This window comes from Dermacentor silvarum, chromosome 11 (genome assembly GCF_013339745.2).
Source record: "Dermacentor silvarum isolate Dsil-2018 chromosome 11, BIME_Dsil_1.4, whole genome shotgun sequence".
In the NCBI taxonomy this organism is placed as follows: Eukaryota; Metazoa; Arthropoda; class Arachnida; order Ixodida; family Ixodidae; genus Dermacentor; species Dermacentor silvarum.
The window spans coordinates 61,658,905-61,947,262 of record NC_051164.1 but is presented as its reverse complement, the minus strand read 5'-3'; the positions used below and the strand labels follow the sequence as shown (position 1 = coordinate 61,947,262).

Genomic DNA, 288,358 nt, shown 5'->3' with positions numbered 1-288,358 from the left:
CAGAACTGTTGTCGACGCCGTCGGCGTTTTGCCCACGTTCGCACAAAATGCGTGCGGCGTTGGTGACTGTTGCCGGATCCTCTGATATAAATAGGTACTTGGTGCCGCAGCTAAACGTCCCCTCCCTCCCCCCACGGCCTTTCGTGCGTCAGAAGAAGGCGCGTTTGCTCTACATATATGGTGATTGTAAAGGAGGAAAGAGACGCCTACTTCTGCAGCCCTTAAGGGAGCACGGCGCAGAACGCGCGTTTGTTCTTCGCCGTGCGTTCACTCCCCGTGAAAGCGCGCGTCCCTCGCGCCCTTTCACTTGCACATACAGCGTTCGGCGGCGCGCGGCGACGATTTCATCTCCATTGACGTCATACGGAACCTCACGGCGACGGCGACGCCGACGGCAGAAATCTGCTTTGGAGTGTCCATATAATTGCTATCGCAATAAAACGAAGAAGCGCACAGCAGCACCTGAAATTGAGTAGGCTATAAATTGCTGCATTGGCATAAAAAGGATGTCAGTTTTTGAGCATATTTTATTACTCTTAATTTTTTTAAGGGTCACCAAGAAGAGAGATGATTTTTCTGAGAAAGAGGTTTGTAAGCAAGTGAACGTGCAAACTCTGACGCAAAATCTGAAAATAAAATTTCATCTTGAATCTTTTTGTATTATTAAACCTGTGATGGTTAATTTAGCAGCTTTAGGGTTCTCGGAGCACAATTACTCGAACTAAGCTGATTCATTGTTCCACTTTAGAGTCGGTTTAAACAATTTTGCAACCATAATAACATTTTTATTTATTTAAATGCATTTTACAAAGACAACCTAAGCTCTGCTATTCTGTTTTGTTTTATGTTATATTGTGTATCCTGGCTCTATAATTTTATTCTTTTTATCATTTTTAATTGCAAATGTATTGTTTGTATAAGTATGCGATTGTTAATAGGACTTTGCAGTGGTGTTGCCTTTAAACTCTCGAAATCTTGCACTGCTATGTTTCACTGAAGGCGTTTTTCTGCAGCATTACGTATGTGCATTTTTGTGGGTCCTACAACAATAAACGCATTCCCATATTTTAAAATGATAGGGTGCTCTGGAAAAACTCTGCTGTTCTTCAGACAGTGACATTGTCAATAAAGCTTGCTTTTGTTGTGAGTGAACGCAACCACAAGCAACGCGCCCTTTATTTGATTCCAACATTGGTGTTTTACGTGGAACTGGCGGAGTTCTTCGTCTTATATGCAACACATTGCTTTTTTCTTTTTTTCGAGGGGAGGGGGGGGGGGGGGGGATGAGGGAGGCTTCCGATGTGTGCCGGCTAGCTGGTATCTCGTGTAACTGTACACTGTAAAAAAAAAGGGGGGGGGGGGGGAAGCGCTCGTTATGCGGTACGATGTGCTACGCTACTTCAAGCTGCAACACAGTCGGCGGCAACTTCAGTAACAATAATGTCAAATAATATTTATTTGCATTAACATTTTTGGAAAAGGGGGTATAACAAAGAATGAAAAAGATCATCCTAGGCTCGAAGGAGAGGTACGAACACGTACGCGGAACGCCTGCCAGCCATCCGCGCTGGTAGATTGGTCGACGCCAGCGCCACCGCATCATTCCACGCTGAAACGGCCGCGCTCAGGCAGGCGCTCGCGCCACTCAAAAGCTTCTAGTACACTCTAACCAGGCTATACCGCGTTGGAGCGTCCTGTGCGCTCTGACTACCGTAGCGCTCCCTGTCGGTGCTCGCTAGTGCCACAATGCAGTACTTCGCTTCACCGCTCCTAGATGGCGACGCCACCCCTGTCAACAAAAGTCCAAGGTGTGCTGAGCTATCGCCTAAGAGACGCGAAGGTGAAAGCCTTGTAAAGGCTTCTGTAATTCACCTTAATCCTCCTGAATTCTCCCTAATGTTCCTCAATCCTCTCTAATCCACCTTAATCCTCCTTCATACACCTTAATCCACCCTAGTTATTCTTATTACACATTAATCCTCCTTAATCCTCCTTCATTCACCTTAATCCTCCTTGATAAACCTTAATCGACCTTAAACCTCCATAAACCACCTTACTTCACCATAATCCGCCCTAATCAACCTTTATGCACCCTAATTTACCTTAATACACCGTAATCCTCCTTAATCCACCCGAAAACTCATGAATCCTACCTAATGCACCGTAATCCACCTAATCTACGTTTAAAGACATTAATCCTATTTTATCCACATTAATCCACCATCTTTTTAATACACCCTAATACACTTTAATCCTCCTTCATCTACCTTCATCCAGCCTAATCCTCCTTAATCGGCCTTAGTTCACCATAATCCACCTTAATGCAGTCTAATCCACTGTACTACATCTTAATCTACCCTAATCCACCTTAATCACTTTAATTCAATCACTAATCAATCATTAATTAACTTTGCTAACCGTCACGTGATATTTTCTGTACCTCACAACACTACCTTGAAACAGAGATCTAAGGCTTTCGCCTTAAAACTTTTACTCGTTTGTACCGAACATCACATCCGTTATATCCTGTAAAGGAAGTTCATCGCTGACCCCTGCATAAAACACTTTCGTGTTTAAAAAATTCACCCACGATTACGACGCTCACTAAGGCGAAATTTGAGCGCAGCTCTATACGTGTTTTCATTTCGCGATAAATTGGCTGGCGCGGACGATCCGTCCCGTGCGGCACGTTGCAAACGGAGCGAAGTGTGGTGCAACTGCCTCGCTAATCAGGAGATGGCGAGAGGCAGCGCGTGGGCGCTAGTCACAGCAGCCGCCGCAGACGGGCCTCCGTTCATGTAGCGCTTTGTTTCCATATATGGTAGCGGTGGACGCGTTCGCCGCATGCCTTATCGTTGGCGTCATCTATGAACAGACGACAGGCACTACTCTGGCGCCATCTCGTAGCCATCGTCGCCGTAGGGCCCGTCTTGTGCTTCACTACACTTTTCTTCTCACGCTTTCGCCATACCCTCCTCCTCCGCTTTCTCCTAGCGCCCTCTTCGTTATCGCCATCTTTCATCCCCCGCTGCGCTCCGCGTTCGCTTTTTAATCCTTCGCTGTGAGCGTTCGTTCGATTACGCCGACGCTCGCCGCAGGAACGGACGGCTAAGAACGGCGCTCTTGAAGTAAAATTCGGTAGAACGAACCCATCTCCCGATGACTGTTAACGGCTATACTGCGTATAACATTGAATCAGTATAGCCGTCCAACGTATTGCCACCGTCGAAACCAATTATGTATGAGACGCGTACTGCAGCGGGATTCCTCATTCGTGCTTCTCCAAGAACACTTGGTCCCATCTAGCGCCGCGGCGAAGCCTGCGCGTGGTCCCCGAAATGCGTGGCACGCTGCTGCGTGCGAACGCGGAGAAACGCCTCATGCGGCACTGAGGCACGCCTCAAGGCCAATAATATAATTGCATTTTTGGTTAGCAGCGCGGCGATCTACATGGAAACGAGAGAGAAGGAATAGGAAAGAGCGCTGACTTACAACAATTTTATTGCGCACATAACCAAGCTTTAAATACCACGCTAAGGCACAATCGAAAGAACAGAAAGGTGACACGTGTTCCTATCCCTTCTCTCTCGTTTCCATGTAAATCGTCGCGCTGCTAAACAAAAATGCAACTTTACCAACACGCCCGTTCAGTCACCCTTGTCAATAATATAACGCACAGGCTTTTGCAGCGAATCTGCTAATGGCTAGGTTCCCCGGGATCGTGTCCGCGTGTAGAAAAAACTTTCATCAGCAGCATTTGATTTGGTTCCATGTGCGTGGCGATTTCCCGCCAGTTGTGCCTTAGCACAAGTGTCAAAACGGATGACGGATGTCCCATTATTACACCCCCCCGCCACCGCCGATGCCTCTCTCAAAAGCCTCGCGATACTCGGCGGCGGCACGTCCCACCAGTCGTTGTGTCCCTTTGTCTCGTGACGTAGCGATCGCGCTAGCACTGCTATCAGCAGTTGCCCTTTGGACTCGCTATGGGACGGACGCTCGTCTAACCACATCCTCCAGAATCCTGACGTCAGGATTCTGGAACTGATAATGCCGTGCAGTATGCCGCGGCTATGAACGCTGTGGCCCATACGCTGGTCTATGACGATGCGGCGCACTTGGCGCAGCAAACGCACTACTTGGCCATCGCGCCGGGCGAAAACAAGACGCCGGTGTTCTTGCTCTTCGACGAACATGCCGAAGACGCTCAATATAGTAAATAATGATAATATATAAATTCACTATAGTAATATACACTATAGCAGACCCACCACAGTCACAGCTTCGCTGGCTTCACTCTTCACAGTAGTGGGAGGGCTCTGAATTTTTTTTTCATATATTTAAAAATTATGCGGCGTATGCCACAAGACCTGGCAGCAAGCAACCCTGCGCGTCGCACCAGCCGCATCGTTGAAATCGCAGTCGTGTGAAATGAGCGCACTTGCGACGCATGCAGCTGCACCGATTTTTTTTTTCGCTCAAGTCGCCGCATGTGAAACAGGCTTGACGCGTTTCTCAGCGTTCCCACGCACCGGCGCGCCATGCATTTCGGAGGCCACACGCAGGCTTCGAAGCGACGCCGCTAGATGGCGCCGAATGTCTTTACGGAAGCGCGAAAGAGGATCGAGTCCCGCTGCAGTACACGCCTCAGACAAAACTCGTTTCGACGGTGGCAACACGTTGTGTCGCTAAGTGGATTCAATGCTAAGCGTCTCACCGTCAACAGTCATCGTGAGATTGGTTCCGCCAAATTTTTTATCTCAAATTTTATCTCCCCCCATTGGCCAATCCCCCCGTAGTGGGTACGCGTCATGCTATAAGGAACAAGCAAGCAGACAAGCAAGTGCCACGCGACGCGCGCTCACAAGCACGGTTCCCGTTCAATCTATGGCGACACATGATCCGAAGATCGGGCCCAACGTGCCCAACGTGACGCGAGGCTACACGGGCAAGCTGGCCGCAGTGGCGCCCCGACACCTCACTCTCCGATAGATGGTCCATCGCCAGAAACGCTCAGCCCTTCACCGCCACCGGTGCGGGTCCATGTGGTCGGAGCGCGGCTGTCGCAGAGGGATCCAGCGAGGCCGAGACGCGACCAGCGTGACAATCGCTGTCCGGATGGCGCTCCTGACACGCAGCTCGCAGGAGGAGCGCTTCTGTATCATGCTCTGGGTCGTGGGCGCCTCCCTCACGTTCCCCCTGGTGCTGTCCACGTGGCTCGTCTTGGTTCCCTTCCTGGTCCGGGCCAACTGGACCACGCTTGTTTCACCACCGCCGCTCTCTGTGTCGTCGCCGTTCTCTACGTCATCGTCGTTTTCTGTGCCATCGCAGTTCCCTTCGACTACGGCTCGTCCCAGCGACCAGCACTTCCCCGTGGAAGGACGTTCCTTCCCAGTGCCTTGCGCCTGTAATGTTGTCAGCGCTGCCGCCACGCCTCAATGTAAGCGTGTACTCGTTCGGGCCGTCAAACGAAAGTTCGAGGCCCATATTTTGCCTCTTCAACAACACGCGCGTCTACGGCGGTCTCGGGACTCTGTGGAACTACGTGATCGCGACCCTGCCCTTCGCCTTGTGCCCGTACGTCGTCTACTGGTCGGTGGGCATCGAAAACGGAAATCTGACGAGCCGGCAACCAAGCTTCGACGAGCAGCACGGCCTACATCGGCTGAGGGCAATAGCCGACGCGTTAAACTTCACCACCGTCAAGATCTTGCTGGCGCTAGGTGGATACCCCGAGGACGCGCCCCACTTCTCGAGGCTGGGCCGGGACCATGCTACGATGGGTCAGTTGATGAACAACCTTGTCGATTCCCTGGACAGGTTCGGCCTCAACGGCTTCACCGTGCACTGGGTGGGCGAGGCTCGCGCCGGTTGCCAGGGGCCCGATGACGTTAGTGTGCTGAACAGACTTCTACGCAGTCTTCGCGAAACGTTGAATACAAGGAAGCCGTCAGGCGGGGCCCTGGTGACCGCGATGCTCGAACTGAACGCAGCCAGCCAGTACGTTGCTCGAGAAACTGCCGACATCGTCGACCACTTCTTTCTGGAAACGCAGAACGAGCGCAGATCGAGCCGGGTCCACATCGATCAATTCTGCGAATCTGGCACCACCGTTATGCACGATGCATACCGGCGGTTCGTGAGCGCTCTAGCTGCGACAAAACTCCCGAGGTCCCGCTGTGCCTTACCGACAGCCTGATGCCCTTCCGCTTAAATATCGCCATCTATCCAAAATGTCACCCTCAATTACGACACGGACACTTTGACACGCGTGCCCTTATACCCAGAATGCAACGAAGCCGGCATGTGCGAGTTCACGTCACCCGGTTCTTCGTGCATCTACCATTTATACGTCATGAAAGGCCGTCGCACCCCTATCTAGGCTACATGTTCCTGATCGATGACGTCGGCACTCTCCGGAAGCGCCTCGACTTTAGGGAGATCAACGCGACGCAGTTGGCGTCGGCACCTGGCGACCCTCCGCACGCCTGTACCCTCCTCCTCGACTTGGACGGTGTCAACTACGCCGATCAGTGCGGTGGCGGCCTTTCCCGCTACGCGCTCATGCACAATTACTACTACTGGCACTCTGGGTAAAACACTATCCGGTTACGGCGGTGTTCGTGGCACATACGCTACCTGTAAACCGCTGTCAGGATAAACAGTGAACCGGGCTTAGAGCGCGCAAAGTCAATCGTGGTACGCACCAGTACATTTTACAGTAGCAAGTCGTTGACCACGGTGTGGCGTTGACGTTGAAGTGTTCACCGAAAATGTTACGTCGATCACAGTATATAGTTGTCATGTCGCGTAATTACGTTTTCACCTGCCTTTTTCGTGATTATACTACTATCTATAGCTGGTCGCACGTGTTGGTGCGCGTCGCGCATTTGCGTTTACCTGCAAATAGCGAGCTGACAATCGAAAGGGCTTTCTCAAGTAAGAGAAACAAGGCGTTTACGCCAGTGACAAAACGTTTTAGCCGTGCTGCTTTCTGGCGAAAAGCTGCTCCGTGTCGCAGAAAATCCGGCGTCGGCGTAAGCGCCGGCGTCGGTGGCGGAAATAATCATGCCGAACCACATCATCCCGAACCAGCCCGACCTGGTAGGCCCTTCACGTAGCCCAAGGCGTTAGTGAACAAAAATTGAATTACTCAAAGTAAAATCCGTCAGAAAAATCGTAAAGTACGACTTAGCCACAACCTACAGACGTGATGGCGTCGGATTGTAATTTTAATATACGAGAAAAAAGCTTGATAAGCAGCCAGGGATCTTTGAATGCTAACGCGTTCCACTCTTAAAGGTGAAGCTTAAGCGTCCTCCAAATTTTTTTGTAAACTCTGATGAAAACAAATTCACCGACGGTTACGATACTCCCTAATGCGAAATTTGAGCGCAGTTTTATACGTGCTTTTTTTCTTTCGCGATATATTGGCTGGCGCGGACAATCTGTCTCGCGCGGCACGTTGCAAACGTCCCGCACGAGAGATCGCGAGAGGAAGCGCGTGAGTGACGCGTGGGCACGATTCACAGCAGCCGCCGCAGACAACCTCCGCTCATGCAGCGCTTTGTTTCCATACAGCGCTCTGTTCCCTTGTGCGCGGCACTACGCTTTTCTTCTCACGATTTCGCCATACCCTCCTCCGCTCTCCGCTCCATGGTTCCGCTGCGCCTTCCTCCTCGCGTTCTCTTCGCTCATGCCGGCCCGCTGCTCTCCGCGCTCGCTCTCATCTTTCGCCGTGCTCGTTCGTTCGGTCGCCGCAGCAGTGGGAGCCTAAAAGCTGCCCTCTAAAAAAGAAAGTATTGCAAGGAATAAAGGTTTTTGTTGGATTAAACTTGGGTTATGTGTATAATAAATGTTTCGATTTGGGTTATAATCGTATGTGTTACATAAACGTTACGGCCAGCTTTTTCTAGAAATAAGTTGTATGGAGCAGTACATCGCCGCAGTGATTTATTTAGGACGGAGGAGGGGATCATCACTCCCTAACCCCCTCCCCCCATTTTATTCCTCCGATTACGGCCCCAGGGAGGACTGTACGCTCGTTTCCTCGCAGCTGACAGCGATGCAGTGCCGTGGGCACGACGCTGCGCGCAATGCATGCCGTGAGAAAAGAAACCGCAGCGTTTCAGTGCCGAAACACATGGCAAGCAGGCCGCCGAGCCACCACTGCCACCAATGACTCTCGCAGGGCGCCCGGAACTGCGCCACCTTCTTCTTCCCACGGGTGACGCGTTTCGTCAAGACGAGCGGACGAGGACTCAAACCGGCAGAAAGCCAACGAGCGACCTCCCCGAACGACCAATAACACACGAGCCGCCACACGAGGAAAATATAAAAATACGAAAGCGCGCGCGCGCGCGCGTACAAATCGTCGTCCTCGCGTGAGAAACGGACAAAGCGGCGACTCGCAGCAGTGCCTTCTCTCTGCCGCCAGATGCCGCCACGAAGGCTGGCGGTGGTATACGGTCGCGACAGCTTTGCACTCGGCTCTACACTGGCTCTGCTCGTGAACCCGTAGCTCTCTGCTCGGATGTTGTAGAACGCGGTGCTTCGAACGAGGAACTGCGGAAGCAGGGGGCCGCGCCCTCCGATGATGTCTCGGGCGGCGAGGTTGGATCTTGTTTCTGGCGGCGGAGCGGAATGCGCTCGTGCGCGGTCGGTGGGAAGAAACATTGTTTCAGCCTTGTCTCGCAGTTTCCCACATACTCACTGCAGCTGTGGCTGTCGGCTAGCGACGCTTTGAGGGTAAAGCGGAGGATAAGTAAGTTAATCACGCTCCTGCAGAGGCGCGCGCTTTCGCACAATTTGTTCGCGGAACGTCACGATATGTCCTTCATTCATTCATTCATTCTTAGAAGACGTCCATTTCACAGAGCCGCGCACTTTGTTTAGACAGGAATAGCCCGCCGCGGTAGCTCAGAGTCCATGGCGTTATCTACACGTGGTGATAAGTAAGATTTGCGTGGAACCTGGTGAAAAAAAATTACATTATTTGATGCGTACGCATGTGGCGCCGTTCGTAACACAACGTCCGGTCAGCTGTGGACCTCGTAATGACAAGCAACCGTGCAACATGAGCAAGACCGTGACACACTATTTAATGAAACACCGTAACAGCACATCACCAGATGCGCTTAGAGAGTGTTGTGTTCGTTGACGGTCATGGGCTAACGCACATTATTTTACGGGGACGCGGAGACGGTGAGTCTGCCTAAATATACATTGCGTTGCCTTAGGCGAGGCAACAAATTCGTGTGAATACAATGCCTGAACACGACGATTATATTGAACGGCTGGACATTGTTGAGCAGAATTTGTCTTCCTCGTGCGTTATTCGCTCAAGAACTGCTGTCTCTGCGCAATAGCCGCGGCTATACTGCAGCAGAATCATTCGGAGCAATTCCTCACTTGCAGTAGTCAGAGGAGGAAGAGCAGGGGTGTTGCTTGCTGCAGGCGGACCATTAATTGCAAAAGTTGCCGGCAATTGCTCCGCCTGAGCGGCGCCTACTAACGGCGATACGGTTTGAAACAATTCGCAGTCAAACTAACACAAGAAAATTGGCCATTATGTACGCCTTTCTTACTGTTTTAGTTTTTATTAGTTATTACAGTTAGCACGAGTTAAGTCGTAGGCTCGGTTTGAGCGGTGAATTGAATTTTATGCGTAAGTGTCAAGAAGTAGTTTATTGATGTGAAAAAGTAGAGAGGTCGGCCGGAATATGGAGCATCTGGCCTGCTACTCTACGTAAGGGAAGGGGAGGAGGGGAAGAAAGAGGGTCACAATGGGAGATGATAATGGGAGGAACTAGGTGAAAGGACACATTGCACAGATGATTATCACAAGCGTGAGTCCAGGCCCGTGTCGCCTAAGAAGCGTGAAAAAGCACGCATTGCCTCTGTTGTCTGACAACTCTGTGGCCCTGCGCCTAGCAAGAGGTCCTCCGACAGTGGTCTATTATATAAATGCCTCAAGGTGGCTGCCAGTGTGAGTCTTTCGCGTGCATACTCAGGGCACACCACGAGCACATGGTCTATAGTCTCTATAACACCACAGACTGAACATTCCTGGGAGTCTGTCCATCCAATGATGTGCAAATATTTGCGCGTGAAAGCGACGCCTAGTCGCAGTCTGTGTATCAAGCATGTATGATGGCGTGGAATTCCACGCAGAACAGGAAATTGCATATCGGGATCCGTAAGTGTCAAATGACCCATTGAGCAAAATGCAGCTCCGCTAACGTGAAACCTGATGAGGTGCGAAGCATCCAGTGATGCACCGCTAATGGGCTCAAACTGCGTTAAGCAATGGCTCATATCCCCGTAAACGCGGCCTCCCCATTACGACGACAGAAGATAGGTGAAATGCTACGCTGGAATGATGAGCGGCAACGCAACCAGCTGTGGAAGACGACGACGACGAACGCGGCAGCAGTGGCACGAGCGCGTGCCGAGCGCGAGCACGAGCCGCTTGCTTACCGTGACTGCGACGACGACATGAGACGCCGACAGCCGGGGCGTATAAGGTGCTTCGCACCTAAAGCAAGTTGACACGGAGCCCAATACATCGCGCGCTTTCCAAACCACGACGATCCACACGGCTCACCATTCAGTTTCCCACGCTGTATCACGCGGAGGAACTTAAGAAGAGCCGGAGCACCTCTCTCCTAAATGTACAATGTCCTCGCGGCAACAAAATATCACTTGCATTTGAATATTGTGGCGCCTTGCGCTTCAGTACATCTATAAATATTTTACGTTCTGCTTCAAATGAAGTGTACTTTAATATGTAATGTTCAATGTAACCAAAAGTTTGACAATGCACACACGACGATCTTCATGAGCCAAGTACTTTCTTGCACCGCCAAGCTGGAGTTTGCACTGATTCTAAACGGATGTGATGTAATATAGAGAGTGGACATGCAGTTCTGTTAAGTAGCTCCTTTAAGGCTCCAACATTTGAACAGAAACGGACATTCGACAAGATTGAATAGTGAATTCTCGAATCGAATACGAATAGACTATTTCATTCGAATCGGAAATTTCGAATAGCCGTTAAATTGATAATCCGTCGACGTCACCGTGATCTTCCTGCGTCTGTGGTGGCCGTCCGTTAGCGCCCGGCCGCCTCGTCTGCGGAAGGTCGTGGTTCGATTCCCACCGCCGCCGCCGTGCGTTCGTTCGAAATGGGCACAAGCGTAGCCAGGCCTGGCGCTCGGATTTCTTCGCGGGTGATAAGCTTGGTAAAGGAGCCTGCACCCTTAAAAATCCGTACTCACCTTCGGATTCCGCTTGCCAACCTTTTACACGACCTTGATGTACAGTGACGCTGCCTACCTATACTGCTCACCACTTTACTACTCACGAGTTTTATGACGCGCCATCTATGCACGTGGCTGTTACACAGTGGTTTTACGCACCACTGTCAGTAGTCGACCTAACCTAACGCAACCGCTGTCATTCTTGGTGTCTCTATCGCATTGCAGCCCTTGCTAAGACGCGTTATAGGCCTATAATATCGGCCTATAATATCGGCAGATTTTGCGTCCTCATCGTGAAGCCCGTGACTGTAGTACGTCGACAAAGCTGAACTATACTGCTATAGCCTCATACCGTTCAATGCATTTTCACAACCCTTTATTTTTAATATTGTATAGAGGATGTCCTACGCATCCAATGCGTAGGATGGATAACCAGTGGACCATTAGAGTTACGGAATGGATACCAAGAGAAGGGAAGCGCAGTCGAGGACGGCAGAAAACTAGGTATAGGGTGATGAATTTACAGGCGCAAGTTGAAATCAGCTAGCGCAAGACAGGGCCAATTGGAGATCAAAGGGAGAGGCCTTCGTCCTAGCGTGGACGTAAACATAGGCTGATGATGATGATGATGTTGATTGATGATGATGTCCCTGCTAACGTTAGCCAAGCTGTCATAGAAAAGAAAAACGCGGTTCGAGATACAGTTATAAGACCTACGGTGTTCGGTCACCTGACCTGTGACGAACTAACGTCGCAGGTTTTATCATTGTCTCTTGCACCGTGCTTTCTTTCTTCGTTTTTAAATGCGCAAGCATTTCTGTGCTTACCCAAAGAAAACTGTCCGAGCGTCCACCCGTCCTTCCGCGTAAGACGATCGCTTTCAAGTTCGCCCGCTGTGGCAGAATACGACGACGACGAACGCGCGAACAGTGGGCAGGAGCGCGTCTCTGTGACCACGTGACGTGTGCAATCGGGCACTTAGTAAGCCAGAAGTGTGGAGCAGCCGGGGATCGGAACGTCATCGGCGCAGCTGGCGCCGCCACCTGCAGTATAGTTTGCTTGCCTCGTCATGCAGTTCACGTTGCGCCACCTTCAGCAGCAGTTCGAGTCGCCGCAGCGCTGTCGCACTTACCGCAATGGCGCCAAGACGACCGCAGCCGCTGAGCAGTGCTAGGATTACCAGCAGTGTTGAGTGTGAGCACCCTACGCATCACTCAGATAACTCCCTGAGGAGATTCTACGCAATTTTTTTCTTTCTTTTACCAGCTTGGCTAACGAGAGCTTGGACACACGGTATAAAAAAAATTTTTTTTAATAAAATGGGTGTGAAAGTGGGTCGAACGGTATACAGGCTATAGGCAATAGTTCGGCTTTGTCGGCGTAAACGCACACGTATACGCACACACACACTGTCTCTGAAAAAGCGGTGTGCCCCCCACTACAGCCTTCAGTTTTCCACCTACTTGTCAGGGCTGGACACGTGACGCGTTACTCGCCACGCTACGCTTCCGGTAGCCGCGCTGTCGGCCACCGAGCGAAGGCAGCGATGCGTCCCGTGCCGCCTCCAGAGGTCGCTGCGCGCGGTGGGGGTTATTAGTTACGCAACAACTAGCGGTTCCTGAACGGCGTTCATCGAACCCTGGCGTAGGAATAGCAACGTCTGAAGCAGTGCGGCGGTATATGTACACACAGTGGCCCTGAAGAAAACGCCCCACCCCCTAATCCCACCCACACCCTCGTTAAAAAAGTATGATGATACAAAAATATGCAGCTCTTTTTTTTTCTTTCTTTTTTACTCGTCGTTTAATTTACTTCATATATAGATATGCGATTAACTGCCTGTTAAAATGTCATCCTGTCTTGAAGACGTGCTTAAAGTCATACGTGTGTTGGCTACATATGGTGGTTACCAAACATCGATCCCTTCCAGTTATTCTTGTCGCTCATTACCTTGGTTTGAGCACTTTCCACTCCGGCCATCTAGTGTGTTCATTCTTGGGGGATATAAATAGGGGAGCACCCGCCGTGGTGGCGTAGGGGCTTTGGTGTTGCCCTGCTAAGCCCGAGGTTGCGGGATCGAATCCCGGCCTCGGCGGCCGCATTTAGATGGGGGGCGAAATTCGATAACACCCGTGTACCGTGCATTAGCTGCACGTTAAAGAAACCCAGGTGGTCAAAATTAACCCGGAGTCCTCCTCTACGGCGTGCCTCATAATCATATCGTGATTCTAGCACGTAAGACCACAGATTTAATCAATTAATAATTAGTGGCAGGCAAATAAACTCGAAATATTTGAATAACAAATCCAATATTTCCCTATTTGATTCGGTCAAAGCTTTATAACTTGGGGCCTCCTATGTAAACACGTGGGAAAGGAGAAATCGTTTTTCTCCGCAACCACGTGCAGCAGCGAACTTCAGCAGGTTTGTGACATATATATAAAAAAAAACGTTAAAATCTAGTGACTGTTGGAAGCGAATTTTTTATTTAGGCCGTCGATAGTTTTTAATAGTTCTTGAGAATAGCAAGATCTAAAAAAACAAAACTACCAGTATTACAACTCCGTAGCTCAATAATGAAACGATATTAGAATTCCGAAAGCTACATTTAATAATACATATAGTGCAGACAATATTGATATATTATACAGCTCTGTCAAATATATTAATAAGTCGTGAATAGGACTTTCGCAAACCTTTTGTAAACATTGTAACAAATCCGCGTAAGCTGTAAATTACTATAGCAAATTTATCCGCTTTAGATGCTTCAACAGATGCAATTTGGCAGAACTGCGACATCAGTTTATGGTGTAGATTTACGAATTTGTAAACTTCATACTACTACATTTTTTTTTCAAACATACCGACTTTCGGCAATTTTTGTAAAACCATTCAAGCCATAAATCAAAATTCCGCTTGCGACAGTCACTAGAATTTACCTTTCTCTCTCAAATGCAACATTTTCGTAAAAATCGGCCAAGGAATTACCTAAGAAAAGCATTTCTGCGTTTTACATGTATTCAATAGGCGGCATCGGAGTTAGGCCCGAGCTAAAGCTTCATCTTAATTAAGGGTGTTTTCTCTATATAACTCACACCGTTACGAGTGTAAGGATGTTAGTTACACATCGGATTTGCGTCCTTAAGGACCCTCAAGGTGCAAATTGGTTTACAGCGTATTGCAGTAAATTATTTAGTGCGCTCTGACGCTTGCAAGTACATGTATTTTCTACGGTTTAAGGAGCTTGGACCTTAAGTTGTAGAGCAAAAAATTTTTAAAAATCGCAAATATCGTGTCTATACCGGTGTGCCAATAGTGATTTCTGAGACCGAATCGAATACGAATCGAACAGTGCCAGAGGCGAATCTAATAGTTTTCGAATAATTTTCGAATAATGAACAGCCGCTATCACAAATAATATAAAACGACGTTCACAGCCTAGTATTCTTAAGGTTATCAAGTTCTTGTCATTGCATAGTACGGTATGAAGTGTCGTTTATTGAAAGCACAAAGGGGGTATTAGGAGCAAACAAGTAGTTCCTTCGCATGCACAGGACTCTCCAGAGAGTGCGAATGGTTGTTGCATAGCCTGTAAAGTATGGATACCCAAGCGACGTAGCCTGCTCCACTCTATACGTTTTCATGCTTTATGTCTATTCTATGACCGCGGTGTTGAAAATTTTGCGTAATTTTGCTCCAATTTTATGTTCAATTGGGCGCAGTCGACTTTTTGAAATATTCGAAAGGTATTCGAAAAATATTCGCATTTATGAATTGTGACCATTCGATTCGAAGACCGAATCGAATATGACACTATTCGATTCGTTATTCGAAAGTTTCGAATATTCGCACGCACCCATACTCACGTCAGTATCCGTTTAACGATAGCAAAACGGTGCCGTTTTTTTTTTTCTTTTTTTTTTCTCTCCCTTGTTTCTTCAGACCGGCCCGACGTTAGCGGGAGCAGTCACGGTGCAGCCATGACACCTGCCACTACACCGGTGTGCACTGCGCGACCGTTGCGTGTCGACCCGTGACAAGGCAGGCAGGCAGGCAGGCAGGGACAGGTGGCGGCTGTGGCCGCCAGGGGGCTCTGGGGGCAGGCCCACCCACTCGTGACGTCACGCACCACGCTTCCGGGCGATGGCGGTAGTCACGCCACGAGTCTCCCACGAAATAGCGGGGTTTCGGGACACAACCGCTCGAAGTCTGGTCGTTGAAGACGTTGGCGAAGTGGACAGATGAAGAAAAATAAAATAAAACGAACCGGAAGTGAAGTTCGTTACGAGTCGCTAGACCACGTAAACGTTTTTGCGCAGTTATGTGGATTTGGGTCAACGTAATCTCGCGTTAGAGGGGTGGGAAAATAAAGATTTATCTGTCGATATTATAAGTGTGCAATAATCATCATTGTCTCCGTAATCGTCGTTCTCATCCCATGCAATCAGTTGAAGAGAAATCATTCTTTCGGGACCAACTCTTATATCCCTACTCAGATACAGTCGGCCACAAAAAAATTACGGCACATAGTACTTGCGAAATTGCCGAATTTCTGCGGATTCCGGGAACAAAGCCCCGAATTTAAGTTGCAGTATGTATAGTACGTTGTTCGTTCAAGCGTCGATCCTGCCTCAAACAGAGCAGAAATTCACATTTCTCGTGGAACCCGTGTCCCGTGAACTTTTGTGGTTGACTGCATATGTGTGAAACGCGGATACGAGACAAGCACCAAATTTGTTTGGATGAAATATGTTACGCCTTAGGTGAAAAAGCCAAACGCTACGGAACTTCGGAAGCAGAATATTGTCCAAGGTGCTAATATTTCACAGAAGTTTCCGAAGATAGCTAAATTTAAAGAAAAAGTAAAGGAAATGACGCACCGGTTTTACTATTCTGCAACTATGCACCAAAATCGGATATCGCGAGAGCGTCCGAAGCAGACAAATATGACATATTAGTTGAGATCTCACATGAAATTGTTGCATTCTTTGCAAGGATTGCGCAATAGCTCCATTCACAGATTGGCTGTGTTCTTCAAAGCGGTGCATAATATATCGATTTTGAACGCTTTGAACGCCTCAATACATGCAAATTGGATAACTGGAACAGTTACAGTGCTCTAAACTTGGTCCTTTGGTTTCTTTAATTTCTTATTTTCTTATGGAGAAGGCTACTTAAGGAGAAGGCTATTTTTCGCGTGAAACGCCAAACCTTATTTCAAACTTGTGAATATCGGCAACCGAATTGGGTTAAAGCACAACAAGAGGTTTCTATATTGTTGTCTTTCACCTCAAAGTTCACCTCATACTTTTTGAACGTGTTTTTGCTTTATCGTCGTTTTCAATCCTCTCAGGGGAATGCCGAGCTGAACGAGTGACTTTCGGAATTCGTAAAAAATATAACACAGTTTCGCCATAAGGGCGAAGCAATGAAGGTGATAGCAACATGTTAGAATATTACACGAAGTTTAAGACGCGTAGCTGTAGTGGCAGCATGAAATGGAGTAAACGTAAGCGGGCCTAAGTAGACACGAGCTGTTGCGCTTGGCGTCCTCTCTTTGAATCCTGTCATCGGACAATTTCGTTTATGTTTGTTAATGAAAGCCAACGTCTTTCTTAGCGACTTTACCGCCACTTTACTGTATCGGGTATGTTTCAAACCTCTTTCCTGGGCTGATCCCGGAGGTAGTGCACAGTCGGGCCAATAGAACTACACCATTTTCAGATTTGAGCTCTGTTATTGTTTTGCGCTTTTAATATTTAGGTATGAGAAGATTTAAGATAAAATTCATGCGCTGTCGGTATCTTGTTTCATGACGCTTGTGGGCTGCCACTCTCAAAATTCTGAGGAATAATTTTATCAAGAATGTAAGGCCTCGTATGAGCAACTTTAGCGATTGAATGGTGTCGCAATACAACCCGCATATACCGCATGTCGTATCGCATTGCATTGCATATAGTATACTTATACCTAAATATATACGGAACCTCACGGCGACGGCAAAAATTCGTTTGGAGTGTCCATATAATTGCTGTCGCAATAAAAGCTGGTGGGAGGCTGAGCGCTTGTGTGCAATTGGGATCCGGTTAATTATGTTAAATCACGTTCGATAGCAAGATAATATTATAAGAACAACATCGCAGGAAAGGATCTGCAGCTACGTGATATTTCGAGTTCGCCTCGCAGCTTCTAAAGAGAAAATGCTCAAATATCGGTTTCCAGTTAGTGTGATATGCGAGATGAACATGACATCGACGTTTGGACTCTCTGGATACGAACACTTCGCGTCTGAAACAAGTGGAAACCCTAGCAAACAATTTACTTTGCGTACGATGTGACCTCACGTATTCTTTTAACCAAGTTCCGCTGCGTAACAGTGACGAGTACGTTTCTACAGCATTGAAGTTAAAGCGCCGCACAATCTCGGTCATCAGTGGCTACATTTCTCCGACCCGCCACGGTGGAAGGCCATGGTCCCTGTGGTCACTAAATAAATGAGAACCGCCGGATCATATATATTTCTAATTCTTTATAGTTCAAATAACCAATTACAACATCACATCTTAATAGTCATAATTGGAAATACATAATTCTCACCATAGTACAGCTTCGTTGAACTTCCATCTCCACCCCATGTGGAAGGGCTGACAGTTCTTCATTTTTTTTTTTTTTTCATTTCGCCCCCATCGAAATGCGGCCTCCACGGCCGGGATTTGAACCCGCGACCTCGTGCTTAGCAGCGCTACACCATAGCCTGTGGGAGAGCGGGCAGAGAGAGAGATTGTGGTTCTGAAGAGGAACAGGCACGCTCACGCACAGTCTAGGGTGCCTCGATGCCCTCCTCACCCACCACTCCCCTTCCCCTGGGAAGTCGCGTTTACTCTCCGCCGTGCGTTCGCTCTCCACGAAAGCGCGCGTCCCTCGCCGTCGCGCGCTTTCACTCGCCCATAAGTCGCGTTTGCTCTCCGCCGTGCGTTCGCTCCCCGTGAAAGCGCGCGTCCCTCACGCTCGCTCGCTTTCACTCGCACATACAGCATACGGCCAATGAGAGTTTTTTTTTTTTTCTGTTGCCGGACGCGACGATCGAAAGGTGAGCCCTTAACAGCTTCGCTGTAAAAGAAGAACGTTCGTGTCCCCTGCATTGGGGGACATTAAAGATACCCCGCGGTCAAAATTAATCCGCAGTACCCCACTACGGCGTGTCTCGTAATGAAATCGTGATTTTGGCACGTAAAACCCCCAGAATGCAATTCAATTTAAAATTTCTCCGAGGGTAAGATTTGACGCTGGGCACTGGAAACTTCTCGACTCCAGCCAAGGAGCTCGTGTTATCGTAGGTGACTTCAACGCGCACCACCATATATCGGGGTAGCAGTGTGGTAAACATTCGAGAACGACGACTTCTTGACTTCACAAACAGCAATGGTCTTGACATCCTCAACGATGGCTCATCAGCATATTTTCGTGGCACAAAGTACAGCAGCTGTCTCGATTCAGCTGTCGCTTCACGGTGCCTTTCATCTTCTGCTGCCTGGTGCACAGACGCTGAAACGTATGGCATCGATCACCTAATTCCTTATGTGCAATTGAGAGGGTTGACCGAACCCCTATGTTCTCATGCGCGATGCACTGATTAGGATGCTTATCAAAGTGACCTGGATGAGGCCAGCGGCTGCATAAGGTCTCCGAAAGAGACTGAAGAGCGCATTACTGTAGCAATGCACGCAGCAACACGCATCGTCGCAACATCAATTTCCAGAACATCCATTGACGTGGTATTTGAAGAGCTACGAGCAGTTCGACGTCGTGCCAAGGGGAAATACAGGCGAACTAAATGGATGTCAACCCGAAGATGCCCCGCCGTGTGCGAAAGCAAATTCAAAGACACTTAGAAAAGCTCGGCAGACATTATTGGAAGTCCTTTGCACCAGCCTGAACGCAAGAAAACCACTTTCCAAGATATGGTACGTTGTACGAGCATCTGCTCCACAGCAACTACGTCCCTGTCGAGCGTTTAATTGGCTATCATCCAGAAGCGCAGTGAGAAGGAGATCGTGAAGATTTCTGCTTGCACCTCCCCGGCTATAAAACAACGGTGGCTTCACAGCTCAGGTGTGAAACTCCAACAGGGAACGATCGCCTTGACCTTCCATTCACGCTGCAAGATCTACGAGCAGCGATTTCCGCTTCAAGACATTCTAGTGCGTCTGGGCATGATGGCATTACCTATATTACGCTGCGCCATTTCGGCCCTCGAGCGACTGAAGAAGCTTCTAGCTTTGTACAACCTGTCCTGGGCCTGGGGAACAGTGACTGCACACTGGAAGACAAGCAAAATCGTGGCATTATTGAAACCAGGCCAGTCATCCCGTGATATGCTTTCCTACACAGCAGACCTATGGCGTTTGCCATGCAGTTGTGTAGGAAAAACCATGGAACGGACGGTTTTGATGGGCCTAGAATGGTCTTTGGAGAAGCGCAATATATTTCCAGACGCGATGACAGGTTTCCGAAAGGGTGGGTCGTCGATCGATAGCGTTATTGACTTAGTAACGACCGCTGAACATCAGAAACGTCGCCGTCGATTGATGGCTGCTGTCTTTCTGGATATCAAGGGTGCATTTGACAATGTTCTACATGACGCGATCTTAAAGGTTATTGAAGAATATGGTACTGATGGATGTTTGCATCAATGGATTACTAGCTATATCTTCATGAGAGGACAATAACTACGACAACTCTTGACGGTGATACAAGGAATCATCCTGTCTATCGTGGCGTGCCTTAAAAAGTGAATCCTGAGCCCAACGTTATTTATTGACCCCGTTATCGTTGACCTCGTCAAAGAAGTTGTGGACCAAGTCTCAGTCTCCGTGCAAGCAGATGAAATTTGCATTTGGAGCATGTGCTTAACGCGCTTGCAAGTACAAACGGAGCTACAGCGTGCAGTGTCGGAACGTCCACATATACCTCTACAGTCGAGGACTACAGCTTTCACTGACAAAGAGCGTAACCATGGCATTTACACAGAAGTCAATGGTCTGCTACCCCGTAATGATCGATTGGAAGACTATACCTTCGGTAACCGACTACATATTTTTCGGAGTCACCATCGACCGTAATTTATCTTGGTCGAAGCATTAAAAAGAAACTGGGCTCCAATCCACGCTGTGAAGGTGGTTGGACAGCGAAGCTGCGGTGTCGTCTGATCCGACAGACCAATGTGACGTAGCCTCGAACGATTGAGCAATGCACTACATGAAATGATTGACAGCTGCGTCCTGCCTAGCCTCAGCACGACGCCGTCGGGCATATTCACGTTGCTGTTATCGTCGCCGCTCATGGGAAGGCCACTATGCGTGGCCTTTCCGTAGCGCTACCACAGTACATATGAAATCCGTTGCCAGGCGGGTTCTTCTTTTACATACGAAAGTATAGTGACGTCACTCCCTGCTTCGTATGCTACAGTTGCCGCGAAGCGGCAACTGCAGCTTATGCAACCGTCATCTTCACCGAGAAACGCATGCGGCGATCGCTACGGGCATCGTAATGTTCGAACGCGTTTTATCATCTATCTCTAGCGTCCGTGTAATTGAATAAAACTAAATGTTTTGTGAATTCGATCCCTGAAGCTAAATTCGCAAAGCTCTTTCGCAATGTTCTTTATAATGGAGTGATTCGTATAAACAGGCACTGGCCAATCTTGGGAACGAATAGTATATCGTTACCGGTATCGGCCGATGCCTTTATTTACGAACGGTTGTATACAGCGTAAGAGCATGCTTTGTGAATACGGGCCCAGTCCTTCATGGGCTCAGTGCAGGTACGCAATGTACTAAGCTGCTTCGCGTACTGCATACTAAGCGAGTGCTCCCATCCCGTCAGGTGACAAAGGTACGTGATGGATCACGACGGAAAGCGCGCGTGGCTGCGTCACGCTGCGTAGTACACGCGGCACGCTGTTCGCCACGCGCATACGCGCGCGCGCGGCAGATGCGCGGAGGGCGACCCACGACGCTTCCTAATATGTTGCCTAATCTTAGAGCAGAGGATCATTTACCTTCTAAGCGCCAGTCGCGCCCTTAGTATCGTGCCGCTTTCGTTTTCTCTACCTCTGCTTCCTTAATTTTTTTTTTTTAATCTCTCTTTTTTCGCGTAGACGAAGAGCAGAAGGAAAAGATCATGGCGGTCGTCTGCTCGCGCGACGCGTGTCGTCTGCGTGCCGCGCAGGATGACGCAAGCACCTGCGCCGGAAGCCGCGCTGCCGGGACCGCTTCCGGTTATTTTGCGGGGTGGCCCGCCAGGGGGGGGGGGGGGCACGACGGCATCGTCCCAGATGTTTGGCAGGTTTCCCACTTAGGTTCCTGGCGCCTTGACCCTGGCTGTTGTTTAAGCGGCTGCTTGGTGCCTTCCACCGAGTGCATACGTATACGTACGGCAACGAGAAACCAGCTGCGAGCGTATAGCGAATACATACGACTGTACGCGATGCGTGAGCCGTATCTCTCTCTCTAGGACGAACGGGGCACGCGCGAGACGCCCTCCGTTCGTCGATTTCACCTGTCCCCGCGCGCCTGGATGTACAGCACCTGCCTCATGGGTGTGTACGTGAGTTCGGTGGTCAGCTGAACGCAGGATGTTTCAAGTGTGCGTTGGTGCTTGACGAGGTCTCCCGGGTCAGAATATTGGCGCATCTATACACAGTCGGCGGTGACCTTCTATAAGAAGGCAGTGTACCTAGAGCTCACCTAGCTATGATCGGCGCCCGTTAGGAAACATCTGTCGTCGGGCATTTAGACTAATGCGGGTTTAGAATTCGAAGCGTTAGAATTCCGGCTCGTTGGGCAATCGTGTTGTAGTCTTATCTTGCGTAACACAGAGCAAACACAGACGAGGGCTGGAAAGAAAGAAGCAACGCGACAGGGCTCGCAACTCAGAGATTTAGTGGAAGCAAAACAATATTTATATGCACCATCAACTGTCACGTGAGCACTCGGAACACGAGTCGAAAACATAAACACAAAAAAACAAGAAATATTAGACTCTGGATCATCGATACACAAACAAGAACAATAGTTACATCTGTTAATGTTTGTGGCGCAAAAGGTTAGCGGAAGGAAGGAACAAAAAAACGGACACTGACCTATACACAACACTAAACCGATAGTGTCACAAACCGCTTGTGTCACAAACATTGACCAGTTATGAAACAACTATAGTCCAACATCCTACTCTGCTACACAACAACGGACGTAACAAACGCATGTGTCCATAAATGCGCTCATGAATTGAATTGACTTGAATTTTATTTCCTTTAAAGAATTTCCTTGAAAGCCCTTGTCTGTGTTTGCGATGTGTTATACTTAAGATGAAGCTGCACAAACTCGTTCAAATGTCAGTTCGTGTTGTAGTCGCGAATCGCGCCAAGCGGCACGAAAGAAATAAGTCGACAACTTTGCCTATGTACACTTGTTTCACCGTCATTCACACTTACCTATAGCGTGCTCTTGTCCACTTCAGTATTCGCTTTGTTGCCCTAGTTCGGTTCGCCACGGCAGTGATCCGAGATCTGTAGAAACATAGGAAACAAGTGGTTTCGTGTGCTTAAAACAAACAGATGTCGATGGCAATGCACATTCGCTGAACCCAAGCTGTTCTTGCACGCAGTGCTAGTAGTATCCGGCAACTTCAGGCCTGCTATTTCTAAAACTGACTTTAGAGAGCATTATTTCCATGGAAGCTTAATAACGTAGGCGTATATCGGCATACGGAAAGGCGTTCAACAAATGCAGAAAGATACAATTGCATTCATTCATTCATTCATTCATTCATTCATTCATTCATTCATTCATTCATTCATTCATTCATACCGTTCGTTCGTTCGCTCTCTAATACACTGTCCAATGGCGCTTTTTGTTTCACCTCAACTGGAATGCGCGATATCCATCGCTGTTCTCTGTAGATGACCCACACACGGTGCGAGTTGAACCAACAGGCAGATGTAGCCGTCGTGCCCAGCTGGCGAATTCGCACACTTAACTGACCTCGATGGCGAAGCAACTGCACTCAGCGGGGTCGCCGAGCGGTTCTAATCGGTGACCCCGAATAACTCGGCGAACTCCCCACCCCGAGTGCAAAGAGCCCCCCACCGAGGAATGGCCACATATTTAGCCGTTCGCTCATTTAAGTGCGCCGCATACGCGGGAAAGGAACCGATTCGGGAGAGCCCGTAATCGCGTATCCATGGACCGCAGCGGCCGTTCGCTATATGGGGGTGGCATGGCCAGTTTTAAAGGGGCACTAACGAAGAAAATTAGGCTGAGTTGTAAATTAGCGAGTTCTAGGCTTCCGCAATAGCGAAACAGCCATTCTTACACTGTGAGGGGAGGCTTGGTTAAGCCAGAAAGAGACGCATGAAGGAAGGAGTACGACTGGCGACGCCGCCTTGATGTTTCCGCACCAGATCCAGCTGACGTAATGGAACCTTACAGCGTGCTCTCGAGTCTAGTTTCTTAGGTAGGTGAGGTTAAATGAGGTTCAACTAGGGAGGTTGGAAGCGGTGCGACTGCTCCATTTCACTGACAGAAATAACGCAAATTTTCTTTAAGACAAGTATTACATACAGTCGAACCCGGATATATCGAATCTGAAGGGGATCAGAAAAGAGTTCGATATATAGGTAATTCGATAACAAAATAAAAAATTTAGACAGAAATTTCCAAGGGGATTTTACAGCTGTTCCATATACAGAATAAGTCGTTATATGTGGGTTCGTTATATCCGAGTTCAACTGTATGTGGTAATAAAAATAAATAATGACACTTTCACGACGCGCAAACGCTAACACATAAGAGAGAGAGAGAGAGAGAAAAGACGTTACAACATAAACGAAACCACGTTGCTGTATGTAAAATCGACCCTAATACGTGTTTCGAGCACATAGTCGATGTGTGTGCTGTGTTATGTGCTCTCTCTCTCTCTCCGCCCCATCTTTCATTCCCCCTCATCCCGCTCCCATGTGTAGGGTAGCAAACCGGTTGTGCTGAACTGGTTAACCTCCCTGCCTTTCCTTCTCCACTCTTTCCTTCCTTCCTTCCTTTGTCCGTACTATTAAAGAAGTATTGCACTGCAGTGAAAGCGCTCCTTTCAAGGCCACAGTATATATAATAATTGGCGTTACACAACGAGCGCGCCTCGCAACTCGGCTGGGCGAGATGAACGCGCCCTTCGCTCCCGCACATTTGTGCCTAAAAGTCCAACCGCCGACCACCGAGAAAACGGGCCAACGGACCAAAGAAGGCTATTCGACCAGGTTGACCGAACACCTCCGTACTATTGAGGATGTTGTGTTTGCAACTGAGACCGAGCAGTAGGACTGCATTGCCTGTATGAAGTGAACTGGTGTTTTTGTGCCGTTATGATGTTTTGTTTTGTGCCAAGAGATTGTATTTTCCAACTGCCGTATGTGCATTTATTTTCTGTTGAATGTCTGCCCATCTTTGCACCTTTGAACTTCGTATTATATTCAAATTTCTCCTTTCCCACTCCTGTTATAGTCCCTCTGGGAATGACAGTATCACTAAATGAAATGAAAATGAATGGCTTGCATGGAAGGCTAGCTTGTGAAAGGTTGGCCACGTGAGCATCATACACACTCCTAGTTTCTTTCCTAGTCGCTCCGTACGAGTGTTATGGAGTATCCGTGACGTAGACGTGAGAAGGAACGTTCGTGGCTCCATCTTGTGGAGTTGTAGGCTGAAACAGAGCGCGCAGGACCGTTATTACTGTGACCAACTATGCGCTACCTAGATGCTGCATGACATAAGTGCATCGGCAACTTAATTGTTAATGTATGGTGGATGTTCTCGTTTCCTTCGACGAGAACAGTTATTCAAAGGGGAAAAAAAAAAAGCTTTTTAATTGGCTTGTAGTTCAACGAGCCGTCACCGGACGTCGCTACCAGGAATGCTGCTGTCGGCCACGTCACCGATGTTCCGGTATTTCGCTGACGAATATACGTATACCAGAATAGAGAGTTTACGGAAATACTAGAACAGCAACGCCGGAAGGGGCTTTTAACCACGAAGCGTTAGAAATGTTTTGTTTGAAAAGAATGTCCTCGGCGAAGCAGAAAAGTCACTATACGTTAATAGTTATTGCTGCCGACGTCTATATGTACCAGTAAGCTAAGCAGGACATTCTCGTCGCAATCATATAGTTTTGCCTGTATAGTTGATCTAAGCGTCACAACACACCACCAGATCTACAGTTCCCTTTTGTGCCTGCGGTGTTAAAAGTTTTCTTAAACTGTAATACATGCGCCGACAAGCTAAATCTAGAGAGTTCTATAGCTTGGCCGTAAACGTATTGCACTTTACGGAATACTGGAGACGTAGGCGTTACCAGTCTCCAGAACAGTCCAATTCGTGGCGTCACCTTGTGGCGCAGTTTTCAACTAGAAATGACACAGAACTGTTATAGCAGTGGCTTACAAAATTATGCTTACCTACTGGCGTAAAGAGCCGGCCGCTACGTCCTCGTCAGCAACATGCAATTCGTTTTTACTTTCCTTCGACGAGGACACCCGCGAAGCACAAAGATGTTTATAACGCATTGTTGTTTGCGAAAGCGTTACAAGATGTCCCAGACGTTACCAGAATGTTTTACTTCTGTCCACGTCTGCGGTAAACCAGTATTCCGTGAAGCACATAATACGTCCATACGGACAAGCTAAAACTATCTATTGTCATGTTACTTTAAAAACAGCGCTACCGACACAGGACACAGAAAAGAGAGTGGGGACACACACCGCCATGTGTGTCCACTCTCTCGTCTGTGTCCTGTGTCAGTAGCGCTGTCGGTAGTCCTGTGCCGGTGACGTCACTTCCTGTAACGTCACGTCACAAGCACCTGTGACGTGTGTGTATCTTCTGTGTAATTGTGCCCTCGCGCTACAATATGCCGGTAAGCAAACACCAAGTTGCCCAACAACAAGTCCTTCTGTAATGTGAACGTTTACGGACAAGGTAAAACTCTCTAATGCAGAACACCCCCTCCCCCGTTCACAAGCTTGGCCGCATTACGGCAGCGCACGGCCGCTCTATTGTGTCTAGTATAGCCTGTGGTCGCGTTTACCTCTGAATGAGGGCGACCCTTCACCGACAGGGGGCGCGCACGGCGCAATCAATACGCTCCCAAAAACGGTCGCGCGTGACGCGCTTTTAGCACCGCGAACCGATCGTGCGCCGGCGTTCCGCGGCTTGGCCGCGGAGAGAGTCAGCGCATAATCCCCATGCTTGCGCGCGCACGCGCGCCTGTATCCACAGACAACGCACGCAAGGAGACCCCGGCTAGCGGCGCGGCAGCGATTACGTCGTTGTCGCTGCGAGCGTGAGCCGCTCGCGACAGACAGACAAAGGCACACTCGCTGAACGTGTTGCGCCGTCGCCGCTCGCGGGTGGTCAGTGGCGAGCAAATTAAGCTGGCACTCGACCCCCACCTTCGTCCACGCACTGCTCCACCCCCACGCCCCCTCCCCCTTTTCTTTATATATATTTGCCTCTTTGTTGTATCTCTATTCGGAGTGACCCTTCGGTCGTCCGCATTGCGTCTTTGTAAGTGCGCCGCATGTAAGGGAAGGGGACATGGGAGGGTCAGGAGAGGGTTGCGTGTGTAACTATGTGTTCTTCTCGGACGCCGGGATGCTTTTTCGAGCGCTCATAACTGCTGCGACAGATGTCGCGCCGAATCGCGCCTTTCTTTCTTTCTTTACTCGCTCGGTTCCTTTGTTCGTGCAACGACGCTTAGCGCTCGTTCCGTCTGTGGAAACAGGCTGCTTGTTTGCTAAAATGCGTAGTAGTAGTAGAAGAAGATGTAGAAGTAGTAGTAGTAGTAGTAGTAGTAGTAGTAGTAGTAGTAGTAGTAGTAGTAGTAGTAGTAGTAGTAGTAGTAGTAGTAGTACAGCCGGACCCGGATATATCGAATCCAGATGTAACGAATAATTGCGTATAACGAACATCAATAGAATCCCCTTGAAAGTCTTTGTATAAAATTTTTATTTTATCTATATATCGACCTTTTTGGTGATCCCCTTTGGATTCGATATATCCGGGTTCGACTGTGGTGGTGGTAGTAGTAGTAGTAGAAGTAGTAGTAGGAGTAGTAGTAGTAGTAGTAGTAGTAGTAGTAGTAGTAGTAGACACTGGATGCTTATTCAGAAAAAAATGAGAAGGAAACTAGGGATCGTGGCACTAACTGCTTAGCTGACTCTGCTCACACCTGAAGAACGGCCAGCAGAAAAGCGGAAGTGGGGAGGAGGGGCTGGGCAGGTACGGAAAAAAAAAAAAAGAACTGACCGCATATCTGCTTGCTTCGCTGCAAATTACGTAGAAAGACGATAGTCTTCTGCCGCCCCTGATACGTAACACCCTCTCTTCTCCTCCCTCCCACGCCTCACGCTCCTCCCCTTCCCTCTGATTCCTCCCATGATAGATGCAATGGAGGCTTTGCTGAATTCAATTAAAATTTCCTGCGTTCGCCCTGCTCTCGCGCCATCTGTTGCAACTTTCATTACCATTGGCTTAAAGCCGGCTACAGGGCCTCGGCTTCAGTCGGCTTGTTTTTAACGCGTAGCGTCTCTTAGACACCATTTATAACGCGTTAATTTTTCATTTACTAGCGTGAAAACCAGTCCAATGTGTATTCTTAATTAAATTAACACTGCGGATCACGGTTATGTACATATATTTTGCCTCAAGTAGGCCTGAGGTTGCCTTTGCGCTGCATAATGTTGACGTGTATGACCCCGTGCAACCAGTCCTAGTACCTTGGTTGGTTTTGGCCGGGCGGTTGAATCGAGTGACGGACAGACAAAGTTTTTTCGCGTTTCGGTAACCGAAGAAAGACTATCATCGTTAAAAAAAGGTAGCGACACAGGATAGAAGAAAGGATGGGATAGGAGGAGGACGGGAAAAAGACTACATACGGGGTTCCACGGTTGAATTCGAACTCGACGTAGACGCGGCTAAGTGGACAGCGGCCATCCTAAGCCTCGTTCCAATGACGAAGCTAGCCGTAAAAGAAGACAGCTTCGCGAACACGACATCGAAGTCAAAAACGATGCAGGCTACTCTGCTGTCGAATTAATATGGCGGCTGAACAGGAAACTTAGAAACTCGAAGGGAAGGTCGTCTACGCCCAAGACAACATAGTCACGGTTCCTGTGCGCTTAATGCAAGTTATGTTGTGATTTTCATAGGTGCAAATACGCAAAAGGTTAAAATAGAAAGATATAATGTTTGCTTTTCTTAGCTTTTTCGCGTCGCCGCGAGGCGGCGTTACGTAACATAGGCGTTTAGAGAGCAAATATTTGCAACTAGATGAGGCATGTGTGTACTGCCGCAAAAATCCGGCGACAACTCAGCACGCTCTAATGGCATGCGAAGTTATTCACTCAGTGAGACCCGTAGGAAACGTCAACCTTCCATATTAAGCACTCGGATTTATTTTCCCAGACCGAAATTTTAAAAATTGCGGAACAATACCAGAAGCCTGAAAATGATTTAATTTTCTTGGCGCGGGTGTGCGCTACCTCCGGGATCGGCCCACGCAAGAGACCGCGTTTCTACGAGAGAGCTCGCCTTCGCGCATAGCGTTCGCCGCCAGCGTTTTCCGGTAAACATTACTGTTACATAAGCTGCAGTTGCCGGGAAGCGCGAAAATCAGTCGAGGATCTTTGAATGCTATCGCGTTCCACTCTTAAAGGCGAAGCTTAAGCGTCCTCCAAGTTTTTACTGTAAAGCTTTGTGGATGGACGGATGGATTAAAAACTTTGTTCTGGTCCTTTAGGACGCGCGTTAACGCGCAGCGGGCCGCTCCCACGTCGGGACAGAAACTGGCCCACAAACATTTACGCATGGGAGTAGCACGATTGCAAGCGCAGAGCAGTGTTCAAAGTAATGGGCATAGCGTATACATCCCTCGTCATCCCCAATAGAAACATACCCGTCTAGAGCCGTGTATAGTGGTATAATATGAAGGAGAAGATCACGACCAAAGGTTATGAATTTTGGCCCTCTAATACCGAGCGTGGAGGCCTGATAAATGGAATTAACGAGGCGAAATAAACGACGTATACGAATGTATCATCCACAGCGCCTCGATGTTGACATTCCCAAGATGCATTTCGTGTCAGGCTATATATAGGCCGTTCGACTTTCGCGTCCGTTTAGATACGAAATTGAGTCGGAGAAATCTAAGGAGGTTCGGAGAAATCAGAGGCTTTCATCCTGTACATTTGCACCCTATGCAACTCAGAACGACTATCAAGTGCACGCTCTAAGTACACTTAAAATGCGTACGATTCAAGCGCAGCGATACGACTTATAGCAAGCTGGGCAGCGTAGAACAGACGCGTCTGATGTGCATTCCGTTAGTGCGGGATTACAGTACTTAAGAAGCTTTAGCTCGGGGCCAACTGCGATTTACCTACTCAAGTACACGCTTTTATGAGGCAACCGCTGGATCGATTTAAATGAAACTTCTTGGACTTGAGAAAGTTGAACTCTAGCAGCTGTAGGAAGCAGAATTTTGATTTAGGACCTGGAGATTTTACAAAAATTGCCGGTAATAGGTAACCTACAAAAATAATGAAGCACGAAGTTTACAAATCCGTAACTATGCACGAAAACCAAAAACTTAATTGGGCAGTAACTAGTGTATGTAATGCGGTCCTGTACAAAGGGTTGGGAGCCAGAGACCTTAACTTTTGACTGGTTGCCCGGATGATCTCGTTTTGTTCTCGCAACGATGCCCGGATGACGGCTCTGGCTTTTGGGTCAAGGTCGCTTGAAGGTCGTCGACAGCGAGAGAGAGAGAGAGAACTTTATTTATTTCCGGCAGATTGCTGGGCTGGGTTCCCACCTATAGATAGGAGCCAGCGGAGAGACCGTGTCTCCCGGAAGCTTCCTCGGCCCGCTGGATAGCCCACAGTTGCTGGTCCAGGCCTGAACTGAGCAGCGCAGTCCCCCAACGCGCCCGAAGGCCCTCATTGGAGGCCGCGACCCCTGTATTGCTGATTAATGCTGGACATGCCCAGGATGTGATCTAGTGTGGCTCTGGTGTTACAATACTGGCATAGATTGGTTGTATATAATTCGGGGTATATATGGTTCATGATGACAGGGTTCGTGTATGTTCACGAGAGCTAAAAGCATTTCATGCTTAAATCAGATATCGCAGTTCTGTAAACCGCATCTGTTAGAGCACCTCAAGCTGACAAATGTTATTTATGAATTTACGTAGCTTACGTTTAACGCTTCAACTCGACAAGAAAATCACACAGAGACAAGCGCAGAGTAGTACAAAACAGTACAAGATTAGCTTACTTTGACAATCGCCTGCGCTGCTTTTGCGCATATTTTTGTCTCCCCCACACCCGTCTTTATTTCTTATTCGAGGGCAATTGTTTGCCTTTAAACGTCCAGAGAGGGTCCACCCTTGAACCCCGAACATCAACTCTTTCAACGACGTTGCGAGGACCGGTCGGCGAGCAAACGAAGCCACCTCGTGAACCCGAGAATGCCCTTCTTTTTTTTTTTTTTTTTTCTCTCCCTTTCTCTCCGTTGACTGCAACCGGCGCGATAATCCAAGAGCTTTATAATAAACGCGGCGAGCGACCTGGCACCGGCGAGAGGTCGGGACGATGAAAATTTGTAGTGAAAATGTGCCGAGGGAGAAGGGGAGGTATATACTGGGAGGAGGGGGGGGGGGGGTGCGAAGAGGTCCTCGCAAGAGCACCGTTTGCGGTCGTTCGTGCATCGCCGAGGTGGCCGATTATTCCGCCGCCGACCCCGGCGCGAGACCTCGCCAAGCGCGGGGGCGTGGGAAAGCACCGGCGCGGCCGCCCCCCCCCCCCCCCCCCCCCCCTCCCTTCCCTGGCAGTTGTGGCTACGCTCGGCCACACGGCACGCGGTTTCTACGACGTTTCTCTCTCTCTCTCTCTCTCCTTTTCTTTTTTAACTCGGCCCGCCACCCTCGCCTCATACCCCTCGACTCTTCCTCCTTTCCATTTTCTTTTTCTTCATTTCGTAATTGTGAGTCGTACTCGAAGTGAAGAGTGAAACTACAGAATCGAAAGAAATGACGAACATTCGAGGTAACAAAACGACCCGTGGATATCGAATCGAATGGGGAATAGCATTTTCTTACGCAAAGTAAAATAGGCGAACTGTCTGTGTAATACACGTGGTAAAAAAAAAAAAATGATGAAGATACAATGCACATTTTGGAATGGTATCTGGATAGCGCAGCAAAACACGGACACGAGAAGAAACGAGACAAGCGCTAACTATCAACAACCGTGTCTTGCTGCGCTATCCAGATATAATTCCATGACGACCGACCAGCAAGCCCACTTTGATTTCTTATTTCATCCATTCTCTACTTCATCAGGGTGACGCCTTACCCCATTGTCGTCTCTGCGTGAGTCCGCGAGAAGACATTGATCATACATATCGTTACTGCCCAAACAAACCTACTCCCCCTTTGAGGGGGTTGAGCGACAGGAGCGTTGGGAGGCTGCTCTGCGCAGCTCACGGCCGGAAGACCAATTCCGGATCGTATGCTGGGCCATAGGGGTCGCCGAAGCACAAGAAGTTTCGGCCACCTAGAGCGGCCTGAGGGCCCACCGTCTTCCTTTTCCCCTGACCCCTATCACCCCCTCACCTGACCCAGTCCTTGGTGTCAATGAAGTTGTTTCCTCCTCCTCCTCCTCCGGCATCCGGCGTTAACTACCGATGGTACAGTGAAGTGAAGGTTCGTGACCACGTGACCACGTGACCAAGTGACGACGTCACGTTTCAATGTCAATGAAAACCAACCCGGCCCACACCCCCCCAAAAAATTGACTTTGCCCTATTCGAAAATTTGAGCAGACACACGTTCAAAACCAGCCCCACTCCCATTATTGACTTGGCCCACCCTCAAAATTGACTTTGCCCAATTCGAGCACATGATCAAGTGACAACGTCGTGACATAGTCACGTGACCAAGTAAGAACATCAAGTTGCAACGTCACATGACCAATCGATGACGTCATGCGGCAATGTCACGTGACATGAACGTCGAAATAGAGCGGACGTCGACATAGTCGACACGCCCAGAATGCTTGCGCATTCAATGCACGTAATAAAACCTAAGTGTCTCTGTAGCTTTTCTTACTTTGGGGAACTCACTGTCTTTTTGCGAAAAACTGGGAGATGTTAACCACGTTTTCATTAACTGTTGGGAGGGAGTTTATTTCTGGGACGTCCCTCAAGGAACCCTAAAAAAAGGCAACCTCCAATAGATCCACATGGCATCCGGTATTTGGCAACACACGGTAATGATGGGTTTCCCTATTATTTAATTATGCTTACGGGTCTCCACTGTTTACGACGCTCCAGAATTGCGGGCTACCATTGCGACCCGGATGCAAAATCAGCGCGTTATTACTTAAGAGAACGTATCGCAAAGCTTATTCAGTTACAGAAACAACTAGAATGTGTTCCTGAGTGGCTAAACAGGATCGAACCCCAAGCTGCTCTAAAAGAACTTCAAATGACAACGTCACGCCAGTGAGGCGAACGCACCCAATGTAAATACGTGCATAATGTCATTCATTTAACATCATGCTTTGCGTTTGACGTCTGATGAGCATGGGAAAGTGTGAGAAGTCAAAGACGGTCGTTAAGAAGAAAAAAAAAATCGAAGAAAGAAAAAAAAAGTTATCGTGGCCTAGTGGTTAGAACATCGGGCTGCGGTGCTGGAGGATCGAGGTTGGATCCCACCATCAACTACGCAATTGAATTCATAATTGTTTTATTATTTTTTAAGTGTGAGCTATACGGCAGGACAGCAGCATGCAGCACCTCGCAGCCACGGTCAAAAAAGTCCCAGAGTGCTCACCCATAAATTTTCGCTTTAGAATCTACAGGTCCTTCAACTGACTACCACGTGTTTTTAGGAGTCCGTTTAAGCGTGACTTTGATGAGTGCTTGCGGTTAAGCGTGACTTTGATAAGTGCTTGTGGATGAGTGCTTGCCGATGCTAGAATGATGCCGAAGGCTATGAAGACGATGACGTCATGATGGAATGACGGAGCCGTAATGACGAAGACAACGAGATGACAATGGCTAAAATTGTTGCAATGGTGTGACGATGCAGCTAGAAATGACGACGACGAATGCATGTCGGCGACGGCGTCAAGACAAAGGCATAATGAGACTGGAATTACTACGACGGAACAACCGCGACATCACACGGCAGGAATCGTTACAACTATAGAAGCGATGAAGCTGAGAGTGCCGTTCTATGTCACCTTTGCACACTGTCATTTACCGAAGTGACGTTTATTGTACGTACTTCGTATCTCTTGCGATTGTGTGCACACTCTGACGCGATCGCGTGTGCGCTTAACACATCTCGAGATTTCTGTTAGGAACCTCCAAAGTGGGCGAAGTCTGCCTCTAATGCTATAAAGAAATGATGATGATCGATGATCATGATGCCTTATTCAATGCCACAAACACACTGTGGGGGACAGGCGACGAATCGAGTGGTAATATGATAAAAAATAAACGAGGAAAAATAAATTATTAATAGAAGATGAGATAATAAATGAGGTCTTCAGCGTTGCATAGACAGAATAGTAACACGATCTTAATTTTAAAATACCTTAAGTAAAGGGTAGGCGCAAATAATCAGTAAGTTGTATTTTGAATAATCTTAACAAAACGTCGTTTCATTCATTGAAGCACAAAAGTAACTGGAACGCTAATGCATTTCACTGCAAAGTCCGGTCATTAATATCTCGAAACATTGTCATCCTAAGAATTCGTTCCAAGTGGATCCGTCTCGCAAACTCCACGGCTTGAATGTGTAAATTGCAATACGGGCCATAAGGTAATTAGTTAAAATTCTAATTAGTAAATTTTGTTAAATAGTCGATGATGCATTTCACTTTCTTGTGCAAGTAATGCCCGCCTCTTCCGAGTAGACCAGCTCGTGAACTAGAATTGTGCTATCTGCCGCAGGCAACCTTTAAACAATTTTTGAAAGTGTTCGCTGAAACACCCGGTATATCATGACGCAACAACGTGCACCGCGGCGCGCAGGTAAATGCGTCGGTGGGCGACAGTTTCGAAGGCTCCACGTGAAACGAAAAGGGCGGCGAGACAGCCAGTAACGTTTGCATCCAGCGCGTGGCGAATGGTACGTGTGGACATTAGTTCCATCGCGCCGAGAGACATCGCCCCAAACTTGGACGACGTCGCGCGTATGGGGGGAGGGGAGGGGGGGGGGGGTAATGCCGCTCGAAAGACCATTTGAGCAACGCGAAAAGCACACCGCCCATATAGAGACGGCACAGCTTTTTGCTTGCGGGCTGAAGCGACAGTGGCTGAAAGGTGAGAAAGGGCACCTCAGAATCACGGTGACCTCTGGGAGTGCAGGGTTCAATGCCGAGAGGGATATTTTCGTGGGCGTATGGCGAATCGGACACGTTGGAAATGATCCATTGCGAGCGTGCCGCGCGCTAACGGACGGAGTACAAAGGAAAGAACACAGGAGGAGCGATCTCTATCAACTGAAGCTTTATTCGAAAAAAAAAAGAAAGAAAAACGTGATAAAAAAACTGCTGTGAAGGTGGAGAACCAGCGAAGCAGTTTAGCACACGACATAGAGGTGACACAGAATTCAGATCAAAGGTATGAGCAAGTTTTATTTCTCTTGAGCGGCGACGGCGGACATCCCGAAGAAAGACACACGCACACAAACTTTCATTTTCCAATTCCAATTGGACAACCGCCACCTCGGGGAGCCGGAGGAAACTAGACACGCGCGACGGGACCGCCACGCCGGGAGAGCGGAAGGAAACTAGGCATGCAAGCGCTTGGAACGACGACAAAGAGGGGGCGGTGCGAGCGTACACATGGCCGACGAGGGTCGCACAGCGGCAAATCTTTGAGATACCATTATTATCTACCTGAGAGTCTGCTGAAATGTTGCCTATTGATAACTAATCTACTGAAAATTTACATCCAAGTGATGAGACGTAAAGCTCTTGCACAGAATGAAGCGATTTTCTACCAAATTCGGGAGCTGAGTTGTCGCACACGCAGATCTGTTGACGGACACGAAAAATGCATTTACACAAATCAAGAAAGTAAATTCGTTAAGGTCACAGGAACAACAATATCATGAGCCATCGAGAAAAAGCTATCTCGTCTCTTGATAGCAGTACCAACGCCTGACCGACATACGCACGCCCTCGTGTTTGACGATGTGAAAAGCTTCAGCTGTTTTCACGTGTGCACTGATCGCGATGCCTCGTTATCACGCAGGTGATGCCAAAGGACGTTACGCGACCACACAGGCGACAATGACTCGATAGGGGAAAATCCTGTACAGTTCTTTAACAACGAAGCTGTTAAAGAACTGTACAGCGAAGAAGTTCAACAGAAGAAGAAAGAGCTGTACAGCGAAGAAGTTTAACAGCGAAGCTGTTTAAGCGAGCCGTAATTTATGGTTCGTATCAAGAAATAAAAGAAACTAAACTTTCTTGCCGAGGCGGGATTCGAGCCCGCGTACCCACGGTCCCAAGGCGAGTGTCGTAACCGCTAGGCTATACAGCCACGCTAGCAAAGCACGCATTTATGCGAACCATATGATTACGTTCGAGCGGCGTCGTCGTTGTCCACAGCTGACGCGTTCGCATGCTCGTGCTCTGCGAGGTGAAGACGAGGTTTTGCGCGCTATGAGAGCGAGAGAGAGAGAGAGAGAGAGAGAGACGCATTCTCGGAGCGGGTCTGCTGGAACGTGTTGTCGGCATTGCAACGCGGTGTCGGTGTTGCACGCTGCGCTATACAACGCACAGTGACGGCCGTAAGTTCGAGACGCGCGTAAAGAAATTATCACGAGTAATAAGATGAAAAGTTCGCGCGCCCTTCAGGAAAATGCTGGGCTACGATCGCCCAGCTTCGCTGTTTCAAGCGTTGCGCGGCCGAGTGCAAGGTTGAGCGTTCTTTTTAGACAATTGATTTTTAGGGAATATTTTTATCGTTTTCTCGTTTTCATGATGATGAGCGGTGCTTTATGGCACGTGGGGCAGGTACGGTCATAGAGTGCCAAACGACGGCGTGATGATTCGTATTGTTGCAGTAGAATAAAATACGGTACAATTACAGCCAAGCTGTTTACCTCTAGCTCCCGTATACATTCCCTGCATGCGTTCCCAGGGAGGGTACCCTGGCAGGCCTACGTCCGTATCACTGCGCGCAGACAGGCATGGTCAACGGAGCAATGAGTAAAAACAAGTAAAAATAAATAAAGCTGTGTCAATGCACTGCACAGGTGCCTACCATGCCAGTGCCACCAACCACAAGCCATGCACCTGCTGCGCAAAGCCGGGCAATTTGTACGCTCGCCATATGAAGGCGAAATTCGCGCACGCTCTACACTTGTGCGTCCCCTTTAACAGTGGACGCCACTGTACATGTTACGGTGTTATAGCCCAGAACGCGAAAATATATGAAGTCACAATGGGACAGAAAAGAGAGGCCTGTTATTTTAAAAATTAACGTTAACAACTCTACCCGAGGAGAGGCTGGCGCCTGCATGTGGAGCCGGCCACTCTTCTTTTCTGGCATTTTAGTTTCCACTCTTCTGGCATTTTAGTTTTTCTCACAATGTTCCTATGAATGACAACAGTTGTGAGAAGAAGAAAAAAAATAGGACAGGGAGATTCAATCTTAAAGTTCGCGTACACAAAGCAGTACTCCTACCAGATATGGTTTCGCGTCCTATTGGACCAAGAAAAGTAGGGGCCAACTAGCTCAGCAGCCATCATGGTGAGGCCGTGTGCACGTCACGGGGAGGGCGAGAGGCGCCCAGCCATAAGGCGTGTCATGTGCCCCATATGCAGTCGGGACATTTGACATAGGTAAACGGCAACGCCACTTCGGCAATGCCACGCCACTTCAGTACATCAACAATCTCGCATATCTGCACACAGTAAGAAAATGAGGGTGTCCTCTCTGGTTAAAAAAAAAAAAACGATTTATTTATCTGCTAGGGAAAAAAAAAAAAAAAAAAAACCTTCGTGCGCCGTGCATTGGGTGCATTTTAAAGAACCCAAGGTGATAGAAAATAGTGTGGAGTCATCAGATCGCAGTCTTTTTTTTTTTTTTTTGGCACGTAGCAGCAACCCCCCCCCCCTTTTTTTTTTTTTTTTTTGTTAAAGGAAAGTAGGTCATCGAGGGGGAGATAAAACTGACTTCATTGTAAGCGGTATTGCGTTAAAAGCGAAGGAGGTATCCCGCATCACTGTAATGGGGAATGTACAGCCCGCTATCAAAAGATCTCAGGGCACCGCGGTGTACGAACACGTTGACTTTCGCATGGCCCGGGCGGCGGGTCTCCTGAGGTAATTTGTGCTCGTGGTCGAGTTCAAGAAACACTTCGAAAGTTGCGATGTTTCGAATAAACCTATTTTGTTACAACGAGTGTTTTTGTTTTTGTGTTTTTTGTTACAGTAGCTCCACGAACGTACTTCGCATATATTAGAGCTCAAACGCGCGAGGATATTCTAGTTGTGATTAAGATGCAGCGGAGTTGCGAAGCTCATGTAATGCGTGGAACAAATAACCGGTGTTCTGTTGGAGTAACGAAATGTCTGACCCAGGAAAGTGAAACGCGGTGGAGGCTCATAGTCATCGTGATGAGTCTAGGGAATTTTCGCAGACATACTATAGGACGGAGTCAGCTCACGCAAGACAGGAGTGGTTGAAGGTCGCTGAGGGAGGCCTCCGTCCTGCGGTCGACAGATTTGTACGACGGGGACACAATTAACACCCTCCAGGCGCGCCTTCGTCGATGGGCAGGGCGGGATAGGTTCATCGAACAATTTACTGTGTGACTAAAAACCCTGGCAGTCATTCGTTCGTCCGTTCGCTCGTTCGTTTTCAAGCGAAGCGTTTTTTTTTTTTTTTCACTCTCCCCCACTTTGCGGGCGCTGGCTGCTGTCTTGTCGTGTATGCGACTTGGGTTACTGGGTAAGTGCCCGAATAGACAGCTTGGGACACAAAGGGTGAAACTGGGCATGAACGCAACTGGCTATGTGATTGGCTATCGATCCCCCAGGATCGGTATGTGCCACGTGGTATAAGGTACCCGAATAGACAAGCAATTGAAGTGGAGTTCGCAACAGAGAAGTGAAGAAGATAGCTAGCAACAGAATCAGCCGAGTGTGGAGAAAGTATTGAAGTTGAACGAAATGGGACCAGAGCGTGCATCGAATGCGCGGAGCGCTGAACATAGAAGTGAAGGCGTATTGCGGCAAACATGAAAGAAACTTTCGCTTGTCGCCGATTCGCACATACACGTGGGATCAGCCTTTCTTCTTCCCCCCCCCTTTTTTTTTGTCTTTCTTTCTTTTGTTCATTGTTCAGTCGATCAACTGGTTCACCCAACGCAGTGAATCAGCAGCTATGGTGTCCCGCTGCTGAGGTCGCTGGTTCGACTCCCGCCTGCGGCGGCCGCATTCTCACGCGGCCGAGAAGGGCTAGCGTACTACACATATAGGTGGCCGTTTAAAAACCTCCAGGTGGCTAAATATTAATCCGCAGTAAACCACTATACGGCGTCCCTCGTAAACCACTATGATGTCTGGAAACATTAAGCCGCACATTCTTTAATGGAATGGTTGATAGCTCGCGCTAATAGCTGACTCGCTCATTAGAGCTAAGCATTCGTTCCCAGGGACCTGCCACGGCAGCCCAGTGGCTACAGCGTTGCGCCGCTGAGCTCCAGGTTACGGGTTCGACCCCGTCCGTGCGCGGCGGCCGCATTTTGATGGGAGCGAATTAAATGCAAAAACGTTCGTGTGCCCCTGGTTGTGCGACGAAAAACCGCGACGAAAAACCCCACGAGGTCAAAACTAGTCCGGAGTTCCTCGCAGTACGGCGTGCCTCGCAATAGTATCGTCGTTTTGGCGACGTAAGACGTCAGAATTTAACTGAATCACTTTCCTTCACAGGGATTCCGCGCATCCTCTCTTTCTCGGCCGCAGCTCTCTCAAAGCCGAATACAGTCCAAATTCGCGCGCGGTCTCGCTGCAAGCGGCTCCCCCTTCGCCTGCGCGCCCACGCAAGAATGCGCATCAACATGCGCCTGCTCCTGTCAACACGAGCGCCGGGGCGCGATGACTGCTGAAGCGTGCGTAGAAGAAGACGACGGGCCAGCACCGCCCTCCCTGACTTCCGGTCTCACGCGAAGAGAGATTTTGTTTTTTTTCCGGCGGAGTCCTATCCCGGGAGCCCCACGATGCTGAGAGGTCGACCGTACAGGTCAAACCACACGCACGCACACACACAAGAGCACGCAGTCGCACACACCACTGAAGTATCCGACCGACGTGGCAGCCCGGATATATTGTGCAGCGGGCCCTATATACTGCAAAACGCACACACAACTGCAGTGCGCCACTTAACATTTTTTTCGTGAAGTCGCGTCGCGGTGTGCTGCGCGACCAACGAGCGCGACTGTGAGCTTGTGAAAAAGCGCGTCGGCGACCGTGCCCGATGACAGCGATGATTTAAAGCGCTTATCTCCCCTCGTCTGTACCGATCTCGCCTCGAGAAAGACGCCATACGGTAATCTAAAAAACGTTGCTAAGAAACGACAGGGAAACTGTCAGCAGTGCCCCCTATATCTTTGGCTACGCGCGCTCTCTCTCTCGCGCGCGCATTTGAAACTCCAAGAAATTACTACGAGAGGCGCGGAGGAACGCACCGAAGAAAAAAAAAATTAAAAAAAAAACTGCAGCGCACAAAAATAGGGTTATACTCTGTGGTCCTCCGCGCTGCAGACAACGCGGCAGTCCACACATTGCTGTTGGCGTCGTGTGCTCCCCTTCGAAACGGAAAGAGTATATGCATGCATACCAGCCTGAGCTCTTATCGGCGACACGTGATGTGCAGATTCCGGGGACTCGCTCCCAAAAGATAGAAGGAGAGGAGATACTAGTATACTAGAGGAGCACTTATACGTCTGTTCTAGTTTGCTAGGACAAAAAAAAAAACTACATTGTGGAGATTAACTCGTGAAAGCTACCGTCTGATTAGGAAGCACGCCGTTGTGGGGTTAATTTTAACCATCTATAGTTCAACCCCAGTACACGAACGTTTGGCATTTCACCCCCGTCGAAATACGGCCGCCGCCGCCGCCGGGATTGAAGCGGTGACCTCTAACTCAGCACGCCATAACCGCTAAGCTAACATGGCGGGCTACTAATTAAGACGAAACAAGGCGAAGCTCACCGTTGCGTGAACAGGCGTGCTGAACAGGCGTGCGTGAACAGTGCTGTAACAGGCGTACAGAGCGTGACCGTGTCGGTGTAATACTCGATAGCAGATGCTGGCCGTACGCTGTCGTCCAGTGCGCACGGCTTCTGAGTGTTCTGTACAGTGTTAGTCTGAACGGCCCATGCCACGATATCGCGCGTGGCTGGGCCTTTGATCAGGTTGCTCGGACAAGACGTGGTCCGTGCTTTTACAGCGAAGCTGTATACCTCTACCAGCCAAGGAAATTTTCGTGTCGTTGGCGTAAGCAAAAAAAAAAAAAAACGCCAGGCTAAAGATTGAATACAAACAGCATATCTCCTTTGATATCAGGCATACAGCTCAGCACTCGTTTTCAAAAGAAAAAACACAAAACAAGCATCAAAACCACATGATGAATGATAAGGCGCGTCTGAACAATGGGAACACCTTCGGAGGCGTTCGGGTAAAGATTAGGTTTGCAGCTGCTTCGAAAGGGGTTGACGTCATTCAAAACCCCCGTGTGAAGTGCGAACCGTATAATATATGATAATGACGCCTGCGAATAATGTGAAGCACGTTCCTTCTCCCGCGTGTGTTTCCCGGTAAATATTACGGTTGCATAAGCTACTTCGAGTGGAAAAGTATCCAACAGCATAGAAATCACGTAGTGACGTCACCACGGTCTCGCAACTCATTCAGTTCGTTCCAGGCTACGATGGGTAGACCACGGAAGTAAGACGCCAGAAGAACAGCGTGAATAGAATGTCGTTGTGAAGTAATAAAGGGTGTGGTTAAGTACATTTCACTTGTCTCTGGTTTCACTCTTTGCAGAGCCACGTGTGTGAATTCGTGACGTCACAATGGGTAATCGTTGTGGGTGTCGTTTACAGCTTCGCTGTCCAACCACCTTCACAGCGTGGATTGGAGCCACAGTTTCTTTTTTTAAGCTGTGACGGAACGCGGGAAGACCGACAACCCGTGAATTTCGTTGGGGCTAAGCGTACTCGTAGTGCAGTACTCATTATTTATTTTTGCAATTTTTTCTGAGACGTGGTTTCTAATGGAAGCGTCGGCTGTCTAGACCAAGTCACAGCCAGAGTCCATTGGCAGTCGGTTATATAAGTGAGAAGGCAGAGAGGGAAAGAACGGGAATAAACTTTTCTTTAATTATGTGGTTTTACGTGCCAAAACCACGATCTGATTATGAGGCGCGCCGTAGTGGGGGACTCCGGAAATTTGGACCGCCTGAGGTTTTTTAACGTGCACCTAAATCTAAGTACACGGGTGGTTTCGCATTTCGCCCCCCATCGAAATGCGGCCGCCGTGGCCGGGATTCGATCCCGCGACCTCGTGCTCAGCAGCCCAATACCATAGCCACTGAGCAACCACGGCGGGTTAGGAAGAGCAGGAAGGTCAAGTAGATTGGTTACTGGTTTGCTACCCTAAACTGGGAAAGGGAGAAACAAAGAGGGAAACTACTTTCGTTAATCCGAGTTCCCAGATAGCAACAGCGCTGCTTCCCTGTGCTGAACTTTGTCGTAATCAGGAGCGAGGCAGAAGCCGTGCGATAGAGCTGATAACACACCTCGCCACTCGCAATGTGGCTTGGAACCGGCCGCGTTAGCTAAGTAGATATGGCGTCGGGCTGCTCACCTGGAGGTCGCGGGTTCGACCCCGGCCACGGCGGCCGCATTTCGATGGGGGCGAAACACAAAGACGCTCGCGTGCTTAGTTTTAGGGTCGCGTTAAAGAACCCTAGGGGATGAAAATCGATCCGGAGTAACCCAGTACGGCGTACCTCAAAATCAGATCGTGGCTATGGCACACGAGACTCTAGAATTAAAAGGCGGGACTCTAGAATTAAAAGGCAAAACCAAAAAACAAAGAACAAATGTGGCTTGGAATCTTTTTTGGGGGGAAAATAAAGAAAAAGAATAAAACAGGAAATACATGTGGCGCCAAATGAAAGCCGAAACGTGTGGTTCCACTCAGCTGCCAAAAGGCGTAGTGTGGCAGAAATACAGAGGTGTATCGTGCATCCATGAGCCACACTACTCGTAGGTAGTAGCAATGATAAATTGCAAGACTATAGAGGCTTGGGCTAGTCGGTACATACTCGAAAGGGAAACAGCGCGAAAAAAACACGACAAGAAGACAAGGGAGACACACACCAGCGCTGACTGACGACTGAATTCTTTATTCAGAAAGGAACACATATATACCAAAAAAGAAAAAATATTTTTTTTCTTTTTTGGTATATATCTGTTCCTTTCTTGTCTTCTTGTCGTGTTTTTTTCGCGCTGTTTCCCTTTCGAGTAGCAATGATATTCGCATATTTCACTTCGTATGTTGATAACGTTCTGAATAGGTTCTGAATAGGAAGCGTCACGAAGACCACGTATTTAAACGAAGATTCTAGGGCTTACTTATACGCGAAAGCGAACTGGAACAATAAACGCATGCGCAAAGCTACTACCGTATAGTATATTGAAGTCTGTGCAAATCGTAGTGCAGAAAGAAAAAAGAAACGACGAAAATAACCGCTTATCCGGAATGACATCTGTCTGACAAGTGCGCGCATGGAACCTTCGTCGAAACGGAATCGACTCGAGACGCGTGGAAGGTACACGCAGCGGGCAACAGTTTTGCCAACAATACACGGGAGCTATACAGCTTAAGTCCGTTCACGTGACGAGAGCTCCGGCAACGCGAGACGACGCGTGCTGGCTTCGTATCAACTATATACTAGCGCCCATCGATCTTAAGCATCCTGGAAACGGACCGGCGTATTCCGGGAACGTTTCGAACAGAGCCGCGGATAGATCGCATGACACAGCCGGCCTCGCGCGTTTTCAAAATAAAAAAACCGGAACCAACGCAATTACGAAATCATCACGCAGTGGCGTATAGCGTAAACAACCGCGGGAGCTGGCATGCCTCCCGCCTCGGCAGCAGGCGACTGCATTGCAGTGGCTTCGGCTGCGGCTGCGCAAGACGGCTGCGTTCGACTTGAGACGGATGCCCGTCCGTCACGGATCAGCGCATGCGCCCGAGCTTTCGTTCGCGGAAAGAGCGGCCAGCTAAAGCGCCACTGGACAGAGGGAAACAAAGAGAGAAGCTTTCATCGCTGAACGCCCTTGTTACTCTTGTTCGGAACCGCGGAAAGTGAACCTGAGAACGAGTTTTTGTGAAGTTAGGCGAACACTTGAGAAGCACTGACAGTACGCACTTGGCTTCTATGCGTCCAATTTGTTTTTGATTATTTTTTTTATCCCACCGGCTTGTACGGAGGTCAACGACATTGGTGATTGGCACGTCCAAAGGCTCCGTTGAGCTCCGTTGAACTCCGTTCGCGTATACTTTAAAATACTAACACCTTTCGCAATATAACTTTCCTATTCGTTGTTTCCCTTGCCGCGAACATGTCCGTCCGGCGTGTAAATTTCTTCAAGATTCAATCATTTAGTCAAACGAGCCACGCATCTCAAATAAACGCAGCAGAAAGGTAAAAATAACGAGCCTCGCGCCACCAGCCACCCCGTTTCAAGAGGGATGCTCATAAGATCCATCCATCCAATCCGCGTCAGCGAAAGAGTAAACACGTATAGATTTCGATTTCTCGATTACTTACCGCTTAAGAAGCCCCGTTCCAAGAGCGAAGTGCAAGGAAGAAGAAAACTTGGAGGACGCTTAAGCTTCGCCTTTAAGAGTGGAACGCGATAGCATTCAAAGATCCCTGACTGCTTCTCACGCTTCGAGGAAACTGCAGCTTATGTAACCGTAATGTTTACCGGGAAACGCTGGCGGCGAACGCTATGCACGAAGGCGAGCTTTCTGGTAGAAATGCGGCCTCTTGCGTGGGCCGATCCCGGAGGTTGTGCCCAGCCGCGGCAAAAAAATTACATCATTTTCAGGTCTCCGTTATTTTTTTTCCCCACTTTTAATAATGAAGTCTGAGAACATTTAACATAAAAGGCATGCGCTGTCGGTGTTTTGTTTCATGACGATTCTTTGTGGGCTGCCATTCTGAAAATTCCGAGGAATAACCTTGTCAAGAATGTAAGAAAAGGCATTAGGAACTTTGGTGATAGAATGACGCGGCAATACAACCCGCATATACCGCATGCCATATAGCAAGGCGTGGTATATACATATACCTTAATATATACGGAAATGTTCACTCGATCACGGAAACTCCACCGACGCCGACACCAGCTATTGTGCGACACGGGGCCTTAACGCATGTATAATATGCAGACTGAGAGGGTTCAGGCAGCTCGACTCATCAGCACGAACTCGTCCTGGCAAGTCGATATTGCCGCGACAGCAAGCTTTAGTCTGTGAGCCATTGATCCGACACGACCACCATTCGCGTCGCAAGTGGATCGGGCTCGAGTCGACCTACACCGTGTAGTCGGGCTGGCCCATGCGGTCCACTTCGAAACTCACTCAGCCCGGCCGGCTATAACGTGTGCACGATCACGACAGGCAAATCTCGACGCGACAGGCCAACTCGACCGGCTTTTGTCGGCTTCATATAAACGCCCTGACAGAAGCTTTTCATTTATTTAAGCAGCGCAAACAACGAGGACGCTGATGCACACGGGCGCAATGTTTACAGCAAAGTTTGGTCAAACCAATGAATAGTCCAACTAGCCCAGATAGTGGCACTTCTGAACGAAGGGAGGAAAAAATGGCTCTGTTTTCTTTTCCCGCTACACGACAATGTGTTGCCTTAGCCGGAATCAGCTATAGGCCAGCCTTTATTCCTAACAGCAGTTTGAGCCACCATTTCTGTCGGTCAATATAGGACTTCCTTTTAGTGGCGCCTTATAAAAAGAAATGTTTATAACCATCTGTCGTGATTCGCTATTGAAATTAAACGTGAAAAGAGTTTCGTGAAATGACAAAATCACGCCGTGAAAGTCAAGAACGGTGTTATAGCCAGTTACCGAGATTTACGATGCCGCGCTTTTCGATTATCGACTGCGAGCTCCCGCCTATATACCTGATGCGTAAACACACAGTATGTATCCTCTACCGCCGTGATAGCTCAGTGGCTATGACGTTCTCTTGTTGAGTACAAGGTCCCGGGTTCGTTCACCGGTGACGGCGGTGGCCGCATTTCTATGGGGGTGAAATGCAGACACGCTCGTGTAACTATATTCAGCGCACGTTAAAGAAGCCTAAGGGGCTAAAATCAATCAATCAATCAATCAGTCAGCCAGTCAGTCAGTCAACAGTATGCCCTTGTTGAAGCCGAAGAGTCCCCGAACGAAATCCTTCCGTAGTCGAGGTGCATACATCATTGGAAGGGTTGTTTGCGAACATGCATCTGACCGGCCGGACGGTAGTATACAAACTTCGCCATGCCACCGATAACTCGAACCGTCATTTATTGGATGAACTTGCTCCCCACTTGCAGCGGTCCAAACAAAGTGACCACACTTACCGAGCAGTGTTAAGTGGCTTTCAAGCGAATACCTATCTTGATAGCAATGCTTGTGTAAACAGTCTGTCGATCGTATTGCTATAGGTTTGGTGTGGAGGTCATGTGAAGGTGGGTACAGAATTGGCTCTGCTCAGCGCAGTCGGAGCCGCTGAGCCAGTACGATTTTCTATAAGCAACTCACATTTCCACTTCATCGAACGGGAAATCAAGATTGCAGGGTTTTCCACGTGCGCCCGACCTCAGTATACCGTTCTCTTCAAGTCTACTCAGTTTCTTCGGAACTTCACCCCGCCGTCAACAAAACCACGAAACGATTTTTTTTTTTCTTTTCAAACGAATTGTGTCTTTTTTTTTTTTTTTCTAACAGTTCGAGCGAAACGCGCATTGAGCGTATCCTCGGTGCCTCATCTTCAAACGCTCGGAAACGCCCGTCGTCCTATTCATCCCCGGTAAAATAAGGCAAGTGCACCCACCGTGACTATATGCAGCGAAGGTATTTTTCTCTCGGCGAGTTCCAGGAAGTGCGGAGAAAAGATTGCAGTTGGATCCGTACTCCGGGTCAGGCTTGCGTCATCACCGTGATCCGCATGCTTTATGGAGAGCGCATTTGTATCGAGTGTATAGTGTACATGTGGACACAGCGGGGTCTCGCCTCGCGGGCTTCTATGACTCTTCCGCTTTCGGCCACAGAGGGCGTCGATGATCCGTGACCACGGATTACGCGTTCCGGAATCGGCGAGCCACGCGAGCGATGGGGGAATGAATCTACGGGAGGAATAAAGCGCTGCTCCTTAGTCTGCACACATATAACATCCGCATTCTATCGTCGCCAGCGCTTCTGCGTTTGTTTTCGTTTCGGCAAATCCACCGCTAGGTGGACTTGCCACATGCCCACTGGGACAAGTGTACCCAGTGAGTATGTGTCATGTTTTCAAAGTGACCCTAAGGAAAAATAGTTTGCGCTGTATGAGTAAATTACTCTTATACAGTACCCAAAAAAAAGAGAAAAAAAAAGGAAAGGAAAAGCTATCTCACCGTGAGTTGAGGTTTACTAAGCCGGAAAAGATCGCAAAAACGTAAGACGGGTGGCGACGCCACCTTGAAATTCCCGCACCAGCGTGCCGTGACGTCATAGATTCAGGCGACGTCTGATCGGGCCGAGTTATTATTTCTTTATCAGTACAGATGGAACGCGTCGTGTTCTAAACGAGCCCCGATTGCACGAGCTCATTGCAAGTTTCCAGAACACCTTGCCGAGACACAACGCTCCGAAATACGAAATAAAGATACATTGAAATCCGCCACGTGATAGTGACGTGCTGGCGCCGGGCTTTGGGCGCGAAACTGAAGAAATGTAGCTTTGACATTCCTTTTAGTTTCTGATAATCAGCCACTTATAGCGAAATTAGCGATAATAGAGTTGTTTAAAGAACATTTCTTTTTCAGTATAAACTCGTTCGTTTCCCCTTTTTAAGGACTATCCATCATCAATGCAGTAGCGTGCAAAAGGCAGTATATTTCGAAGACCCGGCCGAAATAGATCCTGAGATTTGACGAGCCAAAACGTGATTACGAGGCATGCTGTGCAGTGGGAGGGGACTCCGGATTAAATTAGACCACCCGGGGTTCTCTTAACAGCTAGTGCATCATATGCAACCGCTACACGAGCGTTCTCGCATTCCACCACCATAGGAATGCGGCCGCCGGGGCGGGGAACGAACCCGCGACCTCGCGCTATCGGTAGCGCGACGCCAGTAACCGCTGAGCTATAGCCGCGGCGGCGTTTCCGAAGACCCAGCGATACAGCTCGTAAAACAACAAGAAGAGGAGCAGACGTTTTCGCCAGCGAGAACCCGGATGCTCACGGTTGAACAGACGACCCCCGCAACGCCGCGAATGCTGTCTTCTGCAATTCTATCCCTTGAGTGGGTCTTTTCGATTGCTTTTCGATTGTCTTTTTCATTTCTTTTCGAAGTGGACCTCACGCCGGCCGCCTCTCGTCCCGAGCGATCACACACCCCGCGCCAACGTCGACAAAACGACGAGACAGCGAACGAAGAACCTGCCAAAAAACTTTCACGTGCCGTCAATACACGCCGACGAGACGACCACTTAGTACCCGGCACGACCGCCAGGCGTACAGCTGGAACACAAAAGATGCGAATTCTTGCGCGTCTGCTCGCAACTTCGAGTGACGGGGTAACGGCGCACTTCGGGGTGTAGGAGGCGAGAACAAGATGACATATATTACACAACGGGCGAAGGGAGAAGAAAAGGAGAGACGACCCATTCTCTGCGCACAGCCGCGCCTACGCGATCATCGCTGACGTGATGGACGCCCCGTCTGGAACGTGTACTCGAACAGCGACTGCCCCATTCCGGGCGGGCACACACACACACACATACGTCGAATCAGCAGCCTACTACAAATCAGCGCCATAGCAGCGGGAGGAACAGCAAAAGAAACAAAAGAAGCAGGCTAAGAAACGCCAGCTTGTAACTGACCGAGAGAACCGAACGAGACGCGAAAGAAAGAAAGTCACGCACGCGCAGTGCGGTCGGTCCTCTTCTTCAGAGAAGATGGGAGGAGGGAGGTGTCTTTCATCATTCGGCGCGTTCCGAATACAGTAATCGGCGGGGCGCCAGCGACAGATGTCCAGCGATCGGCGGCTACCGTCCTACACTGGCGGCCCGTATACGAAGTTGAGGCTGGCAGTGAACAAGCAGGGAGGAAGGGTTCGGCAGGCACGAACGATGCGTGCAAGGGTTGTTTCGGGCACTGGGTGGTCCCGGAGCAGACCACTCGGATGAATCTTTGTACGCATGCTCTAAAGTGTAGCCCAATATGAATGGAAATTTGGAAGTTGGATTCAAGACCGTCATCTGCCATCATCTCTGCACTAAAATTATGTAGTTGTTAGAGAACAAGCAGTTCACCAACTACTGTCAATACACACGAAAGTGACGTTTCGAGATCCGCACGCATCCCTTGTACGGTGCGGTTCCGCACGTTCCAGATCCGAACGGAACCTCTGCGAAGACTGTGAACAAGGGTTCCGTACGGATCTTGAAACGTCATTTCGTTTTGTCTATGGTCAGTTACGGGCTTCTAGAAATAATTTTACCTGACCAGACGGTATTCCGTCGAACTCTCGGCTAAAATCATGTAGAAACGCAGCAGACTCGTCGACAGGAAAGCTAGTGAGCGAAATCTGAAGTCGCTCTTCTGCAGTAATCGTCGCTTGACAACCGATTACATGTTCCCTTTGTCACTGGACCAATCTCTACGTTTCTCATCGAGTAGGGCGGCCTTGATGAGGACTTCGATATAATTTGTACTTGTCGTCGCTTAACAACCTCAACGATTGTTTTGAGGAACGTTTTAAACATGACCCGCGACTACAGCTGCGGAAAGTTCTCGGACCGTATTAATGTCCGGAATTTCAACTGCGCGCCAGTACAGCGCTCATAGCATTCCTTCGGGATACAAGTCTAAATGAAACCTTGCAAATAACTTCTGTGTTACTGTATGTGTTCCGCAAATACACGCAATACTGCCTGCGCGACTGGCCGCTGTAGGCACGTAGCGCGTATTCGCGGGCTTCTTTCAGGCTCGGAAAAACGCTTTTATGCAGCACGTATTGAGCAACACAAAGCTGTATCAAGGAGTTTTTCATACTGCTCTACAATTTTCTCGTCGACACTTTTCATCTAATTATAATATTCAAGAAGTTGATTATTCATTAAGACTAATTATGTAAATAGGCGTAATGCAGAAAATAATATGAATATCTCCAAGCGACGGCAAACAACATTACCTAGGTTCTGTCCAGCTATATAGCATTTGCATATTGTTAAGGTTTGGCCCAAGTTAAGTGAAACACCCTTTATAATAACCATGGTACAATAACCATGGTATTTTTATGGGTTTTTTTCACGTTTGTGATACCCGCCGGGGTAGCTCAGTCAGCTAAGGCGTTGCGCTGCTGAGCACGAGATCGCGCCGCGGGATCGAATCCCGGCCGCGGCGGCCGCATTTCGATGGAGGCGAAATGCAAAAACGCCCGTGTGCTTGCGTTGTTGTGCACGTTAAAAAAACCGAGGCGGTGAAAATTAATCCGGGGTCCTCCACTACTGCGTGCCTCATAATCAGAACTGGTTTTGGCACGTAAAACCCCAGAAAGAAGAAGAAGATCACGTTCGTGATATATCAGACGGTAGTAAGAACTGACTTGAAAAGCGATAATGCGGGGCATTCATTATGAAGGAGCCGCAGGATGGACGTACAGGCAGGCTGACACAATTCGCTCAATCAATTTTTACCTGGAAAAAAGCAGACACCCCAAAATGCCGAGGGGCAGCTTGAGGCGAGTCTTATCCCCCGTGTATATCTTCCGACGTCCGTCTTCCTTGCAAGTTCTGTTCAGTTGCACAGCGTTATTTACTACCTGTAGAACCCTGCTCCTGAATCACCTGCACTGCTATTGACACTTGCGTTTGTTGTGTTGCTAGACGCTTGGAGCTGTGTGGAATTGATGTTGACCGTGTCGCCTTCAATCGTCGTGCTGAAACTTTCAGCAACTTCTGGCTGTGAATTCGTGTCTCGATGGAGCTTGAAAGCGTAGAACGGATACCATTGTTACGGAGACAACCGAATAGCCCCGCGCTGTTTTCCATGTGCGCGAAAGTGGTTTGCGTAATATGAAGCAGGACCAACTATATGCGGCACTTTACGTGACAGAGCAATGATCTGATTATGGGGCATGCCGCAGTAGGAAGTCCGGATTAATTTTAACAGAATAGGGTTATTAAACCTGCGCACAACGCACGGCACCCGAGCGTTCTTGCATTCCGACCCCCATTGGAATACGGCCATGCACTGCGGCCGGAATCGAACCCCCGACCTCAAGCTCAGCTGTGCAAAGCCAGAGCCACTGAGCCGTACTGCAGCAGCTTATAAAGCAGCACGGTACCTGGAAGCAATGCTACCTTCAAGCTTCCCAAGTGGATACGCGGTACTTAACAGATAACGGTAGAAATTCTAACCTATAGGTTCCTTCCATGCAGCTCGACGAAGACTAAATCACTCCGACACCGTTGCTTCGGTGTGAGGAGGCGGAGGAGGAGGAGGGGAAGGAGGAGGAATAAACGTTTATTGTGCGAAACAGCACAATAAACCTAGGGGGGCGGCTCTCTCAGTCCAGAAAGCCGTTGGCTAATGACACGGCCCGGGCCCGGTCCATCTGACTTCGCCGATCCTCCAGGCTCTGCGCCGTTAAGATTGCCTCCCACGTTTCTTCGATGGCTTGTAGCGGTTCTGAAGCTTCATCTGAATTGTTTGTTTTTTTTTTTTTTTTTTTTTTTCTCTCGCGGTGTGGGCACACCAACGCCATGTGTGGGAGGGTGTCCGGTACATCACAACGTGGGCATACGTATGAGATTTTGGTGGGGTGCATCCGGTAGCATGATAACTTCATGGACATATGTATTCGTTTGTAGTCTGCGGAGGGCACAGGCTTCTTACTTGCGTAATTTTGGTTGTGGTAACGGATACTGTGTTTTTTCCCAGTCGGTAATGTTGCAGTATTACGGCGTAGTTGATGTGAACACCGAAAATACTTGAAGAACGCAGCCAATTCTGCGCGGCATCGAACTCACTCCTATGCCCGGTCGCCCACAACAACCTTTCAGACCGAATGCTGTATTCATGGGGAGCAGGCAACGCCGAAAAAAAAAAAATGCTGTTGACGCCCATGCGTGCGGCACGCAAGTGGTTTGCGAACGCCTCCCATTCCAACAAGTGTTGCTGCGCCACCTATCATCCTCTCCACTACTTTTTTTTTTTTTAACTAGATCCGCAGCGTCCTCCGTATTACGCAAGTACAAAGGCAAGCCGGCGAGGCGCGCCACGAAAGACCTGCGCAACGCCACCGCCAAATCCTAAGAGACCACCACAAGGTGCGCGACCATGGCAGCAAGTGATGGTTAGAGATGGTCCCTGCGATTGCGTGAGATGTAACAACGAAGTGTTCGGGAATACTATTTAGATTGGTCCGGTCGTTGACGCGCTAGCACGAACACAACAACTCGGCGCCTATACGACTGCTATTAAGTCAGGCAGTGAACAGGTAGCGAGCGGAACCAAAAGAAGAAGACGACGAATCCGCAGCAAGCGTTGCTTATATACAAGCCAAGTGCCGTCACGGTGTCCACAACATCTGCGGAGGAGGAAGGCGGGGGTGGGGGTGAGGCTGGAGCAACGACCACGTGTGCCGGCGTCACACTCATGCACCGCTGGAGGTCACGGAGAAAGAACGGCCGGCTGAGGGAGGCGAGACTTCACGTCCGACTGATCGCACGAGACAACGAACTTCGGCAACGACGAACGAACTGACGGTGATGAAACGGCGCCGAAGAGAAGAGCGCGGTGCGAGAGTGTGCGTAGAGGAGAGTCGATGTTTCTTTATTTCACGCGAGACGATGCAACAACTGCGAACACTTGTTGTACCCGATGCGCACACTGACAGGAGTCACGCAGAGCAGATTTACAGCGCCTCGTTTGGAGCTGCGAAGACCTCGCGAAGGAGTTCCGATATTCGACACTTTTCAACACGGTGACGTGATAACCCTAGCTACTCTAATACACCCTAACCCTGAAACTCACAATGTCATCGCGACGTCGGTAGTCAAAGTAGCCTATTTCGAGTGGTGTGGTTGAGGTCGACAGGCCCATGCGGGAGCGACCAAATTGAGAAGCCAATTAACCTAGGGAGAAATACGAGGGTCCACATATAGGCAGGGAGAACAAAGACCGAGATGAAGATGGACTTTACCCAAATATCTCCCTCATACTTAGTCCTGCCTAATACCCACCTAACACCTTTCCAACCTAATTCTCATCTGCGGCTGTTAGTTGTCCTCTTTCTTCGACATAAAGGTTTATTCATTTATTCCTTTTGAAGATCCAGCAACACTCAGTCGCACGTGGTTTTTGGTGAAAGCACGTTCGAGGTTGACACTCGAACCCGGATATATCTGACCCACATATAACGAATTATTGCGTATAACGAACGGCAGTAAAATCCCCTTGAAAGTTTTTCGATAACATTTTTATTTTATGTATCGAATTACCTATATGTAGAACTTTTTTGTAATCCCCTTCAGATTCGATATATCCGAGTTCGATTGCAGCCTGAAAAGTATCGCGTTGAAGTTGCAGTCAGCTGAAACTCCAGCGCTGTAAACTGTACTGCTGTGTCGACAAACTCACTCGCTCGTGCTGAACCTTCGTCCAACTCTTCACGACGACGGTTTTCTAACATAGTTTGTAACTATACTACTATATAAGTCGGATAAACATGGGTAAAGTGCCTAAGACAGGTTGGCCGACGTTTCAATAGGTGGGCCTATTCGATAGGTCCACCTGTCCAAACGTGAACCAGCCTGTTTGAGGACTTTACGCCAGTTTATCCATCAAAATGCTGTTGTTGGCATTTTAATGTAGCCAGTTGTCTACAAAGCACCTGCCATTTCCGGTCAACTCCATGCATGGAACAGCAATACAAGCGGGGTCGATACGATACAAAGAAAGCCCCAGTGGTGTGTCACCGGCATCTTTTTTTTTTTTTTTTTCTGAAACGAGCATTTATTTTTCTTCATGCGGACCGTGACTCTGTGTGGCATGACAATTTGCAATGTCTAACCAGGGACGCTAAACAAGCAAATTAGCTCAATAAACACACACAGCCACAAGAAAGGGAGACAAGGACAAGCGCTATAACCAGGGACACGCAGCGTTTTCGCTGCTGTCTTGCATCTTCCCAGTTGCGTGTAAGATCGGCTACGCGCGCACTCCGAAAGTATTAAGAACCACTGCAAGTATTCATGACTGCAAATATAATTGTATTCTGAAAGACTCAAATGAGAACTTCTGCAAAAAAAAGTTTGTGTTGTGCACCGCTGAAGTTCTTCTTGCACGGCGACACAGTAAAGCGCACAACAGAGCCGTGCACTGCCCATTGCCAAGGTCCGCTCACACACTGGCTGGTCAGTTTAGGCCTCTGGGGAACGTACGAAATGCGAACAGCACAATTCGAACAAGAGAACAAAAAACATGAAAGCATTTCTCGATGAATTCCATTCAAGGGTGCAATCAGTTTTCCTTTACAAAGAAGAGAACAACATACGTCGAATTTCCAGAGTGGCACGCCAATACGTTTCGTATAACGCAATCACAGTCTTCCGCTAGTGAGGTTCTGATTTCGCGTTCTAAAACTTGTTAGTGTTTCATTTGCGCACTGTAGTGCGTTCCGCCTCAATGAGGCCACTTTCAATCCCTCCTCTTACTAATTTCTCGCCTGGGGTCAGAGTCATCTGCCACGGGCTACCCTCCAATCCGATAGTGACCTCTCCTTTCTGCAACTGTAGTCAAAGACTTTCCGGGGTGCCCCGAATTCCCGAACAGCGCGGAATACCCGCGGCAATGGCTACTCATAGCAATGCCTCCACATTCAACCCAACATGGGATCGAAATTATCGTGAAGCGGTAAACACACGTGCGCCAAAATAGTGGGACGGAGCGTTGGAAAGATGACTGCTTCAGCTGTAGAATCTTAGATGGAATCTATTGAAAGCTTCCTCGAAACTTGTTGGATACAGTTGTTGGTACGACAAATCCGCTGGAAACTTGTCGAACGCGGTTGTTGTCGCGAGCGACCCGTGCAGCTAATTTCCAATAGTTTTCTATCAGGTTCTCACAGCTTACGCTGCCATATTTCCGACGCGTCGTCCGACGGATCTCAACATTTTGACGCTCATGTGCTTAGAACTTAACCCCCACCTCCATTGACGACCACGGACCGAGTGGATCTCTTCATCACTCCGGGTAACTGACATTACCTCGCCAGTGTTCGCTCGGCGTGTTACAGCTGTGTCACACTGGCACCTTGGATTGCCGTCGATCCCGATCGAGGATTAAATTTCTCGATCGCGATCGACTCCTTTATGCAAGCTGCGGAAGGGAACCAATCCTTATCGAGGCATTCGATCCCGATCGCACTCGATCACGATCGAAAGTGCACCGTGTGACTGAGGTAGAAGAAACGTGTTGGTGCAATACATTCGAACCCGGATATACCGAATCTGAAGGGGATCACAGAAAAGTTCGGTATATAGCTAATTCTATGTATAAAATAAAAATTGTATACAAAAATTTACAAGGCAATTTTACTGCTGTTCGCTATACCCAATAATTCGTTATATGCGGGTTCGATATATCCCGGTTTGACTGTACTACAGCAGGCGAACAAACACAGGTGAACGGCGGACATTGGCGCCGCAACAAATGCTTCCCTCTCTCTCTCACACACTCTGTATTCGTCTCTCTCTCTCCGAGGTATGCTAATTCGCGGTTTCGACTCCCGAGATGTGGTCCCCGGTCACGGTTCCTGCGGGAGACAACGAACTCTCCAAGGCGACCGTCAGCCACAGTGGGACAAGTGCCGTGCGTCCACATCGCGCGCGTGGTGCAACGAGTGACCGAATCGCGACTCTGCGCAGATGGGGGTGACACGTGAACCGTGCCCGTCTCGCCGGTGCAGGTTGTGGCGTGCAGGCTGTTCGAGACGCGGCCGTGTGCGCAGCAACGCGCGGGACGAACAGAGCGACACGTGGTCGACCATGAAGAACGAGCGAGAGGGCCGGCAGCGGCCGACGCGAACCGAACCGCATCTCCTCTGGGGACCGGTGATCTGGGAAGCCCGGTCGGAGAAGAACTGCGCGGGCGGCGGACGGAGCGGTTGCGTGTGAAACGACGCGCTGCTGCGGCTGCCATGTAACTTGCAGGAGCGGCGCAGAGGGGGAGAAGCTCACTTTTGCTGCACCAGCGGAGCGTAGTTCGGACTACGAGCGTTGGCATTGAAAGGGGAACTTTAAAAGAGAAGCACGAAATCACCCATAGGAGGGCAGGTGAACTCTGATCACTTTATTTTATTTTTGTTCGGCTTCATTCTCCCTTGAATACAAATTCCACCAACCCTTTTGATGCATTTCAGCGGGGGTGGGGTGGGGGAGGGGCGAGGGGAGATTGGGCAGGCGGCGTCTTGGTAAACAGAAGTTTCGGGAGGGGAGGGGGGGGGCAAGTGTACGGTGTGCAACCCTTTGGACACAATGGCCATTGTGTTACTGTCTTTTTTTTTTTTTTTTTTTGAGCGATAGGGAACTAGATGTACGACTGTATCATCACATTCACTTATTTTCTTTCTGTCCTTTTGTTACCCTACTTCCGTAACCGAACGCTGAATAGCAGGCTAGAAGGAGTTCAGCTAGTTGAGCTCTCGGCTTTTCTAGTGTAACAAATTTCTCTACTCTTCAAGTCTGAGACTACCTACCGCGTGTTTTGCTGCGCCTCTGGAACCACGTGGTGAGCCCTTGGTGGCTGTTTGGATATGTATCTTTGGCCACCCCTGCTTTGTGACGCAAAAAAAAAAAAAATCCCATAAATCAGTCAACCTCTGCGCCTCCACGAGAAAGTTTGATCAGAGTAAACTTGATAAAGTCCTTACCCCTATGAAACTTGAAGTACGCGGACAGCAGAGCATAGTCTAGTTCCGTTGACGGCACACATAACAGCAATTAGTTGCTCCTAAATACCACTAAATCTATACTTTTTACCGGAAGCCTGGACAGACGGAAAAAAAAAAAAAAAGACGTGCCACGCCGGCGATACAAAAACAGCGTAACTGACAACAACAACGTGGACCTGGCACCTGTCAAAACATTGGCCGGCCGATCTGAAGCCACTTGACCGGATTTTATTATTTTCCACTTTCATTGAGTCTCCATCGTTGGTTCACCTCCTGCTTATTTTTACAACACTCAATAGATGTCACTTACTTATTTAACTTTATTTCTTTAGAGAATACTGGAGGCCTGGTAGGGGCGCATGCAGGATTGGTGTAAAATGAATAGTCACGTGAGATGTGCTGAAATGAACAGTAGGAACAATGGCATAGAAGCATAGGATAGAACAAACAATGGATATACGGTCAATGCAAATCGCGGATATAACAACAGTAAGTAAAAAAAGAAAAAAAAAAGCAAACACAAGGAGCCGAGAAAAATGTCACAGCTTCGCCCTCAGGGCGAAGCAATGAATGCGATAGCAACACAGCAATGTCATACGAAGTAAGGTGAGCGGCTTTGGTAGCAACACGCAGAACTGTTGTCGACGCCATCGGCGTTTTGCCCGCGTTAGCTCAAAATGCGTGCGGCGTTGGTGACTGTTGCTGGAGCCTCTGATATAAATAGGCACTTGGTGCCGCAGCTAAACGTCGCCTCCCTTCCCTCCCCCTCCCCCACGGCCTCTCGCGCGTCTGAAGAAGGCGCGTTTGCTCTACATATATGGTGATTGTAAAGGAGAAAAGAGACGCCTACTTCTGCAGCCCTTAAGCGAGCACGGCGCAGAACGCGCGTTTGTTCTCCGCCGTGCGTTCACTCCCCGTGAAAGACGCGCCCCTCGCGCCCTTTCACTCGCACATACAGCGTTCGGCGCGCGGCGACGATTTCGTCTCCAAATGACGTCATGCGGAACATCACGGCGACGGCGACGGCAGAAATCTGCTTTTGAGCGTCCATATAATTGCTATCGCAAAAAAAAGTAAGAAGGCAGAAGAAATAGAACTGTCAAATGATGCAGCATGCTCAAGAGTCAACACGTTCAACAGATTCTGTACTAGTAAGAAATGATAAGGGTAACGCATTCCAGTCCGTCGTTGCGCGCGGAAACAAGGAATATTTAAAAGTGTTTGTCCTAGCGATGTACGGGTTTAATGAATCAGCTTCTCGGTGTCCTGTCAGTCGTCCTTGTCATGCGTTGGATGTATTGCCGAGCATTAAGGGACAGCTGGCTATTCTCAAGCAGAAAGAAAAACTTAAGCTTTTGAATTTTTCGTCGCAAATGTAGTGTTCGAATACCTTGTTAATCATTCAGTTAGGCGGGGGTCTGTTGAACGATATTATTATTATTATTATTATTTGATTTGAACACATATACACACAAGGACACAAAGGGATTAAGGAGGGAGCAAGCTGACAACTGCCACCGAGAGGGGCACAACGCCTGCCTACTCCTACAGGAGGAGGGAATAGAGGAAATGAAAATATGAGAAAAGAAAAGAGGAAATAAAGAAATGACGGAGACACAGACAGAACAAAACAAAAACAAAACAAAAATATAAATAACGTCTATAAACGGGAGGCCAAGTCAGTGTCCTCCAGAAAACTTAGCAGGGTTCGATGGGCCTGGTCACGTCTTGCAGCGCTCCCTCTTGGAAAAAGGCAATCGTCAAGGGTCGCACATGGCAGCCCCATAAGTCTGTACTCCTTAATTAGTAATGCGCGCGGCGCAACGAATGCGGGACACTCTAAAACTAGATGTTCAAGTGTCTCACAGGAGCCACAAAACGTACACGACGGGCTGTCCACACGTCCTTGTCGGTATAGGCGTTCGCGCACCACCACACACCCAACCCTTAACTTGTATAGAAGTGCTCTAGCACGACGGGGCAGGCCTCGACCACGAACGCGTGGAGGGAACGATCCGTCTGCAACACGCCGGTCTGGGTGCTGCTTTAGGAGGTGTCGGCGTATCAGGAGACGGGCATTTTCAAACGTGCACGAAATGTCAGGGCAGTCACATTCATGGTGGGCACAGCTTGAAGCGAGGCGATCAGCCTCTTCATTTCCAGCGATGCCCACGTGCGAGGGTACCCACTGGGCAATGAGGGACACTCCACAGGAAGTAATTTTGCCGGAAGTTTCTTGGATACTGCACAACAAAGGGCTATCGGCATCTTGTCTAAGTCTGCTGAGGGCAGCACGGGAGTCTGTAAGAATGACGACCTTCAAGGCGTTTAATTCTTCGTGTACGTATTTCAGAGCAACATCAATCGCTGCTAGTTCTGCAGTTGTTGATGAGGTTGGATGTAGAATTCTAAATACCCGTCTGATGCCAGTCGAAGGGCAGAAGAAAGCTGCAGAAGCGCCTTGCGCGTCGCTGTGTACAGATGCGTCCGTGAATACCTCAATATAACCTTCAAATTTTTCAAATAGGTGGGACTGGGCCAATTGAAATAGTGCCGGAACAGGCTGACTAGATTTTTTGTGTATTTCAGGAATTGTCAGATGAATGGGGAAGGAGCATTTGTTGCGCTTCTTCGGAGTTGTGAAAGAAGTGTCTCCTGAACTGTGAGTAATGTCCACAAACAATGCCGCCATTTTCCCCATCCGAGAGAATGGGCGCTGAAGCAGCCGATTAATCAGTGCTTGGCCGTCTGATGCTCGGTGCAAACGCTCGATATGGTGTAGCGCTCTCTGGTCTGCTTGCAAGCTCAGGGGCAACTGGTGCGCTTCCGTGAGTAGTGGAACAGATTGCGCCTCACGAGGTAAGCCAAGCATGACTCGGAGGGCAACACGATGGTCCCGTTCCAACTCAGACATCACATTTGGCGGCACGTTCAAGACTGGCAAGGCATACATCACGCCAGAGAGGACAGACGATTGGTATACCTGAAGTGCTGTCGTCTGGTCGCAGCCAGCGCCTCTAGCAGTCAAGGCGGCCACATACTTGAGCAGCGACCGGGATTTGCACCGCACAGAGGTAATGGCAGGGCGCCAAGAGAGGCGATCATCGATAATTACGCCCAGGTAGCGGTGGTGTTGTACCCATTGTACCGGTGTCTCTCCGAGGTACAGCCGGCTCATGGTTCGACGAGCCCGTTGCCTTGGATGATACGCAATCGCGGCTGACTTAGCTGGTGAGATCTGCAGACCAACTTCCTCCAAGTACTCTGAAGTCGCATTCAGAGCTCTCTGCAAGATTCCACGAAGACGTGGACCGTGGTACGAAGGACCGCTGATCCACAGTGCAATGTCATCAGCATAGATTGCTATACATATTGGAAAGTCTGCTTCCTGAGGCAATCGGCTTGGAAGTCCAGCAAGTACACTGTTGAAGAGAAGCGGCGACAAGACGCTGCCTTGTGGTACACCGCACTTAACGGGGCGAGAATCACTTGTTGCTCCTCCAACACGCACTTTCATGTGGCGCTCAGATAGAAAGTTATGCACGAAATGAAGCAGTCGACCCGAAATTCCCGCATTCCTAAGGGCGATAATAATCGCCTTATGGGGAACCGAATCGAACGCTTGCTGTATATCCAGGAAGAGCATGTATGCAGAGTGCTTGTTCTCTCGAGCAGACTCTAGAGATGAAACGAGGTCTGCTATGCTATCGAGGGCTGAACGGTGACGACGAAAGCCGCTCATGACATCAGGAAAGAAATTAAGCTCTTGTAGCCTGCCGTCTAGACGAAACAGTACCATTCGTTCCATCAGCTTCATAACATTAGAAGTTAGCGATATTGGCCGGTAAGACTTTAGGTGTTTTGCAGGGCGGCCGGGCTTTAAGACTGGTATCACCACAGATGATTTCCAATCATTGGGGATCAGAGACGTTCGCCATACTTCGTTATATGCGTCCAAGACATTTTGATGAAAGGCCTCATCGATGTTTCGTAATGCCTGGTACGTAACACCGTCTTCACCAGGGGCAGTGCGACGTTTCGAGAGGCTGAGGGCGTGATGCAGCTCTTCGAGAGTAAAGTCTGTTTCATCCATCTGACAGGCTGGACCATAGCAGAACGTTGTGTTGTTCTGACTTGTCAGAGGATTAACGTCATTGTTTGCGTTGTCACTTGGCATAGGAGGTACGAAAAGGTCGGCAAATGCTTCCGCAAGAATTTTCGGAGTCCGGCCAGTCGTTATGCACAAAGCAGCAGTTGGATTCTTGCAGATCTCAGGAGTGCGAAGAGCCTTCAGTATTCGCCAAACACTTCCAAAACCATTTGCCGTATGCAATGAACTACACAGTGCTGCCCAGCTCTTTCGACGAAGTTGTTTTGTGTGCCGCCGTATGGCTGCGTCTAGGCGGTTATACACCGTCCAATCGGAGCTTCTTTTAGAGCGCTGCGCTCTCCTGTAAGCGCGGCGTCGACAGGAGATATTGGTCCTTCTCCTGAAGCACATAGATCGCAATTTGGACGAACCTGAAGGACGAACCTGAAGGACGAACCTGACGACCAAGGTTGAACGATATTGAGAAAATAGAAATGAAACACCTGATCGCTGAATTTTTTTGTAAGGCGCCAATGTTTTGTTTCATGTACGGGCCCCAGATAATCAGTGCAGACTTAAGTTTAAGTTTTGTAATAGATCAGTAAGGCAAAAGTTTAGTTTCCTGGGTGGCCTTCTTTAGTTTGTGTCTGAGAAAAAAAGAGAACCTTTCTGAACAACGAGGAACACTTAGCAGAAATATGCTTATTCCAGCTAAGATGATGTGTTATAGTGACACCAAGGTATTTATATTCCCCGACTTTATATAAGGGTTGATATGCAAGATCACAAATAAGCATTAAAAGGCGTTTTTTTTCTTACTTATATGGATATAATCCGTTTTGATAGTATTAAGTTGCATGCTCCACTGGCAGGTATGACTATTCTGACTAAAAATCTAAGAGAATGTGACCTTCTTCTTTCTAGGGTTTTACGTGCCAAAACCAGTTCTGATTATGAGGCAAGCCGTAGTGGAGGGCTCCGGATTAATTTGGACCACCTGTGGTTCTTTAACGTGCACTACAACGCAAGCACACGGGAGTTTTTGCATTTCGCCTCCATCGAAATGCGGCCGCCGGGGCCGGGATTCGATCCCGCGACCTCGTGCTCAGCAGCGCAACGCCTTAGCTGACAGCCACCCCGGCGGGTAGAACGTAACCTTCACAGCAGTTAACTTCACTAAATAAAACACAGCCTTCAGCAAACAACTTGATATGAACGCGGTGCTTAATTACATCTACATTATTATTAATGTATATTAAAATAACAAAGGACCGAGCACGCTACCTTGAGGAATACCGGAAGTAACTGGTGGTTCACGAGAAGAGAAAGTTGTGCTGACAAAATGTGTACGGTTAGTAAATTATGGGGAGATCCAGTTAATTAGATACGTTGGAATGAGTTACCTTCTCGAGCTTCTGAATTAATTTCCAGTCACAAACAAGATCAAAAGCTTTTTCTAGAATCCAGGGGAATACAACATCAATCTGATCAGGTTTCTCCAGAATTCTAGCAAGCATATGGACGACTCGAGCAAACTGAATAACGGTATATATAAAAAAAGCCCTTTCGAAAGGCAGGCTGCGCCGGTGTAATGATATTGTTTTCGTTCAAGATATTTTGAGTCTGGTTTGCTATGATGTGTTCCAAAAGTTTGCAGCAGCCTGACGTAAGGGAAATGGGTCCGTAGTTTGTTATCAAAGTCACTTCGCCTTTCCTAAGCACCGGTACAGCACCCGCTGATTGCCCCTCTCCAGGACTGGCGATCAATAGGCTAGGCCACCAATAGGCTAGGTGACTATCGGTCTCCACCCCGTATCAAAGGGGATGCCAATCATCATCATCAAACGACAGGCATGGTAGCCAGTGCAAGATTAGGCTGACTACCCTGTCCTGGGAGCTCAGTGGTATCTCTGTGACTCACTTTACGAACATCTGAGGTTAACTGATTTTTTTTTTTCTTCAGGTTCGTCCAAATTGCGATCTATGTGCTTCAGGAGAAGGACCAATTTGGACACATTTTGGGCCCGCCGTGCTATGTAGGAAGATAATGACGGGTGCTATCCCTTCACAGGAGCAGTAATGCATGTTGACGCGGCGTTCGGTTGCAGGGAAGAAAGACAAGCGCCTTTTCGAAATTTCCAGAGGAACAAAAATGGGCTGAAGCGCCAAAGTCATGACCAGCGGGTTACCGATATTCCTGAAAAAAAAATCAAACTTCAACCGTGCATGTATACAATAGTTTTAACCTATGGCTCTGATACTTGGAAGTTAACAAAAAAAGGTCGCAATTTCGCCCGAAAGGCGAAGCATCAATTGCGATAGCAAATTAGTAGAGAGCTATACGGAGTATAAGGATAGTAGTTTTATCGGCTGCATAAACTTGCACACATTCGCTTACTAACTGAATTAACGAGCATGGTGTCCATCCTCCATCCCATCCCCTCACGGCCTTTCGCACGACGGAAGACGTCGCGTTTGGTCTCCGCCGTGCGTTCGCTCTCCGTGAAAGCGCGCGAGGGACGCGCGCGTTCACTCACACATGCAGCATATGGCGCGCGGCGAGGATTATATTGCCCTTGGACTTTATACGGAACCTCACGGCGACGGCAGAAATCAGCTTGGAGTGTCCATACAATTGCTATCGCAATAAAATTGAGAAGCTAAGGATGGTGCAGCGAGCGGTGCGGCGAAAAATGATGAGCGTAATGTTAAAGAGGTTGACAGACAGCATTAATTATTAAATAGGAAACCGGAATGGCTTATATATTCTAGTTGAGAGTAAGATAAAGAAGCGGTGTTCGACAGATGATGTATTACGTATAGGAGATAACCGACGGTATCGCTAACTGCCGAATGGGTGCCAAGGATGTTAGTTGCGAGTAAGCGCTTTTGGTGTCCTTCTACGTCTCCGTCCTTGTGTTTCGCGCTACCTTCTCTTTATCATGCAATGAAAACTTATTCGAAGACGGCTGGGGACTTCGTTGAGTGGAGGGATTAGAAAACTTGTAGGCATCAGGATAGAGTCAGCCTTCGTCCTGCAATGGACATAAAATCGGATGACGCGGATGATTATGATGATGATGATGATATCAGGCGTACGAGCCGTTAGATGTCGTGCGTGTCCAATGTTACCTAAAGCCAGGGGCTTTAACGTGACCAAGTGGTGCGCAGAGCGTGGCGTGTCTAATTACGGCTCAGGTGAGAAAGGTATAGGCTGGAACGTGGTGCAAATCCTCGTAAAGTGAGAAGTGGTTCTTTATGAAGAAGGGAAAAGTTGGCGCTATCAAAAGGCAAGTCTTGTCCCCTTTCCTGTGTCCGTCGTGTTAACGCTGCGGTTATTTCTTTCGAGCGGAACTCCTCGCAACTGGTCGCGCAAATGCGATCTCCGATTCGAAAATATGCAGGTGTCCCACCTCGCCGCCACGACAGGACCGTCTCGGACACCAGGGCGTGTGCCGTTCCTGCGTATCCTCCTCGTCTTCGAAGAGTAAGAAACAAGCGGAAGCTCTTTTGAAGAAGATCCGCCTATAGGGAGGAAGGCAAGGTGACACTCGTGAGGAGAGAGAAAGAGAGAGTTGGCTAGTGGGGGGAAGGGGAGGGGAGGGGGAGGGAAGTACAGCGTGCACAACACTCGGCGGCGGGACGGTTCACCTCCTCGGCTCAACGAGGTGCGTTTTCTTCTTTTTTTTCAGTCACCTGGATGCGCTCAATTTGACTCCAGGATCTCTCGTATCTCCACTGCCGCGGTCCTTTAAAAGCTAACGCCGCGGCCGGTGCAGTGGAGTCGAGAATAAAAAAGCCGACGAAAACGGCTTTACCTCCTCCCGTGCTGCTCCTCATGGAGCCAACAGGGCGACGATTGCCCCAAGGCCGTTCGGTCTATTGTTTGTGCTGCTGGTCGCGTTTCTTTCTTTTTTTCGCCAGCATCTCCGTTGGGAGAAGTAGCTGACCACTGCTTCTGTTGCCACTCGCGCAGCCGTCGTTGTCGGCGTGTTTCATTTCGTCGTGCCGCGGCGTCGAACAAGAGAGGCCCCGCCGGCAATGGTCAGATCTCTTTTGTCCGCACTGCCCGGCTGCACCTGATGATGGACTATGCTCGCACCGGTTGTACGGAGGCGATCGGGAATAACGCCTTCGCGGGTTTGCGCGATGCCTCGAGCCGGGAGGGGGAGCTCTTTTCTTGTTGCGTTACCTTTTGTGCGAATCTCGTTAATAAAGCGTGACGCGCGGTGGCCGTTCGTCTTAAAAATAGTTCGTCTGTATTGTGCGCGTAACCTCCTCCGCCGGTTCTCGGAAACGTTATTAGCGGACTAGTGGATATTCTAGTTGACATTCAGAAAGAAAAAAAAAAAATGGAGCGGGGCAGGCCACGTAATGCGTAGGATGGATAACCGGTGGACCATTAGAGTTACAGAATGGGTACCAAGATAAGGGAAGCGCAGTCGAGGACGGCAGAAAACTATAGGTGGGGTGATGAAGTAAGGAAATTTGCCGGCGCAGGTTGGAATCAGCTAGCGCAAGACAGGGGCAATTGGAGATCGCAGGGAGACGCCTTCGTCCTGCAGTGGACATAAATATAGGTTGATGATGATGATGATGATGATGATGATGATGATGATGATGATGATGATGATGATGATGATGATTAGAGGACACTACGGTGTTCTTACCAGGAGAGAGAGAGCGAATGATCCCTGGTACAAGGGCCATGTTGCTGGTCAAGTTTTCTGGGCTTGTGTGCTTCGTGATCTGCGGTGTGTTATCGCGCCCTTAAAAAAAAAAAAAAAAAAAAAAAAAAAAAAAAGAATGTACCGTTACCGTTGGGGGTGAATGCAAAGTGCCTCGGAAAGTGCCTCGAGCGGCCAGTGGCGCTGCAATTTTTGCGTGTATTCGCGGGCTTCTCTCATGCTCGGAAAAAACACTTTTATGTAGCACGTATTGAGCAACAAAAAGCTGTATCGGGAGTTTTTCATGTTGTTCTGCAATTTTCTCATTGACACTTTTCATCTAATTATAATATTTGAGTAGATTAATTAAGACTAATCGTGTAATTAAACGGAACGCAGAGTATAATCTGAGTATCTATCTCCAAGCGACGGCAAAACAACATTTTAATTTTGTTACATCTTTACTATTTTGATATTCTCGATATTGTCTTCAATCTCCCTTTCCAGGTTCATGGCAACAGGCAGATCTATGCCAGAGGCAGATCTATGCCACCACCAGATGCCGCGTGCATTTGCCAACGATGTCAGGGACACTCAACTGCCTTTCACCGGTAGTTCTGAAAACGTCCACCACGGAAGAAGGGGCAGCCGTCCAGGGCCGGTTCAATTCGGCGAGGAACTCTCCAACTTCTGCAGGGAGCATAGGTGGCAAGCACTTTGCCATTCGACGCCCCGATGAGATTGGCTCAGAATGTCACAACTATACGAAGGTTTTCGGTCTCCGTTCCTGCTCGCAGTAGCAGATGACGACTACCGGTTCACAGTATTAGAGATCGGTGCAAAAGGCAGCTTGTCAGGTGGACCTTTCTTCGGAGAAAGCGACATTAGAAGGCGGCTTGACGGTGGAACTCTCGGTCTTCCACCAGCGTCTATACCAGGTGGCCCACTTGTTTGCTTGGGGATGCAGCGTTTCGTCCGCGTACTTAACAGTTCGGGCCATATTCTACAATATAAAACAAGAAGAGGTTTTCAACTACCGTTTTTTGCGGGCACGTAGGTGAGTTGAAATTGCTTTTGGCATATCGGTGTCAAGGTGGAGATCCTTCACCGGAGTAGCTGGTGGAATCCAAAGCCTTCTCACTGACATGGTCAAGGCGGCGGTTTGCCTTCACAATTTCTTGATGGTGGACAGTGCCTCTTGTTCTACTGATTATGGGAATATGAATTGATGTGCAGGGAGGCACTACAAGGAAGGGACCTGGAGAGAGGTATATTTGCTTGTGCTTCCCAGCCGAAGGCAACTTCTAAGCGACAGTTCTGACCCAGCTGCAACGGCATTCATGGATAACATTGCCAGTCACATACATGTTACTTGGAGGTTCTTAACCATGCCAACTCGATGTTGCTCGCAGAGGCTAAGACCATGACGCACCACGATGAGAACTAAAGCAATAGACATCGCTGCGTAATAAATGTCAGTAAAATTAGGCTATGTATAAACATCAAATACCAGTTAGTTTTGCGCAATATATTCAGTTGAAGTTTTCTTGAGGTCAGGGGCTGTGGTACTCTTTGGCCTTTTTGCCTTCTGCTCAATTGCATTTTAATTGAAACGTGTTCATTATTTGTTCACCGCTAAGTGTAGAGTTATTTTATTTTCTTGTTTACGTAAAAGAAGACATGTCAGTTTCTGGACAAAAGTTACACGACAAACATTAATTTGTAACCTTTAAGACTGTTCATTGCTTTTCGCACAAAAGAAAGGCTATCTCTTCACTTACTGTGCCTTATATATCGCTGTCATTTTTTTTAATGCGCATCAAATCCTGCAATGATTCTCATTATCTTCAGTTTGCCTAATGACGCTTACAGGACACTCTACCTATCAAGTTCCGTGCCTACAATACAAATGCTTGCCTGTTCTGTCATTTTACTGTCTAGCTTTAAAAGAAACATCTCTTCGAAGCTGTCATTGTTCTTTATTTTTCGTTTTCCTCAAACAGCATTTTGCATGTGTAATTTGTCACCCTCCATGGTTGCTTAGCGGCTATGGTGTTGGGCTGCTAAGCACGAGGTCGCGGGATCGAATCCCGGCCACGGCGGACGCATTTCGATGGGGGCGAAATTCGAAAACACCCGTGTACTTAGATTTCAGGTGCACGTTAAAGAATCCCAGGTGGTCCAGATTATTCCGGAGCCCCCCACTACAGCGTGCCTCATAATGGGATCGTGGTTTTGGCACGTAAAACCCCATAATTTAATTTATAGTGTACTTTCTCGCCATGAGCGAAAGTCCACCAGTGGATCCCAAATGCCTGGTTTTGCTCCGTGTGGATCGACGGGCGATGAATGGGGCGGCTAATCAATCATCGCGTTGAATACTTCTTTTGCAGGTGCACTGGTTAAGCGCAGCGCAGCGACGGAGGTAGAAAAAGAGAAAGAAACCTAGGAGGAAGCAGTCACGTGACAATTTTGAAGCGTAGGCATAAAACATAAATACTAAGGAAAGGCTCATCAAGAATAGTGTCCTCACTAGGTGATATCCAAGCGATAATTTTTATCCGCCAACCTTGCGGTGAGTGCGGGAGTAAGTAGAGCCAACACCACCTAGATAGCACAAAGGCCTGCTCCCTCCGATCTATGACCTCAAGCTACCTGGCCCGAAATTTCCATCGCCAAGTCTGGCGTGACGAAAGCGGTGACGTCAAAATCACCGCTGCTTACTCGGGAGCATCTCCATTAGATTCTATGGCAGTCGGGCCAGGTAGCGTGACGACATGGATCGGAGCGAACAGGCCTCGTGCTATCTAGGTGGTGCTGGTAGAGCCTACGGAGTAGGGTGACTCGATGCCAGCGCCGCCGTTCAGGGTGGTGCCAGCCTTTGACCGCCCCCGCGCCGCCGCTTTCTCGCTGCGACGCCATATTGTGTCACAGCGAGCCGTTGCGATTGCTTGGTGCCGGTGCTGAGTTCGAGGCACAGTGCGCGCGGATGCTTCGCGGACGCTTCTACTTGCTAGACAGTGTTCAGCCGCATGACTGACAAGCTATCAAGTGCATCGTGTCGACATGACGGGCTGTTGTGTTCCCAAGTGCGCCGGATCGACGCGTAAAAGACTGCGTTGTTTTCGCTTCCCCCGGGACCCAGAGCGACGGAAGAGATGGGAAGCCCAAGTAAAGCGCGATCACTGGAAGGCAACGGATAACTCCTGCATTTGCGAGGTAAGTGTCAAGAATGTTTAGACTACCGCACCGTGTCTTTAATTTAAATAAGAAAGTATTCTCTGATCCTCGCTCACGTACCTACGTTCGCTCACGAACTAAGTAAGCACTGCACCGATGCTGTCTGAGTAGCGTATGGTTTGCGAGCGCGCGTCGCATAGGCTTTTTTCGTTTTGATGGGCGCAGTCTGTACCCTTATTTTAAGGACTGACGAAGATGCTTAGCCGCGAAATAGTCTTACATTAGCTACGAATCGTCACGTAAGCCACCTATTTTCCTTTTTCACGGGAAGCACACATCGTGTGTCTCTCTTGTTTCTTTTTTTTTTTTTTTTTTTTTTTTCTTTCGGTACTGGTTATTTGGGACTAAAGAACGCAGTGCTTCGTCTGGGGAGAGCGGCTGTTTTGTACGTGGTAAGCGAAACATTGTGATTTTCTCTGATTTCTCAGGAGATATCTTGCGGACCTCAGGGTGTTACGTTACATAGCTGATTTTTTAGACTTGTACATATTTGTAGCGTGGTGATCGTAAGCCGATGGTCATTCGTGCTCATTCCTGATCGTAGTGGGTACTGTGACGGTCTTTAAATGCCTGTGCACGGTATGCCCAGGTGTAGTAGAGTTAAGGGGCATCATGGGACCAAAATGTTTCGGCGCTTTCTGGCATGGTGTCTGTTGTAGCCTGTGCATTTCTTCGAAACGTGTGAAGCGAGGTAATACAGCATTGCTTCTGCTAAAATTTATTTTTAAGCACTGTAATGGGTTCTCTGTATTTACAAGGCAAGTTTTCATATCAATAATCACTTTTGTTGTTTTACCTGTACTTAGAAACACTTTGAAGAGGACCAGTACGAGGGAAATCGACAGGATGGGCGCCGTCTGTTAAAGTCAACAGCCCTACATCATCATGGACTATATTTTCGAAGTGAAAAACATTGCTAATCTGTATTTGACTGTCTTAGTTTCATTTACGGTTTTTGTACGTGATATGTATGCAGTGTTGTTTATTTTTTCAATGTAGTTATCAGTGTTCTAATGGTTATTTATGAAATGTTCTGTACTCGCCATCGATGTGTTTGGCTGATGCGACGTATTCGATGGTAGCTGATGTATGAATTCTGGCTGGATATCTGGCTGGATATCTTGATTAATATTACCCGCGGTTGCGTTTTCTTGTTTGCATTCTTGTTTTCGATTTATATTGTGTGTAATAAGGTTGATGTACTCACTTGAACCCCCCCCCCCCCCCCCATGTAATGAATAAATAAAAAAAAAACTATCTCTATCCCGAATTGTGTGTCGAGCCTACCTTGCCAATTAATTTTTTTATCTCGTCTTTCAACATAACCTTCAGGCGCCACACAGTACATATAATTTTTCATGTACATATCTCTTTCATGATTGATTGTACTAGACATTATAAGTAAATGTATTTTGTGCATCGTTTGATTTCTTGTGTGTACTACGCAAGATTGACACAGACAAGTTACGTTACATTTTTCTCGACAGCACTAATTAAACCTTATTTTCACATCGCAGTTATATTTATACCAGCTTAATCCTGTCAGCACACAGTTTTGTGGGCAAAAAAAGCAAAAATTGCGCGTAGATATCGTCAATTAATTGCAACGAACGCGAAGAGCCCGCGCAACGCAAGGGAAACTAACCGCCGTGCGCGAGTGGCTGGCTACGGTAAAGGAGGCGTGACGTGTAAACCAAGATACAACAGCGAAAAAGAAAAACTTCCACACACAGGGGGTCGCAAACCTTATATACCAAGCATCGAAGCGCAAAAAAAAATAGTGCGTATTTTAAACATACACACGGCATATTAAATGTGATTGAATTAGGCAACTTGGGGCATGTTCCCGGCGCCATACATACATACATAACTCGTCGAAGGTCTTCGACCTTCGACGAGTTAACGGCTATTGGTTATAAAGATATGCAGATGGGACACCGATAAAAAAAATCCTCATCAAGGCAAAGCACTTGGAAGCGCGCCGCGAGTAACACTTTATGAACGCAAGCGTAGCTGAGTATCAGCTCGTGTGACACAATATGGCGGCGCCAGCGGGGTTGTCTTCACCCTGGACGGCGGCGCTGGGCATCGAGGCACCCTACTACGGAGGGTGGCGAGGATCAATCGTGGCGACCACAGAGGGCCCATTTTCCAGGAGTCAACGCGCAGACAGATCCCCTGCGAGGAGTGGCGGCGTCAGTGAAGGTTCGCTTTCCGAGGCTAGCTCTCTGACGTCACGCTCTCGCCTAAAGCACATGCAGGATACGTCCCGACTATAAACGGGCCTTAACGACTTGCTCCGGCTACGCCGTTTCACCTGAAGCCCGTTTGCGCGTGGTCACTGTCGCTTCTTTGGTCGTGCTGACATCTTCGCTGTCACTGCAACGTTTATCTTTACACTACACTCAACGACGCGTGGCGGACGGGCATTTCTTCCTTTCTTTTCTTTTTTACTAACATATGGTCTCCCTAAACGCTGGTCGTGATGGTATAGAGGGCGCTGGTGCACGACGCAAGCACTCATTGGTAACCGGTTGGCAGACACAAACCGAAGAGCACGTTGCGACAGACACGACACAGCGCTTTTCTCCACCCTCTCTCGTCCGGTCTGTTCAGTCATTCATGGCCAACCAAGGACAAGGCGTAAGATATTTTTTAGTCGGCTAAAACAAACAAACAAAAATTTGGGGGGGGGGGGGGGGGGTGACCGTATACGGCAGTTTACGTCCGTCGGCACGTTTCGTAAACAACCCAGTGTCGTTGTCCCGCTTACGTATAGTTTGCTTCTGCAATTTAAACAGGCACAGTTTACGCCCTCGATAAACGTGTTCGAAAGTGCAAACAGGCATCACGAGTTTATATCGCACTTGTTAGATTAACTGTATATCAGGCCTGCAGCAGATATGGATTTTGGTTTCGCGCGTTTCTGCGGTGTAAGGTGAATGTACAGTTGCGCTTTACAATGTCTTGCGTTTCGCAGCATCATGGGCCGAATCATCAAAGCTTTTTGTACCGAAGTGCTCTTTTCTATTGGCTGGCCGATTTATAATAGTACGTGTGGCATTCGGGATTGACTGTGATTCGCTATTCCGAACAATTCAGAGAATCTTGTGAATTACTGGGCCGCGGCTCTTTCGAGGAGTTTCAGCGCGGTTATTTGTCGCGTCCGTCCGAGGCTGTCAAGTTCGTGTGTGGATTTTGTTGCGTTGTGCGGGTGTGTGCGATTTCAAACGATTGCTCTGCGGAAGACAGAACGGTGGGTCGAGAAAAAAAAAAAGGCTTTGCAGATACCGCGCAGAAGTTGTATACACATTTCGCAAGAGTCTCGAAATGTGTTTAGCTTAATTCTAAAAGTCGAACTTATACGATGTTTGTGCAAATTGCGTACCTCTCGGCACGGCAACGCATTACCCAACGGTCGCCATAAACACACCGATAATTTCTGATAGATACATTGCACAGAGCTGCAGGGAGCCCCTGTAGAAACCAGTGGCACCTTCCAATACTGACAGCTTCAGTTAGAAGCGCCGCAGTTGAAGAATGACAACATGTACAGGGCGAGCCGCTCAGCTCGCAGTCGGTTTCTTATAGAAGTGTGCCATCGGTCTTAAAACGATTGACATAAGGGGACAAATTAGGGTATCGTCATTAAATGACCCACAAATTTAGGTGTTTTTGACGGCACGCGTGTGGTAGTTTATGCAGTTTACGCAGTTCTGCTCTACGCTGGTTCTACGCAGCTCTACGCTTTCGTATAGAGCTGGTTCAGGTGAGCGCAGGTACTCTTTGCGCAGTGACAACATCTGACGTCGCTATCTGGAATCAGGCTCATTAAGAACCAAAGAAAGCTTCGCTAGGAGCAAGTGTGGGAAGCTATAGTGCGCAATCCTGTGAGTGAAAATTGGTTTGTCTCCCGCCTGACCTCACGAGCGTCACTTAGGAAAGCGGGCCCTGCTAATCTTCGCGAGTTCGTTATGTAGCCAAGACGCGCAAAAAAAAAAAGGAGAGAAAAGAAGAGACAACAAAAAAGAAACAAACAAACAAAAGGTGAGGCCATGCAGCACCGAACACCGGAAAACCTCCCACTGCGAATACAGCTAGCTTCATGAATAGTGAGGACTCGTGAAGTGCAAGAAGAGGCAGCGAACGGAAGGAGAGAAAAAGATGCGCGGGGTGCTCCACTTTCGCGAGCAGTTCGCAACTGCTCACGCGCACAAACGCGCACGCACGCTCACACACTCAGACACGCATAGGCACTCTCACACACACACGGGCAAGCACATCCGTGGTTGTGCGCACATTTAAACAGGAGCGCAACGCAAGGCACGCCGCCGCAGAAGCTATCGGGAAACCAGAGCGCAGCCACAGCGAGTGCGACAAAAGAGGTGTCAAGAAGCGGCTCGGCCGGGTCACTTTTTTGTAAGCGCGAAACAAGAGCAGACAAAAGCGCTGTATACTCTCGTGGCCCGAGACGGCGTGCACATAATGCGCGCGGGGGACAAAAGAAAGTCTTCGCGAACCGGGGCAGTGACGAGCTACCGGCAGAAGCTCGCGAGTGCATGCGAACACTTCCAGACGAGAGAGGAATTGAGCGGATGATGTTTAGCGCTCCGGAGCTGGCCCGCTCATTGTGTAGTTCTTTGTTTTACTGCGCACAGTATAGATGTGAGCCGGCGACGATAGTGTTCGTCCAATCGCTCATTCCTTCCTTTGTGCGTGTATTTAAGCAGAGGCACGTCACGACGAAATGTTCGTGTGATATATGAACGTTTAGTCGTGACGTGCCTGAACTTATACTATAGATATTGCTAGAGGAAATTCTGGCAACGGTAATGGTTGAACCACCGTGGGATGTGAACCACGGGGCTACACTGTAATACATATACTATAATATATTTTGTTATAATATATGCGGATGTAGTGTACGTGCAAAGTCACGGAATTTTCCCCGTGATACAGTTCACGGATGTTTTCTCATTTATTATATAAATGAAAGAAAACTTGCATTCCTAACCCTACGCTTAATACAAACAGACACGTACGAACCCCGCCAAACTCCGCGTTCTCTATCCTGACGCGTACCCCAGCGACATGTGCCCCTCGTGCGGATACACGGCGACACTCGCACACATGCTCTGGGAGTGTAGAAACGCTCATCCCGACTCTACCTCGGACAAGTGGGAGAAGTCCCTCAGAAGCTCGCTTCTCGCCGACCAGCAATGGGCCGTCCAGCAGGCCCGCGAAGCGGCCGCCAGGTATTCCCTGTCGGTCCCTACGCGGGAGACGCCCGCTTACGCCCTAAGCGCGTCCTGCAGGACCCACATAAAGTTTGTCCAGTCCAGTCAAAACTTGCTTTCCTGACACGAACGTTCCCTATGTATAACATAAAACGAAATCTATGTCCGTTTACGATGACACGCATGGAATGCATGGAATGTCTGCGAATACATAGTTCGCGTATAGCAGATAACATATAATTCAAGTCCTTCAGCTGGATTGTTCAGAGATGCGGACATTACTTGCACGAGAAATCGAAACACATGTTCGACTAATTAACAAAAATTGCTAGTTAACTTCTTCATTACTTTTAAACACATATGGAAATTCACGAATTATAGCCGGTGAGTTTACAAGGCGTATCTGATTAAAAAAGCCTTCTTTCTTCTTTTTTTTTTTCTTTTTTACGATTTCGCACCAATTCAAGAAACACACCAATGCATTTCTCCGCAAAGATCGCGAATTAATATCTCGGCACTGGTATCATCCTGAGAATTCGTTCCAAGTAGATCCACCTTGCGAACTCCATGGCTAGACTTTGTGAATTGCAATATGGGCCATAAGGTAATTAGTTAAATACTTAATTAGTGAATGTTTGTGCATTAATCGATTACGCATTTCAATTCTTTGTGCAAGTAATGTCCGCCTCCTCGAGTAGACCAGTTCATGAACTAGAATTGTGCTATCTGCCAAGGGCAACCTTTGTAATCTTTTGAAAGTGTTCGCTGAAACACTCGGCATATTGGCATTGGGGGCGAGCTCCACCACTGGAAACGCTGGCGCCTCCGTTGGCGTGACGTGGTATGAGCGATCACGTGGACACAGCGGCCGCGTCGGCTGCTTCGGGAGCGCCGAAGCGAGCTGGAAACGAAAGTTTGAAGTCCCTCCGGCGCCGCGGTTCTGATTAGGTGGGGAGGTTTTAACCCTTCGGGTGTCTGCTTGACAACACTTGAAAACACTATAATAGGTATAGTGGCTGCCTTTGAAGGCGTCCAACACGGTAGGCTATACTGCTCGGCGCCGCAGCGCCAGACGTATGCAACGGTGACCTGTGTCAGCCTTCACACGTACCCACAGGCCAAGAAGCTGCATGCACTTTGGACTACGAACCTTAGAACCGGCAATCAGCCATCGGCTACAACTCGGGTGTCTCGCAAGCACTTCCGCGAGGGGGATTTCTGCTACGGCGTTAGGGCTGCGATGTTCGGTGAGTAGCAGAAAGCGCGCACTGCGAAGCTCGCCCGCGCGCGCTGCCCGGTTAATGTCATGAAGATTTGGTCTATGAACTTGTTGATGCTAGGTACTTGCAAGTTCACCAGAATGCAAAGGAAACGGTAAGAAGCACATTCAAAAAAAGGCATGGCATATGCTCGTGTTTTTGTTAGCACCAAACAATGAATGTACTGGATTAGGAAAAAGAAGCATGCAGTGGGAAATTGCTCGCAGAGAAGACCGATAAACATACAGTGCAACGCAACTTGAAAAATAACGACATTGAAACGTCCAAGAATTTAGAAAAAAAAAAAGATTGAATCGACGCGACGTCACATCGCAAGTCGCCGTAGGCGTCGAAGTCCCAGTTATAACGAAATTACTTTTGAACAGCTGTGATAGCGTTCACGCAACAATGGTTGCTTGCGTACTGTCAAATGTTCATACGCTGCTGCCCCCGCAACGGTGCGAAAACGCGCTCGCAGCGAAAGCGAAACATTGTGCGCGGACATGCATGCACACGCGCAGTTGGTCGCAGCGAACCCGTGCGATCTCTGCATAGAGGCTTTTTTTTTTTTTTTACTTTTATTGCGATGGCAATTATACGGACACTCCAGGCGCATTTCTGCCGTCGCCGTGAGGGTTCCGTATAATGTCCACGGGCGATAATATCGTCGCCGCGAGCCGTAGGCTCTGTGTCGAGTGAAAGCGTGCGAGGGTGCGCCGGCGATCGCGGCTCAATCCCGAACGCAAGGGCGGGAAGCGGGAAAGAAGCGCGCCGTCTTCCAGTCGCGCGCAACGCTCCGGAGGGGGCGGGGGGAGGAGGAGGGGGGGGGGTTTACTCCGCGCCGCCCGGGCGATCGCACACGCCCGCCGGGCCGCAAGGATCCGGGGGAGGGTAGGGAGGGCGGGGGAGGCCGCGTACTACACAGCGCGCTCCCGCCCGGGCGGCTGTATCTTGAAAGCCATCTGCGGCGGGGGCAGAGTCCTTCCTACCTGCCCTGTGTTTTCGCGGCTTAGTTCGCGTTGATGCGAGCGGCGGGACGAAGGTCAATTCGCTCGCTGCTGTTGCCGCGCTGAATCACTACGGCGTTTCGACAGCGAGTTTCCGCGGTCAACATGCGTTCATGTTTGCTTGTGCGCGCGTGACACCATGCTTGTTAATTTAGTATTGCTATGTTTACAAGTTTATACGGCCGATAAAACTGCTATCCTTACTTCGTATAGCCGTCCACTAGTTTGCTATCGCAATCGATGCTTCGCCTTTCGGGCGGAACTGCGTGTTTTTTATTGAAATGAAAATAAAAAGAAAGATGTAGTCACCCTCTAATGATGACGGCTTTTTTTTTTTGCATAGCAGAAGCAACAATGTAAAAAATATAGGTAGTGCGAAAATGAAGAGAAACAAAGTCGCAGCTAGGGCCAGAAATCCACAGCACACAGTCCCATACACCCACAAACATATAAATATAAAAGGCAAAGGCAAGTCACACCACAATAAGTTTGTAAAGAAAGTCACAAACACGCACAAGCAGCCGCGATGTAAACTGTGATGAGCATGTAAACAGATGAGACTACACAGAATACACAAAAGAGTATAACATGTGATATACAAGCGCTAATAATTACAAATGATAGAAGCAAGTTGTAGTTACACTGTGTGGCTATTCAGTGCGATATCTAGTAAAATTGTTAAGAATGCCTACGTGTCTTCGAAAAAAAATGTTCGAGTGCGTTCAATGCTTTTCGCTGAGCAATTTTCAATGGCCATGGGCCCAGCAATGTTGCGAGCGAGAACGGTCGGCGAGGAATCAGTGGAGTGCAGCTCTGGTTCTAGTTGCCGTCTTTGCGTCACATATGTGGGGCATTCGAGGCTTCATTCTGTTATGCTCCATTTGGTTATACAGACAGCCCACTATAAGAACATATTTCACATAGTTTGCTCTCAGCGACTGCCTACCTTTCACGCAATAAGCCGGTTTCGGGGGACTCCATCGCGGCGATCGCGCGCACTGGGCGTTAACTGAACGTATTCGGTAAAGAGATAGCGCCTGTAAACCATTCTGCGCTTTCTTTTTGCCCAAGATTATTATTTTGACAGCAAACGACTTCCTTCGTTTCGAGTGTACTTGCAGAAATGTCCAGGAGGGCTCCTGCGTGGTGCTTTTATTGAACGCCGATAGGCCAAACCCATGAGGAGGGCAACGCGTTATCCCTCATACTAAGCAAGTAAGTAAGTAAGTAAGTAAGTAAGTGGTCCTGATCCCTTTTGACGCAGGGCAGGCGTTTGTCAACGCCACAGGAAATGTAGAAAAACAAGAAAGGAAATAAAGTGAGACGTAAAGAGAGGAAAAACATAAACAGTTCGTCACAGTACAGTGTACTAGCAGTCACAGTCTTTGAGGCCGTCTCGTTGGCCCGGTTCACTACTGTTCACCAGTCGTCTCGGATATCACCGAAGCCAGCACAATCCGATCCACCAGCCAGGCCGGGGTCAGGTGGGCGCGTCCCATCCAAAACCGTGTTGCCGCTTCGTCGGTCGCGATCAGCTGGAGCCGGCAGAGGCTCGCGCATTTGGCGTGGCCGGCATCGGTAACCGTTACTGTGACAGGGTGGCTGTAACTGGAATGTCCAAGGACTGTTTGGTTGTTTTTTTGCCAGAATTTTCGGCGCACCTGCCCTGATGTTCCCACTGCTCTAGCCGGGTCTTCGTGACTTCGGCGCGTGCAGCTCGCTCCTCCTCGGTGTTACCGGTCAGCGCCAGGCTCTCGGCCAGGGTACACGGTTGGGGGTCTGGGGGAAGCCTCGGGCATTGCTGTAAGACGTGGATGAGGGTTTCTTCTTGTGCACCACATAAGCGACACGTCGGATCCACGTCGAATAGTTCGTGGCGGCGTTGGTTTGTCAGGAGAGCGCCGGTGCGGGCTTGAAACAGTAGGGCGCTGCCTCTGTCTCCTCGATAGTGTGGTGATGGGCTCGGTTCCGGCTTGTGTTGGTGATAGAGTGCCAAGCTTTGTTTCTTTGTTACTGTCGTGCGCCATATTGATGTTTCGGCGTCATTGATTTCTTTGATGACTGCCTTGCGCCACTCTGTCTCTGTTTTTGTTTCGTGGTGTTTGGAATTTTGGTTGTATTTTGTGTTTAGGGACGTGTATTTCCGTATCCAAGCCGTCTTGATGTTTTTGTATCTTAGGTGTAGGTATATTCTGCGACTGTAGTTTGTGTTTGCCATGAATTTTAGTCTGCCGGCGTATTGTAGTTTGGATCTCGCCTCCCTTGCCTCGTATGAGGACCAGCTCATTTCCCCGCTTACTGCTGCATTAGCTGTAGCCACGCTTCCCCCCAGCAGCCAGCGGCCCAGTTCAATTTGGTGGCGCTCCAGGCATTTTATGGTTTCGCTGGAGTAGGCCAGCGCGTCGTCTGCGTACGTTGTCGCTGGTACAGCTATTGCCTTCCACAGTGTGCGTCCAACAGTGTAAGGGTTGTACGAGTGCCTGGCCAAGTTCCAGATGTTGCCTTTGAGGCGATTTGATTTTTTGACTAAGGCGATTTGGTGCTGATCTAGATAATTTGGTTGGTCGCCGAGTGTTACACCGAGGTATTTGTATTCAGATGTTTTTTTGATGAGGTTCCCTTGGAGGGTGAATTCGTTGCCAGTGTTGTTTATGTTTATTCCCAACCACTGCGTTTTTTCAGTGTTGAACCTTAGCTGGTCGTTTCCTGCAACTCGGGAGCAAATGTCAAGCTGGTCTTGGAGGTCAGCTGCTGATTCTGCTAACAGCACAATATCATCGGCAAATGCCAGACATGAGATCTTGGTGTATTCCTCCTGCCCGTCAGTTGTTATCGTGGACAGTCGGAGGCCTGGTCCCTCGATGTCTAATGTTTGAAGGAGTTGTGTTATGTATACATTAAATAGTGTTGGGGACAAGGGACATCCTTGTTTTAGTCCTATCTTTTGCTGGACTTTCTTCGACCTAAGTTCGTTTAGCCTGTACACTGCTGTGCAACCCGTGTATAGGTCCTTGAGGAGGTCTATGCCTTTACTTTCTAATCCGATGCCCTGTAGTTTTTGCCAAAGCCTCGAGTGGGGAACACTGTCATAGGCTTTTTCCATATCTAGGAAAGCCAGATAGAGCGTAGATTTTTCCTTATTTTTCATTTCTAGAGCCTGGGTCAGCGTGAATATATGGTCACTTGTCCTGCGGTTTGGTCTGAAGCCGTTTTGAGATTCTGGGAATATGTTATTTGATTCACATAACTTTTGTAGTCTTCGGTTTAGGATTGCGCTGAATAGTTTTTGGACATTGCTTATTATAGATATTGGGCGGTAGGCATTCAGTTGTTCAAGTGGTTTTCCTTTGCCCTTGTGTATGAGGGTCACTTTTGCCTCTTTCCATGCTGGTGGGATTTGGCCCGATTCAAGGATGTTGTTGAAGTACTGTCGTAGTGTTCCTCGTGCTTTTGTCTTTAGTGCTTTTAAAAATTCGTTGGGGATATCATCGGGGCCTGTTGCTTTTTGGTTTTTAAGGTCACTGATGCGTCGTTTCAGCTCTGTTGTGGATATTGGGTTCAGTATACTATGTTCTTGCTTCCTCATGTTCATCTTATCAGTGGATGTGTTTATGTCCTGTGGTGCATGCGCTTGTGGGTTGTCTTGGAGTGTTGTGAAGTGTGATGTCAGGTATGCTTCCATCTCTTCTCGTGTTGTCAAGACTAGTCCTGAGGTTGTGTGCAAAGTAGTTGTTTTCGGTAAGGTCTCTTTTGGTTGTAGGGAGTCGATATACATCCAGAACCTTTGACTGTAATGCTTTCGTTCCTTTATTATATGGCTTTCTTGTTGCTTGAAAGTGGTGTCGACTTTTTCGGCCACCAAGTGTTTCACCTTTTGTTTCTGATTTAAGTAGGCTTGCCATGCGTTGGCTTTTGCTGTGGTGTCCTTTTCGCTTGTATGGCGGTGTAGTCTGGATAGGCTTTTGCGTTTTGATATTTCTTCTTTAACTTCCTTATCAAACCATGGTGTGGGTCGTGTTTGGGTGATCCCTTTTGTCTTGCCAAGAGTTTTGTCTGCCATTTGTAGGCATTGTTCGATGAACTCTTCATAGGTTTTCGTGTTTTCTATGTTTTCTTCTAGTTGTAATGCAAGCGCGACGCTTCCGACAGATGGCGACTCCGTAACTCCTCGCGCCCAATACCCCCCAACGCTCCTACGATGGCGGGGTGCTTGGCGGCTACCGCTCGTAAGTGGAGAAACAATGACGGCACGCCTCGTCCGGCCCCTTTAACCTCGTCCTGCGGGGAGAGTGAGCGCGCGTGTTTTTTTATACATCTTCCCTGTCGGGGGCTCAGCCGCGAGCACGCAAGCAACGCAGCGAACGAGGGTGGGCGGGCCGTTCGCCATTGTTACATACCCCCACAACGCACGCATGGCATCGCTGTCATGGCGCCGGTCACGTCTTGTCCCGTTCCTCGCGTTGAAGATCAGCGGGCAACTCGGGACGACTTATGCGGACAGAGTCTACGGCCACGCCCTTCGCCCACTGACACACTGCCGCCCTGCCTTCTGTTCTCTTGCCGTTCTTGACCCGTCTGCGTTCTTTTAGCTTCTGCAATGGAGGCCCTTCCAGCGCGCACCACCACACCACAAGGATCGGCAAGCACTTTGTGTCTGGCCTCCTGTCGTCTCGGCCGTCTCGTTTTTATGGGCTTGGAACTACCGCCATGAATCAACTCCAAATCGCTCCGCTTTCCATTATTGCGCGTGTGTGTATAAAGCACGGTGACATACAGGTAGTGGTTTTCTTAAGTGTCCCTTGTCTGTAACGTGGGCCGTAGACAGCGATGGCCTTTCTAACGATCTTTAAAAAGGAGCGGGGGGTCATTTTGTCGTTGTCTGTTCTTTTGTTTCCGAGGGTGCGCGGTTTCGTGTCCTGTCTCGAAATGGACGTTGCTTAGGTTGTAGCGTCATTTGTGCCTCATATAGTTGCGTAATCGCTTGCCTACTTTTATAGATCTTTCCGTGGTCTAACGTTCTAGCTCAGCTATTCGCGTCGTCTCCGCGGTCGTTTATGGAAACGGCTCGCGTGACCACGAACTGAGAAAGATGTATTGCCGTCACTACGCGTACACCGTAAACATGGTTACTTTTACTAAAAGCGGAAAGTTCCAGATGTTTCCCTAAAAACCGATAATATGCTATAAATAACGGCAAATTGAGCTGGATAATGCTAACATGATGTCTAATACGCAATGCTGCTCATCTTTACATAACGTCACGTTTTCCAAACCTTCTTCGACTTCAAATTCACAGCCTCTGAATATTGCGCCAATTTATGCCAGAAATGATAGATTTAGGTATAACAACCTCTTCCGTCGTACTAGTGAATGTTCAATTCCATTCATCTTTATTGATAAGTGAACTAGTACAAAGACAGTAGTATACAGGAAGGGGTCCCAAAGTAAAGATGTTAGACCTTTGTCACAAAATAAATTAGTAGCAGCTATTAACAGGCGCTGGCCTCGCCCTTGTGTAGGGTGTTTTGCTTTTAGCCTACACCTGGCCATATAACTCTTGTTAGGTACTCTGAGACTTTTCTTAGCAATGGAGCCAAAGCCACGAAACCGAAACGCATGCTCTTCATGCGCACCAGAATATAGTTCGTCATTCTGGCCGATAATCTTAATGTTTTTCTACCCGAGTATAAATATTAGTGAACTTATTATTTTACGAAGCGTATTTGTGAGCACTCGTAAATAAAATTGAAAAACTCATAGTACTCTCGCGAAATCTTTGTTTCATTTCTTCCTTCTCTCTTTTCCTTTTCTTTCTTTCGTTCTTCTCTCTTTTGCACTAAGTTTTCTGCGCGATTGCCCACCGTGTTACTACGATGTTACTAAATATGGCGTTCACCTTGTGCGCCAGCACGTCTGTTGCCAAGGTCTCAGAGTTTAGTTGGCCGATGAGGATTTACGCAAACTTCGGCGAGCAATGGTTGTCTAAGAAAATGAAGCAGCTTTTGGGCAATGTGTACATGCCGGTGCACGGCGCAGCCAGCCCCGCTTATCCACAGTTGCTGCGTACCGCGCAGCCAGCGAGCTCACCGGTGTGAGTGAACGGACTGTCGCCTGGACAAAGGCAACTTCTCTCTTCCTTCTCCTCTTTCAATTCACTTTCCCCCTTCCCCAGTGCAGGGTAGCCTACCGACCTCAGCCTGGTTAACCTCTCTGCCTTTCCCTTATGACTTCTCTCTCTCTGTCTCTGCGCGGACCTCTAGAATCCCGGAATCGCCGAAAAAAAACTGAACTTCTCGGATGAAAATGGCCGCCAAAAGACTAGAAGGAAGAGGTTGCAGCGCCATCACAAGTTCACGACAAGTTCACGACAGGTTCTGTGCGGTGTAAGCGGCATGGCTACGTATCGGCTCTGTTCTTACCGTGACTCCCCCGTAAATGCAGTGGTTCCATGTTCGAATCCGGTATGCTAGGGCGAATATTTTTGATTAGCTAAGCTTCCTTTCCCACGAGGCCGCATGGGTTTCCCTTGTAGCTTTGTTTTACTAACAGATCGATGCCAACTTTCTCTTTAATAACACTGGCTTCAGCCTTCTTCCATCCTCTTCAGCCTAACCCTTTTTACCACGTGATTATACCTTAAAACTAAGGGTCATTAAGATGTTAAGACATCCTCTTCACGAGCCATTTCCCTTGCAGTAGCTTTCGCGACAAAATCGCGATAGTAGCTTTCACGAGCCCTTTGGCGCCGATACACATGTCCCGAGTGCCGGTAAATTGCTCAGAGGGCGCGGCCAGTTGAAGACCAGCAAACGACGTGGCGAAAAGAAAAAGAAAAAGAGATATCGCCTGAATCCTTTGTCTCTCGAATGGTCCATTGCCTGTCCCCACCTCCAAACCCCCACTTCCTCCTTATGACGCAAGATGCCAAATGCAGTTTGACTGTTGCACTTGGCTATCTCTCTCTCTCTCTCTCTCTCTCTCTCTCTCTCTCTCTTTATCTTGCTTTACTGGAACGATCTCGGAGATTGCGGTTCGTACACACACGGCCTTGTCGCTCCCCGTATACTGCACCTATAACATGCTCAGCGCGGATCCAACGTGTTTGGGCGTGTCGCGGCTTTTTTTGCCGGGCGAGCGGGACCGGAGGAAGGCAGAGCGGGTAGCGGGCGCCATTGTTCCCCCAGCGTAATCATTCAGCGCTCAGTGGTCGCCGTAGTGGCGCGCGCTTCGCATCAACGCCGCGCGCCTTCGACGCCCTCCAGCGCGAAGGTAACAAAGGGTTACGCGCGCTCGTTGTGTATTAGTAGCGGCTTTCGGCGGCAAGTTGTATGCGTCGCGGAAGCGTCGGGCTCTCGCCGGGACAATGGCGGTGGCGAGCTGTTTTCTTTACGAGATTACGAGGGAACCCTATTGTTCCGAACAAATAGGGGGGGGTAGCCGCCGATTTGTCTTCCCGTTTGTTCTGAGCTTCCTCATGGCGAACCGGCGCGGAATAATTAATTATTCGTGGCGTTTATTTCCGCGAGAACATTGAATGTTGTGCAGGAACGCGTGAGGTGTGAGAGGAAATGAGAGAGCGGTGTAGATTTTAAGTGAGAGCTTGGAAGATGTTAGCCTTGCCAGATGTTTGGCACGCTAATAAATGGTTAGCGTGGAAAATGCAATGATTAGTAAAAAAAATAATAAGCTGTAGATTTTTTAACGTGCGAAGATAGCCGTTCATGAAAGAAATAAAGAAAGCACTCTCTACTCACTAATAAAAAAAATTGACACGCGAATGGAATAAAGTCGGCAGAACTTGATAAAGTTTGTGTCACGTAAGAAAAAACGATGAAAAGTCCTTCGTGGTGAAAATGGAAAGCAGCGTTCACCCAAGGTCTGAGAACATCTCGCATGTCTCAATGCGTGCACCGTGACGGAGGTTCGACGAACTCCGTAACGGCTTTTCTCAAAATTAACGAAACGCTCACGGGTGCAATTAAATTACGTGCGGCATGACGTCGCGAGAACTGCCACGGGTGTCACGTTGGAGACCTGCGCCAATGTGATACCACCAATACATCCGTGATTCCACGCATGTATTTTCTTTTTTTTTTTTTTTCATGCCTCTGCCAATGTTTCGTCTTTTTACACCCACCGACTTCACTGTGAGAATTTAACGAGATATCTCACGACACCCGTTGCTACATATCGTATACACATAGTTCTTCTGGTTTCCAGCTATTTTTGCGCGTGTGTTTTTCGCAAACTGATAGCAGTTTACTGACAGGTCTAAATACTATCTTCTCTGCAAACGCCATGCCCTTCATGACTTGTTTTATTGCTCAGTTAAAGTTCTTGTCGAACATCGCGCTTTGTATTCGATGCATTGCTATATTATTTTCTGTGCGTGTCTTGTGACCGCTCCTGACCAAGGCCTCTTACCAGAGGCTGGTAGTACGCTTGAAATAAATAGATATATAGATAGAGAAATAAATTATTAATAGGAGATGATTAGTGAAAGCTACATTGAGCCCAATGCAATGCAAGCACACACGATCCCGCCCGTTGTGAGTACAGAGTATGCGAAAGTCACAATACGTGTCAACTTTGCCAGGCATTGTACGTGGCCGCATCCGTTACAGCCTGTCATGTAACGGGCCTTCAGAGTGGGCTTCACTTGCTGTCGTGATCGCTTTTTTTTTCTTCTTCTTTTTCTTTTTTTTTTTCCCTTTCCTAAGCCTCAGTTTCTTGGACAGTGAGCGGGCTGACACCCACGATCAAGGTAAAGCTCTACTTGCCTCTAAACTTTGTTTTTTTAGCAACAAAAATTTGAAACCATTCTAAGGATGCCATTGCTTACGAACAGCGCGTATGCGAACTATGATTTCCACTATTCAGACCGACCTACAGACTAAATACGAGTAGTTAAATATGCGCGATAAGTCACCCATGTACACTATCCCATACGATGTGCAGGAATGTCCAGACGCCATACCGTTACCACCCCCACCCAACTCTCAACCCTTCATCGAGCAGTGCGAGCACCAGCTGACCAGCACTCACCCGAATGACCAGTTCAAGCTGATGGACCGGGCGAAGAGGGACGGATGGGCGCCAGGGCTTCCTGGACAAAGGAGGCCTCCCACCATAGTACACCAACTGTTCAATAAAAGATTATTCATCATGATCCACAGGCCACTTATGCAGCTTCTTCTCAAATAAGGACTGCACGCACTTATTTAACCGGAATAGGTGCCCTATAGGCCAACCGTGCGGTAAAAGCAAAGAAAACAGAAACAGAAGCACAAATTTTACAAATTCATTGTTCTGCGCCAAAAACAGATATCGAAGTTCTGTGTTAGAGCATGTTAACTGTAGTACGGTAGCTAGCTGGTTGTTCGCGCTGTAAGTAATAATGCAGAGCATATGACGCTGAAAAAAAAAGAATGGTTTAAGAGTTTTCAGCTTAGGGGAAATTGTTACAGCGTTTACGATTGGCTTTGCGGAAGTCCCATACTCACAAATTAGTGGCACGATATTAGAGCGGTGGCGTGCCTATTAGAGACATCGATTTTACCAGGCTTCTGATGTCTGAACAGCTGCAGTTCACAGAATTTAGGTGCCACTTTCTATTTCGGGGTTACCGAGCTGTCAGCTGTCCAGCTCAAGTTTCCCTAAATTTCGCGATCCTGACAATCTTTTGTAGTAAAATTGATTGTCTAAATCAAAAATCTATTACAGTCAGTCAGTCTTATTGTTTCAATTTTTGTTTTTAATGCAACATACCTCATGAATTTCGGCGTAGCTGATGCCGGGCAAAGCAAGTTGTTTGCTCTCATGCATTTAATTGGAGCACTTGAGGTGAAGCTTACTTTTAAAGGTAACGCGAAAATTAAAAATAGGTTGTGCTGCAGTATCAGTACATTACTGTTCTACAATAAAAACAAAATCTACACTTATCGTGAGAGCAGGTTTGATAAGCCAGACAAGATGCTATGATAAAGAAAGACGGGGGGGGGGGGGGGGGGGGGGGGGGGGCGTGAAGTCCCCGACCAGCCCGAAACGTGTCATCATGTCATCATGGATTTCCGTGATGTCTGCTCGGGCCTACTTTCTTTCTTTTTTTTCTCTATCTCTCTCTCTCTCTTGTTTTTCTTTCTTCTTTTTTTATAATTCAGTGAACATGAACTTTACTGCTTTCCAAAGGAGCCAAGAACATTATCTGCACCACAACGGCTGAATTACGGGAATTCACTTTGAGAACCGTGACATAACACTGGAATACATACCGCCGCGAAGTTGGAAAAAAAAAATCAACCGCTCATTTATTCTTTTTCTTTTTTTGAAGAATCTCTTGTTTTTCTTTCTCTTTTTTTTTTCTCTTCTTTTCGTATTAGCCGTCAAGATGGACTAGAATACCTGCCTTCATCGCCTAGGACATTTACTCTGCTGCTGCCGATATAATCACAAAGACATGCAATTCGCTGCAGAATAGCATGTGATACGTCGGCTAAACATTTTGCTTTTCAATAAAAAAGTATTCTCACCTTTATAGTCTCCCTTTAAGTATATCCAGTGGGCTTCACTAAATGGCACGCCTAGAGAAATAATTTTGTACTGGAGTACATATTTTAGCATAGCATGCCGTTAGCACAGCTGTACCGCTACAGCCTGCCGCCGCCTGCGCTTGCGCAAATCCAAACGAAACCAAAGAAAAATAACCAACAACATTATTTCTCTTCTTAACTTTATATTTTTTAATTGATTGGTTCCGTTTTGTAGATATAGAGAAATCGAAGCAAAAGCAAAACGTTCAGCAGCCCTGAGGCTTTTGCTCGGAATACTACAGCTCGCGACCGGTAAGTGTAATGCAAATAGGCTAGCAACACTTTTTACGCAAAAATTAAGAGAAATTAATTTTATATGCAACATGTGTTCTTTTTATAGGTATGAATATGAAACAATGATACAATATTAGCCCAGAAAAAGAAACCTGCGAACATCGATAACCGCGCGGCCACTTTCTGAAGCCCCGCCTTAAGGCCCTTGGCCAAAATACTGATCGTGTCATATATATGCCATGAAGGCCATTGTGAGGTTTTTGAGAGACGGCGAACTGGATATAAGACTTTAGAAGTGTTCCCGATTGTTATTTTTATTCATGCCTTTCCGTTTCATATTATCATCTTCATCGCTTTCCCCTTTTCCTTTTGTTCCCCTTTTCCCCTTCCCCAACGCTGAGTAGCCGGCTAGAGAACACAGTTTAGTTCAGGCTGACCACGCAGCTTTTCTGTCATAGCAAATCTACATCTCTCTCCCTCCCTCCCCCTCTCCCTATCTCTACAAACACACACAATCACAAGCAGCACAAGCACAATCAAGCATTCACAAGGCGGCCACTCTAAGGTCCATCCAGGGACCTTAGGCCACTCGCCAGGGCAGCGCGCCCTATCGCTCACACTGCTCCGAGCCTTAGACGAAACCGCAATTTCAGCAAGAAAAAGAAGAAAAAAAAAATAGAAAGAGAAAGCAAGGAACATTGCTTGCGTCGAGCGCAGATCTGGCGTTCCCGTTCATATCGGTGGGGGAGCGTGAGAGTTCGTGCGCGTATACAGTGTACAACGTTATACGCGCGAGCTCCGTACGTGACCGGAAGCTTGAATCGGTCGGTGGCTTCCTCCGTGCACGAGTAAAGGGCGTGCGTGCCGGCGCTTTGGGCCGAGTTTTGAGAGGGCGAGACACGCCGCCGTGCACCGAGCGAGGATGAACCGTGCACTACGCGTTCCAAACAAAACTCACCGCCGCTGGAGATGCCCCCCCACCCCCCTCCACTCTTTATCTCTCTCTCTCTCCCTCTCGCTTTCCACGCCTCACCTGCTTCTTTCGCCTTTCTATTTTCTTCGGAATAACGTGATTTTAAAGGAAAGCTTGGTGTCTTTTTGGTAGCGGTGGCTACGTACTACTCCTCTTCGATTCTAAACGAAATTAAACCACAAATATATAACCAGTAGGTAAGAGAAAGAGAGAGAGAAAAGTCATAAGGGAAAGGCAGGGAGGTTAACCAGGCTGAGCCCGGTAGGCTACCCTGCACTGGGGAAGGGGGAGAGGGGATTGAAAGAGGAGAAGGAAGAGAGAAGCAATAGGTAAGCTCTCCCAAGTAACAAAGGACCTAATAAAGAAACGACAAAGCATGAAAGTGTCAAACTCAAGAGATCAGATTGAATTTGCTGAACTGTAAAAACTGACCAACAAGAAGAAAGTAAGGGATATTCGAAATTATAACGTGGAAAAGATTGAGGAAGCAGTAAAATATTGTTACGGGGTGTGTAGAAGGCGTTTATTGCAGAAAGCCGTAGGGCAAGTGGGTACCGATACTACACGTCGTCCTTCTCTTCCTCGCTGCTCTCCTAATGTTGTTGCTGCTGATGCTGCCGCTCCACTACCTTTGACGCACTGTAACATGGCTCCTCTCGCAGACGAAGCCCTCCGGGCGAGTAGTCAGTGGGGCTTTCGTTGAATAAACGGCTTTAGGCGGGCTACATGCGTGATGTCGGTCCTGGATGACCGTCTCCCACTGGAAGTGAGGCGCGCAATTCTATAATTCACCTCGCTGAGACGTTCAAGCACAATAAACGGTCCACCATAGTCAGCGAGCAGTTTTTGACATAGACCGCGTTTACGCACGGGAGTCCATAGCCACACTAGGTCACCCGGTTCGTAAGTGACTTGCCGATGTCGACTATCGTATCGGGATTTGTACTGCTTTTGCGAAGCTAGAGTACGTAATCGAGCGATGCGCCGAGCCTCCTCTGCTCGGCAGAGAGTTTCCGCGATACAAGCGTCGTCGTGACTGCCAAAAGGGAAGATAGTGTCCAAAGTGTACCTCGGCGGACGAGCGTAGAGCAGGAAAAACGGACTGTATCCAGTGGTCTCATGTTGCGCGGTGTTGTATGCGTATGTGACGAACGGCAATACTTCGTCCCAGTTCTTATGGTCCGAGCTTACGTACATGGAAATCATGTTCACAAGTGTTCTGTTCGTGCGTTCTGTCAGCCCATTAGTTTGCGGGTGGTAAGGCGTTGAGTGTCGCAGGTTGGAGGCGCACAAACGTAGAAGTTCTTCAACAACATCAGCTGTGAACTGACGGCCACGGTCGCTAATGATCACTCGAGGGGGACCATGCCGAAGTATAATGCAATGTAGCATAAACTGGGAAACCTCGCCTGCAGTTGCAGAGGGTAGTGCTGCCGTCTCGCAGAACCGAGTCAGGTAGTCGGCACATACTATGATCCAGCGGTTGCCTGTGGAAGAACGTGGGAACGGTCCTATGAGATCGATGCCGACTTGCTCAAAGGGGGAACTGGGTGGCACCACAGGCTGTAAGAAACCGGCTGGAGCTGCAGTAGGTCTCTTGTGACTTTGACACTCGGCGCAAGTGGCTACGTATGTCTCCGTGGTCTTGCGCATTTGAGGCCAGTAAAACCTTTCTTTGGCTCGATGGAGTGTCCGCGTGGAGCCTAAATGACCTGAAGTTGGATCATCGTGCACGACGCGCAAAACAGAAGAGCGGAGGGCTTCTGGCACCACCAGAAGAAACTGTGCACCTATCGCGGAAAAATTCTTCTTATACAACAGTCCATCCCGAACACAAAAACTACATGATGTCGACTCTTTCGCTGCAGAGAAAAGTGGCTCTAAACTCGGGTCATCACGTTGCTCTCTTGCGAAGGTTGTGGCATCTGGGAAATCACGGTGTACGGATGCGATGAGGTGGTCGAAACTTTCGGCGTCGCATTCCGTTGTACTAAGAGGCATCCGGGAAAGGCAATCGGCATCAGCATGTTGTCGGCCGCTCTTGTAGGATACAGTGAAGCTGTACTCTTGCAGACGCAGGGCCCATCGTGCAAGGCGTCCAGATGGATCGCGAAGATTCACGAGCCAGCACAAAGAATGATGGTCTGTAACGATCGTAAAGTGACGCCCATACAGGTACGACCGAAATCGCTGCACCGCAAAAATGACAGCAAGACATTCCTGCTCAGTCACCGTGTAGTTACGCTCGGGTTTGCTTAATGACCGACTTGCGTAGGCGATGACGTGCTCTTTGTCATCCACGCGCTGAATCAGAACAGCACCAAGACCTACACCACTCGCATCTGTGTGGACTTCTGTTGGCGCGGAAGGATTGAAGTGTCGGAGGATTGGTCGCGACGTCAGCAGAAACTTCAGCTGTCGAAAGGAAGCAGAACAATCAGGCGTCCACTCGAAAGCGGCGTTCTTGTGCAGGAGGCTGGTCAAGGGATAAGCGACGTCAGCAAATCGAGGAATGAACCGTCGAAAATAGGAGCAGAGTCCTAAAAAGCTGCGAAGTTGTTTGACGGACTGAGGTGGTTCAAATGCTTCAACAGCCTCTGTCTTCGCAGGGTCAGGCCTGACGCCGTCTTTGTCCACAAGATGTCCCAACACCAAGGCTTGGCGCTCACCAAAATGACACTTTTTAGAGTTGAGCACAAGACAAGCCTTCTGTATGCAGCTGAGTACAATACCAAGACGCGTGTTGTGCTCGTGAAATGTGCGTCCAAAAATAATAACATCGTCGAGGTAGCACATGCATATTTCCCACTTTAGACCTCGCAGAATAGTATCCATGAATCGTTCGAAGGTGGCGGGTGCGTTGCACAAGCCGAACGGCATGACATTGAATTCAAAAAGTCCATCGGGTGTTACGAACGCTGTTTTTTCCTTATCCTCGGCATGCATCGGGATTTGCCAGTAGCCGGATCTCAAGTCTACAGAAGAAAAGTAAGAAGCCGAATGAAGGCAGTCTAAGGCATCATCTATACGCGGAAGTGGGTAGACATCTTTCTTGGTAACATTGTTTAGCCGCCGATAATCAACACAGAATCGCCAACTGCCATCTTTCTTTTTAACGAGGATGACAGGTGCAGCCCAGGGACTCGCGAACTCCTGAATTATCCCTCTGTTCAGCATTTCCTGAACTTGCTCGCCAATTATCTTGCGCTCAGTCGGGGATACTCTGTACGGCTTCTGTCGTATAGGGTGCGCTGATCCGGTATTTATACGATGGCGTACTCGAGATGTCGGAATTTGGGACGTCGTGTCAGTCTGCGAAAAGTCAAACACTTGCGAGTGCTTGGATAGAACATCCAGTAACGTGTAGCGCTCACTCGTGCTGAGCGACTTGCTTACCATCTGAAGTAGTTTCGAGTCCGATGGGCAGGGATCGAGGGACTCGTCTACAGCTCCGAGTACAGCCAGTAACGCCGGTGTCTCTTCTTTGAAGAGAGCGAGCTTCATGCCAGAAGGGAGAAGTATGGGCTGGGCCGCATAGTTCATTGCCCATAATCCAGAGTGTCCTTCAACTACCGATACTAAACAATGCGGAACCAAAACGTTCTTCTTTACACAGGCCGAATGAAGCGGCTCCGTCGCGGCATCAAATGTGGCGGGGTTGGCACCAAAGCAAATGACCGGAACGCATACAGCGCATAGTGGGGGAATGACGATGTCCTCCGAAACACAAAAGGCACCTTCTTCACGTGGCGAGTTCTCCATGAGTCCTGTTATAACCTCGCGCTGTACCGAAAGCTCCCCACTTCGACAGTCAACGGTTGCACCACACTCCTGCAAGAAATCGATGCCTAAAATAACATCATGCGTGGATCGAGGAATAACGGCGAATTCAGTGGTAAATACTTTGCCACACAAACACACATCCGCAGTACAAACACCAATCGGGCACAGCGTGTCACCACTAACACTACGAAACGTGGAAATATTGTCCCAAGAAAACATCACTTTTTGTCCCAGTAGGGCTTTAAAATTTAAGCTCATCACGGAAATTGTTGCCCCAGTATCCACAAGAGCCATTGTAGGTATATCGTCAACAAGCACGTGCACTTTGTTTTTCAGCATGAAAACTGGCGGAGGAATGTCGGTTGGCAGCGAACGGTATCCAGCGACCTCACCCCCATCGGCCGCACTGCCTAGTTTTCCGGTGGTGGGGATAGCCGGCGACGCCGCGGCGATGGAGACCGCCGAGTACGTGGAGCAGGCGGTGGCGTTAAGCTGCGATCGGAGGCTGGTGACGGGTTCCGGAAGCTACCTTGGCGAATTCCACGATTGGTTGGCGGGCGTGGAGGCCATGACGCGGAAAAGGGTTGATAATTTGACTGGTACGTCGCTCGTGAAAGTTCTCGGAAAGGTCGGCGGCGGTCACAAAACCTGGCGATGTGGCCAGGGACCCCGCAACTATAGCACACACGAGGAGGCCGGAATTCACGGTGCTGCTCAAAGCCTTCATTTCCGCCACCGAGCATGGGACGCAGCATGAAATCAGTGAGAAGAAAACTTGGCATAGCACAATGCAAGATGTATACAATGAAAGATAAGAAAGGTAATCTCATCAGCAATTTCGATGACATTGTAAAAGCAGCGGTAGAATTCTATACTGTACAGTACCAAGAGCAGCCAAGCTACTTTCATTCGAACTAGTGATGAACAGGATACAGAAGCTCCTTCTATAACTAGCGGTGAAGTTAAAAGGGCCTTGCAAGACATGACCAGGGGAAAAACTGCTGGAGAAGATGGAATAACGGTCTGTTTAATCAAAGATGGAGAAGATATCAGGCTTGAAAAGCTTGCCGCCCTTTATACGAAATGCCTCACAACTTCAAGTGTACCAGAGAGCTGGAAGAACGCCAACATAATACTAAACCATAAGAAGGGAGACGTTAACGAATTCAAGAATTACAGACCCATTAGCTTGCTTTCAGTATTGTATAAAATATTTACCAAGATAATTTCCATTAGAATGAGGGCAACACTTGACTTCAGTCAATCAAGAGAATAGGCTGGCTTCAGGAAGGGACATTCAACGATGGATCATATCCATGTCATCAATCAGGTAATCGAGAAATCTGCGGAATACAATCAACCTCTCTCTATGGCGTTCATAGATTATGAAAAAGCATTTATTTCAGTAAAGATACCAGCAATCATAGAGGCACTGCGTAATAAAGGAGTACAGGAGGTATACGTGAATATTTTGGCAAATATCTACAAAGATTCCACAGCTATCTTGGTTCTTCACAAGAAAAGTAGAAAGTTACCTATCAAGAAAGGGGTCAGGCAAGGAGACACAATCGATCCAATGCTATTCACTGCATGCTTAGAATAAGTATTAAAGCTTTTAGACTGGGAAGGCTTAGGAATCAGGATCAAAGGCAACTATCTCAGCAACCTTCGCAGTGGTGCCACTGACGAACTGAGATTTGGAGCTATTTTTGGAGCAGCAAAATCTTAATTTTGGACCAGTTTGGAGAATCCAGATACAGATTTCGGAGCACTTTGGAGCTAATAAATGCCATCTGCTGGACACGTCCTAAGCTATTTCAAACAGTTAAAATTGACAAGCGTTATTCCAGAAAGTATTTGCTTGCTGTAAAACAATTTTGCTCTGCCTCTAAATACGTGAGTTTCCCTTTAATTTAAATTGAAGACAACAAACCTGTTCACCCAGTGTGCTGTAATTAGTTTATTCCAAGTTCAGTGAAGATGCTCAGATGTTGCCTTTTACATCGCATGATCTTTTCATTGACAGCTGACACTTTGTTATGTTTTCAGCAAGGCTCTAGCATCAGTCAGAAACACCTGGCCAGACAATGTCATCAATGCTATTCTGAGTCAGGCCAGCCTTGATAAGCCCCTCGTAACGCTCAGTCATTGCTTCAGACGACACCAGGTACTTTTCAATGGTCTGTTTTTCCTCGTAAAGCTGAAGCCTCTGTTCGGCAACTGGCCGATTCACAACTGGCGTCAACCTATTATTTCGACACCAGCAATTCAAACAAGTTCGATTATTCGGACTACTTTGAGGCACCATCACTGGCCCATGAATTTAAAGTACGACCGAAATTTCGGACAACTTAAGGTACGCCATTCTATATAATTCCGACTCCGCCTGCACGACTGCGTGCTAATTTAACCGCCGAGTTGAGCAGAAATAGCAATATTTTGGCGTTGATACGTCGCTGGCATCGCCACAGCATGGGGGTGCGACTGTTCTCACAACAAATCCGTGCAGGGGCGGGGCCTGGGCTCGATGACGTATCACCATTTTCTTTTATTTCCCTCTCTGTTTGGCGGCGCGGTCGGTTGTGCCCCGGTACCGCGGCGGAAGCCGCGGTCCCGGGCGCCGAAGCGAAGCGGCGGTTGTTGAAGTGTTGCGGAGCGCAGCGTAGCAACAGCCCAAATAAAGAAATACTGCTCCAGTCAGGTAGACTGCTCCCTCCCTGATAGTGAGATTATATTTGGATCATCAAAACAGTGATGCGTTTATTTAGGAATAACATCGATCCCTTAACAGCAGCCACAATTGTTCTCAGTCATCACAAGCCCAGCGCGTTCTCCGTTCCAACGCCGTTGGAACGCCACCAAACAAAGAGGAAGAAAGAAAAAGAAATGGTAATACGTCACCGAGGCGAGGTCCCGCCCCTGCACGGATTTGTTTTGAAAACAGTCGCACCCCAGGATGGTGGTCGGCCATGTTGCCGACACCTCCTGGAAACCGAAACTAGCGAAGCCTAGTTAATCCCGCACCGATCGCGCCCAAACAGTCGGGCAAGCGAACCTCCGCAAGCCATTCGGGAGTGCATTCGGGCTGGCTCCACGCGTCCAGCGTTTATTCATTAACGTGTTAACTAGCGACACGGTCGCGGCGACTTAAGTTGTTTAAGCGGCGCCGACTACACCCTCGATGTCTCCGCCGACGAGGACAGTGACTGTGTACGTGTAGTTTGGCCTTTAAAGAAGGTCTGAAGAGGCGCGCAGCGCACGTTTGAATGCAAAGCAACGAAGCCAAGTAGACGCACCGCCACAAACTGTTCAATCGGCACTGCCTGAGCGGCACGCTTGGACTAGAGTCCCTAGATATTTTTTAGCACTAGATATAGGTACTTTAACCTGGACGAGGGTAGCGTTCTAACTTCCGCTTCCGGTATGAACGTTGTACGCACACATAGTAACGTTCCCGCTGAGCAGCTGCGTCATAACGCAGCTTGGCGCATACACAGACGTCGAGATAAACCTGTCTAAATTCTTTCTTACGCGGCTGACAAACGCCGACGGTTTTCCTTCGGTACCAACTCTTGCAGCATCCAGGTGGCGCTGCTCATCGCGCCAGCTTTGGAGCCTACACATGTAGGCTCCCTATTGACCGTTTTCGCGGAGCAGTTTGTTTTAGAGAAACGAGATGGCGCTCACGGCGGCGCGCCATACCTCTCCTCAGCGACCGCGCACGAATACGAAACCATTACCGCTTCTACCTTGCTTCTGTGCGATCAGCTGTCGGAAATGCAACTGAGTTTTCGCTAACACACTGTGCTCCAATCATGCTATATTGGATCATGTGGATTGAAGACGTGTGCAGTAGTTGGCTGCAAAAATAGTGACTGGCATGTTAAGGAATACAATGAATCTGTGTGCTCAAGTTCGCGGACCGGTGCTGCAACTGTCCGAACGTGTTACCGGCACCTCGTGATGTACGGCTTTCCTCGAGGATATAGAAATTTGCTCATCGGCCAGCCTTGTATCGTTAACCTTCAAAGAAAGGGCTTCATCCCCAGAACGTCGGCAAGAGTGAGTACCACTCGTTAAACAATGACAAAGGGAGTAGCGCCGCTTCCTGTCATAGTAAGTTTCGCGCACGTTATCTATACATATATGTCCTAAATGGCAGGAAAACTAATGCCCTCTCTATCGCCGACGTATCTAAAATAAGTGAATGGGCGCACACTTGAATATATGCGCACTGTATACGCACAACAAATGACCGACTACACTGATGGCGCACGGATTGATGGTCGAACTTGAATGCTTCGTGACGGTCCACAAGACTAAGCGAGTTTCTAGCTGTAATATACATTTGCTACAAGGTATTACAATGTACAAAACAGCTACGTTTCAAGCCTTATGCGCAGCAAGAACAAATCTATCGGAACTGAGCACACCCGCGAGCGATTAGGCAGAAAATAATCAGATATTGGCCGCACCGAGGAACTTCACTGAGTCAGAACTGACAAGCCACTGCTTCAAACTATTTGACGAATAAAGAACAAATAGCAAAACACACTAATCCTGACAGAATTCATGAGCGGAATATTTGGATAGCTTGGAATACATATTTAGCCCGGCTTTTAGAACAAGCACCATATACGCTCCTTGCGCCGTTTGGACATAGCTTAATCAGCTCGGAAAGTGTTTTTGCATGTTCTCTGAAGCTGTGATCAAAGCTTCGTGTCGTCCACCTAGTCACCGTCTACGACATCTCCGAAAACAGAGGTTTTCTTAGCCGCGCCAGCGTCATACACTTCCATTGTAAACAAGGAGGCAACGGAGGCAGTTGAGGCAAGCAATGGACGCGTCACCACGTGATAAAACATGACAGCGCCCACGGAATCGCCGCGAAAAGGGTCAATACGCCAGCTTTATCGGGCGCCTCCGGCGCGACACTGAAACTTTAATACCGCTTTAAATGCTTCGCCTTCGGGCGAAACTATCCATATTCCACGCAAAATTTCATGGTGCTAAAATTTGGAGCGAATTGTCATTTAATGCTAAAAGCACCAGGAATTTAAAAACATCTTGTAAGTTGCTTTATATAAGTCAGTGAAACATAAACGAGTTATCGACCTGAGCGCACGCGTTATGAAGTTTTATTGCGATAGCAATTATATGGACACTTCAACCAGATTTCTGCCGTCGGCGTCGCCGTCGTCGTCGCCGTCGCCGTGAGGTTCGGTATAGAGAAAATCTTCGCCGCGCGCCGTATGCCCGAGCGGAAGCGTGCGGGGACGCGCGCGCTATCACGGAGAGCGAACGCACTCAATCTCCCACGCGCAAGCAAGGAAGCGGAAAGCCAGCGCCGGAGGGAGCAGGGGGGGGGGGGGGGGCACTTCTCTGCCAACAACCGCGCTCGTGGCTCGTCCGCACAGTCTCTTATCTCTGACACGCGCAAGCAAGGAAGCGGGAAGCCAGCGCCGGAGGGAGCGGGGGGGGGGGCGCACTTCTCCTCTGCCAACAACCGCGCTCGTCGCTCGACCGCACCGTCTCTTATCTCCACACGGCTCTGACCTTTATGCACTGTGCATTCGCCGCTCAGTTTCTGTTGCAGCGATAGACCGCACGTACCTTCGCCCGCTGCAGCGTATGGGCTTGCTGCCAGCGTTTTGACAGTCGTTGTCTGCAGTCATTCAGTGTGATCTATTCATGTTTGTTTGTGCGCGCTCACACCACGCTTGTTCATTCAGTTAGTAATAGTCGGGCCACATTTTCCAACGCACGCTACACATGTAATGCTGCCCGGATCGGCAGTGCAGCACTACAGGTGTGTCTCTTCGCACGCGCTGCCCACGGGAAGCGCTTCTCATCAACACCACCGTTTCACACGCGCCTTCTCGTGGTCATCGAGTCTCTCTTCATGTCGGTCTACTTACGCCGCAGCACACCTGCTTACTTAATCAGCTCATGTTTACTACAATTTATATTGCTATCAAAGCCGCTCACCTTACATCGTATGACATTGCTGTGTTGCTATCGCATTCATTACTTCGCCCTTAGGGCGAAACTGTGACATTTTTTCTTTTAATTTTTTTTTCTTGCACATCAATTCTGATGATGACTTACAAGTTATTAAGTGAATGGGACCTACCTGTATGCACGCGTGTGAATATTTCTTCTTTTTTCACTGCAGTTCTAATGAGGGATTAGTAATTGTATTCTAAATGCACCCTTCTTGATATATCTTAACTTTCCAAGTTTCTTCGTTGTTCCATTTAGCTTTCGTTTCGTTCATGTAATCCTCCTTGTGCAGTTTATATTGGACTGACAACCAGCCTGCTGGTTATTGGCCCAATTATTAAGCACAATGTTCCCCCTCTCTCTATTTTGTTGACTCACGGCATGAACTTTTGGGCCTGACCTCGTATATCTAAATATATGTGTAGATCAGTGAAATGTCGCTTCTGTAGCTGTATTTTCCGTTCTTAGCAACACTACATTTTTTTACGCTACAACGAAGGTAGCCCCACAAGGAACTGGTCCGCGTTTCGCCTGAACATTCGGTAATTTGGAAACAGACATACGTACAGTGCACTCAAGGGCGTTAACTCATCAATACTGAATTGAATCGACCTTATTTCCCATTCCCACTTAGGGAGGGTTGAAGAAAAGAGCTGCATGAGCAGTTTGACGAGCCCGTCGAAGGAACGAATTAACCCCTCGCAGAGCGATGGACGATCAGCGCGCATTGTTTCCTCATATACAGAACCGCGTGCAGCAAAACGCCGGGGATATACGTTACGCAACTTTCCGAAAGCGAATCTCCGCGCATAACGGGCACGAGAACAGTGCAGCACCTTTTTGTGAAAGAAACGCATTCCACTGACTGACTCAACGAGCCCTATAGTAGCAGCAGCCGTTTTCGCTAACGTAAAAGCGAGCTTGCTGCGTGATCTTCCTTTCTCGTCTTGGCTAGTTTTGTCTTTTCTTGTCTTTTCCTTTGTTTCCTTGCTTACGAGAATCCTGGTATAAGCGAGGCAGACGCGAAGACAAGTCATTCACTGCGAGCCGCTTCCGCTCGCCCTCGCCGGCACGTCGCGGGTCGCTCCCATTTCCGCTCTGCTCGCTTCAGGAAACTCGCGTGCCAAGACGCGCTCGAAAACGCCACCGACTCGGGAAAAGCACACGGAGGAGTCAAGAAAAGTCGAGACAAAGCACGGTAGCGGCGGCGGCGGCGGCGTGAGAGGTCTTTAAAGCGCGCGCATGGCCGCTCTTTTTTACCTCAGTCACGCTCTTCTGGTTCCTTCCTCACTCGCCCGCACATCCGCTGCCTCCCCCTACTTCTGCACGGCGAGCAGAAGACACAAGTGCAGACGACGCGCGCTCTTAACTTGGCCGCGTCGCGACAATCCGCGGGCCAATCCAGGGAAACGAGCCAAGACAGGCAGGGGGGGGGGGGGGGGGGGTTCGCGGGGGCGTGGCCCAATGGGAGCGGACGCGCATGAGCAGGCGAGAAAGTGCTCCCCCCCCCCCCCCCCTTCCCCCGTTTCTCAACCAACCCCTCCCGCACCTTCTGCGCCAGAGTGACGAGCTTATTATTGATGGGTTGGGAGTCACAAGACGTTTCGGCCCGGATACTGCTCTCCTTCGGGGTGCGGAGTATCGTCCACGTAAAGATCGCGTTTGGGGGCGTGAAGAGAATAAGCGAGCGAACGACAGAGGAAGGGCCAGTAAGAGGGCTTCGGAAACCATCGATTGGACGTTTAGGCTTTAAGAGGGTGCTCTTCACCGAGCAAGTTGCTTGAGCGCCGTGATGATGGTGCCAGGGGGCGAATGGTGAGCGGCGATTGCTTTTGAAGGCGTCTGTTGTTGCAGCGTAGCTTTGAAGACAGAGTCATCGGTTCACTCGGTAACGACGCAAACAGTTCCGGGACACTATAGTAGAAACGCAAGTGACGCTGTCACGTACTGTATGCACACATATTTACGTGTCAATGATGTCGCCATTGCACATATTCGCGTGTTTTAGCGCTCGTCCGTCTGTCATCTGTCAGAACTCAGACACCACCTTAGAATCCACCTACCTGCGCACCACCTGACACCACCTGCGCACCACCTGACACCATCTGCGCACCACCTTAGAACCATTCTGCCGCTCTCAGCCGCCATGAAGTATTACGACTTGAATTTGGAGAAAAAGATCGAACTTGAGAACTTCGTGCGTATAGTGAAACGGGCACCCAGAGATACCGGATTCTGGGGAAACGAGCAGATAACGGCTTCAAAGCAAGCCTGTATTCGCGGCACACTTGTCTGAAATAGCTCAGAATGAGCAGAATATTTAAAGAAAGTTATTCATTTAAAGACGCTGCTTGATTGAAATACAAATGTGTACGTGGCGCCCCCATTAATAGTTTCAAAGATGTTCGCTTTATTCTGAATATTGCTAAAAATTGTCAAGAACTGGTCCAGCGATGGTGATGATGTCGTGTGTGTGCCTTTTGACACGGATTAAGGATTCATGCCGTCAAGCTAGTTCTACAAGTCTTTCTGCTGCATCTAAATCATCTGTACACTGTACACTAATCTGTATTCTTACAGTAAACGGCTTACAGCTGTATGTCCTGTTAGGCTATACAGCTGAGTTATTACGTTAAACGAGTGGATCTTTCAGACAGAGGTGCCCGACTCCTGCCCAGTGGAAGTTCATCTACGACAGCTTGCTGTTATAGCTGCTGAGGAGTCAAACAGTACACATAATACCGGCACTCAACCAGAATCACCGCAGGAATTGGCTTTTATTTGTTTATTTTTGTCCAATAAACGTTTCTCACTTTCTCGCTCCGGAAAGAGTATGCCGCGCACTATTTACCATTTACTATTGTTGCACTATTTACTACCTTGGCATAACTGCGGTTGGTAACGGTTGAGTTATTAACACTACAAGGTAGTCACTGTTACTAATGGGTACGTCTCAGCTACCAATTCCAAACGCAATTAGCACCACGTTTATATAGCCTACAACGCATATATCGAACCCACTCTGGAATATGGCATCATACGCGTTATATTAAAGGAGAAATATTCAAAAACGTTCGCTTCGTTTATTGTTTTCATTTCCCTGCGCCACCAATATACCACACGTACCTCTCTGAAACAACACCCACCGCTTATTCATTAGTACTGATGATGATGGCGATGATCCTCTTTGAAACGGGGCAGGGTGAGTCGGGGTGACTGCATACCTTCGTGGCCTTATATTACAAGACAGAGCATTTGCTTCAAACCTTGTATGACTTAAAGAGATTAAGCTCTTCAACAGTCGGCTAGTGTCTACACAGTCGCAAAGAGATTACAGTGTAAGTTGGACCAACTGCTTATCTCCTATCGTATAAATTATGCGCAGAGGTGAGGATGTCCGCGACGTCACCGCAGCCGCCGCAACGTTGCGCGGCTAGAACGGCTAAAAATCTGCGTGCCAACTCGATCCTCGGATCACAAACAAACTCACGCAAGCAATAGCTAGAACAATGTAGCATCCGTAGCATCACGCGAATACTCCTCCTAATGAAGGAAGTCCCTGCAACACCGCATCGCGAGATATGTGCGAGAAAAACCGCGAAGCAAACGGGAAGCGTGCGCACAACACACGGACACATCGTGCGAGATGGCGTCCTTAAAGGAGCACGCCTGCCGCTACGCTCCTTAACCTCAGTCACGCGCTCGCTACTTCCAAAGCGTGCGCCCGCCGCGCCCTCTATACCTTCGCGTCAACATCCGCTTCAAAGACGAGGCCCAGAGCAAGGGCCCCGAGACAATCCAAGCCGAGAGTCGAGACGCGAGGAATCGAGGTGGGGGCGCGCCGCTATGGTGGCTATGAACGACACGCCGGAGGGGCAACAGGATGGTAAACCAAGCAATGAGCATCGCTCCTCCTCTCCCCTCACCCTCCCCCAACCACCCCCTTGCATGAGTGGGCGCAGTTAGTAGCCCGTGGCCGACGATGACGAAGGGTGGCAGCGGGCGAACAAGGAGACCGAGTCGCGCGCAAAGCCCGGCACAAACCGTGCGCGCGCATTCATATGCAGAACGGAGCCAGCGGCGCGACGCACGTAATTGCCGCCTTCCGGCCGAAATGCTACGGTTTTTTTCGTCGTCTTCAGTGCACTGTGCCTTTCCCTAGCGGGCTCACATCTCTGTCTCTTCTTAAAGCTGCCCTCGTTTCCTCAATCATCTCGTCTTTTTCTCCAGCTCCCCCCCGCCACTTTCAGAAACTCCGCTCATCTCTCCTCTTTCTTTCTTTTTTTTTTCTTTCTTTCTCGTCGCTCGGGCTCTCTCTCTCTCTCTCTCTCTCTCTCTCTTTCCCGTGTTCTGAGCGCGGACCTTTAAATCACGCTTCCCTTTGTTTACGGCTCGTTTCCCGTTGTGGCCCAACTCAGAGCCTCGACCCCCGCGGTGCCGTCTTCGAGATTTTACTCGATGTACACGCGCGGCTGCGTCCGAAAGGGGGCGCAGGAACGGATGCGTGGCAGAAGACGGACCCGCACTAAAAACGGGGAGGCAAACTGGATGCGGTGGCACAGGAAAGTGTCACGTGACGCAGGCTGGGGCAACTGGGCGGTGACGACAGTCCGTCATCGTCCTCACCCTTAATACGAGCTGGAGTTCTAGCAGAGGATACCAGTCTTTCCTTTCGCGGTGGTCCTGCCAGTCATCATCGTGTCCAATCTCTCGAAAGCCCAGCGAAGTGAGATAGAGCGGTCGCGTACATAACGCGAGCCCCGCACCGTTTGAAAGCGCGCTGAAATGCGCACCTAACCACCTGCAGACCCAAGGAAATCCCTATAGCGACACAACGTCTTTTAAAGTCGGTTCTCATTGCCAACCGGACTCTTACACAATTCTGAAAAATTACTCTCTTGTATAAGATGGCAGGCGTACGTGTTCGCATCAGCATAGCCGCGTATGTGAACAGAGAGTCCATTTCTCCAGTTCATTCAGATAAATGCATATTTTAAGGATGGTGGTCATTGTGGTGGTGGTGGTGGTGGTGGTGGTGGTGAAGTGTAGCAAAAGGCGGGTTTAGCCTGGCAATCAAGGCCGGCAATTGCTCCGCCCGAGCGTCTCTTACAATACCGCTGAAGGGTTTCACCATATGTCCATCAAACCAGTCTCTCTTAAGAATTCGATAAGGAGACGTGAAGTTTCTTTGCGGGCTATAACTGATCCCTCGGGAAATGTATATAGTCCTTGACGTGCATCGGCCTGAGTGACTGCTTATAGCCCTGCAGTGCATCCTCTCTCACTCTTTTACTTTTTATATTCTTTTACCCCCCTCCCCCCTAGTTATGTGGCCTGTGGTAATGAAAGCAATGGCAAAAATAAATGTTTGGGATTGCCCGCACCACCGAAGATTAACGGGCTCAAACTAATTAAATATAAATGAATTGGGGGCATTTGAATTACACCCAAGGCGCGTACTTTTGGCATAAAGAAGTCAATTGGGCTATTATTAGGAGGTCCCCCTGACAGATTCCTCAATTTTGGGACCTCCCAATGTAGTGACTCTCATTAATCCTCTTACAATTTACACCAAAGAAATCGATAAACTTGAACTTCAACTTTCAATCGGGCGTCGCGAATATATACGCACTAGAAAGTTTACCATCCTCAAGGGTGTTAAAAAGAGTGTTTTGGCGTTTACACCCTTTATCACACCCTTTCAGCACGCAGTAATTGAAATAAACCTTATACTCTTAAAAAAGTTTGCACCCTTTGAGGTTTATCTTGTCCCACAACATAATCGTCATCCATCTTGCACATCCTTTCTTGAGCGCTGTGCACCCGGTACTTCAAGGTCACGATCGGCGCGAGCGTTATCAACGTGACGTTGCATTCTCGACAGGAAATTAGCGAGCGCAGAGTTTTCAAGAAAGGAAACGGAAGCAAGGCAGAGGACGATTATCGTTGCGGGACAAGACAAGAACCAACGGGTGCAAACTTTTTTCAGAGTGTATAATAAGGATATGTACGAGTAAATTACCCTATAGTGTGTTGTACATGTACGCGTGCACTAGCGGTAACTTGTAGTGCAATACCTACATAGCGGACGTGTACTTCACCCGCGAGTCGGTGAATCGATTACCCATGGCTGTGCTCGCCGCTATCGTTCTATATGCCCGTATTACGTAACAATTATCTTCGTTCTCCCGTCTCTTTGCCCATCGCCGGGCCCCCGCTATGACCGAGATCGGCCATTCGGCAACAACAAGGCTTGAAAAATTAACAGAATCAGGTAATAAGAATCCTTACACAAAAAAAAAAAAAAACTTGGAGGACGCTTCAGCTTCGCCTTCAAGAGTAGAATGCGATAGCATTAAAAGATCCCCGACTGCTTCTCACGCTTCCCGGCAACTGCAGCTTATGTAACCGTAATGTTTACCGGGAAACGCCGGTGGCGAACGCTATGCACGAAGACGAGCTTTCTGGTACACAAACGCGGCCTCTAGCGTGGCTACGTATCCTCGCCAGACTGCCACGTAGCTGGACATAGCCCAGCTACGCTGAATACACGCTGAATTGCCGCGCGACTGGCCGCTCGAGCCACTTTGCGTGTATTCGCGGGCCTTCTTTTCACGCTCGGAAAAAAAAAAACACTTTTTTTGTAGCACGTATTGAGCAACAGAAAGCTGTATCGGGCGTTTTAAGCGATAGCGTTTAGGGGCCCGTGTGGCAGAAAATCCGGCGTCGGCCACCGGCGTGTTTGGCGGAGAAAATCATCAACCACATCGACCGCGCAGGCCCTGCCAAAGTTTTGGTGAACTTGAATTAATCTAAAAAATGGTAAAGTACGACTATATTGTGGTAGTACGAGTTCATTTTATCATTGACACTTTTAATCTAATTTATATTGAGAAGTGCACTATAAATTATTAAGACTAATTATGTAATCAGGCGGAATGCGAGAAATAATCTGAGTATCTCGAAGCGACGGCAAACGACATTATTACCTTGGTTCTGTCCAGCTACGTGGCACTTGAATATTTTCAAATCTTGCTGCATGATAGTTAGGGCACCCTGTATATGGAATATATGAGAGGGTACTCGCTTGCAGTAAGGGAAAGTAAAAAAAAAAAAAAAAAAAAAAAAAAAAAAAAAAAAAAAGCTTTTTATGCACCTTAAAAATGTTATAAAATATGAAAACTGTTCGTTAACGACATGATGTACGCATTGCGTTTGAATTTATATTGAGCTCTTCTATATGTGTACCTACAATGTGCCTTTGAAAGTTTGAGTGTGTATGTACGTGTATGTGAAAAAAAATCGTTTTTTTTTAATCCGATCTAGATCTTTTACTACAAAATGTGCGCTTGAGTTAGTGCTTGTATACCAATTGCATGAGCCTATGACCAGCAGTCATGCTGAGGGTGAATCAGACGGGATATATATATATATATATATATATATATATATATATATATATATATATATATATATATATAAAGACTTTATTGAGCAAAATAAAGCAATGCTCGATTACGGTGCACGTACATTTGAACCGAACAAATCATTCATTCATTCATTCATTCATTCATTCATTCATTCATTCATTCATTCATTCATTCAAGTTCGTGTTCATGCGTGTAAGGCAAGCCCGTGCCTTACGAATACAGTACCCTTCGTTGAAACGTTGGTTCCAGTCTTATACATACATCCCTTGCTTGCCCCCTTTTAATCACTTCGTCCCCATCTTGCTGTGAACTACTTGTCTGTATGCCGATGCGAACAAAGCATCGCCACAAATAAATGTTTTCTTCTTATACTTCTTTGTTTGTATCTAAAACTGTGACTTGTGTCTGGCAGTCAGCGTTGGTTGGATTTCCCACTGAAGTGGACAGGGTAAAACCACCAGTCACGGTGCATGTGACATGCGATAAGTTAAAAGGATAAGAGTCAGGTTAAGATAAAATGCGCTCCACGAACGTTTGCTTTAAAGGCGGGAAATATAATTTCACTCGCTAGTCTCCGCTGCGTCTCCACTATACCTGCTGCGCGCCGCGTCTTCACTGCACGGCATGACACAACGCGGTGAAGTAGTCGCGCGAGACATCGTTCGCGAATTTCGGCATCTGGTTCTACGCCATATCTTGCGTCTTTTAATATAAACAGCTTGAACATGAACTTAATGCATGGCACAAGTTACATTTTACGCGTATTTTAAGTGCGATAGCAATATACAGAAGACTCGCTGGCCTCTGTCATCGGTGCCACGACGCAAAAGGAAGCGGGCCGATCTCGGAGGCTGTTTAATCAAAAGCGTGGTTGGGCCGATCCACGAGGCAGTAGACAGACTTATAATTTCACGGGCTCAGACGCTTAGCGCACGCAAACGTGTTAAAATTCTGCGGGCGCCACGCCCCTCACTCCCACAAAACTCAGTTTCGCGCAGGCAAAAGCTAGTGCGTAAATGTCTCTAAAAAAAAAAAAAAATACTTGCTTCTACCGCGTGGCCAATTCGCACCGCAGCCAGGCTATCCTGCATCATGAAAAGGAAAAACAAGTGGTTTTCTTTGTAGCTTCGACTATACTGTCGGGTAGATGACACGCTTTCCCTTTCATGTTACTTCCTCCCACCTTGCGGATTCCGCAGAACCGGTTTGCAAGAACCACTATCTGTTGAGCGCCGTTGAATGATTCGTTAGAATGATTTGAAGAAAAAAAAAGCCAATAAATTTGTTGTAACTCGGCGCCGCCTGTGTGCGCTTTCGCAGACGCACCTTTTGTCATTCTGTTCACACACTGTACGTCCAGTTGTGCATCTCTAAAAAGTAAGGGTTCGCGAACTTTCGAAATTTAGCATAGCGTCACGGCTACTCGAGATCACCACGATGCTCCTCAAGGAGCGATGAAGACGACAAGGATTGCGATGTGACTGAACGCTGTAGAGCTGCCCTGAAAACCTGTGTTTTTGTACTGCGTAGCTTTACGATCGCCAACCTGCAACTTCCACGTGAACACTCCCCGTAACATTATTAATGGAATTGTTTTTGCTATTCGATTCGTATTCGATTTGAGAGCTCACTATTCGAAGTTGTTCAATATTCGTTCCTGTTTGAGTATAAGGGATAGGAACACTTATTGGAGCCTCGGGAGAAGGCCGACGCAGCTAATCTGGGACTGTTCCGAATTATTCAACTGCAGGGCAGCGGCGGTTTGTTGCGCAGAGGTGCGAGTTCCCGAGCGAACTCGCGGCAGTCTTGGGCAGCCTAGGGATCTGCAGCCGCTATTTTGTCAACGCAAGCTGTTTTCTTAGCAGTGAATTCCACCACGTTTTCCTACCCAATAAATAAGGAATGAGCGATGCTGTGGTAACACATGTGATGTCAATCAAAGAACACAGCACTCCGTTTCCATCTGGTGATACGTACTTGTCTCTTGTTACATCAGTGTCAATTTCATATGGCACCCGTTAACTGACATCAGCCGTGTATTATCTACAGGCTCCTCAGTATACCGAACGAACGCCCAGTTGACAGCGGCATCACATGGACGTATTATTATATAGTTTCTACTTCCCAGAAGCATAGGGATTCAAAGATGGCAGTATTAACCGGTCCGCACTCGAGATGAGTAATTAAGAGACGATTAAAGTATTGCGGCGAAAATTCAGGGAAGAGATTGACAGAACCGTAGTCATTGAATTGCAAGCTTAGGTAATGGTACATTATGGTGATGGAAGCTTTAAGGATTTAAGTACGAAAGTTAAGATCGAAATCAGTTAGGTAAAATGCTAGATGGCGATAAATGTAGTAGAAAGAGAGAGAGAGAGAAATAGAAGAGAGGAAAGGCAGGGAGGTTAACAAGACGCACGTCCGGTTTGCTACCCTGCACTGGGGAAAAGGGGTATAGGGATGAAAAGAGAGAGAAAGGAAATAGGGAGAGCACAGTTTCGCGCACATTTGAAACTTCGCACGAAGTCTACAGACGGTCGCCAAGACCTGTCGACTTGAGGTAGTGCAACAAGGCTTTCGTGGCTTTCTGTGCCATCGACGCATACGGCCATGGTCCAAGGATCTCAATTTCCGAAAATGGTCGAGAATCCAGCCGGTTCAATGCTGTCCGGAGAGCTTCACGCTCGACGTCGAACTGGGGACAGAGACATAAGACATGTTCAATTGTTTCTCTGGTTCCACAAGAGTCGCACGTGGGCGTATCCCCCATTACAATGCGGAACGAGTAGGCCTTTGTATATGCCACCCCGAGCCAGAGGCGGCACAATACTGTCGCCTCAGAGCGGGAAATGTTTGATGGCACTTGAAGCTTCAAGGATGGGTCAGTTTTATGGAGATGGCACTTCGGGTTAAGAGAAGACCAATATTTGTGTCATAGCCACAATATGAAGTTTTCCTGCAGCGTCGGTCCTGGATAAGGGGATTGGGACTGGTCGGCCTTCCAGATGAGCAGACCGGGCGGCTGCTCCATAATTGTAGTAAAACCTGATTAAATCGTGCAGGCTAGCACTATTTGTCTCCACCCTGTTTCAAATCATCATCATTATCATCGTCATCTGAGCATGCTTGGGACGTTAAAACGCGAAACACGCGGGCACGGATCATTCGTCATACGACTCGTCGTACCCAATAAGAGATCCAACAAATTTCCATCAGCTTTCAACTACAGTCCACCAGGATCCTACAGTTTGATCCGTCGAACATTTCTCGTACCAACGAGCCATCAGAGAAGGTTCTGTCGTATTTGCACCAGGATTCCATCAATGTCAAACAGTCCGCTTCATCGTATACGCGATCGTCACGCGCTCGTCGTACCCACAAAATTCCATCAGATTTTTCCACCAGCTTCCACCGGAATCCAACAGCACGAGCTGCCATTCTTCCAGCGGGTCGTCTGGCAGATCGAATGGTTTTGACGCGCACGCGCGCTTATAGAACTCGAAGCCCCCCGGACCTCCGAATCTGACCTTGCCACGCGGGAACGTATCGACGGGAACACAGCTTGCCAGACGCACGCAAGCTTGCGGCATACATACTATAGGGACGGCATGCACTGGGACAGGTCTTCCGAGAACAAGGCGAGGCCGCTGCGAATTACCGTCGGTGCGCGCACACAAGCACGCGTTGAGCAAACACGAGGCGTTCCACGTCCGTCCGCCGCCCCAGGCGCGCCTCGATCGGAGCTCTCCAGAATGCTGCAGGCCAGACCCGTGATCGGCTTGTCGGAACGCAGCCTCTTCCAACCGGACACCCGCGGACCGAGCTGCTGCTGTTGCGGCGGCCCCGAAACGCCGCGCGCGTAAGCAAACAGCGGCGAACGGCGCCCACTGCGACCGCGCCAGCGAGCGAGCACACAAAGGAGCGTCCACCAGTGCTGCAGTCGGAACGGCACGGCAGCCCGAACGCAAGACAAAAGCCGGAGCGCGACCGAAAGGCAGCGGCAGCCGCCGAGGCAATCGCGCATGAGCGATTATGAATTCCCCCCGGGAGACCGACCGCCTCGAGCACCGACGCTCGGTTCTCGTCAAATGTTGCTTCTTGTCTTTTTTTTTTTTTTTTTTTTTTTTTTGGCCGTGCCTCTTCGCCGCCGCAAGATTTCGTAGCAACGAGGCGCGCCTCGCGCCGGGTCCTGCCTGTATGCGTACTACATGTGTGGGCCTCGGAGCAACGGCCCCGTACTCGAGCTGGGCAAGACGAAACGGCGAGAGAGCGTTCTAAAGCTGGTGGCGCGGCGCCGAACGCTCGGAGCCTCGTAGTATATCGGAGCCAGAGGAGCACAGCGCGAGCAGCCGCTCTAGTTGGTCTGCGATGGTCCGTCACAGATGCATATACGTATGTATACCGAGGTAGTTGGGACTCAGCGAAAGCTGGCTTAGCGGCAAGGTGGGGTGGTCAGGATTGAGGGGTGGAAGGGTATGGGGAAGGGGGAACGGGGCAAGGGTCGCTTAGAACTACAGAAAGTTGAGCTGGTTGGTAAGGATTCATCGTGAAAGAAGGCACGGCGTGCAGACACAGACACGGGAGAACCAGACGAGTCAAGCGCCGACTCTCAAGAAGATAACCAGACAACACAAACGCCGAATATGAACTCAACTTCTGAGTTGATAGTAGGCGTTTGTGTTGTCTGGTTCTTTTCTCTTGTGTCCGTGTCTGCAAGCCGTACCTTCTTTCACGATGAATTCTTTCCCAAGGGTCGCTGATAGGAGTCGCGAAGGTTGCCGCATGGCCTCCAAGACTCGGGCGGCGCGCGTGATCTTCAGCACGTGCTAACCGATATCGGAGGCCATGTTTGGCTACGCGGCAAGGTAAGGCCAGAAAAAGGTACTGATGCAGGAGTGCACAACAAGAAAAGAAGAAAGTTCTCACTGATATTGTGATATGCGAGCTCTTATTGAAGAGGTAAAATCAGAAGCGCGAAACGTATGCGCAATAATAATAATAATAATAATAATAATAATAATAATAATAATAATAATAATAATAATAATGACCCATTCACCAACTAAGCCTTACCAATAAATCACCCAAGAAACTTCCACCGGTACCACCAGGATGTCCAACAAGTTTCCGTCAGGTCAGTTTTCGACCGGTAAAGTTTTTCGAAAACAAAATGTGGGTTTACGCTCCAAGACACCGATATAATTACGAGGCACGCCGTAGTGGAGTACTCCGGATCACTTTTGGGCACCTGGGATTCTTTAACTTTAACCCGATGCACTGTACACGAGCGCTTTCGCATTCCGCCCCAATCGGATTGCGGCCACGGCGGCCGAAATTGAAACCCCGCAACCTTGAGCTCAGCAGTGCAATGTCGTAGCCACTGACCGACAATCTTGCTTAGATGTCACCAGATGAGTCAGTCGGTTTCGACGCATATGTAGTACGTGTTTACCCAAGAGCTGCCGACCTGTCTGACGACGCGTACGAAAGATGGCTGCTTCGGCTACGAATTCTGGCAGAACTTATTGGAAACAACTTGTTGGACGCCGTTGTTAGGTACTTGTACAATGGATCGGAATTTTTACGCGCTCATGCGTTTCGTTCCCGCCAGCTTCTTACCCACGCCCGGTGATGCGACTCAACATAAAATCGTCTCGGGTGGAGGAATTGACGACACAGTTGGTTAGGTTAGACCTCCCTGCAGCATCCAATATCACCCGTAGCCGGATTAAACTACAAGAGCCACCTGTGCGCCAAGTCCTTCTGAGATGTGTCACACAAACCATCGAAAATGTGCCTTCTCTCGCTGCTGGAGAGAAGGCTTATTTCGATAAGCTTCGCGCGTATCCATTAAGCGCGAAACACTTAACACATTTGCGCATAGAACGATACTATTCGGCCGTACGGGCTAGTTGTACCAACAAGGCATCGATTAAAATTTCGAACAACTTTCCACCAAATTCCCAACGCCTTCTATAAGAACCGAGCCGCCATCTTTGAGTGTCATTCGAGTGTCATCCTACAGATCGGATAAGTCTTGACGCAGATATATGTGCTTACAACTTTATACAGACGCTCTCGTGAAACGGCGGAAACCTTGCAACTTCGCGGGATCCAAGCATACGAACATTCGTACCAACAACAGCGGAGAAGTTGCCGGCAGCCGGCAGGTTGCATCAAAGTCTGTCCGTGACCCTCCTGTTTGAGCGCACTGCTTCGAAAATGGGGCCGCCGCTGCGTACGATTACTTTGTGAACAGGAATGCAAGCAATTAAGATCCGAATGGTCAGCGCACCACTGTTTGTAGTTAGCGTGACCGAGGGCATAATAGGCTTTTCGCGGCTGGCCATATTGTAAGCACCAAGTTGCTTCTCGAGCAGAGCCGGGAGACGCGTCGTCGAAATCTCCGGAGGTAAGTCAACAGCTGTTCGCGCACAAATCTCATCTGTGGCGCTCGCATCTTTGTTACTTCTGCGCGCAGGTTGGGACGAAGAGGTGGGCGAGAGAGAGAGAGAGAGAGAGAAGCTGTACAGATGATGGAAGAAGCTGAGATGCGAAAACAAGATGAGAGCGCGTCCATTGATGCGCGTCCACGTGACGGACAACCGATGAGCGATTTGCGCTTCCCACGAGTCGAGATTGAACGGCGCCCAGCTTTTCTCGTTCGCTGCCGGCCTGACTGTTGTGCGCGCCAGTCGGGCTTGGCTTGTCTACACACGGCATGGAGCACGTGTGCTCTCTCCTCTTCCTCAGTGGTCCGAAGATGCCTGAGAGGGGGAGGAGGGAGAGGGGGGGAAGGGAGGAGAGGTAATTTAGAAATGCCTCTCTTCTATTCTCTCAAGCCTGCCGGACGTTCTTCATCGGTCCTACAGTCTTTGGAACTGTTCCCTCTGCCTAACGTAACAAGAACGCACTTTTCTCGCTATTTCTTTTACTGCGAAGACAAGTCGGCGGAGTTTGATTTACAGCGCCAGTCTGGCGCGCCGGACAAATGCCTTTTGTAGGGCTGTTCGAGAGAAAAAAAAAAGAAAGAAAAACGAGAAAGAGCCCGAATACTGCTCCGAATACCGCATACCACGCCGCGCTATAGTGCCAGCCGTTTACGACTGCGGCGATAAACGCCCGTTCTTGTTTCCTGCATGCGGCGTACTTGTAAATAGTATATAGTTCGTCTCGGAGGACGTCCGCCCGCCACGCCACGCTCTCCGAGAGGTCCTGGATTTCCTTCCAAGACCAGCGGCGCATGCGCGACGGGGAAGAAGTAAGCGTTCACCAGGCAGGAAGTACGAGCGACGGCTCCTGGAGTACGGCGTTCCGTTCTCCAAACGATACCCGACAAGTCCTTACGCCGCCGCAGCTCGCCGCCAGCGGCTGGCAACAAATCCCCGCGCGCATGACAGGTCGTTCAGGCGCGACGAGTCAAGACACTACGCCAGAGGGCGCTGAGCGCGGCCGACGTTTCGGCTCGACGCGGGCGCCGTTCTCCTCCCCTACTTTTTCGCACGCCCGGCGGCAGCGGAACGCTCCGCGCAGCGGAATGCCGCTTCAGCGCCGCGGTTTACTTGCCGCTTCTTACGACCGCGCGAGTACCAGTCGCGTACCCTTCCCTCCCCCTCCTTTTCCCTCTCCTCTTGAGGACCGTTTGCTCCTGTTTTATTTTTCGCTCCTGGTCATTAATCATTCGCGTCTCTTCTTTTTCCTACGATTCCCCTCCGTCTTCATGCTCACAGTCGCTTCCTCGTGACGTTGCCATGACTTCCACCGCAGCATCTACGTTTGTCCATCGCATCGACAATGCCAGCCCGCAACATCTTCGTCACTTCCACTTTTTGTTCTTTTTCCTTGTTTAGTTCTGCTTATGCCCCATCACTCTGGCTTCCCACCAGTGCGTCAAGACGCGCGCGGGGTTCACGTCGCTCGAATGTCGAGTGTTGTCTTAACCTCGTACGTGTGTTTGCGCCCCATTGTCTTTTCGCCGCAGCCACAGCTGACGGAGGGAACGGATCGTGCGGGAAACGCCGAGAGCGTGTTCTTATTCTTTCCTTTCTTTCTTTCTTTCTGTTCTTGCGGTTACGCGATCGAGACGTCCTCCTACAGACTTGAGGAGTTGGGAACTTGGAAGCACCCTCCCCCCTGCAGCCGCTTCCACCTGCTTTCCCACAAAGACAGTGGAGCGCCTCTGCATTGCATCCTCTAACTCACACCACGATGTTCCTGCCTCCGAGCCACCTGGAAGCGTTGACGGCACCGTTGACACTGGCCCAGAATCGAGGCATCCTGGTCTCTTGAGGAGACGCGAAGGCACTCCTGGAGGCCACAGCGGGGGATCATTAGCTAGGGACGCCGACAGCGTCGTCGCCACGAGCGGGCAGAAACAGAGAGAGGCGCGATGCGTGGCTAATGACGGGACGAATGTCAACAAAACCATCGCGCTGTTTTGGGTCGGCAGTGTAGTCGCAGTCGCCCTGACAACGTGCGGCAGCCAGCTGGGCGTCGACCTCTATTCAGTGGCACGCTTCCTGTGTAGGCGAATACGACGAGCCGTGGCTGCTGGGAGTCCACCTGCCTCCTAGGCTGTCGTGCTTGCTTTGCCGTAGTCGATGCATTGGCGCATATCCCCGAGATATGCCGGTTGACAGTGTGTATTGAGCGTCCTGAGAACCCCTCCCCCCCCCCCTCCTCGGACTATGTATGCTTCTGCCGAAGCTCAGTCGATGACGTTCTGAATGTGGGCTACCAGCACGGGATGGCGGGCGTAGCTGTTAAGGACACAGGGTAGGCGAAAACTTTAGGATATTTTTGTGTTTCGCATCTTTTTGGAATATTCAGGCCTTCATTAACAATATTCAGCGCCCCACATGTTTTTCCGCATTTTTATTGCGTCAAAATGACGAGGTTTTCGAGACCAAGTGACGAGCGGCCACGCCCCCTTTTGTAGCGAGAGCACATTGGCCGCATTCTCGCCGTTTCGGTGTGGCCGGTGGCCGCACAGGGAGTTGAGCCGTTGCGTAGCAACCACCGCAGCTGGTAGTGCCGCTCGCCGCGCCATCTGGCATGACGTCAGAGGAGGAGCCGGTGAAACCGCGTTGCCACAACAGAGGAGCCGGCGTTGCATCGTATATATAGAAGGGGCGCCTCGGTGGGATTCGTCGGCAGATATGGAAAGTGAGTCGGAGAGACTGAAAGAAGCCAGGCTTCGTCGTCGGAACGAAACCAAGAGGAGGCAGCGAGCCGAGGAGACGGAGGAAGAACGTACGAATCTAAACGGTAAAGATGTAACCGTAGAGAGAACTAAGATAAACAATAAGATTAACCACACCTCTCGCTACGCACACCCAGGCATAAATGAGTTAAGCCATAGCCAATTTTTTCTAGACCTTTCTTTTAGAATAGGGCCCAGTTTACACAAGAGCCCAATTGCACAAAGAAAAACTTGTCTGCACCGGTCCTGTATGTCATAAAGACAGTTTTGCAACAGTTATCTCATCCAGACCTGCTCAAGAAGTCCTTAACGGCAATACCCAAAAGGCAATAACCATGTCTTGCGGGAGCGTGCAACGAAAAATGTGTTCCTTGGAATGGAGATGCTCAAAACTGCCACCTTCGATGCTGTGCTCATGTTCAAGGTCGCCCCAAGGTCGCCGAGGCACAACACTGATGTGGTTGGGTGGGATGGGCCGTCACCGACTGCATTTTGCCAAGAGAGAGGCAGAAGCCATGACAAAAAAAAGCTAAGCAAATAAGAAGACAAGCAAATAAGCGAAAACCTGACTCGGGTGTTGACGATATGACTGGTGGCTACTAGGCAAATGGCCTTTGACCCTCAATATCTCGAAATGATTTTTTTGTTACATTTGCCCCAACAATATAAACACTTGAAATGACCGAAGGCTGATTTTCAGCCCGTATAAAGAAGACAGAAATGCGCAGCTGCTCAACTAGAACGGTACACGTATACTCAATAGTTCATTTTTTCTTAACTATTCTCTTCTGGGAAAACCAAAAAAAAAAAAAAACTTGCGGTGTTGGTAAAAAAAATTGTGGAACTGTTAATCTTTGAAAAATAATCTTAGTTCTAGTTCCACTGCAAGAAGACATAATGGCGAATAAAATGAAACAAACCTGAACGCACTACGTGCTGTAGTTACGGAGAAAATGGGCCTTCAGAAATAAGGCTCAAAACACATAGGATGTATAGAGCCTACCCTGTGCCCTTAAGGAGTTGTACCGCAACTGTTCTCGCGCGGCGCAACTTGACTAATGCCGCCATCAATTCCGCAAATCACGAATACGTTTGAAATAACGGAACCTGTATGAGCGGGAAAAAGGAACCTGTATCAGGAAAAAGTGCTTCTCGTCAAATTCGAAGTTATTTTACCCTAGTACTAATCGCAGTAGCGTTGACAGTGTGTCCTCGTCTACATTTACGGGCGTGTTTGCCTTCATGTGAGCGTTGACTGTAGCGTCCATACGATCTGCTTGTGGTATGCTTGCGTATAGGGATACTACGTCCATTGTAACCAGGAAGCTCTCTTTTGGGATCTAGAGTCAAGTTATTGCGCGAAGAAGTTGGTTGGTGTCCTGAATGTAAGGTGGAATGGTCGGAACTATGTCCTTAAATATGATGTCCAAGGCCCTTGCAATTATTTCGATCGGTTACCATGCCATTGCTTAAGCCTAAATATATATATATATATATATATATATATATATATTGTGGGAACGCCGATATGATTAGCGGCATCAGAGCCAAGAGTGGACGAAGACGACGGACGCGCGCGCTGCGGTTGGGCGCCCTTGGGCGTGGCCGGCGGAGACTGGAGCCTGCTGACGTGGTCTGAGGGATCGAGCCGTTTACCGCATATACACCTGGTGCTCAAGATTAAGCTTTACGGAATTTTTGAAATTCGCCTGTGGCAGGTAGCATAATTCTTATCATTGAGCTGGGTTATTCGATGAGGCGGACATTACGAGCCCGAGAAATCGAAACACATATTCAACTAATTAACAAAAATTCACTAATTAACTTAGTTAATTACGACACATATCGCAATTTACGAATTATAGCCGGTGACCTCGCGCCTCGTGTTGCGAGGTTAGAAGAATAAAAGAAAGTTTCTTGGGCTCCTGTCATCGGTCCGAACGGTTCTCAGTTCTTTCACTCGCTGACTCACACATTGTTGTAGCGCACCTAACCCCGGCCCCCATAACGTGGTGACCCGGACATCATTCGAACACGCAAACCTTGTGATTGTGTGCCTGGGCAGGCTGTGTGATTGGTCAGTCCCAGAGTGCGTACGGTACATCGAAGAACCACTCACACTTGCTGCACTGTGGTGTGCGCCGTACTTGCCCATAATGTAATGGAGAGAAAGTGTCGGGTAGATTAGCATGGGCCTGAGGCTATTATGGTCGTTTCCCTCCTCCCTGAGCTTCGTGGAGGTGCGGGACGCGTAACGTGTTGTTCGCGCTAAAATCGTCGAGCTTTAGCTGTCGTCCTAGTTTGTCTATAGCTGTTGTAGTTCTCTCGTCGTAGGGTGGCTTTGTCCAAATTACGGGAGCGGTGGCCAGAATTCTGACTCCGCAGACTCTCATTCCTTCCTATGCCACTGCGGGCAAGTACCCGTTGGAGAGTGATCTGGAGAGGTGGGTGTTTTTTGAAAAACTCGCACAGTGTGTCGTGCTATGTGTATACTTGGGGAAATATTCCTGGTCTTGAAGGCTGTACAGACCGCCTGGCTGTCAGTCCTTATGAGGACGTTGAAGTTTGTGTGTCGTGGCGCCGTTGCAACAGCCATCCGCAGTAGCCATCACCTTCTGCCGTTCTCTGCGAGGGAAGGCCCCAACGAAGCCCCCGCTAATAGGTTGTATTTGTGTCGTTTAATGTCGCTGTTTGGTACGTTGCTTCTGAAGGACTTGGTGAGGCATACGTGTAAATGACTTGCGTCGTGTGGGACATGTCACGCGATCGGCCCTTGCCAGCATCCTACGCTTGACCGTGCGGGTCCACGTTATGAGGGATGGCTGGGACTTAAATGCTCTGCAGTACCATCTGCGGTGTTAGTGAGGGGTGGCAGAAAATACTTGGGTCATGCAACGACAGGAGAAATTGAACTGGGAGCAACAAGAGCACTCATGACATTTTTAGCGGAGAGCGACAATACACCCAGGTTCTACATCTACCCAATAGGCGCCTGCGCATTGTGACGTGGGTGGGGAGGGTGCGAGGAAAATGTATGCATATCACACGTGTACATAGTTCACTGTACACTGTCATCAACATCCCACTCCCTCTGTCTCCTTCTTCCCCTTCTTCTCCCCTACGCAGAGTAGCGGGCCAGAGACAAAGTTCCTCCGGCCGTCCATCGCCTCGATGATAGGCACGTAGTGTGGCACAATACCCCCTTAATTCGGTTCATCCAATTCGCTTAGGCATTATTCTTGATTCTACTGCATTTAACTCCCCTGAGTCATCCCTCTTAATTCGCTTGATCATCCAGTTATTTCGCTTATTGATCAATCTCAATTCGCTTACTCATCCTCTTAATTCGCTATAGTCATCAATCTTAATTCCATTGCCTTTAAATCGCCTCAGGGTGTCACGTAAACGTTTATGTGCCATTCGTGTCGTCGACGCGTTTTCGCACAAGGAATTTGAAAGTCGACTGAACGATGCGACATATAAGGCTTTCACCTTAACAGAATTCCAATTTGAACAGTCAGCAAAGAGCGCGCTCGAAAACAGACTCCTAGCTAGGGTGATACTTCCGAAGGGTGCTACAGCTTCGCTGTACTTGGTGTATCAGATGTCATATTGGCGTGCATCTGTGAAGGAAATGTGTTGCCGCCCCTACTGCTTCGAAGAACCGTTAGCGACGTCCTGCCCCCATAATTAACCATTAAAGCTACGTCTCTTTCTTGCACATTTAACAGCTTGAAGTAAGACTTTGTGCTTTTTGGACAAGACCGTCTAACGGCTTCTTATCACGCAGGAATGTTTGTACTTTAGATTGGCAGCTTTCGAATATATTTTTAACAAATACTGCGCCACTGTTGTTGCTGAAATGAGAGACCTCCATTGCAGTCGTTGAAATGAGAGACCTCCATTGCAGTCCTTATACATTTGGATCCGCTAGCAATTAGCCCAACTTTGGCAATTGTTCATAAATTGTGCGGTCACTGTCACTAGATAACACAATTGACTCTTGGTCCTCCCGCTTTGTTCATATCGAGTGCGATTAATTGCACGAACCTATCAGCCCCGAGATGGTGGCGTAAAGCAGAAGTAGAACACCGAGCTTCTAATCCGTGGGTCGTAGGCTCGAATCCTTCTCCAGTTCACTACATTTTCAGGCATAGAGAGGCGCCTGACACCGGCAGAAAAAAAATATATACCGCCGAGAGCTAGTGGGGCTATGCTAGTCCAGGTGCAACCAAATTAGGAAGGTCCACTAAGCTTCAACAAAGGCACTCCCTCACCAGAACAGGAGTAGGCCTCCCTGGTGCAGTATTCGGCCACTACCTCCTGCAATTAACCCATGGCCATCAGTCCCCAACGGCTGCGGAGCACCCGACCAAGGCGGCAGTCAGACCTGCAACGCGGCAGAGAGTGCTAGGAATCTCTGGATCAGGACAGGCCGCCAATGGAAACTGAACCTGGCAACGTCCAACACGCGAACGCTCTCGGGTGAGGCTAGCTTAGCAGGGCTGTTTGAGGAATTATCAGGCATCGCCTGGGATATTGTTGGCCTCAGTGAGGTTAGACCTGGTGAGGTTTATACAGTGCTAACGGCCACGTCCTCTGCTACAGAGTTCTTCCAGATAAGAGAGAGTACGGGGTATACAGGATTACTAATCAATAAGGACATTGCGGCGCATATTAATGAATTCTGCTGAATTAATGAGAGGGTAGCTGTCGTCGTAATAAGGCTGAATAGGAGGTATGGAATGGAGGTATGGAATGAAGGTATGGAATGAAGGTAGTACAAGCTTACGCCCCAACCTACAGTCACTATGATGAAGGCATAGAACAGTTTTTCAAGGTGTTCAATCAACGATGACAAAGGTGCGAAGTCAGTATACTGTAGTTATGGGCGACTTCAAAGCAAAAGTGGGTAAAAAGCAGGCTGGTGAGCAAGCAATTGGCAACTACAGCACCGATACTAGGAATACTATTTATTTATTCACCTTACCCCTAAAGGCCCTGACCCACCGTGGTTCCTCAGTGGCTATGGAGTTGGGCTGCTGAGCACGAGGTCGCGGGATCGAATCCCGGCCACGGCGGCCGCATTTCGATGGAGGCGAAATGCGAAAACTCCCGTGTCCTTGGATTTAGGTGCACGTTAAAGAACCCCAGGTGGTCCAAATATCCGGAGGGGGACACTACGGCGTGCGTCATAATGAGATCGTGGTTATGGCACGTAAAACCCCATAATCTAATGTTTTTTTTTTTTTTTTTTTCTACAGGCCCTCACGGGGAGAGCATTACATGGGGAGGGGGGCGCCACCAGCATTAATAAACGCTGTACATATTAGAAAGAACAACAACAATACATTGAACAATCATCACCATTATCATCATCAGTCTATATTTGTGTCCACTGCAGGACGAAGGCCAGCATTAATAAACGCTGTACATATTAGAAAGAACAACAACAATACATTGAACAATCATCACCATTATCGTCATCAGTCTATATTTGTGTCCACTGCAGGACGAAGGCCTCTCGCTGTGATCACCAATTACCCTTGTCTTGCGATAAGAAAGAAAAAAACAGCAATTAAAACAAAGCATAATACGCAAGGTGAGAATGCACAAAAAAGAATCAACAAAGTCCCATTATTGTTATTACGTATTATTATTTACTAGAGGAGAGATGTTGGTAGAATTCGCGGCAAGGAATAGGCACTGAATAATTAATACCTTCTCCAGGAAGCGTAGCAACAGTAAGTGGACATGGAATGGGACAGCTTTTCATGGGACAGCTTGAACCAAACATGATAAAATCATACCCTTTAAAACCCCACACCTACCTTCGTTACATTGACGACATATATATAATATGGGAACACGGCACAAACGCGCTAACCAACCTAATTAGCCAATTCAACCGCTTTTCCCTGAGTATTAGATTAACTGCTCACCACTCTCCTAGACAGACCAACTTCCTCGACACGACGGCTTACATAGAAAATGGGAAACTGAGAACAACACTTTACCGGAAGCCTACGGGTAGTCAGCAGTATTCAGAATACACCAGTCATCACCCGTTGCATGAATGGCGGCGCGAGAAAGTGCGTCGACGAATTTCGCTGGTGTATTCAGAGATGCAGGCGAGCTGTCTGATTTCTCGGGGAGCGTAGGAGGCGCGTCCGGACGTCAAGGCACGCACGTCAGTGGGTATGAAAGGAGCGTTCCTCGAGAAAATGTCGAAACTGCTTCACGGCCAAATAGATGGCGAGCCGCTCTCGGCCGAAGCTGCTGTAGCGGCTCTCAGGGGGCGTAAGCTTCTTGGAAAATAAGGCGATGGGATGGCAAGCACCAGTAACTAACTGCTCCAAGACAACGCCGACGGCGGTGTCCGATGCGTCAACCGTGACCGATGTTGGGTCGTCGCATTTGTGTTCGGATCATTGGGGCACGTAGTAACGCGCTATACAGAGTTCACGCAAGGCATCACGAGCCGCCATAGGAAGTACACGCGTAGCACTAAGGCGACCTGCTAAACGCCGCACATATGAACGCTTAACGTATAGTACCTAAGGTGCAGCACGTTAGTGCACGCACTATAGGCCACACCTTTAGTCAGCGAGATGGCTGCGACGTGACGAGTGCAATCACGCACGCACTAGGCACACATTTAGTAAGCTCGAACGGCGGAGCAGCCGTGGTTTAAGGGAAGCATGCAGGACTCGCACCCCGGAGGCCTGGGTTCGATTCCCAAGAAGACCGAAATGTACATCTTTTTAAAGCCACTAATTTACTTTGTTTACAGGAACCTCCTTGAGAAATGCGATGGCACTCCGCGAATCTTTTGCGGCGTCGGCCATTTTGAGTCACAGCGCAATTTCGCCAAGGGCACCGACAACATAGACACCTAAGGCTAGCAACACCCTGTCCCAATGATTAACCATTAAAGCAACGTCGCTTTCTCATTTATTGGTTTAAAGTAAGACTTAGTGCTCCTTGTAAAAAGTAGTCCAACGGCTTGCTATCACGCAGGAGTGTTTGTAGTTTAGATTACCAGTTTTGGAATATATACAAAAAAAAAAGTTGCGCCACTGTTGTGTCTGAAATGAGATACCTGCATTGGAGTCCTTCACAATTTGGCTCCATAAGCAGTGACGGGCTGACGGTTGTATAGGCTATAGAGATACTTTTTGCAGTAGCTGCGTGCACACAAAAATAATTCGGTTTTTTTAATGATGAAACCTGTCATGGTTCAGAATATATATATACACTCGTACGCACACACGCACTGGGCGTGCACGCACATTATACAGACAAGTCCAGAGGCTGTCTGCACGGAGTCTGCAGAAAATCTGCAGACTAGGTATACAGGAAGGTCGAGTCCACAGGGAAGATACTAGGGTAACCGGTTGGTGACTCGCGGGTGACTAAAAGGTCAAACCCATTTTTGTAAGGGAGCGTGAGTACAGCTGGTTACACCGTGACCAATTGGGAGTAGCGCTGCTTCATCGCATAGTAAGTGTCTCGCACGTTATCTACACACATCGACCCCAACACACACGCATACTTACGCCCACTATGCTGCCAACGTATCAATAGTAACCGAATGGACGCACACTTCAATCAATGCGCCGACGTGCGGGTGACGGCGCCTATACCGACAGCACACGGATGTTCGAAGCTGAACGTCTCCTGATTGTATTCACTACAATTTATTACAAACTACAGAGAATCTACGCTACAAACCTTATGCGAGAAAAAACTTAGTCTATTGCAACTAAGCAGCGATTAGGCAGAATAAAATGTCCACCGACGATTACGATACTCCCTAATGCGAATTTTGAGCGCAGCTGCTCAGGTGTTTCAAATCCGCCATATACAGTGGCAAACAATTCAATTCTGAATGACAATTGGCCCTGTCGGCGGCGGCGCTGAGCCTCTGCTCGGACAGATCGTTCAGCAGTAGCGGCAGACGAAGCATTTCCGCCGGTTTCGTCGCTCATTGTTCCGAAAGAAAGCTTGACCACGGGAACTCGTGGCTCGCGCAGAGCGCATGCTCTAGCGGCAGCGGTACACGGAAGTAGAGCATGCGCAGTGGGTCCGAAGCCCACGGCACCGTTTTGTTTGGACTAGTTTGGACGCGCTCGCCGCATGCCTGGCGGCCGCCGTGAACATGCCTCGTGCGACACTCCGCTTTCATCCTCATCCTCTCGCCAGACTCACGCCCTCCGCTTTCCTCCTCGCATTCTCTTCCCTCTCGCCAACTTTCATCCCTCGGTGCGCTCTTTCATCCTTCGCTGTGCTCGTTCGCTCGGTTACGCCGAGGGACGCCGAGGCTTAACGCAGGAACAAATACTGCGCTCTAAAAAAAAAAAAACAAGTCAGATGTTGGCTGCACCGAAGAAAGTTACTGAGTCAGAAACATGTCCAGCCACTGCTTCAATGCGACTATCAAATAAAGTACGAAAAGTGGAAAACACTGATCCTGACTTAATTCATAAACGGGAAGTTGCCACAGCTCGGAACACAATTCTAGCAGCCCTTCTAGAATACATGCACCGTATACGCTAATGACACCATTTGGACAAGGCGCATAATAAGCTCAGAAAACGCTTACGTGTCCTCTGAAGCAGCAGTCAAAGCTTCGTCCAGTCACCGTCCACGATATCCGCCGAAACAGATGTTTGCTGAGCCACACCGGACCGCCATGCAGATCGATTGTTAACACGGAGGCAGCTGAGGCAAGCAATGGACGCGTCGCACGTGATCAAACGCGGCGCCCATGGGATCGCCTTGAAAACGGTCTATAACATTGATGCAACGTCGGAAACAATTAAGAGTATGGAAGTTGTAAACATGTTACAAGATCTAAAAATTCAGTGGTGATTTAGCGGTAAATGCGAAAGAATTGCGTGAGCATTAAGTCCCACCTTTTCGATGTCCCGGATGCATGACGTCAACCGCGTTCACCACATTGCAAAGTACTGTGAAGGAGCTCATTCGACACGCGTCCGGCCTCTTCGACGAGACGCGAAGTGCAGTTGACGGTGGTCTGAAGCAGACTACCGTCAGTTGTACCTTAAAAGTATATACAAGATGCTTCAGCGAACACTTTCACATTTTTTTAAAAGTTGCCTGCGGCAGGAAGCACAATTCTAGTTCATGAGCTGGTCTCCTCCAAGAGGACAGTACTTGCTCAAAAAACTTGAAATGCATAATCGACTAATTAAATAAAATTCACTGATTAGGCTTTTAACTATTTACCCAATGACCCATATCGCAACTTACACATTCTAGTCGTGGATTTCGCAAGGCGGATACACTTGGAACGAATTCTCAGGATGACACCAGTTCGGGAAGGAGCGTAGGATATACATAATAACAAAAGTGCACAATGATTGCATTCTTCCGATGCTAACATATGGGGCAGAGACTTCGAGGTTAACAAAGAAGCTCGAGCACAATTTAGGCACCGCGCAAAGAGAAATCAAATGAAAAATTTAAGACAGCAAACGGGAATAGCCGATATTCTAGTCGACATTAAGAGAAAAAAATGGAGCTGTGCAGGGCCACGCAAAAGCGTAGGGCAGATAGCCGGTGGACCATTAGAGTTACAGAACAGGTACCAACAGAAAGGAAATGCAGTCGAGGAAGACAGAAAATTACGTGGGTTGTTAAAATTAGGAAGTTTGCTGGCGCAAGTTGGAATCAGCTAGCGCAAGAAAAGGGAAATTGGAGATCACTAGGAGACGCCTTCGTCCTGCACATGAAAAGGGGCTTCTTCTGCTGCTTCTGCCGCTGCTGCTGCTGCTGCTGCTGCTGCTGCTGCTGCTGCTGCTGCTGCTGCTGCTGCTGCTGCTGCTGCTGCTGCTGCTGCTGCTGCTGCTGCTGCTGCTGCTGCTGCTGCTGCTGCTGCTGCTGCTGCTGCTGCTGCTGCTGCTGCTGCTGCTGCTGCTGCTGCTGCTGCTGCTGCTGCTGCTGCTGCTGCTGCTGCTGCTGCTGCTGCTGCTGCTGCTGCTGCTGCTGCTGCTGCTGCTGCTGCTGCTGCTGCTGCTGCTGCTGCTGCTGCTGCTGCTGCTGCTGCTGCTGCTGCTGCTGCTGCTGCTGCTGCTGCTGCTGCTGCTGCTGCTGCTGCTGCTGCTGCTGCTGCTGCTGCTGCTGCTGCTGCTGCTGCTGCTGCTGCTGCTGCTGCTGCTGCTGCTGCTGCTGCTGCTGCTGCTGCTGCTGCTGCTGCTGCTGCTGCTGCTGCTGCTGCTGCTGCTGCTGCTGCTGCTGCTGCTGCTGCTGCTGCTGCTGCTGCTGCTGCTGCTGCTGCTGCTGCTGCTGCTGCTGCTGCTGCTGCTGCTGCTGCTGCTGCTGCTGCTGCTGCTGCTGCTGCTGCTGCTGCTGCTGCTGCTGCTGCTGCTGCTGCTGCTGCTGCTGCTGCTGCTGCTGCTGCTGCTGCTGCTGCTGCTGCTGCTGCTGCTGCTGCTGCTGCTGCTGCTGCTGCTGCTGCTGCTGCTGCTGCTGCTGCTGCTGCTGCTGCTGCTGCTGCTGCTGCTGCTGCTGCTGCTGCTGCTGCTGCTGCTGCTGCTGCTGCTGCTGCTGCTGCTGCTGCTGCTGCTGCTGCTGCTGCTGCTGCTGCTGCTGCTGCTGCTGCTGCTGCTGCTGCTGCTGCTGCTGCTGCTGCTGCTGCTGCTGCTGCTGCTGCTGCTGCTGCTGCTGCTGCTGCTGCTGCTGCTGCTGCTGCTGCTGCTGCTGCTGCTGCTGCTGCTGCTGCTGCTGCTGCTGCTGCTGCTGCTGCTGCTGCTGCTGCTGCTGCTGCTGCTGCTGCTGGGTGCTGCTGCTGCTGCTGTGATGATGATGATGATGATGATGATGATGATGATGATGATGATGATGATGATGATGATGATATACCACGAGACCTACCAATACATGTACCACGTGACCGCCTTCCCACACTTCACCCATACAATGTTCCACTTTGCCACCCGTACTTCTAACGCAATAAAACTTCGCAGGGTCTCTTATGTTATCCTTAAGATGACTTTAAGGCGAAAGCCCAAGTGGCGATGCATCAAAGACTGACCCCCTTAATTCGCTTAGTCTAGTTCGCTTAGTCATCCCGCTTAATTCGCTTAGTCACTCCACTTAATTCGCTCACTCATCCTCTAATTCGCTTAATTAGTCATCCTCTTAATTTGCTTAGTCATCAATCTTAATTCCATTGCCTTTATCTCGCCTGAGGGGTCACGTACACGTCTTTGTACCATTCGTGTCGTCGACGCGTTTTCGCTCAAGGACTTTGAAGGTCGACTGAACGATGAGACATACAAGGCTTTCGCCTTAATAAAGTTCCCATTTGAACAGCCAGCAACGACCACGCTCGAAAACAGACCCCTAGATAGGGTGGTACTTGCGACGTGGGTGAGATCTACGCTCAGTTTGGTGCATCAGTTGTCAGATTGGCATACATCTGTGAAGGGAATGCGTTGCCGCACCTAAAGCTTCGAAGAACCGTTAGCAACAGCCTGCCCCAATAATTAGCCATTAAAATTGCGTCTCTTTCTTGTACATTTATTAGTTTGAAGTAAGACTCAGTGCTCTTAGTAAAAAATAGTATAGCGGCTTGGTCTCACGCAGTAATGTTTGTAGTTTAGATCAATAGTGTTGGAATACATATTGAAAAAACGTTGTGCCACTGATGTTGCTGATATGAGAGACCTGCATTGGAGTCCTTATTTATTTGGCTCCATTAGTAGTACAGCGTACAGGACAGTTGTCCGTTTCTGATAACAAACACCAGAAGCCCCTTTCCTGTCGAAGAAATGGGAGTAAGCGAAACTTGTCGTGTGCTTCTTCGGTGTTCCTCGGAGCGAAAGAGATCATAATCTTGATTACGATATCATGGAGACCAGTTGTGCCTCGAAGGTGGAGCCCTTAAAGGGTCCGGGACGCAGACGAATTGCACAGACGAGTACCACGTTGTGCGCCAACCACAACCGGTCACATGCACTGCAGCTGGCTGTGAAGTTCCGGCTGAGAAACTCCGTTGAAATATTGCCGTTGCACCGGGGAAGTTGGCGCTAGCGTTGCCGAGGCGTGCACTACCATTGTCGGGTTCCTGGAGGGCAAGACGATGCTGACGTTTGGTCTCAACATATCGCGGTCCCGCATCTCGAGGTCGGCGGCTCTACGCTGACGTTTCGCCTGGGTTGCAGAAGCCCTTACGCTAGAATTGACAGGACGACGACGAGCCCTTTCACGAGCGCGTTCGCGGCGCCGTTGCTCAAACGCAGCCTCCTCCTCGGCGGAACTAATCACGCGCGGACATCCCATCCGGGTACCGAAACTGATCTGAGGCGAGGGAAGCCCGGCGGAGCGCGCGCCAACCCCCTTTCCTTCCCTTCTCCTTCCCGCGACACACCAAACGACCCTGATTGGCCGCGCGCGTCACGTGATTCGGCTACTGCGCAGCTTTCCCAGCACATTGTATTTATTTCCTTCTTTCCTTCCTTCTTCCTTCCTTCCTTCCTTCCTTCCTTCTTGTCCCTGGCTCATACCCGCATATGCAATGTGGGTATGTGCCACAGGTGAGTTTTTGCGTCACAACAACGCCACCGAAACTTGAGCCGTTACAAGCTTCCCTTGAATATATTTCTCAAAATCTAAGTTACGATGCCGTATTTTGGATCTGAGTTCAGAGCTGTGCGGGTTCTGCATTCCGCAGCTTATAGCTCACGTGAAAAAAATAAAGGAATGAACGCGAGAACATGGGACAGAACACAACCCAATTAAGCGACCATACTTGCCGTGGAGAAAAAAGCATGTAACGAACGCTGACCCCCCTCCCTCCCTATTTGTGATTTCGACAACATTTACCTTGAGTTTATTCCGCTATTACTCATCTGCTCACGACGAGTAGATTATGGTACAATATCGAATTTTCGTATTTTTTCACAGAAACTTTCAGCAGTAGCTCTGGGATCGAACTAACGATAGTTTAAATTCTGCCGGTGCCGTTTTCTTTTTGAACTACTTTCTAAAAATAGGCCGCTCGTCGCCTGTTATTTTAAGCAGCGGCAATTTGAAGTAAAGCTAACTGACGCTTTGAGATGGTTGCAGCATACCAAAGGCATAGGCCCATACTCCCTATTCGGAGCTACACGTTCAACTCCAGCAATTGACAGGTCTATCTTGCCCCAGGAACAACTATGACGGAACTTTTTGCCGAAAGTTACACCGCCGCTCTGCAAAACGTTATGAGCGAAATATGCCTTTAGACCGTATGGCTGTAGCCAGCGAGAAGCCGAAGCCCCATTAATTAGTAATATGGTATACATATAAAGATATCATTCACCGGAAGAGGAAAAACAAAATCACCGCCAAGCACTCCTTACAGATGGTTAAGCAGCGAAGCTGAAACGTGCGGCCCCGGTGTTTATGACTGCGGTAATGCCGACGGTTCATTAAAGTATTTCCCAATTATGAGGTTACACACACGTTCGGCTGCGACGGAGAGAAGGGCATCACTGACGGTATGCCTGCAGTCCGCCGTTGTCGCTTGCGTTCGATGTCCGCAGTTTGCTCGGCGGCGTGCATAGCAGCACTCGCCCGCCATTGCCATTTGCGATTCTTCGAAATTCAATCGCTTCAAAATTAAATCTGTCCGTCACGCAAGACAATGAATGACTCATACCCCCTTAAGCAATGGCTCATCATCATCATCAGCCTATATTTAATGTCCACTGCAGGACGAAGGCCTCTCCCTGCGATCTCCAATTACCCCTTTCTTGCCCGAGCTGATTCCAACTGGCACCTGCCAATTTCCTAAATTCATCCTCCCTACCTAGTTTCCTGCCGTCCTCCAATTTCTGCCGTCCTCGGGGTACATGAGCAATAGCTCATACCCCCGTAAATGCGGCCTTTCAATTACGACCACAAAAGAGAAGTGAAATTCTCCGCTGGAATCACGATCGGCAACGGAGACAGCTGTGAAAGAAGGCGACGACGAACGCGCGAGCAGTGGCACGAGCGGGTGCCGAGCACGAGTGCAACCCGAGGGCCGCCAACAAGGCAGCTGCGGAAGAAGACTACAACGCTCGATCGAATGCTGCTGATGATAGCTTTCTGTGGACAGGCGACGGACAGACGCTTTTTCGTTTCCCCTAGCCAGGTTCGCTTTAAAATCAAGTGAATTCATATGAAGCTGATGGTGTCTTCTTGATGAGGCGGGCATACGAGGCTGTCTTTTACGGACTCGCGAAGCGAACAGTTCTCCGTTTGCCTTATTAAGCCATGGAGTTTCTAGACACTATAATGCAGAATTAAGTACTTGAATTTTCCTCTTTAAAAATTAAGGCCGCCTAAGTGCATCAGGAATGGTTCAGGCGTTCCAATTGGCGCTGTCAAGAGCTTCTCCGTGGTTTCCTTTCGAAGTTACAATAAACGGATTGGTTTCGCGGATTGGTTTCGCATTTGAACAGCCAGGAACGACTGCGTTCGAAAACAGGCCCCTGGTATAGGGGCCTGTTTTCTGTGGTACTTTCTAAGGGGGTGAGCTTCGCTGTGTTTTGCGTATCAGTTGTCAGATTGGCAAACATATGCGAAGGGAATGTGTTGCAGCCTCTACTGCTTCGAAGAACCGTCAGAAACATCATGCCTTAAATATAGTTAACCACTGTTACGATTCACTTAGAGCGGCCACGCAAGGACCACGCGCAGTCTGTTACGATTCACTTTGAGCGGCCACGCCCGGACCACGTGCAAACGCATGCGAAACGGCGTGCCTAACGATCTCGCTCGTCAACGTGAACAGACGTGTCCGTCGCGGGGGTCAGAGATACGTCAGAGACGAAACCTGCCGTGCCTCCTTGCGACCATCTCACCCCCGCTAGGGAAGTTTACCCCGCTACGGTCACCCACCCTCACTACTCCGTCTGATGATAAGTGGTTCTTGAGGGAAAGGGAAAGGTTGGCGCTATCTTCTGCAGCCCTTGAGGGAGCACGGCTCAGCGCCAATACGTCTGGTTTGCCCTGTCCTGCAGTGGGGCTGAAGAGGGGAAGGGTACCTGGATGGTGGAAGGTATAATTAAGCGAGCCAGCAGCCACGTGGTTCATTTGCCTTAGCGTACAGGTGCACGCACGCTGAACGTTTCTCGTATGTTTTCTTTGGAGCGCACCGCTCACTCGTAACCATGTATTAAACTTGTGTTATTTGCTTTTACGTCGCGTCGTCTTTCCTGCCGGACCCTCTCTGATAGTTAACCTGGTTCGAGCTCCAAGCAGACGCTGTTGAAGGTCCTCCAAACCCCGGCCCGTAACACCACTAGAACTACCTCTCTTTCGCGTACATTTAATAGTTTGAAATAAAGACTTCGTGCTCTTTGTTAAAAATGGTCTAACGGCTTGTTATCACGCAGGAATGCTTGTAGTTTAGATTAGCCGTTTTCGAATATAGTTTAAGAAACGTTGTGCCACTGTTGTTGCCGAAATGAGAGACCTGCACTGGAGTCCTTAAGTATTTGGCTCCGTTAGCGCTAGGCTTCGGCCAACTTTACCTGAATAATTCATTTTTCTGCACTGATCCTCCTGCTCTGTTCATATCGAGTGTGATTGATTTCATACACCTATTAGCCCCGAGAACGACCTACAGGCACGCTGCGAGTGTCACTGGCGTGACGTCAGGGCAAGGAATCGCAACTGTCTGCGACAGTTCGAGCGGTGTTCCTGTTTGTTCGCTATCGTTCCCTATGCTAGTACACTTATCACGATCCTCTCAACTATGTTTTTACGATGTCTCCGTTCGTCAAAATTTATGCGAAGAGCTTGTTTTCTCGACAGCAATATATTTCTCAAGAAATAACTCACGATGCCGTCCTACAAAACTGGGTATACATCACGGTGCGATTTCTTCATGCGCGGTTCTACATTCAGCGGCGATCGCTGCGCAAGGACAGTGCGCACGGCGCTGCGTAGACGGTATAGGCGTAGTCGGAAACGTCAGTAGATACGATGGGCGAGTCGTGGGAGAATTCGCCGGGGGCTCGAAGAGTGGTACAAAACGTAAGCTCGGCGGCGCTGGAGAAAGAGTCACTGCGAAGAGCGGTGCAAATGCCAAGCATAACGAAAGGAAGGCGTCCGTTCATGATGAAGGAAAAGTCGAAGCCATGAGTGGAGCCTTCAGCTGGCGGTGAAAACGTTCGATGATCCCATTTGATATCGGGTGGTAAGAGGCAATCCTGATGTGATTGACGCCGAGGAGCCGAGATAGATTGGCGAACAATGCTGAGTGGAATTGACGACCACGGTCGGTGGTAATACAGATAGAGACGAGTGCTCGAGCTGTCGACTCCGCCGTTATGTCCAGGAGGGGCATCGCTTCGGGCCATCTGGTGAACCTGTAAATACAGGATACAGGTTAACAGGTAGCGATGGTGTCCGCAGAGAGGAAAGGGGCCGACAATATCGACGTGCAGATGGCTGAAGCGTGCGTCCGGGAGCGGAAATGTGCGAAGAGGAGTGGCAGTGTGTCGATGCACTTTAGACTGTTGGCGGTTGAGGCACGCGCTTGACCAGCGGCAAACGTCTCCGTTGATACTATAGGCCACACATAACGAGACGTGACGAGTCGCTGTGTTGCGCGAATGCCAGGGTGAGCCAAGGAATGGAGGGCATCAAACATGGTTCGGCGATATGGGCGAGTCACGGAGAGACGAGGGCGTCCAGTCGACGTATCACTAACGAGGGCTACGTCGCAGTCAGCGAGCAAGATACCAGAGAGGTGGCGCTCGTGCGAAGCAGCTTGCGTTCGGCGTCGACACTCTGGGCAGTAGCCATGGTCGATGACCGGTCGTCCGTGGTCCGCTGCATGAATGGCGGCGCGAGGAAGTGCGTCGACGAATTTCGCTGGTGTATTCAGAGATGCTGGCGAGCTGTCTGATTTCTCGGGGAGCGTAGGAAGTGCATCAAGGCACTTCCTACGCTCCCCGAGACGTCAAGGCACGCACGTCAGTGGGTATGAAAGGAGCGTCCCTCGAGAAAATGTCGAAAGTGCTTCACAGTCAAATACATGGCGAGCCGCTCTCGGCCGAAGGTGCTGTAGCGGCGCTCAGGGGGCGTAAGCTTCTTGGAAAATAAGGCGATGGGATGGCAAGCACCAGTAACTAACTGCTCCAAGACTGCGCCGACGGCGGTGTCCGATGCGTCAACCGTGACCGATGTTGGGGCATCGCATTTGGGGTCGGATCATTGGGGCAGGTAGTAGCGCGCTAGACTTCACGTTAAGACATAACGAGCAGCAATGGGAAGTACACGTGTTGCACTAGGCGACCTGCTAAACACCGCATATATGAACACTTAACGTATAGTACCTAAAGTGCAGCATGTTAGTGCACGCACTAGGCCACACCTTTAGTCAGCGAGATGGCTGCGATGTGACGAGTGCAATCACGCACGCACTAGGCACACCTTTAGTAAGCTCGAACGGGGGAGCAGCCGTGGCTTCAGGGAAGCGTCTGGATTCGATAGCCAACAAGACCGAACTGTGCATCTTTTTAAAGTCACTAATTTACTTTGTTTACAGGAACCTCCCTGAGAAATACGACGGCAATCCGTGCATCTTTTCAGGCGTCGGCCTTTTTAGGGGCGAAACTCCTTAGGGTGTGGGTCTGTCCCTCCTCTGTAGTAGTAGTAGTAGTCGTCGTAGTAGGTAGCCACGTCTACTTTTATGAGAAAAAAAAATTCCGAGAGTTGTGGCCGTAGCGGAATCGAACCAGAGACCCCTCGCTTCTGAGCGCGTGGCGCTAACCACTACGCCACGAAGCGCACATGGACCGACGCACCACGATGGCAATAAATACCCAACATTAACGAAAGACTGCGCGTTTCTAACGCGTTTGTGCTAGCGCGTTACGGCCCGTGCAGGAAGCTGGTGTAAGACGCTGTGGCCTCTCCGCCTTACCCCCGTATTCATAAACGCTGATGGCGTCGGCAAACGCGGTGCACGTTCCGGCATGTGTAAACGGCTGCGTAAGACGCTGTGGCCTCTTCCCCTTAGAGTACTGCACGTTTCTAACGCGTTTGTGCTAGCGTCCCCTTAAGCGGGAGATGGTGCAATTATGATGAAGGGCGCTGTTATAAAATAGGAATGACGTCACATATGGCGCGTGTCATTGGTGGAAGTCAATCGTTCGATTTAGTGCGGCGAGACTGGGCGAATTACACGGAAGATTCACGGTTTACCGATGATTCCCTCCGGAGCTTCGCCCACTCATCATCATTCACCCCGTGGATATGCGGTGCTTTTTTTCATCAAAGCGCAGTTTCGCCAGAACCGCCAACACAGACTTGACCGAAGGCTTCCGCCTTAATAAAGTTCCCATTTGAAAAGCCAGCAACGACCGCCCTCGAAAAAAGACCACTAGCTAGGGCGGTACTTCCGAAGGGTGTGAGAGCTTCGCTGTTTTTGGGGTATTAATTGTCAGATTGGTATAGATTTGTGAAAGAAATTTGTTGCCGCCCCTACTGCTTTGAAGAACCGCTAGCAACACCCTGACGCAATAATTAACCATTAAAAGTACCTCGCTTTCTTGTACATTTGATAGTTTGAAGTAAGGCTTAGTGCTCTGTGTAAAAAGTAGTCTAACGGCCTGTTATCACGCTGGAATGTTTGTAGTGAAGATTAGCGGCCTTGTAATGAAAAAAAAAATGCATTGCGCCACGATTGTGTCCAAAATGAAAGACCTGCATTGGAGTCCTTAATCATTTGGCTCCGTTAGCGGTTAGATGTGGCTATTTATTTTTTCTAAACTGACTCTACTGCATTGATCCTACCGCTCTGTTCATATTCAGTGCGAGAAATTGCATGCACCTATGAGCCCCGAGACCAACCTGTAGGGGTGCAGCGAGTGTCACTGGCGTGACGTCACTGGCGGCGTTCCTATTTCTTCGCTCTCGTTCCCTATACTAGTACACTTAGCACGATCCTCTCAAATATGTTTCAGATGCGAAGCAGCTTATGGTCGGGGCTCTCCCCCTCCCTCATTCCCTCCCTCCCTCCGCCGTGCGGCGTCCACACCCCCACTGCGCATGCGCATGCTCCGGCTTCCGGAACCAGAAGCCGGCTTCCGCTTCCGGTTCCACTTCCGGTTCCGCTTCCGGAAGCAAGCTTCCGGCTTCCGGAGAACGCTTCCGGCGTTTTGCCCGAATAATCCCCCGGTGCTTCGCCCACTCATCATCATTCACTTCGTCCTCTCATTCTCCTCCCGCAACGCCGCGATGAGTGCCACGGACAGCGCCGTGGACAGCGCCGCGGAGAAGAGGGCTCGAGCCGCTGCCACGAAACGGCAGCGGCGACAGGCCGATCTGAAAACTAATGGGAACTTGAGTCGACCCCATGGCTGCTTCGCATACTACTCAGGGTTCCCCTACGGTAAGATGGCGTAATTTTTTTTATTTACGATGTATTCGTTCGTCAAAATTTTTTGAAAGTGCTTGTTTCCTCGACAACAACGTGTTTCTCAAGAACTAAGTTACGACGCCGTCCTATCGATCTGAGTCCAGCACTGCGCAGTTTCTTCATGCGCGGTTCTACGTTCTGCGGCGATAGCTCACGTGAAAAATAAAGGAATGCACGCGAGAACATGGGACAGAACAATCCAATTAAGCGACCACACTTCCCGTGGTGCAAAAAGCAAGAAACGAACGATGGCTGTTTATGATTTCTACAACATTTACCTTGAGTTTAATCCGCTATAACGTATTTGCTCACGACGAATAGTTTATGGTATAGACTTTTTGTACTTAGTCAAAGAAACTTTCGGCAGCAGCACTAGGACAGAACTAACACTGCCAGCGCCGTTTCCTTTTTGAAGTTTCTTTCAAAATTAGGCCGTTCCTCACCAGTTAATCTTAAGCAGCGGTAATTCGAAGTAAAGCTAATTGAGGCAGCATACCAAAAGGCATAGGCCATACTCCCTTATCGGAGCTACACGGTCAACTCAGTTCAGCAGTTTCCAGGTGCTTGTTGCTGGAGGAACAACTATGACGGATCTGTTTGCGGAAACTGACACAGCTGCTCGGCCAAACTTTTGAGCGAAATATGCCTTTAGATCGTACCGCTGTAGCCAGCCAGAATCCGAAGCCCCATTAATTAGTAGTGCGGTATACACATTGAAGATATCATTCATCGGATGAGATCAAAAATCAAGTGAATTCATATGAAACTGATGTGCGGTTTAGGGCACCGATGCCGCAAGAAGTCAGACTTCGAATGAGAAAGACGATGGCAAGTTCTCCCTACACAAGAGAAACCTTACAATTCCACGTAAAAGAAAAAAAAATGACGAAACTACCCGAAAAAGAAACAGCTGGACACGCACTCTTCGAATGAAGCTCAGCTCAGTTAGTATGGAAGATGGTGCAACGAACATTTAAACCCCGACATTAACTATTTACGTAAGATATATTTTTTTCGAGCGATTACTTCCTCCTATCACAACGCTTGTCATTAGGAATAGGTGTAATATGTAGCAGTAGCAAGTAAAAAAGCCCGAAAGAGCAGCGTTTCCCTCTATGAAAAAAATAATAATAATAGTAATAACTAACTGCTATGGAACTATCTAACGAATGAGAAAAACGCGGGGAAACGCATTTCTACGGACGCTGGCACACACGATTTTTTCAAGATAAGGAAAGACGCACTTGAAATGTCGGTTATACCGTACCGAACGAAGTAGAAACAAACACACACGCGAAAAAGAATGACTTGTGTAAAGAATAAGAAAAAAAAACTGTGTGATTTGCAGAAAGTCCGCTAAACATATTGTATAATTGCAAAATGTACCAGACTAGAGCTTTTGCGAAAGAATAACGAATTGATGAACTGATGCCAGTACACACCCACACACAGGAAAGCGAGCTCTCGGGGTTCCTGGGGCCGTATTCTGAAACGTTCGCCTAGGCGAAATCAGCGTGCGCGCTGATTGGCTGGTTGAACAAAATTGAATGACGTCGGGCTCAACCACCCGATCAGCTCATCCAATTTTGCTAAAACAGCCAATCAGCGCACGCCTGAAAGCGAAAAAAGAAATTTCGCCTAGGGCGAACGTTTCAGAATACGGCCCCTGTAGTTCTATTAACTTTCTCTCCCTCCTCTCTCTCTCTCTTCTCTCTCTTCTGTTTTTTTTTTTTTTTTTTTTTTTTAACGCTACTCAGGCTAATCACTCTCATCTTCTGTTTATCACCTTTTCACACACGTGGAAGTTGGCGCCGTCCGGCGGCTCCATTTCCTCGTTTGTAATCCCGTGTTAGCGAACAGAAGCGGTGGCCTCGGCGACATTGAAATGGCCTATTGTGTTGGACAACAGGCCATTTCAATGTTGCCTCGGGGTCCAGACGAGGGTCCAGTTGCAGCCTTGTACTTTGGGACCCTCGTCTGTATATTTTATATGCTGCAATTGCCCTACGATGTTATAATAAAGATTTCATAAACTACTACTATGTGGTTCATTTGAGAAAGGAAAGGTTGGTGCTATCTTTCTGCAGCCCTTGAGGGAGCACGGCTCAGCGCCAATTTCATAAAAAGAAAGAAAAAGCTACGCCCTCATTTGAGTCCGCCAGCTTGCCCGCAACTGCCACGCAGTTTGCCTGCGGACGAAACACAGAAACCGTTTCGTGCGAAGCTTGAAATGCACAGGTACTGTTGTGCGGATTACTGTAGTTGGTTCATTTCGAACAAGTAGTGCACTGCGCCAAATTCAACGAGGATGGAACAAGAGATACGACTCTGGCCTTATCTCTCTCTCCGTTATTTGGTCGATCGAATGTCTCTACTGTATACAATATACTTGTTCAAATGAGCAACTACTAGCAATAGTACTCGAAAAATGCGAGAACTGCGAGAAGGTTTATATAATTTGAGCCCCATGCAGGCCCGTAGCCAAGAGGGGGGTGGGGGGAGAGGCCAGTCCCCCCCCCCCTACCCCCCTGCATATTTGATTTTTCCGTGCTTTACCGGAAAAAATTACTGAAAAATAGGTGCTTTCCTCAAATAGCCAAGGCCTTCAAAAGTACCCCCCCCCCCCCCCCCCCGCCCACCGAAGAAAATTCCTGGCTACGGGCCTGGCCCCATATATACGTGGAGCTAAAGGCCAATTGCAACGAAATATTGAGCCGTGTAAGAAGCCCCGTTTCAGATAGTGTAGATACGTTTAAAATACGAGTGGACGCGTTACGAAAGGCTCGCAAAAGTTGACAGTTTTGATACCGATACTGAAAGAGAGAGAGTGACATCGTATGTGGTGTCCAAATCCACGCCCCAGCGATGGCTCTTTCGGAGTAACAAAAGCCGATCTGGAAGGCCGTGCTTTTTTTTTTTTTGCCGACTGCATGCGCCGGAAACAATTGCGGAACACGTCTCAGTTGTCATGTTTTGGGCCTCACTTATTACCGGAAGTGACGCATTAGTATGAACGCGTGGCTTTTCGGCATGACTTCGGAGATAAGGCGCGGCGCGCGGAGCGCTGAAAAATCCGTAGGGGAGAGGGGGAGACTGCATTTTACAGTAAAAGATCCCCAGGTGGTCAAAATTATTTCGCAGTCTCTCACTATGGACCATATCGTGATTTTTGACACGTAAAACCCGAGATATTGGTTTTATGGTAACACAGTACGTGTCCCACCAGATATATCACCAGCTCCTGAAGTAGCAAGCCAGGCGATCAGCCTGGCTAACATCTCCACCATATCAATAAAGTTTTATCTCTCTATCTATCTATGATACTAAATTCACAGCGCGGCAACTATAGACAAGGCCATAGAAACGAAGACAGCACTTGTCTTCGTTTCCCTAATTATAGTCCTTGTCGCGCTTCCCGCACACTGAGTTCGCATTGCGTTTAAAAAACCAGGGACATATTTCTTGCCGACCCTTCAGATACCATAACTAAATCAATCGATCAATCAATCACCATCCGAGACATTTCTTTCCAATAGGCTATAGTACAGTCGTGGATGAGCAGCTTAGAGACGTCACGTCCTCGCGATGACGTCTTCGTCAAGTGACGTCCCCCGATGACGTCATGTGATGCCGCTTGGAGAAGCAGCACAGTGCGCGCTTCCCCCTTCTTCTCACAGCCTCCGGGATCGGCCCACGTTTTTGCGTGAGCAAAGGTCGCGCACGCGTACACGAGAAATCCCCACCAACTAGAGGCTAACAGCTTCGCTGTAAAGGAAGGCAGAGCCGGAAAGAGGGACAACAAAGAAAGAACACTATACTCGCAGGATAAGAAGATCCCGCCGTCTCCCGAGCGTAAGAACAAGCTGTAAAGACGGCCGCCTTCCTCAGACAATGTCAATGAGTCGCCTTCAACGATATAGCTTCGCGTTTCTCTTCACCGCTCGGCTGCCCTCCGATACCTGCAGCGATGCCGTAGCGATGCCGCGGTCTTCCCCTCCAGTTATCGTCTCTCCACGCTTGGCTAGCCCGGTGGAACATCGCGGCAGCCAAATTAATTTTCGCCCGCCGGAACGACCGGCCGACCCGACTCCTATCGCATATCGGTGGCGAAAAAGACGCCGTCGGCGAGGTAACGCGAGGAGAGGGACGGAATCAACCAGCCCGGAACCTTGCCACCGCAAACACACATACACACACACACCAACATAACATGCACGCGTTCAAGTTGACTGCACGTTTGTATACACGCTGTCCACCCGAATGACGTCTTCCTCTTGCGTATGCTGCTGCTGCCCGCTGCTGCTGCATGCAACAACGAGGCCCGACGCGTCCCTCGCCTGCGGGACCTTTCGCCAGGGCGGTACAATGCGTTAACTTCCTTCTTGCTACTGCGCCGCAGCGTCCTGGGCTAGATAACAATTAAACTGGAGACGTTATGCTTGGCTGATTACGCGAGCGGCGCCGGATAGATAGATGCATGTATCGCGTGCAGCCACGGTCCGGTGTCGTCAGCTCCAGGAATCTTTTTTTTTTTTTTCGTTCGCAAGCCTTGCGGACCATCTTCAGAGTATCGTAAACCAATAATCAGGCTTGCCGCATAACTGAGAGACACACATGCAGTTCGTAACAAGGGGAGCTAAAACACGCGGTGTTGCCTTGGGGAGAGTCCGTTTGAGCCTTGGCGAGAGTCAGTTTGCGCCTTGGCGAGTCAGTTTGAGCCTTGGCAAGAGTCAGTTTGAGCCTTGGCAAGAGTCAGTTTAAGCCTTGGCGAGAGTCAGTTTAAGCCTCGGCAAGAGTCAGTTTGAGCCTTGGCGAGAGTCAGTTTGCACCTTGGCGAGTCAGTTTGAGCCTTGGAAAGAGTCAGTTTGATCCTTGGCAAGAGTCAGTTTGAGCGTTGGCAAGAGTCAGTCTGAGACTTGGCGAGAGTCAGTTTAAGCCTTGGCGAGAGTCAGTTTAAGCCTCGGCAAGAGTCAGTTTGAGCCTTGGCGAGAGTCAGTTTAAGCCTTGGCGAGTAAGTTTGAGCCTTGGCAAGAGTCAGTTTGAGCCTTGGCAAGAGTCAGTCTGAGACTTGGCGAGAGTCAGTTTAAGCCTTAGCGAGTGTCAGTTTAAGCCTCGGCAAGAGTCAGTTTGAGCCTTGGCGAGAGTCAGTTTGCGCCTTGGCGAGTCAGTTTGAGCCTTGGCAAGAGTCAGTTTGAGCCTTGGCAAGAGTCAGTTTGAGCCTCGGCGAGAGTCAGTTTGAGCCTTGGCAGAGCCAGTTTAGGCCTTGGCGAGAGAGAGAGAGAAAATGGTAAATGAAAGGGAGGGAGGTTAACCAGGACTGAGCCCGTTTGGCTACCCTTCACTGGGGGAAGGGAAAAGCGGAGATAAATATTAGAACAAGAGAAAGTCCACTGTGGACATTGCCGACGTAATAACTGTTTTTGCTCTATCACTGACGGTGACTCAGTCCGGATCACAAACGGTCTCTCAATGCGGTAGTTTTCAAAAATCGCAGCAGCGCTTTCGTGGCCTTTTGTAGCTGCGATATTCGCGGTCATTGTCCCCAGATCTCGTTCAAGATGAATGGTATTTTATCCAGCTGATTTAGAGCTGTGCGCAGGTCACGTCTTTCGTTTTCAAATGATGGACAGTAGCACAGTAGGTGTTCTATGGTCTCCTCAACACCGCAGGCATTGCACTCGGCGATATCAGCCATTCCAATCAAACGCATATATGCATTGGTGAATGCAACGCCCAAACGTAAGTGACACAGCATTGCTTCCTCACTTCGCGCGAGTCCAGGTAACAGCCGCAGTTGCACAGATGGGTCGAGAGAATGCAACCGATGCTGGGTGAATTCAGGCGTGTGCCACTTCTCCAATGTCGTACGGTGCGCTAGCTTGCTTAAGTGCTAAGCTGCGTCAGTCCTCGATAAAGGCACAGAAACAAGGTTTGTTCCTTCCTGTGCTTTCCTAGCAGCTTCGTGGGCGAGAGTCAGTTTAAGCTCTGGCGAGAGTCGGTATGAGAGTGTATAGAAGTTCCAGTTTATTCAGACATACATTGCCTGGGTTGAAAGCACTAAAGACAGGTGAACTCTGCCTGACTAAGGTCCCTCCACCCATACATTTTTTTCAGAAGCCGTGAGAATTTAAAAAAAAGGAGAAAAATGGCTTTGTACATTAGAACATGACAAAGAAATTGTTCAAAGGCAGAAGTTACATTGCGAACAGGCACCTTAAGTTGTGTAACAGAATCACACAATAATGCAACAACAATAACCCATAACAAGAACAAACGCGCATAAAAAAGAAAAAAGTTATAACCGGCAACATATTAAAAAGTGCAAGATGATGTAAGCGTTATAAAAAATGTAACATAACCATTCCTAGCATGTATAACTTTTAGAGAACGTAGCAGAGTACAAAAGTTATAAAACCAATAAAAAAATATTTTTTTATTTAACTCAAGAACTTATTTAGGACACAGTACCAGAGAGTAAGTACATTGTAACATTTTTTTTTATTGTAAACTGTGTATAGAACATTTTTCAATGAGTTCGTGAATATAACTGTTGTTGTGGAGAAGGTTATGTATTAGGTAGAACAATGGTTGATTTCCGTAAATGGTTCTGAATACCGGTATTCTAAATCGCTAGTGTCGGAGATCATAGGGAACATTAGTAGGGTAGAACAGAGTCATTTAACCACTCACGTCATTTCCAATTTCCTCGCGAATATACAATATACAATATAAATATACAGTTGGTTAACAGTAAGTAATTGAAGCTCCTTAAAAAATAGCGCAGTATGTTCAGTTGGTTCCTGATTTTTTTATTCAGCGAACCAGCTCTCATTTGTACAATTATTAACCTTTCAAGGTTCGTTCTTGAAGTCGTACCCCAGATTAAGAGACCAGATTAAGTACCAGAGACCTAAGTTTATATAAGACAGAAATTGATCTAGACATACTGACATGTACTTTGTTGATTTGCGGTGTCCAACCGAGGTTTTCATGAAAAAGTATACACCCAAGAATTTAAACAAAGGGGCACGCTCAATGTCATTATTTCTAAATCGAACAGAAATTGCGTAATCTTCGCACTCATTTCTGCCTTTGAATGAAATATATTTAGTTTTACTAACGTTTAAATGTAGCTGGTTACAGTCAAGCCGGCATGTAAGCGAGATCAACCACTCGTTCGCCGCCTTGAACGAGTGATTTTCAAGTTGGGGCCTTTGCTGCGATTCGCCATGCTTTCCTTAGCAGTCGTCTTCGTACTGGATGCAGCTGCAGTGGCGCCGAGGGCATACAGCACTGCAGACTGGGGGCCGTCGGCGAAATTATGTTGAAAGCCGTGACGGCGTAGACCGAGCCAGTGGGCAACGAAATGACAAAGAACGCGTGGAAAGTGCGTTTCGTGGAAGTAAGCCGTACGTTGCTTTAGAGGGCCCCACCAACCAGTAACTGTTCGCTCAAGCGAGGAATCCTATATAGTCGTGGACAGTGCAGTCCACTGTTAAAGGGAACACTGAAATGGGTGGTTTGTACTTTGCCGGCACCCTAGCAGCAAGTGGCTGCGGAAGCAGTGGCATGCAGTGCCCTGCGCAGGTGTGCCGAACGGAGTCTGAGCTATCGACCACAAAGTCCGGACAGGCTTCGGGTACGCAAGTGTTCCATTTAACAGTGTACCCCTCCGTACTGCTTGAATTGAGAACGCCCAAAGTCAGAATTTATGTGTGACTCGTACCTCGTCCACATGTGACGCCATACGACCTGCGCGCGGTCGCATTATTTAGCAGGGAGGTCAACCAGACAAGCGTCAGGTTTGCTACCCTACACTGGGAGTAAGGGAAAGGGCGAACAGAAAGAGGAAAAGAGTAAGATAGTAAGCCCTGAGCGCCCGTGGGAGGGACGTATGAACACATGGGACCAGTTTTAAACCGGCGGAATCTTGTTGGAAATATGTTTGACACCCTGCTAGGACATGGTGGAATCTGTTGGGAACCTGACAGAACTTGGTTGGAAATTTGTTGGATTCAATGTCTCAACTTTCCGTGGCCTATTCTAAACCTGGTGGGACCTCATTGAAAGCTTATTGGGCGCTTTGTAGGAACCTATTTGAAGCTGTTGGAATATCCGTAAGACCTTGTAGGAAGCTTGCTCGAATTCACGGAGCCTACTGAAACCTGCTGGAAGCGTGATGAACTAAAGCATGTGGGAAACTTGTTGGAAGCTTTGTCGGACAGCCTGTGTTTGACTACAGGACATTTGTTTTCTCGGCAATCTCGTGTGCCAAAGAGAAAAATCGCTGTGGTTTAGCTTTGGTTAACCCTGGTTGATAGCTAAAGCTTCACTGTCCTGGCTAGTCCCATTGTCGAGCTGTGGCGCAGGTGCGGTTTCGCCCAACTCTACTCGGGCAACGGCGGCAATGTCTCCTTTCAGGGCTCCGTAAAGGCCTAAATATAGTCCGACGTAGCGTGAACGCGCGCACACGTTATGTCACGTTGGCGAGAACAGCGGCTATAGTTCGATCGATGGCTCGACTTAATGGCGCCGCCAACGTAACCGTACGGGCGGCCAATGCGCTCCGACGCGCCCGGCATCTGATGACGCTCGCCCGCGTGCCGGTGGACTATAAACGCGCCTTAATGCTCTCTTGTGGTTTGACCTCTAGCTCTCAAGGTGAAAACTGTTGAGTCGCCGACGGCTGCCCGAGGTAGCGTTTCCAGACCCGTACTGCTCCCTACCCTATTCTCCTTCACGCCCGATCGATACCCCGATCAGTTCTTTTCCTGTAAGTTCTGTGGGAACCCAGGAGATTTTTTTTTCATGACCTCCTCACATGCCCTACCTTTTCACACCCTCCATCCCAAACCACGGCAGAGTCATACTGGGAGACTCTCCTGGCCAGCTCCACTGCTACAGACCAGCGCCTGATTATCGCCGTAGCCCTGAAGCGGATAGCCCTCCAAGGGCTCTCCTTTGCTCTATAAGGGCGGCCCCCTAAGGGCTGCCTCGTGCCATGTAAGGGGGCTTTTCCCCCTTTCTTCAATCATTTGGCAATAAATGTTTTCACTACCACCACCGAGGTAGCGTAATAAAGCTTTCGCTTCTAGGCTCCCTATTCGCGCTTCAAAACACTTTCGTGTTAAAGCAAGTCCCACCTTCGACATCGCACAAGCTTCTTTCTGGATCCACTAGAAAGAAACACTTGTACCGCACAGTTTTGGGCGTACATTTACTTTACTTCAAGACGTTAGCCTAAAAGATATGAAGCAAGGTTAAGGTACTTAACAGCTCAATCTGCATAGTGAACTTGTCCGCAACACTATTTTGATATAGTTGCAAAACTCGCAAGTTAACCAGAACAATCATGGAGGCTTTATAAACGCGCCTTAATGCTCTCTTGTGGTTTGACCTCTAGCTCTCAAGGTGAAAACTGTTGAGTCGCCGACGGCTGCCCGAGGTAGCGTAATGAAGCTTTCGCTTCAAAACGTGCGTCCGGATGACTTCTGGGTTCACAAGCACTAGATGCTGCCACAGAGCGGATTCTGTTTTCTCGATGTTTTGTTGTTGTTGTTGATGATGATGATGTGCTTCTTCTTTCTTCTTCTTTTTTTTTTTTTTTCCTTTTTACTGCGAAGAGGTGAGATGGAAGGAGCAGCGTTGCTGCATCTCTGCGATTTGTTCAGTTTATCAGCCTGCGAAAACTCGAGGTGCCGGCAGTGCTCGTGGCTGTGCGAATAGGTCTCAAGGCTCGCGCAAGTTTCGCACGGACGTGCTAATCTGCGTGCTTAGCGCGAAGGCGTCACGCATCCGGGCAATTCGCTAAAAAGACCGCAGAGCGCGCGAAGATCCCCGGAAACAGTTGGTGCACTTTAATTGCTCCAAAGGTGCCACGTGTCGGAATGTCTCTGTCTCCGAGCGTGTACCCGCCACGGCATATAGCTCAGAACACGCTATATGGCGTTCGATGCAGCCGAGCACGATCGAGGCCACGGGTTCGACTACCGGCTGCGGGGGCCCCGTTTGCCGACGGAGGTGGGTTGGAAACGTTGTCGCGTATAAAACGTTGTATCGGGCCAGTTGGCGGGTTACCAGTTTCGGATAAAAAGTGTGCGACGAAACGTGAAATATAGCTAGGACATAGAGATCGCAGAAAATATTTTTTTTCTTTTTCTATATCAATTCTCGGCTGCTAGATCTAATCATAAAAGGCACAAGCCAAAAAGAAAATCAATGGTTATCGTATGCACAGGATTGCGACACACGTCTGGCTCGACAATGACGTACAACGCGAATTTCCACACCATATTCTAACGACCTGCGCGCACACTATATTTGAGAAGATGCAGGTATATATACCGTGCTTTCAGTACAGGCTGAAGCGATTCTGGTGGTCAAAATTAATCAGAAGACTTCACTATGGCGCCTCTGTCATAGCTTGTTTTTCTTTTTTCGATATGCGAAGTATAATGTGAACAATCATCATACAAACAAATCTACCAGCGAGGACGCTGCACATGTGCACATGCCGCAATTATATGGCGAAGGTGCGTATTTCATTAAAGTAATGAATTTTCGTACTGGAAATTACTCTCGATTTATCACGGTACCGGCCAACGTAAGCATAGAAGTATACATCTGAAAAAAACGTATCTCTGGCAACAGTGACGTCCTGTTGTGGCGAGGCTGTCAATTAACGACGTGCTGCATTCAGTATTGTGTTGCCAGAACGTCGCTTCGCGAAAGCATTATATGGCCCATGAAGCGAAAATTCCAGCTTTAACATCCGAATATATATATATATATCTTCGGCTCCTCCTTCCATCGGTCAGAACGGTTCTCAGATCTTTCACTCGCTGACTCGCACATTGTTGTAGTGGACCTAACCTCGGTCCCTACAGTATCCAAAACCCATGTGAGCAAGTGGTGACGCTACGTTTGACATGATGACGTAACGTGATTACGTCATCACACCAAAGGTCGCGTGACAAACGTTACGTGATAGCGGCATCGTCACGTGACGATATCGTCTGATGACGTCACAGAGGCGATGGCGTCATCGTCAAGTGATGTCGCCCGATGACATCATGAGATGCCTCTTGGAGAAGCAGCCCACTGAGCGCTTCCCGCTTTTGTGCACACTCTCCGGGATCGGCCCACATTTTTGTGTGAGCTAGCAATGGGGTTACGAAAATGCCCGACCACCTAGAGTCTAACAGCTTCGCTGTAAAAGAAGGAGAAAAGGAACTGTGATTATTGCCGGGAACCCCATGGAGTACAACAACAGCTGACTGGAATACACTTAGTCGTAGGAACCAGTGTCGCTTGCTTTGTTTATGCTCATGCGGTGCCGTAAGGTGCGTGTCGCCGTCACCGCTGCTAGTTCGCGATCACACGTTCTTACATTCTCGCATACGTCTACCTATACGCTATAGTACACTATATATATATGCTAAACTTTAAATATTTGATTACAAGTCACGTTCGCTCGCAAGTATGCGACGAAGTACGTAAGTGCCAGCATGCGCATAACTCTAGTGCAGGCGCGTGTGTATGCAGATAACGTTGATTAATGTGTTCGCGACCTTCGGATTAGATCGATCAGGCAATCTTGCTCAACAATGGTAGTATCGCAAATAAAGGTTCCGTTTGGTCGCGTTTCTTCTTATCGGTCCCACGCGCTGGCGAGCGAGGCGCGACTAAATTACCGCTCTCAATGCATGCCGGGTTCGGCTCCGGACATTCTATATATATACAGCAAGGCCCTGAAGAGGAACAGGGCCGCCTGCAGAAACGCCCGCAGATAGAGAGAGAGAGAGAGAGAGAGAGAGAACACGTTATTGCAGGAAATGCAGGCAAGTTGTCAGGGCCCTCAGTACAGGGCCTCGCTTGCAGCTTTCTCGCCGATGAAGACCTCAAGGTATGCTGTTGGTTTTGGTACGAAGTGGCTGTGGTCAGCCACTCGGCATTGGGTTTGGAGCTGAGGTATGTGAAGGTGGGTATAAGGTGTAGTGCCGGGAAGCAGTGGCATAAAATACGGGGAGTATTAGGATAGCCTGCACAGTGGCTGCACAGTTGTGGGCCTTCAGTCCGAAGGCCATTTAGAAGGTGCACACGGGCGGGGGTCAGGAGGGTGCCGGTTTGTGCCTGGCGGATGAGCACGTATTGTAGGCGCGTCAGATCGGGATGCAGTTTGGGAAATATCCGGCGTGCGTCCCGATATATATGGCTTGAGGTGTGGCGAGGTTGATAGTGATTCGTCTGGGTCTGGCCGGGGATGTGTCGGGAGCCATGGTATTACCGTTTCGCAGGCAAGCTGATTAGCTTCTTCGTTCCCTGACATTCCCGCGTGACCGGAAATCCAGACGATATCCGCCGCGCGATAAAGGTGTTGCTGTTTAGTGTTTCGTGATATCTGAGCGTACGTCGTTATGCAGAAGCTCCCAGCGCGACGACATGCAGTCTGCGAGTATGATGGATGTGAACGTTGCAGAGAAAACCTCCAGGTCGCAGCGATTCCCGATCCCGGCGACCCCCTTTCCAGAAATATATCCCAAGGGGAAGAAGTCATTTTAACCAAGGCAAAAAGCAGGGTACGTCATGACAGACGGCAGCGATCATCACCTCACTTCAGTGGCGAGGGGAGCGCGATGACCCCGACCACCCGAATTACAACCTTCCCGTGTGTAATGCTATAACCAACTCCAAATGTTCATCATCACCTCATGTAGGAATGCGAAGGACTCGAGGTATTCCGGGAAATGTATACCGGCTCAAGAAGGTGACCTCGTGTGAGGTACGGGTTAGACCACGGGTTAACGTCAAAGAGACACTTAACTCGCTGTAGAGCTTCACGTGTGAATTTTCCGGTCACTCTGGACCCCGTCACATGCGCCGTGTGCAAGGAAAGTGCTTAACCGATTGGAAGTCACTATAGTTCATAGGATCGGCTCGCACTCAAGCGTGGGCGTTCCCAACTGTTCGAGGTACACCTCTCCAATCTGCACAGAAGGCTAAGAAATTGCATGGCGACGTGTGGAACACTTCATTTGGTCCTGCCGATGCAGCAACGTCGAAAGGAAGGAAGGCAACCTGCGAACAAGAGGATTTCCAGACGAGTGTGTGCAACAGGTGATGTTCTCCGAAGAACCGAGCATAGTAACGTCTTGACGAGGGCTAGCTAGTTGGTTCATATTCAGAACTGAGGTTGAGCAGCGCGAATGAAACAAGAACACGAAGAAACAAACAGCACCGTTGGAACAGCGATTCTCCGTGGTATTTGTTTCCTTCGTGTCCTTGTTTTACTCGCGCTGCTCAACCTCAGAACCGAGCGTATTACGTAAGGAAGTCTCACGCCTTCTGCTGGCATACCTACGCGACATTGAACTCGCAGACAATCGGTAGCAAGTTTCTCAACGGCGAAAGAGGCAGGCAAGCGGAGCAATTGCCGGCCCATGAACTGCCAGGCCCCTCGCGTGCAGTGAACACCTAAACCAACCAAAAAACCAAGCATTTCACAAGCCACACTTAATTAGCTCGCTTCTCCCTCTCTGTCGTTGTGAACAAGCACACGCAAGGAATCGGATAGGCTGTATCAGGGGCGCAGCCGCAGGAGGTATATACGTGAACCGTCTTGTGCTGCAGAGGCTGTATATGGGCACAAGGGTATAGATGACGTATAACCAAGTACACAAGTTACATTTGTTCACGCTGAACTTATGTTGCAGCTAGTGGGGGTACTACGGTTTAAATTTACAATCGAGCTCGCTCCCTATTATAACTGAGCCCGTTTGTTTTGCATAGGGTGTTTGATCCCTATATAGGTAAAGAAATCATATGAGGCGTACGGGTGCTTTGACGTCGCATCGCGTCCACGATCCGTCCGCAATTACACATCACATTGCAACCATTTTAAAGACAATATAATATATTTTATTAATTCCGTATTGCTAGCCCATCGGATATCAGGACTTAATCACAAGAAATACGCAGTTATTACTGGTAAAATGGAAATTAAACGTTCAGCATCCAAATATCATAGTGAACGTAACAGAAAGTAACGTTGCATTTTATTTATATTCGCGTCATTATAGAATCAATACAAGAAACGCACACGGAAGCACAGTTACGAACGATTCCTCAAGGCATTTGACCCGGCCACTGAACATTCCGCAATACAGAATGATAGATGATTCCACTCACGGATTGTTCTCGGGGCAGATTAATTTCTGAAGTTGCCAGTGCTTTATAAAATCTACAACTTTGTTGGTACGAAGTGAATCCATACCACGTTCGTGCAAGAGTGCCCGGTAGTGCGCTGGTGTCAGGACTGACCCCACTTTACTCGTCCAGGCAGCCGTCCACAAAAAGCGGAAGGAATTCAGAAGCCAACAAAGTTTACTTTGGCTCTCCGTACAACCCCATACCGACAACAAACAAACATACCAGCGACAAGTAACCGAACACGGCGGAGGAAAGGGAAGGCGTATTTTCATCTATAGTCGAGAGAGAGAGAGAGCTCCGAAGACGTAGCAGCGGCAAGAACAAGCATCTCCTTTGACAGACAATACCGACCACTCCATCTCGCCCGTCGGCGCGCATACAAGCCTCGTCTCGCCTGAGGCACGCTGCGTCCTCGGCGCGTCGTCGTCTTCGTCTCTGGCGCACACACATAATAAGGCGAGTCGAAATGCGCCAAACCAAACGCAGCCAGGGAGGCGGGAGGGGAGGGCGGCCTCAGTAGCGCCGACTTGCGTGCAGCGAGCGAACTACCGGCATGCACGGCCGGCATCGTAAGCAAAGCATCAGGAGAAACGAGAGCTCTGCCGAATGGCACCACCTAGTGACGAAAAGAGAAGGGCTGGAGGGGGGAGTGCCGATCTATTCCTATTCACGACTTCAGCTCTATCTCTTCGTTCACCTCGAGAAAGAAAGAAAGAAAGAAAGAAAGAAAGAAAGAAAGAAAGAAAGAAAGAAAGAAAGAAAGAAAGTGGCGCGCAAGAAAGCACGGGGTGCTCTTTGTTCCTTCCCGGTTTCCGGGCGGCGTCTTCTGCCCGAAACCAGAGACTTTTCTTCTTCTTCGGACCCGGGCCGGCCGGTCTCGGACAGACAAGCGGACCTGCCGAGACGACCACACACGCAAAAACTGCGCGAAGCCAAGAGTGCGGCACACACAAGGCAAGTGGAAGAAGAGAAGGCTCGGGAAGCGACCGACCGACCGAAGGAGAGCCGCTCCAGCGGGAAGCATTCGGACCCACAGAGGAACCAGAAGTGCTACAACACACACACACACACACGCACGCACAACTCTCTCCAGCTGGAACTTCTTTTCGGACGCGCATGTGGGTTTTCGAGATTCCACCTCCTCGCCCCGGAGGACGCGTCCTTTCCCCCCTCGCTTTCCTCCTCTTACTGCCTCCACCAGCGTATTCCACCTCCTCTCACTGGCCTTCCTCCTCCTCCTCTTCTTACTTGCGAGGAAGCGAAACAAACGCACGGTCGCTCGCGAAAACGCGCCGGAGCGCCCCACCACAACACCCCAGCCGTTTGCGGGCCGGTCCCGTCCCGTCCGCAGACCGACTCCCCCCCTCGCTCCCCCCGCCACACACACGCAACCCCCCCACACCGGCACCCCCTCTCTTCTCTAGCCTGGCCGGCTCATTCAGGCCTCCGACGTTGCCGGAGGTAGTCGCAGAGCCCGGTTACGCTCGTCGACTCCGCTCGTCTCTTGCGACTACCGGCACGTGGCGGAGCGGTGTCTCGCCGTCTTCGAAGATCCTCCGTTTTCCCCGGCGGTCGTTCCGAGTTGCAGCGGAAGTTTCGCGGGATTGATTGATTGATTGATCGATCGATCTGTCCGCCGGTCGGTCGGCTCGCCGCGTGCTGGGCGGCAGGGAAGTAGACGAAGAAGAAGTCAAGCCGAGACTGACGCGCTGTTTTTCGAGCTTGAGCCGACGCCGCCAGTATCGCGCTGTGTGTCGTCTGCTACCCGCCAGCAGACGACGTCGGGATTCCCGAAACGCGCGAAAAATCGCGTAGCCCCAGGACTGCGCGACAGTCGACGGGATTACCCCCGAGCGCGTTGTCACGCGGATTTGGTGCGCGTGAAAGACGGACAAAACCCGCTCTCTCGTGGTGCGTGTGTGTGTGTTCGGTGCGTCGAACAGGTGGTGGGGCCGGCCGTGTGCGGCGGTGGTTGTTTCATGCCTCGCGCTGTCGTTCTACTGTGCCAGTGACTTTGACACTTCTCTGAAGCGAGGGATGGCTTCTTCGACGCGAGCCACGATGCTGCAGGTGGCCATTCTGCAGCTTATCCTCTTCGTCTTCCGCGAAGGTGAGTCTCTCTCGTGGTCACTTCGAAGCGAAGCGTAGTGTATAGTGTTTGACCTCGGTTTTGCGTTCGGACTTGTTTTCGTGTCGGCGAAGCGAGTTCGGTCTGGCGATTCCTCACTATTTATTATCACTATTTCATTATGCAACGTCTGTTTCATCAGTCTGTGCATTCAGTGTTCGCACCCGTATTTTCGGCGAGAAAACCTTGACGGCTTGCATTGCCGTCCGAAATTTTTTGACAAAGCACAGGCAGGTCTTTGTGCGGAGTGGTCAGTCTGGTCAGTCTTCAAGCGTTGATATCTCACGAGTCTAAAATAGTTAACAACAGCTGGTTTGTTTTGTTAATCATTGGGGATATCAACGAGCGATAGCGACGTAATCGCGTCGAAAAATGTATCTCCAGAGCGACAGCTGGACGACCGTGACTTCTCTAGTCAGAATCGCAGAACTCTCTTCAGCAAACAAAATGCGCTTCCCTTGAAGGGATCCCGTGCTTTTCAAGTGAGCCGTAGAGATGACAACGGAATGACGCAACAATTATGAAATCACGCAACCGCATGGGTCAAAGAAAAGAACGTAGAACGAAGACACGTAAAAAAAAAAAGATATATTTTCACCATCCATTTGTTTCCGCCGATGTACACTCTGGCACAATACCAGCCCAATCTAAGTCCAGTGAGGTCTCTCAGAGATATCTTGTTGCCCTCGTCATGGTCAGCAGAATCCACCTATGCATCTGCACATGTCCTAACTTCATCGAAAAATGTGATGCAATCAAAACCTGAACCATCCATGCACGTCACAAGTACAGATATTGAAACGGAGACATTCAAACGTACTCAGCAGCACAAACGCCATTACCGTGAGCCACTGCGGCGTGCTTTAATCGGGTAGCAGGCAAAAACAGACATTGAAATGACAATATGCAAAAAAAATTGTAATAACAGGTAACTTTCCTCGTCAACACGTCCTGTGTTACGTTTTCAAGCAGAACGTGCGACTAAGCCATGCATGCTGTACCACTGACAAGCCGCCGTCGAAGAATTGCAGTACGTGCATCGTGCACAAGTGGATCTGCTTACAAAGACATCCACACACTGCCGATAAAAATGGGTCAGAAAGCGAAAGCGCCACACCAGATGTGGTTCCGAGACGAACGGGTGTGCGTGTGTTTGTTCGAGCCACCTTTGTCCAGTTTATTTTCGGCTCGCGTGTTTAACCTTCCCCACTGCAGTGTGCGGCGGTCAACTTTCCCGCAGTGAAAGTTCTCTCGCGCGAGTCCGCAATTTGCGAGCGTTTTGACTACACACGGCTTGCGCCTTTGTTCACCGTACTTCAACTCTTCGCTTCGTGCGATACACCGGACCAGGACTGTATCTTACGTACTTCCTCGTGGTGTGTGTTCCGGCGAAAGCTTTCTTCGGGCATCTTTAGCGCACTTACGTGGCAGGCCTTTTTCCGAACAGTTCCTGGGTAGTTGAAAAAAAAAAAAAAGATTCTAGACAATCTATCGTGGCCTCGTGCGTATGCAAGCCACTTTGCTTTTCTCTCCGCTATTCTTTCCGTCTTTCATTTCCCCTTCCCCAGTGCAGGGTAGCAAACCAGCATCTTTTCGGGTCAACCTCCCTGCCTTTTCCACCCCGTTTTTCTCTCTCTCTCTCTCTCAACGCTGCATGCACCGGCATATATGACCGCTTGTGACGAATTGAACGTTGAACGCTTCACCACGGGTGTGTCCGTGCATACCTTTAACGTATATTTTCCTTCTTTTGATCTTTCAACCCCCCCCCCCCCTTACCCCTTCCTCAGTGCAGGGTTGCCAACCGGGCTCAGCCTGGTTAATATCCCTGCCTTGCCCTTATGACTTCTCTCTCGCTCTCCGATGAACCTCGATTCTAACAATTCGCGCAAACGCGCGAATTGTTCAATTGTTTTTCTTTTCTTTCATTTTCTTTTTTTTTTAACATAGTTCAGTACTGGGGCTGTACGCAGGCGCCCTATACTGTTGGAACCACTTTGAAAGGTCCGCCTCAATCGTTCTCTCCAAGCAACGCTTGATCGCGAACTCGAAAACGCGGACTTAGAAGCTCCGGCATTTCGCCGCACCTCCTCTTGTTGTATAAAAAAAGCACCGACCTTGTCCGGCTTGTTTTCTTTCCTTCTTTTTTATACCAGCTCGCATGCCGCGCCGGCGCGTGCATCACCCCAATCAGCGCCTGCCCGCGGGTGACGCAACAACGGGGACCGCGAAAGCGCGCACTATGTGAATCGAGCGCACCTGCCGCCGTCGCGGTTTCATCTGGTGTGACTCACTCGACAGGCCCTTCAACACCACCACTTCGCCTTGAAATCGAGTGGGGGAAAAGAGATACAGAAAGGACGGAGGAGGAGGGGAGGGAAAAAGCGGCGGCCGGCCGACTTGACCCCAACTCGTTGACCCCCCCTCCATCGCTTCATCCCCACCAGCGCACGGAATGTGGCGGCGTGTCGCCTCCCGTGCATTTCATTACGCGCTATATCCGGCCGCTCGGCATAGTATACGTATAGAAACAGCGTTTACTTTGCGGACGGTACTTCGTCGCTGAAGTATTTCGAGTCACATTCAATGAAAGCGATCAACGGTAGTCGAACAAGGCGGGTCGCGGAAGCCAAGGTGGGCGGGCGGCGAGCAGTTGCCGTTCCGACGAAGAGCAAGTCCGCTTGCCCGAAACGTCGGCATCCATCGACATCCCTTCATTTCTTTATTCGACCGAGTGTCGATCCCTTCGGGCCTCCATTTTACAAGGAAGGCCTCTCTTTCTCGTATTCACTAGAGAGTTTTAGCATTCCCCTACCGCTCTACCAGGTCTCTCTTTTTTTTTTTCTTTTTTTTTCATATTCACTAGAGAGTTTTAGCATTCCGCATGCGGTCTCCGCCACCTGCCAGCTGCGCGGGTACCGTATCCAAGCCGCGCTACGCGCGCACCTGGCGCGGCCTAACTGTAGGGCGTCCAAAAAAACTGCCAGGTGGCGAAGGCATACATATAACGGTACGCTAAAGCTCTCTATTCGCGTGCCCGCCGCAGCGGACACCGTAGCATGTGATGCCGGCCCAGCTGTCGGCGATTAGTGGTCGCGATGCGCGCGGCAGCGGATCCGAGTGCCGCCGCCTCTCGTATATCGAGTCGTGACCGCTCCCGCAACTCGTCGTCGTCGACAGACAACCTGCCCGTCGAGACCCCACCGCCCCATCTTCACAGACAAACGTGTTCTCGCGCCGCTGCTGGCATGTTTGCGCGCGTCTCGACTGAGAGCGCGCGTATTCTATTTCTTTCCGACTTTATTTCTTGTCGCAACGCCTCCTCGCCGCCGTCGCTGTTACGTAACATTGCTACTATGTGCCGAGAAGATCACGCGTACATCGGATCACGCGCATATCGTTTTGCCTATTGTCTTTGAGGCCACGCGATATGTGCTGCACACCAGCGCCTGGCGTTTCTTGCTCAGAAGCCGCAAGTGTAGACTACAGCACCGCGGCTATTGGATTCAACACCGTAGAGGTTTGGGCTAGCAGGTACATACTCGACAGGGGATTAGCGCAAAATTCCTTCTAGTCTTTCGTGCTTTTTTTTTTTTTTTTTTTTTGCGGTGTTCCCCTGTCGAGTATTGGATTCATCTCTTCGTCAAGGAGACTCGAGCGAAGGTAAGTCACGCGCGTTTATTTAGAGATAGTACACTGAGCAGCAAGGCTAAATTAGTTTGGACGGGTTAAGTCTTCTTTCGGCGCTATATTTCCGTATCAGCGGTGGGCTGAATCTGTTACTTTTGGATAAAAACGAAAAGCGCAGCATCGTTTCTTGATTTTCGCGCTGACATCTCAGTTCGACTTAATATTCCTATTTAATACGTCAATTTCAGTACAAGCGACGCGTATGTATGCAATCGACTGCAAAAGTTTAATATGCCGGGATCTGGTGAGGAAAACGTTGAATTTCCGGGCAGTTTTTTAATCGTATCGTAAGTTAAAATCGTATCGATACTACGTTGTTTGCGTATACTATAGTACAATCTGGAATTACGAATACCAAGCTGCGTTCCGCATCTGCAGAGACATCATATTCTGTCTTCAGTCACAAGCACAGCTCACAAGCGCACCCTCGTGGAAATTTTCGTCTCACTTTGCATGCGGAATCTGAGTGAGAACTCGCTCCAAGGGTCTTGACGCTCGGCGAGCCATCGTCAAAGATCATATATCCGATTTTATTCTCACTAATGACGTCAAACATACATTAGCACTACGTACTCCACTGTGCAAGAAAGAAGGTAACACATACAGATAAGGTCTTTCTACTTATTTCTTTTTATCTATAGGGAATGGGAAACGGCGGTGGAGGGTGTCGTTCGCATACTTCCAGGATAATGCGCAATGATCCGGTCACTGGTGCACGCTGCAATACTTGCGAGGCGCATACCACGAACATTTGACACACGATGACGGGGCGGAAAATCCCAAACGTCACTATACTTTCGCCATCGTTCGCTGTTAGCGACGCATTCGTTGAATACCGGCTTGCCTTCGCCGGAAGTGTGGGGGGGGGGGGCACTTTTCTGCACATAGAGCGCGCGATAAGGCGACAAGAAATTTGCATGTACGCGATGTACGCGCATATACTTGGCGGTCGCCTGCCATGAGTCATATAGCGAGCTGCTCACTGGGTCAGAGAGGCGCGTCGTCGGACCTTGTTAAACGGTTGCCGTGTTGGCCGGCATTCTTTTCCTACTGCGCGCATACGCGCTTTCTCGGAACGCTCGAGTAACCAAGCAAGCGAGGACAAAAAGCGGGCAAAGAAGACTTAAATTATGGGGTTTTACGTGCCAAAACCACCATCTGATTATGAGGCACGCTGTAGTGGGGAGGACTCCTGGATTAATTTTGACCACCTGGGGGGCTCTTTTGCGTGCACGTAAATCTAAGTATACAAGGGTGTTTTCTTGCATTTCGTCCCTATCGAAATGCGGCCGCCATGGCCGGGATTCGATCCCGCGACCTCGTGCTCAGCGGCCCAACACCACAGCCGCGAATCAACCGCGGCGGGTGCAAAAAAGAGTGAATGAAAGGAAGGAGCGACTGAAAACAGGCGCCTTGGCGAAGTTCGATCGCTGATGAAGGTCGCTACAGACACTGCTTGTAATTGAAAAATCTTAACTTCTATATAGTAGTCCGTTGTCGCCGGTTTCACGATATAGTGAACTGAGCTCCCAAACTGTCGAACGGGGCGGCGCCCAAGCGAGACAAATCCTGATTTGTAACGCTGTGTGTGGTCACAATGATATCCTTAAATAAAGTTCTCTCCACTACTGCGTCCCTCACATAAGGCACTGCGCAGTTTCGGGACGTTAAAACCCCCACGATTTAGTTATTTCACAACTGCGGCTTCACCCACTCAGGCGCAGCCGATATCCGTTCGGCTGCAACCATTCATGATGCAGCGCGAAGTTGAAAGATGGAAAAAAAAAAAAAAAAGGAAAGGTTGGCCTGTACTTTCTCCGCTATAGAGAGGTCTCTCTCTTACCGCTAGGTAAAATGCAATGAGAGCCTCGAAAGAATGCTTCACTAGGGGGTTTAAATTAGCTACAGCGTTTTCCTTTATCGTTCCTTTAACATTGTTGAATACTACTCTGCTGTTTGAGCGTATTCAATTTTTTTTCTTCTCTCTCTACTGGACATTCCGTGGGCCTCCGCTATATGGAAATAGCGCGAGCAGGGAGCGCGTTTTGTGAGCGTAACGGTAGCGGGGAAAACACCGCTGCTTTTTTTTTTTTTTTTTTTTTTCTCCGTGTGGGCAGAATACTAGCTGGCAGCAGTAGTAGTCTCTCGAGTGTTCGTGCCCGCGTTCTTAACGAAGGCGTGACTAAACGCCCTGGGAAGCTACGCCGGACGACAAAAAAGAAAAGAAAACGCCCGTCTACGCGGATTATTATAACGCGCGCAGAATTTCTCCCGGCTACGTGGGAAGAGCGCGGTGGCGGGGTTCGACGTTTTTTCTCTCTTTCTATTTTCTTTTTTACCCCATTCCTTCCTTCCTTCCTTGTGCGCTGGTAGCAGAAAAAAGAACTAGTGCGTCCGCGTTCCTAGCGGCGTGGGTAGCTGTAGTGCGGGGGCAATCCGTGCCACGGTCTCTCGTCTCAAGATGCGTGCGTTTTCTTTGTGCGCGTGCGTGCGTGCGCATCTCAATCTCTCTCTCTCTCTCTCTCTCTCTCTCTCTCTCTGTGTATCTATGTGTGTGTGAGAGAGAGAGAGAAGACCTGCGTGAGGAGGAGATGGAAATACCACGTGACGCACGAGAGTGACCGGCTGTTTTCCCTGTTCTTTTCTGTAATGCACTTCGGGGAAAATGTTCGTCGCAGAAGAAGAGATAGAGGAAGGAGAGGAAAGGCAGGGAGGTCAACCAGACGAACAGTCCGGTATGCTACCCTACACTGGGGGTAAGGGAAACGTGGAACGTAAAGAGGGAGAGAGGGAGCACTAAGTGCAGGTGGGACGATGCACAGGGACGCTACAAGCGGTTTTTGTAGCAGAAATAAACTGAAAAGGAAACTGCAGTAGAACACATGTCTGGTGTGTGTGTGTGTGTGTGTGTGTGTGTGTGTGTGTGTGTGTGTGTGTGTGCGTGCGTGCGTGCGTGCGTGCGTGTGTGTGTGTGTGTGTGTGTGTGTGTGTGTGTGTGTGTGTGTGTGTGTGTGTGTGTGTGTGTGTGTGTGTGTGTGTGTGTGTGTGTGTGTGTGTGTGTGTGTTTTATGTTCTCAACAGGCTGCGATCATGAAGTACACATGCGAGGGGATGTCCAGGATAAGTGCGCGGGCTAACCATCACTGCGATCAGGACGACATGCATTCTCGGGATTGCCCGTTGGCTCTCGCGGTGTCCCGGACCCTCTCTCCTTCACCTCCCACACCCACCGCTTCCCATTTAAGCCACAGCGCCAACTTTGTGTTAATGAACGCCGTATTCATTTCATTGGCAAATCGAAGTGAAAACAAGCTCGCGTAAAGCGCAGTGCGGCCGCGCATGCGCGCAGGAGATAAAGTATAAGCGTACCGGAGTGGCTGCAGCGAAAACAAGGAAACAGGCGCAGGACGGCAACAGAGAGGCCATTTGTCACCGGTCGAGATACGCGTCGGCGTGACGCACGTGAACGACTCGCGAGCCGCGCGCCGGTTTCCCGCGAAGCTCGATCGCTCCGGAAAACCCGCGAGCACGCGGAAATGCGCCCGACGTAGTTGGGGCCAGCCCGATTGACCGTCTCTTTCTCGATTCATCACTCCGCGTTTCGCGTACAGCCACGATGTAACGTATAGGCGCCAGCCTCGGTATAGAAACCTGCGCTACCGAGAACAGGCGTGCACACGTATGGAATGCGAGTCGTCTTCGTGGGGCATGTAGTAGTCATAGGTATTTTCAAAGTTGTCGAAGCTGTATACACCCAACTAGCATGCACCAAGATTTAAAAAAAAAAAAGAGCAGTTGCGTTACACGAAGAAAAACCTAGCGCATATTGTCTCCAGTACAGTGGAGTAGCCGACAGTAATTTTTTTTTCGATGCTGAGATTTAATCATGTAATTGTAATTAATTATCTAACTCGAGAAGTACTGTCCTAGTTATTGAAGTGTCAATGAGAAAATTGAAGGAGCAACGTGAAAAACTCCCCGATACAGCTTTCTGCTGCTCAATATATACGTGCTACGTAAAAGCGTTTTTTCCGAGCGTGAAAGAAGCCCGCGAATACACGCAAGATTGCCGCGCGACTGACTGCTCGAGGCACTTTGCGTGTATTCGCGGGCTTCTAACTATACCTCTAACTGTACCCCGTAACTGTACCACGTGGCTTCTTCTAGCGTACCTCTAACTGTACCACGGGACCGGCATCCCACACCTCACACACACATCCACTTTGACACCCATATACTGCTAACGCGATAATAAAGTCGCCATTTGAATAGCCAGCAACGACTGCGCCTCGAAAACAGACCCCGAGTTAGGGTGCTATATACTTCCGAATGGTGCGATAGCATCGCTGTGCTTGGTGCATCAGTTGCCAGATTGGCATACATCTGCGAAGGGAATTTGTTGCCGTCCCTACTGTTTCGAAGAACCGTTAGCGACCATCCTGCGCCAATAATTAACCATTGAAACTACGTCTATTTCAGTGTACATTTAACACTTCGAATAGAGACTCGGCACTCTTTGTAAAAAGTAGTCTAACGACTTGTCATCACGCAGTAATGTCTGCAGTTTAGATTAGCAGTGTTGGAATGTATTTTTTTAAAAAACATGTGCCACTGTTGTTGCTGGAATGAGAGACCTGCGTTGGAGTCCTTAACTATTCCGGCTCCGTTAGCAGTCGTGAAGGGTGACCATTCTTTCCTAGAGCAACGGAACCGAAAGCTGTATCGGGAGCTTTGATGCTGCTCTTCAATTTTCTCATTGACGCTTTGATAACTATACTCAGTTTCATACATCAGGTGCGCAACGCTACGCAAGAAGTACGGTCACCAAAAATGTATCACTCCGCGCGTTCCGTCTATGCTTCGCTGCGCGCCAGCGGCGTTCGCTCGCGCGAGCATGCACGTGAGGCTGCCGCAACGGGCTGCAAATAATTTTTTTTTAATACGAAAAGCAAATTGATATAAAACAACGTGTCAGCAGCCGTATTAGTACATGGTTTGTTTCTTTCTAAGGGTAAATTCTTTTTTGTTTCATTCAGAACTAAGCTTATATAAAGAACATTTTCACAAGAATCGGTCAAAAAACACTGAACTATTTCCAAGTGCGAACGCAGTCACTGCAAAAAAGTATCTCTAGCCTCCACGGCGTTGCACCTGATGCATGAAACGGAGTATAGGACAGTACTTCTCGAGTTAGATAATTAATTAGAATTACCTAATTAAATATCGCTAACGAAAAGAAAGTTACTGGCGGCTACTCCACTGCACTGGAAACAATGAGCGCTAGGTTTTCCTCGAGTAACGCAATTGCCCTTTTTTCTTTTTTTTAATCTTGGTGCGCGATAGTTGGGAGACCCTGTATAGTCATGGGTATTTTCGAAGCTGTCGACGCTATACCACGCGTATTACTCGCCCGTAAAAGGTTGACAATGCAAGAGTGTGCATACACGAGCGCTATATAGCTGCCGCGGGCGCTTGCAAATGTGGCGGTACGCACTGTTACACCAAATGGGAAGGCTGAGTAACGTAAGCTATTTTACTGTGAAACTGAAAATGGTCAGTGGAACCAAATATCAAAGTGAATTATTTAAGGTGCTCTGACGCTTGCTACTGTTTTTAATGTTTTGAAGGCTGCGGTAACTTACGAACCTTTATTAACAGCAAGAAAGGAAAGACAAGAGGATAACTTTATGTTAGTACTTACTTAAAGGGGCACTATGTCTGTTTAGGCCCAACGTTAAGAGGCAGGAAGAGAGCGGTATGGATCAGAGAGCAAACGGGGATAGCCGATATTCTAGTTGACATTAAGAGGGGAAAATGCAGCTGAACAGGCCATGTAATGCGTAGGATGGATAATCGGTGGATTATTAGAGTTACAGAATCGATACCAAGAGAAGGGAAGCGCAGTGGAGGACGGCAGAAAACTATGTGGGGTGACGAAGTTAGGAAATTTGTAGGTGCCAGTTGGAACCAGCTAGCGCAAGACAGGGGTAATAGGAGATCGCAGGGAGATGCCTTCGTCCCGCAGTGGACAAAAATATAGGCTGATGACGATTATGATTATGTCTGCTTAGACTGTTACGAATTGGTTCCCAAGGTGGTTGCACGATTGCAGCGCCAGGTTTTCCCCTAGTGACTTAAGTGTGGAACTCTATAGTGGTTAACATGCGCGGCGTCAAGGACGCCGCGGGGGGTGGTTTTCATTTAAATGCAGGGGACTACAAGACACACGGCGGTGGTATAGAGCGCCGTACGTCTGACGAGTGCCGCTCGGAGAGCGGCCCTGTGATATTTCATCGGGAGAGGGCGAGGGAGGGGGTCAAGCGGGCGGGTCAAAGCAATCCCGCGAGCGCGAACCCACGCCGTCGTTGCTCTTAGCGATATACCGCGCTGCTCTTCTCTCAGCGGTACTACCTGCAGCAGAGTGGTTGCGCGCCGGCACGCACTCGCGCAAAGAGGCAAGCAAACGCGCGCAACAGGTCTGCATACCGTAAAGGCCCGCGCATTACGCCGACCCGAATGTTATACGAGCGGCGAACTTGGGCCCGCGAGAGAGAGGGAGAAATAACAAAAAAAAAAAAATTCCCGGTACTTCAAAGTAGAAAAGCGAAGTGCAGTGAGTTGGCACCATCTTCAGAGAAACTTAACAGTGCCGAATCGTGACAAACGGAGAACGAAGGCGCCGCGAGAGGGCTGATATATATATATATATATATATATATATATATATATATATATATATATATATATATATATTCCTGGAAATCAAGTTAGCCGCACGTCACAGCTGCTTGAAATACGCTGACAGCGAGCTTTTCTGTGCTGGCGCACCACAGAGGCATCTTACTTGCCACCAACTTAATTTCGCGGGCTATACTCCAAAGGGCGGAGCAAGAAGCATTCCCGTTGTGCGGTTTTATACTACAACACATTGCCAAATGACGCCGCATTGCCGAATTATCCCATCTTCGCCGCTGTGATTGGCTCAAGAACGCCAAACGTGGCGGCATTTCGACAACGTGGCGGAATTTGATGACCAGCGGAACAGCATTCCTCTCGGGCAGCCCCTGTTTGTTAAAGACGAAGGGGTCTGCTCGCTGTAAGCGAGAATTCGCGGTAATTCGGGGCGGGTAGGCCAGGCGATGAGCTCGCGCCGCCGGGCTCTCCAAACCGGAACGATGTATGAGTGCTGCCGCCCGCGCATAAGCTTACAGACTTTTCCTACCGCGCTCATGAAATTCCCGGTTGCGTCTGTGTGGCCTGGTATTGAGTGTACACGCCACGAGCACGGCGATATAGGCTTCTCGACTAACGGTAAACGCAGTTGGCACGAGTCGCTCGCAGGAGAAGCCACGACCTTTTATACGGTGACCTTGCCTGAGTGGACGTACAGTTGAACCCGGATATAACGAACCCACATATAACGAATTATTGCGTGTAACGAACGGCAGTAAAATCCCATTGAAAATTTTTCTATAGAATTTGTATATATATATATATATATATATATATATATATATATATATATATATATATATATATCCAGGTTCGACTGTATATCGAATCTGAAGGGGATCACAAAAAAGTTCGATATGGAGGTAATTCGATATATAAATATAAAAACATTTATACAGAAATGTTCAAGGGGATTTTATTGCTGTTCGTTATACACAATAATTCGTTATATCCGGGTTCAATATATCCGGGTAGGACTGTACGCGGTTCCGCTGCGTCCAATGCCAGTACGGGCAGCCCCACAGTCGCGTTCATTCTCGCGTGTTGCTTCCACACGAGCTATTTGTGACGTGTTGTATATCTGCAGGGACGTCTATAGCGTTTGCAACATTTTGAGCCGTGTTTCTCTTTGTGGTATGCTTTTCGTACCTCGAGGATTTGTCGTAATGTCACACTATTGTTTACAATGAGTTTCTTTTCATCTCTGTGATGCTGGGGCACTTGGGGTACCTTTACGCGTTCGTCATACGTGAAAAGGAGCACCCGGCACCATCTCTCGATGCCAACATGTCCTTATTGATCCATGTCGATACAAAACACACACACGCACGCACATAAGAAAAGCAACGTTATCGCATACGTGACATCGACACTGCATCTGCATAACGTAAGCATGGCGACTACATAAGATGACGTAGCGCCTACATTAATGTAACATCGCATAACGTCAACACGTTAACATCAGAGAAGCTTCACGTCCACCGTTTCTCACAGTGCGCAGGATCTGCATATTTCCTTTGTTTCTGTCTCTATCTCTCTCTCTCGATATCGAGCTGGACGCCACCCTTTCTCTCACTCACTCTCTCTCTTTTTCGTTCCTTCTTGTCCCGTTGGGAAGCCTCGGTTACGCCGATGGCTACAGACGTGCACAATACAGCTGCGCCCATTTTTCCACCCTGCCATATATCAAAGATGCGCTCGAGGCGAGCGGCAACGCGTTTTCCTCGCCGGCGGCTAAGGAATTTTAAGGCGGGCGTAAATGGGACGCCGGGCATTCGGTAATCGCCGTTCGAGATCGCTGGAGCCATCCCAGCGTCGTGATTATGCGAATTTCAAATGCCGTCGTTAATGCAAATGCTCTCCATAATCCAGCGCTCGATGATCCGCTGCGAGGATCGTCGCCGGGATTTCTGCGAGGCCAGAAACGACTCTTCTTCTTTCTTTTTTTCAGTAAATAGAAATACGAATTAGGAAAGCAAGCAAGAGTCCTGAAACCAACAGTTTATCGCGGATCACCCGTGTGTGTGTGGTCGCGGTGATAAATGTGGGCCTCGCTGATCACGAAAATGCCCGAAGAAAAGAAAGAAAACTGTGGAGTAGCGTGACGCAGAAGTTTTACCAGATAGGTACGACAGCAACAAATGAGGACGTCGACTGAAACAACGGCGACGCGACGATGACGCAAGCATAACGAGCGTGACGTAGTACAACGACGAAGACGACCGCAATGACGAAGGCGCGAGATGATGCGTGGCATGATGACATTATAGGCACGACGACGGTAAGCGACAACTACGCCGTATAGGCACAACGGCGGTGATCGACGCACGATAACGATGATGTCGAAAAAAAAAAGGCCCGACTACAGAAACAACCACGCGATGTTGACGGCACGATGATAACCAAGGCACAACATGACGACGATGACGTAGCATGATTACGGAAACGGCCGCGATTTCGAAGGCACGATGACGTATAGCACGATAAATACGATGTCATTGGCACGACGAATATAAAGCCACAATGGTGACAAATGCAGCATGCATCATGGCACCACGACAGCTGTTCACACGTTCTGGACATCGGAATCGAGACCTTGGTGCGGACACAGGAGAACTTGCTGGCCAAGGAAACGTCACGACGACAGACAGTATACAACGATACCACCGACAGAAGCCACGAACGTTGTCTCAAGTGCCCTTCACAGCTGTCGCTCGAAAAGGGCGTGCATAGACGCAAGATCTTCCCACGCTCGAGTTGGCTCAGCGCTGGGTGTCTCACACACAGACTTTCAAGCGCATTGCCGTGCTCACGCCTGTTAACTTCGTGAAGGGCACGAGACGTCGACGAGAATCGGCGCAAATATTATTTTCCCCTCGGCGCGCGCGCATCCTGTTGAAAAATCTCCGCGAGAAATCTTAACGATCGGCGTCAGCGAGTCAAAGAAGGTTCACACTGCAAGGCTGCATATCGCATTCCATCGGTGCCAGTCGCGCGCAAACGTCGACAGAGAAGGGCACATGCGTGCGTCGTCCGCCCTGTCTCTAGAGCCTTGCGACGGTGGAAGCGTTTTGCCCTGCATGGGCAATTCCTCCGATTCGCGTGCACCGACTGTAAAGAGAAAGGTGTTTGGAAGTGGCCAAGAGGCGGCGGCTCCTTTGGTCTTACATATAGTTTAGAGAACACCTTTCTCACGCGTCCAGACTATTGCGTGTCGTACCTATACAAGCACGGGGTGTTACGAAAACGCAAAATCATCCTCCTTATCCGCACCGCGCGGGCCCACCATCCCCGTATCTCCCGTCCGACCGCATATTACGCGGAGGCACACGCTTCGTTGCCGGGGCGCAAATGACGTCCTCCCCAGCCTGCAACTCTACAGAAACGAAAAAAAAAAAAAAAAACTAGATTCACCTTTTTATATACACTTTCCATGTGGTCTATACACACACAGACACAACGCTCTCCACACTCGACCGCTCTTGTCTCTCCTCCACGCTCTTTGATGTGGAGCTTTTTTTTTCCCGGTGCGACGGCGGCGGTACGCCTTTGGTTTCGAAGTCGGCGCGCGCGGTTTTGTTCTATATGACTCCGTCACGTCCTGCGCCTTTCACCGCCGCCGGCGTGGGGACGCGTCGTAACACAACGCGCATTGCCGGCCGTTCAGGAAGCGCCGGCGCATTCCGTTTATCCGCTATTCGAGGGGTGCAATGGACGGCAAGTGGCCGGGGAGTGAAAGCAATGGCACACTAGAAAGAAAGAAAAAAAGAATGGGGCACGTCGTGACACGCGTTGAACATCGCCGCCGGCCACGTAACACATACGGTTCTGCGTATACGTACGCTAATGGATCCACGGTGTGCCTCTTCTTTGAATCTGCGAGCGCGATTCTGTGGTAGCTCAAAAACATTTTGTTTCTTTTGACGCGGTACAAGTGCGGCCACGCGGAACGGCTTGGAGTGTATGTAATACGTGCGGACTGCGCGTGAGCTGATTTGCACATTGGGGGAAAAAAAAAGAAAAGAAAGCATGTAGATAACCGGCTGGCTTGCGTGGCCTTTCGGTCCTTTTTGTAACTTAAGTAGACTGTTTATTAACTGCGCCATTGATTTACAAAGGCGCACTATACAAAGCAACGCTCAGTTTAGCGGCCTGTGTTTTCCTACGATCTCGTCGTTTAGTAACCGACAACCCTGAGTTTGGTGTGGTGAAGTATTTTTCCTTTAGGACTTTTAAACGTAACGCGCAGGTATTCCTGAGGAATACGGCGCCCGAACGCTATGGACGTTTGTGGGAACGTTTTAATCGCGGAAACGCTATACACTTTAAACTAATTTACCGCCTTAAGGGGGCATAATGGTGCAAATTTGTTTAACACACACCCTTATATCTTTACAAATGTGAGGGCGATTTACACCCTTGTGCACCCTTGAGGGTGTTAATTAGTTTACAGTGATATGGAGCGCGGCGTTCCTGGTATAATATCGCGAGCGCGCAGCATTAAAGGGAATGCAGGCAAGATTGATTACAACTATCATTTTTGCGACAATATTGCTCCCCAACGGGCGTGCTGTCTTTAACGCTATCGTACCCACATGAAACTGGATATAGAGACGGTGACCGAAAACCCCGCGTAAGCATGAAAGAGAGTCGTACAACGCAGTGGCGTAGCCAGTAATTTGTTTCGGCGGGGTCACCCCATTGGCACGGGCTCTAGCTATACGCCACCGGTACAAACGCCAGCCGCTTGCACGAATTCTAATAGAGCCGTAGCTCTTTCCTGTCAAGCATAATTTGCTCGCACCCGCGGCCGGCAGCGTTGCATCGGGACAGTGCGCTCCGTGTGCGTCGAGCCATCAATGGTTATATGCGACAAAGCAAGGCCGGCCGCGCGAGGTGCATTCGTTCTCTCTGTGTATACGCCGGACGGCCTCGAACCCGGCCGCGCACCTCTCGAGATCTGATTCTCTCAGCCCCGTGGCGTATGCCGCATAACGCACCACTCGCAGACACACACACGTACAGACACCGCCCGTGGCATCCGCCGGGCCGACTGACACAAAGGCAACGCGAGACATCGCATTCAATGCGAGCGCGTTCTCCGAAGCGGCCGGCCGGCCGCCTTTGCTTCCGACTCACAAAGCGTCCGCCACCTTCCTCCCCACCTCGAGAACTTCTCGCTAATGGTGCACGCATAACGGCGCCCCGCGGAATCGTCGATCGTCGCAGCTCGATAAGGAAGAAGCCGCCGCTTGATGTGCGAAGTCTTTCTTTTTCCCCCCTCCGTGTAAACACAATGGCCAACACATGTGTATCATAGTATGCGCGCGTCCCGGTGACGAAATTCGCACAGTGCGGGCGAAACAAACGACGTCACGAGTGCGGGGCTGAGGAATGCCGACGCCCGGCGCATGCAGCGGCGAGGTGTTGCTGGTCCGAATGACCGCGTATACTCGCTAAGCCGGGTTTCTCGGGGGGCCGAGAAACGGCGAGATGGGAGTGGGATCTTTGGGAGGAACACCCGCTTGGAAAGGTACATGAAGACAGTAAACAAATAAGAAGATTCTCGCGCGCACCGGACGACTGCAACAGGAGTACACACGCGAAGACGAGACAGTTGTAATATTGACAAACTCGTATGCGGATTCTCTTCGTATAGTTTCCTACTAATATATGAGAAAACGTTCGAATATATTGTATATGAAAGTCCGGCCAACTCGTACGTGAAAGACAGCGAGGATGTCTTAAGGGAGTTCTCACATTCTTCGGAAGTCCCAAGGTGTCTGGTTTCCCGCTCCACAAAACCTACCCCGTGCCTGGCTCAATTTTCTTGCTAATACCCGAGTCTTTTCAAACATTCGGTCGTGCGACCGCTTCGGACCTCCGACAATGACTGCGAACTACGTCGGAGCCTTATAATAGCTTCACAAAACAGCATAACAGCTTCGCAGTAAAAGGGGATTTCTTCCGGTTCGCCAGTATTCTCCGACGTCACGGATATCCGGGAGGCACATTCGGTTCATCATTGCCGCCGGAACGTCGAGTTGTCGATTAATGCGCCCTGCGCCCTATCCTCTCGGTTAGCCGTTATAGTTTGGAGCAACCTGCCCCGGAAGAGTGGAGCCATGGTGCGGGGTTCGACACCACCCTCATCTGAGCGGAAGAGGTCTCGAATGTGCTCGCGGTTCTCACGCATCTTTAGGCTGGACCTGCCGCGGCGAGCTACATTTAATCTCATCCCCACAGTTCATATAGTATACGACGCTGCAGCGCGCCACGCGATTACCGAAACTCAACGGACACATCCTTCTCAGCCAAGATCGTTTTGTAAGCGCTGATAACGAGAGGAGTGTCCAACGTATCTATATGCAACCTTATCCGAGAATAAATTTAAAGCGGATTCCCACCGCGATTATTCTTGACCCCGTCCTGAGGCAGCCTTCCAGTATCGCCTTTCGTTTAAACAGATTGTGTAATAGTGCCCACCCCATGATATAGCCTTTGTTCATTATTCCATTCTTCATTTGTTTCTTTCCGTTCTTATGCTGTTTAGTACCCCTTTCTTTCCCCTTCCCAGGTACATGGTAGCCAACCCGGAGTTAGCCTCTGGTTAACCTTCCTGTCTTTCCTTTCATATCTCCTTCTCCGAGGCACAGCTAGTTCAGGACATTGTCAACCGCGCTACTCCCAATGGTTGAGCTCTTCGTCGTACATGCGGCAGCGAGGATCCCTACACCATTACGAAGTCACGCCACTTAAGCCCTAATCTAGGCTAATTCCACGCGCACTATCTCGACAGTATAGCCATGGCCTGGCCTTGCCTCGTGTTCACGCGCGATGATATAATGCTCTTACGCGGCGCAGGTTATATACAACGCGCATGCAGACCAAAGGCGTCGAGTCCAGCTTGCAACCACGCGCGGTCCACTCAACGAGACGGCAGCGGCGGGACCTTGTCGCCGCAATCTCGCGTGGGAAAAGTCCACTGGTGCAGAAACTTGTTCGCGGCGGCGATTTCTTTTTTCTCCAACCCGTTCGCTCGCCCGCGGAGCCAAGCGCAGTTGTGCATGTGTGTATCACGCGCACGCTATAGCAGCTGGGATGACGTTCTTGTTGGCGCCTTTTACATATTGTATCCGCGAACGCAGATACTTTCGACGAAGAATAATAAGGCGAGTCCACCGAGATTCTCGTATGGAGGTCAATAACCTTGTGGTTGGCGTATCATAGCCTCGGTTGCTATTGCGCCATAATACCCTACATAACTGTAGTTAAGTAGGGTATTACGGCGCAATGGCGCTTGCTTAGCACGAGTATTGCCCTCTTGATAGACCTCTTGATATATCAAGAGGGCAATACGGTTGCAAAGAAAGCGCTTCTGACAGCCAAAGCAGCTACCACAGCATGTAGCCACCAGCAGGACGAGACAAGACGAGGCACCTCGTTGGTGCAACCATGCATGCCCGTATGCACAGGGTGCCGTCGCTATATGTCGCCAGCGCTGTCCAGAGCACGTGGCTCGCGTGTTCTAGACAAGTGTCCTGACCCTCCGTACACGCATCGTGCAAGTACCGGGTAGCAGGCTAGAGCGCGCTAGCTCAGGCCAACCTCTCTGCCTTCCTTCGAATAAATTGTCTCTCTCGCTTTGAAGGACGATCGATCGTGAATGTTCATCCACACTCATGTGAACTTGCGCCCATCTTTCCTGCTTTCTGTGGTGAAAAGTACTGATCAGTGTCTTCCGTGTAGTATGAAGCGACGTGCTTTATTCTTCGCTGCGGACAACCGTCTGTTTCGGTTGGTTTTGCTTTTTTTTTTTTTTTCGTGCGTTAATGCATCGTGTACGCATCGCTCTACGCCTGAGTTATGCGATGTCCTTACTCCTCCACTATCCTTCATTTTTTCACCTTCGTTTTTGTTATTTGCATGTTCGGACATTTCGCGTAGGCGCTGTCGTTTATTTTCAATTATTAGAGCGATAGCTCTACTATACTCCATGTACAAACCAAGAGAACGCCTGGCTCCGAAAATCTGACCTTCAAGCTGCAGCCAAGGTCAAACTGCAGGACTTAGCCTGCCACTACCGGGGGCTGCTGCGTACGCCGCGCGGGCGCCCATATCTTGAAAGAGATCCGCGATGTGGACAAAGTGCGTCGAGTGCTGGTAGCTTCGTATGCGCTGTGCTTTCGACGCTTAGTTCGCGTTGAAGCGATGACGCAGCGTGAAAGTCAATTCGCTCGCTGCTGCCGCCGCGCCGAGCAGCGTCTGTGTGTTGTCTTGTGCTGCAATTGTTATAGATGCGGTATAGTTGCTGACGGCCCCGAGCAGCGTCTGTGTCCTTTCCCAAAAGAAGTAAAACCGTGGCTATCGCTCGACAAACTTCGTTTAACCACGGTCAAAACCACGGCAAATTTTTTTGAGATGGTTGACCCAATGGTGGCCCTATTCTTTTTTCCCCTCCCGAATATCGTAATTCAAACAACAATAACAATTCGCGCGAACTGCGGCCCTTCGGCTGGCCGTCGCACGCAGGCAGGTTCACCGCACCGAGCGCAGTGTCGCCTGCAAGGACGGAAGCGGTCGAGACGCGGCGTCCGCATCGGCGAGCGGCGAGGAAGCCGGCGAGTTTATGACGTCGCCGGCCGCGTGGTGCCCGTGAGGAGAATGCTAAATAATCTCCGGACGGGACCACGGTGTATAGGCGGCGCGGCTTCGAAAAAGTGAAAACGATCGCGGTTGGGGTGTATCGCGCCGGACATCGCGATGAGACGATGCTTCGTTATTCATGCGACAGCGGCGACCGCTGTGCCGAGCGGAACACGGACGAGGATAGAGAGGACGACAGGACACACGCGAGCGAGAGGACTTCTTTATTGAACGCCGGAGGGAGGGTTTTTTTGCCGCGGCGGCACGGCTGTAGCATGCTGCTTCAGATCGGGAGCGACGAGAGATGAAATGGTACGCATACGCACAGGAAGTGCAACTATAGAACAGACGCACCACAACTCGCAACATCCAAAGCAGATTGAACCATCTCACATTGGTTTGATGTATTGACATATGAATGTCACGGCTTGCTTGGGGGGTTAGATGGCGGCCGTGTTGTTTCTCGCGGTCACGGTTAACTGCAAATATGTATGCTGCATATTATATGCATACATGAATGTACTTGTGCGCCGAAACAATACCACTCCCCTGAAAGAAATACCACTCCACAGGAATTATTTGTGTATAAACTAAGCCAGCAAAGCCTGTTCACGCCGGTGTCTCCCGTTTTCCATGAAGCCGAGAGGCGGCGACGGCGTCGCATCTGCGTAACGACCATTTTCTGTAGCTGCACGCATGCGCGTGCAACAGTCAATCGCAAAAGTTTACGTACCGCTGGTTCTGAGAAAAAAAACGATATAAGAAAAAAACACGCCGAATTCCCTAGAAGTTTGTAACCGTAGCCAATAAAATGGCAACAACGGGCTGCGCGAATGTTCAGCCTTTTTTTGTCCATTCGCGCAGTCCGTAAACTTTTGCAGTTGACTGTATACGCACACATTCGCATCTGGGCCAAGTTCACAGCCTGCCAACAACGAGGCGTTGGCCGCCCGCGCGCTGGCTATAAGGATGACAAATACGGTTCAAAACCACCGTCATCGTCATTGAGCACGATGACTCTCCGTTTTCGCGAGACACTATATCGGCACTTGACATCCTAGGAGTTGACAAAATTGCGAGCGTTGTCTCGCAACACCCTCCGGGACGTCCCGCCACAGCCGACGGCACAACTGGACCACCATACAGCGTCGGGGGGAGCGCCTCGGCGCTAGAGAGAGAGAGAGAGAGAGAGAGAGCGCGTGCAAATCGTACTTCCTTGTAAGTACGCACACACGACACGTCGGTTGCGACCCCGTCTTCCGTGCGAGCCCTCCGCCAGTGCGTCGACTAATCTCGCACGCGACGACCCGCGGCCACCCTGACCCGTCCAATTAATTACGCAGCGCGCAGAAGCGAGGAACCAAGGAAGGAAGGTCGCGGCGGCGGCGGCGGCGGCATTCTTCCGTCGGCCGTCATTAGCGCTAAGAGCGCGCGTCAACTCGCTGCCTCGCGCGCGCGACCCCCCACCGAAGTTTCGACTGCCGCGTCGGGTGAGGAAACGGAGAAAGAGGGGGGGGGGGGGGGGGGGACACGCACGGTCGCGTCACGTCTTTAGCGCGCATACCGTTCCCGCAAACGAAGCACGCATACACAGCACGCGTCGTCAACGAAGCGAACTGAGGATGCCGCGCGGATACAGGAATGCGACTGTGCGGACGCGCAAGAGCGTCCTTATATACTACTCGCGTGACGCCAGTTCTTCGACCGCCTTCGCTCCAAAAAGCACGCACCGCAAATATAAACAACCAACCAAAAAGAAAACAAAGGAGTCGTACGCGAGGGGTCGCACCTCCAGAGGGCGCGGGCAGTCCGCGCATTGTCACGAAAACAAACGAGCAGGGGGGGCCTGGAATGTCTCGCCTTCTTCGCACTCCCTCTCGCATGTGTCTTTCGCCGAGAAAGAGAGAGGAGAGAGCTTAGAGGGAGGAGGGAGGAGAGAGCTCGGTCGGTCGCTGACAGCGGTCTGCCCGACATTGCCGACCTCTGGCGGCGAGGTCAAGCGGAGCTGGAATGACATAATCTCGTTACACGGGGAACCACCCCCCCCCCCTCCCCCCTCCGCACTAGGTAACCTTTCGCCGAGCCGTGCTCGCTGACCCCCAGAGAGTCCTCTTCAAACCCGTGCCGGCGTTACCGCCTTCCCCCGCTTGCTGGAGCCCGTTACGCTTTCTTCTTTGTTTAGGGTTGATGAGAGCGCGCCCGCGGCGGCAGTGGGCTGTTGGGAGAGGAGGAAAAAACAAACGGATTTGGCTCTCGGCCGTGGGGTGAGCGAAGACAGCTTCGCCGCGGAATCTCACCTATACCTGCCCCCAGCGGGAAAAGGGGCCGTGGGAATTGGATGGTCGCTGTGTGTCTTCTTGAACGAGCGCGAACGGCGGCGCGGAGATTTTTTTTCTTTCGTATACGATGCCGAGACCTGACGCAGCGGTCACGATGGGCCACCAAGTCGCGCTGCTAGTGCGGCCAAGCGCAATTTACATTCTCAAACCGAGTTTCTAACATTAGCGCCTTAACGCCGTTTCTATACTCGGCGATTATAACGCGCGTCTCGTGCGTGTAAGCGTGCCGTTTCTTTCTCTTATCGCTTTTCCCGCGCACTCGTGGACGACGAAGCGTCACGATTGGCGTTGTCACGACGAACGAGGGTGCGCGCCACGGGATCCTGCCACACGAGCCGATCGGTGCAGGGGTTCGGAATCGGGAGAAACCGTGAAATTTCGCCGTAGTTGCTGCTTTCAGCCAATCAGAGAGCCCGTAGCAGATGGGTCAGCCAACTGCAGCTGACAAGATGGAGGGATTTGACGATGTGCCGGAATTCGACAGTGTTTAAAATAACACCCTCGGTCTGTGTTGCCTGCGTGGTTTCCATGTTTCAGCACCTTCATATGGCGGAGTGGTAGCACCTTCATGTGGCGGAGTGGTAGGCTTGAAGGACGAGTCTCCTGTCTGCCACTCCACGCTCGGCTCGAAAGCGGGAAAAGGGAAGAACGATAGGAACACAAGATGATGTTAATAGTAGGTGGTGAACATGATTATGAAGCTATAATTGTAGATTCTAGTACACTCTGACGAAGCTCTAATGCTATGAAGTGTGTATTGTAGACGCAGTAGCAGTGCCTCACGGTGCTTTTCTTCCACGAAATTCTCTCTCCTCTATCTTTGTGCCTAACGCGCTGATTGGCCTTCGCCACCCCCCGACGCCGTTTCGGTTTCGTGCATCGCCATTTACGCGTTGGGCCTAAATGAAACAGTGACATTTTTTGGCCGGATGCTTTACACCAACGAGACTGTACACAACGTTTTGTCCCAATGTGCCTCACGTCGAGGCAGAGTGACCCTCAGTACGATCGGTCGGAATGACTTCTTCGTACGTACATACAGAGTACAGAGGCCTCAGCCGCGGCGCCATTCGCCATGACCGCGGTACCGCGTATACTGCTATCTGTACACTCGTCACACCCACGTGGTCTCGATTTCCATGACAATGAACACGCGCGTGCGCTGTTCGTACACACTCTTTTCTTTAAGCCGCTCCCGGCACGCTCCGTAAGGCAGGTGCGGGGAGACCCTTATCATTTCAATTTCGCGCTTTGTTCTGCGACTGAAAGCCTGACGACAGAGAGAGAGAGAGAGAGAGAAAGGAAGGGGAGGAGGGGCTAACAAATCTCAAAGGGCGAAAAGTTGCGGGAGACGTCCACGGTCGCTCGCCCCCACGTTGGGCGCCAATTTCGGGGGTCACCCGACGAGCGAGAGAGAGAGAGAGAGTGCTTGTATAACGAGCGACACCCGAAGCCAACCGAATCGAACGACGGAATACTAAGCAGCGCATTTCGCTTGGAAGGGCCAGGACGGGACGTCCCGCAGCGATACGGTGCTCGTAAGCGCCGGAATAGGCCGACGTTATTGCAGCCGGCGAAGGCGGCATTCGCTCCAGCTCAGTGCTCAAGAGACCCGATATTGGCCGCTTCGAATGTCCGCTGCTTAGTAAAACGTAAACTAACAGCACTTCTACTAGTATCAGCGCTATACTTTTAGTAGTACCACTGTAATAGTACCTGTGAGTACTATCGCAGTGCTAATCTCTGCTATGCGACGGCTCGCTGCAACACTCAAGTGCATGCGTGAGACCGCTGCAACTGCAAGCATGAAGTTTTAGTTAAGAGTTAGAAGATGCACGGGTAGTTACAGAGCCAGTGAAGAGCCTAGTTATCTGCTAGTAGCAGGGGGCGGTCATAAACTGCTTTTTTTTTGCGGATGTGCTGCCACCTGGCGTCTGGGAACTAAACGAAGTGGCGCGGATACGCGTCATTGAACGATCTTGGCAGAGCGTCGGTAGCGAAGCCTATTGTATTATAAACTGAGCGTCGACTTATTCGCATAAAAAGCCGATACACTTCGTAAATGACCTATCAGTGATGCAGAGGCGGATCGTGTCATATATATTTGTCGCTTGCTGACACGCTCACTGCAAGTTATTGGCCACGTCATTGCCACTACGCGCCGCAAGTGACAGAAGGTGCCTTTAAGGCCCCACCACAAAGAACAAGTTCCCGGCAAATGTTTGGCGCCGGCCGGCGTCGTCAAGAGCAATGCGACGCTCGGGGCTACGCTCGCTTGATGCCAAAGTCTGCCTATGTCATATCTGACAGCGCCGACGCCTATCTATCTATCTATCTATCTATCTATCTATCTATCTATCTATCTATCTATCTATCTATCTATCTATCTATCTATCTGTATATGTCTAGGCGAAGTGCGAGCGCTTTCGCCTGCAGGAACATCGCCGACAGATGATCTTATATGTCTAGTTGACAACTGTGATAAAATAACCTGTTTTGTCCTGCTGTGCTCTTATCCGCTCCTTCGAAATGTCCCACACGGTATAGTGTAGTCGTGTCTGTATTCATTGTGATGCTGCGCACCGTGCCAGAGCTTTGCGTATTAAGTACACTAGCTCAACTGCCTAAATATTTCCCGTTCACGAGGCAAAACTGGCAGCCGGCGAAACGAAAGCGCGTAAATCACGCTTAAAAAAAAAGAACGAAAAAAGAAGACGCTAATAATCGCTCGCACTTCCCCGAAAGAGACGACAGAGCGTAGTCGGCGTTTTCCGCTTGCCAATGTGTACAGTACGTACGTACATTTCGTCCAATCGTACGTATACGCCGGGTTTTGTCAGGTCGGCCTTCTCACAAGCGAACACAGCCAGCTAGCCACGGGTCCCGGCTTTCTTTAATTACGGCGCTCGGCTTCCGTTCAGCCGTCTACAGTTTCGTTCCACCCCGCGCCGCTTCCTTCGTCGTTCGGGAGTAAGAAAAATATACGCCCGCCCTCGTCGTTTCTTTCACTCGGAAGAAAGAGAAAGGCTTATTGAAAAAAAGAAAATAGAAAAAAAGAAAGAAGGCCGACTTGTACACGACGCAACAGCACCCCTCCGCCTGGTAGAGAACATATAGTGGCCGTCCGGGGCATTATCGCCGACACAATCGCCGGCCATTGTTCTTTCCGGAACGGGAACAGGTGGCCTATCTGTCCAGTTTCGAAAGAGCCCTCCTCTTTTTCTTCTTTTTTCAGTCCGGCAACGATACGGCGCCTAAAGTGGGGGAAAGAAGGGCACGTGTTTGGGAAGGAGAGGATTACCCTCCGCTCTTCACTGAAAGGCGGTTCCGTGGTCGTCGTGCATTTCTTAGGCGGCTTCGATAGCAGTTCACTTCCCGGTACGATGGCGATAGGGATGCGATACTATAAGTTTTGTGATCCATACATCACGTAACGTCACATGCGTATAACGTCACGTGCATCGCACACGTGCGCGCAGATGCGCGGCTTATGCGGGCTAGTACATACATACATACATACATACATACATACATACATACATACATACATACATACATACATACATACATACATACATACATACATACATACATACATACATACATACATACATACATACATACATACATACATACATACATGATGACGTCTTGCGCCATACGAGTCACTCGCCGCGTTTTGTTTGTGTGCGCGTCGGAGTTCGTTTGCAATTGACGAATGACAACTATAGTTTCTGTTGACGTCATTCGTGCGGGTCAACCGGTGACGGCACCGCTACATTGGTCTATCTGCACCTTCCCGGCGTTTATATTATAGGAGTCCCTTTGAAGAGAAGTTCGCGACGTCGGACGGGAAAATTGCTCGCTGCAGCTGTCAGCTCTGCTCAAAGCGTGGGGCATTCAATCGCCCCACCGTCGGTGACAGCGTAAACTCCACAGAGGCAGAGAGGCCAGGCTTGTTTTAAACTTGGCAAGCGTCCCTCGCTGGGCCATAGTCGAGACAATGGAGCGCCGTTTCTCTTCTTTCCGATGTTATTCTCCTTTGGGGAGTTGTTAGTATAGCTCCGTCGCGGATGTCCTTCTGTCTCTGTCCCAAGTGCAATCCGTTAGGACCATCCAGCTGTTGGCGGTCCGTGTACATGCAAGAGGACAAAAGCCGCGTCGTCGGCTGGTTATGAGCGCTCGTTATCAAAAATAGTCACCGCCGGATCAAGGCCGGCTTACAGCCTTCAGTCATGGTTCCCAGCAGCCAACTCCACCGTAGTCCTTGAGCGCGTAAACAGACTGAGTACATTCGTTGACGCGCGCCGCACTCGCTTGAATGGCAACTACATGGCCGTGTGGTTGCCACGTATCCTGGGCGCCGCGCCGGCGTCGCGACGCCAGAAATGCGTCGCAATTATACGCCCGTGTAGTTGCCATTCAGGCGAGTGCGGCGCGTCAAAGTTTAGAGTTTAAAATTCCACGACTTCGAAATAAAATCAGGGCGTCGCAGTTCTGTAAACGGTCAGTTTTACTAGAACATCGAAGGCGTACAAAAAATGAAACTTTGTGCATAGATCTGGATCATTTCATTACATTGTGAACATCACTTTCGCAAGACCCACGTTAACGGTTTACCAAATTTTCGCAGCGCATCAAACACGGACAGCAGGAACGCGGACACCTCTAATGTGAGCGTCCATTCTTGTAGTCCGTGCTTGCATGCGCGCTTCGAAACTTTGGAACTGTAGCACCAACTAACTCAACGCTTAGCTTTGACCAAGGAAACAATGTAAACATTTCGAATAATTCGTTTTGTCCTCTGCATGGATGTCGCATAGATGAAATTTCCAGAATAGCAGCACATACTTGTTCTTGTGGAGTTGTAAACTAAGTGCCTTCACTTCTCTCTCTCTCTCTTATTAATTTATGGCGATATTGTATAAACAAAACTGGAGGCCCTCCTGACAAAAGTCTTCTAACAACACGCTAAAATCACACTTTTTTCTTTAAAATGGAACAAATTTCGTTCAAGTCGGTTCACCGTATGTCTCCCTCCCTCCCTCGCTCGCTCCCTTCTCTTCTCCATCTCTCTCTCTCTCTCTCTCTCTCTCTCTGTGTGTGCGTGCGTGTTTCCGATAAAAACGTTTAACTGTTTACGAACACACTTATAATTGCGCGCCGCGCTTCACTGCACGCCACTTCCCGTTGCGAAACATTGCGAACCTGCCGCCCAACGGTGGCACCGTTCCAACTTGCATAGACACTGTACAACGCGGCGACAACTGTCGGACTCGGCGTTTGTACGACGCGCCGATCGATCGGCCTTCCGCGGTATCAAAACTCCTGTGCTCCCTTCATCGACATTACGTAAAAGAGAACGCGCCGTTCCTCCGTACCGTATTGCTTGTCGCTCGAAAGGAAGCACAGTGCTTGTATGCAGTCCTTGCATACAGTGCTTGCACACAGTGCTTGCATACCGTTCGCGCAACGGTGCAATCACCCAAGGGAAAGACGCGTAACGGTTTCAACGGAACGTTACTACACTCTTTGTACACACGAGACAGCGGATGTAGAAGAAAACTGGGGCGCATTAGAAGGCGATGGGAGGAGGATGCCTCCGTCGAAGGCGCAGTACGTGGACGGCATTATTTATTCGCCAGGGAAAAAAAAAAGGAAGTGAAAGCATCGACTATAACAAAGCGAGTATAGCGTACGGGGCAATAACACGTAAATAAAAAAAAAATGGAAGGGGGGGGGGGGGGGGGGGCTGAACTGAAGGAACATATACGTTTCTTGGCTGTCATTGTCTACGCGTCCGACGAGGCGGCTGATCTCCGACACAAAGAACTTCCTGTGCGAACCAGGCTGTATAAGGTCGACACACTTCCTCCAAGACATAGACCGAAGGCTTCGGCAGCGAGCAAATGAGACGCGGCGTTCAGACGTGAGGAAAGCGCTCGAATAACAGGGGGAGGACGGGGGAAGGGGGGGGGGGGGGGGCAATGTTCTCGGTATACGCGACAGCGCTCGCTTCGAACGCCGCTGCGGTATCGGCAACCCATTACGCAGACGCAATTGAGGGAGCGGTATAAGTCGACATGTGCCTCGCCGCAGACCGGGTGTCGTCAACGGGACCACCAGCTGGGACCTATATGCCGTTAAATTTTTCTTTTTCTTACTTTTACTTTCCTCGGATACACTAATAACGGACTGATGATACGGTATTACGCCCCACTTCTTCCTGCTTCCTCCGGGAGGGGGGATCTTGAAGGGGTCGCCAAGGGTATAGGTCGTGGAATAAGGTAGCGAGTGGTGCGCGGAGCCAACGGACCGGTTGAGAAAGGAAGTCAGTGCCGTATTTCCCGGGCTTTAGTTGAGCGAAGTCGAGTCGAGTCAAGCGTATATTAAAACGCATTGTGGGGTTATTTAAATGTGGTAGAATCAGTACTGCAGAAGGTCCCAGAGCTTTAGGAAAGACTAAAGTGGGATTCGTTGTAGTTGCATAAATTTAGTTAGTACAAAAAACAAAATACGAAAGAAAACAGGGAGTAATAAACGTGCAGACAAATGAACAGACGTGCTCGCACACGGCCTATAGACCGAATAGACAAATTTGGGCTTAAAAAGAAAAAAGGAAGAAAGTCCTTCCTTATAGATAGCCTGCAACCGCTCTGCCAGTCGGGATACGACTAAGCCGGCATATTTTGTTCATGCATGTACTTGGGGGAGAAGGGAGGGGGGGGGGGGGGGGGGGCAAACACACTCAAAAAAAAAAAAACGGGGGAAAAACGTGCACTATTTCGGTGTACATCACGACAATCACATTCGGGAGAGTCGGGGCACGTTTAAATACACGCCGCACTACGTTGTTTGGTGAATGTCACATTCAATCGTACCGTTATAGTCCGGAAAATACGGCATACTCTCGGAGCATCACCGTGGTTCGGGCGAAGCGGGTTTAGAAACAGAATATACTCACCTACATTGGCTTTGAAGGGGACGCGACGGATCGACTTCCGGAGGGGGGGAAAAAAAGAGGTCGCCGAGGTGCAAACACTTGGATTCAGCGGTGGTGCACGTGCGGCCTTGAACTCGGGCCTTGGTTCAGGACTTGGGAGACTCAAGAAGCCCGGCATTGCACGCCGTACCAATCTTGGACGAAAGAAGATCCAGAAACTGGTGATTGCCGGCAGTAACACCCTCCAGAAGGACTGTCGGTTGGGCTAGTTGGTCAAACGTACTTCCACTTCCAGATTAAGCGCAAAAAAGTACACATTTACACGAAGACACGACAGCGCTACTACGAACTGTTTATTTCAATCGACACACCCTCCGATTTGTAAAAATGAGCCACGCACAAGTGTCACGCCTCCTTCCCCGTGCGAAGGTGATAAAAAAAAAGTGACAGATTCGCCCGAAAGGCGCAGCATCGATTGTGATAGCAAATTAGTGGACAGCTATAATAAGTAAGGGTAGTAGTTTTATCAGCCATATAAGCTTTAAACGTAGGCATACTAACTAAATTAACAAGCACGGTGTCACGCGCGCACAAGCAAACATGAACGCATCTCACTCGATGACCGCGGAAACTCGCTACCAATACGCTGGAGTGAGGAAGCGCGACGGCTGCCGCGAGCAAATTGACCTTCGTGCTGTGTGTTGCATCAACGCAAGCTAAACCAGATGTTCTGAGCAGTGGCGTCGCTCAGATCAACTGCAGGTCTTAAGATATATTAAGCCCTAATCTAAAACTAGTCGACGGAAAATCAAAGCCGTCCACAGAAAAGTCTGTGCACAATCTCGCATACGACTTTCTGAATTCACGTTTACGACAACGCGTACCGCAACTATACTGGGTGTCCACGTAACTCGCGCCAATCTTTTTTAAATATGCAAGCGCCACGTATAGCTGAACAGAGCCAAGGTAACGTTGTTTGCCATCGCTTGGGGCAATTAAGTCACACTATCTCTCGTATTTCGCAGATAATCGCAGCATTATATATTAATAATTATTGACATTCATTAAACATTCAAAGCAATATCGCCTATGAAAAAATTGATAGACCATGCTGAAAAATTCCCGATCAAGCTTTCTGTCGCTCAACACGTGCTACGTAAAGGATTTTTCCCAAGCCCGAAAGAAAGGTCGCGAAATACGAAAAAGTGTCGCGGGAAAATCGGGAACATTTCAGGGTGGTCTACAATTCTCTCAATAACGCTTCTGCCCTGAATATAATACAAAAGCAGTTGATCAATTAATAACGAATAATGATTTAATAAGGCGGAATATAAAGAAAGAACAGTCTGGCTTGCTCCGAGTGACGGCAAAAGCAACATTATGTCTTGATTCTGTCCATCTATACGTGGCACTTGCATTCTGAATTTGTAGTCTGAATGGGCACTGCAGCCTGAATTTCGGCAAAGTTACGTGTGACCCACCCACGGTATATATGTATACGTTAGCAACGAAACGAACCGCGTCCCTATTACGCGCGAAGCTCGTAGGCCGCGACGAGGCACGGAACTTGAAGGCAGCGTGACGACAGTGCAGCAGTGGTCGTGTAAAGAACCAGTGGACACACTAACGACGGTCGTTGATGGAAAGAGTGGTTGTGTGTTGTGCACGTACAAGGGAACACTTAGCAGCCTCTAGCACCGGTCTGGTCACGAGAACTGTACGAAGAAAAAGACCACGGCTTGTCACCGTCGTTAGGCGACCTGTTTCCGACACTGGGCGGCCAAGCGCGAACCCGGAGCCGCCCATCGGAGCTACGTTTGTTATCAAACGCAGGGGGCGACAGCGGGCGCCCTTCCCACTTGCAATTAGTGCGGCGGCTTCTCGCAGGAGTGGTTCGCGGGTGCTTTCTGTTATCAGCAATGAACTGGCCGCTCGAGGCACTTTGCGTGCATTCGCGGGCGTCTCTCGTGCTTGGAAAAACACTTCTATGTCGCGTGTACTGAGCAACAGAAAGCTGTATATCGGGAGTTTCTCCGTGTTGCCCTACAATTTTCCCATTTACACTTTTCATGTAATTGCAATATTTGAGAAGTTGATTAATTAAGACTAATTTCCTAATCAGGCGGAATGTAAAAATATCTGAGTATCTCCAAGCGACGGCAAACAACATTACCTCGGTTCTGTCCAGTCTACGTGGCATTCGCATCTTCTTAATGTTTGGCCCAAGTTAAGTGAAACACCCTGTATGCGACCCGGCGCGACATCGTTTGTGGCGACACCGACATCGTTTGTGGCAGACACGCCGGCTTTGAGGTCCCTTAGCCGGCACACACGCGCCCACGCCGAAAATGCGTCGGAAATTCGTCCTTTGTGGTTCGGGTGTCGGCGTGCACGACGGTTTCCAGCCGGCCGGCTTGTGCTCATTTCCATCGGCGCCTTTCTATCTCTCTTTCTCTCCGCGTCCGTGCCTTCTCGAGATGTTCGAAGCGACGCCATGCAGCAAGCGCTAAATAGCGACAGCTGCAGCGAAGGCTCGAAAAGCAAACCGGGAAGTGTGCGGGCGCAGCCAGCGTCCAAGGTTGGGTGAAACGCATTTCGTCGTCGCCGAGTTCGTCGTGACCTCGGCAAGGTCGCGCGGCGGCGTCTGCGTGCGTGGTTTCTTTCATTTTTTTGCGGTCGCCAAATACCGGCACAATGCGACGGCGCCGGTATCGCGCGAGTCGCCTGGCGTCGTAGCCGCCAGCTTGCACGTGGAGCGGCGGCGGCGGTGTCTGTCCGTACGGAGCCGTGCCAAATCGTGAATCAGACGCGGGCGCGCCGCCTCCGGACGGTCGCGTCGTCGTCCACGGTCGCCGTAATGAGTGCATGCGCTTCGCGTTTTACGGGCCCGCCGGGTCGCTCCGCTGAGGCATATCTCTCGATTTTCTCTCTTTCTCTTTTTTTTCTCTCTCTCTTTTGCGCTTTCATTTTACCCGCTTATTTTCGCTAATCGTTGTATTAGTTCGATACGATGAAGCGTACCTGTTCCGGTTTTAAATGGGCGCTGAAGAGAAACTTCGCATCAGTGTTCTCAAAGAACTCTGCTTCAGAGGTGGCCATAGCGCTAGAAGACACGGACAAGAACGAGAGAACAAGACGAGCAAAAAGAGAACAAGACTCTGCTTTACCGCCTCCTAAATTCCTTTCGTGTGTTCATACGTTCCAGACCTCCCGATTTGTACTCCCTCCGCCAGATGGTCTCTTTCCGATGTCAGCAATCGTCCAGACGGACATTGTTTATTGTGAGGCGAGTAAACTAATAAAAATAAAAGACGGACAGTCCTAAACAAATCCGCCGCCTAAGAAAGACAAAAAATAATAATAATAAAGCAAATAAACATAATCAAGCATCTGCGCACTTCGCAGCAGAGCTCACGGAACATTTCCAAATGCGTTCGAGCAGCTACAAAGCAGACTTTAAGCACGCGGTGTCCGGGGCAGTCTATGGGGGTTATAAATGCTCCAAACGGCGCAGACACGCGCGTAAGACGGCTTAATACGAGAAAAACGCCACAAGGTAATACAAATCGACGGCGACGGCAACGCCTGCAGGTCGTCGCCGGCGTGCGGCAACGCTTTCCCGCGCGCCAGCTCTACACAGTGCTCCCACAACTCGCAGTGAAAGCTAAATAGACGTGCGCGGCCTTCGCCGTTTCCCACCGACGCGCCGACGAAGTTAACCACGAACCAGGCGCGGCTAATTGCTAACGCAACCTAATTACCCCCCCCCCCTCCCCGTCCCCGGCTTCTTCCAGCTATACGCCATCTATAATTAGCAAACCGCGCAGGTATTCGTGCCAAAACGTCGTCGTCCCTGAACGGAGTGCATGAGATGCAGCCAGGCGACTCCCGGGAGAGAACAAAAAGACAGAGAGAGAAAGAAAGAAAGAATAATGGAAGAGGAGAAATCTGTAATATACCAGCAAAGCGTCCCCGCTAATTCATTCGCTCGTTTGGCATGCACCAAGAGTGCGCGGTTTTTGCGTGCGCGCACGCATCTATATGGCGAACGGAAGCCGAAATCGCGAAAGTGTAATTACGGGTCCACGCTCATTGTATTTATATATGCATATTGCGGATGCAAGCCTCCCTGGGTCTGTGTATGTCTTTATTTTTTCTTCCTATTCTGGTCTCTCCTTCAACGCGAACTGCAGCGTGTTATATCCCCGCAGTCCTCCTCCTCTAACTCGGCCTCGATGACGTAAGGGCGTCCGGACGCGGCAGCTTCGATTGGAAACAATCGGGAAAGCGGATTGGTTGGAAAGGAGGAAGAGGAAAGAGGGGGGGTATCGCGGCGTTTACAGCGACCGGCAGGTAATCGCGGTCAGTGTTGCGCGTTTCATTTATCCCTCGGACGTGCAGGCATGCTCGTGCCCTCAGGAACGGCGCATTTGGGCCGCGGCGCGGGCAAGGTCGCGGCGAAAGTATATAGACTCGTGGAACGAAGGGGATAATAATGTACGCAATATGCCCTGCCGCTAACATTTTTCGTACTCCCATATATGGTGATTGTCTATACACAGTTACTCGTCTCGGCTTCATTAGAGTCTCGCACATTCGCGACGCATAACTTTTTTTTTCTTTCTTTTTTTTCTTTTTTTTTTTTTCTTTTTTATCGTCTGAGCTCCTCGAATGGACGTCCAGGGACAATCGCCTGTAGCGCCTCTATGCGCTATTATTATACCGTTGCGTGGCCCGCTTTGGTGCCCAACTGTTCCGAGTTGCACCGCGGGCAGGAGGTCGTCGATGGAGGACGAATAAAAAAACATCCACGTGTGCAATCTGCACCTAATAACTGTGTGTAGGGTGCCGTCCGAGCTATTTGCCTGATCGTTGCTCAAATGCGGCTGATCGCGCCGCCGCTTCTTGCCTTTCTCGAGACCTTGCGAATACAACGTGGCGGTCGTCATCGGCTGTAATCTATACCGAAATTCCTCCACCTATATTGGGAGTCCGTAATGGCCGCGCGTTATAGCTGTTGTGCCAGTACACAAAGTGTATAAGCTGTGGTATTGTGTCAATCAGCGCGCCGTGCCACCTAACGGTCGATCAGCTCCGTTGTATTTTTTCTTTTCTTTTTTTTTTTTTTACTTTTTTCGTGTAGGATTGATTGAGCTTAAGTAGAGCGGCCGAGCTTTTTTCTCACGTCCGTACTCCTTTGGAGCACCGCGAAAATTACGATGCAAGCGTGTACAGATCAACTCAGCATGACGTCAGACGACGACTACAACGACAACACTCTCGCCATTTAACCGCGGGGATTCACGGTGTAGCGAAGTTTATGGTTCGTAAGTGTTCGTTGCTATTGGCTGGCTACATTCGCTAGTAATTTTCCCAGCGTCAGGGTTGGCTGAAATTGGTTCTTAGGAACCATTCTGGTTCGTAAGAACCATGTTTCGCGCCTCCGTAAGGAATATATTGTCACAGCGCACCAACTTGCCGAGCAACAAGTCCTTTCGCACCGTTTTCATAGAACTGGAAAGTTTATTTCTCAAGTAAACTTACAGTCGCACAGGAATCGCAGAGGGGCATAGTTATTGCAAGTTGCCAATAACGCTCCTCTATACGATTCCTCTACCGACTTGTCATTTGCAACTCAGCTTACGTTCTTTCCAGGGCCGGCGCTGCGTTCCACTGGAAGTCGAGGAAAAGCGCCTATTTGAGACCCATTTTGAGAACGCGAGGGTGGTCACGAGGTTAGCCTTTTGACAACACGACGCTATAGCAGCCTTCTTCTTGACCGCCGCCGCGAGCTGCATTTTTCGTCGCTATCGAGATCTCAGCGCCGCGCCGTCGAGAAAGTGTCAACCTGTGTGGCGCTTCACAAGACGGACTCCGCGGGACGCCCTCGTCTCTTATAGGCCGTCGCTTTGTTGATTCTTTTTTTGCCTTCGACAGTTCTGCTCGGTGACTCTTCTATATTTAAACGTTCCTTGTACGCGCTATCTCTCCCGAAGACCGCTGCGCCCGCCGAGATAAATAAAAAGCGTGCCCCCGCTGATAAGGGAGCGGTCAGCCTGGGCCCGGTTGCAAGGCTCAGCGGGGAGGCGGGTTTCGAGAAAGAAATGAAGCGGCGGCGGACAAAGTCATTCCGAGAGCGAAACGAGAGAGGCCCGTGGAATGAACATCGCCGGCGGTGGCCGAGCCTATTGCTGTTATTATTATATGTATATATATTTTTAACGCTTTCCAAGCGCAAGGCACGAGCCCGCCTGCGACGAACAGCGGCGAGGCATTCCGGGAAGACCTCGCTGACCATATATAGTTTCAAGCGGGAAGTCTAGCTCTGTAGTGCTTCTGCAGTGCTTCATCCAGCAAAGGGAGACAGAGAGAGAGAAAGGTTAGTTATATCTAGAGAGGTTAGCTTAGCGACATGCCAGGCATTCCATAGTCCAGGTGAGACGGTGAGAGATGAGAAAAAGGGAGTGGGACAAAAACAAAGCACACAGCTCAACACTAACACACGTAGTACATTCGCGCATAACGCGCTAACACAAAAGTTCATAGTGGCCGGTATCCCGCAGGAATGCCGTAAGCGTTTTTTTTTTTTTTTTTTGTTTTTTTTTCATCTGCACTGTGCAGATGAAGCCACTCAATGAGAAATGAGCAATGGCTCTAAACTTTGCCCCTTTCAGCTTCGAACAACCTTCCGGTTTGTCATTTTACCTCTCTGTATACGCAAAAAAAATTAGGCTCGTTTCGCTTCCTCGCAGCTCCTCTTTGCGTGTCTGAGCTGAACTTTAACTAACCTAACCAAACCAAGCCGGTATAATCAAACCGTGTTATACGTTATTCTGTAGTTAGAGAACAACAACGACGACGAACGGTTAGTTTTCACGTTTGAATGGAATGTTATTCCAGAGAAATAACAACTCGGAGGGTTTTCGCTTACGATTTGTGGACTAACAAGAGCAACGGGTTCAACCGATTCGGCGCGCAGATCAACTTGAATCTGGGAGAGGCAGATCAAGAGACTTTGCGATTACCTGAGCGCAGCACGGTGTGTCTGTCACTCAATTGCCAGTCACTGACCGCGCGCCTTTTTGTTTTAGTCACTGTGCGCGCACTGTCCCGAACGACTCCCCTAAATCGACCAGACGCTTATATCACTGGAGTTGACCGTCTGATGACGGTCGTTTCTCGGCCGCCCAGCTATAGAGATGAGATCGAAGTTGACGTTCCCGAGTAAAAGGCGGTAACTCTATCCGAACCACGTTTGTTTATTGGGCAGCGCGACCGGCCGGTGCGTTTATTTGCCGTGTGCGCTAGCGCAGTTAATTTGTTTGCACCGTGAAAACATCTCGAGGGGGTCAAGGAAGAATTGGTGGGAGGGTCAAGAAGGCCTACGGAAAGGTAGGGGAAGCAGTAGGCGCTAGCTGGGGGAAAGAATATAGACAAGAAAAACGAAAAACGGGGCTCTCGTCTGACGCCGAAAAAGCCAGAATTTACGACCGCCCTCTTGTCGGGCGCGACTTTGAGAAGCCGCGCGCGCTGACAGCCGGCAGTGCGTCTTGCACTCGCCGTGGATAAGGGACGGCGGACGAAGCGAACAGAGCGCCGCTTTTGGCAATATAAAACGCAGTGGTCCGCGCTAAGAGCAACAGCAAGAAATAAACAAACAAACACAGCCAAGGTATACCCTAGGGGGGACACGGCGAAAACTGACCGAGCTGAGAAATGGCGAGGAAATCGGTTTTTGGCGACTTCGTTTTTTTGGAAAGCCCGCCGGCGTTGGCACTTTGACATGAGAGAGAGAGAGGAGGAACCACGACGGAGGGTGAGGGGGGTTGCCAAGTGCTTCGCGCTTGCTGCTTTTGCTGTAAACGCAAATTGTTTGCGTTTAACGGCGCATTCCTCGGAGGGTCCTATTTCAGCTTTAAAGGGGCAGTAAAGACAAACACAATACGAGCTGTACTAGTAAATTACCTTACCCCAATACCGGAAAAAAGCCGCCCATACACCTTGAGATGAGGCTGTATTTTGATGGCGTCAACTCGAGCCTATAGTTCATTTTTTTATCGGTGAAGATGCACTACGTTGTATGCTAAAGGAGCCAAAAACTGTCGAGAGAGCCAAGGGCCAAAGACTGGAACACCGTGTATAAGTATTTTCTGTGTGAAGAAACCACCAGTTGATAGCGCCTTTTTGTTTCGGCTTCCTGTAGTTCCGTATAGTGCTGTTCTTTTTCTTTTTTTCATGTTCCGATGCTCAAATAAGCCAAACTTGGCATTCTTGCACGACACACAGAAGGACGCTCGACCACTCTGTCGTCGAGGAGTCGCGAACGCGTCTCTCGACAATCGCTAAAGGGGAACCGCAGAAATTCGTGACGACAGAAAAAAAAAAAAAAAACGAAGCATATAAGGAACAGGCAGTTACCAAAAGTGAAAACAAAACAGGCGAAGGCAATATAGCCTCTTGGGTGTGCACAGCCACCGTTTTGGCCTGTCGTGTTTTATGTCGCCTGCTCGAAAACCATGTCGTCTGCTTGAGCCATGTCGTCTGCTCGAGAATCTTGCGACGCCGCCGACCGCGCGTCACAATGTTGAGGCCGCGGGCGAGTTGCTTGTGCGGGGCTCAACGGGCGTCCCCTTTTATGCTGTACACGTGACAGAGCGAAGTGGGGCGGGGCACCCGAGCGCGCTTTTTTTTTTTTTTTTCTTCTTCTTCTTCTTCTGCTTTTCTCGGCAGAGTGTCGGATTCCTTTCTTTGCGTGAAAAAAGCGCAGTCGAACGGCACCTATAGACTTCGAGAATCCTCTTTTCTAGCTTCACCTTGCCGTTCCGAGCGCCATTCTTCGTCTTCGCGTTATTTCTATATACTTGACCGCCGGGTGCCGCAGTTTATGCGGTCGCCGCCACTTTTTCCTGTCCGGAGCGCCGCGGTTTGTCGTCGCCAAGGCTTTGTCGCGCGCACTAAATAGAGGCTTCCTCGAGGAGGAAGCAAGTAATGGAGACGCGCGGGGCATTTATTCTATTTCTCTCTCTCTCTCTCTCTCTCTCTCTCTCTTTCTTTTTTTTTTTTTTTTTTTTGACTGACTCAGAGCCGCATGTCCTACCTTTACCGCCTCTGAGTCAAGAAGGCGGCGCGCTTGAAGCAGCCAATTTCGCCGATGACAATGTCGCGGTTGGGGCGACGTCGAGCTGGAAAAAACGAGGCAATCAAGGGCGAAACTATAATACGCACGTTGCTTGCATGCATATAACGCGTTGTCCGGTGACGCTCCTTTCATTTCGTATTCCTCCCTAACCTTTTCTTTCTTTCATTCTTTTTTTTTTCGGCATATTTACGAGTATACACGCGCATCCGGGAGTGATGCAGGTTAAGCGGTAATAAGTGATCGCGTGCAGGCGTGTGAGTCACGTAATTGCCATTTGCGATGCCTCGAAGCTTGCGCGCAGAGTTGTGTGTGCTTCGCAACAATCTCGTGGGTATACAGCAAAGCGGACGCGGCGTCATCCCTACGTTTACTTTTACTTCTACTGATCCGAAGGGTTGCTGTTATTCTCCGTGGACACCGCTGAATTCCGCCGTACGCTGTCGAATTCGTCATCTTTTCATCTCCGATTGGCGGGCACGGCGGCTACGCTTTTTCTGGTTTGACTGCAAAGTGCCTATATACAGACCTGACAGTGTACCTCACACCACCGTTCACCGGCCCTCGGCAAATCCCTAGCATTTTTACAGGTAACCTGCGATGTTTCGCCCTCAATAGTGGAAATATGTCTTTACGTTCGGGTGTCAGCTGAGGTGGCTGGACAGTTGCAGTGCGATCAGAAGTGACTTCCTTTCGTTCGTATACAGTCGAACCCGAATATATCGAATCTGAAGGGGATCACAAAAAAAAAAAAGTTGGATATCGTTACGGCGAAGCCAAGAGTAGCGCCAGTCCGAAGGAGACGATTTGACGTGTAGAGGTAGAATCGGTCTCGCCAGCCATCTTGTTTATATATCGTTGCCTCTCTTGTATATATTGTAAATACATCTGTATATGTGACTTCCGCAACGTACAATATATAGGTAATTCGATATATAAAATAAAATTTTTGCACAAACATTTTCAGAGGAATTTTACCGCTGTTCGTTATACGCAATAATTCGTTATATCCGGGTTCGACTGCGTATACAAGTGAGAAACCCACTTACTACTGCACCCGTGGAAATACCTGCCGGGTATAGGATGCGCCACATTGCGGACAACGCCACGTCCTCATAAAGGTTGACCACCGTGTTTAGGAGTGCATACCCAACACCTATTATACAGGTACCATTGCGGGCTCGCTCGCTCACATCCGGCAACCCTGCATGCCCCCCGCGTATCGCACGCGAAGAGCTTTACACGCTACACCCTTATTGGAGAGAGTAGTGGAGCCTACATTCAGCGTTGCATGTAGGCTCCCTAGGAGAGAGAGAAAAAAAAGGAGCGCCGCTGCTCCAGAGAGCGGCGAAAAAGTGCGAGCGAAGTGCCTCGTCGTCTGCTAGCCGGATGCGGAGAGCAGACGACGTCGACCTCGGCAGCTACGCGCCATATAGCATATATATGGGCGCCGTTCCGCGGCGCTCCAGCAACGGAACGAGGCTGTTTTCGACGGGACAAGAACAGCCCTCCGCAAACACCACCGCCGGCCGACTCGCACAAAAGGCGACGCGCCCCGCTCTGGGTCAGAGAGGACACGACCGGTGTTAAGGATGTGTGCGCACTCTCCGGGCGCGACCGAAGGGCGTTCTATACCGTATAGAGCGCTCGAAAGGGCGATGCAGAAGTAAAAAGAAAAAATACGGTAATCATCCAGAAGGGAAAGTATAGTGAGGAAGGCGATGCTAATGCAGGGTAAACGAAAGAAGCAGAAGAAGAGGCGAGGGTCGAAATGCACGCAACGCGAGAAGAAACCAGATCAACAACGTGGCGAGGAGGAGTCTACTCTGCTGCCGGTGTGGAAGGTACTAAAAGAAAGAAAGAAAGATAGATAGAAAGAGAAGCAAGATGGCGCCGTGCCGGCGGTATGCCGGCAGCCCCACCCACGCTATGGCGGCGCCACACAGTCGGCTCAAGGAAGAGAAAGCAAGAGAGGGGGGGAGGGGGGGAAGCAGTAGAAGGGGCAGATTTGAGCGAGCAGAGCAAGCGCGGGGCAGATTTTACGCGGATTCCAAACAACGCCCACGGGGGCAACGCGCGCGGTCGGCCGATGCCGGCTCTCCCTGCAGGCTTGCCGGTGCATCGCTGATGCGTGCACTGCATGCGACAGCGGCGTCGGTTTCGGTGGGCCCGGATTTTCGCCTACACCCCCCCCCCCCCCGATCAGCTGCTCTCAAAAAAAAAAAAAAGGGGGGGGGGGGAGTTGCGGCTGATTTATCTCCTTCGAGCAATTCCTCAATAAATACAATTTATCATCATCATCACCTCCCTATACGGACGTAGCCTGCAACACATCTGAACGCAGCGCCGGAGGCTGCAGAAATGTGTATACTTCCGCCATACGGGCGCGCCATTTCTATTCTGCAATATACATGCAGAAACTGGCAATTTTATTAACGCAGCTGTTAAGAGTGATGTCGAAAGCAAAGTCGCGGTGGCGCTGTGGCTCGCGAGATCGCAGGGTCGATTCCCGGACGCGGCGCGGCGATCGCATTTCGATGCCCACGGGGTAAAGCGCTCGCGCACTTGGATTTATAGGTGCACGTTAAAGAAATCCGAGTAGTCTAAATCAAACCCGGAGACCCACGCCCCCACCGCGGCGTCACTAGCTCACCGAGTGTTGTTTAGGGACGTTAAGCAACGTTAATTGATTCGCGAAGTTCACACCCCCACGAAACAATCATCGAGGGATGTATACGGACGCCGAAATTACTGCAACTGAGAAGAGTCTAAATCAGCCGCGGTCGATGCACAGCAGCCAAACCTTGCAACTCACACCGTGGGTGACTCTCGCGAGGCCTCCAATGGACGGTGTGATCCACGCGTTTCATAATCGCGCCTCCCATATACAGTATATATACACACATACCACACGCGATCGTCGTGCTTGGTTGGGTGTGGCGCCGAGGATGCCGCGTCGCCTCATCGACCCGGGCGCGCATTTCCGTGACCCCCCCCCCCCCCGCCCCCTTGAATAATTTGCTGGCCCCCAAGAGGGAGGGAGGGGGGCATATGCGATCGCGTACGGCACACGTACAGACCGTGCATATAGGTAGTAAGACTCGGGCGCGTGCCCCCTGTAAGACGCTTTCGAACCGCAGAGAGGAGAAAGCCAGTGACGAGGAGGCAAACATCTTCCCAGAAATGAGGGCGTGGCTCCGAAATTGCGGCAGCCTGTGTTACGGGCCGCCGATTCGGAAGGGGGGGCCTCCCTGTCGCCCCGCGCAGGATTGCGGCATGGGCGCATTTAACATGCGGGCCTTGCTCTCGGACCCTGCTATACGCAACGTCCCGTCACCCGCCGCACCAGAGGCGACTTAATTCCGCGGACGTCCCCGAAGGGTTCGGCGTGCCGCCGCTTTAATGGACCACCCAAATGCATATGACGTCACGAAACAACCGATTGCGAGCCGCGGCATTGCAATCTCGGGAGGCCAGGGAAGCTATACCGAGCAATTGAGCACGCACGCGCAAGCAAGAGCGCTCCTGAAAGGAGTCCCACGCATTCTCATTAGTTTAAAGCTGCGGATGAGAAAACATATGGACATCTTATTTACAACAGGAAGTTAAGACAAAAAAACACACCACTGAATGTAACCCAACTTATTCTGACTTTCTCTTCCGCGTTTCAGCAATTAAATGCGAAACCTTCGTACGTGGAAGCTGCGCTGATTCAGCATCCAAGAAATCAAAGGCGCTGTCGAACGCTGCCGGAATACCTTGGCGCAGCACCGCACGTGCAGACACTGACGATCCCTGCAGCTTGCCCTTCATTGCCACAGAAAGTTGTCCACGAGTATAACAGTAATCTATTAAAAATATGCCATAACTGTTTCGGAAGTCAGGGTTATGAGATACACATTCGATGTTATTATTCAAGTCGTTCCCAACTTAATACATATTGCTACGGCATGAGCCGGGCAAGGAGAAGAGAAGGAAGACGTTAGCTGGCGCAGCCTCAGGACGCCATCTTTACTTCAGCATCAACCTCGTCCTTTAAATAAAGCCGGTTCAACATTAACCGTAACAGTTTTGTGGTGGAAGTGCTGGGTATTTCGACCAAGACGACGGAGCTGCTGCAGCAAGTGCCACGCCGAAGCCGACGTCTCGCTCGACTGCCTCCGACACCGCTTGAGATCCCGATGTCCCATAGCGGCGACCAACAGCCTTCTCTGGCGGCTCCAGTGCGAACAACCGACACCTGGATGCATCAGATGGAACCCCGCCCTTTCTCAGGAAAACTCGGAGAGGACGTGGAGGAATGGCTCACCCACTACAAGCGTGTGAGCAAGTACAACGGCTGGAACTCCACGGCTCAGCTCGACAATGTCGGTCTGTTCCTCACAGACACGGCGCTAGTGTGGTTCGAGAACCATGAAGATTCCTTCACAACGTGGGACAGCTTCGTTATTGACCTCACAGAATGCTTTGGAGATTCCACGACGAAAAGGAAGCGGGCGGAGCAGACATTGCTTCAGCGCGCTCAAGTCCCAGGTGAGACCTGTACTACGTACAAAGATGGCGTCCTGAGGCTGCGCCAGCTAACGTCTTCCTTCTCTTCTCCTTGCCCGGCTCATGCCGTAGCAATATGAACCTGAATACCGTAGTTATGTTATTTCGGGGAGAAGGAATTAAGCTCTATTTCGGATGAACAGCAGCACTTGGATGAAAACAGCTGTACAGTATATTCAGTACTGCGTGCAGTGTTCCTGCATGAGCACTTCAGGACGGCAGTAATATAGGAAACCGTCTAGAGGCAGGGCATCGTCGCATTTTCGTGGGAATGCAGTGATCGGCGAAAAAAAAAAAAAATCACACCCCTCACTTTCGGCGTCGCTGGCCTCCTGTCGCGATGCGAGCGGCGTGGCGACAAGCCATATCTTCGCAGCGTCGTCGCGTAACCGTCACCGTCCGTGCGAAGCTTCGCAAGCAACGACAACGACCGTCGCGACGCACTCCAGGGTTCCGCGATAACATTAGTAACGCGCCATCGGGCACAAGCGCGCGAACATTCCGTTCTCGCCGCCTTTCGCTACTAGGTGTCGCGCGGGAACCGCTCGCACTGTATCCATACACGCGCCGCCATGCTTCGCCGACAGCCTCGATGAATGCACCTCGGCAACGCCTCGCAGCCATACAGTTGGCGGCGGTGCATATACTGTATCGTGTAAATATCCCCACGGCACCGACCTCTGCATCCGAACACGTGCACGTAACGAAGGTGACGAGTCGAGCCAGTATATCGTCGAAGGCGTGCACCAAGTTTGCGCGAAGTCCTCGAGTGTGTGTGGATACATCGCGCTATATGAAGTAACGCACGCTTACCACAGCGTGGCGTTACTTACATATGTCGTCTATGGCTTGGAATAGCATTCACGAATGACGCACCTTTTTTCACTGAAACGACAAGAATAAGTTCTGAAGTTTTTGGGTGCTTTGGAAGCTTTGTGGAGAATGTTCTCGTTACAGTGCATAAGAACAGCGCTTCGCACTACGCTCGACAAACTTGACAACCGTCCCGTCACGGAAAGCAGAAATCCGTGGACCCTGGTCCCAGCTTGAGTTGCTTTAAGTACACTGCTCTTGTACGTGTGTGTTTAATGCATCGGGTCTGTATGAAAGATTGCAAATCGTTGTCGTGCGCCTTCAACGTGTTTGTGCGGACGGATTATTTTCGTATCTTTATCCTCTTCCCTTTCCCCTTACCTCTGCGCAGAGTCGCCAACCGCACAGCTATTTTGTCGCGCTATTTTCTCGGTCTTTCGTTACTGGAAGAGTAACACTTACGAAGCACTTGTCCAGAACATCCTAGAAACACCGCAAACATGTAGCAGAAACATCACGGACATGAGTACGAGGGAACACCGGCTACTACATGTGTTTATCGAGATTAAGATATTTTTTTTTTTTTTTTTCGGTCTGTCGGGCCGTGACACCCGTACTTGGAGGCGTACGGTGCCAAGTCACGTCAACTCTCGCAAAAGTGATCGCTCCAGAATAACCGCCCCCGGCCTCTCTCGCCCATATACCACCTATAGATGAAGCAACTCGCCCGAGAGAGTCACGTTGTTTTTCTTTGACGCCCGAAGGAAAAAGCTTTCGCCCGCCAGCGCCCTCATCATCTGGCGGATGGCAGGCAATCAGCCGCTGTACAGAAGACGAACCAGCGTATATAATACGTCGGTGCTCTCCGGCCGTCTGCTGGCATCACGCGAAGCAGACGACGTCCCGGCCGGTCAGAACAGAAGGACGAGCGCGAAGATCGAGAACAAGTTGGAACGAGCGGCGAACCCGAGACGTGCGCTGTGGGGATCCTCCGAGATGAGGGGCGCCGCGGGAGAGGAGGAGGAGGTGCTCAAGGACGTGGCGTGTCCGTCTCGACCGAGTCAGCGGGGCGCTGTTGTTTCAATAATCCGGCATGATTGCCTCGCCCCCTCTCCTCGCGTTGTGTTCCAGCGGCCACCGAAACAGCGGAGATGTGCGCAAAGGGGAGGGGAGGAGGCCACCGCGCCCCCGCCAAAGTTTCAGGATGAGGATCGCGTCCGCACTTACACGTGTACTGCGCGTGCGCTAACTCGACGAGGAAACAGACGAACACAACGCTGCGTCCAGAAGGGCACTTCAAACAAATCGCGCGCGCGGCCGGCCGGCGCCGAGGACGCGAGGAGGCTATGATTGAAGTCGGTGGTCTCTCTCCCAAAGGTGTGCATATATGGCCGGGGCATGTCGACTACCCGCGGTGCGGTACGTGTCTTAGTAAAAAAAAAAAAAAAGGGGGAGCGAGAGAGCTGAGCGAAGACTCGCGGTATGGCCGTCTGGCGAGTCGGCCGGTACGCCACACCCTACATTCCTCCAGCTGGCAGCAGCACTGCATGGCTGTGTACGAACACAGAGAGAAACGAAGCGAAGAACAAGGCAGATCATCGTGGCGGCCCAAAGGAGTTCCGCCGGCTCGCTTTTTTTTTTTTTTTTTTTCTGTTCGTTAGGCCCGCTGATTGCTTCGGAGCCCTCTGCTCGCGACCTCTCGCTCGATTTTCGTTCGTTCAACGAGCTGCCTGCGTCAGGTGGCCGCGGCCGCGCCTTCAAAACCTAAGGAAGATGTATGAGGCCGGACCCCGGGCGTTACGTCGAGGAGTCCTTTGCGGCCGCGCCGTCTGAGAAGTGTGAGGCCTTATGTATATCTGCTGCGGTCGCCCGAGTCGTTGCGAAGAAGGATACGTGGCGGCCGACAGGGCATCGTCTGGCGTGCTTTACTTAAAGAGTCAGGCGGCCCCGTCTGGGCGCCGGAGACTTCTCTCACTGACAGCGCTGTGCCGAGGATGCATTCCAGACGTGTGTTCCAACCACTGAGGAACTTGTGAGTTACGTTGCGGCTGCGGCGAATGATTGCGTTGCAGTCCAAGTGCATAGCGAAGACGACAGCGCTTCAAGTTGAGGGCTGAACACAACTGCTTGTTTCCTGCGAATGCAGTCATGGTATAACGATTCGTTGCAGGTGCTTTACGGTAACGCCGTGCAGATAGGGGAGGCCGATCGTTCAAGTGAACTTGGCCAGCGCTGTTTCGGCGATTAAAGGAATTCGGTCACAGCTTCGTTCACGCATCACATTACACCCTTTACCCTCGCCCTGAGCAGACTAGCAAGCTAGAGGAGCTTTTATCTCTGGTCGATCTCTGCATCCATGAGAAGGAGAGAAAAAAAAAAAAAACTCCTCTGTCACTCCCTTGTCCCAGCACAGTCGAAGCTCGATATAACGAACGCAGATTAACAAATCATTTGATACGACGAAGAATATCTAAAACATGTTTTGCCAATATCAGCATGCAATGAATATACATGCCTACAAGGAATGTCGGGTATAACGAAGATATTTTCGTGCTGGATGAAACTTGTTATAATTCAATCAAAATGTTCATTCAGCAAAAGCGCTTGTCTGATTATATTGAAAGAATCCCAGGTGGTCACAATCCGGGGCTCTCCACTAAGGTGTCCTTCGTAACCCACTGTTCAGTTTAGACACGCTAAAACCCGATTATTTCATTTCATTTTTTTTTTTTGAGCCAAACCACAGGAAAATGACAATGACAGACATTCGCGTAGCACTCGTATACAGCGCTCCGCGCAGGTCGCACTCTGGCGCCAGTCGCCCGCGTACTCGGAGCAGGAAATAAAACGCCGGGGTGGGGACTTCGGAAGGGGCTCGGCCATGGCGTTTTCATTGGCGAGCCCGCCGGCGGACGCTCTCCTTGATTGTTGGACACTACATTACACGAGACGAGCTCGCCAGAGGCCCATCCATCGTTGCACGGGTGTGCGCATGCGCGAGGCGGGATGCATTCAGCAGGCTCGTCCCGTGTGCAGCACATCACAATCTCCCCCTCTCCCCAACCCCCTTTTTCATTTTTTTTTTCTTCCGAAGGAAGCGTCAGAACACACCCAGCAGGTATACAGTGGAATGAGAGAGACAGAGAGGAACTGGCCCGAATTGCGCTTAAATTCTGCAGCGTGCTAGATGGCAATGAGGACGCGCTCTGACAGGTTGTCGCACAGCGGAAGAACTACGCGTTTGTTCCGTGCATCTCAGCAGAAAAAAAAAAAAAGCGAGGCACCGCCCTTGTTTGTCTTTATATGTCCGCAATATGCCTAAAAGATATATGCCTGTTACCTGGAGTAACAGTGCATGTCAGATCAACTGTTGCACGATATAATCCGCACTTCGCCCGAAAACGAGGCTCGCCGTGGAGAAAACGCGTGGCAAAGAACTGATGCGGTTAGGTCCTGCAAGACAGTCATGCAGCGACGTCAGTCAACGAGGCTACCGCGTGTAGGATACTGTAGGCGCCGACGAAAGCTGCCCTTATCCAACGTGCACGCCTCAAGTGGCGTTGTGGAAGCTGCCATTAGAGAGCTTTAGCGTGCCGCTATACCGTTACCGCGACAAAGCGGTCTGTCACGTTTGAGCGCGCTAGCTAAAACCCGCTTATATATATATATATATATATATATATATATATATATATATATATATATATATATATATATGTGTGTGTGTGTGTGTGTGTGTGTGTGTGTGTGTGTGTGTGTGTGTGTGTGTGTGTGTGGTGTGTGTGTAATCTAGTAGGTACCATCTTCACGGGAATCAGAAAATAAAACGTATCATCCGAAAGTCGCATTATCCGAACATAATCGTTTACATAAGAAACGATAGATAAGAAAAAACGTATTAGCCAGAAAAACGGATCATGCAGAATCGTATGAACAACATTCCACCACACACACACACACACACACACATATAATATATATATATATATATATATATATATATATAGAGAGAGAGAGAGAGAGAGAGAGAGAGAGAGAGACGAACGGGGTGTCGTCAGTGCTGCACGCAACAAAACGCACATCGCTGCTGCACGTGCACCTAATACACATCGTTCGCGAGGCGGATGCTGCTCCGACTGAGCGCGGTGTAATTTGCCCGTCGCCCGAGCGCGTGCGGCGAAGGATAAATCACGCGCCCGCCTTTGATCAAGAGCGGAACGCGTGCGCGCGGTGCCGTAATTACGAACGCGCGTATACATGTACTATACGCGCTCACGTGTATTTATATATACACGGGACTCGTAGGTATTGTGCACGAGTTGGGGTATCGCATAACGCGCGCGGTTTCCTTCTATACGCACGCCACGCGCTCGCGAACCAAACTTGACTGCCAAAGTAGGTATATGCGCGATCGGCCGACGTACTTATACTGCACGCGAGACGAGAGGTGTTTCGAAAGCGCGGTTCCGTCGTGAGAGCGCAGCGTTTGAAACGTGAACCCTCTGTTGACCAATACGTTTGCGTTGAGTACGTTCGCAGTAAGGTTGAAAAGACAAAATATGGCTGCATAGCCCAAGATAACGTTATGCGCGCCTTAGCAATTTCTTTCTACACGGTTCCTTTAGACAAATTATATCTATGCGCGTAGTCTAAGTAGATACGTGTATTTTTAACATGTGATTGCGTTATAACAGCAGCATTTCGTAATAAACACGAGCGTGCGCTGAGCAGAAACTTGTCGACCTTGCGTTCAGAAAAAAAAAAATTATGATTGCTTGAAAACGCACCGGAAGCACAGAACATTAGGCGAATCCGTACACTACTATATGAGAAGCCAACAGCCTGTTGGCTTCTTTGATTGTGACTACAGCCGAACCCGGATATATCGAATCCACACATAACAAACTATTGTGTATGACGAACAGCACTAAAATTTCCTTGAATTTGTTTTCAATAAACTTTTTATTTCATACATCGAATTATCGATATATTGAACTTTTTGTGATCCTCTTCAGATTCGATATATCCGGAGTTGACTGTACTTACGGTCTCCCATAAAACGCGATAGCAGGTCCAAGGTTACCCCCCCCCCATCCCCTCTCAAGTATTTTTTTTTTTTTTTTCGGGAAACTCTACGACATGGACGCAAACCGTTGCGTGTAAGAAACGACGAGCGCGGTCGATCCCAAATTCCGGCGCCGCCGCCGCCGCCGTTTCGAATTCCTTGTGCTTCGCGAACCGTGCACAGTAGCAGCAGCGCCGCGGCGCAGTCGGGCTTCGCAAGTACGTACTCGCTCGACTTCTCACGCATACGCTCGTGCGCTTAACGAGCGCGCACGCAAACACCCGGCCGAGAACCAGTCTACCACGACCCCCTTCACCTCTATAGCATAGCACGCACGTGCGAGACGCACACTGTTATGTAGCACGACGTCGCGTTTTGCTCGCTGGGAAAAGAACGCGAAAGGGCGCGCGTGATTGAGCGAGAGAGAGAGACACACGTGATCGAACAGGGCAACGAGCGCAGTGTCTCTCTTCCTCTTCACAACCACAATCTCTCTTTCTCTCTCGCCGAAGTTAACGCGAACGCTTCTTGGCGACGCGGTTGGTTACAGCGCTCACGCGGTAGGCATGCGAGACAAAATTGATCGTGTATTACCATTGAAGAATGAATGTCAGTCAAGCGACCGTGCATCTGCTGAGCTATACTGCTGGGGGACATGTATTTGTTGGTCGCCGTGCACTCCGTTAATGCTGCGATACCCGTGCGAGTGTTGTGACGTTGTATTATTATTACTACTACTATAGCGGTGTGTGTGTGCGCGCGCATCACTTGTTCTTCCTTTCTTTCTTTCCATCTCCGCTCTCTTCCCCTTTCCCCCATAGTAGGGTAGCAAACCCGGTGCAACCTGGTTAACTTGAAGGGTTAATCTCCCAGCATTTGGTTTCTTTTTCTCTCCCTCGTTGAATATGAGTCCATGACTCGGTGAACGCAGTCACGTGTTCAAAGAAACAAAAATTATTTGTCCAGCAACGTTAGCGCCAGTGCATATGGGTCACTTTCACAGATCCTAGCCCAGGTTTCTTTTTTCGTTCTCCCCCCCCCCCTTCCCCTATATTAAGGGATTCAGTTAATTAATGCGTGTCAGTTGATTTCTTGCGTGTAAGCAAAATGTCGGTCTGTCGGGACCACCGTTGTCCGGACGGATGGGTTGAGAACCGCGTTTGTTTTACCGATCCCTTTTTGACACTTCCTCCTGCGCTATCGCGCGCGCCTAATTTCACATACACACACACACACACACAAAAAAAAAAGAACATGAACAGTTTATACCAACTCCACTGATTTTCTATTCTATTATACTGCGGTTGCTCGCGTTTGCTTCCTGACAACTTCTTTTAGTATTTTCTTTTTTTTTTTTTCTTCATTCATTCATCATAGAGAGACAAAGCCGTGTAAGCGGGCACCGCTCGTAAGACTCGCTCGAACACCGTGTGAAAGAAAAAGCCGACTAGAAAACTAGGGCTCCGAGCTCGAAAGCGTTTGCGACGGTTCACTCGGGCGCGTCGATCGCTTATCGGGAGGCAAGCGGGTTAGTGAGGCCGAGACAACGGGACTTGGCCGGGCCTTTGTTCCAGACCCACTGACCCGACAGGCGCTGGGAGGACGATAGTCGCGCGTTCGTCCAAGTGAAATTCGCTAACGGTGTTCTGAATATATCCCACAATGCTACGTCGACTAACTCACGTTTACATGAATGCGACAGTACAGCGAGTCGCATTTTAACGTGACAGCGTTAAGGGGCCCGTGTCGCTGTAAATCCGGTGTCGGTGTCGGCGTTAGCGCCGGCGTCGTCGGCGGAAATAATCATGCCGAACTACATTATGTTGAACCAACCCGACCGGGCAGGCCCTTCGCGTGGCGCAAGGCGTCAGTGAACAAAAATTGAATTTCTCAAAGTAAGTCCGTCGGAAAAATCGTAAAGTACGACTTAACCACAACCTACAGACATGATAGCGTAATTTGAATATACGAGAAAAAAAACCCTGATAAACAGCCAGGGATCTTTGAATGCTATCGCGTTTCACTCTTAAAGGCGAAGCTTAAGCGTCCTCCAAATTGTTTTAGCCCATCACGCGGTAATACTATACGTGAAAGCGTTTACATGTCGCGCATATCTCCCCTTCGTAGGAAACAAGACGATCCTTGCTTGCCGCATTGCCGTTGCTAAACATGGATGCGACGCGCTAGATGTCGCATTCACTTGCCGCATTCACGGAAACACCGCTATACATTTCCACTCTATCTCTCTCTTTCTATCGATGCGACAAGCCAGAGTTCACAGGCTGACGTGTCGAAGCTCCCACCGCGAGGCGACTTGCCCCTCTCCGGGCGCATTTAATACTCCGGGCACTCCGGGCGCATTTAATACGATTCGCCCGAATTACTGGCCACATTTCCGCCGTTTACACGGATACGATGCTCTAGAAATGCAACGCGATGAACCGCTCGTCGTATTATTGTAAACGCTCCTCCTCATTGCTCCATTCAGACTTCATCACCTTTGATTGCATCGACTCCAGGGTCGGTCCAGACTTAATTAGGCGGTCATCGCGGAATTGGCCCCCATTGCACGCGAAGTTTGCAGATGAGCCAAAGAAACCTTCGCATATACGGATGCCACAGAATAGAAGCGTCGATAAAAGCCTGATGAAACCTGAACGCTGTGTAAGAACCCCAAGCTGTGTACGTCTGGAACGAAGCTAAAAATGGACGCCCCCATAAGTGAGCTCAGCCAAAGAGAATATAATAACAGAACACTAATACAGTGCCAGCTATATTCAGAGCAGAGCAGGACCGAGCTGAGGCAGGAAGCACGCATCTTTTCTTTTTTCCCTAAAAAATAAGAAAAGTGATGAAGAACCCTGGATGCCTCCACGTCTTTCGCGAAATGTTTGCCGCGCCCGCTGCGAGGCACACTGCACGCTCGAGCGTCGACGCACCGAGACGGAGTGAACCCCGGACAGGGACCAAAAAAAAAAAAAAAAAATGATATCACGAAAGATATGGAGTAGAAAGCGAACCCGCTACCTGAACGCGAGGCGCACGTGCGCGGCAGACGGCCGAATTGTAAGAACGCGACGAAGGGAGAGAGAGTGTATACGCTTTACCTGGCATAAGACGAAGAAGAGGAGGAGGTTTTGGAGAAGTGGTGGATGACTCGAAGCAGCAGGTCTGTTTTTTCTTTTCTTTTTTTAATCCACGGAAGGACTACACGGCTAGGAAGTGGAGGAGGAGGTTTGTGTGTGAGAAGAGTGACTGAGTGCACCACCGCGCACGGGGGTGGGAGGTTGGAAGGGGGGGGGGGGGGGGGGAGGAGGGAGTGCCAACGCCAGATGGTCGGTCACGCGTTCAGCACGCGACAGCTGCAAGCCGAGCGGCATGCACGCAGAGCGGCGTGGTGGTACCTTGAGCGAAGTAGGAAGGTGGGGGGCGTCTTGGGGCCATGTGGCCTCGGGGCCCGCGTGCCGGGAGCGTGTCCGGGGCACGTGCTGACGACCTAGGAGATGACTACCCCAAGCGCGCCCCTGTTTTAAGGGAGTGCACGCTCGAAACAACCACAGAGGCTGCTGGAACGCGAATTCGAAACCTCACACCGATCATTGGGCACAGGCGAAGCGCGATCGAGCGCAGTGGTTTCACCGGCGTCGCATGCGCGCGTGATACGCGCCGAAGCGCCGATGTATCGGTGTGCGTGCTCGAATTCATTTAGCAGCAGCGGCTCGATTACAACAACCTTGGGCGGGTGACGAGCCGCGACGAGAGGCCAGGTGCGCGTACTGCGCGCCGGGGTGCTTAAAAGTGAGCCTTCGTATGGTATACGGTAAAGGCAGGCGGATATAAACACGGACGCGAGTATAGAACGAGGAGGACAGCGCAAGCGAGGTGTCCTTCCGTTTCCTTCCTTGCATTTCTTCCATTTCCTTATCATTCTATGCTATATAGTGTACGTGTTTCTTGCACGTCTGCCTCTGGACGCGTGAATACGTTCGAACAAAAAAATAGCGGTGAAAGGTCACTTGATTGAAAAAAAAAAAAGAAAAATTGACTAGTACAGTTTATAATTTAATTGGTAACTGTTTTTTTTCCGATCCACCCGCCACTGGAAACTCGCTCCAGCATATCCAAAACGCTATACTGTGGGTTTTGCATTACAGGTACGACACTCATCGTAAGAAAAAAATGATACGCTGACATTTTGGCGCTTGATAATCCAAGCTTTAGCTTGATTCATTAAAAAAATAATAAATAAAAAAAATCGCCGTGCATCCATCCTATGGAGACGACTAGCGACGTTAATGCGATTAGCAATTGATCTTATGACGAGCGTAATTTGCGATGATGTGTTCTATATGTTATGATGATTAGTACTATGAAGGGCGGCATGCACACCCACGTGGCATATATCCAGAGACCCAAATTGGCGAGAAAAAGAAAAAAGAAAGCCGCTTAGATCCGGATACAGATAGATAACCGGAAAACGCGCGAAATATCCTAAGAATGCTAATCACGTTAATAATCTCAAAACCATCCGCTTCTTGGCCAGTGCACCGCAGTTAAGCACCATGTCGCTTGGGAACAAGAACACAAAATAAGCGCTGTGCTGGCGATAGACTTCGTTTGACGTGAATTTCATCCACGTGTCCACGCGTGCGAGTGCTGTGGTGCCCTTTACAGGTACGCACACCCATCCAAAGATCACGCGCGAGACAATTGTTCGAGGCAAAAGCGCGCGGCGGACACGCCCGTTTTCTTTCGAGGTTCTTTTATCCCTCGGGTAAAGCGCATGCCAGCCAGTCGACCTTGATCTGCGCCCATGGCACCGGCTAGTCCTTGCCAAAGGGGGTGCATGCCTCCTGCGAATGTGTATATATATATATATATATATATATATATATATATATATATATATACGTGTACTTCTTTACCTTTCTTGGGTGACTGCGTTTCAGCGCCTAACAATTGTTACCGCTCAGCGATAACCAGAAAGAATATATAGTAGTATTGTCGCTACCACGTGACAATATACTATGACCCTTTCTTAGCGATGTAGCCAGCAGAGTACTGGCCACCCCGAAAAACGTCCGGTCGCACGTGCACGACACCGAAATTTGCCAAGGAAAAAATAAACAGTCCGAACCTAGATATATCGAACTCACATATAACGAATTATTGTGTATAACGAACGGCAGTACAATTTTTGTATATGAAATTTTTATTTTATATATCAAATTACCTTTATATCGAACTTTCTTGTGATCCCCTTCAGATTGGATATATCCGGGTTCGACGTATTATCTACAATAATCTGCTATGGTTATATATACGTTCCTGGTGTGCTCAAATGCAGCAAGTACACCTCGTGCTCACGTATTGCTAAATAAAACCTCGCTAATTACTAAGAAATATTCCTGCTGATTATGATGCAGATCTGTGATTTATTCGTTATACTATTTCATCCGTTTTCGTTCACGTAGTGCGTGGGTCTATCTAATACATACGGTGAAATATTGCAAGATGTGTACTCACTGTGGACCCCACAACACACCGTTCAGGTAGCGAAGTCTGCACTTCTCGAGATAACGGCAAAAAATAATAATAATAATAAACTCGCAGGTCATCATAGAACACCTGCGCGACTTTCACGCAGTATCACTATCAAGATCGGCCCAAACCGCGTATTCGATTGCCATGCCTCCGAGATCGGCCCTCCTTCGCGTCAACACCAACAACGAATTCCCGGTATAACGCAGTCGCATTATAAGAAAGACGCTCTCATAAAACTGCGAGGAGCTCACGTGTGGACAAGACATATATACATATATGCGCGTACACAACGCGCACACATCCTCGTTCCAAGCGGCTATACAGCGTGACGAGGAAAATCCCGTTCCGTTGACTATACACAGCTTGACACGCGCACGAAAGCGTGGGCGCGTGTGCACAGAAGCAACGAGAAAGCCCCGGTGTATATATACCGTTCACCTCTTTCTCTTTGCCGTGTTGTAGGCACGGCGCAGCGCGCGGTCACTCACCGAGAGCGACAAATACAAACTGGCGCGCAGGAGAGATCACGTAAGAGCTTCAGGCCTACGTGCGCATGCGTCTTCGTGAGCGCCGATTTCCTCCGAGACACGCGGATGACCCATCTCGGCGCTCGCGTTTCCCGGCCGCTCCTTTCGCGTGTCCCCGGCACACAACACCGGCGCGTATTAATCGACGTGAACGCACGCACGCGCGCACGCGAGAGCGAGCATGCAGCCAAGCTCGCTCTGAGCGCGGCATTTAAAAGGAGTCCTCACCCCGCGAGCCATCTGCCTGCTGACCCCTCAGGCGTTGCGCAGATATCGCGCGTCGTCTGTTTAAAAATCGTCTGCTACAGCAAGAAGCGCCGTCTGCTAGCACACGAAGCGCCTTCTGCTGGTGAAGGAGCGTCGTCTGCTCGGTTCCGTCATCTGCCGGCCGGCCGGCCGCCTTATAATTGCCCGGCGCCGTATTAAGCGCGCTCGTGCGTGGTAGGAAACGGGGTTGGTCGGCCGGTTGTTACGGGATTGCTCACACGACGACGTCCTCTCGAGACTTTAAGCTGCGTATATCTCTTCTGTAGCGAAGGCCTGCTGACGCGAAGCGCTGCTCCAGGCATCTAAGAGACGCGCCTCGTGAGACGCGGAGGTGTGATTAAGGACAACAGGAAGAAGCTCTTTCGGTGCAATCCCCTCTACCCGACGCTCTGAGATTGGAGGGATTCGCCTCGAATCGTGCGTTTATATTATACGAAAACCGAGTGATTCGGGCGTGCTACGGAGCCCGGAGGCAATGACACGATGACAGGCGCTCACGGGTCGCTGCTTCTTCGCGGACTGGAGACGCCACCTGGAGAGCCCGATGCACAGCTTGAGAGTAAATGATAAGAGGAAATGAACGAGTGAAACGAAATTGGGGCGGAATCAGAGTGGCGCTGTTGGACCTCACACACTGTGACGTCCGACAGCGCTGTTGACTGCAGGCTGCTGGAAGCATCGAAGACCTGTTGTTTAAACGCTAAGAACCAAAGGAAGCGCTAACAACTTACTCCAAGAAAAGCTTTCGCACTTTGGGGCTTATCTTCTCCCTTTACCTAAAACAAGAACATTCTTGTGTTATCTGTTCACTAAGGGAAGGAAGGAAAGGGTGGAGAAGGAAATGCAGGGAGGTTAACCAGCTTAGCACAACCGGTTTGCTACCCTACACATGGTAGCGGGATGGGGGAGCATGAAAGATGGGGAGTAACATTAATGCCCTTGAGGGAATTTAGAGAAGAACCATCCGCTTTATTTTCTCGAAATGTTGGACCTGTAACTCAATTAATGAGCGCTCAGGGATTTACACCCTGCAAACCAGAGGAAAAATTTCAAGTTTCTATATTTCATTATCGAACCGTAAACTATCTCTAGATCCGAGCCCATATCTCACTCCTTCGGCCAGCCCCGACAAACCCGTCATTCCCATTTACTTACTCCTCATTTGGTCAGGGCAAACTTTTTTTTTTTTTTACTTCTTTCCAAGAACCATCCAAGCATGGAATTCCACGCTTCTTTACGCTATACCGACACTCCAGCCGATTCACCTTTTCCGATATAATCTCTAAAGCCCAAATACCCTAAAACCAAAAGGCCTGGGGCATGGGTGACTGTGTATACGTCCTCATTTTTACCTCTGGAAGGGTACTGCGACGAATGTCGCGGCGACCGCCACAAGCGGCGCTCAAGGCCCAAAGGCATTCCGCGAAGCTGTACAGAGCAAACGGTACAAAGGCTCGTGCCTATTCTATTCTGCCGTGCAGTCCTTGCCTTTTCTCTCTCTCTCTCGCTTCTGCCTCGCTCTGTTTTAATGCGACCTCAGTGACAGCCGCGGCATTTCGCGGTTGCGAGAGGGAGGGGACTATAGAGGCATAGAGCCATGTGCATACACGCCAAGGAAGGAGAGAAGGTTGGGAGAAGAGGGGGGTGAGGGGGTTTGCTAGTCGTGAGCGACGCGCCTTTGCGAAAAGCCGGCGACCGCAACGTCACGTTTAGGTCGTTAGAGAATGCCAAACAAAAGGGGGCCGCGACCAGCGCGGCTTCGAGACATTCGGCGGAACGGTGGTGGCTCACCGCCGCTACAGAGTTTCCGCGCGTTCGGTATCAGGTGTGTCAGCTGGTGCCGGCCAGTGCGTGCAGTTATGCGGTAAGTGCCGAATGCAGATTCGGAGCAGATCTGGCCGACTCGGCAAACAGCGAACAGCTCTCGTTCGCTCTTCGAGAGCCCGCGTAGAGCGCCGGCTCTGAATCGAATGATCGGAACGCAATGGAGAATACGCGAAATTTGCAAGTGAGCGCTTCCCCGCATACCTCGAATGGGTCCCATTCGAGATGGCGGGCGTAGTGGAAGTAAAGCAGAATCTAATGAGCTGGTGCCGGGCCTGTCCTTGCCACCGTATCTTTTTCACTACATCCTATCCTGTTTTACGAGCCTACCATAGGTGGCGCCACGAGCGGGAGGTCCGCCATCATGTTAAGGGCAACCTAGGAAAAGCCCACTACCAGAATCGCGCATATCCATTATGCCGTCAAAGAAATACTCGGCTCTACCGATAATATTCGAGGTGCGTTCATTGACCGATTGCCAGCGACGCCTCGGAAATCTTTACTTACTGAATTACTGTAGTTGTTCACAAGTTGTTTAACACGGTGCTCGCGTCTGGTTTCGAAAGCGTGATTGAGATGTAAATTGAGCCCCAAAGACCAACGTCGCCTACACGTCGGCGAGATCAATACATTCACTTCCACAGCATCCAGGAATTCAGATCAAGCACGGCGACTCTCCTCCAAGGTGGACTCGCGCAATTAGGCGTACATCGGGAACGAGCGAGCCGTAAGGGACTCAGCCTGAGTACAGGTGGAACAACCTGCAGTGGGCCGGTTTAGCGCCACAGCAAGGAAATAAAGAAACTGGAAAGAGGGATCCAGCTCGTGTCAGACGTGGATCCTGCGAGGTAAATAAGTCTTATACTGATAATAGCCGTCTCAGCAACTGTTGGCTTCGCCTTGTGGTCAAGTGCCGCGATTCTACGAACAACAAGACAACACTGGGCTGACAAAAGCCGCCACGTAAAGGTATCCGGGGTCACCGACTAGCGCCTGCACCGACTCAATACTTTAGACATGCGCTGTAGAGATTTCACAGTGACAAACCAGCTTCCTAAAGATTCACGCTTAAAGCCAATTTATAAAGAAGAAACAATAGCAAACGTGTTTTGCGAAGTTGCTGCGGCGGGTCAGAATTCCTTAAAAAGAAGGAAAAGAAAAGATACAACAAGGGTCGACGAGAGCTCAATGACACCTCCGCGAAAGAAAAAGAAAAAAAAACAGAATTTATACGCAGGTCAATCTGCATCGTCGGCTAAAGGCGTGTGTGCATCTCTGAAGGCTAACAAGTTGAACCTCCATATAACGAAGTTGTACTCGCAGCGAAAGACTTCGTTATATCGCGAAGTTCGTTCATTCGAGGTTTCGTTAATTCAATTGAACTAAGGTCGGGAAATAAAAAACAGTTCTTTGCATCGCGAATTTCGTTAAATCGAGGTTCGTTATATAAAGGATTGACTGTTCATCAGAATTTCAAAGAGAGAGAGAGAGAGAAATGTTTATAAACATTCGAGGTTTCGTTAATTCAATGAATCTAAGATCGGGAAATAAACAGTTCGCTACATCGAGAATTTCGTTAAATCGAAGTTCGTTATATCGAGGTTTGACTGTATAATCAGAATTTCAGAGAGAGAAATGTTTATATAACATAAACAAAATAAAAGCATCGCCCAGAGTTAAAAGGTGTGGGTCGCGTGTAGTACTTACGTATATTACTTGCAGCGCACGACGCGATCAAGCTCGCCAAGAGAGCGTGTGCGCGCGCGCGAATGCGCAAACGGTCCGCCGTCGCCGCCGGACCGCCTCGCGACCACTGATGACCTCCGTCCGGCCCCCTCCTGTGATGTTGAGCCGCCTCGCACGCGTCGCGCTTTTGTTTGATGTCGTCGCCGCCGCTAAGGAATGGATTTCACCGAGAGCACCGTCGTGATACGGACCTCCTCGCGTCGCCATCCGAGCCAGGTTTCCTCAGCGTGTGCACACACACACACACGAGAAACACATCGTGCTCGAGACGTTCCTCCGACGAGGATTGAAATGACGAGAAATGGAGGATAAAAGGTGTTCTTTCTTTCTTCCTTTCGTTCTTTGTCTGTTTGTTTCTTTCTCTTATGTGGAAGAAGAAAACGGGGAGGTTTGTCGCTTCTTCGCGTCGTTTTGTTCGCTCGGCGGAGTTGACCGACCACGGAGAGAGTACTTGCGCGCAGTCGGTTCAGGGGTCAGCGAACGCATGCGAGGCAGACGGGCAAATCCTTCTTCTTCATCCTCTGTTTATCAGTTCCGCCGCGAAAGATGGTCGGTGAATGCTGCATTTTATATGGATAGAAAAAAAAAGGTCTAGTTCTCTCTCCTTTTCTCCTGTCTTTCTTTAAGATTCGCAATAAAGTTTATTTGTTTCTTCAGAATCATTAAATCGAGTAACGATGGACAGAATTAGTGTGAGACACTATAACGCTATATGACAGAATGCGTGTGAAAGAACACAGAGATCAATCAGAGGCCCGTCACAACCGAAAAGAATTCAAAATCCGCGAGATTTCCTTCACCTCAATTCTTTGCTTTACCTTAATTGATCATTTTAAAGTTCTTATATTTCATCTTCTTTATGCAAGGTTGACTACCGTAATATGCATTGCATTAGGTGATTTACGGTCGGTTTCTTCCGCATTTTAATTAATCGTATTTCTATTGTAATACCACCCGGTTCTTGGCCTATCCCGCGCAGTGGGTTTGTGGTGCTGTTGGCTTGTGCCTGTGGCAAAGCAATCAGCAACAAAAGGTGATTATCGAACAGACATGTGTACGCGTATCAGTCGCATCAGATACTGACGACGTAAAGTCACTGTTTCGACAAGTTCGGAGGAAAGTACGTGCAAACAAATGAGAACAAACACTTCCACCTGTACGAGGTTGAAGACAGGAACCGTCTGCGAACAGACGACGTATAGTGGTGCAGACGTAAAAGATAACACGTGACGGACGTCGTGCTGGCTACGCTACATAACCGCGCTGCCGGCAGCCTTGAAAAACGGGGCCCGCCGCGGGCACTCCCCCGCCTTTCTTCAAAGGCACTTCCGGTCCGTACGTTGCTCCCCTCCCGGCGGAACCGGAAACGCGGATTTGCTCGCTCCCGTTGCTCCACCTCTGCTCTTTTGATTCATCTCCGTCCCCGGCAGCTCTACTGTTATTTAGTGCCTGGCCGCGCACACTATCGTGTTTGTCATGTGTTTCGTCTGCTACCGTCGGTGTCGCCTAGTTGTTTTCGCTTCTAAACTTCTTTACTTTCAATTTTAGCACCCACCACTGTTCCACCGTCTATCCGCCGCACTTCTCGGCTCTGTTTCACACTATAGTTTTGCCATGGTACGGCTTTTCATTTCTGTATTTACTTCGTGCTATTCTTCCGGTCCGTATGTGTGTCATTATGCTTTTTTTTTTTTTTAGCCCCCTTTGTCGTCTGCTTCGAGCCCACCCTTTCTGCTTCCACCCGCCTTCTCGCGTAGCAGACGTGTTCATTCATGCCGTCTGCTGCGCGTATACGCACCAGGCTTGAGCTCCCCGCGCCCCCCAGCGGCGACCGCACCTTACCGTTTTCGAATTTTCGTGTTCGTTGTCGCCTCCTAGAGGGTCAAAACTCGAGCGTGCGTTCGTGTCTTGGCTTGCCTCGACTCGCTGCTTCCTCCCGAGCCTGCTTTTGAGGGCTTGCGTCCCGTATTCGCCGGCTGGGAAGGCGGAGCTCGGGGCAAGGTCACGACGCAAGGCTTGAGAGCACAATGTCCGTAGATATTTTCTTTTTCTTTTTGGTTTTGTTTTGTTTCTTTCTTTCCACGCCCTGCCTGCAAACTTGTCCGCTTTAACTTGTTTTTTTCTTCTTTTTTTATGATGTACTTGTTTCAAAATCTCCGATCCGCGACGGCCTTTGTTGGGCACCGACGCTGGTGGGTGTCGCAGACAGGTTTCCTGGATTCGACTCAGCGCGCAACTGTAGCACCGGCTTTTCCGACAAGCACGCTAGTGGATAGCACGGCACGCATGCGCACACGTGACGACGTGGAACCGCGCAAACTTCGTCTGATTGCGAAGTGAAATTAGAACGTTCGCGCGCTGCAACGAAGCGGGATCATAACTGGGCCGTCCGTGTCATGCTTCTCCGTAAAACACTCGGCTCCCTTCGTCGGCCGAAAGTGCGCGCATAGCGGAGAATGCTCTGTCGTCGGTGCTTTCGAAATCGCAACGTTCGGGGTAATGTTGGTTTCCGGTCGCGTTTCGACGCAGCGAACGCAGGAACTCGGATGCGAGCGAACGACAAGGTCCAGCGCGTGCATCTGTTTTTTTTTTTTTCTTTTTTTTTTTCCCCGTCCATATTTCTTTTCTCGACTGCGCGGTTTCCTGGCCATTGTCGCACCTGACCAACAACGGAACTACCACCTCTGTAGGTTGATTCGACGAGTGTGAATCAAGCGGCATGCGTGCCATTTACCGGTAACAGCACGCTTCCGCTTGTAGTTTGAAAGAGATTGAAGCTGAAGACGGATATTAAGTTGCGCTGTATTCGTAAACTATACGCTTCCACAATATCAAGGCGGTTACAGCGAGTTTCCCGTGCGGTTTCTCTTGCCTTTCGTCATAAGTGCCAGCGTTGCATTCCACAGACAACTACTATGTGGCCGCTATGTAGCTTCTTAATTAGAAGAGGCTATAAGTATAAGCCAGAAAAGAACGCAGACGAAACATATCATGTCACAAACTTTTGTGGGCGACTGTGCGTGCAAACACACACACACGTACATACATACATACATACATACATACATACATACATACATACATACATACATACATACATACATACATACATACATACATACATACATACATACATACATACATACATACATACATACATACATACATACATGCATGCATGCATGCATGCATGCATGCATGCATGCATGCATACATACATACATACATACATACATACATACATACATACATACATACATACATACATACATACATACATACATACATACATACATACATACATACATACATACATACATACACGCACAGGTACCGACATAGACACACACGTACAGGCACACAGACGCACGCACACGGTTCAAGCGCCGTATACGCGGTGCGTGGGAAACCTGCTGCCATCGTGCCTTCCTCTCTTTCACACTTTACCGGCACCGTACGCCGCGGCGAAAAAGCTGCGCCTCATCTTTTCATCGTGCCAAACACCACCGGGGCGGGCGGCGGCGGATAAACTCCCCCTTCCGCGCTTCAAACTCCCAGCCGGCTTTCCTTCCCAGTCCGAGCGGCAGACGACTCCTTCTTCGATCTCTTCAGCTGCGCGCTGGCACACACACACAGGCACAACGGTTTGCTTGTATTTTCCGTTTCCCAATTTCCGGAGGGGTGCGGGCCCTTTAAATGGGAAACACGCTCGCAGACAGACACTCTCTCGCCGGTTCCTTCCACCTGTCAGAACCATTCATGCTTCCTGCTCTTCGCACGGTTGCTTCGAAGACGAGGGGGTGCGCTACGCGGCGGGGCAGGTTCGTAAGCGCGCGTGTGTAACAACTTACATGTATAGCGCCCGCGTATACTGCAAAATCTCCGTCACGACGCAGGTTCGTCTCACGTAAGACCACGAAGTGTTGCGGAGGAGTCCTCTTCCTGTAGCTGCTTGCCCACTGCCGGGTGAGAGACGAGAGTTTCTCACTCTTGAAGTCAGCCGCAGATTCTTTATATATATATATACCAGCCACCTTTGTGCCGGAAATGAAAATCGCAATTTCAGTTCACAACGTCGTCCTCACTGCTGAGACCAATTGATTGACGTTAGTCAAAGAATTGCGCCTCCTCCCCTTGTAAGAGCAATTGCAAGCTGGGAATTCAGCTGACCATGTTCGCTGGTTGTGCTATGGTTCAGATCCGACACGTCGGAATGTAAGAAAGGTATACTCGAGAGGATGCACCAACGGTCACAAGGTTTCAAAACGAGCGCTTGAAAACCGTTCGACAAAAAAAAAAAAAAAAAAAAAAAAAAACGTTTGAAACATCTCAAATATAACTACTGCGTGTTTAAGTTAATTGAGCTAGGAGTATTAGAGCCACTGGAGTCGGGCGTTTTCTTTAGCAAAGTTCGTTAGCTAATAAGCAATTTTATGAAACAAATTAGCGGACAACGCAATCAGCAAACACGACAAGTCATTTCATTATCACGCAATTTACCTTGACTTTTTCTTCTAGTAATCAACCTCTCATCGGGAAATACACGAAAAAGAGATTTTAGCGTTGTTGGTGTTGTATTGTGCTGTTTCCATTTGGTGTCCCTATAAGTAAGCTGCAGTTGTAGAATTGCGTTTTTGGTGTCTGCCTCCTCATTCATTCATTCATTCATTCATTCATTCATTCATTCATTCATTCATTCATTCATTCATTCATTCATTCATTCATCTTTGCGTTCCGTTTCATTCTGCGCTGCTATAGCATGAATCGAGAGCCTTACACTAGATGAGAGGGGTCATCGGGGTCGGTTGCCAAAGTTCAGGGCCACCAAGACCCCTCCTCCCTCGGTGCACTATACGCGGCCGTGGGAGCGTAGCGCGAGAAGTCCAGGAATTTCGCTTTCCCCGCGACTTCCGGTCGGTGGAAACCAACGTTTGTGGAAACAGGCGGTTCACGCGCCGGACCACGGGCTGCCTGCCTGCCTCCTCATCTCGCACTTTTCGACCCGGGTCTTTTGGCCCAAAAGACAGGAAACGGCGTCCCACTTTGCCCCCCTGCGAGGGGTGGTGTTCTCCCAGCCCCGCTCAGGTGGTTTAGGAAAGGGGGAGCGTTCTGCGTGGCAAGCAAGTGCGAAGCCTCCACAATGTATCGTATACGCCTTGAAGCTGACGTTTCTTTCCTTTCTTTTTTCCTTTCTATTACTGCTCCCAGGCAGAGTCGTCTTCAAAGGCACGCTATATAAAGCAACTATCAACTGGGTTATGCTACAGAAATGCTATGCGAAAATTCCATTTCCATTTATAAAGCGATACCCCGTAGCGCTAACAATGACGGACGCGAGAAATCGATGAGGATGAACGCTACACACTTACTGCTGGAGCTTAGGAAAAAAAAAAAAAAAGGTAACGAGTGTAGCATTCGTCCTGTGACCCTTTATTGTGTCTCAGTCCGTCGTGTTGGCGCTAGGATTGTTGCTTTAAGCGTGCACCGACTTTCCCGAGAGTTGGTACTGCTTATCCATTTTCGTTCTTTTGATGGGAAAACAATGTTCATTACCTAGCGTAACAAGAAAAAAATAACAATAATGAATGCCAATCGTCGTGGCGTCATGAACTCTGACCGCATCTGCTGAGCATTCTCTTTTTATTATTATTATTATTATTATTATTATTATTATTATTATTATTATTATTATTATTATTATTATTATTATTATTATTATTATTATTATTATTAAGGGTAAGGACGGACCACAGTGCATTCTAAAATAGCCACGAAACACTGAACTTGGCGAACGTCAAGCTACAACGGCTACCCCCCCCCCCCCCCTCCCAAGAAAAGGAAATAAAAGAAATTGATGTTCACGAGAAGGTTGATTTTCACAAGAAACTCAACCTAGTACCGCAAGATTACCGAAAATAAAGCTCTGCAAGTATAATTTAGCAGTTTTTTTTTTTTTCAAGCTTATTTGGTGTTCCTGTTTATTGTATACCTTTAATGTTACATCGAGTTACATGATGCATACGGCACACCTATATCTTTTCTGAGATTTCTGAAGACTACAGCGACCGTCTGTGGTGCAGAGCAGAAAGCTTTCACCACGTCGGCGACATCAACACTGGACATTCCCCCCCCCCTCCGGTTAGGCTAGTGCAGGGTGTAGCCAACCGAGCTCAGTCCGGGTGCACCTCCCTGGCTTTCATTTATCCTTATCTCTCTATCTCTCATATATGTGACGCACTGTTTGTCGGTCACGAGTGCGAGCAGTCCGATAATTCTCTCTAGCCTGCTTATAGCGTTGCCTGCTATATATGTACGAAACTGAGTATACGAAGCTCTCGGAGACATGCATGAGGTGTGACCAGGGGTAGCTGGGAAGGGGCGGTGTTGTTTTTCTCCTTCTTGGGCCGTTTTTCCGTGAGACGGGAAATTCCGCCTCTTTTTTTTTTTTCTCTCTCTCTCTCTCTCTGCCATGGGAATCCCGAAATCGGGCCGTTCCCTTCTTCGGGCCGACAAGGATTGCGACCTGCCACGTTTCTTCCGTCGACCTCCCTCCCCTATCTGCCGCGGGACTTCGGTGCACCTCACTCGGCCCGGCGGGCCTACTGCAATTTCACTTATCGCCGCGTTGTGCGGATCATTCTCGCTTCCCCCTGGGGGTTTCTTCTGCCAACGTGCCGGCTACGCTGAAAATAAACAAGAAATCGAACTTTTTTTGTTATATTTCTAACGAAAACCATGTACGCAGCAGCAATCGACGTGTAAACATAAAAAGAAAAAAAAAGAGGAAAAAAAAAGGAATGGCCGGCTGTAGCTTTAAAGAAAGTCCCCAAGTAGTGCTATAAATAGAACGGAGCCAGCGGAGCTGGGCCTACCGTTCCCCCAACTTTTGCCTCAAAAACTGCGCACTGGAAAAAAAAAAGAGAGAGAGAGAGAAAGGGGGTGGGGGTTCACCCTCACACAGGGGGGCACTCCCCCTTGGATATTCGAACCTGCCGGCCGATGGGCCCTCGTTCGGCGAAAGACATACGCGTTGTATACTATACGGATGGGTGCCGGCGTCCCCCCCCCCCCCCCCCCCCCTCCCCCCTCTCTTACGCACAGCCGTTCGCACGCACACAGAGCCGCTGCGCTGCTTGCGCACAGAGCTGTGTGCGTGCGTGCGCTTACGCGCACAGCTGAACGTGGATGATACGGAGACAGCTGCTGTTCCCGTGGTTCTGCCCCCTTCCCCATCCCGTACTCGGTGCGTTCATTCACGAGCACGAATAAAGGCCACGTGGGGACGGGAGCCGGCCGTTTTCATTGAGAAAAATCTTCCGCCCAATACTATAGCAGGTCGAAGTCGTCGTGGAAGTTTGCTGTCGAGGCTGGTGTTGGAGAACTGTGCTAGAACCCTACGTGCGTGAGTGTGAAGGAGAGAGACGATGGGGAGTGACCTGCGATCGAGGGGCGATTCGTGGGGAGAAGTATAGCGTGTACGCCGGTATATTTCCCTATAGGTACGGTAACAACCTGCGCGAGCGGCAGGTCGTTTCCAGAACAGCTGGTGGTTTTTCACGTGCTGTGTATGTGGCAGGGACACGCATGAATGGTCCGGAGGAGGAGGGAGGGGGGGCGTACGGCGGCGCAATGGTCTGCGTGAGATTGGATGGCGAAAGCGGCACTTGCGACCAGGAAATACCCAGCAGGTCATTTTTCTTGGGTCGTTAGTGGAGGCGTCTTTTCCTTTCATTATTCTTCTGCGGTGCACGCCAGTTCACTCGGGTACTCTTAGATACATCGAAGTGTGTGTGCGTGGGTGTGTAACGAAGGCGCGTCTTCACAGTATGTATGTATGTAGTATGTATGTATGTATGTATGTATGTATGTATGTATGTATGTATGTATGTATGTATGTATGTATGTATGTATGTATGTATGTATGTATGTATGTATGTATGTATGTATGTATGTATGTGCGGAATATTGAAATACAAAGACACTGAAACGTTTTTCCTTTTTGCCTCATTTAATCGGCGGGTCGCAGCTGCTGACATCAGCTCGCAAGCACTGCATTGTGCATTGTTATTATTGGCGTTACCAAGGCTGTCTTCGAAGTAGGAAACCGGAGCTCGCGAATTCAGTAAAATCTTCCATCATCAAGTTACTATTCAGCCATCAGTCTGCTTTAGCAAAGACGACAGTCAACGTTCATATTTGAAACAGCGCGAACGGACGAATGACACGGCAAGGAGTACACAGGACAAGCGCTTACCCTAACTTAAGTTCTGGGGCTTCGTGTGCCAAAACCACAATGCACGGCACACGGGCCGATTTTGCATACCGCCATCATCGGAACGAGGTCGGGATTGATGAAACCGCGACCTCGACGACCCGCATCAGCGCAACGCCTTATTAACCACTCAGCTACCGAGGCACTCACGTTTACCCCCGAGTACGCAGGACAACAACGGGCCCAAGCCCGTGGAACTAACCCCGCGTAAAGTGTATATAGCGGCCAGCAAACACAACGGACGTAATTCTCCTCCACAGGCCGCCCGTCACTCACGCTGCATCCTCGCGACCTCAGAACGTGCCGCACGCCTCTCTCTGAAGAGGACAACGCCAGGGACTTCTCCCCTCTCCCTTTCGGTCGGGGCAGGAGATCCAGCGACGAAAACAAAGCGGGTCCTGTATTCGCGGGCACGTCCCAGCGCGCGCACATACATATACTGTATACTATACAGTGGGTAAGGGAGAGAGAGGTCTATAGGGCGCTTTATGGCCAATGCACAAGCGGTAGTATAGTACACAAAGTGCCGTAACGAGCGGTCAGCTCTCTCGCCCTCGGGTGACCAGCGGCCACTCTATTCTGTGCCAGACACAGCGCACGAATGAGAGAGGAGGTGGGCGAGGAGGTGAGAAGAGACGTGCTCCGCTTGGGACGTCCCGCTGCGGTCAAAGCCGATGGGCCCCCGCACACAAGAAAAGAAGCCACGGCCAAAGATAGCGGCGCCGCTTCGGCCTCGGCTCGAAGTGCTCCCGTGCGCGCACCGCTCCTGGCTGGCGAGACCCGAAAGGGGGCCAGAGTCGTACACACAAAGGGATGCGAACGCGTACCTGATGGTCTTTTCTTGGCCGTCCAGCCACTGCGCGTCGAGAGAGAGTATATGCACTGAGCGCGGACGCGTTTCTGAAGGGACGCTACGCGGTTCTGTCGTTTGCTCGGTTCGTGCGTGTATGTGTGTGCGCGAGTCTGTGACTGTTTGCCCGTGTGTGTGTGTGTGTTTGTGCGTGCGTGCCGAGTTTAATTCAGGAAAAGTGTCCCCGCCGTTGACCACATCGAGCTGAAGGCGACAGTGGCCAGCGGGTTTCGGAAGAAGGCACGTCGGCAGGAAGAGTTTATCTCGAAGCCTGACCTAGAATAAAGAAAAGAAGTGGTCGCTGTTAAGGATCTCTGCTTTCGCTGCGACCAGGGAGAGAACGGCTTTGCGAGTTGTGCTGGGGGTTCGGTGCGGTGTATCGGCCGGGCGGGGGGGGGGGGGGGGGGGCGCAGCGTTTCTTAGCGAGCCGAGAAAGGACCACGACTTATTCTCACGGTTAAACTCGGCGCTCCGCGCCTTCGCGACGTTTCACTATGCTGCTTTTCATTCTTCAAACGCGACGGGAAATACCATCTCGCGCAGATGTCGAAGATGGCCAAGGTGGCGCGCGAAAGAGCAATACTCCGTGGGAGCGGTTCTCGACATCTTGCAGAGGGTGGCACTGCTTAAGGAAGCGAATTAGTACACGTCGCGGTGTTCAGTGGCTGCGATGTGCATGTATAGTTGATCACGAGGTCGCAGGTTCGAATACCACTGCGTTTCGTATGGAGGCGGTATGCACAAAAAACACTCGCGTAATTTTTGTGCACCTTGGGTAAAAACGTTAAAGGATCCCGAATGATCGAAATCAAAGCTAACATTTCCACTACGGCGTCTCTAACAGTCTCATAACCAGGTAATAATAATAATAATAATAATAATAATAATAATAATAATAATAATAATAATAATAATAATAATAAAGATCGAGGGAGGAGGCATGCCCGCGTTGCGATTCTTCGGCACTTTCGTGCTCCCCTATACAGAGCTATTTTTGTGAACCGAATATATGTTCCGTATAGATCTTACTATGATGAAGGTCATCGCAAGGTCATCGCAAGGTCATATAGTCTTTTTTACCGAAGTCAGCGCAGCGCGACTCTTTTTCGCGATATTAAAAACCAGGGGCCGAGCTCGCAAAAGCTTTTCTTTCGTAAGTGGTATTTGCCATTGGATGGCCGCCTTGGCTATAATAATGTCTACAGCATCTTGCAGGACTGGCTTAAATTTTATCTTACGAACACCTCTTGCGTAAGAGCTTCTTGTCAATACGGTCTTGCGAACAAACTTCAGCATTGCTCGAAAGCAAGTCCTTGTTTCACCGATCAAAGCCTCCTATGCAGATTGAATGCCGCTTTCTTTCTTCTTTCTTTCTTTCTTCTTTCTTTCTTTCTTTCTTTCTTTCTTTCTTTCTTCTTTTTTATTTCTTTCTTTGTAGTGAGTTGGATCTCGCCCGGTCTCTATTAGTAATGTCAGAAACAAGAGACACGTGCCGTAGTTGAGACGTCTTCCTCGTCCATTCGTCTGTATAGAATCATGTGAATGCGCGCCTCATCGCATTGTTCAACCGTCACAGATATTACGACGGAAACATATACTGTAGCGCCAGGTTTTCGTCTACAGTTCCCAACACGAAGCTCCACCTCCTCGATGAAGACGTGTACTCCGCGACAGCGAAGCGGGCGCAGGCCCGACAAGAAGATTGCCCGGCGGAACGGGCCTCAATTACTCGCGTCGTTGACGTTTCAGCTTGTGCGCAATATGAGCTGCCTTCTCGAAATGGACGTCCATGTGGTCATCTCTTCGCGTCGGTGGACTGATGAAGACAAGACAAGCCGAGCCGTGCGTGAGCTGTCTCCATCGGGTTTTGGCCGCAGCTGCTCTGTACGCTTCCTTGTTTGTGCAGCGTATAGTATACACTGTATCAAATAGCGGCCCGGAACGAAAGTCGCAGCATGGATTTATGCTGTGAGAAGGTTGGTTTTTAAGCTGCTCGCTATCTACACTGATCTGCCTCCTCTTCTATAACTTTTCTGAACTGGGTTCAGCTGATAAGCGTAACGCAAACAATGCGTAGCCAAAAGAAAGACGAAGATATGCGGGAAAACAGATTACATTTAGACTCTTTCCACCGAACATCCCTATAGCGAATATGGCTAGGTGTGCAACACCCGCTTTGGAGCGATCTTTCGGACTTCAGGAAAATGCTGACAGTGTATAAGCAAAGTGATGTGGTTGGAGAGGGGGCGGGGGGGGACGTGCAAGTCAAACCTAATAGCGCAACTTTAAAGGCGCGAAGAAAGTGAACGATGCGGCCGAGCATCCAGCTCCACACAGACGATGCTGCCTACGCCCACGCCGCCCCTCGGGCTCGCTTTGAAGAAACAGCCCCGGCGGCATGCAATTTCCTTTGTCTCCCACTTAATGCAGTCATTATATTCCGGAAAGGAGGGGGGAAGGAACGTGCATATACGGCAAAACTTGGGACGCGAGGAGGTGGTAACTAACGTTGGAGGGGGGGGAGACGCCATTGCAAGGGGCTTTCCTGTAAACACACGCTCGAGCGACGCGCGCGCACACGCGAGCCCCCGGCTGTACACAAGCGATTCCGAGAGCCTCGTGCGTGAGCTTATGCGTGAGTTTATGCGCGAGCTCTGTCGGCCGCCGCCTAGGTATAGTAGATGCCCGGCATTGTCCCGCGCATGGGCAGGAGACTCGCGCGTGCCCAGCCAAGCACTTCGGGGCCGCGCGCTAATTCGCGTAGGAAGAGGGGCGAATGGCCGCCCCCGCTCGCGTTGCCGAGGCCTGCATGGGAACCGGGCTGGTGGTTTCGCCCTGAGCCGGGAGCGTGTTGGTGCGTCTACGCTAGACGGAAAGCGCGTTGAACGCGAGCGCAGACACGCGCATCGGGACGCCGCGGCGCGCACGCGAGACAGGCAGCGGGGGTCTGTAGACTGTCTAGGTCGGCTCGGCGTAGCTTTCGTTTTCGAAGACCGCTATAAAGGGCGCTTGCTTTGGTGCAATTGTATACACGCTGCCGCTATTGCGCTGTTTATGGGAAATCCATTCCGCGGAAGCGCGCGAGGTGGACGAAAAAGTTCATGCGAGAGAACAAATTGCCATCTACCCGACTGTAGCGCCGAGCTGCGAACGAAGCCCCTATACGGGATTCTCGGAAAGTTTCGCAGTTGAAGAAACATTCGCCCTGCGTCCTGGAATCGAATTCACCCGGGACACACGCCGTTCCGGGGCGGTCACCCTATACCATCTGAGCTAATCAGGAGGCTTGCAGATCGCAGAGCCAGGGCGAATTGATCGACAACTCGAAGCACAGAGACACTGAATATATGGCAGGAGAACGCAGAGCACGCTGACTATATTGTGCTCTATAGATAGTCCGGCCATTGGTGAAGGAAACTGAATGCCGCTACGTGACAAGGGAGGGTGTGGTGTTGTCAACTAGGGTGCCTCTTTATCCCAGGAGGAGCGCATTGAGGCATCCTATACTGTCGACGACCTTCTGCAGAAAGACGAAACGGCGCGACGTACCCCTTTGCACGCAATGTTGTCCTGTCGCGGGGATAGTCGAGGGACAAAGGCGCACGACTGCGCGAACAGCGTGGAACTCGTTTTTGTATATATAAAGAAAACGGTGAGTTTAGATATGCTCCAGGCTTTGCACGGTTGCTTGGAAGACACTGTCTGCTGTACAAGATTGAAAAAAAAAAAAAAAAAAGCGTGAAAAGCACGGATCATTGAGCAAGATGACACAGTGCTCGCGTCGTGCACCAGCTCACCCGCCCCTGTATTTTGAGCTGTTTTCAGTATGAAACCTAACTGGACGTAACCAGCCAGCCCAAAACAGCACTTTTGGCTGCTGTTAGCCCCGGAGCGAAGCTAATTTGGCCGAAGGAAACCGGCCGCTATTCGAACGGAGACAATCTTGTTCATTTACTGATTGGTGGGTAGCACGCTTGGAAGTTATTGGACAATCAATTGTTTGTGGAGTAGCCGGCGAAACAGTAGTTACCAACATTTCCAACTTCCTCTGAATAAATCAGGTTTCCTAAAACTGACTAGGTTAAGTCTTGTGGTTTTTGGGAATGCAAATGTAGTCCTTATTTACAGACATACGATTAACTGTACGACTAACGCTGACAAACTCAATGACGTCGTGAAGAGCTGGTGCGGGAGCGTCAAGGAGGCATAGTCACCATGCCCTTGCTCCTGCGTATTGTCTAGCTTACGAATTCAATAAAGAAAGAAAGAAAAAAGAAAAACGATAACTTTCCTATTGCAAATGCACAACTAACACAGCTTAGTATACGGTCCCCTTAAAATATAAATACGACGCTTTTCGCTCTCTTCATCTTCGTACGTCCTTTTCTCTTTCAGTCACGACTTCATTGTTTAGCGGGGGGCCACGTGTTCCGCCAACAAGGGCTTGCGTCACGTGCAAACATAGGCGCCGAACCCTTTCGGCACCTCTGTAAGACGGCAGGTCGCGGAGGTACAAAGCGCGCCGCACCGACGGTGCAGAATACCACACCTGCAGACGACAAACAGACGATGAGCAGACAACAAACAGACGATGAGCAGCCGACAAGCAGACGACGAGCAGACGATAACGGGAGGCGCACGGTCTGCCGCAGCTGGGTCGCATGAATGCTGCTCGGCGTGCTTCACATTCAGGCGCGCACGTCACAGCAGAGCACACCTGCGTGCTTTTGTTTGCCACTCAGTCCATAAGACGCGCACCCCTATGCTTTTCTTTAGTTCAACCATGACGAGCTGGGAAAGGCAAAGCTTCGAATTTTTCAAGGCCGCTCACTTTACCTCTGCTATAAACAACAAAAAAGAAGCCGAGGACACCCAGAACGAGCAGATTGCAAGAACTAATACATTGAAAAAAAAATTGAAAAAAAATCAACAATTATTTGACACGCAAATCACTTCAGGGGAAATCCAGAGACTGGAGGGTGTTTCAGGATAGGGAAACTATAATTTTGCTAGAACGATTATGTTATAGATGAGTAGGTATTTTAGTAGCCAGATAAACACCCGCAACACTTAATTCGGTTAAACATGATAAACGGCACCGGGGCTAAGAGGGACGCCATATTCCTGGGGAGACTGCGGATTCATTTTGACCACCTATAGTGTTTTGTTACTTGCGTGCTCCTCAATCCAGGTACTCGGCCTTGGCGGATCCAGAGGGGAACGCCTTGGGGTGCACCTTGCATTGTAGACTGCGCTTACTTAAACTGGATGGGAACTGCCATTGAATGGGCTCCAATTTTATTTATATTTCGCCTTTCTCTTACAAACTCATTTTACTATGCAATAATTATGCGCTGTGGCGTATAAAGACAATGTATTTGAACTTTCTATGAACTATGCGTGAGCGTGCTTCGATTGTTATTCACATTTATTTTAATAATCTCGTTTGTTTGTTTGTTTGTTTGTTTGTTTGTTTGTTTGTTTGTTTGTTTGTTTGTTTGTTTTTGTTCTGGATACGGTCGATATGTATTGCTCGGCTACTCGAGTAGCAAGAACGACAAAAAAAGCAGCATCAGCATTAGTAGCAACAACGACAAAAGCGAACTTTTTTTCTTCTCTCTCTAACCTATTCCGTCGATCTCTTCTCTTCGCAGCCTCCGCGGTATGCTACTTCCCCGTCGAGCTTCACGGCACGTTCCTGATGCAGACGCAAGCAACGCAGGCGTACGGTGGTTCGGTGGTCTCCTACTCGGAGATCACCGTCGAGGTGGACGCCATACCCCCCTGGGGGCGCTGCCATCGGCGTCGGGGACACCACGTGATCCTCAAGGACAGGTACATATGCGATACATACTATATACATAGCTGTATACATATGTGCCTCGCGACGCGGTGTAGTGCCCGACAGAAGAAAAAAAAAAGACAAGAAAAAGAAAAACAGTGTCTAAAAAGTGCCTTTTCACCCGCGATACATATTTCATTGTTGTTCACTCACATAGAAAGTAACAAGTATAAGCAAAGAGGAAAACACGCGATTGGAACTTACGCGTAGTGAGTTCGGAGTGTCGGCCCGCCTACTCCGTTTATCATAACAGCAGAACACAGCACGAGTTCTCATGGCTTAATAAATTTTAAAATCTTTAATATGTAAGATGTATCGCGGGTGAAAAGAGCCCATTTATGATGTTTTCTTTTTGTAATGTAATGTATAATGTAATAACGTAACGCCATATTACTCAGATTTAGTAGATACTGAGTATTGTGACAGATGGTAGGCCAGACACGTTTTCAATGTGTTGTCTACATATGTTGTCAAATTGCGCAATACTGTCGAGTTCGCCATCTTGTCAGCTCTGATTGGCTCACAGGGCTGCAACAGCCTCTCCGATTGGCCCAAAACGCCGGCACGGCGGAATCTGCCAGTGTGCGAGAATAGCACACCCGGTCTGCGAGAAAAAAAATAAAATGTCACAGTTTCGCCCTAAGGGCGAAGCAATGAATGCGATAGCAACACAGCAATGTCATACGAAGTAAGGTGAGCGGCTTTGGTAGCAACAACACGCAGAACTGTTGTCGACGCCATCGGCGTTTTGCCCGCGTGAGCTCAAAATGCGTGCGGCGTTGGTGACTGTTGCTGGAGCCTCTGATATAAATAGGCACTTGGTGCCGCAGCTAAACGTCGCCTCCCTTCCCTCCCCCTCCCCCACGGCCTCTCGCGCGTTTGCTCTACATATATGGTGATTGTAAAGGAGAAAAGAGACGCCTACTTCTGCAGCCCTTAAGCGAGCACGGCGCAGAACGCGCGTTTGTTCTCCGCCGTGCGTTCACTCCCCGTGAAAGACGCGCCCCTCGCGCCCTTTCACTCGCACATACAGCGTTCGGCGCGCGGCGACGATTTCATCTCCAAATGACGTCATACGGAACCTCACGGCGACGGCGACGGCGACGGCGACGCCGACGGCGACGGCGACGCCGACGGCAGAAATCTGCTTTTGAGTGTCCATATAATTGCTATCGCAATAAAATGCCAGCCCCACTTCCCGGCATTCCCACGTATACAGCTATATTTTGCTGTTACATACAATAGCAGCAGAACGTCTCTTTGCCCTCTAGAAGCTCTTAACTAGGATATAGAGGGATTTTACCTCGTGTCGACCCCTTTACTTTGTATCAAATAAATTTTGCCCATCTCTATCCAATCAAAATGCTGATCACTGGGTCTCTTGCCAACGGATGACCGTTGCTCTATTTTTTGTCGTGTCGTTTCTTGCAGCACGGGCGCCGAAGACTGCATGCGGTGCTTCCACCTGACCCTCAAGACCCCAAACGTGATCCAGATCCACGCGGAAGGTCAGTGGCCACGGCACTATCCTCCAAATTAAAAAAGAAATTACAACCACAAAGAAGGTTGACCGTGTCAGACTCGCACATGTTGGCTCACGCTCGCTGTGATTTCATTTTTTTTTTTTTTTTTTTGCATGTATAGGTCTCGCCCGGTGCTACACGAACGAGGAGGCAGCCCGAGCTACCTGTCCCGATGACCGGGCCGTCTCGGAGAGGCGGTTCACCGAAATCATCCTCTACAGTGAGTATCGATCGATCGATTTGCCGACACGGGTCCATTCTTCTCTGGCATATTTACAGCGCCAAAATCTGGAGCCGTGTTCCATAAGCCATTTCTTCATGACTGCGCACTTCCTAGATGTTAAATCCCCCAATTCAATTTAATAATATGTATTGTCTATATCGAACGTTTTTGTGATCCCCTTCAGACTTCGATATGATATATAGGTAATTCGATATCTAGAATTAAAATTAGATACAAAAATGTTCAAGGAGATATTACTGCTGTTCGTTATACACAATTCGTTATATGTGGTTTCGATATATCCGGGTTCGGCCGTATATATATTATACGAATCTCTCACGGCTATCTCGTGTCTTACGGGCGAACGTGATGGGGAAAAAAGCGACGCGCATCCTTTGCAGGGAAGCACCAGGAGGAGCAGCTGAAGGCCAACGGCCTGCTGGGCGAGCCGCCGTCGCCCTCGATGGCCGGTTCCTCGTTGCACCAGATGTTCTGCCCCATCAACGGCCGCTACCGCTTCCAGTACAGCGCCAACGGCGAGGAGTTCCGCTGCGCCGAACCCTTCTCGTCCGAGCTGAGCAACTGTCCCCGGGGAGACGGACTCACCGTGCGCTTCCGACAGTGCTCGTTCCCCGACTTCGGTGAGCAGCATGATCACAAGGGCAAAAACACAGCAGGGGCTTATTCCTTATCGAAAAAAAAAAAAAAGCAACATAATTCCGACATTCAATAACCCCATATGAACGTGTGGAGGTCCCACATAAAAACCCGTATGTTGTTACAAATCGTATGCAGCCAGTCCTATGTGGTCCCTATATGAACGCATGGAGGTCCCACAGTAAAACCAGTATGTTCCCATACATAGTATGGGGCAAGTCCCATGTGATCTCTATATGAACATGTGGGCCGTGATCATTCTTTTACACGAGCGCCATCTCGTATGTCCGTGTAGTTTTAGTCGAACTAGAGAGTGCGAGCCATTCAAGTGGTATTCAAGTGCCTATGCGGCACTAGAGAAAGTGTCAATCAAGTGCCGAGTATCACGAGGGACGACGTAACTCAAGTGCCCAGTAGCAACTAGAGACTTAAGCGATTTCAAGTGCCAAGTAGCACAAGATCTAGACACTTAGTTCCGTTTAAGTGTCGAGTAACTAGCTAATCGGAGACCATCCGAATTTACCATCCGAATACGCTCCCGCTCTGTGTGTATATATGGCTGAGCAATGCTTGTCGTCTCGATGTGCAGACGTGAGCTTCCTGTGTTTGGGCGACTGGGAGAGCGGCCGAGGAGGTGACCGCTACCTCGCCCTCATGGACCTCCGGAAGGACCCGGAGTCCCGGCCCCGATACCGCTGCGGGGTGAGTGCGCGCGCTCCACGGACAGCGATCCCGTCACGTTGCGACTGAAACATATGCTGTCCGTCTTTCCTATATGTCGCTTTTTCGCGCTGTTTCCCCGTAATGAAGCCATACCGACAAGCTCAAGTTCAGACCCCTTTTAACGTAAAATATGCGATCCCGCGATGTCCCGACTTCACTGTGCCTGTTGTCGCGGAGATGCCGCACGTTGACGTATCCCCTTCGGGCGCCAATAAATTCACCACATCATTCACATCAACGTCTAAATTCACCACATCATTGGAAACTTCCGAATCGTGAGAAGCGTACTGCCAAAGAATATACTAAGACTATTTTTTTAACAGTTTTGTCAAGTTTACAAAATGTTGACTCCATCTGGCCGACAGTGCTCACCGTTGGCGAAGTCATTTCGTAGCGTGGCTTCAGTTAGCGGAAAGAACTGCTCGAAAAGGCCGCCGACACGCCATGTAGTAGATGCACGTCACTGGACGGCGTGGCGCGTACGAAGTATATTTGATTACAGCACAGTTCAAATGATTTCAAGCCGCATTGCTTTCCATCGAAACGGCAGAGCACGAGCGCTCATTAATAAGGCTAATTCAATCGGTGCTCGAACACCGTACCACGAAAATCGTGGCGCACACAACATGCCCTGTTTTAGCTGGCGCCACACAGCTGCTTTACGTCGCCACAACCGCACCGTGAAGTTAAACCAGGACAAAACTCTGTGTTCAATATGGCAAATCTAGTGCTGCACAACCAATTCTCGCAACGGAAGGATAGTACTAGTAATGAAAACCGAGCACAGAGGCGCGCGGAAGACACGCACAGGCGCTGTAAGCACTTTCGCGCCTTTTTTAATCGCGTCGCAAAGGGGAATCCGAAACACCACTCACCATTGACGTTGCCGAGTCGGTGGTGATCATGGTGACCTTCGAGGCAACGAGAAGCACGTAAAAAGCGAGCAACAAGTGGGAATATACCAAAGAGGTCACAGCAAGGCAGACTAACAGCGCAGAAAACTCAAGGAACCGCACACATACAACGCCCGCGCGTATACTAGGAATGAGCCAAAAAGTGAACAGTGTAAACGCGCATTCATACAAGTACGCGCATACAAATACACGCTTTCATCGACATGAACTGTAATAATTATTAACAAATTTTGTAATGTAATGGTATTGTTTAACAAGTTATGCGGTTTGAAAATGTATGAAAGTTTCCTGCCTAGCTTCTTTGACGAACTATTTTCTTATCGCGGTATAGCGCAGTGCACCGGCCGGCCACGTACGGAATGCGCGGGAAATGGTGCCATGTTCAAACGTCGCAAACGTCGCGCCCCGTGTGCTCGCACTTTTAATCGTCAGAATTCTTTTTTTAATTGTGTAATACGTGAAGCAACCGGCACGAACTGAACTATTGGCCAGAAAAGTACGCAACTGTCGCTGTTCGTGCTTGTAAGTTCGACATCATGACAAACCGTAGACAACATGTCGTCCCGTTCTTCTTTAAACATTTGTGCAGGAAGTTATAGCACGAGGTTTATATATATTTTTTTTAATCATATCTCTCGATGCAACTTTCAGAACCGAGACTGTCGCGCTAATCAGTCCTTAATCGACTTTTGATCGCCCGCTGCGGGGAAGTTAACCCAACTGCGCTGAAAGTGAGCACTACTGATGCGCGTTACAGATTCGCACATGCTCCGAGCCGTGAAGACTGCCTGTCGCGCATTTAGATTAGGAAGTTATATTTCTTGCGCGTCTGCGAAGGAAATTAAAAGAAACAATTGTCTGCGGAGACCTTCATCGAAGCGATAAGCCGTTCGTACGTCGTCCAAATACAGGGCAAACGACGCGAGCGTGATCGCAACAAGTTGGCAGCGCGGTCACAATCGAACTTACCCAACGTGTCGATCAGTTCTCGTTTAACACCGGCGAGTCGCCCGTGACGACCTCGTGTGTTCCTAACCGTGAAACACAAACGGCTAAACGGTGTCAAGAGCTCGACCAATACGTAAAAGGCGTGAACTTGAACGGAGAAACCACAAAGTGCAATACCGTCATCGGGTAATGATCGAAAGAAATCACAGTTTCACGCTCCGGTGCACGACTTTCTTTCTTTCTTTCTTTCTTTCTTTCTTTCTTTCTTTCTTTCTTTCTTTCTTTCTTTCTTTCTTTCTTTCTTTCTTTCTTTCTTTCTTTATTGCTCGCCTTCGCCCTTTTTCGAAGGTCGATAAACGCGGCGACTGACCTCAAGTGGCGTTTTCCGCATAGTACGACCTACGACCGCGGTATGCGCTGTCCTCCGCTGCTTTCTTTCCGATCTCAATGCCGAAAAGAGAGAGAGAGGGGAAAAAAAGTTCGCATTCCTGAGTCACGCCCGCATTTGAACCATTTCCGCGGTTGTTGGAGAAGGGCCTCGGCGGAACGAACGTCCATTACGGGCGTTCTTAAAGACTCGGAATGTTTTTAGTTTAACTCCGCTCATCGCCCCTGTGAAGATCGAGACCGGCGCGCATGCGTGGAATGCAACTACAAGCGAAGCCTTGCACGAGAAGAACGGGGCCCTCCCTCCCTTTCGCCGTGCCTCCTCTGCCGTAATCGAGTTCCAGCGCCGATTTTCCATCGGCCACCCACAAGGGCACGTCTCGGTCCCCGGCTCCGCCGCGCCGAGGAATATTGCCTCTCTCGTGCCCGGCAACGTAATGAGCCTTCTCAAGCAGCGTGTTTTATGCTTTAAAGGGACAGTCCCTTTAAATAAGGCAAACTTGAGCTATGTTAGCAAACTGCCGTTCTACAATATCAAGAATGCCGCCGTTAACGTGATACGAGGTTTCATAAGCCAGAAAAGGTGCAAACGCGAAAGGCGGGTGGCGACGCCGTCTTGAAGCTCTTGCACCAACCCGCCGTGATGTCACAGTTTTTCACGGCGTCTAGCTGCTCGGGCCTGTAGCTAACTTTTTTTTTTTTTTTTTTGGTAAGGATGCACTACATCGTATTATGGAGAAGCCAGAGACTCAACTTAGCGAGTTTCTTGAACCTTAACTGCGCCACGACGGCCAAAATGTGAAACTATACTTCGAAATCCGTGACGTAACACATGACGTACCAGTGCTGGAGCGCCGGTGCGAAATTCAAGCAATGGAAGTTAGAACTACACTTTCTACAAGAGTGCTGCAGTCCCTGACCTAGTGCGAAAGAGCAGCCAACTCGAAAATACCTATTGTTTATCGAAAAATAAGCACCAGATTGCACTCTACAGTAACTAAATGCTCAACCTAGCAAGTTGTGAGAGCATTTCTTACGCCAGAACGGCACGAAAGATATATCGTTGAAATTCATGACGTCACACCATGCTTAGCGGCGCTAAGACTTCGGCTTGAAAATGAAGTTTGGCCTCCATTTTCTCCACCACTATCCAAAATTTTTCTCCAAATGAATGAAAATTGAGTTTTGCTTTCGCGAACTTATCCAGATCCGATTCTATGCCGGGAGTGCTATTTCGAGATATGGGATCTCCCGAGGCAGCGCAACTGCATGTGTTGAGAGACGCCTTTAGTGGAGTGCTCTGGATTCATCTTGAACAGCTGGGGTTCTTTAACGTGCACTAAAATCTAAGTGCTCGACCGTTTTGGCATTTCGCCCCTCATCGAAGTGCGGCCGCCGGGATTCGAACCCGCGACCTCGTGCTTAGCCGCGCGACGCCCTAGCCGCTGGACTATCGTGACGGATGCTGGGAGTGCTATTCTAGACAACAGTGGCGATGTGGGCTGGTAATACTGAAATATTCAGTAAATAGATACTGTAATATACCGCCATGAGTACATATAGTAAAGAGTTTTAGATTAGGGAACTCAAGCGGCTTGCGTACACGAGAAGTAGGGTCTACGGTACTGCGCATGCGCAGACGCCTCTGCGCATGCGCAGTACCATGGCCACTAGCTCTTGCTCACGCAAGCCGCTTGCGTCCCCGAATCTAAAGCTATCTAGTAGCTCAAAATAAGAAACCTTTGGGAAAACCCCGAACCCATCGCGTGTACACTCAGGCAAGCTCCACCGCGGAATTTCGTCGTCCTTCTATCCTTTGCGCTGAACGAGTTTATCTACAATCTTTTTTTTCCTAGAAAGAAACGATAAAAAAATCTGGGCGGGAGAAGAGGCCTCCAGTGATGACCATTCTCGGTTATTACAACTACTCGGAAAGTACGACTCAACGAGCGCAGCCGCGCCTAACTAATGGAAGCTGATTTCGCACGCGACCGCGCGCGTTTCCTCAAAGCGTCTTTTCTGGGCAATTTCGGAGGTTGTGCTCTCTCGTTTTCTTTTTTTGTTCTCCTTTTTGCATAGCTGCGTTCTTCGTACACGCTTGCTTTAATTGTCCGACTCCCTATTATAGCCGCACACTCCGGTTCGCTCTGCGGTCGTTCCGAGTTCGCCAAGTACCCCCTCGCTTCGCGCGCATAGCCTATTCTCTCACTATATTTATTATTATTGTTTTTTTTACCCTTTCCTCGTAATTTCAGAGAACATTAGGCCGGACAGACCGCGTCTGTCCGGACAGTCCGCGCCAGCGCGTAATTAACTTAGCGAGGCTTAGCAACTGCAAGGCCGCGTCTTCCATTCTTCAAGCGACGAGGAAAATAAAGAAAAAAAAATAACGCAGAGTACCGGGGAGATGATGCCGGCAGGTACCCTTACAAAAATGAGTATTGAATTTCCGTTGTCGATTTGTTGAACTATCATTGATTCCATGGAAATTCTATGAAATTACAACACTCAATGAGCCAGCACAATGAGATTTCATTAAAAATTCCGTTGTGCATTGCTCAATAAGTTTTCTGTTGACGAATTTTCATGGATTTTTTGTTGCATTTTCTCACTTAAGGCGCGCGATCCAATGAGGGAAGCCAGGCATCCTGGCTAACTGTTTGCTTTACGTTCGGATATGCGCTGCCATCGTAGGCCGAAGATTGCCATTCTTGAATTTTTGAGGTCACTCTCCCACCTCCCCCAATCCCCCCTCCCCCCGTCTTACCCATTGGCGGATCCAGAAAAGAGACCCTGCGACAAAACAGCGAAAACGTTGTCCGTGTTTACTTCTCTCCGCCCACGTGTAGCCTCGCGCTGTAAGCACATACTTCAGGATGACGCACCAACTTGCCCAAACTTACGTTTCCTGCTGTCCACGAGCTAACCACTGAGCGCCTCTTTTGTTGCGCTAATACCCCTCATCATTTATTTACAATGGCTGGCGATAGCATGCCTAGCTTCATGCCTTGCTCAATGCGTGCAGAAGCAGACAGAATACTAACAGATGACTGGTTTTTGAACTTGTGTTTCGAACCCATCATACGTCGATGTATGGATCCCACTGGTGTCTACTAAAATGTCTATTACGTGGCATCGCAAGCTATCACGCGGATACAGAGCCAGTGGTTTGGCGACCTCGAGTAAATTTTCACTATTACTATACGGCAAGACATGCAACAAAATGCAGTGCGATTCCCACCGACGGTTGGCAGAGGTCGTGCGACCAGCCACAATGATGATGATGATCATTATTATTATATTTATCGGCATCAAAAACCTTTGAAACAGGGCGGAGACATATGTCACCTAGCCTGCTTGGTTTATTCAAGATTTACAACATCTGTAAATGGCGACTCGACTCATGGAGACTCATGTTCATAGCAGCAAGCGCGACCTGCCCAATCGCATCAACAAAACATTTCGCGATTGATGCCGTTCACGTCTGCTCGCGCCGTCATCGCCGCGTAACATAATCTTCAGCGCATTGGTTAACCAGCTTTGCCACTGCGTTCGCGCGACTGAGAAATCAAGCTCTTAGCGAATGAGCCAGAACAGTGGTGATTCGCGATCATTTGCGATCGGCTGCTTTGTGACCAAATTGATCGAAGTGTGGCCTTTGAGATCTGGTGCGCTGAGGTGATCTCGAAGGCTTTGCCTAAGTGTTGTCCTCAACACTAAATGATTGTTTTAACGCAGCCAATAGTCATTTGCACAAGGAGGTATTTTATTTTATTACACTCTCTGTATAGCTGACGACATATAATAAAATACTGAAGTTTTTCGAAAAAAAAATGATGTTCAATGTTTTTACCAAACTTAGCGAAAACTAAAAAAGTTAACAAGCAACATTGGTATATCATTTTTTTTTTGCGTTTGTTTTTGTCGCCATTTCTCATTTTTTTTCTTGGTCGGCGTGTGCGCCACGTGTGTGTCGTGAGCTCTAAGCACGTGAGTGTGTGTTGTCATCTGCTGCTGCGCGATAAGGAACATTTTGTCAAGAGCGTACAAGACGAAAAGCGGGATGTATCTATATACCGTCCGTGCCTTGGCTGACGCGGAGGTGTGCTACCGACTCGGCTGCGTGGACGCGGGCACGAAGAAAGGAGCGCCGACTGACCAACGATACTTTGACTGCGGTAAGCACTTGTCTCGTGTTCTGTGTATAACTGATTTCCTAGCTGAATGTATGTTTCACGCCTGGTTCACGGCGCCAGTGTCAAAGAATTTAGTGCGGGGCCAGTCCGGTGTGCGTGTGGCGTGTTGCATTTCGCCTTCCGCCGATGGAGCGCCAAGGTGTGGGCATGTCGTCCGTTTAAGCTGAGCATTTAGCAGCCAGGCCGATTTATCTATACTGCAGTTTAAGCAAGTTTGTCGCAATCAGACCACCTAAATACTGAACTGCAACAAACCACTTAAACAGGGGCGCTTGTTTATGTGTTCTCATGCTCGTCCCTACTCGTTGCGCTGCAAGGTCGCGGGTTCAGCTCCGGCCGCGGCAGCCGGATTTCGATTGGGCGAAATGCAGAAACGCTCGTGCTTAGATATAGGTGCTCTTTAAAGATTCCCAGGTGGTTAAATTTAATCCAGAGCCATACACTGTGGTGTGGCTTATAATGATATTATGGTTTTGGCTCGTAAAATCCCAGAATGTGATTGATGAACATAATGTATGACCCTGTTTTTTAAGTGGTACTATTACAGCGGGGCCCATGCCACATCCGTTTATGTAAACATCGAACTCGCTGTTCGTCATTTTGTTGTATCGTTATAAAATAATCATGCAGAAATGTCGTGAACGATATCGCGTCATGTCTAAAAAAACTGTCAGTTTGATCGTTCGCGAATGGAATGCTATCGTATTGTAAAAAAAAGAAAATAAATGCTCACAGCGCATGGGATCGACGCCACCAGTTTCCCTCCCATGCTTGGATATCTTTTTCACGTTGCAAAACTATTTCTACGAAATTATTGTTCTATACTGTTAATAATTTGAAAACCAATATTTTACTCGTGGCGTATGATAGAAAAAACACGCTAGCCAGGTGTTACTATAAGTATATTCCTTCGCGCAAAAGAAAATGGAAAATAAGATCTGTGAAAGTATGCAAGCCAGAGAGAGAAAATATGCAAGTCGGAGGACTGACAAGAATTGCGACTTTTATGTACTCGGCGCAGAAAAGTGCCTTTAGCCGATGTTATATTGTCAGACATTTCTTTTGAAGTTCTTTAGATGTTCTGCGAAAAGCTGTCGGTAAAAGAAATTGGTTCTTGGTATTTCACTATATCTAAAACATATGCCGTGAACAATAAAAAGTTCAACTGATTCATTCAGTCACATAAAAACAGTGTTAACACAGTAGCTGGTACCAACATACACTTACCTAAATAAGCATCAAGTGCTTATTTACATCTTTTATACTTGAGGGCATTTCGTTGTGTAGCTTGCACAATACTGCGTTTATACAATTCTTTAAATAGCGGCATCCACAGCATCTGGAGAAAAGGGTATGGCAGTTGCTGGTGCAAACTTGCGTGACACATCAGCAGCAGAAAACATTCTTATACCAACCGGTTAATGCTTTGTGTGAATGTAAAAAGAATGTTTGAGACTGTTACCTGCGTTCGTGAATATTCTTACACACAGAATAAACAGTGGTAAGACAACAAGCCACAGTTGAACATGCCCTTCCTCGTAAAAAGTTCCTGTGCACGTGCTCCATAATACTTATGAGTGTGTAGGTGTTGAGGCCCTCTAGCAGCATTATGTAGGAATTCCATGACTATGGACAAGAAAAACAGAAAAACACTGCAACAATGTTGTTCCTGTTAGCCTTCGATCCGTGCCAGCTTTTATAAGGAATATTGAATACTGTGGGATCTTAAAAAGAAGTTATGATGTGCTCATACTGCTGATTTTTACGTTCCTTTTGCTGCTAGAAAAAATAGCTATGGTAATTTTTTTTCATTCAAAACCATCTATGCAGCATGTGTGCCACTCAAGTGCAACAGTTCACGAGGTATCCCAGGCCCCGAAAGAAGTTGGAAGAAGATGCAAGCGCAGCATGCCAATGTTGTTGGTGAGAGCCTTGTAACATTGTCACATCATACATAAATTTTTAAAATGCTAATCTCGTAAAGCAGTTACTAGCACACAATGTTTGCAGAAATTCAAACAAGACAGAACTTGCAGAAGAAGAAGAAGGCTGGAAGAATGGTTAAACAAAAATATCACTAGGACCAACATTTTGGCAAGGGAATTGTCTTAAGTCAAGCCAGCACCTGATTTCTGCTCCCCCACTTCATTGGGGGAAGATGAGAATGATGCAGGCAGTGCATAGAGTAAGGTGAGGGAATTGTAAGTGTTCAAAAAAGAGGACAGAAAGAAAACAAGAAGGTGTAGGTTTCTTGTAATAGAGAACGTGTAGGGCTACTAGTGTTGCTTAATCGAAATAGGGGTGACAAACCTAGAAGACAATTTGTGTGTATGCAAGTGTTTCCTTTGTTGGGCCTAGTTAAACGAGAACAAAGATATATGGTTTGGATATTGCAAAAGAAAGAGCAATAAAAAGAAAGAACTAGAATCTCAGGTGTATCCAGATATTTTTGATCAAGCCAAGAAGCATGAAATGAAAGCGAAAGGCACGAATGCACATCTTGTCGAAACCAGAGGGCATTAAAGTAGAGATAAAATAAATGATCGATTGAGTTATGAATTCATCATAGCCCACCCGCTAGCACACACACACAGTCCTAGGTGTATTTGTGCTCTAGATGACTATGATGGCACATTTCAAAACATTGTTGGCTGTTTGCGACACGCTACCTTTTTTGTTGCTCTTTTTTTTAAAAGACCTGCAAATCTTTTTTAATAGAAGATTCTCGGCTTCACTCAGCTCTCACATATACCTTATTGCTATCACAAGGTGGCATTAACCCTACATATGCTAAATGCTAGCCTCGCCATTAGCAGGACCTTAGCAGCCATACGAAGATGAAGAGCCTCTTCACGTTTGCGTCAGGCACATTATGCATGAAGTTCATTTAGTTCAGCAGGCTTCATGGACCTTATGAAGATTTGAGGTCTTTCACTTAGTCATAAAAAGAGCTATACAGGAAGTAGTGCATTGCAAACAGACGCAATATTCTCAAATATGCTTTGCAAGCCTTGTGTTGACATAGTGACCATATGTTAATTTTAAAGTTGTAATTTGTGATAAGCATTTAGGCAAGAACACAAAAATATTAGGTTTGTTCTCGTGCATGATAAGAACATCAAGGTAGTTCACTGCATAGAAGTTCATTGACGATCCTGTGTCGCAGCAGAGACATCACTCTTGCCACATTTACCATGGCTCGTTATACTGTTCTTATACCTTAGGCAGAACAATTTCACCTGCATTAAACCACAAAAGCTTTAAGCACTAATATAACTTGCTTACTTTTATGGCTTTAAGCATAATCTTTCACTGCTATTGATGATGGTACATGTTGGTTATCTTACTGATTACATCTTTTTTTTTCAGAGTATGCCAGCACGAAGTTTCCAGGCGCAAGTGTTTCTTATATAAAAGAAAGCCTATTCTCTCCCCTCACAAGGGAAATAAAATCACTATATAAAAATGCCTTTTCATGTGCCTTTTTTGTTTTCCTGTTGGCTGCAGTTAATATTCAGCCTCAGTGAGCCAAATCTTGCTACTTTAGACCTTAGTGAGATATATCCCAGTACAATGAAAATACAATGAAAATTCATCTCGATCTAAATCCAATGAATATACAATAACGAACCAATGGAAAAACAACACAATAATAATACAACAGATTTCCAATGGATTCACGGTGGCCACTTTTCCATGACTACTCAACAAATATACAATGAAATACCAATAAAAATTCCACAATTTTTTTGTTGATGTTGGCACGAAATATCAATGGAAAACCAATGGAATTCCAACAACATTTTTTGTAAGGGTATTTCGCCAAAGTGAACCGTTGGTTTTTAAGTTCCCGCAATCACAAAGGAGGAAACGTACGTCCGCCTGTGTTAGCGCACAATAATTATTCCTCCTCCTCACCGATCACTACACTCGCGCAGCTGAGCTTTCTGTAGTTTCCTGGTGGTCTAGTCCGCTTAGCGGTGCTCTATTTTCCTCACCGGAGGAAAAAACTGCACGAAAGAAAAGTCAGGTTCGTCTGAAGTTTCAAGTCGTTTCGCGGAAACGACGATAGGGCGCGCGCTTGTCGTCAAACGTCGTTTCGAAAATGACGCAACGGTCAAGTCACTGAAAGCTGGCCTGCGGGCTTGTGTGGAGGAGGCTCGATGCAGGTTGTTCGGGAGCGTCACCTCGCGAGAAAAGAGAGAGAGAGAGAGAGAAGAGAAAAGAAGATGGCGGCGGCAAATAGACAACGCCGCAGAATATGAGCGGCCTTCGCCATAAACAAACACTCCAGGCCAGGCGGCCGGGTACGCCCCGTGAACTTACAACACCGTTCTCCTGGCTTTCGGAGTCAAACGAACCCGCCACCACGCGCGATATCGCCCTTGTGGGCCCGACCTGGACGACAAAATAAAAAAGAACCGTCGGACCTCGTAATTGTGGCGTTTCCATATATTATTCTCTTCTCGTCCGAAGGCCCTTTCTCTTTTCATTTTTTTTTTTTTTAATCTCCTCCGCTCATGCCATGGACACACGCACCCATATCCGCATTGAGAAGTGAGCCGATGGCATGACACTATAAGCGGAGCAAATCTTTGACACGCGATACTGACTGCGTCGAAAACCCTAAATCTGCAGCGCCACGTGACCGCCAACCAATGGCCACGCGCCGTCAGCTCGGCGTCAAGTGTTTTAAGCGGGAGGCGGCAGCAACTTTCACGCAACTAAAAAATATATATATAATAAAAAAAATGCACGAGACGAGGTCAAAAAGCATCAGACGAAACGTTTTGTGGGCGTAAGAGAGAGAGAGAGGACGATTCACGGAACAGACGAAGCGCTTATTTATCGTCCACGAGGGGGTGTGTGTGTGTTGTATGCGTACAGTTTATATACACAAACACAGTGCGGGGCCACAAAGACAGGCCGCCGCCTCTGTGAAGCCACGGCTGCCGCACAGGCGCGATGATGCCTTCGCGGCCCGCGCGTTTGTTTGGCAGGAAGGCAGGCCTTTCTCAAACGACGAGGTCGTTCTCCCACGATCCCGGGGCTGGGCGTCAAGGGAAGCCAGCAGCAGACGACCGGCCGTTCGGATAGCAGACGATTCACGGCCGCGTCGCCGACGGCGCTGATAGCAGACGACGCGCAATGAAAGGGAAAGAGGACGTCGAGATAGCGAAGGACGCCGCTGCTTATGCATACACGCTCGTGCACAACGCTTTCCCTCACAGACAGTGTAGTTTATTTTCTTCCTTCGCTAGCTGTACACCACGGGCGTCCTTCGTCCGGTGCTGCGTTTTATTTGTTTTTCCACTTCGCTTCTTCTGGTTCTCCATAACGCCAGTTACGAAACGTGTCCGCTCTCTTCTGTCCTCTCAGCGCAGCCTCAGAGCTGGGAGGACGACAGGCTTGCACCCGGATAAAAAAGTGCCGTTCTGAAAACAATGAAATGCAGACAGCGCACGCTGGGACTCCGGAAGATATAATGCGGGACGCGCATTGTGCGGCGAGCCGCCTCCCTCGGAAGGCCTTTCTCGCTGCGCGCGGCCTAACCCTAATTCTCAGTTGCGGATCTCCCCTTCGTCACTGCTATACAGCAGACGACAGGAAAAAAGAAAAGCGGGCGGAGTTGCAGACGAAACAAGAACAAAATATAAGCGAAAAGGTGGGCGCGCGCGACTTTAACAGCTATCCCAAACAGAGAACGCCCACGTGTGGCGTGGCCGTGTATTTGATGCCGCGCGCACCGCAAACGGGGCCACGGCGTTTTTTCTTCGCGCCCTGTCATTTCTGTCAGGGCGAAAGTGGCTGCGCCAGGGAAGCATATACACACGCTCATCCGCGGAACGTGGCTCATGAGTGGAAAGCTGCAGTTTGGTGTCGACCTGTGAGGAATGATTTCGGTTCCGTTTTGCTGACCTCTTCCGGCGAGGCGGAGGCGGATACGCATACGTCGACACGCTATACGTGGGGCTTTGATTATATGCGGTCGTCCTGTGCGAGTATGCGGCGACTGTGCACGCAATTATAAAGATATCGATCAACTGTTTATAAGACTATTTCACAGAAGCGTCTGACTGCCGCCATCTTGAACTGTTAGCGCATGATGTTTTCAATTTGTAACAACCAAATGCACGCTAAGGCAGTCGATTCGTATGCATGAAAACGGTTGTACGGATGCATTCGGTATTTCCATGACCACGTTAATTTGACGTCACTGCGCACAAATCTGAGAAATTGTTCGTGTAACACGATGGGCGGCGCTCATGAATGCGTCATCTGAAATTTGAAACGTCAGTTGCAAGCTACGCTTGAAAGAGGCCGGCCTCTCGTGACGAAATGTATTTCGCGATAAGGGACATATTGAAGGACCCGTTTAAATTGAGAAAGTGCAGGGTTGGTTTCCATTGTTTCCAGCAGATCAGCGCACACTCAAGTGTGCGATGAGCCGGCGCTTAGCCTTTCTCATTTGGTTTGCATTTATCTCCGAATGTGCGCTGTTCTGCTGAAGTGACAACATTGATGTCGCACGAATTGTCTCGTAAGATCAGTAAAGAGGCATAACAGGATTGTTGCTCGCTGGAGCACGATTATGAACAGAGAGAGCGGAGTGAACTTTTACGCACCCTTTACGCACAGCACCGTTTATACACCCCTAAGGGTGTTAAAATGTTTCCAAAGAGCGGTGCGTGTCAGAAAACTCTAGGGTTCTCGCATTTTGTTTGATCGTGGCGTTTGCTGTGTGCGCAGTTATACCGCGAGGAGCCTGGTACCGGCCGCGTCTACGTGGCCCTGTCTTCTGACTCGACCTGCACCACTCAGCTGACGTCTGCCACCAGCGGCTACGAGTCACTCGTGCTCACGCCAGGTGAGACTTCACGTTATCGCGTCACACGTTACCCTGCACGTTGCATATGCGTTACGTCATCACACGCGTCACCCCCAAGAAACCAAAGGGCGCGCTCACGCCTGATTTTCACCACCAGAACGGGAAAAACTGCTAATATACAACAAGATCCACTAACGAAGCCGACAGGAAGAGAACACAACAGAAGCGCCGACTGTCAACCGATGGCTTATTTCGTAAACGTGGGTTAATATATAGCGAAAAAATTCGAATGCGAAATAAACAATCCGTTGATAGTTAGAACTTGTGTTGCGTTTTCTGTCATACGTATTTGTCAGTGTGCTAAATTTTCGACATGAATAAGTATCAACTTAAATGCCAGTTTACTTTTCCTATTAAAGATGAGAGCTAGCCTTGCAGCTTATGTTTTGCTACCTGTGGTTTGAAGTTCCATGTTATCATCCTCATTTATACCAGTAAGGGCTGCTTGCAGTGCATAAGTGTTAGAACAACGTACATACAAGCGTGGCTACATTAGTCATTGGCCAGGTAATCATCATTAAGATAAACCTATTCCGACTCACCGCAGGACGAAGTCCTCTTGGAGCTATCTCATTGCCTACAATGCGTGCGAACATCTAACATGTGAAATTTCAAGGGAATATGAATACGATTCGTAGGAACATAACAATAGGTTGTTTCTGTGAAGTTTGGGAATGAAGCAGTTCGAACATGAACTACATTAATTAAGAAAAAAAAAAAGAGAAAGCTGCAGTTGCCGGGAAGCGTGACAAGCAGTCAGGGATCTTTGAATAGCGTTCCACTCTTAAAGGCGAAGCTTAAGCGTCCTCCAAATTTTTGGTAAAAGAAATAAACAATCCGTACATATAAGGGACTTGAGTTCGGACCAGCTGACCCCTTTCTCCTTTCCTTCCTCGGCCGTGCCCAACGCAGTGCCCGAGCGCAGCCTTCCCGCGGAGGTGGAGTCGGCCACGTGCCGCTTTCCCGAGTGGAGCCAGGGCCAGTGGGAGCGGGTGCGCGTCGAGGCCGGAACCCTGGTGTTCCGCGACACCGACCGCTTCGTCACGCTCACCGCGCGTTGCGTCACCCGCCAGAACAGCACGCCCAACGACCGGCTGCTCGTCTACGGTGTCACCCAGTGGTGAGTATATGCAATATGCAAGTGACGCAACCAGTCCTCCGTGCCAGTGCCTCGTGCCCTTCTATATATACGGGATGAAAGTGACAGTGAAACCTCGTCATAACGAACGAAATACAGTCCAACCCGCATGTATCGAACCCACATATAACGAATTATTGTGTATAACGAACAGCAGTAAGATCCCCTTGAAAATTTTTGTATAAAATTTTTATTTTATATGTCGAATTACCTATATATTGAACTTTTTGTGATCTTCAGATTCAATATACAGTCGAACCGGGATATACCGAATCTGAAGGGGAATTCAACAGCAAATGAAATGCCTAATAATTATAATAGTAATGACACCAAGGGTGATGACGATGTTTATTTGTTCATCGTTTTACGCAAAGTAATTTAAGAGTGAATGAATAAATTCAAGAGAATGATAGAGTGTTTCTGTTAATCAGGAAAATTCGACCTCAAGCGACCTCCTGAATTGTGATGACAATGTGCACAGAGCACTGAAGGTACATGTTGGACTGATGGGGCTGGACGCGTGAGGGCGGGGGTTAATTCGGCCTCAGGGGGGGGGAGGTTACAACACCCGTAACCCCCCCACCGTCGGTGCGCCACTGGTGTAATGCACCACGGTGTGGTACGCACATCGCTGGTCGGCGGGAACGTTTAGTGTGCGCCCGCACAACGCCCATGCCAGCAGCCGAAGCCATAACAATGCCCCGACTCCTGTAGAACCGATTGCGCGGAGCCGTGGCGGTGCGTCCACCTGGCTTCTTTCCTTTCTGAAGCCACACACGATGCGCCGCCTCTGGAGGCCTTCTAAATTCTCCACGCGCGGGTCACGCATGCGCCGTCGATACTGGGACAGCACGGCGGCGGCGCGATCTCACCTCGAGGGTGCCTACGATTGCTATCACAAAAAAAAAAAAAAAAAAAAACACATCTGCGATTATTCTTTCACTAACGACACGTTATGTGTACTACAGTCATTCGTTGCAGCAAAGCTGCTGCGCGCTATGGTTAAGCACGGCGTCGCAATCATGTCGCGATGAGCGCTGCTGCCCGTGCCTGTACCCTTCGGTAACCCGGAATACTTCGACGCTAAATTGCCTCCGCTACTCTGACACGTACCTTCCGCTATTGCCGAGCATGCTGTAACGTTGCAATATAATATGTGAAAATGACTATCGTTTCACAAATCTCCATTGTGCACGAGCCTCACGTGTGCAATTTCTCTTTAACGCAGCGGTGAGGAGCTCTACTACTGCCTCTGGTTGCGGCGCCGGTCTACCAACGTCATGGAATTCCAGCTGGGTGAGTTATCGTGGCAAACTGTACGCCTCCACCTTCGGCATAAAGAGCACGTGAAATAACTTTTAGCCTTGATTGCACTGAAACAGCACAACTTCACTTGTCTTTATTGCATTTTTTTTTTTCAGAATTTACACATTAACGTGACTTCAAAGGACTACACATTTTGATGCACCTATTCAGAGCGAGCATATTAACAACAATAACAACCTTCAAGGGTGCTTATTAACACTTCATACTCCCAGCTGCCAAGTGTGCTGGTGTCCTATGTTATACCTGTGGAGTGTTTAAGGGTGTATACACTATACGCCAGTCACTTATTCTACGCACCACTAGAATGTATGCATCAACTATTTGGTCGGGATTTTATGATGCTTCATGCTGCTTATTTTAGTCCGCGCAAATTTTCAAGCAATCAAGTGTCTGCTAACATTTTACTTTGTCATGAATATAAAGAGTGTATGCCAGTTGCTCACAATAAAACGACACTTCACGCTATAGAACAAAGTCAATGGCATCAGTTTTTGTATGCACTTAGTGCTGACGTATGAAACTATTGAAACACAACAGGTGTAAAATTTGTGAGCACCCTTACGGGGTGCTCATGGGTCTTAGACTTGGGCATTAACAAGGAAGGTTGGGAGCAAGCTAAGGTCCGCACAACGAGCGATGGAGCAAGAAATTAATAAGGTGATAAAGACTGGGTGCCCAACCTGATATTCTGGTTGAGATTAAGAGGGCAAAGTATCGTTGAGCAAATCATGCAAGGCATACATAGCTGGTAACCTGTGGTCTGTTAAGAGTTACAAAATGGTTTCAAAGCAAAGGGCCACACAATTCGGGGGCATCAGAGGTTAGACGGAGTGATATAAGATTAGAAAACATGCAGGCATATGTGATTATGTGCAGTAGACTTGAAATAGGCTAATGATGATTACAATGATGCATTGCTATCGGCTGCAACATTGTCCTCGAGTCCGTGCAAAGTGGCACTGATGGTTACCCGCACTGTCTTCTTTGCAGGCTCAAATCCCAGTGCCCACCCTTCGGACTCGCTCTGCAGTGATGAACAGTTCACGACCACGACGTGGGTCACGCAAGGAAGTAAGTACACTGCCGCAGCACATGGAACGTTTCCATTGTTGCACGTTTGTGCTTTTGGTTGAAGGCAGAGACGCAATGAATTCTGTTTAAAGGACTGCAATGTCTTTGCTGTGCAGGGAGCCAGTCGTCGTTGGCCGCGTGCCCCATCACTGGTGACTACACGGGTGTCATTCCGGGCACCACGGGTCTGTGTGCACGCGTCGCCTCGGACTGCAACAACCCCGACATTATGTTCTACTCCGTCAGCAGCTGCGAAAACAAGACGCACGTCTACGAAGGTGAGAGTTCGTGTGCGCAAATTTATTTGGTGGTGGTGCTGTGATAGCTTTGCATTTGGCTCTCTACACTTTACAACCTTTGGGGCTTAATCTTGTCTACATACAATAGCTATCATGTCTTGCTTGCATTTCCTTTTTTAAAAACTCTGTGCTCGCTATCTGTCAAGAATGCTATGTCTCGCTCGTGCCATTCATTCACAGCGTTAAAGAAAAGGCACGCAATATGACAATTATTGTTTAGGGACAATTATATAAGCCCCAAAAGGGTGCAACGTTTTTCTCAAAAACTTTACACTCTCTAGGGTGTAATCTCGTCACACAGCGATGGTCGTCATCGGTCTTTGGAGTATTTTCATTTAGCTCTTCGTGCCCACTAACTTGCGGTCAGGAATCCGCCATGTCGTGTCCATTGGCAAGGCCCACTTCTCAGTTTAAATGGCCACAGCCACACCAGCGGCAACGCAGGTGCGAGGGGCAGAACAAATTGACGGGCAAAGAAGCCTGCGTTTATTCCAGTGAACGAGTTTATATCCAGGGTAAAAAGCAATGATGATGATAGCGCTGTCTTGGAATAATTGCGCAAGGAAAACGAGCACATATATCGCATAAGTGGCATCACTTTGCTTAAGATGAATCCACACGGCGGGCTGAATGGCAGATTCGGACCGCGGAGCGGATGTCATGCTCTACTAGAAGCTACGTCCCGATACTGCTCGTGGCGCTATTTGATTTCGCAAAGTCATAGAAGTAATGCTCAGTCTGGCTATCAGCAATTCAGTCCGCTTTATCCGTATATTCATTTTTAGTGCCAACAATTGTGCCTATTTTGTGGCAGCATTTTATAAGATTTATTCACACTTTCATCTGCCCTGACGTCACTCACCTTTTTGTCACGATGAATGGTGCTAGGCGTTGTTCCAAAATACCATGGGCTTGCGAGGGTTCACCATGTTGAATATGGCCAGCCACACATGGTCCAGTTAGTGTTTATACCTACTTCCATTCATTCTAAATGCCAGATATATAGATCTCAAACACGCCTTTTACAATGTTATGTTCTGCTCTGGACGTATGGTGCTGATGTATTTTTCTGTTCCCCAACGCAGAACGCGAGTACCGCTGCCTTGGAAGCTGGGAGGAAGAGGGAGTCACCTACACCTACACGCAGAGGAGGGACATTCCAGGATACCAGTGCTTCGTGAGTGCATATCGCTACTTTTCAAAGTGCAACTCTGAACTTTTCCGATGTCTACAGATTCTAATGAAATCGATACTGAATGTTTTCATGGTCATGTGTGCGGCATGGCTGACAGTTTTTTTGTTTTTCTTCGAGTTAAACTTCAAGATTGGTGCACATGCTCTTGATGTTTAAATTTAGACCAGTGGTTTCTACTGGCTACCCTGTGTTTTCCGCATTGCGACGTCACGACGGGATAGGCACCACTGTGTCAGTGCTTTGTGAAGTTTGCTTTAAACAAAGTGTGCAAGAGCACCACCATGACTTTGTTTAACTGATCTGCTAGCAGATCAGTTAAACAAAGTCATGGTGGTGACACTTCATGGCAGCAGCCATGAAGTTTCGTCATCATTACCATAACCTTCATAATGCAATCTTTTAAATTTATTCTTCACCTAGAACAGTAGTGAGCCACATTGAGGCATGTATGTTCTAATGTCATCACTGATGCCACGTGGACTGTTAGTATGTAGCATGAAGTGTGTTCTAAAAGCACCTTCCTTACTGGGTAGAACTATTGCATGGAGTTAATTCCTGTTTCTTGCACACTGTGTAAACATGTGTATGTACTAAATATAACTCTGCAGCCTTAACCAACACCATGTTTTGTCTTTTCTCACAGTCCGGGAAGATTATACGGAGTGGAGACGAAGCCTACATCAAGGAGGCAGGCGAGAGCTGTATACGGGGTGAAGATCCTGTTCTTTACGGAATGAAGATAGCCAAGCAAGGTGAGCAAATACTGCAGCTTGAAAAAGGCCCACGAGCTTCAGTTGACAATACCAAACATCAACATTTCATAGTGAAAGCTATAGAGGGAGGGCTGACATCATAACTATCCATGCTTGTGAAATTCCATCACCTTCCAAAGTGAGGCTAGGAATAAAAGGATGACAGGTCAATTCAACTACCTGAAGAAAACGTTGCCAATATGAAAAAATGTCAGCAATATGGTCATAATCTGCATTTGACTCAGCTGTAAGAGCTTTCTGCAACACTGCGCACATTAATGAACTAATGGCACAGTTGGGCAAAAACAGACACTAACAACATTAAAGCACTAGAAGGAAAGGGTTGGGATTTTTGTGCTTTAAATAAAGGTTCAAATCTCCTGAACTCCAGAAAAGCTATGGCAAGCATTACAGCGCCATAAGTAATTTCCTATGTTACTTGTTTCTGCAAATTACTTTCGGTACACAGGTGGCAGATGCATCATGAGGTCATGAGGCAACGTTAATCTGATGGTTCGTTTCGCTTGCTCTGCTCCTGCGACTGCAGCAACTGCTATGCGTGAGCACATCCAGAAGAAAGGCGTGCATCACTCTTGTTTCTTTTTTTTTAATGAGAAACGTCATCATATGCCATCCCCTTATTGCTACACGACACAAATTTTGCTCTGTGTCATGGGATCACGATAATGTCATTGATGCTGCTTCAGGTATATCGAGAGCAACTTCAATATCAAATTAAAATACAGGAACGTGCTGTTTACCAGCCTCCATACTTGCTGTCATCCTATTATGAGCATGAAGCATGTGGTATAATTTCTACAGCTTGTCACAGCCCAGTCAGTACTCTTGAAAAGAACTAAAGAACAAATGATATTTTGGCTTCGGCACAGAAGCATTGTTCGCTGTACAGATTCACTGCTTGTAAAGCAAGCAGCAATGAAGATGCCTCCCCTTACCACCAAGACCCCCAACTTCCAACATCACTGATGCAGACATGCACCTCTTGTTCCTTCTCTAAGTGCAACACACAATGATACCATTAGCTCTCAGGCAGTTTGCTTGAAAGTTATTGTCGTAAGCCTACTGTCGTCTGGGTTAATGCAATATTTTTTTTTTGTCACTTGCAGCTTCGTGCAACACTGTGCTGCCACCTCGTCCTCCTCCTGTTCGCGCGCCATCACTACCTCCACGGAAGATTGGGGGCCGCCCTCTGGTGCCTCCACTGCACCCCAACACCCATGACCCGTACTGGTATCGGGCCGAGACCCAGCAACCAAGCACAAAGACCTGGAAGGCTGTCACTGGTACGTACAATCTCGTATGCGCCAATAGCATGCATTCTAGGGCAGCGAACAGCACAGCTTGGAACTGCAGAGATGAAGCAGGTCCATTTTGTACATTAATGAGACTGTTTCCTCGCTTTTACAAGCAGTGCCCACAAAAACAGTAATAGCTAGATGTTTGCATTGGTAACTTCACTATTGAAGAGCATATGAAAGAGCATGTTTATCATGTGCTTTTTTTGTATTTGTTGCATTATTTTCCCTGATGTCCTTATGTGAAGTCCTATAGTACATTAGACTGTATATCGTCTGCCGCGTTTCACTGCCTATAAGCAAAGCCATGGATCACGTCAAGCCCTAATGCCTCTTTGTCCATGGTCCCCAACATTAATGGAATTGAAATAAAGTAAATTGAATTGGAGCTGAATTGAATTGTGTGTAGCTGTCCTTTAACAACATTTGCTGCAGACGAGGTTGCTGAAATAAAGGGTTTGCCCTCAGTGTGGCTGAAATACAGTGTCTACCCACAATTCGTGTCTCAGTGGCTAGCATTGTACTGCTAAGCACAGTTCCAGATTTGATTCCAAGCCATTATACTTGCAATATAATGGGGGCAGAATAGGGGAAAAAAAAAAAAAAAAAAAACGTTAGAGCATTGAGCTTTGGATGCATGTTAAAAAGAATCAGGTAGCCAAAATTGATTCAGAGCATAACATAGCCTAGTGTTGCTTTCAGACATTGAAGCCCATCATCCAGTTGAAGTGCAGCATTTGTAATTGGCTTATAAAATTCATTAGCTTGAGCATCATGGCGCTTGCTCTAAAAATGATGGTTATGTATTTCTAGACTCGAAATAGTTAAGCAAAAATTTAATTGCCATTTTCTTGCATTTTCATTCTCCTCAGGTCGTCCAAGGTTGAACGAAATCCCAGGCAGCAGTGTTGGCATCGCTGGAGGAAGTCGTGTCGCGATGACCGTGTCCTGGATGACGGTCCTTGTGTTCCTGGCCCTGTCAGCAGGTGCCCGGTGAACCCCACTTTTCTGGTCCAATGTTTGCACAGTCAACCCGGTGTGCTCCACCGCCCCCTCCCGAGAGATGGTGTAGTACAGTGTGCTAGTTCCAACCTGTGATAACGACCAAACCTTCTGCCCCACGACGACGCTGCAAGAGACTCAATCTTCAATCGATGCAGGCGAAGGGCAACATTGGCCAATTAACTGGAAATCTAAAGGCATTGTCGGACTGATGTGCAGTGAGTGCGGCGATTTCAACCATGTACAGCATGCGGACAAACGACTGTGCAAGAGTTCCTCATCGAGTGAAACAAAGCGTTTCGTGAATGCATCTGACCGTGCGGTGCCTATTCCTGCCTCGGTGGTTGCAAACAGCGGCAAGAAAACAGACGTTCAAGCTCCTGTTTTCACCCCTCTGGTGCTCACAAGTCGCCTGAAAATCAAAGTACACAAGAAGTTGCAGCTGCACTGCAAAGTGCTCTTTGCAAGTGATGCAACACTGCAGTGCCTGTGAAGTGCGCAATCCTACAAACTGAGGGCTTCAAACCAACCTACAGTGAAAGAGCCCAGCAATGTGGCATTCATGTGTGCAATGCTAAGGAGGATGCTGCAACGAACATTAGCCTGAACCAAGGAAAGTGTTTTCTCCTGTGCACTAAAAATTGTTTTATGCTATTGCTTTTCCCAAGACTAAGAAAAAGAAAGGAGGTGGACTTTGCTGAGCTGGGAATGTGCTTACGAACTTAAGTGAGCTGGACTCACTTTCTTGTAGTCTTTCTTCTGTTTGTTCCCATTGTCACCGTTAGTTCTACAGCACCATTGCAAGCGTTAAAGAATGTGATGTGTTCGAAAGTGCCTTCAACGGCGTAGTCATGTTGACTGTGTGAATGTATAACCTGTGACCTCATGCAATTTTTAGAGACTTCAATCTCTGCACATTGAAGCATTTTGGAACTATCAAAGAAAAAAAAAAAGTCCTTTGTTTCTGAGTGGAGTGTGAAATCTGACTTCCCTGATTCTGTGAGTGAAAGAAAAAAAAAAAAAAAAAAGCTGTGTTTTGCCAGCGTTCATGTTTCTGGCATCTTGTTGCTTACAGCTTGTTGTGGCAGCTCAATTGTTATGGTGCTGTGCAGCCAAGAGTGATGGTAGAGGGCTCAATTCCCGGTCACGGTGGCCGCATCATGGTGGGGGCGAAATGCAAAGAGCACACATGTAGGGAACTTTGCATGCATGTTAAAGAAGTTCAGATCACTAAAATGAACCCAAAGCCCTCCACTATAGCATCTTTAATTGCCCCTGCATTGCTATGAAATGTTAAGCCTAATGAGTCAACAAGCCACTTGATCTTGTTGCCTACAAAGCAGCTAGAAACGTAAGTTTTGATACCAAAGACCAGCTAGGTATACTGGTACCAACTGCAAATATGGCCACTTGCCATTCTTGCCACTCTGACAGCTTGCCAGAGGTGGCTTCTTTACAAAAGCATCACCACAGAAGTTGGCTGTGTCTTGTACCAAAGTCGTGACATCAGCATGAAACAGTGTTCATGCGTGGACAATCTAAAGTGCAATTTTAATCACACTTGTTAGCGCGAAGTCTGCACGGGGCCTTGGAAGCCCATAGTTAGCTTACAGTTGCTGAAGCAACGCTATTGCTGCAAGCATACTTTACGGTTTCTCTGTGCGTGTGTCATCATACAATACTTGTACATTATTTGTGTAGATATGTATGTTTACCAAATCAACAGCTGTGTACATAAACAAGCTATTTATGGGCTTGATTCTTAACTGTACGTCAGTCCACAAGCAAGGCAGGGAATGCTTTAAATGCTATGCACCTACATTTCTTTGCCATACAGTTGTGTATCTAAACAAGGGACATAGCCTGTGTAATATAAATGCTTTCCTAAAACTGCAGGGCCAAGCATCATGCTAACAGCCCCCATGGCTGTGCCTGTGGCTAGAGTAAGCACCAACAGCCAAACCATGATATGCAACATGGGTATAATGAATTATCAAATATTATAAAGTAAATCTAAATTGCTTATCGCCAATGTCAGCATGTAATGAACACACGCTTATAACGAATATTGGATATAACGAAGGTATTTTTGTGTCGGATGCACCCTTGTTATAATGGGGCTCAACTGTACACTGTCATAAAATATTACCTTGCATCTACTATAACTATAAACTTCTGAAATTATTTGGTCTTCCAGTCAAGAATATATTTCACGCACTTTCAAGCCATACGTAAAGGCCCCCGAGTATAACCAGCAATAGAATATGCATACCAAATCTTGAACCTCACTGGCATCTCACATACTAAGTACATGGAATACAAAAGCTTGAAAACTGCAATGGTAGAATTGCAAAAATAGGCCTTTTGCATAACTTGCTTCAACGATTCCTGATTGGGCTAAACCTTTCATACCGTGTATGATATTACAAATGCAGCCTTTTTTTGTGTACAATCATTTTTAGTAACAATGACACAAACTGGAGGGACTCAAATGTACAAAGCTCTGGAGTGCTGGTAAATATTAAACTAAGCTCAGTTTTATAGAAACAGCACACAGTGCAGTCCACTGTTAAAGGGAACACATCAGTTTAGAGATGGTGCAAATTTTCCCTTTCTGGCACATGTACAATTGTTTGGCTTTGCAACAGATTACGTGTGGTTTATTGCACCCGCACCTTTCTATAGATCTGTGCAGTGCATTGATATATAGCTTGAGCCAGCACTTGTAGCTACAGCAGCAAAGTGAGAGCTGCACATTACAGTGTTCCCTTCAACAGTGGACCCCATTTTACATACACATATATTAAATGATACACAACTGCCTCGTTATCAATGCTGCCATTATGACTGTATGCCACTGATGCGTTCCATGCTTGAACTGTGCATATTTATTTGTGTGAAAGAATGCACTCATGTTGTGTCGACTTGATATGCTGCAATTTTCGTGTGTATATTTGTTCTATTTTGGAATAATACATGGAGGTGAACTCCTCAAACTGAAACCTGACTGTGTATGGAGTGATTGACACTACCAGTAAGCGTTGTCCACTTCGTGAATTACGTCATCCACGAATTCCAGAGCAAATAGTTTTAATATGAGATGACAGTAGTTAACTACATCATAACCTTGGCCATTTAATTGTGCAAGTTTTGAAACTGTTGGCAACACCATGATTGAAATATCATTGGGTAATACAGTTTCAGTCATAATTAGAGGTGAAACTCCTGTGCACATACGTATGTAAACTGAACTGTGCCTAATCGGGCCCTGGTGGCTTATGTTAACAACTCGTTAGTGACCGCGTGACTCTCTTGAGGTTTGTACTCGTTAGTGACTCTCTTGAGGTTGAACTCCTTTAGGAAATTTTGTGCTCCATCATACACTCTAAAATTTTTTCAGTTGACATCCTTTGGGGCATATCTTGTCCCCAAACAATAATCATCTGTCTTGCTTGTGTTTCTTTTCTTGAAAGCTCTGTGCTTGCTACTTTCCTGTCAAGAATGCCATGTCACGGTGATAACATGCATACCGTTCATGACCCGAAAGTACCAGGCCCGCAGTGTTAAAAAAGGGAAACACATGCAAGATGGGGGCAATTATTGTTGGGGTACAAGATAAACCTTGAAGGATGCAAGATTATCTTAGAGTGTAGTTGTTCAGACACACTTGTGTAGGTAACATGGCATGAAAGTAACTAGAACACGCATATATTGACAGGCCGGGCATCTACTACCATCTGTGTTGGTAGCTGGTGCCCATCCTGTCAATGTGTGTTGCTTAGTTTTAGTTTTTTTTCTTGTCGTAATACTTATACCAATGCACAAGCTAACTCTATGTGGAGCCTTCTTATTCACTGTTCTTTTTTTTTTTTTTCCTGTGAATCTAAAAGTCAACCCAACACATGACCTCCGAGTATCGTCTGCACTCCAGGAACTCGGCCCAGCACATCTGGTTCCCAATAGGTTTTAATCGACGAGTACTTGTTCGGGTGCTTCGCCCAATCGCTCTGCACATATTTTCTCCCGACACGCTTCTGCACTTTATTATTTCTTGTAACATATACATTCGTCTCCTTTGTTGCAAAATGTGAGTGTGGCAGCTGCATGTTGCTGCAGCACCTCTTTTCGGAAGAGAGCATGCCGAGCGTGCTGGTGGGAGACACAAAGAACTACCGTGACATTATCCAAGTTGGGCCAACCTTTACGGCTTCAATTCTGAAAGGTGATGCTCCCTCCCATTTTCTTTCCTTCATCCATAAAGCACATGGCAAGGATATGGCTTCATGACTACAGCGGCATGATAGTGCAATGAAATGGGCAAACGGACACAGCATTCACTGTTTAATCTTCTAATCGCTGTCGCAGCAAGAAGTGTCGAGGGTTTAGAAAAATTGAAGGAAGTGTTGGCTCCACGCTTCCTGTGCACATAAATAATATTAGGCTCGGATGTTTACTACAGTATTGCCTCTAGCAACTGCAAGACAATTCACGATGTTCAAGAAGTGTTGCAGGTGTCCTTTATATGCTACACAGCGAATTTTCACAAGCTCAATTAACGGTGCAGAAACTGAGTGCTCACAGCAATCGCATTGTTGTACTTCGTCTACTTTCTTGGCTACTTTTCTCACCGGAGAATTAAATGTTACTCTGACTTTGGTACCCGGAATCCCTGCCCATAACAGCTATTGCAGCAAAAAGGCCATTGGTTTCCAGGCAGGGTTTGACTTGGGAATGTCCATCATCAGTGGTTTGCCATACAAGTTCACACAGATGAAATTTTACAGCAGGTTTAGAGTCAGCCCTGCTGAACACAACACACGACAACTGTGTTTTCACTGTTGCCTTTATTTTGCATACAAACTTGGAATAAGTGTGTGTGGTGCTCCCTTGCTGCAGCATGCACGCTGGAAAAGTGGAGGGAACCGCCACAACCATGCTGCACACAGTATACACATGGCAATGCAATAACCTTGTGCGTCACGACAGATAAAGGGTCAACAGAATGAAAACAAAATACCTCATATTGCCGTGTATAAGTCGACCTGCTTTCTCTTTTTCTTGAAAAACGAGCGCCCCGAATTAGATAGAGCTGACCTGTATGTGGAGACTTCTTTGTTTGCGGCACACATGGTGGCATGCATGGGAAACTGACTTTATATTTGGCTGAAGTGAAGACCTTGGCTCAAAGTTGGCTCTGAAGTCAGTTTCCAGTCAATCTTTTAGCCAAAGATGTAGTGGCACCACATCTTGTATGTGCAATCAGTCACGCCAGTATGTCCACATTGTTGTGGAAGCACGTTCCGGTGGGGCTAGCAGTGAAAATGCCTTGGCAGGTTTGGTGTTGCTCACATGGAAGGCAATATTATTCTAGGAAGAGAACAGAAGCTCACAATGAGGAGAAGCTTTGATGTCTCAGAACGGTTCAATTAAATGTACGTAGTGACAAAACTGAGCATTGGAGGTAAGAGGCGTACAGTGTGGCGTGGTTTGTGAGGTGCTAGTGTAGCACTTCATTTTGATGACACCCAAAGCCTGATAGCTTTCAACACAACTCCAATGACAGGGACAAATATGTTGTCATTGGGAGCAATGTCAAAGATGACGACGCCAAACAGGTACGCTAGAAGACAGCAACAAAAAGTACAACTTTTTGAAACAAGAAATACCGTATTTTCGCGCGTATAACCTGTCCTTACATATTACCCACACCCATAATTTCAAACTCCACGAAAAAAAAAAAAAAAAAAAAAACTCGCGTATAACCCGCATGCTTATCCAAAAAAATGAGGAAAGATGTGGCCACAACTCCTTCGCTTCTCAATCAATTTCGCAAGCTGCATCTCAAGCTGGGGGTGCGTACGTGCCAGTCTTCGGGCTGCGAAATGCTCACCTGCTCTTGTTCGCAGTTTCGAGAGCCTCTTTTTTCTTCCGCCAGTTGCAAATGCAAGGACTCGTCGACGTCGTGCTTTCTCGCAGCAGCTCTGCTGCCGATTTCTTCAGCAGCGGCTACGATCTTCAGTTTCTCTTTCACTGTGAAAGACTGCCGCCGAGACACACTCATGATGCCTAAACAAGGCTGGCCAATTGTGCAAACTGGGCGTATAAGAAATGGCACCTGACGCGTGCGAAAAGCGTCTAACCAGGCTATGGATGTGGATCTGACTATACATGTGTTGGCCTCCTATTGGCTTAACACACGTTGATGTCGATAGGCATGCGGAAAATGCGGACTCTGCACGGCAGGCCGCGCATTGCAGTGAAGCCAACCACCACCCCCTCCCTTCCTTCGCGAATATTCGCAGATAACCTGCACCCCCACTTTTTAAGAAATAAAAAAAAAATTCGGTGCGGGTTATATGCAAGAAAATACGATAAATTTGCCATTCCTCATGTTTCTAAAACATTTTTTTTCTTTTTGTCCCAAAAGGTCCGAGTTAGGTAGGGGGCAGTAGTCATTTAATACTCAGAATCAACTCGTACACGGCAATATACAGTGTATGTAATGTACAGAACGCAAGATTGCACAGGATCAACATCTTTTTACAACAGGCTCATTGTTCACTATGCTCAATGACAACTCTTACATGTTGTACCCATCATTGGGCACTGCCCTTTGGGCTATTAAAAACATAAAACAAAACAAAGATTACACAAACAGCTGTCTCAAAACAAATTGACAGTTCTCGCACATCACAGACTTCAATTTATTTTAAAGTTTTAAAGAACAATAAACAACAAAAAAAAAAAAAAACAAGCTGTAACCCTGCACGGTCTTAGGTCACAAAATCTGCCAAAATGTGGCCCGATGCATGGAAGGGCCTAGTCGTGCAGCCCTCGAACTTGGACTCGGGACATACGTTCAAACAAAACTGACCACTTTTGTACACTGCTCACAAGATGCGTAACCCAAATCGTACAAACCTGCGAACACAGTGTCTCTGGCAAAGCCTGTGGCGGGCTGTAGACTATTACATTACACAAGTGCTGTCATTACAGCAATGAGTACACGCTAATCAGGGATACACCTCTCATGAAACACGCAAACATGCTGTGTAGGCACATGGAGTAAAAACAACTGTAGCACAACCATTAATTTACACTAAGTAGTATAGTCATACTGTTGGTAGTCTCTGAGGTAAACGTGAAAGAAAGATATGGAGAGGGGGAGGAGGGGCTGTCAAGGACATCTCTGACAACCCAGCAAATTCTGAGGTACAGAGGAGAGCAAGTGGAGCGTTCCTTCGTGTAAGTGAAAAACTGAGCAAAGTAAGTTGCACTGTTCTCTGGATTTGCAGCATGAAATGGCTATGTGCATTTGTAGAGTGCACACATGAGGCCATCATAAAAGAAGGGGACACTGAGAGAGAAACGCTAACGGCTTGCTCGTCTCGTCGTTTCTGAGGGGCTACCTGAATTCCTGAGGGAGCGCTCAAACCCCGCTAGGATTTCCCCGAGTAGAAATCTGCCAGAGCGACGCCTAACGCTCAGTGTTGGATCACAGAAGAAGTTGTCACGTGCAGTGCACTCCAGAACTTTGAACTTCAAGTTGAATTTGTGTCTTTTAACCGCAGAGTAAAAAAGAGCGACCCATTACAGAGCAAGCTGACCCCTAACGATCAGTCTTCGTGAATTGACCCACTCGAATCGAAGTAGAGACGAACCCGAATTTAACGAACCTGGTTAAAGCAAATTATCGTCTATATTGTACACGTAAAACTCACCGAGCGGTATACATTAAAATAGCCCCCTCATAACCAACTGGATATTTCATACATTGAACTCGGGACATCACCTGACACTTCAGGACAAATTTTCTGCAGTGGATGTTGTGTGCCTGTACTGTGCCAACATTAAGGGAAGTTGACTACAGCAGGCGTACACAGTCTAGTGCATCGAAAACACCATTCACAGTGACACTTAGAAACAGTTCGAGGCACAGGCCAGAATTACTGCCAAGGCATAGTTCTGTTTTCAATGATTCCTTGCTCGCTTCTTTTCTCTGCTGGAGATTTTGAAGAATCCATATTTACCGAATGCATCACAAAAATTTGTTCAATTTGGATACATCAAATTACCTGGTATACTGAAATATTTTTAGCGTGCATATCTGCTCTTCATAACTGGGTTTGACTGTAGTTTGAATCAGTGTGAATCAAACCCATTCTGAATCAACCAGCAGGAAGCTCGCTCTGATCACTAACTGGAATCCACCTCGAGTTGAGCACCTGGTTTGGTAGATTACTCTTTCAGAACTGCTAACAGGTGGTGCTGGAAAGGATGCAAGGACAAAAGAACATTGGCGCCGTCACCTTTAAACACCAGCACAGTGTTAACCGCTTGTTAATGTTGCCTACTAATGCTAAGAGGGTTTCGTGTCCAGCCTGCCACAGAATGTTAACAAGCTTCTTTGTCTCCACACCTGCTCTTATGATTGCATCGGAGTTTGATATGCTCTATATGTTCACACGTGCAAAGTGCTGCCGACATGATATTAAAGGCAACTGTCAATTTAAAATTAAATTAATTAAATTTTGTGGTTTTATATGCCACGACCATTGTCTGACTGTGAGGCATGCTGTTGTGGGGGACTCCAAATTATTTTTGACCACCTTGGGTTCTTTAACATGCGCCTAAATCTAATTACATGAGCGTTTTCACATTTCACCCCCATTGAAGAGCGGCCATTCTGGCACCCACGACCTTATCCGTAGTAGCACACCGCCATAAACGCTAAGCCACCACAGTGAGTAACTGTCTGCTTGAAACAGTTCTTTTTTTATGTCTTGAATGTTCGTGCACATAAGCCACCACTTTTGATTTCTTTTACTTTAGCTCTCATATACAATAGATTAATAATTGAAAATGTTCTAATTACTTGGGCTAATTTTTTTATCAATGCCCAGCCCTTCCTAATCATCACCATCACCGTCAGCCTTATCTATGCCCACTGCAGAACAAATGCCTCTCCCAGAGATTTCCAAAACCCCTGCCTGCTCCGAGGCCCGCATTAAAAAATGAACGCCCTCGCCCGAACAGGAATTGGCTTCCCTTCAGTATGTGGCCACTGCTTCCTTTACAGATCTTGTACCACTTGCTTCTCTAACAGATAACTCTTTGCCATCGGGCATAGAGGGAGGTATGAAAGAGTAATCTACCATTTTCCGCCTGTTTCACATTGTTTCACAGGCATGCATGAGCGGTGCAAGTTTCCACCATCAATGAACGAATGCCTCAAACATCTCTTTCTCCAACAAATGAATAATTCAAAATCCACTCAGTCGGAAGATTTTCCCATTTACCTTAATGAGCTTGCTAACCAAAACACTTGGAAGCATCTGTGAAAATGGTGCAGGACTTAGGACTGAGACATCTGCAAATTTGGCTATGCTTGTCAGTGTAGTTTATGCACCAAATTAAGTGTCTTAAAGAACAAAGCCAATATCAGAGATGTTAAGAATAGAATAGAATAGAATAGAATAGTAGTTTATACAGAGATTTAAAAATAAAATATCCTGGTGTACCGGGGCTAAAGGCATATATAGAGGCAAAACAAAGTCCTGCAGCTATGCCTCATACTTGAGACTTTCAATAAAACAAAACAAGATTTGCAACAACCAACTCCCACAAGATTGAAGTGGACATCCTGTGGCCACAGTTTTTTAAACACAGCAGCCCCACTATGTAGCTTTAGCTTCACTGCCAAACGAATTTCTTTAGTGTGTTTCCGCTATGGCGGGAACTTACAAGGAACTTACAATAGCCTACTACAAAGTGCCTGCAATGCAACCATGCTGCCAAACAAAAATTTTTAGGAAATCTCGCTAGAAATCAGTTACCAGATTCTCTAGCAGTGCAACAAAACCTTTGCTCGGACCATGAAATTTATTACTTCCTGCGTTGCACACTAGAAATGTAATGGGTTTTGCAAACCTTATGGAATTCTGCAAGAACAAACGATTAGGATTGGTAAGGTCTTCAAGTTGCTGCTTACTTGCAGAACCTCCCAAAATGAGCAAATGGCAGAAGGGATTCAGGAGTTTGCTTGCCAACACCCATTGTAAAGATATGTGGTACAGATCACACACATTCAGCACAATGGACTTGTATTGCACGTAAAAAGACAGAAGTTCTAGACTTTCGAATTGCTAGGACAGACTTCCAAAAGAGTCACACTTTTAACCGCAATTGCACAAGTGTTGACCATTCAGCAAGTCAGTGCTAGAGGACAGCAAGAATGGGTAAATCAGTAACGTAAACAGCTCATGTAGAGAGCATGAGAGCACATGCAAATTAGATCTTTGGCTGATTAACAGGGCCGGTATGCACTAAACTTATGTCTCATTAAGAGTTTTTCCTCACTGCCTGGTGCCCAGGAGCCTGCAAATCGCAATGGCGAGTGAAGTGACGAGACTATCGTACCAGTGGTAGCCAATTGTAGATGGAACTCACCTAAGAGCAGTTCTATGAACATTAACTCTGTTGCCCTCCTTATGAGGTGAAAATGCAGAAAAGAATCAACGAAATTTATGATGCCATAGTGACGTCACCTGTGTTGTCACTTCCGAGGCCTTTGAGCTGATAGCCCATTGACCCACCGGTAACTTAGGCATTGCTACATGGCCAGTTTTAATGGCTGTCGAGTCAATAGTCCATAGTGTTGACGGAGTTGTGTGGAACACTACTGAAATATCACTGGCCTTTGAGCAGTGAGAGTAGGACCCTCGTTAGCAGCATGCTTACAATAGCACACCATAAACAATGCAGTAAAAAATAAATGAAAAACTATTTACTTTATAAAAACAATTTATTCTCTTTTATCAACGACGACTGAAAGTCTCACTCTGCCAAATACAAAAACTGCAGCCAGCAGCCTCGATGTTGCCAGTGCACTCAAATAAAATGAGTTCCGATCTGTGAAAGATGCGAAAGTGCAGTAATACCATAACTAAAGAACTACACTGTTTCAGCATGACATTACAAACATCTTGCAGCAAAGAGAATGTATTTTGGATACTTAGATTATTTTTCACAGTATATCACTTTTGGGATGCGCAATGCACCATGCACCAAGTGCTTTGGTGTCCGATTACTGAACATCGCACCAGCCTTCAGGTTTACAGCATAGCAGTGACACAACTGCTTTGAGTTTGAAACAATTTGAGAATCTCGGAGGCCATCAACTCGACCGCCATTGAAAACTGCCCGTCCAACAAGGTTATAACATGATTTAGCTTTTTAGTGGTCTTTAAAGGTTAGTATACAACGAGCACACTTTCCTGCTTTTTCAGCATGCATGCCTCATCTTACTTAATTTCACTGACCCGCGCTGTTGATGCACTGAATGGCTCAGTGGCCGACACTTGCACGGTATTTTTAAAGATTTGGGCGGGCCAACACATCCTCTGTGCTCTGAACACCGACAAATCAGATAAATTCAAAGCTTTTATGCACCCAAGTCATAAAATGTATTGACAACTGTCCTGAGGAGCGTTATCGCACACTTGTAACTGCCAATGCTGCACCATATCTTGAACACAACAAAATATAAGAGAAAAAAAAAATACTGCAGTGTGTTCAGGCCTGAATCATTGTGCACCCTTTTACACTAACCACGGCTATACAACATGAATGCAACATGCACACCACTGTAGTAAAAGAAGAAAAAGAAAAGGACTGTTTCTGTGGTGCTTAACACAAACACTTGCGACCAGGTTTTCTGGCAACACCAAAGGAAACTCTCCTACAGCTACTGTACAACGTGACAGAAGTTCCCTACTCTGCCTTTGAAAAACAGCTGCAACAACAATTTAGCCGACAAACTGATCACAAATGTACAATTATAAACTCCGCAGCATTTCGGGAAGCTGCCCAAGAATCGCGCGCAATGTTGGCATCCCTAGAGCCAAAACACATGACGGAAAGGCGACCCTAATCTGTTGACGAGCTCACCCCTGAGTGTCGACGAGGTCGAACCATCGGGGGGTTCTAAATGCTGCACGACTCCTCTTCCTCTTCTTCGTCGTCACTACTGTGGAACGTCTGGAGCAGCAGCTTGTCTCGCACCTCCGCGTCTTCGGGGTACTCGTACTCTTTCTCGGCGTTTGGGAGGTAGTGCGTGCCACAGAAACGCTCGAAGTACTTCCCAACGTCGGGGTGCGTGATCACATCAGGGCTCGTAGACATTTCCAAGTTTTCTGCAAGACGGTTGATCACGTTGTTTGCGTGTGCCTTGTATGAGGAACGACTAAGTTGCATAAGTTATTACTCTTACAAACGAAAGTACTATGGGTGGTCGCAACCACGGGCAGCAATTCTCACAGAAAACAGCTATTTAATCATTACTGAATAATCGGGAATTATGATTTCTATGACTACCATCTAACTCAGCAGTTCTGCTCTGCCACCAAAAACAATAACTCTTTTCTTAGTAACCTGGCAAATATGGAAAGGAATATTGCTTTTTACAACACCTTTTTCCATAGACATGACATGCCTCATACTACAACTTACAACTATAACTTATAGTCACTACCATACTCTCTTCCAATGCTTATACAGACAAACCTCGATATAACGAACCTCGATTTAACAAAATTCGCGATGTAATGAACTATTTTTATTTCCCCATCTTAGTTCAATTGAATTAACGAAACCTCAATATAACGAAATTCTCGATATAACAAAGTTTTTCGCTGCAAGTACAACTTCGTTATCTAGGTTCGACTGTAAACCATTTTGAAAGAAATGAAATTGCTGTTATTCACCTCTCTCAAAAGTGTGTAAGAGACTGTTTTCTGTGACCATGTGCTGCTTTAAGAACTGTAGTGCCTCACAATCAGATCGCAGTTACGGCACGGAATACCCCAGATTTCAATTAATTAATTAATAACTGTACGGTTGCATTTTCCACTTCTATTTTGAATGGCAAGTGCATTTGCACAACAATGATACATTGTATTATAGTCTTCTTGTACCATTTCCTTAAAGGTTGCATTTGTGAAAGGCTCTTCGTGTATACGTACCCCGTCTGTACTACACATAAGTGTCTGTTGCTGCTATGTATCGGGGCTGCCACCTCGTCAAACTTAAAGTTGGAGTAAAGTCTAGTGACAGGGAAGAACTGTCATCCGCCTGAGAGCCAAACAAGACGGAGGATCACAGGGAGACAAAACCTTGACATAATCATCATCATCAGCCTATTTATGCCCACTGCAGGACCTGAGTTCTGTATGGATACTACTAGAGCAAAATGTTATATAGGAATTTTCAAGGCAGCCTCATAAAGTATTGCTGTTCAAACAACACGGAAACTTTCTAGAAGCGTTTGAATGGCAAATTTTCTAACAGAGTTAAATATGAGCATTTCCGAAAGACAGGCTTCGAAGATTGAGTCAGAAACTAAATATTTTTTCCTGTATAGTGATAACTGAAAAAAAAAAAAAATTCATAGGTGCACATCCTTCACTTGAGTAAGGGCCTTAATGCGACAGCATTGAGAAATCCTATCATAAGATGATTATTCGACAATATCTGCACAACCTCTACCTCATCATCATAAACCTATTTTAATGTCCACTGCAGCACGAAGACTGCGTTCTCCAATTGCCCGTGTCTTGTGCTGGCTGATTCCAACTTGCACCTGCAAATTGCCTAACTTTGTCACCCAACCTATTTTTCTGCCGTCCTCGACTGCACTTCCTTCCCTTTGCACCCATTTTGTAACACTAATGACCCAACGGTCATCTACCCTAGGCATCACATAGTCTGCCCAGCTCCAGTACATACCTACTTACATTACTGAAGGCCAAGTTTTGACCTGAGTAATACCACTGCGTTAAAGCCTTTGCAAGGAAGGACACGTACCATGCATTGGCATCAGGATCAGCCTTTGATTACAATGCCTTCAGGATTAACCCATCTTCCAATGCAGGGCACAAAGCTGATGGCATAGTTCTGACCTATATAAAGCTGTCGCACTAAAGTACCTACGAGGACAGCTATCACGTACTGGTTTCAGGATCGGCCCACCTACAATTTTCATTATGTTGCTGTTGGGACACGAGTTTCTTTTGCTTCAGCCGCCCTTGGGGCTGCTCGCCCTTTCCACTTGTCACTATTGGTGGAGATTGGAGGGCGGAGACGGCGGGGTGCAACCGGTTCGGAGGTGCGCTCGCTGCTCGCCCTTGCCTGCACAATGTGGCCCTCTCGCGGCCGCTACATTGCCTCTTTGATTGTGGATTGGCATGCGTTAGAAACCCGGGTAGCAATACTGATGGCTCAGTTCTGGTCTGTATAATGCTATTGTATTAGAAAAGTTTCAGTGATGCAAACATGGTGAGGTCCACTAGGGAAACAAAGCAACATTCTACGTAAACTGGGATAACGTATCTCCACTCAAGCAAACATTCTAATACACATGTGTATTAGTGTAAATAAATTTTATATTTATGTATAAGTTACATAGTTATTAGTATGATAGGAGTTTACATTAGTCTAGTACAATTGATTATTAGTTCTTTAGGAATTAGCATTGGGTTCAAATTAGTTTATAACTAATTTATATTAGCTGTAAACCAGTTTTGAAGTTATATGGATTTGCGCACGTACAGTGTTACAGTGCTTGCCGATAGGCTAAATACAAATACATATCTAGTCCATCACCAATGCATTAGAACTATAATGATAAAGCTTTTGGCTTTGTAAATTGTAAGAGCACCAGCCATTATCTTGTAAAATAATTTCTATTAGGTTAGAATACAAATAATCCTATTGGTTGTCAGTAAGCAAGTAAAAGAACCTGCTATTGAATAACATATAAGAACAGATTAGAATAATAATAAGCTATTCATGTTCTTCTCTACTGCAATTTCTACTCAATTTCAAAGAGAAAATATAATCTAATGGTGCAGGGTTAAACTGCACGTGTATTGTGTGCAAATATTTTGCCTCTAAATTCAGTTTAATCAGATCCCCGTAGTTTTTCAGCGTCTCCTGTTACAGTGAAAACCCAATAATTCGAAATCTTATAATTCAAATCAATGGAAAATTTGGACTACTTCGTTGGTCCCGGCAAAGTCATTTGTATTTGAATAGAGAAAAACTGCTGCGAATTCGAACTCCAAAAACAACGCAACAGTTGTTTCGAGCCAAACTTCTTCTCACTCCCATGAACCACATTACGGACAAACCCGAGTCAAAGGCGAAGCAAATCGCTACCTACTATAATGTCGCATGCCGTAAAAATAACGAGGAAAGACGTGCAGGAAGCCGAGATCGAACCGCAGAAAGCATAGCAGCGTGTGCCCTTTATACCCATCCGGCTTACAAGGAGCAGGGTGCACTCGCTCACGCTACCATGCATTCACATTGAAATAAGTTTCTGGGCCCCCTTGTAGTTCGAATTAACAAGATTCTACTGTATCTACTTCTAGCCCGCCAAGCTACATTGCAAGAACTCAGTCCTTCAAATCAACAAGAGCCAAACATTTACTGGCCCCTTTATTGATTCAGGAAATTTCTTTTAGAATCTGAGGTCTAAAAGAAATTTCCTGAATCAATAAATCCTATTTACGCTACTCCAGCAACTATGGTGGCTAGAGTAGCGACAGCTTCTACTCAACCGGATTGCCCAAAGCAACATGCCAAATTGTGAAGATATTTGTGACTGCTTATATCCTTATAGATATACACAAAAAAATCATGCAGATCACATGCACTGTGGGAACCAGAGTAAGTAAAGCTTTGACAAGCTGGCAAGACAAAAAGGCGCACGGTAAGAATTGCACAGTGAAGTTTCGTGACGAACGCGTCCTGTAATGGTCATAAGTCACGGTGGCACACTTTGCAGAGCAAAGGTTAAGTTTTATTCAGGGGCAATATTCTCGAGTGACCATGTTTGATGATACTATCACCTTCCCGATATTTCATGTGACCTGACACCAGACGCATCGAAGTAGACAGCCAAAAGCATTTCTGGCACTGGGCAAAGATGGCGAACTTGGCATAGCGTCAGAAATGCTGTCAGCTTAATAAGCGACAACACGTCCGGTGACGAGTTACGCAAAATCTCGCGACAGTGGTCGTACCAACGACAGCGACAATGACAGTATGGTAGCTGGAGTAACGACAGCTTCTGCTCAGCTGGACAGCCGACAGCAATATGCCAAATTGTAATAAGGTGGGCAAGTAAAGGCCCGCGTTATAATGAAAAAAAAAAAAAAAGATAGATAGGGCCAAAGAGAGAGAGAGCGAGCCCAAAAATTCCTTGACGGCTACATGACTACCAATAGCCGAGGGGCATCATACCTTGAGCAGCATATCGGTTGGAGCCGTCTTCGACTAGCACGTTGTAGAAGGGCTGCCTGTCCTCGTGGCTAAGGTTGTGCACACCCATCTGGAAGATCCAGTCCCGGTTGGCTGCACACTTGCCGTCCCAGCCGTAGATGACACACTGGTAGTGATACCTGCACGGGCCAACAGGAGCCCCGTCAGCTTCCTTGCACAACGCAATAAGCTTCACATCAGCGCCTGACCAGTCTGCGGTTACTGCCACAACAACTTCACCCCGTAACCCCACAAAGCCTCAGCACCATACCACTTCAGGGAAAATTAAAACACCTTTATTGCTGGCCATTGATATTAAATTTATGCAACACACAACAACAATCAAGTGCCATTTTATTTATAAATAGTAATAGTAAATAGTAATCCAAACCACACAGAAGTTTGCAGGAAGATGGTGGTGCAAGTGATGAGCAGTAGTTGAACAAGGAATATTCCTTGCTCAACTTCTGCTCATCAATAGTAAATAGCAGTGGTACTTATAGCTATCAATTAGTAATTAGTAACTCAAGCTTAGTTCCAGCCTATCAAAATGATACTATGAGCGTTGCATTGTTTGCCTCACCTAAATCCTAATTTTGAGGTGCCCAATTAAGCCTAAATATACAATAGAGAGAATTAACTGGCGCCTGAAGAGGATACGGAGTCCACGAGTGAATGCTGGAAAAAGAAAAAAAGAGGTGAAAAAGGCTCACTTCTTGTGCCGCATGATCATGCCCACGGCGTAGGCCACCTTGGCGTGCGACCGGGGCTCTGTGCGGAGCTTGCGGGGCTGCCTCTGCGAGCGGTTCTCCCTCCGCTGCTCTAACGCCACCATCTGGCTCTGGGCGGTGCGATACATGTAGGCCACAATGCCACTGGACGCCGGGTGTGCTGCCTCGATTCCCTTGAGCAAGCTCAGGATCTGCAGAATACCAGGGGCAAGGGCTGAGTGCCTCTGTTTTGGAGTTATCCCCTTGAGCAGTGCACAACGTTTGGGCTAGGTGGTTTGCATGGCTCGTGAAAAGCGAGAGAGCGCAGCAAGACGACAACAGATAGGGATAGAACAACACAGGCGCTGACTAACAACAGTGGCTCTATTGTAGCAAGGCAATATACTATAGCGAACACAGCCCCACACACGCGTGCAATCTCATTGTTAACGAATGATAACGCGTCAATAAAGAATGAAGTTTTTATCATCATTTGTACGTGCCGTTACGAGCAAGTTTATATTCACTTCACCATATATCGTAACATGTAGATTGTTTTAATTTTTGCTGGTTTCCGTTCTTCACCGAATCATTGCTGATGGCAGGTTATTGCTCGGTGTAAGATGCGCCTGCTGTATCTGAAATTTCTTCAATGTTGTCACTGGTTCTTATAGCCAAAAAGTCTTGTCTAATGAGATTGTGCTCACATCATGAATAGAGTTGCAGATTCTTGAATGTAAGCGAGCACCAGTGATTAGACTGGAAGGCACGGCAATGCACATATAGATTGATGATGGACTTGCTTCGCATATTCAGATTCGAAGACTGATGAAGACCGAGCTCGCTGCTATGGTTTTGGCTTGAGTGTTGCCGGTTTTCTTGAAGGACAAGTTCGGCCAATGAAGAATTAGACTGTTAATTCACAGTTTTAGCAGTGTTTGATTCTTCACATTAACTACAGCATGACAATGTCCCATAATTCGTTTCGTCTGTTTTTGCTACACTGAAGTTCGGACGTGTTGAACTATTTTTAGAGCACGTGAGCCAGTTTGCTGTAACTCTGTTCGGCAGCAATTGCGCATTTCTGGAGAACCAGCTGGAATATTTGCGGCACCTGCTCATAGTTGATGCCCAGGTGCAGGTAGACGCGTGCCAAGAGAAGCCGGTGCTCAATGTCTCCCCGCATGGGGTCACTCCGGTGCCGTCCGCGACCTTCAAAAAGCTCGAGCAGCTCCAGGGCGTAGCGGAGTCCCTGCATGCCCAGGTTACCCTCAAACTGCCGCCACGCCTCCACCAGGTTCCAGCACATCCGCACCAGCACCTGCAGGGCATGTATGCACACAAGGTCACAAGGAGAATGAACTTACAGGTATGTTCCAAATCATAGTGGGGGTCGAATTGATACCACAGCATGAGAATTGATATTAGTGCGTCAAACCGGCTATCCGGTTTAACCGGAGGGAAGTGAATCCGGTCTCGAAAACCGGTTATCCAGTTACCCAGATTTCAAGGAACAGATATTTAGGATATCTGGTTTAAATAACCGGTTAGCCGGATATTCGAATATTCGAACACAAATATTTGGTGTTTAAAAAAAGGAAAGGCAAGGAGGTTAACCAGAGCAGATATCGGGTTTGCACAAGCCGGTTGCAAAAATAACTACAAATATAAGAATACAAGAGGGAAACAGGTAATTTCGGCACAAGTACAGAAGAACAATTATCCGGGTATCCGAATATCTGGATACTATTAACCAAATAACCGATCACTCCAGCTATCCGGTTTTCAAATTCGAATAACTGGTGAATCGAATAACCGGATAACCGTTTTTTCCGCAAAACTGGTTTAATGCTGCTGCACTAAATGATACCAACTTGTCCAGCTGTTAGTTTTTATCCCCTTCAGGTGGGAATTATGGCGGACTGTCTACAAATGTGTGAAATTTACATAGCTTCCGAAGGCACTCGGCACTCCACTGCAAGAAAGACAATGTGGTAGGATGGCGCATCGTCCATTTTCTGATGAGTCATCATAATTAGAGGGCAATAAATTATCTATTTATTGTTTAGTCAGTAATGCTTTGCTTTCGCATAGGCTACTATGCGAAAACAAATGCTACAATATAGGCTACTTTGCTGTCCTAGTGAGCAGACAACGCAGAGGAGTGCTACAATGGGGAGCTGGGCGTTGAAGTGTATTTAAGCGAGCACAGTCAACGGATTCACAATCGTTTTGAAGGCCCGTAGAACTGGCCAGTGTGCGAAACCTTGAGGGTGAGCGCTGTCTGGCTAGAGGCACCACTTGGAAAGACGCATGTTTTAGGAAAGAGATGTGCATGAGTCGTCAAACTGTAGAGGTCTTGTTGTCAGTCGTCGGCAATGATGCAGATTAAGTAGCACCAAACCTTCAATTAAAATGTAGGAGAAATGAGTGACCTTTTACTTCTAATGAATTTTTTTTAAAGGTAATTCCTCGCAGAAATCTTTCAGTTTGCCATTGAATAAAAAATTGGGTGCAAGGGAGCAAATGACGTCCAGAGGGGTTAGTGTTCCAATACACAGTCTGACATAGAGAAAAGCTGTCTTCTTAAACTTCAAGCAAGACAGCTTTGCTTGCTGGAACAAATTGGAATAGTGCTTGCCATAGTTGACTACATAGACAGCACAGTGGACAGCAACCATCTTAAGGCTCATTATATTAGGTGGTGTTCAAAACAATGTGGCCATGATGTGTTTTTGGCACCTGCAGTATGCAAAAGGATAACCACTGAAATAAGTCTTACAGTGGAGCTGTATAAGGGAGTTCCACAATGGTTTTTGCACAGCGGCAATAACGTGTGGCGGCGTCATGATGTTCGAACTGCCCATGAATAAAAAAGTTTTTTTTTTCTTCTGATGCTTTCTTTTTGTTAAACATTGTTAATCAGTTGGTAGTGGCACTTGTGGGTGTCTCTTATCCTATCCTCCTATCATTAGTGGGTGTCCCACTAATGATAGGAGGTCCCCCTGGCAGTTTCTTACTCTGGGACCTCCTGATGCTGTACATAATATATAAGCCCGTTTTTTGTACATGCAATAACAAACAATAAACTTGAACTTGAACTCTTTCTCTGTGTGGCGTCTGTTTTTACACCATTGAAAAGAATGTGGAGTACGCTACGCCAAATTGCCCAGCAGAAAATTATTTTTGCCAAGATAGCATCAATAATGTATGCTATACTGATTTATAACCAATCTAGCCAAAGACAAGTTTCGTTGCAGTCATCCTTTAATAGTTCTTTTAACATTCTGCTTGAAGCTGACAGCCGAGACAAACACTGACCTTCGGTGTGCGGAGCACACTGTAGCAGGTCTTCCTGTCCAGTTGCAGGTTTGGGCACAGTGACACGCATTCACCCTGTGCCATGAAGCGACCGCCGTGGTAGACATCGATGTAGGTGTATCGCTGCTCCTCTGGCAACCTGCAGCATCAGCGCCGACATGTATGATGCAGCCTTCTTGTTGCAGGGCTTTCCTTCTCGATTTTGGAGAACAAGCTAACAGCCACACACGCTGAAAACACAGCCGAAGCTCGATATGACGAACACGGATATAATGAAGTCAACATGAACTTTGGTTGTCCGTGCTTTAGTTCAAGGGGTATTCTACTGCTTTAGAAAACCAGCACTCGCCAGGAGCTGCTATGGTAGCTTGAGTATCCTACTAAAATATGCTGATGTAGTAGTGTGGCAGGGACGCCATGAAAATGCTATGATATCTTGAAAAAATGACAAATGTGCCTGTACTAACGCTTAATAACGTCCACCACATCCGGTCAAGCTCTGTCTGTGGCAATGCACATTCCAAGGAGCCCATCCGCTGTTACGTGCTAGCACACCAGTGCCCAGTTAGATTGGATGCCAGTCACATGTCCCTCAATACGAGTGGTGAACTTGCTGTTGTTAACTCAAAGCATGTCCAACTAAAAACTGCTTCCTCCACCCGCTGCTGATGGCATGGGAAGTTTCAGCACTGGCTGCCTATAGTAGCCCCAAATTTACAAGATCTGATACAACTGCGATTGCAGTGAAGAGAATATTTGTTTTCCCATGCCTAAAGATGCATATTTGGTAGCAAAAATGTAAAATACTCAGCAAGAAGCACTTTGAGCCTTTTGTCGTGACCGCAGGTCTGAAACGACATTAATTAAAGCTACCACCACTGCCTTTTTAGTTATCTCGCAGCCTTGAACCAGCATTTACAGTAGTTTTGTGATGTTGTGAGGCCTAGCTACTTCAACCTTCGCTATCAAACTTCCTGCTGTTCGGTGCCGTGTTTTTTATTTAAAGGATTCATCGCTGTAGGCAATGGCGCTGACTGTACCTTTGTCATCCCAGCCGATGGCGTCGAAGTGCGGAATGCACAGCAAGGATCTAAAGCATTGCATAATGCTAATTCCCAAAAGTCAAATTCGCTAAAATACAGCTACGTTTTGCAGCGAAGCATACCAAGAGTGCAAAGGGGCCACGGTCATGTGACACAAAATGTGTGCCTTAATTACACATGCGTGCATCCCCTGTCTCCTGACAAAGTATGAGCACCGAGACGCCTAGTAAGTGTACTGGCAGGATTTCAAAGCTATTTCAGAAGTGGCTGTGGACATTAGAGTCCTTCAGGGCACTTAAAGGCATGCATTCGTTTTTTTAAGACTGCTCGATTTCTCAGACGTTTTCGAGGTCCCTAGGGAGTCCGAAAAATTGGACATTGACTGCATTCCGTAAGACAGCAGTAGCAGTCACAATCAGCAAAGTCCAGGAGGTTTCACAAAAAAGAAAGATTTCCTTTAAAAAAGAACACGTCACTTGGAGCCACTTTCACTTACAGAGGGTGCTCCAGCCACTTGAGAAGGAAGTGTGTAGGGAAGTTGACCGGCAGGCAGAGAATGCCCAGGCGCCTGGCCACCGCTCCGTATATGACACACAGTGTCAGTGGGATCCCGCTTTTCTTTTCCAAAACCTGCATCGATTGCGCAATCGGTCAACGCGATTAACGCTTCATATCACTATTAACCCTGTCATGCTCAACATATCATATATTCCATGGTTTGATGCCTCAAAATGCTGATTTAAGCACAGGAAACTTAGCACAAAGCTCATAGCTGCATTTTTTATTGCTGGAGTGAAGTTTCAGCTGTGTATAGTTGATAAAGCCAGCTACTAACTAATTAATCACTACAAATTATGTCTTCACTCAAATAACATTTCATGTTTTTTTTTTTTCTTGTACAAATGCATTCTTCATGGCCAGAGATAAAGGTGATCAAGTTGTTTCAATTTTCCTTAATGTGAAACTGTGCTTGGGGATTACAGGGTTAAAGGGACACTAAAGAGACAAATAGATTTACCTATATTAGCAGTACATTACGCTTCTACAACAGCACCAAAATAAAGCCACACTTATCGTGAGAGGAGGCTTGATAAATCACAGGTGGCGCCAATGCCTTGAATTTCTCGCACTACCTCGCCATGGTATTATAGATTTTGACGGTGTCTGTTCTGGCCTTGATAGTTTCGTATAAGTAAGTATGGACTAAATCGTACTGTAAAAGAGTCAAAGACTGAATCAACAAAGTTGCAGGAGCTTTTACTGAGCCAGAACATCAAAAATACGAAAAAACACTTTGAAATCCGTGCTGTCACACTGACATATTGGCATCAGTCTGAATTTAAAACATGGAACTTTAACCTTCATTTTCTGTTTTGATAATCAACCTATCACCACAAAATTTAAGTTTTAAGCTTGATCTTCAGTTTTTTTTAAATATGCCAATTTTTTTTCAGCTTTGTAAAAAAAAGTGCTTTGTAAAAAAAAAAAAAAAGTCGGTCAGCTGAGTTAATTTTTTTTTTTTTTTAATTAGGAAGCTTTGTCAAATTCAGTGCAGTGGATGCCCAACAAGATTATTTGTTTTCGGGTATTTAGATAGGATCTCCTAAAGTAAAGCTGCCTCTAAATTACACAACTTTAATTCAAAACGGTTTAACGGTTTTCTAGTGATAAAATTTCATTTCACATACACCTGGATAGAGAAACTGGAGTTGGCCCTAAGCTAATGCTTTACTGTAATGATGGGTTCAATCCAACAGAACCTTTTCAAGACTGTTAAGTTGTTTTCACCATGTCGCAGCAATGCTCAGCACTAAAACGATTGCAAAGTGATAAATACAATTTGTTTACTGCCCTTCAAGCAATTGCAAGAGCTGCAAGGCCACACTGCAGATATAAAAACGCTTTTGTAGCACACATGTTCATTATTTCAGCAATTTGCGGTTAAATGCCATGTTTTGGGGCACATGGTGCCGCAGTAAATCTATCTTGCTGCTGCAGAGTTGATCAGCTTTTGGCAACAAAGGACACAACACATGAAACGTGAACATACAAAAAGGGCATTCACTGTCCATTTTATACATTGCCAGCTATCCAAAATACAAGGAATGGTTGTCAAATGAAAGAACTCTGAAGAACGGAGCAAGTCTGATTCACCGCATAAGGATACATACAAGAGCGAATGTTTGTTCAAGCTGGGCTACAAGGCCTGCCACTCAGTTTCATACATAGCAGGCAACACTGTGGCAGTTATGCAGTTAGTGCGGTCATAGATTTCTCTACTTCGCGTGTGTCGCAGTAAAGCAATGCCATTATGGAATAACTACTTCATATGTTACAACTACAACTTCTGCATGCAAGGTTACGTCAGATACCATATCTTTTGTGCACCTCTGTGCTTCCAGTACAGGCGACGCAGTATGTTCACGAGTTACGAGCGCAGGTGGTGCGCTATGGTCACTGGTCACAGAAATGTGCCACTCTGCTCGTTTAGCAGTAAATTGGTTCAAGTTTGCTGCACCTTGCATGTAATAAATACCTCACGTTTTGCGACGTAAATGTTTGAAACTTAATGTTTACATCGAATTACACGACGACGATACATACCTATCTTTTTCTTTCATATCTGACGCACTATTCTTTGGCCACAAATGCGAGTAGTGAGTGAAGCGTTTCTATCCTTCAGAGTGTTGCCCGCTATATATGAAATGCAGTAAAGGTCATTCGTGGGTGTGGTCTTGTGAACTAGAGCACGTATGAGCGATTGTGTTCACCTAGCCCAGTGGCACGCTCTGAAGCCAGGTAATGTTTAATACTACCCTGGCAAGTGAACGAGAATTTGTGATTGGCAGTCAGGCTCTCGAATCTGTGCAAGAGTAACAAGATGCCTTTAGTGGAACAGTCTCGTAAAGCGCACCAACAAGCGCGTGGTCAGTCCTTACACACACCAATGTACCGCAGCCCAATAGAAGAAAAAAATTCCCAACAGAAGGAAACAAGCTCCACCATCAGGTGGGGCTGGCACAGGAGTGCTTGCACTATCTCTTGTTGTACCTGCACAAATACGTCACTGACTGCCGGCCCGTCACATGCACACTGTGCGGGAAAACAGTGCTAGGAGACACGAGAGCCATGTGGGGAAGACGAACGTCGGGAGACCTGAGGAAGTCGAGTGGCCCCACTCTGTTTGTGACAAGGGTCTACAGTGGAATCTCGTTGATACGATTCTGCATAATACGCTTTTCAGAATAATAAGCTTTTTCTTATATACAATTTTATTCTTATATACGATTATTTTCGGATAATACGATTTTCAGATGATACGCTTTATTTTCAGTTCCCGTGGAGATCGTATCAACGAGATTCCACTGTATTGGGTGTGTCTGTACTATGGTGGCGATGAGGCCCACCTTGTCTATAAACGAGTTCTCTGGTGTGTGGTAGTGCTGCCTGTCTCCCGTCAGGCCAAACTCTTGAAACAGGGCCTGGTTGATGCAGATGAGCACAGACCGGCACTCCGCGGGGTTCCACCTCGATTCGGGTAGGGCTGCAGAAGAAAAGTCAATGGCCTAATTAATTGGTCATCGTGGACTGTCCTAGACTGCCCGAGGCACAGCAATACATTCGATTTTCCCGAGCAGCTGCAGTGAGCGATTTGAGTGCAGCTGCACTATATTTATTGTGCATCTATGCTCAGTGCGAGAATGGTATCAATGGGCACATTATTTTGCTTTTGATGGAGACTGTCCTTCACTGAATTATCAATGTTATACAGTGATCACTGGGCACAAGGTGTGCCTACTCTAACCGAAATTTCTTGACTGCTGTCGCCAAATCTGTATCAAAAGTGTCTTGTCTAAACAGACTGCTCATGCGAGATGCAAATAGTGTTGTGCATTCATTCGCACACATACACGTGCACCAATGATTACTCTGGAATGTGCAATGAGACAGGTATAAATAGTGGACAGACCTGATCTGCTAGATGACTGATGTGGCTGTTCACATAAGATGATATTCGTCGTTCAACGACTGTACTAGTTGCTATCGTCATGGTTAAAGCGTTGCTTGTTTTTCTGGGCATATGTTCACCCAACAAAGAGCTTGATTCCCAACTCACAGTTTGGGCAGTGTTCGAGTCTTTATCGTCACTACAATGTGACAACAGGCTGAGGATTCTCCATTCTGCTCAGATTTTCCGAAAGCAGACTACAAAGTACAGCGCAATACGCGTCACTTGCAGCCACCATGATAATTACTCCAGTGTTCTTTGTAGCCACCTGTAGGCAGCTACAAGGTAGTGCTACATGCTGCCACAACGCAGTGCTGCTCTTGTTGTACTCTATTATATTTATAGCATTACACAGTTTCAATGCACATCTATCCTGTAACGATACACATGCGACATGTGAGGTACGCTTACATGAATGAATGAATGAACGAACGAACTAATGTTGGTAGATGGGCTAATTCGTTGCTAGGATTGTGACCAGTTTAGTCAGGACAGAACAGATTAGTCTTTGAAGGAAGCATTGGAAGCATTGAAAAGGAATGGGATAACTTTTTTTAGTACAGCTGCTATCTCTTATGTCAAAGAAATGAAATATGGTAGAGCATGAGTGGAATAAGGTGAAGGTTTTGTGTACTAGGGTTACTGCTTGCTGTTGCCTAGTGTCAAGTAAATATCAGCTACAACCCACAATTTTTGCTGTTTTTGTCTGCCTCTTGTGTCCCATTCAAAGCAGCACTGGTAGCAGGCTTCACAATCTGAATGAGTGAGTGAGCAAGGCGTGCAGTGGTTGGGCGAGTGAGTGGGCTTGAGAGTTGGAGTGGCTAGTGAGTGAGGGTGTGAGTTGTTGGGCAAGTGAGTAAGTGTGCGCGCGTGTCTGTGCACGTGTGAGTGTGAATAGGTGGGTGTGTGGGCGGGCGGGTGAGTGATGGTGAAAGAGTGAAGTGCTGAGTGAGCGAGCGAGTAAGGTACAAGTAGTTGTGCAAGTGAGTGCGCAAACATGCAAATGGGGAGGTGAGTGAGTGAACAAGTGCTTTCTTTTATTTTTTAGCACAGAAGGAAGACAATGCTTCTCACCTGCGTGACTTAACTGCCAGTCGCACCTGACGAGGGGGTGCCCGGGGTGCCTCGTGGCTACTATTGCTTTGGCTCGGCGAGCCAATTCGTCCAGGGTGCGACGCACCCATTCGGTTGGCACCCGGTGCAGTGGCTGACACCACTGTGAGAGAAGGAGTGCGCCCTCTTCCAGGCTGGGCTCGGCCGAGGCATCGCAGCCCAGGTACGACTCCCAGCGCTGTTTCATGTGCTCGTGGCAGACGTGGCACTGCACCCGTCGGGCGTAGTACTTGAGCGTGAGATCCTCATGCCTGCGCACCAAAGCGGGATTCTCGCTCGACGAATACGACACTAGGCACAAGGTGAAAAATATGTTACACACAAACACAGTCAATTCCCGTCACTTCGACCTCTGTTAATTCGACCTCTGTTAATTCGACACTTTGCTTGATTCGAATGCAGTGGATAGCCCAAGTGAGAATTCATACATTGCTAAGGTAGAAAAACTGAAAGCATGTTACTTCAGTTAATGATCATGACGATGAGGTTTATTGGCATCCTTTTTGAAACAAGGAAGCGACCAACAATTACCTAGCCTGCTTGGGATAATCAGGTTTCACTACATCAATTGCAGTGTAGCACTTTGCTTACTTATCCTTGATCTTCTCTTTCTTTGTTAAACACCTCTATCTCTATATTGTACAGTCACCTATGCCTATAACAACCCCGGTTCGATCAATCCTTTCCTTGCTTTTTTTCCGCCAATACTCGAAATGCCTCTTGCTTAGCTCGGCTGCTGAGCCCCAGTTCATGCTTCCATCCGCTTTCAATCCCAGCACTTCACAAAGCTGGACGTTTCCTACAAGTCTTCCTGGGTGAATATCTGGGCATTTCATTATGATGACCTGAGTCGTTTCCGGACTTTTGCTGTAGCAGACACTTGCCTCATCCTGTTGCGAATACTTGCTCCAGTATGTTTTTGTCCTCAGGCAGCCAGCTTGGGCTTCGACTAGCAAGGTGTCATCATACCAATTTTTGTGTCATACCAATTTTCCCTCCAGATTTTTTTCTAGACGTATTTGTAAATCTCTATGGTAATTTTTCTTTCTGCCCTTTGCATCCAATTTATCTCACTTTCTCTCACTTTCTTTGTGTTGACTCCTGGCTGTATACCGTATTTACTCAAATCTAACGCGCACTTTTTTTCCTATAAAACATGTTCAAAAATTGTGTGCGAGTTAGAATCGAGTACGACCCTAAATCTGCGTTACCATACTGCCGTCAGCATTTCAAAATGGCCGCCTCGCACGCGAGTTGAGGTTAGCTAACGTAGCTTCCTCCATGTGCTGCAGTACACGTGCTTACGCAATAGTCTACTGTCTGTCATCACGTTCTTTGCGTCTGCTCTATCAGCATGAAGTACCGAGTTCAACATGATGCCGCATTTAAAAGGAAAGTGATCATGTGTGCGGAGACGAACGGAAATCGGGCCACATCACGGGCGTTCGGAGAATCCGAAACTTGCGCGAGGGACTGGTGCAAACAGAAGGAGAGGATTTTCGCCAGCAAAGCAATGCAGAACGGTTTCAGTGAACCGAAGCAGGACGTAATCTGCGACGATCCACTTCGGCGATACGATCGCCTTGGTCATATCTTGAAAGAAATCTGCGACGGGGAAAGTCCGCCGTGCGTCGTGTTTTCGCCGCTTATAGGTCGCGTTGAAGCGAGAGGCATGATAACACAAAGATCAATTCGCTCGCGGCGCTTAGTCACTCCAGCGTTTTGACAGTTCGTTTCCGCGGTCAACGAGCGAGATGTGTTCATGTTTGCTTGTGCGCGTGTGACACCGTGCCAGTTAATTTATTTAGTGAGTGGATGTTTGCAAGTTTATACGGCCGATAAAACTGCTATCTTTACTTCGTATAGCTGTCTACTAATTTGCTATCGCATTCGATGCTTCGCGTTTCGGGCGAAATTGCGACTTCTTTTATTCATCGCAACTTCAGTGCATCGGGAGCAAATCTGCTTTTCCAAATGAGAGAAAGTTGTATTTTTGTTTCAAAGCATGAGGTGCGCGCGGTACCGTAAAGGCCTTTTGTTTTTATGTTGTCACGGAAAACGGGTGCGCGTTACAATCGAGGGCGCGTTAGAATCGAGTAAATACGGTAGTTGCCCTTTCAATTTCCCTGTACTTGGCTTCCAACTTTCTTGACCTCTTTCCCCATTCCTTGTCCAAGCTTTTGAGGCACAGGTATTTGTGTACTTTATCTTCAAAACTAACATTTCTCTGCGCTTAGCCGACTTCAAAAGATGCCCATTCTATGTCACCCTAGACTGCCTAGTTTATGGTTTCACTGTGGGCCCCAATGCCGATCAGCTCACCGAATTTCGGTTAACTTCCAAACCCGAGAGGATCTCGGATTTTAGGCGCACAATTGCATTTGCGAACGTTTGTGCTGGCACTATTACTCCTTTACAAATTCCTCGCACCATCTCATATTTACTGTAGCCCCAAAGTGCTTTATGTTTCATCACCGCTGCATTCTGCTTCCCCTTCATCCTCAGATTATCTTGGTGAATGTTTGAGAAAGTTTTTCTTTCGTTTATATATATGCCCAGGTATTTATATTGCTTGACTATGGCTCTGACTTGCTGTTGAATCTTAATTCTCGCAATACCACGTAATTACTCGTGTCTTCATTAAAGATCATACCGTATTTACACGATTGTAGGTCGACCCATTTTTTCAAATTTGGCAATCCAATGTTGGGGGGTCGACTTAGAATAGAAACCGAACTGTGTACCGCTAGTAACGGCAAGAGAAATGAGAAATCAGGGGCGCTACGGCGTGGTTACAACTTTGCACCTACGTTTTTATGGTTACGGTAGAAGCGTAGCGTAATAATTTACTGTATTGCATACATTTTGCTGCGCGCACCACGAGCGCACGGCTCTTGTGGGAGCATCGATCATGGAAGAGCCGCCGTTTAGGGGGTATTGGTAGATGGCGGAAGAGCCGCCGTTTGGGGCGTATTGGTAGTTGGCGGAAGAGCTTTTCTTTGAGATACGATTGTTTTCGACGGCCGCGCGCATCTGTCACTTCTGCTGTTGTGCTGAATCGTCGCGCCTGTCATGAGTGCCAAGAACTTTCAGCGCTCGTTCTCAGCAGCGTTCAAACGGGTTGCTATCCTCCATGTTGAGGAAACTAACAACTGCGCATCGGGACGCAAGTCTGGAGTCAGTGAACGTGTGGTGCGGCAGTGGCGGCTTCAGCGCGAGAAAATTTGGCCTCTCTGTCTACTGTGTGCGGGTGGGTCCTCTCTGCGTGGGGGGCTATACCGCGCGATGTCGTGGTGCGGTCGTTCGCGAAGTGTGGACTCACTTTTGATGACGACGTACTGTGGGACCGCAGCAGTTATGACGGCAGCAGTACCAGTGAGGTCAACTCTAGTGACGATGAGTAGTCTTAGCAACACCATCAATAAATTTCCCTTGTGTGAAATGCACTCGCGTGGGTTTTCTCTACCCCCCCCCCCCCCCCCCCCCACACACACACACACAATTTTTTTTTAGACATGCAATTTTGGGGGGGTCGACCTACATTCGAGTCGACTTACAATCGTGTAAATACGGTAATTCCCGATTTCTCTGTGCTAAACTTAAGGCCTAGATTTGTTGCATCATTGCCACACGTATTCGCGAGTCTCTCTAAGTCCATTACAGATGTAAGATACATCAAAATCTAATCCACTGTTTTCCAGTTGTCCTTCTATGACATTAACATAAAGCGTGAACAACATTGAAGACAGAGGGCATCCTTGCTTCAGTCCTTGGTGAATTTGCACTAATTCTTTGCATTGCCAGCCTTCCTATACGATTTGGACTTGATTGTCGCTATATATCTCCTTGTACTCGGTTGTCGCTAAGATCGTAATCCTATTTTATTATTTATTTAAGAATACTGCGATCTTAAACACAAGAACATTGCAGGTGAGTATACATATTTGTACAGTATGACATATTGAGACAAAAAATTAAAAATCCAGGCAAGTGGTTTCAACAACAAATATAGTACATAGCAGAAAGTACTTCGTCAATGTCATCACACACAAGAGCATAACAGATTATTAATTTCAGCAAATGAGTTGCAAGCACCGAGTAGACCCCAACACAAAAAGTAGCAAATTATTGAATATGCATCTCAAACAATGATAAGGAATTCTGTCTTACTACATTATCAGCAATCTTGTTTCAGTTGGTTATAGTTCTAGGAAAATAGGAATACTTGTAACAGTCAGTTCTTGTTAACAATGGCTTCACTGAGAGAGAATGTTGCATGCGCGTAGGTTAACCATTGGAATAACTAATTATTCACATGTGTCCATATCGTAGTGCCCTTGTGCTTGAGAACATCCCACAGCAATGCTCTGTTAAACTTGTCATAAGCTCCCTCAATATCTAGAAATGATATCTATAAAGGCACTGTGCTAATGAAACCTCTATACAATGCGTTAGTACAAAGACACGATGGTAGCTAGTGCCGTCTAGTAGCAGCTTGTGAAAGTTAACCAGCACGCAGGTATGCCGAATCACTTCTGCAGAATCCCGCACGGTGACGGAAGGCGTTGGTCCTAGGCTCGAATCCCAAACCAGGATGAATCTTTCTACAACCGTGAAGCTTCTTTTTTTTTGAGAAGAAACCCCTTCATAGCTTCGTATTACATTTGGGTGGTTGACTATTTTTCCCTTTCACGAAGGCACGCTCATGACTGCAAAAAATTTTTCCCACAAATTTTCGAACTCCAAAGTGCAGGTGTGGGCCTTACACGAGTAAGTGTGGCAAATCGATCACAAAATGCCACCTCTGCGAAAGACTTCAGCCCGTACAAGCCAGCGCTTTCCTTGGAAGACTGATGTATACGTGCCTCTCCCATTAACGAAGCACTTAGTAAAGATGTCACTAACACTGGGAAAGCAACACACGTGACAACTACGAAGGAAGTACAGTACTCACGGCTGATCGTCCTCCAAGATGGCCGCCAGCTCGTCGCTGAAGAAGAGCAGCTTTCGGGGGTGGCCGCTCAGGGACAAGATTCCCCGGAAGGCATCTTCAGAGAGCTCATCATGTGCGTAGAAGTCCCGCGACATCTGTGACATCCAGGACCTGAGCTTGAGCCCACAGGAGAGGCGCTCCAGACACTCCTTGCGCCACCGTGTGTTGGCGGCACTGTGCTGACGAAAAAGGTCGGGCCAACTAGAAGGGAAAAAAAAAATATATATATATATACACTTTTTTCTTCTTCTTACTCAAGGAAGCTAACTAGAAACAGATGCAAAGCAAAATGTAACCACTAAAACTGAAGGCTAAAACAAACTTGGTGCGGTAGTGTTGATTGCGTTTTGCTTCTGAACATCAATTTGAACACAATGTATTGCACCAAATTGTGCATCGAAATACTTCGTGCTCTCACTCTTGAATTTTGTACGGTATTTGTCATTTTTCAACCTTCTGATTTGGTGTTTGCCATTTTTCTACCTTCTGATTGCTTACTAAATTGTGCTTATCTTCTTTTCTGTTTTAACCAGCCAGTTGCTTGTTGCTGTTGTTTATGTAACTCGTTTTAGGCCCATCTCCTTGGAGGTGCTGTTTCAAATGTTGTTTCAATCTGCTCAATTTGTGCTTGCTCTGTTGTGCTGTATATCATTTTATGTGTGTAACTTATACTGATACATCATAGACAGCAAATCTGTATAAGCAAGTTCTCACACATTTCGGAAGTACTAGGGATCTGTTTCGCCTAGTGGATATGTTAATTTTCTCTGCTGCTGAAGTTCTGATTGGCTGGGCTGGGACATGCGTGAGAATGAGACAGGCACCCCCAGCCAATCAGCACTTCAGCAGCAGACGAAATGGACGTGCAGGCTCCTAGCTGACCTCCAATGTGGAGCTGGTATAACACGACGTGAGAAAAATAATTACAGATTACTGGTTAAAAATTGCGCATATAAGTTTTTGCCTATTTTAATGAAATATACGCAAGATAACTCCTACCTTTTCCTGAAGAAACTTTCATTTGACGGACAGCACTCATCCCGTGTTCTTTTCTAGCCCTGCACTGCTTGCATGCCGCTTACAAGGCATATCCTTATTTCCAATAAAAGTCAACAAACCTTGCAGTTATGCTGGATTATTACTGGTTAGGCATTCCCTTTCAGTCTTTTGTTTGTTCCAGACATGCGCTACATTACTACTGTAACAGGGTTGTAAAAAGACAGGACAATCGGACATTAAGGGGAGATGCTCCTCACAAACATTTCTTTTTAAATAATGATGCTGGGCGAATGAAAATTTTACCACTTATAGAGCTTGATCTCTTCATTCGAAATCTACTTTTAGTTTTAGGATATATCGATGCTTTCATGTCATAAGTGCCATGCATACGTGAGAAGCAGTGCATGTTTGGGCAGCTGCTGGACTTAGCAGTTAGCATGATAGAGCAGTGCAAAATTAGTTTTCTTATCCCTAACACTTCACTGAGTGCTAATAAGCAAGATAATGTGATTCCCTTTACAGGCAACGTTTTAAGAGAATTTCGTATCTGGAGCTTCATATTCAGTGGCTGGTGCCTGAGTACATTAAAAATTTTCACCCTTAACAAAATAAAGTGATTGCATTAAATTCTAGATAAGTGCACTCTACATATCCTAAAAATTATGCCTATCAAATGTGGTCTTGATTGGACCACAATAAGTACATAAAATGTTGTGCACAAACACCTTGTGTTGCCCAAAATATGAAGTTGAGAAAAATGCGATTGAAAGTTTAAAAAATTGTTTACTTCTGTTAATTATTATTATTATTACTTCCCAGGGAGATTGTGATGCGGCAAAGCTAACCTTGGAGAGAAAAAGCTTAGGCCTACCACCTTGCACGAGCCCAATGGCGTGTGAAACCGCGGTTTGACGCATCGCGCGCTTGAAAATGTGTCATATCTGTGCCTTTTCTTGCCACCTCGAGGGCTTTATTCAAGTTTATTATACTTTTCCCGATCACTTCTGGCTCTGATTTCTTCATATGTGAAATAGGAGAGATCAATGTTGCTGAAACAACTAAAAACACAAAACCTATTTCTTTAATGAAAATTGCCATTTTTTGACCCGCCTCTCCCCTTAAAGTGACGCTAAAGAGAACCACTAGATTAGTTTAGATGGATAAGGCATTCTTTCAAAACTCTACATTCATTATGTTCATGACAACACCTCGATTACAATATATATAATACTATATAGAAGAAACAGAAATTGAGGCTAAACTGTTGTTTTCAAATTTTGTGCCAGAACCTCAGTACCGCTACTTCTGTGTGACAGCACCGATTCTAAAGCATTTTCCTGTATTTGGACCATTATGGTGCAGTGAAAGTTCTCGAAATTTGCCAAGTTCAATGTGTAGAAATGCTCGGTGTTGACAACTTGGGAGTTTCTAGGACATCGCCTCGATGCCAGTGGCATTCGCCCACTTTCATCAAAAATCGAAGCAGTAGAGAGCTTCCCCAAGCCCACAACAATCGGGAAGCTGTAACAGTTCCTCGGCATGGTTAATTTTTACCGCCGATTTATCAGGAACTGTGCTGTCATAGTAGCGCCACTGCATCACCTTCATACCAACAAGAACAGGACGTCCCTGCTGCACTGGGATGCCACCGCTCATGATACCTTCATCAAGATTAAGGGCGCACTGGCAAATGCCGCACTGCTTGCACATCCTAACCCCGCGGCATCACAGGCCCTCATGACTGACGCGTCCAGCACAACCATGGGAGCAGTTCTCCAGCAGCGCATCGATAATTCATGGCAACTCCTAGCCTTTTTCTCCAAGAAACTCATTCCAACCCAGGCTCGCTACAGCCCTTCCGGTCGAGATTTGCTTGGAATTTACCTCGCCATCCGACACTTTCACCATATCGTTGAGGGCCGGTCCTTTACCATCATCACAAATCACAAGCCCTTGACGTATGCGCTTTGCAGAGAGTCGTCAACATATACATTACGAGATATCCACATCTCTTGTTTATATTGGAATTCTTCATCAACAGTCCAACACGTCAGCGGCGACCAGAATGTACCTGCCGACACCTTGAGCCGTGTGAACTCCGTGACACCACATGCACGTCCTGCGACACTCGATGTGCAGACACTCGCCGCACACCAGGTTAATGATCCTGAGCTCCTTCAACTGCGCTCATCCAAAACAACACTACAGTTGGGCGATATCCTGCTTTATGGTGTCACACTCGTCTGCGACACTTCTACAGGCACACCGAGACCATTTGTCCCCAGCACGTTACACAAGCAAATTTTCGACACAATGCACCAGCTCACTCAACCCGGTGTTCGTGCCTCACAACGCATTATCTCACTGCGCTACATATGGCCCTGGATGAACGCCAATGTATGCGACTGGGTAGGTTCATGTGCACCCTGCCAACGTGCAAAGGTTGATAGGTATCCTGTTCCCCCAGCACACCAGTTTCTTCAACCTGATCATTGTATCGGCATTGTTCACAGTGATATTGTTGGACCACTACCACTGTGCAAGGGATACCTGCTTACCTCTATCGACAGGTTTACCCGTTGGCCATAAGCAGTGCCACTTCAAGACAGCTCTGCTGCAATGGTCGCGGCAGCTTTTGTCACAACATGGGTTGCCCGCTTTGGATGCCCTACCAAAGTTGTTACTGACAGTGGACAGCAATTCAAGTTGGCCCTCTTTCAAAAGCTCCTGCGCTTGCTTGGTATGAATCCTCTGCGCATGGCCACCTTCCATCCCCAGACAAATGGTCGCGTGGAATGCTTTCATCAACAGCTTAAGTCAGCCCTGATTGCTCATAGCATGATATTGCAATGGGTTCAACATCTACCACTGGTACTTCTGGGTATCCGGTGCGCATTGAAGTCGGACATCGGGTGCTCGAGCGTGGAGCTCGTCTACGGCACTCTGCTTTGTCTGTCCAGCGACTTCTCACCACAGCCACCTTTGGCTGCTCTGTCTACTCACGAATATGTACACCTTGTTCCCAACCTCTTCCGACATCCAAAACCTTGTCCGACGCGTCCAGTTCCAGCACGCACACCTTACATTTCAGCTGACCTTGCCAACGCAACTCATGTCTTCGTGCGCTATGGACCCATTTGGCCTGCTCTCCACCCACACTACCTCAGACCCTTTCCTCTACTGGAGAGACACGGAGTCCACAAACATTGTGGACATTCATGGCAAAACTGACACCATCGCACTTGACTGGCTGAAGCCAGCCTACTGCGAGGTGACTCCCACAGTCGCATCCCTTAATTCAGCCCTGGACGTCTCCTTTCTGGTCGGTGCTTACGCTACTTCAGTCCGCCGAGCTTCATGTAGTTGCCGATATTGTATGCAGATCATGCTGCTCTCTAGAGGGGGAGCTATGTAGTGCCAGCCACATCGACGCGGTCGTCCTAGGAAAGAAGACGAGGTCAGGCAATGCCACGAGCGACGCGGGAGCTATGTTGGCGCTGAAGACCGAAGAAAAAAAAATAAAAAGAAAAAGATCAGTGGGATTGAGCTCCAATGCTAGAACGTCTCGTTGCCTCTCTCTCTCTCTCTCATGTACTCTACAAATGTTTGGGTTCTTTTAGAATACAATGCAGTTCATCTTTACCAATAAACAATCAATAAACAATCATCTAGGCCCGACTAGACACCGTCAAAATCTATAACGTCACAGCAAGCCTGTGTGGAAACCGTGAAGCAGCATTGCCACCTGTCTTTCATTTTGGCGTCTTTTCAGGCCTTGCTAAGCCTCATCTTACTGTAAAGTGGCTTTTTGGCAATGTAGAAGCGCAATTTACTAATGCAGCTTTACCTATTTCTTTACTGCCCCTTTAAGCTAATGGACGCTGTTATTGTTGCCCATGCACTCTAAAATGTGGGTTGTTTATTAGCTTGTCACCTAAATTAGTCGGCTTGTTTTGCGACATTGTTTCGTTTTCTGTTGCATCTTACTTGGCTCATTTTTGTCCTGCCAGCATGTTGCAGAGTATGGCACATAACTTCACAATGTTGGGATCACAGTACCTATTTATTTACTTGTTTATAAATATATGAGGAGCAAACCTTAGTGAAAGACCCCTCAATTTGTGTCTTGTGCCACAATTTTTGGCTAAAAATGCATTACAGTTGCCGACTTGTCTTTGGAACAACAAAACCATGTCATAAGAATGGAAGCAAGAGTTGTAGTTTAGGAAACAGGTGGACAGATGTGAGGGGGGGAGGGGAGGGGGGTACACAACTATATATTGCACATGGATATCTGATTTAAAAAAAAAAGAAAGAAAAATGAAAACATGCCCTACAACTTCTATATCCAATCATCTCATATGATATGTGAGAACATTGATATAAGTATCCCCATATGTTCATAATAATCTTATATGTACTATCAACCAAGAAAGCTTGCAGACCACGGGATCTCAGAAAATGCTAAATATCCGAGCAGCCTTTAAAAGTAGCCAGTAAAACCATATATTACAATGTTGTTTGCGTATACCAGTAGAGGCTGGAGATGGGAATACCAGGCTGCGTTTTGAGGCAGCGGAGATATTCAACTTTTTGTCAGATCCCTTGGTCCACCAACATTTTTGGTCGATAGTACATTAGATACGGGAGTTACAGAGCATGTGTTTTATGTATATATAATATAAATAAGGTGCGCTCGCTGAAAAATGCTTCTTAAGCCCGTTTCACATGGTGCGATGTTACAGTGCGTTTTTCGCAGCTGCGATTTCCACAGATGCGAAAATAACAATCCAGTTTCACATGGATCCACAGCAGCTGCATTTTTCGCATACTCGTAGCACGGGGTTTGCAAACTCGTATATTGTTCGGTGTATGTTTTACCAACTTTTTCTTTGCTAAATTAACGACTCTGCAATGTTTCTAAACTATATATTTAAACCCCCGAGAGTTTTATTACCGTAGTTAATGAAACAAAAACAAAAAATAAACAAAGCGAGCCGCCTCCTATTGGTCGTCTATTTCCACCGCATCTGCGTTTTTGCAGAGAAGGTTAGCACGCCGAACATTGAAACATCACACGCACGAAGGTCTGGCGGCCTATTTCCCGCAGCTGCATATTCGCAAGTGCGAATTCGTAGAAAAAATCGCACCATGTGAAACGGGCTTTAGGACATCTATGCCAGTAGCAACACTATAGTCAGGCAGAAGCATTTTTAACTTGTACAAAGTGCAAATAACTCTGGATGTCTCAATTTAGGATGCAATGTAAATGCTATCTACCTATCAGGAAACTATGTATTCTTTCAACCTGACCCACACAAAGATTTCACATGTATGGTTTTACACAACATAGTCGTGCTAGATTGTGCCATGGCGTAATTTGGCACAAACATATTCGAGTTTAAAGAATTCAACCAACACCGTGCTTTAGCAACAAGGTTAAACTACATGCAATCCTGCTATCGGCTCGACAAAGCACACATGAACTTCAATAAACATGGAGGCCACACATTCGCAACGTCTTAATTGACAATTAATTGGGATATTATCACATCAGCAAAGCATAGTTGTGCGACACATACGAGATGTCAGTAACTGGCTGACAAAGTTCATTGATGCTCTTTATTTGCGCGGTTATCATCCACGGTAACTAGTGGCTATGGCTTTTTGCAGTTGCGCTTGAGGTATCGGGTTCGATTCCCGGTCTCGATGGCCGCGTTCCGACGGGCGTTCCGGCGGGGGCAGAATGCAAGAACGCCATAGTACCGTGCTTTGGATGCACGTTATAAAGAAACGCAGGTTGTCAACAATAATGCCGGCCGGGCCCTCCCCTACCGCGACTCTCAAAACTGCATGTCAAACCTCACAATTTTTGCAACTGTGGGGCTATCGAGAGGCAGAGCCCCGTGATGACACGGTTGACAAGCACTATATCCCGCGGACGAAAAAGCAATGTCATGCTCAATTAATTATCGTACAACGAATTACGTACAACATTCATTCTCATCTGTGACAAGCGTTAGCCGTCACAGGGCCACGCGTCTCCCGAAGCTTGCACCATGCTTGCGCAGGAACCGGTATCTATTTAAAGTACGCACGCCTCGGCTACCTCCGCTACGCGCTACGCAAGGGGTCCGGGCCCGTAGTCTGGCCATTTGAGGCAGCCCAGGCGGCGTTAGGCAGCACCCTAGTACGCGCGTGTACCCAGAATGTGTACGCAATCTTGGCACCTTTCGCCGGCGGCTATTCCTGTACCGGCCCGAGGCGCTGGCGGCGGGGGTAGCGCGAACATACGCAGCGCTACACACTACACGAACAGCCATGAACGTCTCAGTTCAAGGACGGCCGCGCTAGTTCGTTAGGCGCCTTCGATATTACGCCAACACCCAAGACACCCTCAAAGCTTAATTGCGTAAACGAAGCTCCCAAAATACACCGAATAGTCAAGGCAGTGAGCGCGCGTTGTATATCGTACACAGTGGCAGCTTCTATATAGTCGCGTAATAACGATATCTGCGCGTGACGGCTTCTCGATTGCGTGTAACCGAGCGCCTGAATGAATCCATTTGCGAAAACCAGTACGAATTTAATACAGTTAGCAGTTACAGCCAACAAGTCCGCTGGCGATCAGCTGATCGCGAGCAGCGTCTATCACTGCGCACGCACACCAACGCGAGCCTCAGACGCTAGAGTTGTCACTATGAGCGTCTCCAATAACGGTACTGCGACGCAAATCCGATCAATCAACAGCGTGAAGGGACCGTCAGTTAAATGCCACAATAAAGCGTGAATCCCTAAACAACAGGCGACGCACGGCAATGGAAGGCTCGGTCTTTGACTTACCGTCGAGTAAATTTCTTCTTCCACAAGTCGTTGCTGCACACGACATCGCGGAACTTTGAGCAAACTTCGGAGAAGCGCAGAAGATCGTCCACTTCGATTTGTGGGAATGACAGGATGTGCAGGATCACTTCTTGCGGCAACAAGTCCAACGTAAACACGGGCTCCGGATCCTCCGCCGCCGCCATCGTTACATCGTCTGGCAAGAGAGGCGCTCACGCGCGCTAGGTTTTTAACCCTATTGCGAAACAGGAACAAAAAATACAAAAATAAAACATCACAGGTTTGTCAGGTGACAAGCGAGAATGCGCCTTGAGGTTCCGGTTCCTTGGGGTCGTCACTATTTGTAACGAAATTGGCAATAACAGCCCTTTAACTTTGCGTTTATGTGCCTTTATTGAAGCAGACGACGTTCCGATGCCATTTTTGGCCTCGAGAAAGCGTGCCGTCTGCAAACCTCATTAAAGAACGTAAAAGTAAAATCAAACTTGCATCATAGTACATTACATTTTATGTCCTTACTTTCTTTATATTACCAATACTATGGCACAATTTAAGTGATGCACTTTACGGTTTGCTCCTAAATACACATATAAAGTTGTGTATCGTGTCAGTTTCGGTTTCGGACGTGGCTGGTAAAGGTGCGATTGGCTCAATCTCTAAATGACTCAGCATTGGAGGAAGGGCAACGCCGGCCGGTCATTCACCACTGCAGCCGCTGCCAACTATATCCTGCAAGGTTTTCTTGCAACTCCCGTTGCGCAGTTCACCGAGGTGTCAACCTCTCGTAGATCATTGCCTTTTGCACTTCCGGGAGCGTTACATACTTCTTTTGTGTGCGTTTGTGTCGTGCGTGTGTCCTTGCATTTTCTCATTTATCACACTCCACTGAAACCTCCAAAACACACTGACTCACATCTGTCCTTCTATTTGTTTTACGCAGTGATAGATTTATTGCTTTTCCTTTTTCGTGTGCGCGTGTGTACAATGAAACCTGAATCAAACGTTAGCTCAAGCTTAAGCTTGCTAGGACCGAAATCTTGCGTGGGTGTTATTCGACGGGAGGCAACTTTACGATCGAGTTAACGGGTTCAAACTTTATATCACGCATGCCAATCGATACACAGCTACGTAAATCATTAAGTATATACATGTGCTTTACGTAGATCGATAAGCTTATACGCGCGCTAGGGGGGAAAGATCAGACACGTGTTAACCAGTCATATAATCGTTAATTAAACTTGCGCGCTGCGTAGGCGTCATCTGGCAGAAAATTTGTCAATTCACCTCATTGCATGAACTATTTTCTATGCCCCCCTCATACCCTACTTTTCTACCCCCACCTCCTCAACAGGAGGGTTTAGTGTAAAGAGTACAAGATAGGTGGCGAGACATGTCCAAAGCTTAAGGCCTCAAGAAGTTGCGCGCCGTTTTCGCTTGCTGCTTGCATCCGACCGTATGAGTGAAGCGAAAAGGGATACGTTTAGTGGCTAACCTGCAACAATTTCTACACATAAATCACACAAAAT

The 288,358-nt window shown here is 48.4% G+C and overlaps 3 protein-coding genes and 1 long non-coding RNA gene across 6 annotated transcripts in view; 2 read left to right on the top strand and 2 right to left on the bottom strand.

The window, feature by feature from the left end:
* LOC119433378 (transcription elongation factor SPT5-like) overlaps positions 1-85,294 on the bottom strand; it is a 164,698-nt gene extending 79,404 nt beyond the window's left edge. Inside the window, 1 exon segment of the mRNA XM_049659186.1 lies at positions 85,199-85,294. The gene's annotated coding sequence lies outside the window, so the exon portion shown is untranslated.
* Positions 85,295-149,443: 64,149 nt separating this feature from the next.
* On the top strand, positions 149,444-250,486 carry LOC119433654 (uncharacterized). Its single transcript, XM_037700907.2, has 15 exons — positions 149,444-150,114; positions 222,732-222,912; positions 224,351-224,427; positions 224,564-224,662; positions 225,067-225,306; positions 225,912-226,024; positions 239,241-239,358; positions 240,292-240,499; positions 241,746-241,813; positions 242,834-242,914; positions 243,031-243,192; positions 244,299-244,390; positions 245,052-245,160; positions 246,288-246,464; positions 247,349-250,486. The coding sequence occupies exons 1-15, from the start codon at positions 150,042-150,044 to the stop codon at positions 247,471-247,473; spliced, it is 1,923 nt and encodes a 640-aa protein (XP_037556835.1). The 5' UTR covers positions 149,444-150,041; the 3' UTR covers positions 247,474-250,486.
* Positions 231,691-236,226, top strand: LOC119433656 (uncharacterized). The gene is made up of 3 exons (XR_005188417.2): positions 231,691-232,472; positions 234,321-234,413; positions 235,860-236,226. It is a non-coding gene; the product is annotated as an uncharacterized LOC119433656 (long non-coding RNA).
* Positions 247,552-287,218, bottom strand: LOC119433449 (F-box only protein 21-like). Of its 3 annotated transcripts, none has more exons than XM_049659192.1 (11): positions 286,833-287,218; positions 278,952-279,191; positions 273,959-274,248; positions 272,283-272,419; positions 269,372-269,505; positions 267,833-267,971; positions 265,626-265,832; positions 264,515-264,723; positions 263,784-263,941; positions 259,428-259,672; positions 247,552-247,568 (listed from the first exon to the last, which is right to left on the bottom strand). In XM_049659192.1, the coding sequence occupies exons 1-10, from the start codon at positions 287,015-287,017 to the stop codon at positions 259,464-259,466; spliced, it is 1,908 nt and encodes a 635-aa protein (XP_049515149.1). In that variant the 5' UTR covers positions 287,018-287,218; the 3' UTR covers positions 247,552-247,568; positions 259,428-259,463. The 3 variants fall into 3 exon arrangements, with proteins under 3 accessions (XP_049515149.1, XP_049515148.1, XP_049515147.1); XM_049659191.1 differs by lacking the exon at positions 247,552-247,568 and adding an exon at positions 252,304-252,845; XM_049659190.1 differs by lacking the exon at positions 247,552-247,568 and having other exon boundaries at positions 252,304-259,672; positions 286,833-287,217.
* Between the last annotated feature and the right edge of the window lie 1,140 nt (positions 287,219-288,358).

Bases quoted from the DNA above. Each gene is read 5' to 3' on its own strand.
- LOC119433654 (XM_037700907.2), top strand. From the start codon at position 150,042: ATGGCTTCTTCGACGCGAGCCACGATGCTGCAGGTGGCCATTCTGCAG. The intron at 244,391-245,051 runs GTGAGTGCATAT...CTTTTCTCACAG, and splicing joins TTCCAGGATACCAGTGCTTC to TCCGGGAAGATTATACGGAG. The intron at 245,161-246,287 runs GTGAGCAAATAC...TGTCACTTGCAG, and splicing joins AATGAAGATAGCCAAGCAAG to CTTCGTGCAACACTGTGCTG.
- LOC119433449 (XM_049659192.1), bottom strand. From the start codon at position 287,017: ATGGCGGCGGCGGAGGATCCGGAGCCCGTGTTTACGTTGGACTTGTTG. The intron at 267,972-269,371 runs GTAAGTGAAAGT...CTGATGCTGCAG, and splicing joins AAGTGGCTGGAGCACCCTCT to GTTGCCAGAGGAGCAGCGAT. The intron at 264,724-265,625 runs GTGCCGCAAATA...GGTATTCTGCAG, and splicing joins TGGGCATCAACTATGAGCAG to ATCCTGAGCTTGCTCAAGGG.